General features: G+C 43.8%; 4 protein-coding genes across 8 annotated transcripts; 2 read left to right on the top strand and 2 right to left on the bottom strand.

The window, feature by feature from the left end:
- Window positions 1-20,929: 20,929 nt before the first annotated feature.
- ACER1 (alkaline ceramidase 1) lies at window positions 20,930-55,571 on the bottom strand. 2 transcript variants are annotated; one of them, XM_061558034.1, is made up of 7 exons: window positions 55,421-55,571; window positions 54,088-54,224; window positions 39,907-40,021; window positions 34,802-34,943; window positions 25,979-26,116; window positions 23,810-23,947; window positions 20,930-22,698 (listed from the first exon to the last, which is right to left on the bottom strand). In XM_061558034.1, exons 2-7 carry the CDS (start codon window positions 54,178-54,180, stop codon window positions 22,521-22,523), a joined length of 804 nt encoding a protein of 267 aa, XP_061414018.1. In that variant the 5' UTR covers window positions 54,181-54,224; window positions 55,421-55,571; the 3' UTR covers window positions 20,930-22,520. The 2 variants fall into 2 exon arrangements, with proteins under 2 accessions (XP_061414018.1, XP_061414017.1); XM_061558033.1 differs by having other exon boundaries at window positions 54,088-54,215.
- Window positions 55,572-62,016: 6,445 nt separating this feature from the next.
- LOC133346457 (C-myc promoter-binding protein-like) lies at window positions 62,017-182,080 on the bottom strand. Of its 3 annotated transcripts, XM_061558031.1 has the most exons (29): window positions 181,943-182,061; window positions 181,587-181,715; window positions 155,230-155,553; window positions 151,246-151,498; window positions 147,319-147,388; window positions 138,479-138,648; window positions 134,664-134,905; window positions 132,369-132,435; window positions 131,086-131,144; window positions 120,094-120,238; window positions 113,714-113,889; window positions 109,195-109,292; window positions 105,836-106,039; window positions 104,907-105,052; window positions 102,464-102,742; window positions 100,806-101,012; window positions 99,391-99,519; window positions 93,643-93,784; window positions 90,621-90,743; window positions 89,323-90,198; window positions 86,282-86,461; window positions 84,546-84,655; window positions 83,041-83,216; window positions 81,528-81,744; window positions 77,990-78,265; window positions 76,279-76,396; window positions 74,131-74,371; window positions 68,991-69,055; window positions 62,017-66,092 (listed from the first exon to the last, which is right to left on the bottom strand). In XM_061558031.1, exons 3-29 carry the CDS (start codon window positions 155,538-155,540, stop codon window positions 65,959-65,961), a joined length of 5,214 nt encoding a protein of 1,737 aa, XP_061414015.1. In that variant the 5' UTR covers window positions 155,541-155,553; window positions 181,587-181,715; window positions 181,943-182,061; the 3' UTR covers window positions 62,017-65,958. The 3 variants fall into 3 exon arrangements, with proteins under 3 accessions (XP_061414015.1, XP_061414014.1, XP_061414016.1); XM_061558030.1 differs by having other exon boundaries at window positions 181,587-182,080; XM_061558032.1 differs by lacking the exon at window positions 181,587-181,715 and having other exon boundaries at window positions 181,943-182,051.
- A 13,976-nt stretch (window positions 182,081-196,056) lies between these two features.
- Window positions 196,057-209,548, top strand: LOC133346455 (tetraspanin-3-like). Its single transcript, XM_061558029.1, has 7 exons — window positions 196,057-196,250; window positions 202,283-202,474; window positions 203,295-203,369; window positions 204,147-204,248; window positions 204,792-204,944; window positions 205,765-205,848; window positions 206,564-209,548. The coding sequence occupies exons 1-7, from the start codon at window positions 196,188-196,190 to the stop codon at window positions 206,663-206,665; spliced, it is 771 nt and encodes a 256-aa protein (XP_061414013.1). The 5' UTR covers window positions 196,057-196,187; the 3' UTR covers window positions 206,666-209,548.
- Window positions 209,549-216,878: 7,330 nt separating this feature from the next.
- Window positions 216,879-233,694, top strand: UBL7 (ubiquitin like 7). 2 transcript variants are annotated; one of them, XM_061558028.1, is made up of 10 exons: window positions 216,879-217,401; window positions 219,770-219,889; window positions 220,333-220,415; window positions 220,942-221,026; window positions 222,795-222,852; window positions 223,453-223,586; window positions 224,330-224,382; window positions 225,688-225,858; window positions 227,311-227,430; window positions 229,507-229,647. In XM_061558028.1, the coding sequence occupies exons 1-10, from the start codon at window positions 217,221-217,223 to the stop codon at window positions 229,645-229,647; spliced, it is 1,146 nt and encodes a 381-aa protein (XP_061414012.1). In that variant the 5' UTR covers window positions 216,879-217,220. The 2 variants fall into 2 exon arrangements, with proteins under 2 accessions (XP_061414012.1, XP_061414011.1); XM_061558027.1 differs by having other exon boundaries at window positions 216,885-217,401; window positions 225,688-225,852; window positions 227,301-227,430; window positions 229,507-233,694.
- Window positions 233,695-263,743: the final 30,049 nt, after the last annotated feature.

The raw sequence follows: 263,743 nt of genomic DNA, 5'->3' as shown, positions 1-263,743 counted from the left end.
CAGAGTTGTGCCAGGACGATGCTTGGGTGGGTGGGTGACCACGCTGCAAAACAGGTTGCCATCGGAGGCGGCGGTGGCGGTAGCGTGCTCCTCGGTAGTAAGGCAGAGGGCAGCGAGCAGCATGTAGGGTTGTACTATACCTCTATGCTCCACCAACACGCACTGACCAGCGTGACAAAGTGTGGACAAAGAACCCCCACAAACCGCACGTCACGGGGAGGCCCTCATTCAGTGGTGGATTGACGAACGGCCTGTACCGTACGTGTACACTGCAGTGCATGAGTACAGCTCTGTACGATTATAGGCCTGACGAGCTAGTGGTAGACATGCAGTAGTTATTCGTTTTGTGGAAGGGAGGATATCTGAGCAGAGTTTGCACATTTACTGCGGCTGTTGCAGCCCCAAAGAGTCGATAAAGCACCGCACTTATCACAGCATTGTAGATGTTGTGGGAAGTTGGACAAGTTCATGCCAGGAATTTGGAGGAACGAACCCCCTAAGTTGACTCAAAACACGAGTCAGGCCGAGATGATGAGATTTGTTATTAATATTGTTTTTGTTACACTTAATTTGCACGTAGTAATATCTATCTGCTGTGTATTGTAATTTTAAAGGAGTGTGTGTTTTGATTTCTGAAATACGCGTAAAAATACACGTCGAAAAATCATACGGAGGCATTGAACTACCAAACCGCGCACACTTTCACGCGCCGAATTCTTCCATATTGCATTTGGCATAAACTTGGGCTACGATTTTGTTTTAATGTTCGGTGCTTGATGTGTATCACTCTCTTCTTTTTAACACGACTCCTCATTCAGCTCGCAAGCATATTTGAAACGTAACCATATGCGTGTTACATGCGTGTACCTGTATGTGCGTGTTACATGCGTGTACCTGTATGCATGTTACATGCGTGTACCTGTATACGTGTTACATGCATGTACCTGTATGTCCGTGTTACATGCGTGTACCTGTATGTGCGTGTTACATGCGTGTACCTGTATGCATGTTACATGCGTGTACCTGTATACGTGTTACATGCATGTACCTGTATGTCCGTGTTACATGCGTGTACCTGTATGTGCGTGTTACATGCGTTGCTGTTCGACAAGTCGCAGTTTTCAAAATCTCACCTGAAAGTTGTATATTGTTTTTTAAACAACGCTAATGTTCCTGTAAATATTATGTTACTTTGTTCCCCCATCGACATTTGCAGCGAGCTTCACAACCAGTCACGGTTTCCATGAAATCCCGTGGTCCGCGAGAGGAGGGGCGATTTAATATACAATTTAAAGTATCATTTTCATCTCCTTATTTTGTCGCTATTCTTCTAGGTGATGTTTAAGATGTTTGTTTTGCAACAGAGATGTTGAGTTCAGAATTCAAATGTGCAACATTTTCACCTTTTGGCTTTGGACAATGGCATGGCATACAGTTGACCTACTCTTCTTAACAATGCCACTGATTCGAAACAGCCACTCTGCGGTTAACGATGCATTTCCTATATTTAACATACAACATTCACAACATTACTTAATATCTAATAGTTATTAAGCTTTGAATGCTGTTTTTTTTAGCAATATTTTTTTTTAAATCCAAATTGAAACCGATGGAATATATAAATAGTGCACATATCATTTACGTGATCTAATTCTATATTCAGGTCTTTTGTTTTCTTTCCAACGATTTACGTGAATAGACTTTGTTTATTATTGTTATTACAAAATCTCTATATACTATAATCTGGGCTTTGATGACACGTAGACATGCGTTAATTATAATGCCTTGTGATACGGATTAACACTAGTATTGTCATAGTTAAATTTCCCAAGTCATTATTGAATTGAGTATAACTTATATATTTCATATTATTACAGCATTTATATCACAACCTTTAAAAAAAGTGGTTCTTGTTTCTGAGATTGAAGCTAAATTACACGTAGGGCAAACATAATTTTCTGATTTTCGTTGGTTATAAAACCAATTAAATAGTAATAGACTTCTTCAATGCTATCATCAATGATCGTCGTCATCGCCACCAGTAATCGGGATATAACAAATCAATGACTGTTATGTAAGTTCTCGTTTACTACGGCACTTTCATTTTTCACATGCAAATATGAAACGATGTATCTCTTCAATGTCTCGTTTTGAACTGCGTGAGGTGAAGTCTCCTAATAATGCAGCAGTGGTTTTCAAACTTTACAATGTGGTCAAGGAAATTGGATTCAACAACACGCAAAGGTTGCACTCGCAAACAACGGGGATGCACAACTCCCATCATGGCTTGCTATGTTATGTCACCGTCACATTCATTGCATGTACAATACTCCCAGCCTTGTCGAAGCCATCAGCTCAGAAGAACTGAACTTGTGGCCCGTAATATTGTTTTTAGGCCACCAAATCGAAACATGGAAAATGTGGCCATCCCAGCAGGCTGCAGTGAAACAGTTACAACTATAGGCCTGCTTTGTCATCATTCGGACTGAGTATCGCATCTTCTTGAATCTTCACTGCTGCGTTATGCATCTGGGAGCCCATATATGGCAAGGGCTACCTTTATACAATGTGGACCCTATTAGCATTTTCATGAAGGCAACAGTACTTCAACACCCTCTGTCAATGATGAGAAAATCCATCACAACACGAGTTGGCTTGGTGGGCCCCAAAGAGTTTATTGGGTTTGAGTGTACTGAAAATAAGCTTAAATGTTTCTCTACATTTAGGTATTATTTTAAGTAAACCTTTCTCAGCATCTCGGCAAAAATCACAAACGGACATGACAGCAAAGTCTGAATAAATCACGACTTATTGACCTCACGGTGACATTAGTCGTGTCTCAAGCATGAGGGCAGCAGAGGTTGTCTTCCCACGGAGGTAGATCGATGGGGCAGATCTTGATTCCATCAGCCCAAGCCCTCCAGTTAATGCTTGGACGTTGCTACAAAAGTCCAGCATTGCCTCGGTCTTGTCAGCTCCTTGTCATCTCTTGTTCAAGCCGCATGTGACTTGCGTGTGGCTCGATAATAGAATGGTGCAGTTTTTCTTTTACCCCTAGAGATAATTCTTGTACGATAGCTCAAAACCAACAAAATAATTACATATGTACGAGCTTTTAATAACAAAAAAACCTCACCATATAACCTTTAACATACCGTTTGGGCAATCTAGATTTCAATCTAGATTTGAAGTTTTCGTGACTGCAGGGATCCATACTGTTTGGGCAAGTTCTGTTAGTGAGTACCTATTAAGGCTGGCATGGCACACGAAGCTAGCACCATGGCTGGTCGTCTTAGTTTCACCGGTCCTGATTTATATACCACACTCCAGATCGTCACGTAAGGTTGAGTCGACCGAGGGGAGTTCTAGGACCAGCTCAAATATTCAACGCTGTTACTGGCCACGAGTGGGAATCGATCTCGTGTCGCCGGGGTTCGTAGCGGAGTGCACACTAACCACTACACTACCATTCTCCACATGTGCTTTAAGATGAAGGTTTACTGCTCGGAGAAAGCTCATGACTTTCAACAGAATGTGTTGCAGTATTGAAAGGGAGCCAAGGCAGAAGCAAGAGAGGAACTCGTACATGGGAAGACACCTGGGAAGCTTGAAAGTAATTAATGGTTTTAAAAAAACACTTGTCTTCACATTGTGCAGATTGAAAACCACTGGATGAATAGGTCATTTCTAACCCTATCCATTCTAGGGGTTATGATTTGTCTGTTGGATAAATGTAGCTGCTACAATTGTGTACCACAAATACATTTGTGTACCACAAGTGTTGTCACACCATAGGAGAGTGTATGTAACCACCACTTTGTTATGGTAAGAATTGCCTTGAATGGGTTGAGTGATGTCAGTTAATAAATGAATGAACATTTAATTGAGAGCAAGATTACTTTACATTTTAAGACCCTAAGAGCGTGTTTGACACGATGCTGCTGCTGCTTAACCATTTTGACTTAAAACTTTCGTGACTGCAGGAATTAATATTCTTTGGTTCTTTCGGTAAAGTCACGTAGATAAAAAAATTATAATAAATAAAGTGAATAAAAAATATAAAAAATAATGAAAATAAAATTAAAATACAACACTAATGTAGACTGTAGCCTGGTTCTTAATCAGAGTGAGTGTGCTGGCAATTTATAATGTAGGCTGTAGCTATGGTTATTAAGCTGGGTGAGTGTACTGGCAGTCTATAATGTAGACTGTAGCCTGGTTATTAAGCTGGGTGAGTGTACTGCCAGTACGCTCACTCAGTTCAATAACCATTGCTACAGTCTACATCATAGACTGCCAGTACACTCACCAAACTTAAGAACCAGGCTACAGTCTACATTAGTGATTTTTAGTTTTTTTTAATCATTTTTATTCACTTTATTATTATTATTCTATCTACGTGACTTTACCGAAAGAAAAAAGTATATACTTAACTAATTGAATGCAATGGGACAACCATATAGTATTTTGAAATGTGTAAATAGACTTCCTTATAAATGTGTGATAATGTTAGTGACGGTAATATTGATAATGATAGTTGAAAATGTCTTATTCGAGATAGTCAGGATTCATACGATTCAATGGGGTGCTGTACACATTAATCAATTGTCTTGGGACATTGGATGAATGGCTCATTTGAAGATAAAACTGAACTACTAAAAAAACTAAAACTACTGTTACTTTACTAGGTAAGGCCCACTGAACTATGTAGTTCTTTGTCAGAAACGACCTGGCCACGAATGATAGCTCCACGGAGTGGCTTATCGCATGGAAATTTATAGCAGCCAAATACTCTCGCCAAATACTCTCAACCAGTGTTCTTCATGTGTTCTTCATTGCAAGGCCATGGCGGCCACTGGTGGCCTTGAGTGTGGCCCCCGACAAAACACAAATGGATTTTTCCAATTTCCTAAGAAAAGAAGTTGAACATCGCCATCAGGAACGTCCCTGAAAAAATGAACATTCTTGAATGGTTGATCCCACCCCCATCCATCGGTGCAAGCCCTCCAATCAACAACATCTTGCCGTGCCAGTTCATAAGTTTGGCACGCGGAGCAAAAAATAAGTAATATTTAAAAAAAACATCTAAAACACGCTTTAATTAAATGTACCCTACTAGTAATGGCAGAACTCCACAACTCCACGACTCCAGGAAGTGGTCCCAAAGCTTGCCATAACGTAAGTGACCGTGGTGATTTACAGCCAACGTCAGTTGAGCGTGGACAATTAGACCCAAGCCGAAATAAAACATATAAAAAAATGTAAAAAAAAATGTAATGATAGAATACAGTATTGTCATCAGTATGACATAAGTATACCAAGTTTGCAGTCGATACCACATTGGGAATTGGGTTAAAATTGAGTTACAAGATTTGAGGATACAACAGAGTTATTACAAAGCATGTAAAAAAGAATGTTTTAAAATGTTTATTTTTTAAATGATAGAATACAGTATCGTCATCAGTATGACACAAGTATACCAAATTTGCGGTCGATACCACATTGGGAAGTGGGTTAAAATTGAGTTACAAGATTTGAGGATACAACGACGACAACAACAACAACAGACAGAGTGAGTTCATAGAAAGCGTGTAGTAATAACGCGGACCGCCTCAACACATCCTCTGTGCACAGCTTTCCTACGCGACAGCTTGTCGTGCTGTGATTTTTTTAATCCTTTATATTAAGTTCACTTGCTTGCTTGCTTGCGCGCTTACGACCGTGCAAATCTTTCGGTCGTTTTTTAACCCGCTTCCTGTGATCCAATCGAGCTGACATTTTGCACACAGACTCATTGTGCGTGACAATTTATTTTCGTGAAATTTTTTTCCATAACTTTACACTTTTTAGGAAATTTTTTTATATGTAATTACCAATTGCTTAATGGTGGCAGGCAATCATCTGACCCATAGGTGGCAGCCATCTCAAGCCAGAGGACGAGAGGACTCTAGCCGCCACGCGTATAAAGGATTTATAGTGAAAAACTTTGTTTTTACGGGTTAAATTTTTTGTCGAAATAATTGTGGCTCGGGCGTGAGCACCAGGAACTCCTGCGACGCGAACACGGAGAGGAGGAGAGAGCTGCCCCGGCTATGAGCCTGATTAGCAAGTTGCATTGTCAGCCCGATTGTTTCCAAGCAACAACCCCCATTTGCTCGGCGCCGAAGATAGGGTTTTTTGTCCTAATGAATGGCTTTAATTAACAAAAAAAATGCACAAATGCCGCTCGCGTTCAGGTGCGCATGGATGTCCCCTCCGAGATGGTGTGTCTGGTCGCGTGGCTCACCGGCTTGTGTCAATCGCCTAGATAACTGATTCAATGATTGGTAATAATAATGTATACTTTCTTGCGCGTATGTGTTTAACAACGTGCCTCGCCTTTAAACAAGGAATTAGAAAAGCTTGAGAAAGATGCGCAGTGCTACATCGCATCGTGACTTCCATTGAATCCCGCTGTGCTTACGATGATATATACAGTACTGTCTGTAGCTAACCTATAAACAATGGCTGGTTTCTTTTTTCAGTCGAAATTTTTTCTTCAGCTCAGGAAAAAACCCGTTTGTGAAAAATGTCCCCTCGTGTTTCAAAATCTCATTTTCAAACTCAACCTTTTAAAACATTAATTTGTGTTGTTTGAAACAACAACAACCGACACTACATGAGCGAGCAATGGTACAATGTTCACGGATGTTCTTAGTGTGGTCACACAACCCCGTTGACTAACACGGAGTTAAGAGGCCTTCATCCAGCAGTGGATTGTAACGGGGTTATAAATGCAATCCGCTTGCACTGACCAGGGTTTGTTTAATCTTCATCGTGGGAAATAAATTGAGGTTGCCAATATAAATGAAGACTTCCCGTGACCAGCCTTTGTAAAAACTCTCCCCGAATTTAATTTCATAATTCATCCGCTCATCCCAGCACGCAATCGCACAATGGGACAGTGCATGGTTGACTGCCTCATTCACCCAGATTATCAGTCACAATGGGGTGCTGGGTACACATGCCGATAACACTCATCGGGGACACCAATCTGGCATTCCACAAAATCTAGAACAAACCCGTGCGTGTGCATAACTCACAGATAATAATAATAACATCATCGCCGCCCACATTACACGAGGGTGGGGAGGATGAGGTCAAACCTACCCCTCATCTGAGTGGGGGGAGCGGGAGAAGAGGTGGAAGGCGATTGTCCGGGCGAGGTGAAAGGGAAAGGCAGAAAGGGGTTATGGTAAAAGCACGGCAGGTGACCAGGGCATTTGCCAAGCAACTCTCTCTACGTGTGTGCTGCTCTGTTCAATAAACACCCAAAAATAGCAACCACGCGTCTGGAATGTCTCTACACTATAGTAAAATAATGGGCCATGGGTATGTTTTATGTTAATTCGTCCTCAATTAGCAAGTCGTGGTGACTTTTAAATCCAGACTCTGCTTTCGCAGGACACTCCACGGATTTCCCACATACCATGTCCAAATCACAGTTAATTGAGATAATTGGAGGTGCATTATTTTCCTCCAAATTGAACTGGAGACATTTGGAAGCTTATGGTGATTTTACATCACGAACATACATTACAGGTACCATTGATAACTGTGAAATGTCAAAGGAATATTACATTAAAACATTCTTAAAGGACAAATATTTTAACGTATTATTTTCAGCAGTAATGTATCCCTCTTTAACTTGCACTGACCAGCGTGGTGAAGTATGACAACAACAAAAACAACCCCAGCACGACACGGGGAGGCTCTCGTCCATTGGAGGATTTAAAATGGCTGGGAACGTTATTTCTTTATTTCATCCACATAGACCAAGGATCAGCAACCAAAATAACAAGAAGAGACATTTTTTTCGAATTCGGTAACAAAAAAAACACCTCAATATTTCAAGGGCCGCAATGCAAGTGGTGAATTTCGAGACAGGGTGGTCTCCTTAATAAATAACTTCACGAGAGCGGCCCTTAAAGAGACCCATGCAGATACCGAGCTGCAGGTGACCACGGGCAAATGAAAATAATTCATCGCCAACGTGGTCTGGCTCATTTGTCGGATCGTAGCGATGGCTGTCACTCGCCAAGCCGAGGGCCTTGCCCTGGGCGGTGCGTTACCCAGGCTGACCTTGGCAATCACGCTTAAGCCGAGGCTAAACTTGGACATCAGCTCAAGAGGATTTTAACGGTATGTCCTGTCTCGCTTGATCCTCCAGAACACCCACTCGCTGTCCCTGTCTCACCGTCACGCATGTAGGGGGGGGGGGCTCACTGGAACAGCCTTATATAAGATTATCCCATACAAACAAAATAAGTTAAGGGGTTCGCTGGAGTGGATTTCTGCTGCAGATATCGTTTCATTCTACAAAAAATACTAAAAGTAAGGCATCTGAAGACAATACAGCATCATGACAGTCAACAACAATGCACTTCATTTACCTGCTTAATACCTTTTCATTTCTCATGAAAGCCTGGCTGAGTCTCGAGAAAAAAATCCAAGAGGGTCCTCCATTGTGATGTTTGGCCAATTCCATAAATGGGCATTTAGCTGCATCTTGAAAGAAGTCAAGATTACCCGGAGAAAGTCCACATAAAGGGTACGGATGGAGATAACACTCACAGCTCTGCACAGATAGATTCAATAATTCACTGTTGCACTACAATGTTCCGGCTGACTCAGAGCCCAAACCTAAAACACCTGAAAACCAAAACCAAGCTCAACATTGCTTTGCTAACAAGATCTGGTACACGCAGAGCAATTACAGTGCAGTACTGTACTTTTGTTTACTTAAAAAAAAACACCTCTCAGTGTGCCTAACATGATGCACATCCTTCAAACCTTGTTCACACGGCACTCAACTGCCGATCACGCAAATGCACCCGGGCGCTGCATTCACCCACCACGGAGCGCGCACACTTTCATCTTGTGCGGATTCTACAGCGTAATGGTTGAGGCTGAAGTTTGCAATGGAAGACGGCTCCACAATGTTGGAACACATTTTGGACAAGGGCGCTGTCACCCAGCTTGGTGTGACTGCCAGGAGCTGATAGAGTTCGTTGATGGCGGTGCCGAGATGGTTTGTGTGTGCCACGAGTTCGGTGAGCTGGAGTGAAGGCACACACGCACACAACCCTGTTATAGTCCATCGCAGTAGGTCGGCAGATCGCGCGTGGTGTTGCGTAGTGTGGCTACTCCCAACCTTTCGATTTAAAGCTTTCGTGACTGCAGGGATTCATTTTCTTGGTTCTTTCGGTAAAGTCACGTAGAAGGGAAGTAATAAAATAATAATAAAAATTAATAAATAAATTTCTTCTATTATTTTTTATATTATTATTTTTGTTATATTATATTATTATGTTTTATTTTTTATTATTTTATTACTTCCCTTCTACGTGACTTTACCGAAAGAACCAAGAAGATACTCCCAACCTCTTTCAAGACGTCTGGCCAGCGTAGAAAAGTAGGCCAAAATAATCTCTTAGAGGGGCTGTCGAGCGCTACCTCTAGTGGAGGTCTTTCCTCTGGCAGGGGCGTCAGCAAGCAACGGCAGTGCTGCACCTTTACCTTTCAGAAAGTATTGATTAATTTTATACAATTGAACAAGAACATCGCTCGTCCTGTTACTCTTTTTGCCAGAGATACACCCATCACGACGGAGCACAGCGACCCCCAACCGATGCTTTTTCAGGTGGTGTTGCAGAATTTACGACAGCTTCGGCTGTTGGAACAATGCTTTTGAATTAAAGTCCTGGAAAGCAATCTGCCCTAAATTATATCAACTGCAGAACCAACAAGCTCCCCCCCCCGTAATAAAAAAAAAACAGATTGCTTTTCACAGAACCCAGCACAAACAAACTCTGCATAACATCTCCAGTAACTGTGATGATTGCTTTAGTCACATTAATTCCCCCAAAACAAAATAGGGTTTGCCTTTTATAATCGCAAAAGCCGACAACACAATGCAGCCAACATCCAATAAAAAATCTCTTTTCATTCAACAGCCTCGGTATAATCAAGCACAACCAGTCCCCCGATTAAGGACATGCTGCCCAGAACCAGAGCCAGCTCAGCCTTCGCCAGCGTCTGCCGGACACCCACACAGAGCCAACAACGCCAGCAGTGACATTTGAACTAGTCCTGCCCCCCCCACCCACCCCACTCACCAAATTCTATATACCAAGTATGGTGAAGTCTGGTCAAACAACTCCCTATAACCATGACTGACACAGCATTGTATCAGTCATGGATGAAGGCCTGCCCGTGCCTTTCGGTCATGGTGGGTTTGTATTTTACACATTTAACCGACAAGGTGGTTGAGGGATGGGGTGGTGATGGGATTTTTGGTGAAGTAGGGGTTAGAGGTGGGTGGCAGGAGGAAGAGGACCAGGGCTGGCGTGAGGTGGGTGTAGGAGTGGGCCCTGCACCAACAAATGATCCTTATGGCGGTACCTCGGGGTACCAAATAATACAAAATGTCCGAGGCAATTAAATATTGTATTTCTGGGACACTATTTTTCCCAGGGGTGTACTTCACTCCGCGACTGGGGTACCACTCAATCCGAAATCAGTGCCACTCCGCGATGTCGAAACGCAGCGAGGACGATTGCGCCGAAACGCTGAACGCTCGTACGTGGCACCGTAGTGGTGCATCGTGAGTACATCTCGTCGAGATGAGTCGATTGCCGCATCGCCGACCATCAACAGACTAACAAGGACTGCACCACGGACATTGTGCGAGAGCCGGGGTACTATGGTTCCCCGGGGTACCGCCATCAGGTTCAATGTCCCTTTCGCGAGTTCACTCCCCTCTGTAACGGACTGTAGGGGCAAGTGCTGTTGGCGAGCACCTATGAAGGCCGCCACGGCACACGTGGGGATGGGTGGCCAACATCGATCCCACACCAAGGGACCAATCAGTTTCAAGGACAATGCATATATTATCATAGTGTGTTTTTTGTTTGCATTTTGACTGCCAGTATTGTGGTTAATGCAGACATGAATCCTCGTAAAAAGGTTTCAGTTTTGTTGCCAGACAAAAAAGGGGAAAAGCCCTAAGACTAGGCCAGTGTTGGTGGCATGAAACGTGCAGCTCAGGTGGCCTGACTTCGATCGCAACTGCTGTGGTTGGTGGATCACGTCAGCTTGTGAAAATCCGAAGGCCGTTAAGATTGTGAGGTGGCCGTAAGCTAGCAGTGCAGAAAGGGGATAATTTCCGATCGCATTGTCTCGCGAAAATTAGGATGAATCAGCAGCTATAATCCGCAAACTTCCGTGCATCATAGTTTTTAACGACCCTCCAAAAATATGTGCGGGGATGGTTGGGATGGGGCACTGCAAATTTTTTAAATTGCAAATTATTGAAGTTCTTCTAGATTAAATCTTGACTTAAAGCTTTCGTGACTGCAGGGATTCATATTCTTTGGGTCTTCCGGTAAAGTCACGTACAAAGAACAATAAAATACTAAAAGTGAAAATAAAATAATTATTTTTTCACTTTATTTTTATTATTTTATTGTTCTATCTACGTGACTTTACCGAAACACCCAAAGAATATTCTTCCATATTGTTATTACGCGTTGCATTTTCGAAACACTAAATATCAACCACATTTTATTGGTAGATCTCTAAATAGTGACATTCAAAGAGAGAACGGATTGAAATCTCATACATTGTTGTGTTTCCAAAATGTCATTACTGTGCCGTGACGGGTGGGATCTGTGACCCCCTCTGACAAGATGTTTGCCGGGGCTGAGGGCTGTTTGACTTTGGTGATGCCCTTACACAACGTCTCCAACGGGCCTGGCTCGCCGCCACAACACACCGATCATAGTCACCGGTCGAAAGAGATTTAGCGAATCTGAAGGCGCCTCAAATGTCTTGGTAAAAATATTACAAGCAACGCAGGGCCTTGAAATGTCACGGAGAGTAATGCAAACATCAAACAGCGATGGTGTGTTCGTGCGCGCATGTCTGTGTACAGCACACATTTTCAATCCATTGTTGGGTGAGGGCCTCCTACGCCGTGCAGGCCGTAAGGGATATATGAGCATACTTCACCACACTGGTCAATGCAGGTTGGTGGGGGGGGGGGGGCAGAGCAGCAATGGATGTTTCTGCAACTCCCCTTCACTGCCCGCACTAACGACTACACCTGTCTTTAGCACGTGCTGCTCACCAATATTTGCATGTATGTTGAACTTCTTTCGCACCGTATGTAGCCAACCGTGCTAATCTAAGCACTTTCCAGGCTGAACCCTGCTTTTAGCTTTTCACATCTGATGAGATCGGACGTATTCCAGGCGACTGTGGTCTTCGGTTAAACACTGATGGTCGGAAATGACCTTGTCAATGCAAACCCAGCAGCTGATGCCTGGAGACGCTTTGTTACGTGCCGAAGGGAGGATAGCATGAGCGCAATTAAGATCGAAGCACCGATTTGTGTAGTTCTGCAACCACTGCGCATTTACCAGAATCCGCTTTGGGATCCTTCTCTTTGGTTCGTCATCAGGTGATGACGGACGCTTGTGTTGCGCCCGAAACGTCGTGATTTATTTTATACCTACGTGACTTTACCGAAAGAACCAACGAGTATGGATTCTCGCAGTCGCGAAAGCTTCAAATCAAAACAGAATCCTACTCTTGAGATACAGGTAAATAGAATACTTTTGTCGTATATCGTCAGTGTGGAATCGTTTCATATCAAAGCAGGAATTTACTTGAATGTCATTGTGTCTTGTTTAGTACAGGAGCCTAAAGCTATGTACAACACTGTGAGTCAATGTCAATTGGAAGTGGGAAAGGAGGAAAGGGCTCATCTTCTTAGGTTTTTTCGGTAAAGTCACGTAGGTAAAAAATGAAAATTTATAAAAGTAAAATTAAAATAAATAAATCGCGACGTTTCGGAGGCAACACAAGCTTCCGTCTTCAGGTGGAACCGTCACAGCCACGACCGCTGAATCAAGTAAATGAGAGATTACAAGAGCTACTTAATACAGCTGTCGTGGCTGTGACGGTTCCACTGAAGACGGAAGCTTGTGTTGCCTCCGAAACGTCGTGATTTTTATTTTATTTTACTTTTATTAATTTTATTTTTTACCTACGTGACTTTACCGAAAAAACCTAAGAATATGAATCCTTGCAGTCACGAAAGCTTCAAATCTAGAGGTAATGGCTCTTTAACGGCTTTGCTCATGCTTACTTACAGTAGCAGGGCCCTCCACTAGAGAGATCCCTAGAGAGAGGGTACAGTATTTGGCCTCCTCTTTCACGCCGGCTACACATCTTGGAAGAAGAGGGCGGGAGTAACCCACACTTCACACCCCCCACCACATGCGGCCTGCACGATTTGACGATCTGTGGTGAACCCACGAGCACTGCTGGGTGGGCAGAGGCCCTGGGAGACCTGCCACTTGTTTCAACCGCAGCGTCACGAGGTCAAAACCGGCGGCCTCTGGGTCGCAAGTTCAGTTCGCCAACCGTCACACCACGGTGGCATCCAGCATTGATGAGAAGTCGATTGAAGTAACGTCAGAATCAGTTCTTCAATGAGGCCAGGGATGTAAACAAAATACATTTAAAAAAACGTTCCCATTGCTTCAAATGCCACGCCGCCCGCCGCGAGATTGAATCTGATGGGCGACCTCTGGATTGCAAGCCCAGAGTGCTAATCACTTTGCCATGGCAGTGTCCTGGGAGGGTGAACGGCCAGGATGCAATTTTTTACCTCGTTCTCGCTACCCCCTCGTTCGCCCCCTCCCCTCGCCTCAATCTGGTGTGTCTCGCCAAGGCGCATAAACCATCACGCGAACCTCCGGTCATCCTCACAGCAGCAGTAGCGGCTTTTGGCTGGTTATTGATCAAAGATGGTCATCGCATCACGCACTTTCAGATGCACTACTGCGGCCGTCTGGAACGCTCTTCTGTCCGATATTAGGAAGCCACTGGAGCTATGCACTTTTACATCTACATTGAGAACTCATTTTTGTAGAACTGCCTTTTGCGTTTAGTTTGTTGTCCTTTCCCCGCACCTCCAATTAGAACGGTCGGCTATGTACGATGCGAAAGAAGTTAAACATATATATACATACACACAAAATCTGTTGATTGTAAATTCAACGACTGATGTTGTTTGTCATGCTTCTGGTTTGTTTACCATATTGTTTCTAACATTTTAGCGTGTGTAATGGTTCATGTGAAAACCCCAAACCTAAAAGCATTACAATAGATACATGGCCTGGATTTCAGAGGCATTTTAAATCAAGATTGACCTCTGATGAAGATAAACAATTAGATATTTTCGAGATTACAATCGTACCAAGTTAAACTCCTAGACATTACACATAAAGGCGGACAGTTAGAGTGCTTCATCACTTTATTATATAAGAGTGATGCACTGTTGTTGCATGATGGAAATGGGTTTTTTGCAATCACATCTTACATTTTTGTTGGACAAAGATGCAGTTGAGCAAAAAAAAAAGGTAATTTCCCTGCCAGACAATTTGCTTCAAACCACGGAAAATATTCTCTTCAAGGAGATGAGTGCAAAATGTAAATGCATTTTTAGATCATAATAATAATTGTATTCACTGTATTCTATGGTTTCATTTGGTAAAGTCACAAGGATTGAAAAAATAATAACCGCTGGTGTTGCGATATCGAAACGTCGTGATATTTAAAAAGAAAAAAATACTTAATTTGCATTTTTTTATAAATAAAAAATACAAAATACAAATATTACGACGTTTCGATGACTGATAATGGCAATCAGAATCAGAATATGTATTTCAGAATCAGAAGATGTATTTATCCTGGATTATTCCGATGAACTATAAAGCTCTTTTTCACATATGTCCAGTAGATGACTGTTATGAGTGTAACCCCAAAATTTCCCCGTTTTCTTTTCACCGATCACAGGATGTGTATTACGCACATGAATATGAAAGTGTAACATATTACAAACACTTCTATGTAATTGACACAAGTAAGAAAAACAAATAAATTAGAAAATGCATTACCCCCTCTTCCTAGACTGAAACATTCTCGAATATTCTCATGTCAAGACAACAAAGCAGTCCATTAAGAAGTGTTAATTTGTTGAATTATCAAACAATTGTGATGCTCAAGAGCATAAAAGAGGTATTGGTTAAAGTTCTTTAACGCTGTGAAATCTAAGGCAAACATTTCACAGGCGGTCAAACATTATTTATCAAGTTTTAATTGCGTTTAAATGGGGTTTTTTTTCCTCTGGCGGTAATTGCGGCTCGAATAAGGCAATGTGCCATAATTGGCCGTGTTTGTAGCAGTTGCAATCTCGCAAACAGCGACACGATTAGGACGCAAAGTGCACGTGCTTGTGTGTGGTGATTAAACGCGTGTTGAATGTGCAGTTCATCATTCTACCACGAGAGGCCGCTGTGGCGCACATGATCTCGATATACACACACTGACACACATACAAAACAAACTCACAACATTCGTCAATAACACCGTGGCCTTAAATGGATGAACATGATAGGCGACGTTTCGGGCAATGCCCCCTCTTCACAGCAAATACATAGAGAGACGGAGTAAATAATAGTTGGAGACTGCTCTTGTACACCAACGGGGACTGACAAGAATGAATATACTCTTGATTTAAAGCTTTTCTTGCTGTTCTTCACATCTGATGATGATTGCTTGTGTTGCAGTCGAAACGTAGTTATACTTTTTTTGTTTTATATTTTTATTATTTTATTTTTTCCTTCTACGTGACTTTACCGAAAAAACAAATAATATAAAAATGAATATACTCGTTAATGTAATCTCGTACGTACAAATCGGCGGCATTGATGCAGATTCAACTCTTGACTTAAAGCTTTCGTGACTGCAGGAATTCATATTGTTGGGGTCTTTCGGTAAAGTCACGTAGATAGGTTCAAAGAAAATAACAAAAAAAACTACGACGTTTCGATCGCAACACAAGCGGCCCTGATGACGACCGCTTGTGTCGCGATCGAAACGTCGTCGTTTTTTGGTTATTTTCTTTGAACCTATCTACGTGACTTTAACGAAAGACCCGAAGAATAACGCAGATTCGACTGTTGTCGTTCTGCACTGAGAGAATGCAATTGTCACGTGCGTCGACTTTCCACGTCTACCAACAACGCCACGTCTAGGGGCCGTCCATAAATGACGTCATGCACCTGGGGGGGGGTCAGACATTTGTGACGATGTGTGACGAGAAGGGGTGAGTTTGAGAAATGTGACGTCACATAGAAATGCGCAACTATAAATAAATATATAATTGTTATAACAACACTACTTGTTATAACAACACTCCTACAACATCAGAGTGCAACGCCACATTAAATACGCACTACAACGACAATAGTTGAAAGCGATTTGAAACATGTTTTATTTTCAAAATGTAAATATGGTTTTGGGGGGTGGGGGGCAGAGCTTTGTGACGTTCATATTTGAGGGGGGGGTCTGACTTTTTGTGACGCCGTGTGACTAGAGGGGGGGGGGGGGGAGGTCAAAAATCGTCCAAAATCGCGTGACGTCATTTATGGACGGCCCCCAAGGCTGTCCCCTATTAAAAACATTACATACATTTGTCTTCAAGTCACATGAAGTCACCGTTCCGCAGGTCACTTGCAACTCGCCATAGCTATGATTGAGAGAGCTTATTCACAGCTCGGCGGATTGCCCGAGTCTCGTTCAGGAGTCTCATTCTGATATGTCAACCAACGGCGGCTGTGCTTTGCGTTTGAGATCGGACACCAATGAACGGCGTCAATCGTTAAACAATTCCGATGCGGTGATGTGGCAATTTTAAATATTCTAGATTTGATAGCTTTCGTGACTGCAAGGATTCATATTGTTAGGTTTTTTCGGTAAAGTCACGTTGGTAAAAATATTAAATTAAAATTAATAAAAGTAAAATAAAACATTTTAATATTGGCGAAACTACACATGCCCCCTTCAGTCAAATGTTTTGCTGATAAAATTCTAAAGCAATGTCACTCGATTCGGACAAAAAAAAAGACAAAACCCTTCCGTTTAATTCGAGTGTCAGAATCATTCGCCGCTACGGCTGTCCACTGCCCTCTGGCGGTCACAGCGTGCAACGTCAGAAAGAGATTCCAAGGCAGCCTCCTCGCTCCTGCGGGGGGCAGTCATGTTGCACAGCGGTAGGATGAGCGAGGCGGTGCATGTGTCGTAAGATTTGGGGCAGTCCATAAATGACGTCACGCTATTTTGAACGATTTTTAACCCCCCCCCCTTCGTCACACAGCGTCACAAAAAGTCAGACCCCCCTCCCCTCAAATATGACGTCACAAAGCTTTGCCTTCCCCCAAAAAATAAAACATGCTTCAAATCGCTTTAAACTATTGTCATTGTAGTGCGTATTTAATGTGGCGCTGCATTCTGATGTTGTAGGAGAAAACATTTATTTAAAAGGAGGCGTTGGAAAGCTGAAATTTAGCATAAAATGTACTTGAAAATATTCAACGTTTAACTAAAACTGCAGATGTTCAGAATATTACATTGAAATTCTCTTACAATTATAAAATATTAAAAGTAATTATAACTATTAATAAAATAAAACGAAGCAAAATGGAGAGTACAATTATAACAATCACATATTCATTTCACAGAATGAAAAGCCTTGGTAGAATCATTAAAATCAAAATGTTTAATAACAATAATTGAAAAAATTTACAAAATTGATGCTTCTCCATTCTCCCATGGAGAAGCAAAATGCTCCTTCATATCCAATAGTTAATAATGAAAATTAATCAAAATGAGTGTTATAACAATTCTATTAAATTAACATTTATTTAAATTTGCGCATTTTGATGTGACGTCACATTTCTCAAACCCCTCTCCCCCCCCTCCTCACACATCGGTCCAGGCTGAGGATATTTAAATGAACAAACATTGCATTTATACGGTATTCCATTCTTGCGTATGAAGGCGAAATGTTCAGGAACTCAAAGCCAATGTGGAGGTCTTGCGAGCCGCGAGAGGGCTTCAAGGAGAGTGTTTGTGTCGTCTTCATATTCCTCCTCCACTCAAGGAGAGCAGACTCCGGTTGCTTACTCGATCATCAATTGTTCGGGCTGCATGGCCGCAATTGCGCCCTGGCTTGTCGTTTAATGTTCCATTCGTGAAGGAGATGTTGGGCATCGGCTTGTTGCTGGTTCTTCCAATGTCTTCGAGGAATGGGCAAAGCCACGGCGTGCGATGTTTGGGTCTTGAATGACCGGGGGCATGTTTATTGTGGACGTCCGCTTTGTTGCACTCTGTTCGCCAGCGTTCTTCCGCATCTGGATGAGACTCGTGTCATTGCTACAGATTCTAAAGCCATTGCTGCAGATGGCTGATGCATTAAATCACAAATGAGAAATAAGGCAACGCTCACCTGCGCGTTGGTGGCCTTTAGTCATTGTATTTGTCGCTGGTGTTGGCCATGAGTAGGAACTGAAATCGTGCTGCCGGGTTCTCAGCGCAGCACGCTAACACACCTCCAACTAGCACGGCTGGCCTATGTAGGGTGCGAAATAAGTTCGACATATGTAAAAAAACTGTGCCACCGCTCCCCACAAATATATATAAGCTAGTGAGATACAGTACTGTATGTAAGTATACTTCTTCTTCCTAGCGTTGTTCCCGCTGTGGCACAGGGTCCGCTTTTCGGCATTGTCTTCTCCATTTGGCTCGGTCCAGGGCATCTTCGGGGGATGCGTTGACCGTCTTCATGTCTTCCTCTATTCGATCCATCCATCGCTTCTTCGGACGTCCGCGTGGACGGCGGCCCTCTGGCTCAATACGCATGGCAGTCTTGGCCACTGATGACTCTTCACTTCGCATCACACGGCCGTACCACCGACGCCTCACTGTATGTAAGTATACATAAGTACAATGTAATATATGGCACACTGCTCTGGCCGTGATATCCAGTGTGAGATCCGATTGAACGGCTGCCAGTTGGAAGGTAAGAGGGTTTCTGCTACCATGGCTGGCAAGCTGCTACTGCTTGCGACGGTGGTAAGGGATACCTTGCCCGTCGAATGAGTTCTGATTGACAAGTTGCCCACACGATACTTTGGGTTTGACGCTGTTGCCATGAGAGCATCCGCAACGCACGAGATTTGGGAGCTGCGAGGTTTGACAGTGTTACAACGTCATCGTCACTTTTTTTTCTTCTTGGTTCTTTCGGTAAAGTCACGTAGAAGGGAAGTAATAAAATAATAAAAATACAACATAATAAAATAATTCTCACGACGTTTCGGCCACAACGCAAGCAGCTGTCCTCAGGTGAAGACCAGGTCTGTCGGGGAGACAGCGTCATTCATTCAGACGCCGTCTCCCCGACAGACCTGGTCTTCACCTGAGGACGGCTGCTTGCGTTGTGGCCGAAACGTCGTGAGAATTATTTTATTATGTTTTATTTTTATTATTTTATTACTTCTCTTCTACGTGACTTTACCGAAAGAACCAAGAAGATGAATCCCTGCAGTCACGAAAGCTTTAAATCGAAAAGTCATCGTCACTATTAGCCATCCGCGTGTTCTGTTCTTGCGTATGATGGCGAATTTGTTGCGGAGATGAATGCCAATGACGAGATCTGCTCGCCACGAGAGGGTTGCAGGAGGGAGAGTTTGTGCAGTTTTGCTATTCCTCCTCCATCGCACCTCCGACTAGCACGGTCGACTACATACGCTGGGGAAATGTTCAACATAATTCGTTGAAGGAGCAAACAAACGTCAGTGGCTTACTAGACGGTCTATAGTTTGGGTCGCATGGTCACTCGCGCGCTGTGGCCTGACTTCAATGTTTACACTTAAGGGAGATGCGCGCATCGGCCTGTCGCTGTTCCACCGGCGTGGGTCTCGAATGAGGTGCTGATTTCTGGATGACTGCGCTTGTTCAACGTTGTCCGCCAGCGTTTTTCTGGATCTGGGCGAGACTCCGGAATGGTGACAGTGGCAGCAGCGCCAACTCAGAACGGAGATGGGCACGAGTCGTAAGTGGCGGGGGACATTGCTGAGGTCTTGTTTCATGGCGAGCCCGGTTGTCGTGTCGTTTTGCACCTTCTCTGCAGAATATTTGGTGGCAGAATATTCGCCAAAACAGGGAGGCCAGGCGATTGGCAGCTGTTTCGGTGTTCTGGTTATCGCATTTGCACGCAAATGTTGCTGAAAATACACCCCGTAGGAAAGAAGCCCCCCCCCCCCCTCATGCCGTTGCAATCCCACAAGGGCCAGCGATGCCACAATCCATCTCACAGCCCTGCCCATAACTTGCGCCCTAATCGTCGCAGTGGTCATCTTTCAACTCTGACCTACCGCTAGCTGCAGCCCCTTATCCACCTCCGGGGGTGTCTGCCCCCCCCCCCCCTCTACTCTTTCCCCAGCCCCAATCTCTAATCAATTATATTTGATGGTGTCAAGCCACGTTTCTCATTGTTGGGTGTCTTGCACATGAGCCGATCTTATCAATTACATCCGTTTTGCATTTGACTCCGACTCTGCACGTTCAATCTTAACATCTGAGTTGCTAGGTGAATCCTACATAGTATTATCATAGTAATAAAAATATGATATGATGAATGTGGCTTAACGGTGTGGGCTAAAGCAACGTTATTTCCAAAATGAATTTCGGTCATGAATTCGGTTCGGGCAACTGGGTCGTATTCGCTATTGTCGGCATCGGATGACCATGAATAATGTACGGGGATAAAATATTTATCCGAGTTGGCTAGACACAAACAGAAATGCTTAAAATTGTAAAAGGCTAGAACAATGAAAGTGTACCCATTGAAAACAAGTGATTGATATGATGATTACAGTAATAATGACACTCCATATGGCAACAACTGTAATCTACGTGCACGAATCGTGCCTTCATTGCATTTCATAGCAACTCAAATTGGTGTAAATATTAAGAAATAGCATGCATCGTCATTATAAATAGACTCTTTTTTATTCAATAGATCGTAGAATAATTTAACCAAAATTAATTCCAAACAAAACTGTAACATCCCGTATTTTAGTTGGTCTGTGGTAAACGTGGCTTTCAAATTACATTCCTTTCGTGACATTTTTTGTTTCGAATGCAGATCTTCTGTAGCTGTTTGACCACGGCACAGGTAAAATAACAGGATGTAAAAATTGAATGCAATTGCGAAAATCACACTCGTAAACGTGAAGATATTAAACATTGGACACGTTTGTACACAACAATCCAATGCATTGTTCAAAAACCAACACAACAACTCAACATTTACCACGAACAACTCACACGAACAATTATTTCAAAGCCCCATGTTGCCCAAAGTCAAGATTGCTTATCTAGTTGCCATCGTTACAATCATATTCATCTCTCCCATCGGAATTGCCATTGTCTAAAAATCTTGAGCAAACTATTTAATTATAGCATTTAAATACAGTTATGAAAAGCACTCTCTTCAATGAAGACTACATAAACACATCACTCATTCCAATTTACGAGGCACTAAATACACGAATAACAAGAGTAAAATATATTGCATTTGTGAATTCCATGTCTTGTTTTTAGATTAATCGAACGTTAGTGGTAGTGCAATACCACGGGACAATCTTTAAAAACATTGACAGATAAAATCTAATTTTTAAAATCTGTCGATAGACACCTTCACGAAACTGCACCACGAGCAGCATATTATTTTTGGCACACCAGCATTACCAAACAATATTTTGGAATATAAATATTTTAAATGTAGTCAAGGAATGTTTCAAAATGCCAGGAACTCCAATTTGCAGTGTTGTAAATGCATACTATTTGACAAGCGCTGCTTTCGCGACAGTGTTGATGAGGATGAACTTACAGTTGGACACACTACACAATAACTATGCTTACTGTAATTTGTTTACATTCAACTTGAAATTAATATTTGCGCCAAAAGTCAGCGAATGCGTTGAGGTGAAGGAATGTAACACAGGCATTACTTCATAAAATGTCTAATGCATCAAAACGTTGGCTTTTTAATCCTTCATTACAGCCGATGGAAAACATTCCATCAAAATGTTACGCTGCAAATAATTGCAGACCACTCCGACAATTTACACAGTAACCCGTCGGGCTGATGATGGCCTATGAGACGCGACCTAGATTCATTCAAAGAGTTGCATGTACTGCACGTAAGCGTGTATAAATAGTGTAAAATGTATCTCGTACGGTGTATATACAATTAACCTCGTCTATATGTATACATTGCCACGTACCCTGATATTGTTTGCAAAACAAAGTAATTCCCTCTCATTATAGTTCTCCGACGTGTTATGTGGTTGCGTCTCGTGTTATTCGGCACGATGTTCGACGTTTCAGGAGCTGTGAGCTTCTTCAGGACGTGGAGCGAAACGTCGGACACCATGTCGAAACTAACGGGTGGCACAACCCGGACACACGGCGGAAGAGCCGTACAGTCCAACCACGGAAAACCTACACAGTGGTTTCCGCTTGCTCTCAATATGGCCACGTCGTTTCAGACTCGGCCCCCGCTAGCAGGATTTCCCATTGGCCTGGCCAGCCTCCAGGGCGATGTATGGGATACCGAATTCCCACGAGCGTTTCGGCCAGTAGCAGACGCGAGGCTTGAGGTGCGGCACCTCCGTCACAGCTTCAAAGTAAGAGAAGAGCACGCAGCAGTAAGTGCTGGAGATGGCGATCATCACGTGCCTGCAGAGACGAGGAGGAGGAGGAGAGTGAGAGAGAAGGGATGTGAGCCGGGTGAGCTGGCAGCCGTGGGGTCACGTGCATCCCCGGAGTATGCTGGACAGCAACATGAAGAGCAGATACAATCAAACTCCTCTTATCTGTGGTCCTATTACCCTTAAATCCTATTATACCGTGGTGGATTTAGGATTAGCGGAAACGCTTGTTATCTTTGCCCACATTCTACTAACGTATTGACGATTATTATATCTGCATTTTTTCTCCCATCCAGCATTGTGATATGGATAAAAATCGACCAGGATTTGTTTTCACATATTATCCACACGGTTAATGTGGTGATATTTTTCAGATGCGTGCAGAACATTTATGGAGAGCATTGCAGATAGTAGGATCTAGATTAGGATCCGTATTGTTCAGCCTACTAATAAGAGGAGTTCGATAGTATTCCTATTTCTGTATTATCAATATGAGCAGTTTCAGGCTGCTTTTATTTGAAATACGACGTATTACCAATCGACGGCCCCAAAAGATAAATACATTTTTAGACTTTTTCTTAAACTATCAGACAATTGCAAGTATCTTTATCATCTTTATCTCATGATCCCGTGATAAGATTGCGATCCTGTGATGCAACAATCCATCCAGTTACTTCGGACCAGCTTATTTCATTGCTCAGCAGTGGCTGTCCACTCGGACCCGTTACATCCCATGAATGGGCGCCACGGTGGCGAGATGTTAACTCCCTCGCCGGGTATACAAGAGGACGTGGAGTTCGATCCCGACCCTGACACCTGTATATTTGGAGTGTGCATGTTATCCCCATGGTCGCATGGATTTTTCTCTGGGTCCTCCGGTTTTTCTCTCCACATTTTATAAACATGCGTTTAAAGTATTTGGCTGCTATACATTTCTGCGTGATAAGCCACTTCGTTGAGCCATCATTTACGGCCAGGCCGCTTCTGAAAAAGAGCTACGTAGCTCAGTGGCCCTTAACTGGAAAAATAAAATGAGTTTAGTTTTCAGTCATTATTCTTGACTATCGGCCCGACCAGTCATCGTCGCACGAGAGAATACTGCCGTGGCGGGGTGCTCGTAGACATAGTAGACATCTCACCAGATGCTGTGCAGGTACGGGAAGCCCAGACCCTGCCAGAAGGAGCACTGGAAGCGGTCGCTGATCCAGCAGGCGATGGCCAGGCTCCAAAGGATGACAAGCATCAAGGCCAGCCGCAGGACATCGCGATTGGCACACCTGCCAATGGCCGAAGGGGTCACGTGACTAAAAGAGCTCGTGCAGTACGGCGTCTGGAGATGGCTGTTGCTCATCACTGCTGACCGCTTTAGTGTCATGTGCCCAACGGCAATGTCTTTAGCTCGAACTCCCTCCACTCTGTCCAATCTTGAACTGTCATTTCACTGTACCCCATTCCATTCGAGTGGGATTGCCACCTGTCCTGATTTTCGTCCAGGATTGTCCTCTTTTTGAGGCAGCTATCCGGGGAAATCTGTGAGTCTTCCCAGAATGGTAAACGTTAAACGTTTTTCGCTTTCGGCAGTCGCTGATGGCTATCTCAATACATTTTGTTCAATGTTTTATATACGGCCACGTTTTCGATAGCAGCAGCATAAATAGCCCAGCACACCACAGCACATGACAATCAGAAGGCTAAGCTAATCATCCCTCTGGAGATGGTAAAATGAGTAGCACTTTGTAGGAAGTCAACAGCTGATGTCCTATAGTTTGGCTCACCCCCTACATGCCATGCGAAGGTGGCATTGGAACCACTGGCTCAGGGTTTTAGAGAGGAGATGAACAACTCACCATGCTAACTTCAAATGGGGGAAGCGCTTAAGATTATTGTAAGCGTCATTGACCCTTTCCCGGTTTAAATGAGTGCTAACTACAGATGTAATAGATGTGTTTTACGAAACCATGGTTTGGATTGACCACAGGGTCAGAACACCGAGCCGGCACTGCTGAGCTCCCGGGTTCAAATTTGGCTTTCAGACAATCGCGTAATTAAACTGATGATTTGAGTACAGTCAGCTAATGGTATCAGCCTGGCCACCAATGACCGCACACACAAAAAATCACCATCGAATTTGGATTTAACTTAATTTGGCTTATTCCGGCTCTGAGAATAAAAATGTTTAATTTTGAAGAGGTGAACACACTGTACAAGGGATATCAAAGGTGTAGTATCCCTGGTTTGGACAAATAATCCTATTGAAGTTCATCTGGAAGGAGTTCCCTGATAGAAAATTACAGGGCTGTCCTCTGACACAGGGTAGTGCACTGCTATCTGCACGAGTTCCGAGTGGAAACGTCTTCGTTTCATGAAGTGGCACCTACATCACAATTGAAACATAATTGATAAGTAAATATAGTTTGGGGAAAGCTTGTTTAAAGTAATTAGCTCTTACAAGCGGCCTCTATACAACATATATTGTATCACTAATTATCGACCATGAGCAGATGCACACTGTGTTTTAATAATAACTGTCAATTTGATTTAATTAGGATGGCATCTGTTGCAGATCCTAAAATTGTCAGCATCAGTAATTGGTCATTATAACATGATTAATGATTTGAACACTTAGTTTATGCATTTTTGCAATGGACCACCTTTAATTCCAATACAGCACAATTGGCATATTTGATGCTGCAAACTCTTATTTTCCATTTTTATTAAAGTATAAATGTTAAGTATAATCAGTTCATCTGTCATCATTATTAAGCTTCTCCCATTATAACAATTTATTATTTAATTTACAACTATTACAGCTGAAGAGGATCTCTGGATTAGCAATGTTGATTATCGAGTCTACTGTATAACGGAATGCTGTTGCTTGAACAATGCATATTATTAAAATACTTGAGTGTCACATTTAAATGTATTCTGGAATTTTTTTTTAATAAATGGAATATAATTTGCAGAGCTGTCCAACCTCCCGCAGTGCAAAGAGGGCTTTAGTTCTTACACAAAAAATTAAATCTAGAAACATCAAAGCCACGGCAATGTAGACAATGGCCCCTGCTCACACAATGGCTTGTGTTTTGAAAAATAACGTCACAGAATCCTTACCATCAACAGAATATCCAATTTGCAACATTCCAAGGGCGCTGCACTCAGCAAATGGGGCTGTCATCAACCGTCAAATCGGGTCGGCTTTTCGGTCGCAAAACAACGTGGGGCGCGGTGCTGCATCGTGCTGGAGTGCTCGCTGGGCTGAGGGCGTAGGTAGGTGTGTGTGGTGTGTGTGGGTGGTGGTGGGAGCGCACCTCTTGATCTCTGTGACCATAACGTAGATGATCTGCAGGGCGATGCTGTTGAGCGCGTAGGCGTTGATGGTGGGCCGCAGGAAGGAGAGCACGGAGCAGGCCAAGGCACCAACGAGCACGAGCACTCCGAAGTGAAACCTGCACGAGAGGCGACACGCGCCACGACGATTGAGCCCGACTTGGCATTAGCCACCCACCAGAGGTCGCAACCGGGTACCCGATACCCGTACCCTACCTGATACCCGGCTACCCGTACCCGGCCAGGTACGGGTAGCCGTTTGTGACCCTGGTGCGGCCGGGTACGGGTACGGGTAGGCCGTGAGTCACCGGTGTGTAACCGTTTGTCACTCATTTCGGGTAGGGTATGGGTACGGGTAGGGGACGGATACGGGTAGGGAACGGCTACGGGTAGCCGTTTGCGACCCTGGTGTGGCCAGGTACGGGTACAGGTAGGCCGTGAGTCACTGGTGAGTCACCGTTTGTCACTAATTTCGGGTAGGGTACGGGTAGGGTACGGGTAGGGTAGGGTACCCATTTGCGACCCTGGTGTGGCCGGGTACGGGTAAGGAATCAAAACCCGTTTTCCACCTCTGCCACCCACCCCCTCGTGTGCCGTGCCGGCCTTCATAGGTGCTGCTCGCTAACAGCACTTGCGCCAAACAGTCTGTTAAGGCTACACGGGGGATCTTAGTTTTTTTTGTCTTGTCTCCTCGTGTGTTCGTACGGTTGTATCATCTGTGCGGCTCGTTTAGTCGTCTGGGCAAAACATTGAGACGAGTCAACTATTGTGTAATTCAACTAGAAACTTGTTGTGAAATTGTATAGTTTAATACATCCATGGAGCGCGTCCACGTTACAGAATTATGTGCTTCCTACGACCGTGGCTATTATAGTAAGCCTTTACACACACATTTAGGGGGGGGGGGGGGGCATTTGTTTTGCTCCGAAAACCAGATTGAACAAACAAATGGTTCTGCTTTGAATTCATGCCCGATGGAGTCAAGTTCTCTCCTCCTCCCCGCCCAGAGACTCCATCTGTCCACCGCACGTTCCCTGCATTCTCATTCATTGCACAACAGCATGTGTCCACCCGTCGACTCAAACGTTTAAAGCAATGCATTTTTAAAAGAGATATAAAAAAAAATACATTAGGATTAGCATGGTGAACAAAAGTTGGTCAGTTGTTATTTTCTGATCTGGGTGAAATGTCATAGGTCACTATCAATACCATCGGGTCCCCCCCCCTCCCAGTTCCTTCCAGTCAGAATGACGAAACTCTGCCCGATAAAAGTCATGCAAGAGGGCGTTGCGAATAATACGGACTCAAAGATGCACGCGAGAGGTTTATTATAACGCGATTCTAAATAATTAAACGACTGCGTACAATGCAGCCTTGTAATGCTGGTGGTGGGGGGGGGGATGGGGTGGGGCTTAGCTCCCCCATTGCTGAATGCTCAGCACCACCTCTGCATTATCAAGGACAAGTCAAACATGTAGGCACCCTCGTATACGCGGGAGGGGAGAGCCAGAGGAGAATGTATGATCGACGAAAGCAAGTCGCATCGTTGCGATACGATTTGCTTTGTAGCAACACTAAGCTATAGATATTTTTTCAGAAACGACCTGGCCAAAAATGATAGCTCAACGAAGTGGCTTATCACGTGGAAAAGTAGAGCAGCCAAAATACTCTAAACGCACGTTTATAAATGTGGAGGAAAAATCCGGAGGACCCGAAGAAAAACCCACGCGACCACGGGTTAGAGACACAGAAAACTCCAAATACACAACAGGCGTCAAGGTAGGGATCGAACCCACGACCTCCTGTATAGCAGGCGAGGTAGTTAACATCTCCTAGCCACCGTGGCAACCCAGAAACGTAGCTAATGTGCAGTGCTGGGGCCACTAAAGTGCCAGAAATGCGCCCGATCCTGTCGGACGTGGGCCACTAGGGCAGGGAGTACCCGGAGTACATCCCCGATGTTCTGCCTCGTTCGAAGGGTGGCCAAGCTAGAAGAGAGTGTCTTTGTGAGCAGCAGAGGGCAGCAGCAGCATCTATACAGGATTCATCTTCTTGGTTCTTTCGGTAAAGTCACGTAGAAGGGAAATAATAAAATAATAAAAATAAACGTAATAAAATACAATTCTCACGACGTTTCGGCCAAGACAGCTGTCTTTCCGACAGACCTGTTCCACACCTGAGAACGGCTGCTTGCGTTGTGGCCGAAACGTCGTGAGAATTGTATTTTATTATGTTTTATTTTTTATTATTTTATTATTTCCCTTCTACGTGATGACTTTACCGAAAGAACCAAGAAGATGAAGCCCTGCAGTCACGAAAGCTTTAAATCGAAATCTGTACACGAGTTCTACTCTCACCCACACCGTGGGACACCCCTTGCCAATGAGGCGTGGTTGTTGTTGTTGTTGTTGTGGTTGTTGTTGTTGTTGTTGTTCCACAGCAGCAAGGGATTTTACAAGTGAAAAACATTTCGGGAAATGAGCGATATAACTAACCCCCGTTCACAAAGCTGCGCTGACCAGCGTCGAGTAAGTTATGAGGCCGTCCATAAATGACGTCACGCACCTAGGGGGAGGGGGGGCGGTCAGACATTTGTGACGATATGTGACGAGGGGGGGGGGGGGTTGACAAATGTGACGTCACATCAAAATGCGCAACTTTAAATAAATATAGACAACACGTTCTACTTAATTAAATAGACTTTTTCATACATGTTTTCTCCTACAGCATCAGAGTACAGCGGCGCATTAAATACGCACTACAATGACAATAGTTTAAAGAGATTTGAAGCATGTTTTATTTGTTTTGGGGGGGGGGAACCAGAGCTTTGTGACGTCATATTTGAGGGGGGGTCTGACTTTTTGTGACGTCGTGTGACGAAGGGGGGGGGGGGGTCAAAAATCGTCCAAATTCGCGTGACGTCATTTATGGACGGTTCCTATGGTCAGCTGTCATCGTTTGACCTAACGTCACCGTGCTGTTCAGTTCGGGTCGGCGAAGGTGGCACGCGCATCGGGGATGAGTGGCGTTCGCTTCGCTTCACCTGTGCTGCCGAGAATATGGCCGCACAAGCCCAATACGAGAACCTGTTTGCGGTGGTCACCACCCACCATCCAAGCAACATCCAGGCTCAAGCCTGCTCCGATTCTGAGATCTGACAAGCTCTGGTACAGTCTGGGTGATTTGGTCAAAAGCAACAGCAAATGCACTTGAATTACGAGTTAGTGTTGTGGATATAGCAAACTTATTTTGAAACGTAATTTGAAAATGCTGTCTCGTTACAACTCTTTCTATACATTACCCCATGCATGCGCTGCGTTTTGAGATGCGGTTATGGTCCGGTGAATTATAGATACAAATTGTATCGTTAAACCGTCTCAAGTCATGAGTCGAAATTGGTGTCTGTGCACTGCTGCAATCGTAATTTTTTTTTAAGTGTGAGTGCATGTTGATGAAGGTAATATTTGGGTGTTTGAGTCTAGGATTGTCCCACGAGTGAAAGGTATTAAAGAAACCTGTTATGCCGGTCATTTCGTGCAGCACTGGGGTGTGTTTGTGTCACGAAGGCATTTATTACGCCTGATGCCATTAGGGGCCGTCCATCAATGACGTCACGCGATTTTGGACGATTTTTGACCCCCCCCCCCCTCGTCACACGACGTCACAAAAAGTCAGACCCCCCTTCGAATGACGTCACAAAGCTCTGCCCCCCCCCCCAAATAAAACATGCTTCAAATCGCTTTAAACTCTTGTCATTCTGGTGAGTACTTAATGTGCCGCTGCACTCTGATGTTGTGGGAGAAAACATTTATTTAAAAGTATATTTAATTAAGTAGAACGTGTTGTCCATATTGATTTAAAGTTGCGCATTTTGATGTGACGTCACATTTCTCAACCCCCCCCCCCCCTCGTCACACATCGTCACAAATGTCTGACCCCCCACCCCCCCCCCAGGTGCGTGACGTCATTTATGGACGGCCCCTTACACAACACAGCGTTGCAGCAAATTCACTTCAAATTACTTTGGCAGTTTCCTATTAAACACAAATTTGGGGCGATTTTGAAGAATACCGTATGTGATGTTTAAATTCATTTCGCATGTGGTCTGTAGTAGAAAGGCACATTGTATGATCCGTGGTGTGTGAGGAGCGGAGGTGTAGCGGTTAGCGCGCTGCGCTGTGAACCTGGCGACCCGGGTTCGATTCCCGCTCATAGCCCAACACCCCAGTGACGATTATCTGAACCGGTCCCGGGCCTCCCCTAGGTCGACTCAGCCTCAAATGAGTACCTGGTGCGATGTGTAAACATCGTCACTAGGGAGACAAAGGCGCTAACAGCACTTGCCCCAAAAGTCTGTTAATGCTAAATGGAGGATCTTTGTTATCACGATGAAACGTGTACCCCTCCCAGGGACCATCTGTGCCGGTTTGGCCGGCATGACACGGGCTGGAAAAGAGATGGCCTGATGCGGTACAGAAGTATGTGGAGCAAAGTGGACTTGTCGATGACTGATACCAGCGGTGTCAACATCGGCCTCTATGGAGGAGGCAATCACCCTCCAACAACAACAGAGGGCAAAGGCGTGAATCTCACAATAACGAGCGGAGTGCCTAGGCAGCAAGTTGGCACAGTAGGGGGCACAGCTGGTAGTACATCTGTCAGCCATCTCAGTCAGCCATCTCAGTCAGTCAACCCATGGCACCAGGTTCTGTCCCATGACCTTCTGTCAGCGAGCCCTTCGACACTTCATGTTGCCTCAAAGTGCACCTGGCCTGGCACAGGCGTCGTGGTGACATCACTTGGTGGCGAATGGCGGCTGGAAACAGGTAAAAGTCACAATGATGCTGCCATGGTGCAATGGGTATCACACGGATTGCTGATTTATCAGATTCTATCTCCTGGCACGGCAGTTTCAACAATGGGAACGTTACTTAAATCCCCACCCAGCAATGTAAAAATGGGTATCAGCGTGGCGGGTCGCGTGTAGTTACTACCACCAAGATGCCGACCAGTGTGTAAAAGTAGGCCAAATGCTAGACCTCCTTCTAGTGGCGGCCTTTCCGCAAGTAGTAGTGCTATCAAGCAATTGCAGGGCTGCACCTTTACCTTTCACGTAGCTGAATTTCAATAACAGAGTACAGTAACTGCACTATTGGGGGGGCGTGATTTATTAATCCTGAAACTAGTTTTCCGATACAAATTTAACTAATTATTTGGCAATTAATTATTCGGTCGCTGCATTGGTAGTGGTGCACAAGCGCAAGCAACAACGAAAAAACTCAACACACAACAATACTTAAAATGAAATTATATTATATCTTATTTTTCTCCGTACACACGTTTCCTATGAAGAGGAGCCGATACCTGAAACGTCACCTATTATATATTTGTTCGCTTTTAAGGCCACAAAGTGTTCTCGATGACCGTGATCCCCCTTGCTGCTCCCACGTGAAATGTGGCAGTCGACATATCTGCTGGTGGGCCTGAGCCAATGACAAAAACTCCATGTTCCTATGATACGAGGCCAAGTCCACATTATAGATCTGGCACCATGACAAACAGTTGGGGCACCCTTGCTGTGGAGTGTAACCAGTAACCCTCGTGGCAAGTTGTGTGTGATTGATGTGTGGTGACCCATGCGTGTGAGATTATGCAACAAGACACAGCTACATGGCGATGGCCCGGTCATGGTTCGGAGATCAGGCCACTGAGCTGGCACCGTAGAAATCATGGCTTTTGAAGCCGTGAAGCCCACCCACGATTAAACTGGGTTCCCTAGTGAAGTGAGTTGTCAGTTCACGGTGCCAGCCCAGTCAGCAGTGACTGCAGAAACTGTCAAATCGAATGTAGTCTTAAACGTACCATTTGGATCAGTTTAACACGTATGCTTTCGCTATCAATATTATCCATAATAAAGGGTTTTTTGGGTAAGACACATTTATATTTACGCGATCCAACCCAAAAAAAACGTATGGATAATATTTATATACATTCCAGTTCAGAGAATGAAAAATATCCATCTGATCGTTATGTAATTATCAACGTCATCGAGGAGAGTAAGGGCAAAATGCAAACCCGGCTGCGTACAGGATAAAGAAGGCAACTCTGAGAAGTTCCGTGGGAAAGAAAACCTCTTGGGCAGCCATTCTCCGACACACGGGATCGTACTGCTGCTCTGCGATCATTCCGAATGGCATCTTCACTTCATGGCGCGACACCGCCAGCACAATTGGAATAAATCGGGGGGAGAGAATTACCCAAATCAAAATGAAAGAAACAAAATATATCTTCTTGGTTCTTTCGGCAAAGTCACGTAGAAGGGAAGTAATAAAATAATAAAAATAAAACATAATAAAATAATTCTCACGACGTTTCGGCCACAACGCAAGTAGCCATTTTCACTTGAGGACGGCTGCTTGCGTTGTGGCCAAAACGTGGTGAGAATTAGACGCTGTCTTCTCGACAGACCTGTTCTTCACCTGAGGATGGCTGCTTGTGTTATGGCCGAAACGTCGTGAGAATTATTTTATCATGTTTTATTTTTATTATTTTATTATTTCTCTTCTACGTGACTTTACCGAAAGAACCAAGAAGATGAATCCCTGCAGTCACGAACAATTTAAATCGAAACAAAATATAGTTGCATGCTCAACATATTCTTCCTGTAACCTAATTCACTTGCTCGGCTTTACACGTTACATCAACTAAACTGTGAACTAATCTATTTTTATTTTACCAGCTGTGGCACACCGAGCTACTTAGCTCTTTTTCAGAAGCGATCTGGCCACAAATGATAGCTCAGCGAAGTCGTCTAATCACTGTCAGCTCGTGTTTCAAATATGTGAAGGGAAAAAACCCGGAGAGCACGGAGAAAAATCCACGCGACCACGGGGAGAACACGCAAACTCCAAATATACAGCAGCAGGCGTCAGGGTCGGGTTCCAGCCCACGACCTCCTGCATACCAGGGGAGGGAGATATTATCACTGTGGCACCAAAAACAACCTTGCTGACCTCACCTGCACTGAGTTATTTGGTTTTGGTCATGAGATAATGTGTAAAGGCAAGATTATAGACTTTTACTGTTAAGAATTGTTTAATGTGTAATGCAAAGTCAACGAGAGCCACATGTTTTAAGATATTTCACATTCCTATTAAGCATTGTTGACTTTCAAATATTGATCCTGGTCTAGCCAGCAAGGCTGCCTTCTGTGTGAAAGCTCAAATCGCGTTAATCATTGTTTCTGCCATGATCATATTTACTTTAATAAATACTTAAGGAGTGAACCTTAGGGGAAATTAAATAAATAAGGGGACGATACACCGCCTTCACATATCTGTCCATTCACGACCTTTTGTTTTTTACACATCCCATTCGCCCCACGGCCTTCCGGGAGTGCATAACTACAGCAAGAACATGCACACACTTCGGGAAATTGTCGTTTCAAATGTTAGATTTGTGATTATCTGTTTTGATGTCTTAGACTTGAGTGAGAATATGAACCTTATGGCGGGACCCCGGGGTCCCGAATCAACGGAAGTCAAAATCGTAATTAACAAATGTATTTTGGCGACTCCGTCCCTCCGCGCACATCAACGCCGCGACCCACCTGGCGCGGATCGTTCTGTTGTCGTGTCGTCCAAGCGCAGCGGCGAGGACGAATGTGCAGAAGAAACAAAACTTTGAAAGTTTGATTAGCGCATCGTGTAGAGCTCGTCGAGAGGAATAGATTGCCATGTCGTTCACCTTCAACAGACGTAAAATGACGTTTATGCGAGTCCCGCCATAAGGTTCATATACCGATCCACGAATTTGAGCGGTGAAATCAAACCAGGAGCAGGTGTTGGGTGGATTTGTTACATTGCAGGATCATGAGAGATGGTAGCAGATTTGGGAAGCCTTCATCAACCAGTGGATAGAGCGTGGCTGGTGATAATGACGATGGGCCCTGCCCAAAACTGACTTGAACACGGACATGGTGACCTGTCTACTGTGGGTGTGGCAAACGGAGAAGTATGGCAATTAAAAGAAAATAAGCACTGCATATGTTGACTTGTGATGGGGTCTACTTAAATTTTTACCTGGGTCGCCATTTAAAAGACCTTTCAGCTTAATAGGCCTTACCTGAAATAAACTGACTGACTGACTTGGAAAACAAGGAAGCAGTGAATTCTGTAGTTGGTTGTACAGTACGTGATATGTTATCTACAAATATCCCGACATGAGCTTGCTCGGCCTGCAATGATTCATAGCTTCATGGATTAGAATTGATTCTTGCACTTAATATACACACGCAAAATTGTGCAGCGTGTAATACTCAACTCTTTAAGATTCATATGGATTAGATCTTAATGATGGAAACAAGAGATCGCAAACAAGACGCAACACACGACATGGTGATCGGAATCAGGGAGCGCGCTAACCACTGTACCACGGCTCGACCCCAAAAATAATAATAATTTAGTCTCCTTAAATACCAACTCCATTCCCCTACCGCCGTAGGACAGCGAGCCCGACCGCCCCCGCACCGATCAATCCCTAATTGTTAGGGTGTGTTGCGGCGAGTTCGTGACACGTGAGGGGTTCCCCCCTCTTTTTGAAATCTACTTCGAGTTTCTAGAATGTCAATTTTTTTAAAAAAATGTCTCAACAAAATACAATAAATGCAAACTCCAAAGTGACAGGCGACAGTGACGAAACGGGTGTACGTCGTGCACGACCTCTCGCTGGGAAATGTGCAAACTTCGCCGGACATTTGACCAAGTGTGCGGCCTCTTGCGACTTCCCCGTCACGGTTGGCGCACCTGTTCCTGTTGAGCACCTTGGGGAAGAGCCTCTTGGGGAACCAGAGCACGTAGGCGGTGGCGAGCACCCACAGGATAGACAGCTCGTCAAGCAGCTGCCCCACGTAGCTCAGCGTCCAGTGGAAGTAGATGGAGCAAGCGCCTGCCGCAGGAGAGGACGACATCAAAGGAATGACCTCGCAAAATGTGCCGACATTTTCACACCTCCCGATTAGCACGGTTGGCTACGTACAGTGCAAAAGAAGTTCAACACGCATACATAGGCCACGGTAGCGGGAGGTCGTGGGTTCGATCCCGACCCCGACGACTCTATATTTGGAGTTTGCGTGTTCTCCCCGTTGTCGTGAGGATTTTTTCTCTGGGTGCTCCGGGTTTTCCTCTACATTTAGAAACAAGCGTTTGTAGTATTTGACTGCTATAAATGTCTACATGATAAGCCACTTGGTTGGGCTATCATTAGTGGCCAGGTCGCTTCTGAAAACAACTAATAGCTTGGTGAGCCTGACCTGGTAAAGTTACATTTTTTAAATAGTTTAGTTTTGTACGTACAGGCACGCGGGAACACTTTGCTCCTTCGCATCCGTGCCTTTACCGTAATCCGCAAGGCGCGTCTTTCTATTTTCACGTTCACGTAAAAAAGAAACAACACGTTTACAGCACCTTCCCTGTCCATCGTGTTTGGAGAACCTGAGCGCTGGAGACACGAGTGGGCAAGTGTTGCGCCTGTTTCTCCACCTGCGAGCGCCGTGTTTTCAAGTAGACCAATTATTTATTGCTCTGGGACATTGTTGTTTTGTGAAAGGCGCTATTTTAAATAAATTGACTATTATTATTCAGGAAACAAAAGTAGCCCTCCCAACGCTACCTGCTGTTACGTGCAAGGCTCAGGATTTGAGGACGAGTTTTCGTCTACGTGATGCGTCACAACAAAATACATTCCCAAAATTGAGAATGACCAAACTCTGGCGACTCTAATCTCTATTGCGAAACAAATTATGCGTGAGGTTACATGGGATTGAATTGACTTGTGGACCCAGACTAGTAAAGGGCTTGCCACTAAAAAATAAACATATAACGGTCTCGTTGCTTGCTACAAATACATTACAACAAGAATGTATAGAAGTTCGTATCGGCAACATCATCACGGACTGGAATTTTACAGTTTGTAGCGGATGGCACAAACATTCAACTTTCAAGATACAGTGCATCTGTTTTAGAAAGCATTCCATTTTACACAGTGCCTATGTTGCACTCGTGAAAATCTAGGGTATACAGAGATGCACGTTTATAAATGTACTTACTTCAGAAGAAGTACGTGTGATTATAATGCTATGCTTTCGACTGCATGTTGAGGAAGTGTTAAATCTGATCAGACCTCTAACTTTAACCGCAAACCTTTGCCAACCTGTACTGGCCAGGAAAACATTTGCCAACCTGTACTGCTGGCCAGGTAAACATTTGACAACCTGTACTGGCCAGGGAAACCTAAAACACCAGTTTTGTAAATTAATCAAGACAACCTGCATGACAAAGATGGTATGGAGGGCATCATCCAACAGTGGGTGACCAAACGGTTGTACATTATTATTATCAGTGGCAAATGATTTTTGGCCAAAAGGCAGAAAGAGAAGAAACCTTTACAAAATTAACTTCGGGAATGTGGGACTGACAGTGGTGCCATGACTCAGTGCTTCAATGGTCTTCAATCGAAGGTCATCAGACCATCAGAAATAAAGGTAATCCATCACTGATATATATCTACAGCAAGGTGATATCTGTTGTGAGATATTCTTCTTATCACGATGCATCCCGTCTTTTGTACCTCATCAGTGGCAGCCACAGCCTGATGGCCCACGTGGGAGGGTGAGCTCACCAATGGGCCTACCACCTCTGGCTTGCACCCTGAGCCTAAAGCGGGCTGCCTGTGGGTCTCACCCCCTCCGATCCACACGTTCAACGACCAAAAGCATCACACAGAAGCCCTTTCGACAAAACACCGAGTGGCAGCATTCATCGCTGCGCTTTGCTCATCGACGAATGAACATGATGTGTTGGCTTATTTTACAGCTAAAGCAGTGAACTATTTGTCTTTTGTCAACGTGACACTTTTTTACTGATTGGCCGTGTCGGGTGGTGGAGGGTTACGACACATTTATAAATAACGCGATCTAAACCCAAAAAAGTTGATTATGAATAATATTGGTCGCGAAAGCCTGCTACGTGTTAAGCTGAGGATAAGAAGACTGAAATTGTGAACGTTAAGTTAACACGTCAAGAAGCGGTTGCGATATTTCTCTGCGCGCAAAGCCGACTTTGAAGACCACTTGCCAAATTTAAGCGAAGGGCAATTCAGGTTCTCAGCAACGTTAGGCCTGCGTACAGATAATATATAAATAACCTCCGAAATGAAATGTAATATATCCTCGAACAACAAACGTGCGTGTGGTTTTTAGAGATTGATTACTCGTATAACAATAGAACTCCGCGTTCACACCCACCTGCCATTCAGACGTCGCCGGTGCGGCTGGTGTGGCATAAGGGTTGGTTCAGGTACTGAGGGGCCTAAATTACTTCCACTGGAGACTCCCTGTTAAATCCTTCACTGTCAGCGTAACCGTGCCACCCACCTTTTCTGTATGAGCCACACTGACATCCTGTTAACAGCCCATGCGCACATGCCCTGCGGTGCTGACGTCTAGAAAATTGCATTTCAGAAACAGTTTTTTTTCTTCTTCCTTTACAGCAACAAGGCTGATTGACGGGGTAGGGTAGGGACTTTCAAAATAATGTTTTTCACTTGAATTAAATCAACTTCGATTCTATTCTCGTGTGTGGGAATATGTACAGCAGATGAACGCCAATGTCGAGGTCTGATGGCCACGAGAGGGCTGTAGGAGAGAGAGTTCGTGTGGTTTTGCTATTCCTCCTCCATTGAAGAAGCGTACACTAACAGTGGATTACTAGACGGTCATAAGTTTGGGTTTCATGGCCAATATTGCACTGCGAAATGTTAACTCCCTCGCTTGATATGCAGGAGGTCGTGGGTTCGATCCTGACCCTGATGCTGCTGTATATTTGGAGTTTGCGTGTCTCTCTCCCCGTGGTTGCGTGGATTTAGTCAATGTCCCTCATGGCACACAAAGGGCCATTGCTAGGAATGTCGCCTATTATACATTAAAGGCAGCGTTATTGATGAAAGTGCTCATTTTTTGGGGGTATTTGCGCTTGTGCACCATTGCCAATGAAGGATCACCAAATTATTTGTTGAACTTTGTAAACAGCCGTGTAGCTTTCGAGTGTACAGGTGGGGCCCATGGGCTGGAGAGGCCTAGAGGCTGAGCATCTAAGGGGGGCGGAGGAAGAATGTGACAGGGGTCCCATTTGGTTACGGCGCCACGGTGGCGAGACGTTAACTACCTCGCCTGATGTACAGGAGGTCGTGGGTTCGATCCCGACCCTGATGCTTGTATATTTGGAGTTTGCATGTCTCTTTTCGGAGGAACATCGCCTCTGACTGGCGAGTACAAAATGTGCTACGGTAAATGATTATTACGACTTGCAATAATAAACAGTCCATATACCAATTTATTCCTAAGAGTCCATGGTGTCCTTTAACACAGAGGTGTCGGGACGAACAATCCATCCGCCCTATATAATGGCAAATGCGCTCAGATTTGAAGGACCTGAATAAAAGCTCTCTCTCTATTTTTAGGACAGATTACCCGCAGCCGACACATCACCGCAGCTGGGCGGCGTGATCATTATCCTGAATTCGAGGACTGATGTTACCTGATTTTCGTGCTGCAAGCTGACTCTTGCCCTGCCCTGTCTAATCCAGGCAGGCTAATGGACCACAGAAGCCTGGATACAAATAAATGCACTCCGAACCGGAGCGTGCATTAGTGCGCGGTCTTCAATTTCGACATTCAGTTCGGTGACAAAAGGCTGTCAGAACAACCAACCTCTGGCGAGCGCGTGCGCATTTCCGACAGATTCACGGTCGTCACAGGTGTAGCCCCCGGTTTTGTTTCACAAACAACGCTTGCTCCCGGGGTCTGTCATGCTTACTTTCACACAAAGTGAAATATGATGACGTATTGCTGACGATTTATTACGAAGCCTTAAACAGTACGTGAATTGTAGAATTTAATTCGATGTACTTTGGCCAGTGAAGAACCATTTGAGATTCACTGCATCTTAAGCAACAATGTAGTTGAACCACGTAATAATAATAATGTCCTTTGATTATCTACTGCTGGATGAAGGCCTTCCCACACCATGTCTGTCATGGAGGTTTAAGGGCCATACTTTGCCACGCTGGTCCGTGTGGAAAGGGTGGGCGAAAACTACTGCGCACTCATTTCTGCACCCACGCTTCCTCAAATTTTGTCCGCATATTTAATCCACGTATTCATCATTAATATCAAACTGACGCATATTTGATTTTGCTGGAACTAATTTACATGCTTTTGGCATTTGAGCACAGGCGTCTGAGATGGATGCTGGGGATTTCGTGGCAAGACAGAATGAGCAAATTGCATAATTCTGGAAAAGAACACAGCAGGTGAATATTGCATATTTGATTTGGCAAAAACGGTTCGGCTGGGTGGGGCATGTGTGCGGGATGAGGAGAGGGCCAGTTGTCGAGAAGCATCGGAGTGATCTCCACGAGTCCTACAACCAAGGGGGGGGGGGGGGAGCTGGACCGAAGACCAGACGTGATCAAAACCCAAGCACGTCGGCATTAGCGACTGCTACAAATTAAATTGAAGCAATAATCGTGAATCGTCTGTATCGCTCGCGCTTTAAAATTTTGACTCGTGTCACAGCAATGATGGGCATGGGCCCCTGGTGCAAGTAATAGAATGTGTCCCTCCCTGTCCAATATCTCCCATCCTCGTAGCCCGGTGCTTGGACCCCTTCCTCTGGTCCGTGGGCCTCGGTGCAGCCGCTCCGCCTTCACACTCGACAGCGACGCCACCGATTTAACATTTTTTTTATTTTGTGCATGGCTATGGATGGTTGTTTCACACGCACGTGCACGCAAAAAGAAAACCATGAAAACCCGAAAATGAAAACGCACACTCGCCGCTGGCCCTGCTTACCGACAACCATCATGAGCAGCCAGACGGCGTGGACGGCGGGGCCGCGCTGGCGCCCGTAAGGCGCGAACAGGTAGTGCATGAGCGGCGGCAGCAGGAAGAAGGCAACATTGCTCACCTGCAGCGCGAACAGAGAGAAGAGCATTTCAGGTGATTGTTATTATTGTTACACGGCAGATTGCTGTAACCCACACTCGCTGCATGTCATGCAAAAGCCGAAGTGATTTGTTCCTGAAATAGACATCAAGGTGGTGTTCAACTCCTCTTTAGAGGCCTAAGCCAGTGGTGGAAATTCTTTGGCAGGCGCAGGGTCTTTACATAATATTAAGCATCATTACGGTCTCGCATAGGGGAATATAAAGCCAGCAAAGGTACGATCGGGGATGCCGTGCTTGTTCATCCATAGAATGGCAAGGCGAGTCCTGGAGCAGGGGTCGATAGAGAAGCAGGCTGTGTGCTCAATGAGTTTGGATGTGGGCTTTTATCGTGAGCCTCTGAGCTACCATAACCCTCACTCCAACCAGAACCCTAACTCTATATCTTAGACCGGTGAGTCCCAAAATATGGTCTGCAGACCACTGCTGCTCCACAAGGCCATGCGTGAGAAGTTGCCCGGGGAATAGTTTCAGATACATTATTTTTTTACAATTTTTTTTTATTTTATCAGGCAAGGCCCACTGACCCATATAGATATTTTTCAGAAGTTACCTGGAAACAAATGCTAGCCCAACGAAGTGGGTTATCGCGTGGACATTTGTATCAGCCAAATACTCTAAACGCACGTTGATTCTAAATGTGGAGGGCAAAACTTGGGGACCCAGAAAAAAATCCACATGACCACGGAGAGAACACACAAACTCCAAATATACAGGCATCGGGGTCGGGATCGAACCCACGACCTCCTGTATACCAGGCGACGTAGTTCATATCTCGTCACCTCGTGTCGCCGGAAATGATATTTTTCCCAAAATAAAAGATTTTGTTATTTCATGGTGGGCCACAAATCTTCTTCAAGGCCCTTGAGCAAAACATACAGGTCTGATTCACGATTAAAGTATTATAATTGGGCAGGAATTGTTGTTTCGCTTATATGCCGTGTGTGTGTGTGTGTGAAAAAACCAGCACACGACGAAAATAATAACAAACTCATGATCATATATACTTGTGGTTAATTATTCCTTCGGAGTATTGGCGACTGAGCATATTTTCCCTTATCTGCACTTATGCATTTGCTCAGTCAAAACCACAAGGTCAGCAGGTTTGGGCCACAAACATTTATAAGCATGGTGTCCTATGACCACAGGTGGGACAAAGTCATTGTTATGCAAGTCCAAGTCGAGTCTGAAGTCATCAAATTCATGACTCGAGTCTGACTCGAGTCCAAGTCACATGACTCGAGTCCACACCTCAGAGGTGGGACAAAGTCATTGTTATGCAAGTCCAAGTCGAGTCTGAAGTCATCAAATTCATGACTCGAGTCTGACTCGAGTCCAAGTCACATGACTCGAGTCCACACCTCTGCCTATGACTGACCAGAGGTAACTATGACAAAAACACAGTCACAATGTTTAAGGGAAGAAAGGAGTTACGAGATCATTGACAGTAAAGATTACAGCGTAAGTACGTGAGTTTAACCCCTAAAGTATGGTAAGATAAGCATAAAACTAATTTGGAGCCCTGTTTCCTGATAAAAAAAAACTGATAAAACAATGATTCACAGAGCTTGTTGAGCTTGTGTTAGAGAAGTGCAGTGGTGTACAGCTTTACAGCTTCAGAGATGATTTAAGGGGTGGTTCAGAGATGGTCCAGCAGAAGAGTTCGTGCTATCTTACCTGGGTAGAGGAAAGGTGAGCTACAATGTAAACACTAAGACTCCACAGTGCACTTTTAGGATATGTTCATGACGGAAACGTCAAGTGGTGTTTACTTTTCATTTACCATCCAATTCTTTAAACATTTGTGACCGTCCCTAGTTACAGCAACGTGAAAACTCCTCTTATCCTGTGGCCACGTGGAGGAGATACTCCACAGATCCTATTATCTACGGGGGGGAGGGGGGGGTTGGAGGTAGGTTCATCCGTGTGTTTTCACTGCAAGAATCAATCACGGACAAATGCGGATAATTGCATTGTTATTTTCACTTCACTCGTCCTATGCTCAACAAAGTGTCGCGGTCACTGGGAGACGCCGGGACACTGCATCGCGATAGCGCGAGCCGGGACGGTGCGGTGAGCAGCCCGAGTTGGGCACAGCGGCGTGGGGAGCGGTGCGGCGCGCTCCTCTGGGCTCGCGAGCACGGCCCGTGGCCAGGGCAGCGACACCCGGGTCCTCGGGCCAGAGGTCGCAAACGGGTTTTGATTCCTTACCCATACCCGGCCGCACCAGGGTCGCAAATGGGTACCCGTTCCCTACCCGTACCCGTACCCTACCCGAAATGAGTGACAAACGGTTACTCACCAGTGACTGACTCACGGCCTACCCGTACCCGGCCGCACCAGGGTTGCAAACGGCTACCCGTACCCGTACCCGGCCGGGTACGGGTAGCCGGGTATCGGGTAGGGTACGGGTATCGGGTACCCGGTTGCGACCTCTGCCTCGGGCTGAGCGGCCCTTTGCCACGGCAGCAGCAGCAGCAGCTGTGAACCCCCCGCTTTCCATGACCCCGCGCTCAGGATGAACGGATTTCCCCCAGACCACTGCCGTCCCGTTGGATAAACAGTAGTTGTCGGTAACACTGTGCAACACACAAACATTGTTCCTGGGTAGTAAGTGTTATTTTCGAATTGCTTATGCCTCAAAAGTACAGAAATGGCTATTAGTCCCCACAAACTTTGCTTTTGTGATCAGGACAGTGATATTTTGAAATGTACCTATTTTCAATGAGAAAACGTGGTGTGCATTTGTGTCATTCCTTCACGTAAAGTCCTGGTCACAAAAGCAAAGTTTCCTGGGGAATAATAGCCACTTTCTATACTTTTGACGCACAAGCAATTAGAAAATAACACTTACTACCCAGGAACAAAAACCGTGTTACGTAGTGTCATTAATCAGTGTAGTTCTACCGGACACACTCACACAAGGCTTTGCATGCGCGCTTTGTTTTTACCCACGGGATATATTGCATATCGCTGTGCTACGTTATGCATGTATGTCACATATGTCACGTATGTCACATATGTCACGTATGTCACATATGTCACGGCGTTGTGCGTGATAGTGGCGGTCGTGTGAGAGGTGGATAGTCCAACTGCGATACGATTTGTTACAGCGCCTATTGCTCAATAGCAGCAGCTTTCATCTTGCACATTGCGACAGAACTATGTCATGCCCAGCACGTGTTTGTTTGTGGCCACGTGCTGTGCTGATACCACTGGGATTGTCAATCTCTAAGGGTGACTCACAGCCGGTACTGTAAAGGTAACTTCCTGTGCCCTCAATCAGATTACATCTATCGGCTGCCGAAGACCCCAGTGCCACACTAAATGAGAGTTCACGACATAGCAAAAAGACAAAGGGCCCACTTATAGCCCTAACAGATGTTTTTGGGCAAGTGCTGTTAGCGGTACACGAGGGGGGTGGGTGGCCAGCACCACAACACAGCTATAACCATAATAAAACCACACGGCTAAAGTTGACGGCCAGGTGAGGGAAATTGCAATCTTGATCATCCAAATGTGTTTTCTCAAGTGAAGGTTAAAACCTGGATATTTTAAACCATAATCAGTGCTTATTGAGTCATGTGGATCTCAACTACACTCTCCGATCTGCACCTGTTGCTAAGCTTTGCCCGTCAGCTTCACGTCTCAACTCGTGTGCAGACATAGCGAACATAGAACTGAACACAATCGTCAATAACACTGTGGCACTGAAAAGTAAAAAAAATAAATAGGCAATGGCGCTAATAGTACAACAAAGGGCCATTGCTCAGAATGTCACCGATTCTACATTTTTGTTCCTTTAAAGGCAGCGTTATTGATGAACTTGTTCATTTTGGGGGGCTATTTGCACTTGTGCACCATTGCCAACGAAGGATCACCAAATAATTTGTTGAACGTGATAAACAGCCGTGTAGCTTTCGAGTGTACAGGTGGGGGCCCATGGGCTGGAGTGGCCGAGATGCTGAATTTGACAGGGGTCCCATTTCATTACGGCACCACGGTGGTGAGACGTTAACTACCTCGCCTGATATACAGGAGGTCGTGGGTTCGATCCCGATCCCGACCCTGACGCTTGTATATTTGGAGTTTGCATGTCTCTCTGCCCGTGGTTGCGTGGATTTATCTCCGGGTCTTCCGGTTCTTCTCTCCACGTTTAGAAACACGCGTTTAGAGTATTTGGCTGCTATCAGTTCCCACGTGATAAGCCGCTTCGTTGAGCTATCATTTGTGACCAGGTCGCTTTTGAAAAATAGCTACATAGCTCAGAGGGCCTTGCCTGGTAGAATAAAAAGTATAAATAGTGTTCCTTGCACGATTGCCCATGCCAGGCATGCTATTCCATTGGTTTAAACAACACAAAGCGAGTGATACAGATACATTCACCTTGATTCATTTACTTTGTTACGCAGCATTCTCTATTTCCAATGGCTTTATTTTTGGCAACCAGTAGTTTAGCCTAGAGGTCAGCAAAGCATGCCACTCAGCTGGTTTTCCTTTGGCTGATGGTTTAATTACTGATCTAACATGAAATGAGAATTGTGCGGCCGTACAGGTGCCAGCATTTCCAGCTCAAATATAGAGGAATATGGAGCACGTACACATAATAAGTGGCGAATCTGTATTATTTACGTATGTCTGGGGAAGCTTATGCTTTATCGTTTAAGCGAATGCGAAGAACGGGAAAAAGGGTACGGGAGGCCCCATTCCATTGCTTGCACCAGGGTCTATGCCAACCACGCTACGGGTACTGAGGTTGACCTCAGTGTGCACGAGGCACTGTGTATATCGGACGCTCTCAACCTGTTAGCTGACAGACATGGAAATGTATCAGTTGAGAGCTATTGCATACGTGGCCTGTTTGTTCCAAGGGTGTGTTACAGCCCTATCCCAATCCAGATTGACGTCTCTGTTGAGCCTTGACAACGGGGCTAGCAAAAGCGGTTCATCAAGTTATTATTAATGGTGCTCAGTATATGTCAAGCCAATTGCCTGGTGTGGTCATTCTGGAAACGCCGGCCTGACCGAATGTTCGGTTTAATTATGCAGCCCTGGCAAGTGAGTGATGGTTTGAATGTCGCCGTACATCAGCGAGACACTTAATCCAGCTGAAATGTCGCATGTTGTCATTTGTGGAGATGAGATGTATGTGTGGTGTGTTGGTTACATTAAGCCATTGCAGCATCAGCCAACAACTAATAGAGGCCTTGGTATGCCACTGCCTCCGTCACTTAAAATTATCTTCTCCCCAGACGCCATGGGGAAGGGAGGGCGGCAGCGATAGGGCAGAGTATGAAGAAATTGGTTTCCACCTGCTTGCATTTGACTCTTTATTTATTGCTCGTCGTGATCAAATACTTATTGACTCTGTGCCACAAAGCTGAACTGCAATCACAATAAATGTACAGCCCTCTGTCAAGCTACCGCTGGATGAAAGTCTCCCCGTACGCTGTGCGGTTGAATAACTCATACTTACGCACATGGTGAATGTGCCAAGCTGACAAGCAATTACGAACTGTCCTGTACGTCAAGAACAGATGGAGCTCCAGCATAACTTTCCCAAACCAAACTGCACGCTTCTCTTGCCTTCACGTCGCTGTGCATAGCGATAACATCGGCCGCGGTGAAAGCTGGAGTACGTGTGAATGTTCACTCTGGCCATGAGTTCATAATTGGATGTTACAGGGACACCAAACACGTCGTTCCAAGCACCTCGTGAACACTGCAAATCCCGTGATGCACTTTCTTTGGGCAACACACTTGACTGCGTGAAGCCCAATGGAGCTACGACATCGATTCGCTCGGCACAGTGCCCAAGCAATACACGGCTGACCCAGTTTTGTTTAAAGTGATGCATCGTAAATGTTACGATCAGTTCTCAATCCACCGCGAGATGAAGGCCTTTTCACATTCTTCATGGGGGGAGGGAGGGGGTGTTGACCCATACTGCGTCATGCGGGTCAGTGCAGGTTGGTGAAGCGTTCTTCGTGATGGTGAAGTGTTCTTAATGATGGTGAAGTGTTCTTCATGATGGTGAAGTGTTCTTCATGTTGGTGAAGAGTTCTTCATGCTGGTGAAGCGTTCTTCATGCTGGTGAAGCGTTCTTCATGTTGGTGAAGTGTTCTTTATGTTGGTGAAGAGTTCTTCATGTTGGTGAAGCGTTCTTCATGTTGGTGAAGCGTTCTTCATGTTGGCGAAGCATTGTTCATGTTGGTGAAGAGTTCTTCATGTTGGTGAAGCGTTCTTCATGTTGGTGAAGAGTTCTTCATTTTGGTGAAGCGTTCTTCATGTTGGTGAAGAGTTCTTCATTTTGGTGAAGCGTTCTTCATGTTGGTGAAGCGTTCTTCATGTTGGTGAAGAGTTCTTCATTTTGGTGAAGCGTTCTTCATGTTGGTGAAGTGTTCTTAATGATGGTGAAGTGTTCTTCATGATGGTGAAGTGTTCTTTATGTTGGTGAAGAGTTATTCATGCTGGTGAAGCGTTCTTCATGCTGGTGAAGCGTTCTTCATGTTGGTGAAGTGTTCTTTATGTTGGTGAAGAGTTCTTCATGTTGGTGAAGCGTTCTTCATGTTGGTGAAGCGTTCTTCATGTTGGCGAAGCGTTGTTCATGTTGGTGAAGAGTTCTTCATGTTGGTGAAGCGTTCTTCATGTTGGTGAAGAGTTCTTCATGTTGGTGAAGCGTTCTTCATGTTGGTGAAGCGTTCTTCATGTTGGTGAAGAGTTCTTCATGTTGGCGAAGCGTTCTTCATGTTGGTGAAGCGTTCTTCATGTTGGTGAAGCGTTCTTCATGTTGGCGAAGCGTTGTTCATGTTGGTGAAGAGTTCTTCATGTTGGTGAAGCGTTCTTCATGTTGGTGAAGCGTTCTTCATGTTGGTGAAGCGTTCTTCATGTTGGCGAAGCGTTGTTCATGTTGGTGAAGAGTTCTTCATGTTGGTGAAGCGTTCTTCATGTTGGTGAAGAGTTCTTCATGTTGGTGAAGAGTTCTTCATGTTGGTGAAGCGTTCTTCATGTTGGTGAAGAGTTCTTCATTTTGGTGAAGCGTTCTTCATGTTGGTGAAGCGTTCTTCATGTTGGTGAAGAGTTCTTCATTTTGGTGAAGCGTTCTTCATGTTGGTGAAGCGTTCTTCATGTTGGTGAAGAGTTCTTCATTTTGGCGAAGCGTTCTTCATGTTGGTGAAGCGTTCTTCATGTTGGTGAAGTGGCCGTCACTCGCCACTGACGTTCGCCATGGACGGGAATCAAAGTTGAGTCGCCGGGTTCACAACGAAGCGCATGAACCACTGCGCCACCACTCCCCACCCCCTTATACATTTGTGGAAATTACGTGAATAATGAATGTGAAGTCGGCTCAGTATGAAATGTTTTGTTTTGTTTTACCCAGCAAGGCCCACTGAGCTGTTTGCTGTAGCTCTTTTTTCATAAGCCAAATACTCGAAACGCATGTTTCTACATGCGGAGGGGAAAACCGGAGGATCCGGAGAAAAGTCCACGCGACCACGGGGAGAACATTCAAACTCCAAACATCCAGGCGTCAGGGTCGGGATCGAACCAACGAGCCAAACTCACGTGTTTTGGTGGAATCGGTTCGTCAATAAGGTGGCCAAGTATTACGAGTCGCGTCAAGGGATTTTTGTTGAACAGCGGTTCTTCTTATTTTGTATGGCTGACGTAGATGCAGACCAACAGCTGCGATTCACATTCAGGTGGTGAAGTCAGATAACCACGTCAGGAGCGGCGGAATGTGTCGCGGTGCAATTGCACGGGCAGTTTGTGGGTGTTTTGTATGTCTGGGAATTTTCTGATTCATCGTATTTATAGCCCGTGTGCTTTCAAGCAACATTAAGTGACACCGACATGCCATTGTGGACAGCGTTATGAACCTGAAAACCTGAGTTCAATTCCCGGCCATGGCTAAAGTCAGTAGCGCGTGATATCTCAACGGTCCTGTCCATCCCACCCACTGCTCTTTACCAACCTGCATTGATCGGGGTGGTGAAGCATGGTCAAAGAATGACTTTGACTGACATGGTGTGATGAGGCCTTCATTCAGATGAGGATCTGACAGAGTGGAACAATGTGGCCGTCCAGAATAATCACAATATTCGAGTCCCAAACATCGCACCTCCTGACGTTGACATTCCCCGAAGACACCGGTGTACACCATTGACCACGTCTGAACATCAACAGGCTGACGTGCGCATATCCTTCACGAGTGGGATATTAAAGACAAGCCACGTGATTGCCATAGTGGCCATAAAATAAATCACTGTCGTCTGCACCCCTTCAACGGAGGGACAGCAAAACTAGACGGTCTCCTGAAGCCCTCTCGTGGCTCATATACCTCGATTCATATTCTTGGGTTGTTTCGGTAAAGTCACGTAGGTAAAAAAATTTAAATTAATAAAAATAAAATAAAAATCACGACGTTTCGGAGGCAACACAAGCTTCCGTCTTCAGGTGGAACCGTCACAGCACGACTGCTGTATCAAGTAAATGAGAAATTTCTCATTTACTTGATACAGCAAGTGTGCTGTGAGAAATTTCTCATTTACTTGATACAGCAAGCGTGATGTGACGGTTCCACCTGAAGACGGAAGCTTGTGTTGCCTCCGAAACGTCGTGATTTTTATTTAATTTTACTTTTATTAATTTTAATTTTTTACCTACGTGACGTTACCGAAAAAAAACCCTAAGAATATGAATCCTTGCAGTCACGAAAGCTTCAAATCTAGAATTATATACCTCGACTTTGGGATTTAGCCCCTGAACATATTGCCACACGCAAGAATAGAACTGACAAAGTTGTAATTGCGAGAGTTTGTATTAACAAACCGTTGCCCTCTCACTTCAGTGAAATTGTAAAAAGACTAAGAGACAAAGATAGGACACCGCATATATACCCCATTATGAAATGCACTCTTTGATTTGTGTTTTAAAGCAATAGTTGGAGATGCAATCTCGTAGTCCGGTAGGTACTGTATGTGCACGTGACCAGATTTGTCTAACTTTATTGATAACGGTCACACTCTGGGGTTGTGTCTTACTTTACAGAGCATGTTAAGTCTGGACGAATATGGTATACAGTATATTAGAACGAGAAATATTTGCCGAGTAGTTTGTATGTGTCATTTCGGCAGCATGCTATCGGCTGTAAAGAGAACGTTAAAGATCCTGTGACATCGGTCACAAGCTTTAGGCTTTCGTGTGCCAGTGTCATAGCCCCAGATACCATCATGCAAGTTTGACCTGTAATTTAACTGCATCATACAAAAACATGATGCCCCTGACGGGTTCCTATGTGTGTATGCTTACACATATTCCCCGACCAGGAGAAAATTCCCACCAGGATTTCACCTGGTTAATAAAGGACACGTGCTGTACAGATAGACGACCTATCCGAAGGAGACCTGGCCTTAGATAAATGCATCAAAACATGAAACAATTCAACGATGCAGAAAAAAAATATTGCATTATAAATACAGTAAAGTATACGCATTAACATGAGTTATTAAATGGACCGTGTGGGCAATAACTTGGGTGCCTGCATTCGTTTGTATAACAAATAACTATTATTAATTGCCAACAAGGACGTGCACAACAACAAAAATGGAACAAAAGCAAAGCATTGTGCAAATGAGCCGAGCTAGATTCATGATGAGAATAACGCTGAGAGACACACAGAGGAAAACATGGATCAGAGAATTAATTTCAAATTATAGACATAATATTGACTGAATAAAAGTGGGATTTTGGCAGAAGGGATGATCAATGGTCAAGACGGACGATAGAACGGAAGCCAAAGGGATGCACACGTTTGAGAGGATGACCATTGCAGAGATGGAGTGGTGAGATAAACCATGTGCAGGCGACAGATAAATGTGTTGCCTCACCAGATCACGAGGGATTGATACCCTGGATTTAGGCCCCCATCCAGTAGTTGCTAGCTCATGGTTGATGATTAATTGCCAAATAGTTACTCTTAAGGCCAAATAGTTAAATTTCGATTTAAAGCTTTCGTGACTGCAGGGATTCATCTTCTTGGTTCTTTCGGTAAAGTATCGTAGAAGGGAAATAATAAAATAATAATAAAACATAATAAAATAATTCTCACGACGTTTCCGCCACAACGCAAGCAGCCGTCCTCAGCTGCTTGCGTTGTGGCCGAAACGTCGTGAGAATTATTTTATTATGTTTTATTTTTATTATTTTATTTCTTCCCTTCTACGTGACTTTACTGAAAGAACCAAGAAGCCAAATAGTTACTCTTAAATTTGCCAAATAGTTACTTTTAAATTTACTCTTAAATTTAGAAACGTAATCCGATGGCGTGGATGCAGAGTGAATGGTACAGCAATACAAATAATCGTTGTTGTAAGATTACGTGTGCAGTAGTGTAAGCAGGAGGCCGATCCTCAGAAACTCATGTCGCTACTGCTATACATACCCCACTAAGTTGTCGTGCCCCACTTACCTTCTCAACAGGTGATGGGATACCGTGAGAACGAAGGTCCCATGCCTTACTGATGAAAATGTTAAAAACATGTAATAGGTGTATTGAGATGGATTGCTGGGAAACGTGATGAGGCTTTTGAAATAAAGTCTCGTTTTCCCTTGGGTAATCTCACCCTGTCATTTTAGTGGGACGTCTAATAATGTATCACCCTGGTCATTGAAGCTAAGTACTGTGCTGTACAGTATACTTATTCTGCTGATGAGACCCACAATGTTGATTTCTATATTTATGCTTTAATCCACAATGCACCACGACAGCACGTTATGAGTTTACGTGCGGCATTAATTTTTGTTGCGTTGCACAGGGCCCCCATAGTTTATATGGAGCGCTCTTGCCAATAACATCGGGTACTCGAGCAACACGTGTTTAACAAGACTGGCTGCTGATGAGACCGAGCAGGTGAAAACTGGTCACCTGCTTGAAAATATTGGTCTGGAAAGCCCAACATGGGCAGATGAACATTTCTATACCCTTTTTCTTCTTGGTTCTTTCGGCAAAGTCACGTAGAATGGAAATAATAAAATAATAAAAATAAAACGTAATAAAATAATTCTCACGACGGTGTCGGCCACAACGCGAGCAGCCGTCCTCAGATGAAGAACAGGTCTGTCGATAAGACAGAGTCTGTCTTATCGACAGACCTGAGTACGGCTGCTTGCGTTGTGGCCGAAACGTCGTGAGAATTATTTTATTATGTTTTATTATTATTTTATTATTTCCATTCTACGTGACTTTACCGAAAGAACCAAGAAGATGAATCCCTGCAGTCACGAAAACTTTCAATCGAAATTTCTATACCCGTACGGTTTCTGCATTTGCTGCATTTGTAGAGACACCGATATGGTGTGTGTGCATGTTGTTTCCTGCCGCCGCTGCATCGGGCTTAGTCGCTTTGCGGAGTCACAGTGGGAGGAGAGGTGGGTGGGTGGGTGGGGGGTGAAGACCACGCGGCGGTAATTGATGTGAAACACGACACAGCTGATAAAACAGCGGGGGCGCTGAAGCTCCCTCGGCCCCCCCCCCGGGTGCACAGGGGATATCTCGTGTCGTCTCTTAGCAAACTCTGCAATCTCCGTGGCAGCGGAGAAGCCCCCCCCCCCCCCCCCCAATTTAGGGACACGGGTTGGGATTACCCTGCAGGGCCAATAATAACAAGCTGAATTTCGATTTAAAGCTTTTGTGACTGCAGGGATTCATCTTCTTGGTTCTTTCGGTAAAGTCACGTAGAATGGAAATAATAAAATAATAACAATAAAATAATTACCCCGACGTTTCGGCCACAACGCAAGCAGCCGTACTCAGGTGTAGAACAGGTCTGCCGAGATGACAGGTGTAGAACAGGTATGTCTTCTCGACAGACCTGTTCTCCACCTGAGGACGCCTGCTTGCGTTGTGGCCGAAACGTCGTGAGAATTATTTTATTATGTTTTATTATTATTTTATTATTTACATTATACGTGACTTTACCGAAAGAACCAAGAAGATGAATAACAAGCTGACAACAATCACCACCGGCGCCGCTGCTGCTGCTGCTACTGCTGCCTGTTGACACCTGCGAGCATCAGCACGCATGCCGTGTCAGTGCGACGCTGCGTTGGTTGGCAGTTGGCTCCGGCAAGAATGAATAACAGATGAAAATACAACAACAACAAACGATCAGCACATTCGTCAATAACACCGTGGTCCCGAAAAGGGGAACGCGAGCAGATAATCGGTGACGTTTTAGATGAGCCTTCTACGCAGCGCAGACGAACTCAGTACTGGGAGCGACAGAGACTCCCCGGCTAAAAAAAAACTAATTTGCAGCGGGGCACATTTCATTTCAATGTCTCGGCGTCTTTTGTGGCAATCTCAACGAGCTCATCACGTGCGATATCCTCAACCTCGCGGGGACTGCGAAACCCGCTGCCAGCCGGCCGGCCGGGTACGGGTACCAGTTCCCTACCCGTACCCTACCCGAAATGAGTGACAAACGGTGACTAACCAGTGACTCACGGTCTACCCGTACCCGTACCCGGCCGCACCAGGGTCGCAAACGGCTACCCGGCTACCCGTACCCGGCCGGGTACGGGTAGCCGGGTATCGGGTAGGGTACGGGTATCGGGTACCCGGTTGCGACCTCTGTCACAAAGCAATGTTTCGGGGGCATAGCCACGTGAGAAACCCCTCGCTATAAATAGACAGACGCTTCGGGCAATGACCCTACCGCAGAGCAGAGCTGTTTCACGGCCAACGCCGTCTGCGCAATGAGGTGGACAGGAGGCGCCTCTCTGAGCGGTAACAGCCGTGGCGACATTGGAAGGGTGAGCGGTGGCGCAGTGATTGGCGCACTGAACCTATCTCAAGCCGTCTCAACCTCCCCCCCCCCTCTCTCTCCTGCCACGGCACTAATCCTACTTTCGATTCCCGGTCGAGACGAGGCGATATCTGAGAGGCAGGCAGCCCTGGCTAAGACGAGCCCGTACGAACGCGCGCACTGAACTGACCAGTTGCGTTGTTGCAACCTTGCTGACCCCCCATGCCCCTACTGGACATCTGTGGAAAAGAGCTTCATAGCTCATCGGATTCCGCCAGGACAAATACACATGCTGCCGATAGCATTGCGAGAGAGATAGAGGAGGTCGTGGGTTTCGATCCCGACTCAGGCACCTGCTTTATATTTGGAGTTTGCGGTGTCTCTCTCCCGCGATGTTAACTCCCTCGCCTGGTCTACAGGAGGTCGTGGGTTCGATCCAGACCCAGACATCTGCTGTATATTTGGAGTTTGCGGTGTCTCTCTCCCCGTGGTCGCGTTGATTTTTCTCCCGATCCTCCGGTGTTCCCCCTCCATAATTAGAATCAGCATCGAGCGTGTAGAGTAATCGGCTGCTATAAATGTCCACGTTATGAGCCCACTTCGTTATTGATCTTATCATTTGTGGTGGCCAGGTCGCGTCCGAAAAAGAGCTCAGAGTTGAACTTCTTTCGCACCGCACGTAGCTAAACCCTTGCTCATCGGAGCTGCCTCGCTTGGTTTAAAACGAACAAAAACCAGTTTCGAGTTTATTAGTTTCAAAATCAGGGGTGGGGAACCTTTTTTTCTGCCAAAGGCCATTTGGATATTTATAACATCATTCGCGGGCCATACTAAATTATCAACTAAAAAATTAGCCCGTTATATTTGGTCAAACATTTAATTAACTCGCCCCTAATGTGATGGCTGGAACTGCTTCTCTTTGATGAGGCGTGTGATGATGTTAGCTGCTATTGATGATGTTGCTGCTACTCGCAACTGCTTTTCCAGGTTTGCTCCTAGATTTATTGAATTTCGAGTCCCGCCTGCGGTTGCCTTGGCAGGGCCACACCAAATGATTTCGCGGCCCTTATACGGCCCACGGGTCGGACGTTCCCCATCCCTGGACTTTAAATAGTTGCTTGCGCGCGTGTCCGCGTGCGTGTGCGTGTCCGCGCGTGCGCGTGTGTGTCCGTGCGCGTGTCCGTGCGCGTGTGTGCGCGTGTGTGTGTGTCCGCACTCACCGTGTTGTAGAACTCGGCAATACTGCTCGAGTGTCGATAGTTGCCCTCGCACCAGTCGATCCCGGAGCTGTGCCGAGCGAACAAGCTGGGCATGTCCGCGCTCCTTCTTATCCTCGTCAACCTTCGGTCTATACAAACTCACAGCCGTCGGCGCAGCGGCAGCGGCAGCAGCAGCAACAGTAATAAGGACCCGTTGGTATATAAACGGTGGTGGGGGTGGGGGTGCTGTGCACGCACCGCCGCGCGGTAACACGCCACGTGCGGAGCTGTGACGACTGAAGATCTTCAAAGAGCGCACGCGTTTATAATACAGCTCGCTCGCTCGCTCACTCACCTACTCACTCGCCTACTCAGTCACCTACTCACCTACTCACTGGCCTACTCACTCACCACCTACTCACACGCCACTCAATCACCAACTCACTCACCAACTCACTCACTCACCTACTCACTCAGCACTTACTCACCACTCACTCACCTTCACCTACTCACTCACCTACTCACTCACCTACTCACTCACCATTTACCACTTACCACTCACTCACCTACTCACTCACCACTCACTCATTTACTCACTCATCACCTACTCACCACTCACTCACCTACTCACTCACCACTCACTCACCTACTCACTCACCAACTCACTCACTACTCACTCACCAACTCACTCACCTACTCACTCGCCACTTATTCACCACTCACTCACCAACTCACTCACCACTCATTCAACAACTCACTCACCTACTCACTCACCACTTACCTACTCACCACTCACTCACCTACTCACTCACCACTCACTCACCAATCACTCACCAACTCACTCACCACTTACCTACTCACCACTCACGCACCCAATGCTGCTATGAGAAGCTGTGCGTCTCTGTACTATGACAGCCAATATAAAAAAAAAAATAGGCTACTGATACTAATTCAATCACAACCTCCGTAAATCCACTGTTGGATGAAGTGCCTGAAATATATTCTTCATAATGATTGAAAATATAAATATGCTTAGGACATCATCACTGAAAATTAAATATCACTGCCACCCAACATCGAGCAATACAACAGGTTGAAAGAAATCCAACACTCCCGCAGTAATAATCACACACCAACGCTTCTTCAATAAAAAAAAAACATCCTATCCAGCAATTAAAACATAAAATAATCTCCACTTGAACTGACACACATCTATCCCGAGGCTGCAGCATCAACAACAACAGCAGGGCTTTTATTTTTTTTAAATCAGCTTCAACATTGGCGCCACGCATGTATCGAGCCAGTGTGGAGCTAACGACTCCCTCCCACCCAGCAGCGCACTTGCTCTGCTCACCGGGGCAGGCTGACGACTGCTGCTGCTGCCGCTACTGCTGCTGCCGCTGCTGCTGCTTTCTTCTCTGCCTCCCGCTGCTGCTGCTGTCGATGATGACGATGATGTAGTCATGGGCGTGGAGTGGGTGTGCATGCCGTGCCGGTGACAGGCACGCAGGAGAGAGAGAGTGGTGGTGGTGGTAGGGGGAGAGTTGCCAGGTATGTTGTAACACCTGTTTAAAGCGGCGAGGCGGCGTTGCTAACGCGACCGGCGAGCGTGTTGGCCTCGCCAAAGCACAACGCCGCAGCAGCACCCTGACCCACCACCATTCCCCACCGAAACGATTGTCTGAGCCCACGAGCAATGATATCGCGATCAAAGCCGGGTGAGCCCTGCTGCCTTGTTCTAATGGGTCACCGTGGTAATAATTGTATACATTTTTTTAAAAATATTACGGTTCCGAAGCACAGGGTCAAAAGTCAGCCCCACAAAAAAATGAATCGGCAAGCAGCCAGCTAAACAAACAGCACTATTGTGAGTGTGGTCGATGAGCTAAATGCGTTTCTTGAATTGGGAATGTCTGGCGGTCGATTAAGTCTGTAATCCGCTACCGTTAGAGTTTGAGGAGGTGTCACCCCCTAGGCTTGCCAGGAGCAGGGTGGGACTCCATCTGTTCCATTTTCACGGGCTTGCTCCGGGTGCTTTGGGTTCCTCCCATGTGTAATTGGCCTAGAACACCTTCATATATAGAGGACTGCAGAGCTTTGGGGGTCATTTGGTGCCAGCTCACCGCCTGCCAAAGGTTCCTTCTCGCGCCTCTCAGAAGACAAGTGGGAATGACACTGTGTAACATAATGTTTGTTCCTGGGTAGTAGTGTCATTTCCTAATTGCTTATGCCTAAAACGTATAGAAAATGGCTATCATTCCCCACAAACTTTGCTTTTGTGACCAGAACAGTGATATTTTGAAATTTACCTATTTTCAATGCGAAAACGGGCCATTTTCTGTACTTTTGAGGCATAAGCAATTAGGAAATAACACTTACTACCCAGGAACAAAAAATGTGTTAAAAATATATATATATTTTTAAATGACAATGTGTACACTGTATCTGCTTAATATTTTAAAGACTGGTAACCAGAAGTCGGGTTTGGCATCATCCTCCACGGGGGAGGAAGCGACTTTTACTTGCTCCACTGATGCTGAGCCGGCCCGCTGAGTAAAATCGATCAACCTCCGGCCATAATTTGTGGGAACAAAAATTCGTAAATGTTGGCTTTGTGATGTTTATATTTATAATGAATCATAGACTCGAATATGTTTTTTGCCAAATGTCAGCTTTCAAGCCTTTTTGAAATGTAATTAGAATGGCCATCAGCTCGCTACTCAGTTGGTTGATCACAATCGTTTATAGTCTAATTTACTCTGTTAGATGACTAAGATCAGATGCGATGTATAGGGCCCTGGCGATAAAGACACGACGTCCAAAACAATTATAAATTGAATTTCAAAGGTAAAATATTACAGTGGCACACGTTTTTAATATACGATTGTGGCGGGTACTTTGTGAACATGGCGTGATGCAGAGGTGATGATGGCACACCAGAGGTCGCAATCGGGTACCCGATACCTGTACCCTACCCGATACCCGGCTACCCGTTTGCGACCCTGGTGCGGCCGGGTACGGGTAGGCCGTGAGTCACTGGCGAGTCACCGTTTGTCACTCATTTCCCAATGTCTTGTCTCTTCTCACAATTCAAGTTCTTAGAATCAACCCACCCGCGCCTAGCAACATGGCTTCATCCCAGAGGTCGCAATCGGGTACCCGTACCCGGCCGGGTACGGGTAGCCGGGTATCGGGTAGGGTACTGGTACCCGTTTGCGACCCTGGTGCGGCCGGGTACAGGTAAGGAATCAAAACCGTTTGCGACCTCTGTGGCACACACACACAAAAAACGACCACACGCACTGGGTTACATGCCTACATGTTCATGGCACGCATCATGCACGCCACTTTCAGCCTGTAGGACTCTGGGCAGTGGATGATACATAATGCAGTGGGGCAGGCTGTCTAAATGAAAACAAGTGCTGCACTATCACGCACTGTATATGAATGGGGCTAATCGGGGTAACACGAGATGGCGTGTTACCACCTTAATTGCCTTTCTGCATAACTAAGCACACGTCCACGTTGTTGACGCAGTCAGCCTGTGCGTGGTGTAGCAAATATTTAATTGCACGCAATTAAAATGTCTAAAACAGCAGCCGAGGGAGCATCGTTTTAGAAGGATGCAATGAATGTCGAAACATTTGTCCATCCACTGCGTGATGAACGCCGCCCAACGCATTGGTCATTGGGGGGGGGGATTGAACACACAGATTGAACACACAGCAATACCCCGACCGACGTCGCGGATTTCGTTTCTGGAAAGTGCGACGGCCACGATGGAAACGACGTAAATCCAAAGCGATTTACTGGGTCTGGTGGAGGCGACGGATACGAGCAAGGAGGGACGATGCTGCCAGGCGACTTCAGCGTGGGGTAGAAGACGACGCGAGTCGGGCAGCGGTGTTACAAATAAAGTGACGGCGGATTTTCGAAACGACGTAACAGGAGGAGACGTAAATGTGGGTGTTGTTGTCCTTCACCACGCTGCTCTGCGTGCTGGTGAAGTGTTGGAGAGGGGGGGGGCTGTCTTTGCTTCGCCTTATTAATACTGCATTACAAAGTTATTACATATTTTTAAGGCTCGAAAAATTCATGAGACGTTCCTCATTTATGCTACGTCGTAGACCACACGTTGGATGCTGAAAATCGCAGAAAAAAAACAGGCATCGTGCTCTCATCAACTTTCTTGACGTCTGAGAACTACCACTGAACAGGAGGAACTTTACCAAGCATGTAAAAAAAACGTCGGAGGAAAATTCATCGTGATATGCATCGATGCCATTCAAATGCAGGATGCAGAATCTGGTCGTGGCAGAAACGTTCTTGAAGATGGCATCGCAGCCTGCAAACAGTGTGAAGTGGGGAGCATCTGGGCCACGCGAGGCGTCATTTGTGCTGTTGCACAGTTAGCTAACACGTTGGGAAATGGTGCGGGGTCAGTGAAAACAACACGATTCATTTGGTGAGTACAAACCGGCTCTCCAGAATGCCGACACACAACATCGAGAAGAACTTCCCAATGACAATCTTGTCCCCGACAAACGCGAAACGGTGGTACGGGGACGTTTATCGTTCCGTTGACACCGACACGATCACCTGCAGGCAGGCGACACGGCAGCACGAGCCACGTGCAAGGGCATGGACAGACACGACGCGGTGCGATCGTCAAAGAAGCTCCGGACTTTTCGATTTAAAGCTTTCGTGACTACAGGGATTCATCTTCTTGGTTCTTTCGGTAAAGTCACAGTAGAAGGGAAACAATAAATAATAATTTTATTGTTTTATATTTTTATTTGTTATTGTTTCCCTTCTACGTGACTTTACCGACAGAACCAAGAATATAGTTTCGATTTAAAGCTTTCGTGACTGCAGGGATTCATCTTCTTGGTTCTTTCGGTAACGTCACGTAGAAGGGAAATAATAAAAATCAAACATAATAAAATACAATTCTCACGACGTTTCGGCCACAACGCAAGCAGCCGTCCTCAGGTGAAGAACAAGGCTGTTGGAAAGACAACTTCGGACGCTGTTTTTCCAACAGCCCTGTTCTTCACCTGAGGACGGCTGCTTGCGTTGTGGCCGAAACGTCGTGAGAATTGTATTTCATTATGTTTTATTTTGATTATTGTATTACTTCCCTTCTACGTGACGACTTTACCGAAAGAACCAACAAGATGAAGCACCGGACTCTTCCAGCCACGGGTCTTGCACCCGACGCTGGGCGACCAGGCGGCCCAGGCCTTGTCGAGTGCCGCTCCGAGGACCTGGAAACCCTGCAGGCTGCGGTCTGGTGCGCTCCGAGTCCCAGCGTGCTCACGAGGGGAATGCTCTCCCTGAAGCTCATTTTAGCATTCAGCATTTTACCTGAATGTTATCTTTGAATTTGGATATTTGTATTCCCCTTTAATTGGACGGTGATATTACATTTCAAATAAAACCTTTAAACTTGTAGTTGGCTCCCTGTCTTTTATTCCAGAAGCTTCCAGCCCTTGCTTGTTCCCACACCTTCATACAGGCGCGTCTCGTTTAACGAGCGAGATGCGTTCCGCGAAAATCGAAAACTCGTGAAACGACCATCGTTTTCCAATTTACTCCGCCCATGTTAAAAGCTGAGCTACGTTTCAGCCCCAACATTTGACACTCTTGAACAACTTTTTTAACGTGAGAAATCCAAATTATGATTTTAAAATAAAGTAATAAGGCCGGAATACACATGAAGAGCCACAGTGCATGACCCCCCGTAGAGCCTGAACAGACCGTTGGGGCAAGTGCTGTTAGCAAGAACCTATGAAGGCCGGCACGGCACACGAGGGGTAGGTAGCCGCCTATGTCTCCCGAGGGTTAATGTTCACACATCGCACTGGATATTAATTTGAGGCTGAGTCGACCTAGGGGACGCCCAGTACCGGTTCAGATAATAGTTGCTGGTGTTGGCCATGAGCGAGAATCGAACTCGGGTCACCGGGTTCGCGGTGCCGAGCGCGAATCGCCGCTCCACCACTGCTCCCCTCCCGCAATGCATCCCTTCGTGTCACCACGAGGCCCCCTTTCCGCACGCCACCAAACACGCGGGCAGTGCACAGGAGAGCCGCTAAAAACAAACAGTTGTGGACCAACGTGTGCCCCCTTCCACCATAGGACGCACATTTATCGGACTCCGCTCGATAAGTGAACACTTTGCTCGTATTGCGAACAAATGGGTCTCAACACGTGACGTGTTGCGCCACAGCGCCCCCCAAACGGACGCTCAAGCCTCGGTGTTTACAACATCGCCGTACTTGATACAGCACAGTGGTGCAGGCTGGAATACGATTAGTTCCATGCACGAAAAATATGTCAAAAGCACTCGCCCTTTGTGCATTATGCAAAAACAATGAAGTGCATTTTCTGAACAAGTGCATTGTGGTCCTCTCGTCTTAGGTCACCGTAGAAAATGAATGAGCAAATGAGTCCAAATAATTGCGAAACCGGTCTCCAATCGTCCATCTCCCTACCACCGCTGCCTGTCGGGTGGTCACATTTGTTCAATTTCCATTGTGTAATTACCGCGTGTGGTCCTGTGCAACATCAATCAACCTCCCTCCCATGCAATGGTCTGAAGGAAGCAGCATTCAAGCTGCACGGTGGCAATATGTTCCCATTATTGTCCTGCAAGCCATTATTGTTGTGCGCCTCGCCCTTCTCTACCTGGGCGTGCTCGTCATGTCAGCGCCCTTGGTGGTAGCCTGGCGTCATTTTAATTACTAAATGTCATTAAAATGCCACTGAAACGTAACTGACATTGTGCCTTATGCAGTAATTAAGCGCCATAGGCTGCACCCAAAAAACATGTCCATAACTGCTGAAATATCCTCAGCAGACACGGGAAAGTTAACTGCAAAGCAGTCCAAAGGTGCTCTCCGTACCATGCCCTGTCACCCTGTTTATGGCACGTGCAAATATAGCTACGGGTTGAGAGTATTTAATTTATGGAGAGATTATCTCCGCGGCAAACTGCCACTCGGTACACTCGTTTAGTGACATGGCACCAGATGAAGCAAACCTTGCATGTAATCGTATTGCCGATAGCATATAAATGGGGGTTGACGGATCACTAAAAGATTAGACAACCAGCCTTTACTCACTTTTCGCCCCAATTATTGATTACATGGACCATATTGTGGAGCTGGGCCCTCGGTTATTTTGTGAATTCCAAGTATTGCTGTGCAATCGCGTATACGTAGGTAAGCTAAATATTGACTTCTGAGTGCCATGTCATACGTAATCCATTGTTTCAGGGGTTCATTTGCGGGCTGGCCTGGCCTTAACCTCCCATATCGACCGCTTGTACAAAAAATCCTCACACGCGTGCCTCGATTTGTGAAACATTCACAAGAAATATCCGTCTGTGGAGAAAGTAGCGGATTGCATGGGCCCTTGTTTTAGTGTTCGTGGTGTTTGCAACTCCGAAAGACCCCGTCCACCCATAATTTCAACAGCAAACGTATGCAATGCATGTGGGTGCGAAGTGCAAGGGGGTGATGAACTTTATTCTGACAGCAGCAACATGAACGTGGAAAACGCAAGACATATGGCCGCACTGAACCCATCCCCCGGGGGATAACACGGCCATTAAATGTCAGAACGATGTGTTGATTCATCGATAGATATGGATCCTGTTAGCTGTTATAAAAAAAAAACTTAAAGAGAATTAACAACGTGCATCGAATCACATAAGAATTAAACATTTTCTGTGTTTTTCTTTTATTGTGGAATGGGAGGTGCCACCATTAACCAAAACAAAAAACACAATTCTTCCATCGATTGCGACCATAAATCGTGACCTCGTTCCAGCCCAGTGAGCACGCATGTCCACTTCCATGTTTACACCGTACGCGACAAAACACTCGCATTCTTTAACAGGCAACTTTTACGAACGACAGTTTAAGAAGTCACGCCAAGCAAGAAGAATGTATGCGCAATTACTGTTTTGGCTTTATTAAAACTCAAGACAAAGCATTTCAAGTTATCAAACCCGCCACGTGTCGGTTCAAAAATGGACACGACAAGCTGTACAGAGAAGCCATCGACAAGTGCAATTTGTACTGCAGTCACCATTGTATGTGATGCCTAGGGGATTCCATTCACTATGTTTAAATCTCACCTTCAAGAGCGAAACTGCCCTCACCCCCCCCCCCCCTAAGCATGACATATCAGGTAGAAAAACCAAGCACAGTTAGTGGAATGCAACAAAATAGTGGTCACATCTCCCTAAGCTCTACACAAGTTTAATCAACTGAATACGCGTGCGTACACACACACACGCGCGTCTATACATGCTACGTTACAAACGTACATTAGGTGAAATGCAGCAACAAATTCGATTGATAAATGTGTATTTGGTCCTGCTGTGCTACATAGAACTAAATGAACGTGTAACAATATGCCTTCCACTTATTGACAAATGTGAAAATCATTTGAGAGAACGGTTAACAAATGACCGAGCGAGAGATGGAAGACCAGCGCAGGTGGCCGTGTTTGATTTCAGCAGAGTTAAAGGGAAAAAACACAACTACATTTAACTTGCAAGCTTTATGCGCTGCTGAGAATGAAATTCACGTGTTTAAATAAAAATGCGGGCAGCCTGATTGCGGCATAATTGCAACACAAATAGCAAAACAGACAAATTAAGCGACAATAAAAATACTACTTCATGCTTCAGGTCGGTACGAACCTCGCACTCACATTGGGTATTGCTACGGTACGAATATAACGTCTGGTCTACACAAGCTAATAAAACACGGGTGTTCCGGACTGTAACAAAATATAGCTTTATTCCTCACAAGGGTATTGCACTTTTCGCAAGTCTGAAGAAGCAATGAAAAGTCTCCTTTATGCCATCCTTAAGTCTTTTTAATAAGTGCCTTTGATGATCAACGGTCTGGTTCACATCAGTGCAACTATCAGACACCAGTCAACATTGGCCCTGGGTCTTCACGCAGTTGCACGTCATTTAAACGATGCTCCTCCGAGTCACTCCATGGTGAGAAATATGAAGCATCACTGCGCGCCCTTTATGATCTTCTGTATGTACACACATCAGCGGTCAACGTATGACGGATTCACTCCCGTTGCATCCCCCCCCTGCGCCTCCACCCTTTCCCTCTGCCGCTGCACAATAGTGCTCTCGTGTGATATCGCTTTGCAGGTGAAATGTCAGTCTTCCACAGCACGACCAAGACGTGCAAATCCCTTTGCTAGCCACGTGGGAACAGAGGGCGTGCGCCAAGCTGTATTGCCGTGTCATATGGTCTTAATAACGAGAAGTGGAGACACGTAACAACGTGCACGGGGGACCGTTGCCTAGCCGAAAGAAGCCTCCACTTACAACAGCCTCGAGTACACTCGCCGCCACATCCAGAACCGAAAAAACGGACTGTAATTGTTTTAATGATTTCCATCACCTGGATTATAGCGCGATCTCCATTGATCAACAGTGCTTCATTGCAAATTACGGAAAAGTGAATGCTTGACAGGACATCTCCACTGCTATTTTACCCTGTACACCAAATAATGAGCATGAATTAACAAACCCCACTGCACCTCTCCCCACCCTTGAGATTGTGGTAAGCATAGTCACACTTGCTAGGGATGGTACGTGTAGGAAGGGAGATATGTCACTGCGTACACAGGGTCCGACACAACAGAGGAAGCCAAATTAAGTGCACCACCGTGCCATTGAACAAGTGTCCGCTCGCAACGAGAATGTCAAGACAGCAAGGCCCACGTGGGAAATTTACCTGCAGCTTGAGAGATGGCCTTAAACAAAGGTGGGGGGGGGGGGGGTGTTCTGTGTTCAGAAAGCCATTTGTATCAATTCTCATCACAACAGCGCTGTCCATTAGCTCATCAACTGCTGTCTCAAGTACGCAGCAGTCTTCGTCTTACTAAAAGCATTGAACAATTATAGCAGCATATACTTGTGTCAAATATTTCACTGTGCCGAGGGAAAAAATAAAAGAACATACTGTTGTTATCATGTCCAGAGTTGAGTCAGTCTATAATGCAACCTAGACGAAAATGTTTCTCTCTTAATTTTAGAATTTTGTACAGATGATTTATCCACATTTAGTCATACAAAACATTTACAGAGATATTGTGTATTGCAATCGAAAAACTAACGTTCAAGTTACAATACATGACGTTAAATGCATATACTTAAAGAGTACAATTGTACCAATGTTGCATCTGAACTTCCATGTGAAAAATAAAGTACCTTCTCTATACATGTGTCGTAGACTGGACACTCGATCACTATTATAACATTGTGAATGAAACTACTATTTAAAACCAACGCTTTTTGTTAAAATGAAAATAAACCAAACATATAAGGCTGCTTGTGATGATAAGTGTGCATCTTCAAATAGGTTAATGCAATAAGTACTTACGACACACTACCTTGGATGACCACATAGAAATGATGACCTCCTTTTAATGTAGACAAATAAATTCTCAATTGCCAATGACAACCGATATAGTCATTAATAAACCATGACACGCTGCAGTATCGGCCAATTGTTTCTTGTGCTCCCCATCCGTATCAAAGTAACATTACTCCCTTTGATAATTTATCCTTCCCCAACGTAAGTTCTGTGCCACGCGTTCAACTAAACCAACGAAAATCAAAGTTATCATTGCTAATGCTCCAAATCTTCCACGGGCTTCAAAATATCACAACAATCTGTACAACTGTTTTTTTTTTATCTTGCACAGTTAGGGCAGGGTTTTAGATTTTTTTTTTAATATATGCAACACTAAGTTTTACTGCTGTACAAGTGATCACTTTCTAAATAAAAAAAGATATTTCAATTGTACACCTCAAAGTGCAAGAGGGGTGGACCCACTCCTCACACTTCACACCTGGCTCTCGGGACACGCTCGCACAAAAACAAGTCTCTGGCGTAAATAAAACCCGAATGGACCGTAAATTATGCCAAGCCTTCGGGACAAGCTGGGTGGGCACATTTTGCCAAGTGATCACAATACAAGAATCACAGCTTTATGAACCAGTACCCGGGATGCACATGAAAACGCCATCATCCATTATCAAAGACTGATATAATTGGGCAGAAGTTGGACAACGCTTCTTTGATTTTGGACGTGATGTGAAAAGCTCGAGTGACCTTCAATAAAAGTGTTCTAAACAATTACACTCAAAATGTTTGCAAACACCTGGGACTTTCTCAAATCTTGATCTGATGCTTGTGGCGCCAATGCCATGATGGGCATATGGAGGGGTTCAGAGGGATGATCCTACTGAGTGTGTATGTATAGTTTTATTGACCGGGTTCAAACTGCTGTCTAATTATAATTATTTAAAAACAGACTTCAGCTTTATGGACAATTTGCAATTCCTACTGGCATCCTCTGAAAATGTGAACGTCATAAAATGAGAAAGTTAACCTTCGAGGGACGTATCGCTTCTGCTAATCTGTGGAAACAATATATTTTTAGGTTATTTGTCCATGTGGCAGAGCCACATGAACACATTACATTTGATCAATTACCTGTAAGTTCTACGAGTTATAATATACTTGGTGAATCCACAGGGCTTTCTTTTTCTGCTGCTCAACACATCTCCCCTTTGCAAATATAGTGACAGTTCAAGTACCAAATCATTTTAAATGCCCCCACCGTGTGCGCTTGTGCAAGATGTGCTAGAAAGCTTGTTGACAAGGACACCAGCCCCGTGAACATATTCCTCATTTGTAAGTGACGAAGAAAGCAGGACCAACTAACACTAATGTGAATTCACCAACCCTACTCGGAACACACCTCTCTTTGTCGCACGTGTGCATGCCCGAGCGCAGTGGATGGGTGCGTGCGAGCGCTCGCCGCGCTTGTCCTCTGCTAGAGTCGCAGTTCCCCAAAGGCCTGGCGGCACGAGGAAGCTGCGGCGCTGGGCGGGAGGTCGTAGTTCAGTAGCCGCCCTCCGTTGGTCGTGATGCGCTCGTGTTCCCGACGGTACTCCTGATCGAAGACATCTGACGAGCAACAGGGCGATGACGGGAGTGAGCTCTTTGGCGAAGGGTATTTGTAAAGGGGCACAAAAGCAAGCATATGGCCTATACGATATTCCCTCGTTATTCGCGAGGGATACGTTCCGGATATGCTCGTGAATACCACATTTTGCGGACACAATGATATTGGCCTACAAATGTCATACACGCAATGTCTGCAGATGCTTCTAAAGCTTCGAGAAGTTATCTCTCTCCCTCGCTCTCTTTCATCTCTCGATATAGTCGTGTAGAGTTCGAGATGCAATTTGCGGTTAGCCAAAATCGTGGATAGCAAGTTCGTGAATAACGAGGGAACACTGTACCGACATGTTAATTTGTATACCTGGCTGATACTCGCATACAGGGACGAAACACCTGTGTCAAAGTTGAAAAAGTAAATTTGTATCCATGGGCATGGAGTAATGCTGCTAGCAGCCCTGAGGCAGTGATGGGAATGCTGCTTTCCTATGGTGGGGGCCCAGGCTGAGTAATTTTCTCTCCTCAATCCCACACATTTGCTCCACACATCACAACCTCCCAACATGCTGCCATGTTCCATCCAGTTTATTAGTAATCCTGCTGTAAAATTGCATTCATTATCCACATGCATCTAAACTGAAAGGCCAAAAGCTTCACGAGTGTAGTTCTCCGAGGCATTCAACAACAGACATCACATTCTGGCCCCAAACATCAGTCTCTAAACAGTACCGTTGACCCCTCTCCCCTTCCAAAGTTGTTTGTAAAGTCATCCTATAAAACAAACCACCTCAAGAAAGCTTAAAGTATATTGACAAATAAATAAACTCACATATATATAGAAAAAATTATATTAATAATTTATGACCGCAATAACAATGAAAGTGAAGAACTGGTATTTCAGAGTCGACTGGCTCTGTTTTCAGTACAGGGGTGTTGTCTGTATGCATGATTCCTGTCCAAAATAGCTGCCCAAACTAGTTACTTTTCTCTTCCCCAACTCAACGAAGCATGCATCACTGACTCTTAAGCCTCGGATGGAATGCATTTTTGTGTCAATAACCACAGAACGTGTGACAGGCCCACGGGGCGGCCTTGAAAGATGATATGACACACCGATATTTTTGTTTGTCTAAAAAAAAATCCTGACATTATTGGTGCTGCAAAATTATAAGTAAATATGCTGTGGATGTGAAAACATCCTCAAATATTGTAAAAAGCAAGGACAGGCCAGTTGGGTGATCAAACAAAGAGAATGTTACGTGACATATAACCGGCAGGCTTTACGACAGGCTGCAATGAAACATGAAAAAGGTGACAACATGGGATGACAGCCGAGGACATCTCCAACCGTTAGTGGCTCTTTTGCAAAAGCATCTCATTTGAAAAATGCAAATGTAACCTTTGTTCTCCCGGAGAATAATGCTGATGACATCTAATAATTTAAATTGTTCCGTGCAATTTAATTTATTAGTGGCCTGTGAACTACTGCATTTATGTTGTGCTGCGTGCGGTGTTTGAGCGCTCATTTCCAGACATGAAGTAACTGTTTACGCTTTTGGAGTACGGGTATTGAGCAGTGGCTGTAGTCCTTAGTTCATAATTTAATTATCTTAGAAGGTAATTGACATTCAGGACTTGTGCAATGATATCAGCACACAAGGTACCCTGTAATTACGATGAGATTATGAATGTTCAATGAATGGATGGTGGTCTGTCTTAATTCCCTGTAGGAATTATCAGGTGCCAAGGAGAATGAGTCAACTTTTCTAGAGACGTAATCGTATGCGAGAAATGCTGAATTAGTATTCTTGAAATGACGAGTAAGAAAGACTTGAGCACTTCTTTTCTGGGACATAAACGATTTTACTCTTTTAACTATATTGACTTGTCGTGTGATACTTGGTGGCGAGATGTTTACTTCCTCGCCTGGTATGCAGGAGGTCGTGGGTTCGATCCCGACCCTGATGCCAGTATATCTGGAGTGCACATGTTCTCCCCGTGGTTGTGTGAATTTTTCTCCAGGTCCTCCGGTTTTTCCCTCCAGAATTTGAATCAACATGCGTTTAAGAGTATTTGGCTGCAATAAATTTCCACATAAGCCAATTTGCTGAGCAATCATTTGTGGCCAGGTCGCTTCTGAAAAAGAGCTACATAGCTCAGTGGGCTTTACCTGGTGAAATAAAAATAGTAACAGTATAGAAGTTTCTCATTGTACTACAAAGTTTGGTATCTACAAAGAAAAAAAAATACTTTGTAGTTGGTATCAGAAAATGCAGGGCATCACCTCTACGGGATCTCAAAAGACATTTCAATTGGACAATTTGAAAAACATTTTTTTTCTCAGGAATATAGGGGCCCGATAGAGATAAACCTATCTCTAACCAAAGCCTTGGTATTCCAAACAATCATTGAGATAACTGGATGTGTGCTGTCAGTATTGCCCAAGAGAAAGTGATTGATTTTGTCAGTGGGTAATCTGAGGTTCCATTCTCCTGCATCTATTTCAAAGAGGGTCAGAGGATTGAGTGTTCAATTGAAGGAGATTGGAAAAGTCCAGGATTTTAGCCCGATTGATGAACCCCGAGTCAATATTATTAATGATAAAAAAAACCGTCAGCTATTACTATTTAGAATTCACGGCTTAAAATAAATATTCTCTGTCATTCAAGGGGCAAGGAATAGTCGACACAGCATGAAATGACAAAAGGTTAACTCGCCCTTTGATCAACTAACATTTAAGTTAGAAACTGATAACCATCTCAACCCTCTTTTATGCCATTTATCAGATGTTTTTATATTCCACAGCAAAGTAGAACTACATAGAAAAGCAAACCATACCCACGAGCACACACACGAATATACATGAGCACAATGCTGGAGGTTGGCATAACCACCGTTACTCACTTATGTCAACATTCTCAGCTCCCATGGACACCAGTGAGAAGAACAGCAGCTCTCGGTATAGGCTCCTGGATGAAGTAAAAGATCGCAAGTGTCACCGTCACAAAATAACAGGCAATAAATATAACAAAGCCATTCCGTACCTTGCAATCACTTTTACGGTTTGGCAAATGTAACAGTTACCCAATGTGAACTCCTGTATCCTGCACCACAAAGTATGAATGTACATTATACTAATAGGGGTTTCCCCCTTTTTTCTGGCAACAAAACTGACACCTTTTGCAAGGAATCATGCTTACATTAACCACAATACTTGCAGTCAAATGTAAACAAAAAACAATACTCTGATAATGTATGCATTGTCTTTGAAACTGATTGGTCCACACCAGAGACATGTACATGATTAGTACATGCGTGTCTCGCTTAACGAGTGAGATACGTTCCGCGAAAAATTGCTCGGCAAGCGAACACTCGTGAAACAATCATCGTTTTCCCATTAACTCCCACGTTAAAAGCTGAGAAATACGTTTCAGCCTCAAAATGTTCCATTCTTGAACAACTTTTTGAACATGAGAAATACAAATGACCGTATAATATTTTTTTATAAAGTAATAAAACATCAAATGTAACTTTTACCACACATGAAAAAACCACAGTGGAAGATCCCCAGTATAGCCTATGATATCACCTCCTTACAGCCACATATGTTAAATAAACACTCACGATCAATCACACAGCCCTCTCCCGCTCTCTCCATCCCCCCAAAGACAAAGATCCCCGGATAGCCTTGACAGACTGTTGGGTCAAGTACTGTTAGCGAGCACCGATGAAGGCCGGTACAGCACACGAGGGGTGGTGGGTGGCCAGCACCAACGCCCGGCCACCTTTGACTCACGAGTGGCGACGTTTACACACCGCACCAGGTCCTCAAATGAGTCTGTGAGTCGTCCTAGGTAGGGGAGGCCCAGGATCAGTTCAGTTCATCGTCACTGGTGTTGGCCGTGTGTGGGAATCGAACTCGGGTGGCCGGGTTCATAGTGCCGTGCGCTAACCGTTGCGCCACCGTTCCCCACGCCCACCCATCACAACAGTACCACCACGAGGACCCCCCACCCACCCCTCTCTGCACCCATCCCTATCGCGCGCTTACGCAACACAGGAGAGTGGTAAACAAACAGCTGGGGGCGGTGGTGGTTGCCCCCCCTGGCTGATAGATCAGTCTCCACTCATTACGGGAACATTTGTGCGAACTGGGCCAAGTTAAAATTGCTCGTTATAGCGAATTATCATAAAAATAACGCTTGCTAAGCGAGACACGCCCGTAATGGCTCTCGCCCTTCTGTGTAAACATTGCCGGATGATGGCTCCCACCCCTGTTTTGTCAGTCATAGAGGTAGTTTGGTCCATACTTTACCACGCTGTTTAGTGAGGATTGGTGAAGGAGGGGGGGGGGGGAGACCAGAACCGGTTTAAATATCACTCGCCACTTATATATTTATGTTGAAGGACAACTAACTACACGCAACAAAGCATGTTAGTTGGTGGCCGGGAATAAAGCTGACGCGCCAACAACCACTGCACCACTGCCCTGATGTATAGAACAAATATAACAATGAGGTGATAAAAATAACACTTAGGTTCCTTTTGCAAGCAGATTGTAGCTTGCTGCAAAAGCTGTTGAAAAAAACACATGCTGATTGCCGCATTCTTCTGTTGTTGCTGAAAGTGCCAAGTAAACATTCCAACGGAGCTTCGATACTAATTATAAAGATATTACTTATCGTTGCAAGCACTCACTGTAGCCAGCAAAGAGAATGTGGAGGAAGCAACTGAAAGTTTGTTTCGTTTGGCTGTGTGCCATAGAACACGCACACTATTAGCCATTGATCAGGTTCGTAGTTGGAATCTCTGACATTGCACTAACAATGTGTCACACTCATGCCAATCTGTGACTCCAGCCTTAATGTGCAAAGGTACAAGACAATAACACTTATACGGTGTCAATTCTATCTTGGACTTCTGAACCAACAAGCTTTGTGTGATCATATGTTTTGCAACTAAAACCCACCAACTGACCCAACAAACACTGTTGGATAAGACTATTTTGAACCTGGAAGACCATTTTGAACCTGGAAGAGCGATTATCTTAGGTGCGTAAGAGAATGCAGTGGAAACTGATGAAAGTGTGTTTGGCTTTGCGTCATCAACAAAGACAAAGACCCCCCATATAGCCTTAACAGACTTTTTGGGCAAAGTGCTGCTCACGAGCACCTATAAAGGCAGGACGGCATGGCCATCACCACGCCTGGCCGTCTTTGTCTCCCGAGTGATGTTTTTTATACACCACATCGGCTACTCATTTTGAGACCGGGTCGACTTCGGGGGATGCCCAGGACCGGTTGAGATACATCGTCACTGGTGTAAGCAGTGAGCGGGAATCCAACACGGGTCGTCGTATTCAGAGTGCAGCGGCGCTAACCGCTACACTACCGCTGGAATTGCGCCATCAACACACAGACACCCACGACTAGTCACTCATCAGGTTCACACAGACAGGTCGGCTGACAGCGTAATCTATCGCATCGGTAAACATCCACGCGTTCGCTGATCTGTGACTTGCCGCTGTATTGTGTAAAGCTGCAAGACGTTAAGAGTAAGCAATTCCTTCAAATTGTGAAATTTTCTATTTAGAACTCTTGTGCTAACAGGTGTGCACGATCATATTTTCGCAACCTCGCCCAAACACCTGTGAGTCAACATTGGCTGCGAGAGCAAACAAGCAACGCCGCCCACCCCCCCCCCCCCCCCCCGTCATTGGGAAACACTGGGGAAGCAAGGCAAGGCCACAAGGCCACTTGCATCGGCTGTCGCTGTGAATAGGAGTTGATTAACTTGGAGAGGGAGCTGGGTGCATTTTTGGACGAGTAGTATTGTCACAGAATCTCCATGCATATCACTGGGAAATGCTGATGGTAGTGAAGAGGATGAAGACCGTGCTAATTGTCACAATCTGTTGTACGATGGGTATCCGTTATTCACAGCAGCAGCATTACACAAGCAGGCTCTGAATGATTTTATCTACAGGGCACATTTGTATACGTTTACAATTTCAGAATGACTTTTGTTAATTTTCACAACGTTAAAAAGGCAGGTATCTTTTTAGTTATGGTGGGCAGTGTGTTTCATTACATTGATATTATTATCGCCCATTATACTCCAACTGTACCATTAGTCTAGTAATGAAGGGGAGGGGACTGATTTCCCATGTTTGTTCGGGAACAATCTAAGAGGATGACACCACAGAACCACTGCCTGCGTCTTTACAATACAACTCTCGCTTGTGCAGTCACAACATGACAGCGTGAAAACATGCGGTTATACGTTCATGAGCTTGTTTGCCACAACCTTACGTAGTAATTTTTCATTTAACGTGCTAAGCCGAGTTTCATGCTTGTTTCCAGCCAATAACGTTTTTTTTTATTTCGCATGAAACACAAATTCAGGTTGGCACACTGACTAAACCTGATGTGGATTGTGCAGCAGGTGAGCTTGCAGCAGCGCTGATGTGCGATAAGGTGTGAAACATACACAAAGTGCTCATTCAAAGTAGCACTGTCCATTGATTAAAAAAACGCCCAAATCCAGCTATGCCTATTTAAAGACCATAGAAGTTTTCAACTCCGATTAACACGGTTGGCTACGTACGGCGCGAAAGAAGTTCAACATACATACATACAACATAGTACGGATAAAGATCAAAATGTATTTTTGTGATCAATTATGCCTCCTAATGCCTGTCAAAAACCATTGTAGCATTGGAAAATGTTAAGAATGCTCTGGAACAGACACGGGGTAAAGGTTTAGCAATAAGTACATTTTTCTTTGCTGGACATAAGCAAGCTAGACTCAAATAATGTTTCGACTTAAAGCTTTCGTGACTGCAGGGATTCATCTTCTTGGTTCTTTCGGTAAAGTCACGTAGAAGGGAAGTAATAAAATAATAAAAATAAAACATAATAAAACAATTCTCACGACGTTTCGGCCACAACGCAAGCAGCCGTCCTCAGGTGAAAACCAGGTCCGTCTGTCGCCTCGACGGACCTGGTTTTCACCTGAGGACGGCTGCTTGCGTTGTGGCCGAAACGTCGTGAGAATTGTTTTATTATGTTTTATTTTTATTATTTTATTACTTCCCTTCTACGTGACTTTACCGAAAGAACCAAGAAGATCAAATAATGTTCACTACAATGCAAAAGTAACACTAAAGAGCCCTGTACATGCCCCAGCTTTACACTAAGCACCTGCAATGCTCTGTGTACCTTCTCATGCACAATATGTATGTATAACTTATTTGAATATATGCATGTATATTTAACTTCTTTTGCACCATACATAGCCAACCGTGCTGATCAGGGGTGTGGGGGGAGGAAAAAACACTCTAGACAAAAAGCAGTTCGAAATAAATTTAGTTTTTAAATTAGAATGTAAAGTGCATAGCTGCATTGGCTTTCTAATATCGGAAGGTAGAGCATTCCAGACTTAACTATTTCTTATTATACCAGGTAAGGCCCACTGAGCTATGTAGCTCTTTTTCAGAAGTGACCTGGCCACAAATGATAGCTCAACGAAGTGGCTAATCACGTGGAAATTTAAAGCAGCCAACTACTCTCAATGCATGTTTCTCAATGTGGATAGAAAAACCGGAGGACCCAGAGAAAAATCCACGTGAACACAGGGAGCGAGACTTGAAAACTGCAAACATACGGGCGTTAGGGTCAAGATCGAACCCACGGCCTCCTCTACACCAGGCGAGGGAGTTCAAACATTTTTCGATTTAAAGCTTTCGTGACTGCAGAGATTCATCTTCTTGGTTCTTCCGGTAAAGTCACGTAGAATGGAAATAATAAAATAATAAAAATAAAACAATAGAATAATTCTCACGACGTTTCAGCCACAACGCAAGCAGCCGTCCTCAGGTGAAGAGGACGGCTGCTTGCGTTGTGGCCGAAACGTCGTGAGAATTATTCTATTATGTTTAATTTTTTTATTTTATTACTTCCCTTCTACGTGACTTTACCGAAAGAACCAAGAAGATGAGTTCAAACATCTCGCCACCGGCCAATGGTAGCGCCTGCTTTCTGACCTGTGTCTGCGCAGGTTGCGGTTGCGGTGGCTCCAGGCGTCCAGCAGCTGGCAGATGGGGCTGTAAACGTCGTTGCCCTTGATGTGCTTCTCCATGCGCTCCAGGTCATTGCGGCTCAGGTTCAGCTTGCCGGGGTTTTGGCCCGCCTTGCCGGGCGAGGCATTGCCCGAGCCAGGGCCGGGGCTGGCAACGGGGGCCGCGGGGGGCTCGACGTCTGGGGCTGACGAACCTTCCGCAGACACTGCAGACGGAGAACGAGATAATGAAGAAAAAAAATTGCCAACTCATCTGAGCGAGTTTCTCGCTCAATCTCACGCCCTCCAGCCATCCATACTGCTAATTCCCTTCCCCCAATAAAAGTTGAAAATCAAGAACTTCATCTTCTCCGCTGCCTACTGCTGACTGTCTCCTCCATACGAAGAGTTTTTAAAATATTTCTAGGAGTACCCCTAGTGCACGCGACGTCTAGTTTGTACGGCGCCTTGAGTTGCATTTGCACTAAGACGCAATATGAAGAACTAAAAATTGCATCTCAATGAGAGTAAAAACACAGCATTGCTGATTTGCAAAGCAACCATCGCCAAACCATATTGAAAAATGTGTGCTTCCACATAATCTGCCAAAATTCTAGATCTGAGAATTACAATATCACTACGATATGATCAAGACAAATCTCAGAGTAAAGTGTGTGGGAAAATGTGTCCCCGTTTGTGTAAAAATGGCACTTAAAATAGGCTTTTGTTTTCGAGGTTCTGTGAAAATCTCTTGTGCAGCTGTTTTCGGACACACGAAGCCACACCACTGCGAGATTTCTGAATGGAATATGTTTATCTCATGACACGATGAAACAGGATCACATTGGCAATACAATCTGGAAAAGACTGAAAATTATTCCTTTAAAATCCCCTGCATACAATATAAACCAAATTTAATCTTACACTTCCATCAATAACATTACACATATAGAGGTGTAGAGTTTGATGAGCGCATGCTGCATAACATGTAAAACCTCTTGGGACATGTAAACATTTCCGGCTACTTTGGCATCCTGAAGAGCGTTTAATTGCTACACTCTTGCTATTTTTGTTCATTTTAAAGATAAATTTCACATAACAGACGTTTTTTTTTCAAGAATATAGCCACTACACATCCATGCTTCAGTTGTAACAAGATGAGAGCCTTACGTGAGCATATGATTAGGCCAAAACAATGTAATTAGATTTGAAGAGGCTCTGATATATATGCTACAATCTGCCTCATTTACTGCAGCCACGTCCATAATTTCACTGCTCTTGCTTCACCGCTGTAAAGCGAGAGAACGTGATTCCTGCATCAAACAGAGGTAATAGAGGTGGTGTGGGTAACAACATTCTGGGGTTCGTATTGTTCTTTGGCAGCTTACTATTTGTAAATGTAAAAAAATATATCCTCTTATTGAAGAAACACATTTGATTAGAAATAAATGAATTTTATTTGGAAGCAGATGAGTGTACGTGGAGAACCAAGTACAGTATCTTTTGGCAAGGGTGACCTGACATGAAATACATCATCATCATTAGCCATGACCAATCCAGTCCGAGATGAAGGTCTGCCCAAGCGAACGCCAACTCGCACGAACCTGCTACCGCCACTCGAGCTCAACTAAAACTATTTTTTATTTTACTAGGTAAAGCCCACTGAGCTATATAGCTCTTTTTCAGAAGCGACTTGGCCACAAATATTAGCTCAACGAAGTGGCTTATCGCGTGGAAATTTAACGCACATTTCTAAATGTGGAGGGAAATACCAGAGGACCTGGATGAGAATCCAAGTGACCACGGGGAAAGAGAGACATGCAGACTCCAAATATACAGGCGTCAGGGTAGGGATCGAACCCACGGCCTCCTGCATACCAGGCGAGGTATTTAACATCTCGCCACCGTGGAACTGATTTCATCGCTCGACCTCTTCAGTGGACTCCTCGTTAAACGGATGCGGTCCATCCCCTGGCTCGCACTCCATCATTAGTCTATCCCGTGGTCCATCATCCCTGGAATGATGGCCCACGGGATAGAATACATGAAGACAGAAAATTGACGGCATTGAAACTCAATTTGCTCAAGTGCCTGCGCTGACAGCTTTGGCAGCGGGAACAAACGCATTTCTCACCGAGGGTGTCCCACAGGACATAGAGCGGTTGCTCCAGGTCCTTGTGCAGCTTGCGGTTGTCCCAGAGCGTGTGCACCAGCACGCGCTTTCCCTCCCGCGGACCCCCGCTCTGCGGAGTCTGTGTGACAAAAACAATACAACCCCATGTAGACTTCACACACTGTTGGGGCAAGCGCTGTTAGCGAGTAGCACCTATGAAGGCCGGTACGGTAAACAAGGGGGTGGGTGGCCAGCGCCATGCCCAACCGCCTTTGTCTTCCTAGAGGGGGTGTTTTTACACACTGTACCAGGGTACTCACTTCAGCCTGAGTTGACCTAGGGGAGGCCCAGGACCGGTTTAGATAATCACCACCGGTGTTGGTGGCCGTGAGCAGGAATCAAACTCGTGTCAATGGGTTCACGGCACAGCGCGCTAACCGCTACACTTCTGCTCCACACACACACACACCAGGGTCACTACGGGCCACTGTTAGGAAAGACATTCTCTGGCTTAGTCAAACTGTTGAGGTTTTAAAAAAAAGTGCCTTTAAAAGGCGTGCAATTTCGCAAACTTGTGTTTGCGGATACTATAGTTTGCAGCCTTTCTCAATCGGGCTTTCAGTTTGCTCCTTTGAACTCTGCTATATTTACGATGGCATCATTGTTTGAGCATCAGGGTGTGGTTCTTGTTTGCATGCAATTCGTTGTTAATATTAGCACATGTAAGCCAATGTCTGTACCTTAAAAACTATTTTTTCTCATGAAACCCATTTATTTATATTGTCTATTACACTGGTCAACACACTTTTTCTGGCATAAGGTATTCCAACGGTTTTAAGGTAATTTTGTGGTGCTCATTCCAAATCTGGCATCAGTTTTTGTCTATCACATCAAGTTTTTGAGATATCAAATATTGCATTTTCAAAAAAAAATTCAGAAGAAAAATATTAAATAAATGTGGATATCTACATAAAACTCTATTATACACACACTATCCTAAAAATACAGCACCATATTTTAACACTAAAGCAGTCACTGACTCACAACAACTTGCAATCATAAGTGACAGAGTTAATTTCGGGTAAAATCAATGAAAATGGGGTATGCCGATAGCATGTGATAGAGCAAATCTGAGATCAGATTTGGAATCAGCACCCTGAAATTAGTCTAAAACAGCTGCAAAAGTCCAGGCCAGAAAAAAAAAAAATGTTGTTGTTGATGACCAGTGTTACCTGAGGACTGCTTTGGACAGGTTTGTTCACATCTGGATTCTTTCATAACATGGTACATTAATTCATCTTTATTTATACAGAGCACACCTGCATTTTTCATTTTTATCTAACATTTAATCCCATTTCACATTTATTAGATTATATTCTTTATTTAATTTCAGACGATAGATTTTACAATGCATCCGTTGTTTTGTTGCAGTACTTATATTGGCTGCATTTTAAATGGTCTTGCAATGCTAATTTGTTTAACTCATTACATATTCCACTAAACGATCAAGTTGTTTTCTCCCCAGTCAACCTCAATCAATAAATCCAGCATTGCAATGGGCATTCGCTTGCTAGCTCCCTCCGTAGATAACTACCTCGCTCCCGAGCTCACTATATCACTCCCTATCTCGCTCACTTGCTCTCTCCCTAGCTAACTAGCTCGCTCCCTAGTTAACTAGCTCGATCACCAGCTAATAAGCTCGCTCGCTTATAAACTGGCCGACTTGACACACCTGTGCGCCGGAGTGGCCGAGCCGTGACAGCAGCAGTAGCGCGGGCAGGTGGCTGGGCAGCTTCAGGCGCTGGAAGTACCACAGCAGGTTCCAGAAGAGGATGGGATGCTGCTGCAATAACGCGACGGAGCACACCGTGCGATCGCCCTCATCCTCCATCAGCCGTTCCAGCTCCTTGCGCAGAACCATCGGGGAGAGGTATGGCACCGACAGGGGCCCTGTCGCGTCCGCTGCTGCAGTCGCTGCCGTGAGGCCCTCTTCACTCGAGCTGTCGGCCTGTGCGCCGGCACGAGAACAATGTTTCCAGCACGACTGGTGTCAATAAAGTACAGTGACATTTTACAGACTTTTTGTCAATCCACTCCTGCACGACGGCCTCTCCATGCGACGCCAGTCAAGGGGGTTGATTAATAAATGTATTCTCAGGTTGGAACTGAATTCAGTTTCTGGAGAATCTCCCAGAAGGTGTCACGAAACATCGGACATTGCCAAACAACAGGTGGTACAACATTAGATTTATGCAGTGTAACCGCAACAACCTTCACAGAAATACCACAGGAATTGTTTGACTTGTACATCATCCAGACTGGAGGTGGCTAGGACCGGTTCAAATATTACTCCCCACTAAAGTTGGCCGCGTTTGGGAATCGAACTCAGGTGGTCAGGTCCAGAGCTTCTGCATCACTGCTCCACGCCAATACAATTCCTACAAATAAAGAAGTGTCGTTTTAAAGGAAGCCCTGGGGGTCAAAGATATACATCATTACTGCAACACAACAACACCGCAACACAGCACCACCGTAGATGTGAACATCACTAATGACCAGTGCCATAACAACTGGCCATTCAATTAAATGCACTGTTTAGCAACAGGGGCTGCTTGGATCACAGGGCCTGTAATCGGTTGTGATGTCTACGGTAACCATCTACAACCAAAGTCCGTCCCAGTTATACAAATATACATTTTAAAGAAAAAAATTAGCCAAGTGATGATGCTAAAGCCAAATGGTGTGAAATAGTTGCATGCTCATCCGAAAGACTTCTCTACCGGTGGAATATGGATATTGTCCGACTGTGGCGGGAAATTCCAAATGGTAGTGATGTGCGGCACTGAAATCTCTTTAAAACTTTAAGCCAGCTTGATCTATGCAGAAGTTTAACTATAAAAGTACATGAGAAAGAAACCCTTGTGCTCAAAATATCCATAAGGGCAACATTAGTACGTAATTGTTTTTGTACCGCATAATTAAATCATGTTCAGCCAAATCCACCATCAGTGAAGCTCATACATTTGTAAGAAAAAATAACCTGCCTTATTTCCAGACCACACAGGTTTTGCAAAAAAATAGCTTTGAGTAACGTAATAATCAACTCTAATCAACACACATGATGATGTGCGATAAGCATGCATTGATCAAATATAACTCTGCAGTAGAAGACATGTATTTAAATGTACCGACATTAGCAAGTTTAAATAACAGGTTCAACCTTTCTCGAGGTGTCCTTGGCTAAGAGGCGCAACCACGTGACTTCGCGAACAACTTCAAACCGGCTCCCCATCAAATCAAGATCGCAGTACAAAAATCTCTATCCCTTGCAACGAAGCTCTCTTTCAAGGTCTCCCGTCATCGCCCTCCACCCTGCTCCACCCAGCAACGACACCAAACCGCCGCATCCTAGGGAGCACGTCGAATAATCTTCTCATTGTACCCAGAGCCAGTACCATCTTGGGCTGAGCTACGGCACTTCTCCGTAGCTGCACCAGCCATCTGGAACTCTCTCCCTTCGCACATTCGATGCATCCAAGCTTTATCCTCCATCAAGAAGCAGCTCAGAGCTTGCCTATTCAGGCTCTCACCTGTTCATCCTCGCCTGTCCAGGCTCTCACTAATTCAGGCTCTCACCTCTTCCGGCTGGCTTACGAGAAACGCGCCTCAGAGTTCTCCATCTAAAAGTGCGTTCGATTTGTCAAATATGTGTGTGTTGTAAATTGTGTGTATTATTATTCATACTAATGTTGACACGTGAACTGTGACTTACTACACACCGCTGTATGTATTTTTAACTTCTTTTGAACCGTACGTAGCCAACCGTGCTAATCAGAGGTGCGGGGGAAGGACAACAAACTAAACACAAAAAGCAGTTTCAAAGAAATAAGTTTTCAATATATATTATTTAAAAGTGCATAGCTCCAGTGGCTTCCTAATATCGTGAGGAAAAGCGTTCCAGACGGCCGCAGAAGTGCATCTGAAAGCGCGCTAGTCCCAAAGCCGCTGCTGCTGCTGCGAGGGTGACCGGAGTTCGCGTGATGGTTTATGCTCCTTGACGAGATCCGCAAGGTACTACGGTTGATTTGTGGCAAGCACTTTGTGTGTGATGAGTGCGACCTTAGAATGTATTTGTCCGCCGAAACAGGTCACAGAGTTGCTTCTGTATAAAGCTATAAATCATTACAAAACACAGATGTATAATAATTGTTTATATATTATGAGGACGATGGAACAGAGCCAAGTAGGATATTAGGGCAATAAAGGGTTGCCATGGGGAAAATAAGGAAATGATAACCACGTAGATTGGTGGCTCAAAAGAACGATTCGTTGCACTTATGATCTGTGGTTATTGTGCACGCTTGCATGCAATGTGACATCCTAACTAATGAGCACTTTAAATTACAGGTAATATGCAGTCGTGCGGACAATTTCTTGCTTGTTTGAGTAACGAATGGCCCCCCTCTGGAAGGTGATGTAGAAATGTCAATGTGTATTATTTTTTTGTGTAAAGATCTCTAATTATATATTCATTCACATTAGACCCCGAGTGGGGGTTAGTGGTTGAGGCCCTGCACATCCAAACCAGTCCTGGGCACCTCCCCCCACCTTCACCAACCCACACAGACCGGCGTGGTGAAGTATGGTCAAACAACACCATAACTGACACGTGAGGAGGCCTTCCTCCAAGGACTGTACATTAATATTGTTGTTTACTACATAGTGAACGGTGCTTTATACATAGGCTATTTTCTTAATTATTCATATGAAAAATTATAGTATTTTTAAGCGCCCTATATTTGCAATGATGGCAATTTGATGTTAATAAGACTAATAATATTTCAAAGACTTTCCACAGAAGCATTTCTAAAATATTTTATATAATTGCCTGTTTACCTTTTAAGTTAACATTTACCGTATACGTTGACGTTACGTTAACATTTATTGCACAAAATTGTATTCAACATTTTTTCTATTGAAGTCATTGTTCATTGTAAACCTGGCATAAAATGACATTTTCACTGTTTATTGCTTTTTTTCAACTCATGTTATTGTACACATGTATGTGTGTATGTTGACCTTTCGCACCGTATGTCGCCAACCGTGCTAATCGCCCCCCCCCCCCCCCCCCCCCCGTAAGTAGCCAATCAATGTATCTATCCTCTCCGGTAATGTCGTAACACAGAGTGAACAGAAGAGTGAAGTTCACCCGATCAAGAGGAGCACAAATGCGAGAGAGAGATTTCTGCGTGCGAGTGTTCCGGCCCCACCATTCGTCTGTGGAAGATATTGGGCAGGCTGCCTGTGGGGACGGCGTGGATGTGCGCGAGGCCAGGTGCGGCGCTCTCCGTCTCCGGCTTGCCCTCGGTGAGCGGAGTGTTGGTGCTGGCGCTGCGGGTGAGCGTGGGGGTGACGGGTGGCATGAGCTCGTTGCTGCGAGGCGGTCCTGCACTGCCCGCTTGTTCCAGCTCCCACTCGCTACTGCTTCTGCAAGGTGGAAAACAGCCAAAACGAGGCACGCAGACGCAGCTGTGGCAATGGTTGTTTCCTATCTGTCTTTCAACCCATGAGATAAAACCTCACAATGTACTATTGCAATGTAATGTACGTGTGAATTTGTACGTAGCGCATAGAAGAAGAAAAAAAACATTAAAATGTCCAAAAGCAAAAATTACCATTTGATATTATAAATGAGAAAGGCAGTGGGGAAAATAAATCATGCGCTAAATGTCTTCTATAATCTGCAATAAATATGTTTAAGAAAATCTGAAGGTCACGACATTTAAGATGAAAGGCTGTTAACACAATGAATGGAAGATGGAACAAAATAAACGAACGTGATAAATTATTTTAAAAAGCCTCAACTCATAAAGGAAAGCAGACCAGACTAAAATTAGTTTAGAGCAGAAAAAATGCAGTAAATGATGTGCAGCCTACAAATGAATGGAAGAATGCATTTAATTTGTGTATTCAGGGCAGACATGACAGCTGATACTGCACTTAATACAAATTCTAAATGATTGAATTTTATTAAAAGTTTGTGCGTTCAAGTGAGGCAAATCAATCGTAATTGGTTGTACCGGGAATTCAACAACTGCTCATGCACTACTGATTACGGATCTGGGCTAAGAGCGTGTTGTTCGAGATCAGAGGTTGGCAACCCGCAGCTGCTGCGGAGCCCCATGCGGCTCTCTAGGGGCCCGCTTCATCACGTTATTTATTAAGGACCACCGGCTCTAGTATTCACATGCAATCGTTTGTTTTTTATACCGATTTCGAAACAAACGGCTCTTGTTACTTTGGTGGCCGGCCGACCCCTGCTCTGAAAGGACTGCCAAGTGAGTGCAAGGTCATCAGTCAGCAATGCACAGTGAGAAAACAACAGTGGCATCAGATCACCAGTGTTGTAAAGGCGACGTTCTAAATAAACCAAATATGTATGTTTATCTTATAGAATGGAAGGGAAAAAAAAGAGAACGGCAGAGACTAACTATTTCTATTTTACCAAGACAGTCCCACTGAGCTATATAGCTCTTTTTCAGAAATGACCTGGCCATAAATGACAGCTCAACGAAGTGGCTTATCATATGGAAATGTATACATTTATTTATGCATGTTTCTCAATGTGGAGGGGATAAAAATTGAGGACCCTGACAAAAAATCGACACGACCACGGGGAGAGAAACATGCAATCTCCAAATATACAAACAGACGTGAGGGTTGGGATCAAACCCACGACCTCCCGTATACGAGGCGAGGTAGTTAACATCTCGCCACACGTACTTCCCGCAGCTCCTGCGGTCGCTGATCTCTATGCTGAGACACGGCACGAAGGTGGCGTTGCAGAAGGGACAGGCCGTGTTCAGGTTGGAGTCGTCGGCTGTCCATCCGGCCATGATCTGCTCGTCGTACACCAAACCCTCGCACGTGTGGCACTGCGAGCAGCTGGAAATGCGCACCTGGCGCCCAGACATCAGCAGTCGCGAAGATCATCACATAGACGGAGAGAGAGGGAGAAGGAAGAGATTGGGTTTACCTCGAAGGATTTCGTAGGTGTGCGGTGTAGCTACTCCTAACGCGTTTTCAGGTTGTCATCGTGTGTTATGCATCTATGTTGTATGTATGTACATTGAACTTATTTTGCATCGTACGTGACCAACCGTGCTAATCGGAGGTGCGGGGGAAGGACAAACTACGCACACAAAAAGCAACGCTAAATAAATTAGTTTTCAATCTCGAGAATAGCTATAGTGGCTTCCTAATATCAAAAGGAAGAGCATTTCAGACGGCTGTAGAAGCGCATGATGCCGTCACCAGCATGGTGCCCAACAGCCGGAGGAGGATTAAGAAGAAAAAGAAGAATCTCTCAAGTAGTTTGTGGTTTCAAAATCACATTCGCTGAGAGGGTTGTACAGTCTTAGACCAAATTTTTTCTCTGCTGCTGCTGCTAACTGCCGGCCAAGTCGCCCCTTAAAAAAGAGTTTCCTAGCTCAATGGGCTTTACTCAGGAAATACTCTTCAGTGTCTGAAATTACACGGATCTCACGTGATCTCGTCAGATCGCAGAAAATCAGCAATGTTGAGCCTGAAAAGTCATTGGATGGGGGATTCATCATGCATAAACAGGTGGTAGAGGCTGTGGTTCTTCTTTGTGGGCAGCATAGAAGAGTAAAGCAAAATCCATCGTTGCACTGTACTTCTATGTTCTCTTGTTCATGCCTCCCGCCTTCACCAACCTGCACTGATCGGCGTGATGAAACGTGGTCAAATAACTGTCATGGCTTGCATAGTGTGGAATTGAATTGAGAAAGGGTGTTACATGTGGCAGAGCAGTCTGCTCACAATCAGAGGATTATAACGGTGGCCCATCATCTCAATGGGAATCTTAAAGTCAGAAGCAATTTTTGAAGCCAACTAAATTTGTTCAATGGGGTAAATGGGCTTGGGCAGACAAGAATGGATGGTGGATGGTCAAAAATAATGACAGACTATCAGCCAGAGAATGGAACGAATCCAAGAGGATCAATAGCGAGAAGATGGAAGTAATAACATCATCTCGTGTGCAGTTGCTTGGTGAATTATTACTTTTCAGGATTGGAAAATATGGCTGCAGGTTGAGCAGGCCTTCATCGAGCAGTGGATTGGCCAGAGCTGAAAATGATGGAGCAAAATGGCCGCACCAAAGGAAAAGGAAATGTTCGCCGCTCGCTCAGAGTTTGGTCAACAAAAGATAAGCACCATCCTACGCATGCGTGAGCGGGAAGACTGGATGATGCTGTAGGACTTACCTCAACGTCGGGCCTCTGGCTGATGCTGCAGCTGCTGGCATAGTGAGGGGACCCAGGCTCTGCCCTGTCCACAGTCAGAACCGGTATATTTCTGGTCGATGGAAAACTCCCTACAAGAACCGGCAAATACAGCACAGTGCGCATCAACGTGAGAAGTCATTTAATTTAAAAAGGCAGCCCTGGAATTACCTGCTTCAGCCACTGCTGCCGGAAGGGACTCTGCTAAAGGGAACTCCACAGAGGGTATTTTAGCCGACTCTTCCACATCACGGATGATGAGAGAGTACCTGCACTTCACCCCACCACATGTGACCTGCCGATCAACTGTGCTGGTACACATTTATACCGCTGGGTGAGCAGAGTGGTGGTGGTGGTGGTGGTGGTGGGGGGGTGTTAAGAAACGTTCATCATTGTTTCAACTGCCGCAACAGGAGATCAAACCAGAGACCTCTAGATTGCAAAACCAAAGTGTTAACGATTACACCGCGAAAACTTCCCTCGTGTTCTCATTATCATAACACACATCGATGTGCGATGAATACCAATATGTAGATGGTACCGATAAGAAACACACAATGAATATGAGAATAGCTGTTGCTTGGAACCAGCGGATGGATGGCATCCCGAGCGGCAGGTCTTTGCATTGCGTGTGCATGGCATGTGCATGGCGTGTGCATTGCGTGTGCATGGCGCGTGCGGGTGGGTATGGGATCACGAGTTGCCGTGTGCCAAGTGTCAGCTACCTGGTTGCTTAGTGCTGGGTGCTGCTAGCTATATATAGGTCATGTGGGTCATGAGCTTCATTGTTTAAACAAAGTGCTGATTGCTCATACAGTCTGTCACTAAGACCAAACCACAGGGGTCTACAAACGTGGCTGTCCATCATTTAAATGAGGGTGGCCATTTGCAGGTGTGTGTATAAGCACAAACCAAACAATTGCCTCACCTTCCTCATTAACACTAAGTCTTAAAAGAAAAAACATATACGACAGGCAGGTGTTTCAACAAAAACCCTTATTCTTCTTCTTCTGAGCAAATGAATGCCCTCCTTTCTACCTAAAGGCAAATTAAGGCAAAGGTAGAGGGTGTTTTTGTTGTTCAGTTATGCTGTTTTTCTACACCACTTAAACACGCTGCAATTAACGAAATGTTCCATATTTTGAAAATGAGAACAAAATTTAGGGTGGTCAACAACGCTAAGTATAACACCTCTACCCAGCACATTAGTTTGATCTTAAACGCGGAGCTACAATTTCTGGAAAATCGACAATGCTTGTTAGTTAACCATTTCCCATTCCAATGCAGTACATCTACGTCATAAGTTTTTCGAACGTCATCAGAACGAAACCGGAAGTAAAATGCAATTCGTGAGGGCGTGTGGCACAGTTTGGCGCCAGCTATCAGAGTGCGGCCGTGTCACTACACTTCTCAGCGGTGAGTACAATGTCTTTAAAAACAGCGGTGCTACGCCTCTCTAAATAACATTAACGCTAACTCTGCTTGTGCATTCCGAGATTCAACGGTGAACGGGACACCCACCCTGCAACTTGCAGATGTCTCGGAACCAGGAAAGGGTTCGTCACGTGCAGCTGTTTCAAGCCATGAAGGCATCACTCAAACCAGTTCATTTTACTTTCAGCTACCGCAGACTTCAGCGCAGCAGCACCCCCTGCAGGCGGATGGGCGTGCGCGCGCGAAGAGCTTTGCGCTTTTGGTGGTGCCCGCACAAATCTCACCGATGCTGGAGGGAGCCCTGCCTCCGTCCGTGCTGGCCATGCTGGCAAGGCTGCTGCAGCTCTGGCCCAGTCCATTGGAGACGATCTGCGGAATGTTGGACCTGGATGCCTGGTCGCGCACCTCCTCCTCGTCCTCTGCCGCATCCGAGTCCGTCACGGAGCGCCGCTCTGCGCTGTCTGCTTCCTGCACACAAGTGGTGGAACACAGTCATACGTGTTCACAGTGTAAGTGGTGAAACAGAGTCATACGTGTTCACAGTGTCTGCCTCCTGCACACAAGTGGTGAAACACAGTCATACGTGTTCACAGTGTAAGTGGTGAAACACAGTCATACGTGTTCACAGTGTCTGCCTCCTGCACACAAGTGGTGAAACACAGTCATACGTGTTCACAGTGTAAGTGGTGAAACACAGTCATACATGTCCACAGTGTCTGCCTCCTGCACACAGTGTCCAGGGGCAGGTTGCATGGCGTGCACTTGGACTGGACCCATAGGGTTCACTGTTATTGGCCGAGTGATGACTGTAACACTGTTATATTTCTTTCAAAAATGGATGCGCATTTTCGTTGAGCAAAGATGAGAACATGATCTCAGAACACTTGATTTAAAATGTGCAGGAAAATTGTAACATTTGAATAACATCAAGCGAGTGAAAAAGAATCAGTAATTTACGCATCTTTCAGTCACATTTTAGGGCTGTCATTCGATGATTCAAGTTGTTAATGATTTGTCTAAGTTGTGTGTCTCCTAGTGGCTGCACTAGGACCTTCATCCAGCAGTGGCCTGACAGAACTGTAAGCCGACGGTGGCCAATACGTCAAGCAATGTCATCCATTCTGGTGGATCTCAACCAGCTCTGTGATCCACCATAAAGCGATGACCAACAATGACCACGACAGAGTTATACACACAAAGTACAACCTAAAAGCATATATGTAACTCACATTAGACCAGAGGACGCCAACATACTCTGATAATATATGCATTGTCTTTGAAACCAAAAGGCCTCCTCTGGTCTAACGCCGTTTTGAGACTTGGCTCAAAAGAAAGCTGTCTCTGGTGTGGACCAATCAGTTTCAAAGACAATGCATATATTACCAGAGTATGTTTTTTGTTTGCATTCTGACCACAAGTATTGTGGTTAATGCAGATATGATTCCTTGTAAGAGGTTTCAGTTTGGTGTTTTAACATCTTAACACCCGTTTTGTTGCCAGAAAAAAGGGGAAATCCTATTCTCATGAACGCAACACACCGTGGCGTAGCTGAAATGAAATAATGGACACTTTAATCACTTTCTGACTTGTGTTAGCAGCTCCCTATAGCGAATTTTGTGCACGTAACCGATGGAACATATTATTTGAATGAAAAATATAAAATGGCAAATTATTTTATAAACTATTTAAAGTAAAGCAAAGGTGATGTTATGAGAATTGTCAATTTATTATAAAAATGGGCACCCCTACACAGATTTCCATTTGAATTTTTAACCTGCACAAAGGGGGGTTACAAAATTCCACTGAAACAGAGATCAAACACTGTTCTAAGATTTATTGCGAGGAATATATGGTATGCTAAACACAAATTTAGATTTCCATTTGTGACATCCAATTTCATTATCAAACAGGTGCTGGCGGTCCATAAGTTCAAAGGATATAATTAGTACGTGTGGTATTCGCACAAGTCTTAAAGCGCAAGGCTACCGCAAAGGCACTAAAGAACAACATAGTCTTTGGTATGGAACACCTGAGCCATAATTTTAAGGGAAATGAGGAGGAATTCGAGGCCAGATGGTCCTCCCCCCTTAAACAGCATCTGAAATAAGTTAGCAGATGGAGAGTCGGGGCTATAACCCCTGCAGATTAAACAGGAGCCAGACTCGGAGAGGTGGAAGGAAAACATGTGTGTTCAGGTCGCCTCGTGTGTTTTCTTTTCTTCATGTCAGGCGTGTTGTGGTGATATTCCTCTCTCCCCTGGTCATCCCCTCCCCCTTACTTAAAAGAAGACGACCTTCACCCCTTACAGTGGGACTCCACCTGGTTTGGGGCAGCAGGTCCCGTTCCCCATCTGTCCATACCCTGACCTTGTATTACTGGTTTAGTTCGTGTTGGTGTATACGTTGTGTACGCGCGTCACAACGCGATATAATGGGCCCGCGCATCGCCTCAATAAAACAAGGGAACAGCCTAGTCTGCCAGCTAGTGAGTTCACCATCATAAAGCAGATGTCTTCAGTTATCCCGATATTCTCACAGGTGGGCTGCTCCTAACGTTAAATTGGTGTGCTGTTCCGCAAATGTTTGAACATTACCAAAGGCACATTCTGTGCGTTTGATAATGTAAAACATTTTTTATGAGAATATATGTACATTTCTGCTGTTGTCAGAGACACATCTGGGAAATTCATTCCTGATAATTTATTTACGATATTTTACTTTGTTAAACACATGCCAAGCTTGCTTATGTAAGTGATCCGGTGAAATGTGGACAAACTTTCTTCAAGAATTAATTCACAAATTAATAACGTTAACGATGAATAATGAAAACTGTGATGACAATGCAAGCATCAAGCTACTTTTTAAATAATTATTAACCCGATAATTATCCAAATTGGGCTATTAACATCACGTCCTGAGTTCGAGTATCCATGAGGAACAGTCAAAGAGCAGAGTAAACTTCATGTGTTTCCCCACATGAGCAGAAATTCTTCTGAGATCACTTAAAGTGATTTTTAAAAAAATCCACATTAGGGGGCACATATTCCTACATATCTCACAACAAACCAAAATGTTCATCGCATGGCAACCGAACCAATATTTATCATTTTCCAAAGCTGGAATTTAGTCAAATTAAGTGGGATTTTTTCTTCTTCTATTCTAATCTCATGTGTTTTTTATGCATCTCATCATCAATGACCAACCTGCGACCATGAACTCACTACAGTTGAGAATCCAGCCTAAACCACAGGTATCTGCCCGTATTCAACCACCCAGGATTGTCAGCACTGCATCAAGGCGTCACTTGACACGCATTTACGAAGAACTTGCCTTTCCGTCGTCCTTGGTCGGTGTGCCCAGGGTCCCGATCCTATTGTACAGCTTGCTGGCCACTCCGGCCATCCCACTGGCCGCCTGTTTGAGGGCGTCCAAGCGCGCTGTGCCCCACTGCGGCGTGCCGGGCAGCGAGCTCGCTCCGGCGCTGCCCGTCGCCGAGCAGGGCACAGACTGCAGACGTCCTCGCGACCCTTCCATGCTGGGAGGCAGCGTGTGCAGTGTGCGCGAGCGAGCCACCGCCGCCTGCGTTTCCGGGGAGCTCGGGGTCTGGTGGGAGAGGTACGGCATGCTGAGCCGCCGAAAGAGGCCGCGGCGAGCGCGAGAATGTGCCGACGCCTTGCCGTCACTGCCGCTTTTCCCGGCCGACAGCTGAAGGTCGTGCAGGTCCTCCGTGAGCCTCCGCATGGCCTTAGGCAGCCGTGAGCGCCCATCGACGGACCTGTCCTCCTGTTCGGCCGCAAGCAGCGAGAGGGGGTCACAGCCCACGGAGACGCTCGTCCGCAGGACGGGCCGGGGCATTGAACTCGTACGCTTGTGTCTCGTGTTCTCACGCCGGGAAAACTCCACATCGGAACTGTCCACAGTTTCTGAACTTCCGCGCCAATTTTCTCCGCTGCCGCCGAGTCCTTTGTCATGGGAAGGGTGAATATTTTCACGGTGAGTGCTTCCCGCTCGCTTGTCCTCAATGTCAGAATAAGAGCGGCTGAGTTTGAGGCTTTCTGTCCGGTTCTTGGTGGAGCTGGGTTTTTGATCTCGTTTCACTCCATTGCCAAGGTGTTTGTGTCCGTCCGTGCCCGGAACTGTGGGCTCTACAAACACAGAATCTTCTGCCACATGGCCGACATGTGTTGACAGCTCTGCAACTTCTACAATGTAAGAAAAAATGCGAGTTACATATATGCTCAACATTAATGAGAATTCTGCAGAACAACCTAAAACATAACTATATTTTTATTATGTATTTAATTATCTAACGTCACGTTAAAACTTTTTGTAATCGACTGAATGCAATGGCCTAACCAGTCTATGAACATTGTTCATCCCATATTACAACTGGCTCCTACCAGAAAAATGTGGAATTTTCCCAAATGGCTCAGGCCCTTTAACAGAGAGATGAGTATCACCATATTCCTTTTTGAGGATGGAAATTCTTTGACTACACCGATAAGGCACCTCTTGGTTATTCAATTTCATTTCGCAGTCTCTCTCCAAATATACATTGTGTTTCTGACACTGCTGTTGTACTACATCAACAGCATTTAAACACAGCGCCAGAGGTGGCTCTTACCAGCGATGTCACCGACGTATGTGATGGGCCTCTCCTTCGAGTTGGCCGGCAGTTGTCCAGACGGAGGGATGTCACCAGAACTCTCCGTACTCCCGTGGCTGCTGTTGTCCTGCCCGGCTTCGTCTTGAAATCCACAAACAGGGATCGTGGGGTCAATCGCAATGATAAATGTACACAAACAGCCCTTTTTTGTCAATCCACTGCTTAATGAGGGCCTCCTTGCACCGTGCAGGGTCATGGAGGTTATTTATACCAAATGTAACCATGCTCAATCCTGGCTCAATCCTGGCTCAATCCTGGCTCAATCCTGGCTCAATCCTGGCTCAATCCTGGCTCAATCCTACTGTAACGACATAAATGGGCCGTTCAATGGCTACAGTGGGTGTACTATACACAAGGGCTCACTAGGGGGCAGATTCCAGATGTCACGGAGGTCAGGTCAGGACATGACACTCCGGGTGAACCCGCGAGAGCACGTGACCGGACGAGGGGGCACGGGGGGCCCCCAGAAGGGGGTGAGCGGGCCACGTGATGTGGACCCAGAGTCTTCGCGAAGGATCGAGAAGGGGGCGTGACCAGAGGCGGAGCTCGGTCACGCCACAGGAATTATAAGCCGAGTCCCGAGAGGGAGCGTGGCTGTTCAACCCGGGAAGAAGTCGTCTTCTCCGATCTTCGCTCTTCAGTACGCAACGACACGACGGCGTGTCGGCAGTTCTAGTTCAACCATATAGAGAATCCGTTCAAGTGGTTAGGTGGTTAGGAACGGGGGCCACCACCTTACGTAGTTAACCTGTAATGTACATAGTCGCTCGGAATGTCCATAGTTAACTTTGGAACGTTGAATAGTGTTGGTTGTGTTAGTGAATAAACGTGTTGCCTCCCAGTCTTGGTGTGCGCCTGATTAGAACCCACTACACTATCACTAGAATGGCAATGGCTGCATATTGAAACTAAAACTATTGCTGAAACTATTTTTTATTTCACCAGGCAAAGACCACTGAGCTATACAGCTTTTTTTCAGAAGTGGCTTGGCCACAAATGATAGCTCAACGAAGTGGCTTATCACGTGGAAATGTATTGCAGCCAAATGGGTCCCTGTCCACTGATCATCACACAGCATGCTAGTCATCAGACTCATTAGAAAAATTATGCTGTTTACACTAAATGGTGACAACAGGGAGGGTGGAAGGCAGGAAAAGGGCCATGACATAATTTGTGACTTCATCAATTAGTTAAATCTGTTATCCTTCAGTGTCCCAACTGCATCCCCTTTATTAGGTTTCGTACCTTTTACATTCCATTGTATAAAAAATGTATTGCATATGAGAGGTGGTATACGTGAGGCCTGTCAGACTGTCACACAAGTATGAAGTTTATTACCCACGCCTGTGTGCGGTGTGAGCTATGGTTACTAAGAGCATGCTTTTAATAGTTATTTTCAATGTCATAGGAAGAGTTATCTTCTCTCCAAACTACTGGACACCTGTGAAAAATAACTTTATAGCTCATCGGATAACTCCAGAAGAAATATTCTGCTTCTGATTCGAACAAACAAGTTTCCGTCACCCAGTGGAATCTGGTCTCCACGAGCCAGTACAATCTGGTTCCTGGCACAGTCATTCTGCTGGAACTGCTCTGCTACGTGATGTAAATGCCCTTCTTTCTCTCCTGAAACCGGGGATCATTCTACCTCCCTTCTGTTGTATTTGCAGATTGTGACAACGCAACACATTCATTAAAATTAACTAGACTTGTCTATGCAATGTGAGTTTGGAATGTATCACATGAAGCTAGGGATTTAAGGGTCACGCTAACCAAGGTTTCCTGCAGCAGCCAGTAACTCCCCTCTTTCTTCCTCAGCCCCAACAGGTTCCCGTCACAACACTGAACTGTCGCCATTACCCTGTCTCAACTACCCATCGACCAATGAACCCCCAAGAGTCTGAAGTTTTCCGATGCAGCAGCTGTGAATAAAACCTAATACGTCATTGTTTCTCAAAGTTGATATTATAAAACTTGCCTGCCGTTCAAAATGCCTGTGGCAGATCACATGGCTGCTCTTAGTAGCTGTTGCATGCTCAATTAACGTCCAAAAATTGCATGTCCACTCGAGTCTCTGCTAATGAGCAACAAATTATAGCACTGACTAAACAGGCAACCCTTGATTATATCGGCACAGGGTTATTAGTAAGGAGCAGCTAATAATTGAATCGTGCGTGTAGATTGTTTTCTCTCGCAAGCCTGGTGAAATCCGCAACCCAGATAATCTGCCCACAGATAATCGAGAGTGAGCTTCTATTTAATCTCCTGGCATGGCAGATTGAATAAAGAGCACGTTTTTAATGTCCTCCCACCTTTCCACGCAGAAGTGTAAATCGCTACACCACTGCTAGTCGATCGGCAGGTTCTTCGTCGTGAGATAAAGTGTTTGACTTGCATCCCACTGGGATTTGTGCACACAGCGTTGAAATGCGGTGTTTTTTCTGGAAGACTTTGCTGTTTCTTCCAGGATTTTTTTCTGTTGCGCATAGTCACTTTAAGATGTTTCTTGTTCACGTTTTTATTTTTGTTGCGGTTGCACCCGAGTCTAGAGCCGCATGGCTCACAGGGTTATACCTAATAAATTAAACTGAAACCTTTCAAGACGAGCAGTCATGTAGGTTATCCTGGGAGAGTAATCTAGAATCAGAATCTTTTGTCATCCTGGGCTCCAAATAAGCTCGAGAGGAGTTGTCTAAGAGATCACTCTCATGGAGGCCCTTCTACCATCATCGGCGTGAGCAAGCAACTGCATGGCTTTATTTCTACCTCGTATAATCTTGACAGAAATGCAGTGTCCTAAACAGAGGATAGTATTGTGCATTGTAAAAAGAGACATTCCCCAAAGGTTCTCAACAAGTAATACACGGAAAAAAAAAAGTATAATGACCAACATCTGTGTTACAGCTGCCTACCAAATTAAAACATCTTCCAATGACCAGGCCAGTGACGGCGCTCGGCTCTACATGGGGAAGGCGCTCACCACAGACGCTGGAGAAGGACCGTCGGCGAGGGTGCTTGATGCCCTGGCGGAAGCACGCGACGGCGCGCACAACGTTGCGGAGGCGGACCCAGAGGCAGTACCCTCCGCGGTTGCCGCCTGGCCACGTGCTCTCCAACAAGGCCTGCAAGTGGAGGCCACGGTCAACAACACGACTTGGGAACCCAAAGCATCTTTTCCCAAACAATCGATATTGAGAGCGGGATAAGTAATACTCTTTGGTCACTTTATCGAAAGAACCAAAGAGTAATTCCTGCAGTCACGAAAGCTTCAAATCAAGTGGGATAAGTAGTATTTTCATAGGTTTTATTACAACGCAACGCGAGCATGATACAAAGCGTCAGTCACCGAAATAAGTGGGGGGGGGGAACAAAATAAATGCGAACAACAGCCCAAGTTCGACGCTACAGGGCCTAGCGAAAGGGGAATAAATAGCGGGGTAGTTTTAAGCTGCTGTCGGAGCGGTGTCGCAGAAGTTTTCGCACTTCACAATTAATTAAGAGACTTGAGTTCGCCCTCCCCCCAAACTCCCCCGCCCCCTTTTTCCCTTTAATTTTGTTCCTCTTCCCTTGCCTTCCCTTACTCATGTAAAAAAAAAAAACTACGTTCCCGCTCGCAGTCCCTATGTGAGTGGGGCAGTGAACCCAATCTTCTCCCCTTCCCAGAACCCACGAGCACCAAGTTCGGACTTTGGTCCATAAATTTCTGTACCAGTCCCCCCACCCCACCCCCCTCTCTTGTTATGGTTCTCGCCTTTTATCGGCCTCTTGTCAAATATAAAAAAAAAGCATTTTAAAAAACGTGAGTTCGATTCCCGGCCGTGACTGACACCAATGCAATGGTATCTTCACCAGAGCTGGCCATGGCTCCCTTTACCAACCGGCACTGAACAGCGCGGTGAAGTATGGTCAAAACACCCCCACGACCGATATGGTGTTGGGAGGCGTTCGTTCAGAAGTGGATTGAGAAAGGGCTGTAAAAATGTGATTTTTACTTCAATTGAAATCTAAGAATCGATGCTCTTGCTACCTTTACCATGCAGTTGCATTATTTCTCATGAAGCTTGAAATTCAGCACAGTTGTACGCAACGTTTAAATATCCTCATTACTCAAGTCAATCACGTTAAATAGTCCCCGTGTCAATGAGCCTCCTCCTCACCTTTCTAAAATGCCTTGACTTATTATTAATTTCATTTATTTTTGTGCACGGTTGCACTTTATTTTGCTCAGTCGGTTAGCTACGGAGGAGTTTCTTTTTTCTCATCCCTGTTGCTGTACGCCCCCCATGTACCAATCCTGTTCTGCTGTAATGTGCATTGATGCCTACTTCATTGAGGGCGATATTGGCATGTACATTAAAAACTGATCGACCGGTAACCCCTGCTAAGGCTCCAAAAGATTCTTATCTAATGCCCTTTTAACCACTCTCTTTTTTGTTCCTTACTGCCCATGTTTCTGCAGCATATAACAGCACCGTTCATATTTAGTTTCAGTCGGACTGGGTTAGGTAAGTGGAACAGTTACCTAACTGGAACTGGAACAGTTAGGTAACTGCCACAGAAACGTACTTATTCAGCAAGTGAAATAAGATAAGTGAAACTATGCATTAAGTATGAGTGACCGAAATAATATATAATTGCATTGTCATGTTTTATAGTTCAAGAGCAGCTTCGTTATCCAGAGAATTCAAGCCTTTATAATCCCGCTGGCATGCTCGGAGACACCGCACCGCTGCATAAATGACATACAGTGGAGTTTCGTCCTCCTCCAGTCACACAGCGAGCTGTCGCAAGACCCAGTTGTGGTCCCCTATCTTGCGCAGCTCCTGGCCACAGCAGAAGCTGTAGAGTTGCACCCACTGACACCGCGCGTGATCAAAGACGGGTATTTGCGTGGACGCGCTGCTCACGAGCAGTTGATTTCTGCACATCCATTCGCCTTCACTCCTCACCCCCAGGCAGTGTGGATGCCCCGCAGAGCGTCTAGCAGTCAAGTGTTGGCTGATTGTGCCCATGCAGACACCCAGTGCTATGCTACAGAGCAACTCAGTAACTGTGCAAAGTGTTTGGACACGAATACCCTACGTGGAGTCACCCCAGCAAGTAGGGAGTTCCGTGAGCACACTTTAATTTTAATCTTCTCGCGGTGGCATCAAGAGATTGAGGCTCCAACCCAGAGCCACTCCAAGAAAGACGGCCAACTCTAAACTAAGCGTATACCCGGCTCTGGCATTGTGCACGTGAACAGCACTGGACACTGTCTTACCTGTGCTTGGCTGAAGTTGTCACATGCAGCAATAGTCCTCAGTGCTAAAGAAGTAATTGCTCTGGCTAGAAAAGTCGCAGGTTTGCGATACGGGACAAACGTCATTTGAAAGCGCAAATCGACGATAATGCACGGGAGGCAAATCGTAAATGAAGATGTTGAAAGGTTTGTGGGGGGCATGCTTCGAGCACAGAGGCAAATCGTTCTATTACACCTGCAAAGAGCTGACCTTGTCATTCACGTATACTCAGGAACACTGACCCAAGAGGAGCAGCCTAATGCAGTGCACTTACGAGCGCAGCAGGAACACAATGCGGCGAGGTTCCCACCATGCCCCCCCCCCCCGCCGCCCAACCGTAAGTATTCAACCTCGCACGGAGAAATTGAATCTGCCATTATGATCCCGGCCAACATGTGAACGCGCGTGATTGCCCCCACGGTTTAGAAACGGAATGGTCTTGCACAGCTGAATATCCCTGCAAAGCTCAGTGACTTTGCACCTCATTGTTGAAGCTACGCGTACATATTTGGACATCTCTGAAAAAATAGCTTCAGAGCTCATTGGTTCCCCGCAGTATAAATATTCTGATTCTGAAAGACGGCACATTTTACCAATACTATACATGCCGCGCCAACCTTTGGTCTAATAAAAAAAGCGTAGTCCTAACCACGAACCACCCACCTGGAAACAACGGTACAGAGTGCTTATGGCACATAATGATATGGAACACCTGAGCCATAAGCTCAAGGGAAAAGAGGGAGGAATTCGAGGTCAGATGGGCCCCCCCTTATGCAACACCTGAAATAAGTTAGCAAGATGAAGGGTCGGGAGACAGGGACTGATGCTAAGGGGCATAACCACTGCTGATTAGACATGAGATGGATTCGGAGGGGTGGAAAGAGATAATGCTCATTTAGCAGGCTCTAAGAAAAGCTGTCTTGGGTGTGGACCAATCAATTTCAAGGACAGTGCATACATTATCAGAGTTGTGTTTTTTTGGTTTGCATTCCAACCGCAGGTATTGTGGTCAATGCAAACATGACTCCTTGTAAAAAAGGTGTCAGTTTTGCTGCCAGATAAAATGGTAAAAAACAAATTATCATATTTTGCTACTGGTAAAGGAGGTTCCAATGGTGTAAATGCTTACCCCGAGCTCTCATACTCTGATGGTGCATTGTGTTTGAGTTGTGCGCCTTTTGGCATCATCTGGTCCAACATCACGTGAGACTGGGCTCTAAAAAAAGCAGTCTCGGGTGTGGACCAATCAATTTCAAGGACAGTGCATACATTATCAGAGTTGTGTTTTTTTGTTTGCATTGCAAGTATTGTGGTCAATGCAAACATGACTCCTTGTAAAAAAAGGTGTCAGTTTTGTTGCCAGATAAAAGGGTAAAAAACCAATTATCATGCTCATTTAGGTCACCTTTTATGTTTTTCTTTCCTTTATGTCAGGTGTGTTTCAGTTATATCTCTCCCCTTGCCATGCCTTCACCCCTTACTGAAAAAAGCGACCCTATCCCCTCTCGGTGGGACCCTGTCTGGTTTGGTTTAGGTTGATGGGTGCGTACGTGCGTCGCAACGTGATGTAACGGGCCCGCACATTTTCTCGGTAAAATTAACTATTAAAAAAGTCATTGTCCTGCCCTGTCAATCTATGTTTATGAAAGGGGAAGAGGGGTGGGTAACACTCAGTTGTCCTCAAATACTCACAAATGAAAAGTCACGAGGACCAAGCAATTGAGGCACCTCGTGATGTGGGACCTGAGCACTCAATCTGTCTGTATCGTGCCTTCCATGCCGGCAGGTGACCCGGAACATGGGCCAAGGAATAGAAATTGGTTTCGTAACCTCTCAAGGCAGCAAACCGCACGTACATGGCCATGCCTTCCCTTCCTCTGCACTATACAAAAAAATGTCGGGCAATCTTTACGGCGCTACATTGACACCATCGTAAGTAGCGACATGCTTTTAAAAATACGATTGTTTTCAGTGCCCAGTTATTTTCAAATGTGATGTTTTTGAGAGAGATGTCACCTTATACCTATTTAATGCATTTCTTATACCAATTTTTTTACCAGGCTTTTCAAATGGTTTCTTACAAAACAGCTAAGGTGCACCGTTTCCCAGAGCAAGCGCTACATTTTTTTGAAGATGATAGAGTGAGATCAAATACTACAAAAAATCCGTGCGCATTAATCTCCACGCAAAACTACTGCAAGTTTCATCTGCTCTAACTTCCACGTATGTACACCACCTGACCCACACTGTTTCGACTACTACCGATACCATAAGCATTGCTAAAAGCACATTTCGTGTGCGTAGAAATTATCGTGATGCACCGAAAATCCGTTGCGATTGTGAAAGGAGCTTTCAAAAAAAACTAATCTAAGGCTCCACTAGAGGGCAGCAATGGTAAACATTTAAGTGGCTGACAGTATGAAAAAAAACTTACGTATTTGAATTCAGCAACAATGCTTCAGTTTAACCAAATAAATAAATAAATAGGCTTCCGAACAAAACTAAACAGTGAACATTATTAATGCATAGAATAACGTAATGTTTGACTTTCCACTGAGAGGTGACCTCTGCTTCTAAGATCAACGTCGAACTTATACTCCCAACATTGAGACGTTAAGGGACCATTATTATTGTTCAGTCCCTTCACAGCAGATACTCGTCCCGTGGTATTCCCCACTGGCAATGCAAACATTCTTGGCAAACACAGTTCAGATCACATAGGAGAAGGAAATTTACGTGTTCAAACTGGAAACTTTTTATTATTATTCCTATATGGCAAAGAACACGATAAGTTTGTTTTTTGACCTCGAATAAATCTTGGCAGAAGTTGATTGCGTAAAAACCATAATGTTGCAATGGCTCCTGAATTCTGCCATTGCAAGTGACACTTATGCATAAATGGTAAAGTAAAATAGTGTCGAGCAGAATTCTCCTCATGACCATTCACACAACACCAGTCTAGAAATGCTGCTACATGTTTGCCAGGTCAATACTTCTCGATTCCCTGGGGACCTGCTGCAGGGCTGCTCAGACATTACCCATTTATTGAAAAAGTGCGTGTGAAAAATGTGTTTGCTTTCCGTGGTATGGTCAAACTAGCTTTCCAAATAACGCCATACTCCTCTATTCTAATTCACATCAACAGAGAGCATCGTTTCCCAAACACTCACATCGTGTCCCTCTACAGTTTCTCTTGCACAGCTGAACCTCGATTGTTCACCAAGAACTATTTATTTCATTGAATCACCGACGAAACTATGAGCATTTATGTTGTTCTTCGTTGACACAACTACGTATTTTATATCCTGTCTTGGCTGTATTTGTTTCATGTGCGCGCCTCTACACTTTTAATACGAGGGAATCTTTGAAATGTAAAAATGCTGATAAAAGATTTATTTTAAAAATATATTTTTACTGTGCAGTTCTGACCAGCCTTCCCCTCACACCTTGTTGTAGTAGCCATAGGTGATGGCATTCGGATGAATCCCGGCCTTCTTCATTTCAAACAGCACCTTCACGGCAAGGACAGGGCGCCCGTACTGTCCACACACCTGCATCAAAACGCGGTAGCAAACCTGTGGGGCACGGGACAATGTCGCAATCAAGATGGGTTCGTCGACAAGCCAGGCCATTCTCCTCGACTTCTTGCTTCAATCAGTTCAACAATGCAACCCAAGGCATTTTTGCTCACTGAGCGTGAACACAATTTGCTTGTGTTTGGGCAATCCATCAATTATTACCGCTGTCACACAATCCAATAACCGTGGCATAAACACACGAGGGCACGCAAAACATGTGGCTGTGTAATATTACGTTGACTGCTCGCAGTGGTGTAGAAACACAGGCTGAACGTACTTTACAAAAGAAAGTAACTGTTTTAAAATGTAATTATTCGTCTTTAACTTAAAAGGTAGCTTTAGTTACAGGCGATAGAAGAAAAATACCTTCACCACGAGTGAGCACTTAATAGTGCAGAGAGTGAATGTTGCTAATAATTACGTTTAAAGGAAGAAAAAAATAGACATACATTGCGTGCATTGTTCAGGTCATGCTGGTCCAAGGTTTACCAGGGACATTTAGTCTATTCATTTTCATCTCACGGGCAGACTTCTTCCCACTACAATCTACAACCAAATAAACGTACTAGATGGGCATATGCAACGGTAGTGAAGTCCAATCAAAATTTCAACTGATTTAATTGTAAAATAAAAAAAATACTATCCAAACGAATGCAATGGTATTTGCAAGGTGTCTCACTCCAGTTATTGTTAATATCCCTGCTGTGCTGGCCTCTATAAGAGGCAAGTAAAGAATCGCATACTCGTTACGCGTGTGTAGTGGCATAGAATAGTAATGTAGCAGCATAGCGCTCGCTGCTGGCAGGAAAGGGGACCTACGGCTAACAGCCGCCCTGACGTCAACAGGCCACGTGACACACCAGAGGGGGATCTATGGGAAAGGTCACAGAAGGGGCACACCAAGAACCCGCTGGTAGGTTCTAGAAAGGGGGCGTGGCCGGGGGGCGGAGCCAGGCCACGCTGACAGTAGAAGAGGGGCTGTTGATTGTAAGTGGGATCCCCGTTGTACTGCTAGATATGGTTAATTTCCCACTATGCTAGCTTATACACAAGTCAAATTAGGATCAATCGATTTATCGGATCAAACAGACCAATTCATTTCATTTAATCTGACAAACCACTGGCATTTACGTTTCTCTTCCTCGCAAATAATGGTTCTCTTCGCGTGCAACGTGAATCACAATCGACACCATCAACGCTTTTAGGGTTTTCTTTCAAGACACACGCTCGGACACGCTCGGACACGCTCGGACACGCCGCCGCTCGGCAAGCCGGGCGGGTACCTCGTCGGGGCACTCGAGGCGGTGCTCCTGCATGCGCAGCAGCACGGAGTAGGCCGTCTCCAGCACGCGCAGCTTGGAGTGGCGCGCCTTCGCGTATGCCGGCAGGCAGATGAACCACAGGCTGTAGCAGTTGCCCAAGAGGCACATTGCCCACAGGTTGGGCACCGCCGAGAACTTGCGAGCGAGTTTCTGCGCAAGCTTGATCTCCTGCAGCCGGGATGGTCAGGTTACAAGGGGCGCGCGTGTGTGTGGCTCGCTCACAACAAGCGGAGCGCTGGGCGACTAAAATGCAGCAAATTGGCAGAGTAGGAGGTACAGCTGGTGCAATCTGCCAGTCATTTGAGTCAGCACACCCATGGCACCTGGGTCTGTCCCGTAACCTCTTGTCAGCGTGCCTTCGACACTTCACGTGGCCTCAAGGTGCACCTGGCCTGGCATAGGCGCAGTGGTGACGTCACCGTCACTTAGTGGCAAATGGTGGAATAGATATGGGCTCGTTACACCAGTACGAATGAATGATACTTAAAATGCACGTGTGTAAAGTGCCTCCTGTAAACACTCGGGATAATGGATAGCAGACTATAGGACTGACATTGAAAAATAAAGTTTGAAAATTAAAACACATGGTCAAAGTTAAGTCAGTGTTTCCATGCCCAAGCTACCATGGTGCAGCATACGTATCCAATGGAAACCCTGAGCGAGTGGGTGGAAATTCCACAACCCGATAGCCAGGGTCAGTTTCACCAAAGGACAATCACAAGTGATTTCCCACAAGTACAGAGTTTTGCATCGTTGAAGGATAATGGGCTAATAATAAACTCTACCAAGATATGTGGCCGGCATAGATGAGTAGGCCAAATTACCCACAAGTGGGGTCTTTTAGAGCTCTCTTTAGTAGAGGTCCTTGTGCCAGCAGTGGCATAGGCGAGCAATAGCAGCCCTGCACCTTTACCTATTTAACCAAATTTCAAAAGCATCTCTAAATGGGGCAGAGAGCAATTAACATTGGATCTCCAAGTCGGATTTCAGCACGCAACTTTCCGACAGCGAGTTCAAGTGTTCTGCCGACAATGCTTTCCGCTTTTACCACGTGTTGTTCGGCAATGTTCCGCTCATTAACTCATTAACTCTCACCAAAATACTGACAAAACACACAGAAGCGCAAAAAACAGCGCTTTAAAAAGAATTTCAGTGGTTTTCATTGGTGGTCACCGACACACTCCGACTCATCACCACCGCGAGGTGCCTAGCACAGGATTAAACTATTTTTATTTTACCATGCAAGGCCCACTGAGCTATATAACTCTTTTCCAGAAGCGACCTGGCCACAAACGATAGCTCAACGAAGTGGCTAATCATGTGGACATTCATAGCAGCCAAATACTCTAAACGTACGTTGATTCTAAATGTTGAGGGGAAAACCGGAGTACCAGGAGAAAACTCCACGGAACCACGGTGAGAACATGCAAACTCCAATAAAGAGGCGTCAGGATCGGGATCGAACCCACGACCTCCTGTATACAAGGCGAGGTAGTTAACATCTCGCCAGCATGGCACCAATTGAGAATGGTGCTCAATGGTGACCAGTCAAAGCGTAGGCTGGTGACAGCTGCATGAACAACCCCGAAAGAGGTGGTGCGCGTGCGGGCCATTGTTACCTGCTGAGTCCTGCGCGTGACGAGTGCGGGACTACCGGGGACCCCGGCGGCCCTGGGAGCCGCCTGGCTCGGCGGGTACGCAGCGCCCCCGTTGGGCCTCTCCAGCAGCTCGGGCTGCAGCGCGGGAAAACCGTCGTAGCTGTAGGAGGCGAGCGGCTCCGAGTTGGGGCCCGACGGGGCCGGGGGCGGCTCGGGCGGCATGACGAGCACCGTGTGCTCGCCGCGCAGCGACTCGTCAAACTCGACGAGCCGCGTCTCCTCGCCGTGCTCTACGTCGACCTGGCGCAGCAACAGCACCAGCAGCGGCATTAGCAGGCGGTAGCAGTGGCAGCAGCAGTACCATCGGTGACACCACTATCAGCGGCACCATCAGCAACAGCATAAGCACCATCAGTGATGCCACCACCAGTGACGCCAGCAACAACAGCAGCATTAGCAAGCGAAACAGTGGCAGCAGCACCAGTAGCAAAAGCAGCAGTGATACAAGCATCAGCATTATCAGCAATGGCAACACCAGCAGCAGTACAAGCAGCACCAGCAACAACACAGATTACCTGGTGGGGCATGTTACGGTTGGCCTGACAATTCTATTTGGGGTCACGATTCGATTCAACAATTCGATTCCAACTAATTTTTCCCTTCCCATTTGCATTGTTTTTTATTTTGCCTGTGTCGTTTGAACAGATTATTTTGACTTTGTCATGAGCTGTACATTGTGAACACAACAATAACAACATTTCTCACACGTGAGTGCATTGGGCTGCCTTTGTCGATGGGAGGAGTTGATGTGGGAAGTAAGATCACCCGGTGGAGGGGGAGGATGGCTGAAGGGCAATGAGTGGGTGAGTGAAATGAAAACTAAACTTTTTTTTATTCTTGGTTCTTTCGGTAAAGTCACGTAGAAGGGAAGTAATAAAATAATACAAATAAAACATAATAAAAGTTTTCTTTTTATTATTTTATTATTTCGATTTAAAGCTTCCGTGACTGCAGGGATTCATATTATTGGTTCTTTCGGTAAAGTCACGTAGAAGGGAAATAATAAAAATGAAACTATTTTATTATGTTTTATTTTTATTATTAGTCACGAAAGCTTTAAATCGAAATTTATTTTTATTTTACCAGGTAAGGCCCACTGAGCTGTATAGCTCTTTTTCAGAAGCAACCTGGCCACAAACGAAAGCTCAGCGAAGTGAGTCATCATGTGGAGATTTATAACAGCCAAATACTTTAAACGCACGTTTCTAATTGTGGAGGGGAAAACCGGAGGACCCGGAGAAAAATCCACAGGCGTCAGGGTCGGGATTGAACCCACGACCTCCTGTATACCAGGCGAGGTAGTTGAGATTTCGCCACCGTGGCACCCTGAAGTGCCAATGGATGCCAGGGAGCAGGAGTGTTTCTAGTTTCATCTGTTCTATTTGTCTCAGTATAACAGGAGCATACCATGTGCACAATCAGATGATGGATGTATTGTGAGCATAGGAATCAATTTACATTGATGAACTAATGCATTGTTACACGCCTATGAACTGCTATTTGAGCCAACTATTTACATTACTCAGTGTTCTCATGGCTTGCTGCCAGCGCACATTGCTGTGTAAAGAATCAAGGACAATGGAATGAAATATAATACGCATTTGTAAAGCGTTCTTCATGGAAATCCATTGAGACGAAAACAACACGTGCTAAGCTGTGATAAATGAAAATAAACAAGCACAGCTCAAATCACAGGGAAGAGACTTGTTAAAAATGTATCACATTAACTAATGACTCTGCAAAACCCAATATAAAGCATGGAGTAAATGCATAAAAGCAATGTAAATGTTATTCTGAGAGACACACTACCAGAATGAATAAATTAATCTCTATACATATACAAGGCAAAGTTGTGAATGTGTGTCTGTTCAAAATGTTTAGCGTACTTGCCGACATGCAACAAGCTTGAAATTTGCCATGTGGGTACTTTCCAGACTGTACACCATGCAATAATTATAAAAATACACTTTTGGTTTTTTTATGGGGGGGGGGGCGGGTGGGGAGCTCAATAATGCAAATATTTTTGCACAGCAAGTGAGCTGTGACGTCAAATCTGTCATGTGACCCGCACATGTGGAAGAAGCGTAACGCATTGTAGTGTAGTGGTTAGCGCGCCGCGCTACGAACCCGGCGACCCGAGTTCGATTCCCGCTCACGGCCACCACCAGTGACGATTATTTCAACCGTTCCTGGGCCTCCCCTAGGTCGACTCAGCCTCAAACGAGTAACTGGTGTGGTGCGTGAACATCTCCAGTGGGGAGACAAAGGCGGCCGGGCGTGGTGCTGGCCACCCACCCCCTCGTATACTCATAAACACTGCACACATGTGTAAATTTTATGTCACTGGAGAAGCTTCCTGGCTTAACCCATGAACCGTTTGTGGGAAAGGGAGGTGGGTAAATACCTTTTCAACGCAGTCGTCAAAGAATGCAAGGCTGGCATTCTTATCACCAGCAAAGGAGCATTCCTCGATGAAGCGGATGAACATTTGCGTTTTGGTCAGCTGAGTGTAAAACTTGTGATAGGACCGGTCACGGCTCTTCAGAAACCCTAAAAATCACATTCCAGAGCGCAGGCAGAGCACAAGGCAGAGCGCAGGCAATGCTTTTGTCAACACTTGCACAATTAATAAATGGTGGTGCAAGGTGTGTGTTTTTGAGTTGTGTATTACAGTGGTTTGGAAGTTTAAAATGACTCAGAGGCAATGTCCCATGAAACGAATATATCAAAGAATGCTGTTTAAAAATGCTTCGCCAGTGTGCAATTTTTATTTAAGTTCCAATCAGATATGTTAAACTCATCGATGCAGTGGCCACGTCCTGGGGATGGAGTCAGCGAGAGGATGAATCTGCAATCCTGAGTTCAATGGAGGCAACATTGCCTCAATAGTTTGAACTGGCCCGGTAATTACGCAGGTCTCAGGGTTGGATATGGCATGGATCTATGTTATTTTGCACCGTACGTAGCCAACCGTGCTAATCGAACGTGCGCGGAAAGACAACAAACTAAACAGCAGTTCTCAAGAAATTAGTTTTCAATCTAGATTTACAACTGCATAGCTCCAATGGCTTCCTAATATCAGAAGGAAGAGCTTTCCAGACGGCTTTAGAAGCGCATCTGAAAGTGTGCGATGCAGTGACTGCCTTTGTTCGACGGCTAGCCAAAAGCCGCTGCCGCGAGGATGACCGGATAAGCCCGGTCTGGCCTCATGAATCGTGAATGCTGTTTCGCTTCGAGAATGAATCAGCCACAACAACTTTGAAAGCTAACCAACCGACAAACAACCGAGGGGATATGGACAGAGATTCCGTGGATCTGAAAGTTAAAGTTCACCTTGCAGGTCAAAGAGCGAGCTCGCGTCCGTGGCCTTCTCGGAGGGTGCCTGCGTGATGGGGCGCAGGTAAGAGCGGTAGCCCTTGAGGATGGAGGCCATGAAGCGCAGGAACGCCTCCTGGATCTCCACCTCCAGGGTGTGTGCACTCCGGCAGCGCACGCCCGCCACGTCCGTCAGCGAGTCATCCTTCCTCTGCTGCTGCACTGCAACCGTCAGGGGTGAGGAGGGTTACAGTCATGGAGCAGCAGAGCAAATGTTGATTGTAAAGCCTAGGCACTGATCAGCAGACATTGTGCGTCTTTAAAATATGGAAAGCCCTCGCTTACCGCGTTTTCATACAATGTGTTTACGCTACAACGCGATTCTTCTGTTCAGGAAAACTTTTCACACAACGTGGAACAGGCACCGTTATAACGCAGTTTCTGAGCCGGTCGACGACGAACTACGTTCTTGAGATGCACCGGCTAAGCAGTCTAATACAGTACACGGAATGAGACAGTACGTGGTGTACCCTCACCTAATTTCCTTGTCCTGCCAATAAAATGTAATTTCACCACCATCATCGGCAGCCATAGCCAATCCACTGCCGGATGACATCCTTGCCACCGCCACCGCTCAACATCCCACAATGCAGTACTCCACTATGTAAATAGCATTTACAAAAATATTACTTCCAAATTGATGTATTGTATTCTTGGTCGACTTGGCATATCTTCCCTGTGGGGCTGGGAAAAATGAAGCCCAAGACCTATCATTCTACAGGGGTACTCGTTCCCCCGCTAGGAATGGGGAATTTCCACCACCAGCTCAGGACTGCCAACGGATGCACGCGACATTGCTGTGCCGCGCCGCACTCATCTGACCACGGAAGACGCTTAAAGGACTTTCAGCACAACATAATCCTGCGACCAAATTCACAACCCCGCAAATAAATAATTGGTTCGAGCTGAAATGCGAGGCAGGGTGAGAACGTGTGCGACCGATTAATTGCGCTGGGAAGCCACAGTTCACGGGCTCGCTGAGCCGCTCACGGAGCTCATCCAGCGGAAGTGCAAGAGGGGGAAGAGTCGGGGGGGGGGAGCTTAGATGGCGCGGCGGCTCGGCCCAGTGGAGCGCTCTCCGGGTTAACGCGTGCAACGAGCACATCAGGCGTGCACCACTTATCGTGCCAGCAGATCTCCCCTGAACGTCGTCCGTGTCTCTAGACCACGGTCACAAACCGAGCGGTCGTTTCACTGGCGGCGGCGGCAGCGGGGAAAGCGCAAAACGCAGAGGCACTGTGATGCCGAGCCGCGACGTTGTCGCCGGAATAGCCGTGTATTCTTCGTGTTGTGGGGTGTTGGGTGGGTTCACGACACATTTATATTTTAACAACACATTTCCATTTATATTTATGCGATCCAACTCAAAATAACTTTTTTAATTAATATTTTTCATGAAAACCTACGCGTTAAAATGGCATATTGGCATTTTTACAGCGGGACAAAATAGCCGAAAACCACTTTCAATCACCGCATATTGATTGATTAATTATTCCTTGGAAAAAATGGGATTAAAGACAATGAAATTACTAACCTCTGGTGTTTCGTTATAATTTCCAAATAAATATTTAAAATCAGAGATACAAGTATTTGACATTCATGAGAATAATTTAACATGACGGAACGCTGATACTCAACGCCATTGTATGAATACCAAGTGAATATGGATAGACTTCACGCAGCAGGGAATGCAGGTTTAACCTCGATGCATAGATTTTCATGCGGGTGAAATCGCAACAAGTGGATAACATCACTGTGCACACTGCAACCTAAGATGTTCGTTTAACATTTTATCTGGGCAGGCAGTTGTTATAAATTTGGACTTAACTGTCATCAGAGCTATACCACCATGGAACGACTTGTCATGCGAGATACAAACAGTAGCAATATTATATTTGTGAACATGCTTTCTAGCTTCCCAGGTTTGAACATAGTTATCTGCCCATTATTCGCAGGGGCAAAACGAACCACATTTTTTCTCGTTATCTTCAGATCTCCAAGAATGCGACCAGAACCATCGATACATCGAGGCTAAGGGAGCAGAAGTGGCCATGTTAGTGACACCCCATCCCGTTAATGCAGAGGCACCCAACAGGGCAATGCAACTCAGAGAGTCGGAGATAACAGCCAAACGGCAGGGAAGAATGGAAGCACCACAGCAAGTTACGATTTTGCTTGGTTATTAACGTCCTTCCAATGATTGCTCAGCTTATATCCATCTTCTCGGTTTAAATTGTCTCTGTGTTTATATATCTGGATGGCTTCATGGACAAATCTTTGATTGTAGCCCGAAGGTTTGCAGAGTACCTTGGTCTCGGAAAAAACAATATCGTGCGAGCCCACTGCGTTATAACAATGATCAGCCACTGCAGAGGTATTGGTTCTGCCGTGTTTCAAATCTGCCTTGTGTTCGCGAACACGGTCCAAGACATGTCGTTTCGTTTCCCCAATGTAACTGCTGCCGCAGACACAACTTAGTTTGTAGACACCGGGGTATTGCATGTCAGGGATCACATCCTTCACAGTTGGGATCTAATCACGGATTTTGTGTACTGTATTGAATCAGACCTGGATCTTGTGTTTGTTTAAGATTTTGGAAATCTTTTGGTAACACCTGCTATGTATGGCAAGGTAATGGTTTTGATTGGGTCCTCAGATGGTTGTCTCCCCATGGTTGGGGATACAGTTTTGTGGATTGTGCGGTCCGAGTATCCATTCATCTTGAGGGCTTGGTGTACGTGCTTCAGTTCACTGGCTAGGTGGCGGTGGTCGGAGATGCAGCGGGCCCTATGGTGTAGTGTTTTGATGAGGGAGTTCTTCTGGGCCGGATGGTGGTGGGAGTCGGGCTTTAGGAATCCGTGTGGGTGGCTTTCCTGTAGACGGAATGTCCCAGGTCTCTTCTTGATCAAAACATCCAGGAATGGTAGCTTGCCATCATTTTCCACTTCCATGGTGAATTTGATGGATGGGTGTATGGAATTGATGTGGTTGACGTTGGGGTTGTGTTGCTGAAAGGTGCGACAAATATCTAAACAACGTAAACCGAAGCAATTTACAGGGTGGGTAGAGGCAAAGGATCAGGTGACGGATTTGAGAAAGGATGGATGATGCTGTCAGCGACGTAAGTGTGGGTTTGGGGCGACGTATGTCAAGTCGTGGCATTAATAAAGTGACGACGTATTTGCGAAACGACAACAGAGGGAGATGTAAATTGTTATTGTATATTAATGAGAAATTAAATTTATGAACTACAGATTCTTTTAAACTTTTAATGAAAAGCATGTCGTAAACTGATAGAGTGGTTGGTTGGGACTCACTCTGTAGCTCCTGGTAGAGACGAGTCAGCCCGGCCAGCAGGATCTTACAGGGCTTCTTTGGCAAGGCCTTCCAGCTTGTGCCCTTCTTCTCCTCATTCCTGTATGAAAGAGTAAAAGCCATACATCCCCCATCATCGTCAGCCAACATCTATCCACTGCTGGGCGGACGCCTCCTCATGGCGACACCATCCCTCGCAGTCAAACGAAGAAGCCACAATCCGTCTCATTGCTGTGCATGAGCAGATTCCGATACTTCACCCGTGTATGTATGTTGAACTTCTTTCACACCGTATGTAGCCAAACGTACTCATTTCTAGAGGTCTTCTTCATCTTCTTCGGCATGTTCTCCGCTTTGGCTAATATTTCATCGCAAGTCTTGTCCATCGGGCGTGTGTCTTGCCCTAGCACACTTAGTTTTTTTAGCAGCCAGTACGATGGCTCCGAGTTTGACGTTTTTTTTATGATCCACATGCTTTTTTATTCTGTCTCTTCGAGTATGTTTGTTGTTGAACTTATTTTGCATCGTACGTAGCCAACCATGCCAATCGGAGTAATTCCCAACGTGCATCTCCCCATGCTTTGTTGCACACTGCTCAGCTTTTGTTCTATTCTCCTTCTCAAAGTCAATGCTTCTGATCCATATGTTATAGCAGATCATATACACTTTGGCATGTTGCTCCAAATGGAAATGAGTTACAGGATATGATCAAAGAACGTATAAAGAAGGCTAAAAAGTCAGGTCCGATACAAGTACAAGCAATAAACCAAAACAATTTTGAAAGAATGCGACTGGAACACACAATCAGAATCCGCATCACTAGGGAAGGGGAGAGAAACTCATGGTACGTGGAAACACAAGAAGCAATTCTGAATAAATTATTTTCCATCTAGATATAAAAGTACATAGTTCCAGTGGTTGCCTAATATTCTGCAGTCAGCTGCAGAAGTAAATCTGAAAGCGCGCCACTTAACGTTATACAGCTCGCCGCTGCACAGGGGCTCCCACTTAAAACTGGTCCGCAGACTGGAAGTATCTCACAACAACACTAATCGGATGCTCCAGGGGAATACAACAGACCTAAGAACACCGTCTGGAATGCTTTGCGGCCGTCTGAAACGCTCTTCCTTACGACACTAGGAAGCCACTGGAGCTTCCTAAGTTGAAAACTAATTTCCTTAGAACTTATTTTTTTTGTTTAGTTTGTTGTCCTTCCCCCACACCTCCGATTTGCACGGTTGGCTACGTATGATGCTAATGAAGTTCAACATACATATTGTGTTTATCATTTTTATAACCTGTTGTCTTTCAAGTATTTTGAGCAGTGAGTGTATACAGTCGTGGTGTGGTCAAAGTTCAGCATCAATGTGTGGCCAACCAAAGGTGTTTGAAAATTATATTTGGGCCATCAGTAAGCAACTAATGAAGGCAGATCAGGAACAACATTTATTAAATAATTGGCACATCCTAATACTAGGGTGCCATGGTGGCGAGATCTTATTTCCCTTGCCTGGTACATAGGTAGTGGTGTGGGTTCGATCCCAACCCTGACTCCTGTATATATGAAGATTACATGTTCTCCCCAGAGTCGAGTGGAGTTTTCTATGGGTCCCCCGGTTTTGGCCTCCACGATTAAAAACATGCAACTCGGTTATTTGGCTCCTCTTGTAGATTTCCGTACATTTTAATCCACTTTTATGAGATATCATGTGTGGCCAGGTGACCTGTGAAAAATAAATTATAGCGCAGTGGGCTTCATCTGGTAAATAAAATAGGTTTAATTTAAAGCTAAACAACATTGGTTTGCATTATTCTGATGTTTATTTTTAACTGGTCTTTGCTAATTGGTCAACCATTTTCAATCTACTGTTGGATAAACATTTCTTCATGTTGTTGCCACGATGATCGAGCACAGTTACGAGCCATCCTTTCCTACATAGTACCAGCAATTTATTATTTCATGTCCTAAATTAGTCATCCTTTCCATTATATTACTTGTCTTGGCTACAATTCTACTGCGAGTCCTACCCATCAAATGTAATTCCTTCTGGTTGTTATGCACTCAAGACAACCACGAGCTTTACTTAACAACGGATATGACTGATTTTGTGAACTATTGTTTGTCCTCTAATCCATGCACTTCTCGTTTTGTCTCTCAGGAGTTATTTCAAGAAAATATCTTTCCATGCTACTTTGTGTTGCTAGGCATTAAATCTTATAGAATAAATTCCGAGTACAAATGCTACGATTCCACGTGTTGTCTGGAAGAACGATTATTGACACTATAGTCTAGGCCAGTGTGTTAATTTGCTACAATGAAAATACATTGAAGTTAATTAAAACCACAATAAAGTTATCTACCCACACGGGTTTAAGTTGACGAAAATGAAAGCACAGGCACGGACAAAGGAACACTTTCTACTCCTGCAGTAAGACAATAAAATTTAAACCCACCACAGTGGAACACCCTCGTATTCATCATGATCTTTTCCATTCATAGAATTATCTGTAGATGCGAAATGGTAATAAATATTGGATGACAAATGTGAAAAACTTGCAACCATGAATATCCTCCCCATGGATGAAGACGTGACCCCAACACTGGACAGCGCTCTACTGGTCCAAGGCAGTGTACTTGGCTATGCATTTTAAGTGCAGCAATCATTGAGAAAAAAACTAAGAGGCGAGCAAGGTGCTTATCCTAATTGTAAATGTTCCCTTACGATCCCCGTATTGCCCACGAGCAAAAAAACAGGATGGAATAAATAAAAGCTATAAATGTGTCACATGGCAGAGTGGGTCCATGCGCCATAGTCGCTGGAGTAATACATTTACCATTTCCACTGGTCGCGACGAACATACTAATGACGAGAGTTTCCTGGCCATGGCACCCAGACGCAGCAGCGCTTAAAATCCCAGCCGATGCATGGGGCAAATGGACTTTTAAAAAAAACTGGCTTTAAGAACTGCTTTTCCCAAGCCTTTGCAACCAATATCAGCAAATTACTAGGACAAATCTCAATACAAAGAACCACATTTTTTATAGAAAATAGAATGATGCATCTGAAAATAAATTGCGTAATTAGCATGGATTGATTGCAGACATCAATGTGCTGTTCGCAAGGAAATATTCCAACCAGCATAGATCACAAAGTGCTGCAACAGAGTCCGTTGTCATGCCTGAACACATCGCTTCACAACCACAAAAATGCTGAAAAGCTTTAAAAAAAACTATTATTTGAGGAATTTTTGCGTTTTAACAAGAGCTCGGTAAAGGGAAGCACGATCAATAAAAAGGGGGCACAAATATTCCCCGGACAAAAAGTCCGAGGTCCGGCACGTGCGCCGAGTCAACTGATCGTCAATATGAATCCCGTGGAGTGATGCACCGAGAGTCCGTCCCCCCCCACCCCACCATGTGCATTCTTCAAGCCGGGTTCAATAGCAACGTAGACGATCTGGCCTCGTACTCCCGCTCCCTGCCCTCGACTTCATGGCTAAGATGTTCTGTTGCTGCAAGGGCTGGGAGGGTGTTGTGCGCCACAGCTTCCAGGACGGAGGTTCGTGACTTTTCCAATTTTCTTGGATGGTCTTCCTCGCGGAATAATTTGAGTCCTTAATAAACTAGAGCAGACCTACAGGCCATGTGCATAGGAAGCATTGTTGTTGTCCGGTGTGCTAACCAAGCCACCACCCTCCATTAACACACACACACATGTGACAACAAGCAAGGCACCATCACAAGCTTCATTCCTCCTTCTTCAAATGTACTGCATTAGCATGGGCTTACTAATAAGTAGCATTTCACCAAAAATAACGTGTGCCGGCAACATTTACCGGTAATCATTTTACTTTTAACACAAATTAGTTTATTTAGTTCAACATTTTTGATTACTGAAGGGTGTGTCTGTCACTCAATAGCTACTAATAGGTAACTAATCATATGCCAATTTAAAAACAATGTTCATTTGCAAACACATGTTCTAAATATAATGTTCATCAGGCCCCATGGTGTCAAGTGCAGTCTCTAACTCTTAGCCACTTTATCTTTCTGGCCTCTCTATTTATGTGCTATGAATGGTCATTGCCTGAATCATCACCTATTACAGGTTTCCCTCTCTTTACGCTGGTTCGGTTCCATGCGATCTGACGTATACGTGGCAAACCTATTTCGACCCAAACTTCGCCCTCTGTGGTTTGAATTCACTCACATGCGGCGACGCAGTTGGACGTGGGCCAACATTGCTGTGTGCACTGTACGCGCTACTGGGCAGGCAGCTGTTACAAGCGCTTTCGCGTAATTTTTTTTGGAAAGCATCTACTACCGCGTAAAGCGAGGGAAACCCGTGTATACTTTTCCTTCGAAGGCCACAGTGTTATGTTGAACTTCTTTCACACCGTACGTAGCCAACCGTGGTAATCGGAGGTGCGGCAGTAAGGACAACAAACTAATCACACAAAAATTTGTGTTGCGTTTTTATGTTTGTTATTATTTAAAGGTGTAGAGAAAGTGTCACGCACTGAAATATGGTGTTGGTGTCGAGGTCAACGCTGACGATGTCCAGCGGGGGGTCGTACAGCTCGAAGTAGCGCGAGTCGACCCCCACAATGAAGGGGAACGGCGCGTTCAGCACGGTGGCCAGCGCGAGCGGGCACAGTGGGACGTACGGGCACTGCCAGTGGAACGGAAAGATAACCTGAAAGACAAAGACAAAGATACCCCCCGTATAGCCTTAACAGACTGTTGGGGCAAGTGCTGTTAGCGAGCACCTACTCACTTGAAGCTGAGTCGACCTAGGGGAGGCCCAGGACCGGTTCAGATAATCGTCACTGGTGAGCAGGAAATTAATTCGGGTCACCAGGTTCGCAGCGCAGCACGCTCACGGCTACACTACCGCTGCCATTGCGCCATTAGCACACAGACATGCACTGCTATTCACTCATCAGGTTCACGCAGATGGACCGACTGACAACGTAACGAAAGAACACAAACACACACCTGTGCACAAACACTTAGAACCTCAGAAAATTAGGCGACATTTGCATCTCGAGGAATGTTTCAGTTTTCTGCCTAGTCAAACCAAATATCAATGTAATGTTTGTATAACTGGTATTGTTGCCTCGGTTATCTGGCAACATTAAGTAGCCTGCTTTCAATCACAAGGTGATTAAAGCTGATAAGCTAACATATGTACGTTCACATGCACTTTGTATAACCACACACGCAATTTCAGTGTTATCATAGCGAACAAAACACGTGACCGGGTTGTAAAATGCACTCGTGACTTTTTTAGTTAACTGTCATGTAATTAAAATACAGTATCCCTCATTAGTAGCAAAACTCGCGATTTTGAAATTTTGCGAATAATGATATTGGCCTACAGAAACATATCTTTTAAATGAATTACCTTAAATAAATACGTAAATAAGTGATTAGATACATGAAAATTATCATCTAAAAAAAAGAAAATTGGTCAATAAAATTAAATATTCAAGTATCCCATCACTTTATTTCATCACTTTCTCGCATCACATTCTCTGTCATCACTTTATCTCCTCACTTTCTTTCTCTCTCGATGCAGTCGTGCAGAGTTCCAGATGCGATTCGCAAACAGCCAAAATCGCAGAAAGCAAGTTCGTGAATAACGAGGGAATACTGTATTTATGTTGTCCGAAACAACCTTTCCTGAATTTAAATGCACAATACTTTATGCTAAATGGATTGGAAATTGTTATTATTTAAAAACATGTTTAATCCACATGCTAAAAACCAGCAATTTCCCAGGACAGCCAGGCAAGGAATATACAAAGAATATGAATTAGATAGTGTAATTCCCACAGAGCTCATGCCAGCATGAAACTTTAATATCAAACACAAAAGCCACAGCAAGCTAAATTGCAAGTAACAACAAAACAACTCTATTTGATCTAAGCTTGTATTATTTTATATCGTTAACCCTGTATTTTAGAGCAATTTTGGTTGAGAAATCTGGAGCAATTTAAGGTGACAGGGTGGTGGTAGTAGTAACACTTGTGCCCCACAGCAAGAAGGGCCTGGGTTTGATTCCTGACTCGGGTATGTTTCTGACTTTGGGCGGTCCCCCCCACCCCCCAATTCTACATGGGTTTCCTACAGGTTCTCCGATGTCCTCCCATAGCAAAAAAAAGATTCAAATGTAACTGGTATTGGCCAAACATCCCAATAATGCAAGATGACGTGCAAATTACCCAATTGGAATGACACCTAGCAACATTGCCCCCTATTGAAATAACTTGGCATAGCCAAAATAAACAGCTAAAATACATATATAAGTAGACGCAAGTAGATATAATAATAGGGGTTTTTTCCCGTTGCTTCTGGCAACAAAACTGAAACATTTTGCAAGGAATCATGTTTACATTAACCACAATACTTGCAGTCAGAATGCAAACAAAAAACAACACTCTGATAATGTATGCATTGTCCTTGAAACTGATTGGTCCACACCAGAGACAGCTTGTGTTGCAATCGAAACGTTGTGAGAATTTTATTGTTTTATTTTTATTATTTAGTTGTTTCCCTTCTACGTGACTTTACCGATAGAACCAAGAATATGAATCCCTGCAGTCACGAAAGCTTTAGATTGAAATTTGACATGCAGCAGTTATACAGAGATAGACCATTGTGGATGGGTTTCATCCTAGGACTCAGTAATTGTTACTAATGTTCACTGCTGCAATGTCTGCCTCTCCAAACCAAATGCTAACCATAACCAAAGTGTCCAACGTTTAGTTTCAACTGTTTACAACAGCTGCGAGTTTGACTACTTAATATAAAATGTACAGAGTTTGTTTCAATCGACTCCACCATTGGCACAAGCAGCCCAACTCGTGTGAATATTTTTGTCATATTGGCAGCCATTTTGCACCATTCTGGCTCTATATTTTAAAGAAAATTATAATCGGAGTGCGAACCATTCACCCCCCAAAGACCCCGAAAATATTCAATCAAGTTACAACAGTTGGTAAATCGCACAAAATTCAACAAGAGATACGCACCCAAGTATCATCACCACCAGATGAAAGGCTTTTTCACGTTGCCAATGTGCAACAAAACCCAGAATTTGCCCTTGGCAATTCATCTGAATTTGCTTACTGCAAGAACGTGCCATTGTGGTATTAGAAATCAAGTATTAATGTTCTCACAAATGCTACAAACAACAATGCCTTTTCGATTAACATACACAAGATAATTTATTGGACAATGGTCTTTATATGTGTCTTCTTTATCTGCTCTGAGGGCAAGTGTCCAAAATTAAAACAACAGCTGTTCAGATATTTAAAACAGTGTTTGCTTTTTTTAACCATGAAGGAAGTTGTATTTATATTTTGTATCATCACTAATTATATTTATATTTCAAACACTCTGGCCAATGGTGGTCCAAGAAACATAATTCGGAGTCTAAAATATTTATTTCACGTAGTTTATGTAATACATGCCTTTTGTTTTTCTTGGAAAGCATACTGAATGTTCTGCTTGAATGTCATACCTGCTTAATTAGCATACTTTCAAGGAGTTAATCAGTCATAGACACACGTCAATATCTGTGGTAAAGTAGACATCATAGCCCCTGTGACTACATTTATAGAAACAGGCGATTGCATAACCACGTGTTGATCCCAATTCATAAGCAGTAAAAACACCGGATGAACTCCATACATATTTGGCCAAGTGGTGCTGTGGTGAGATTGCTCAACTCACAGTCGGAAAGTTGTGAGTCCAAATCTTGGACAGGGGTTTGATTAAGCCAATAATCATTATGGGATCGTTAAATTTAGTACCACTTTGTGGAAAATCAACAGTGGCTTAAGGTGTTGCCCCGATGGAGATTAGCAGAACTCCAATGCTCGTTTGAGCAGAATGACACGTCCACTTTCACTGATTAACTATGGTTACTCAGGGTTCTCTTGAGAATATGAAGATCATAGGCTGCTCACCAGAGATGCATGGCATAATTAAGGATATACTGCTAATGTAAAACCTGTTTCTCCCACAATTAAAATGCTGTGTTGAATTGGCCGTGCACCTTTTCCCACATCGTAGAACACGGGTCAGCAATAACGACGGCTGGCTCAGGTTTCATTGTGAACTCTGTAATGTCAAAACCTAACCTTTAGTGAAAAATCCTAATCACAGCAGCACTGATTACATTGATTTTGCATGTCAGCTTAACAGCATTAATGGAATCACCACCAAATCTAACGTCAGATGTGCAAACACACATCTGAAGATAAATATTAAAAAAACTAAGCCCCCCCTCCCCTTCTCTCCTCTCTCTTTGTTTTTCCCACTGCCTTCCCTTCCCCTTAAAAAAATCATTGCTCCCGTCCGCAGTGGCGATGTTAGCAGGGTAGCGAGTCCACCTTCTACCCTTTCCCCTGCAACGTGAGCAACGAGGCCCTTGGGCTTTCGTCTGCGCAATTTATATTCCCCATTCCATTTCCCGTCGCTCGTGCTCTCTTGTTAAAATAAATAACATATATCAATAAAAATATTTATTGTATTCATTATTTTTCCCAACTATGCCGCTGCTTGCGTACTGCATTTCATTTCGTAATTAAAGTGCGGCTGAGCTCATAGTCTGTTCGGTGGGTTGTTCCAGCGTTGACAATGGAAACGAGCGGATGTAAATGGAAAAACGCAGAAACATAAAAAAATTACTGGAAACATTGGTGCCGGGCCAGCATATTTAAACCGACTGTCAAGAAACCGTCGATGGGCAAGCTATAGCTACACAAGGATATTTTACTTTGGGGTGTATGCTGGATTATTCCATTCAATAATCGAGGTGTTGTGGTAGACATCTGAGAGGTGTCAGCGCATTGGCATGGCGTTTCCTACTTTGTTATGGGAAACTGCATTTGCAAACGTATCAATTGTTAATTTTTGTATGTGCAATTTTATTGTTGTCTTGGTGTGGTCTGGGACTGTTCGTGCTGTTGTTTTGCTGCCTTGCCCAAGATTTGGAATTGGTGTAATTATGTAATTTGAATTTACATATTTTATCTATCTTGATTTAAAGTTTTCGTGATTGCAGGAATCCATACTCTTTGGATCTTTCGGTAAAGTCACGTAGGTAAAAAAATATATATATTTTTTTCTTTTTTATTAAATAAAATAAAACAAAAAATAATATTAATATATTTTTCCACCTACGTGACTTTACCGAAAGAACCAAAGAGTATATACTGTATCTATTTTACGTATTCATTTATAGTGATTTTCTTTCCTTTCCTATACATTGAACTCCTATCGTTTTATGTATTGTTGGTTGTTGTAACTTTCTGACCGGCCCTTGCTGGAGTTCTGTGAAAAAGAGATGTATAGTTCATCACTCGTACCTCGGATTAGCACAGTTGGCTATGTACAGTGCAAAAGAAGTTCAACATACATACAGCCGTACCCTTTAACACTTTTAAACGAGCTCAAAAGCGTTGATGTATGAAGGGGTGGTAATAACTATCACGAAGATGACCAACTATAAAAGGTTTCAGTTTGGTGTTTTAACATCTTAACAGCTGTTATGTTGCCAGAAAAAAAAGGGGAAAAACCTAATATCATATTTTGGTACTGGCAAAGGAGGTCCCCTGATGTGGATGCTCACCCCGAGCTCTCATTACTCTGGTAGTGCGTTGTCTTTGGGCTGTACGCCTTTTGGCGTCCTCTGGTCTAACACCGCTTGAGACGAGGCTCAAAAGAAAGCTGTCTCTGGTGTGGACCAATCAGTTTCAAGGACAATGCATATATTATTAGAGTATGCTTTTTGTTTGCATTCTGACAACAAGCATTGTGGTTAATGCAGACATGATTCCTTGTAAAAGGTTTCAGTTTGGTGTTTTAACATCTTAACACCTGTTTTGCCAGAAAAGAATCAAGTTAAATAAAACCATTGATAAAAAAGGGGAAAACCCTATTATTACAAACAACATTTTCGTACAAAAGCTGTGAAGCCATTATTGACGTATTGTTTAGAAAACCAGTGATATTAGTTTTCAAAACAATACGTCAACCAACCTGGACGTCATTAAATTTCGCAGTCAGGGCAATGACGTCACGGTGTGCGACATGACGAGATGAGGTCACTACATGAGCATAATGTCATGTCACAACATCACTCACCATGCACCGCGTGTCTTTGTCGCGCGGTTTAGAACGTAATGCTATTACCGCAAAGCAAAAACTTCCGAGGTCAACTGTAAGTTAGAAAGCGTGACAGAATCCGTGCGTGTGCGTGTTTTTTTCTTCCTTTTTTTTTTGCAAGGTCAGGACGCTAGACTCAGCTTTCCCCTATTAAGATTTTGTGACCAAACTATTTTTCTCCTAGATTTAAATTTTCAAACTGCTATTCCCAACTAAACGAATTCTACTAGAGGGAACGCACAGTAAACCGAGCGAACCCCTGTATCACATGAAGGTGAGGCACACACCGTGCTCCAAATGCATCTACAGCAAAAGCTCTGTGATCAACACTTCACCACCCAGAATTCTCTATTAACTGGCATCTTGCTGTGCACTTCAGGACGCTGCCGAGTAGTCTCGCCCATGGCAGCCTGTACGTACACTCCTGTGTACTCTAAAAGGCCCCGCTGCTTTCCTACAATCAACTTAGAATTCTCGACAACTGACCGTTGAGAACCTCTGTAAAATATTCTATTATTTCTAATATCGTGGTAAAAAATGTAAACTTACGTTTCTTTCTCGAAAAGTTTTACGTACTTGGAAGAATATGGTGAACCAACCACAAGTAGAACTCTCAGATAAGCGGGTACACACTTGATTAACCGTCACCCCCCCACCCTCCATTCCATCCAGTGGATGCCGGGTAACCGAGCTCTTGCCGGACACTTAACGCCGGCCTCACCGACACGAGGGCCTCGGCCACGCTGGTCTGGATGGCTGGGCGCAACGAGTGGATGAGGATCTTGTTCTCCATGAGCGCCGCGTGCAGGAGGGCGAGCAGGTGCTCGGGACCCAGGTTCACGAGCAGCATGGAGAAGCTGGCTCCGCTGCGGAACAAACGCACGGAGCACGGCGGCGTCAAGCGTTAATTTTTATTTAGAAAGGCATAGCGTGTCGCTGTTTTTATAGACATTGTAATCACCGACCACTTACAAAATGTCTGGCGGAAGAGTAGGCAGAACACCTTCTGAAGGGGCTCTCTAGAGGTCCCTCCAGAGGAGGCCCTTCAGTTAGCAGTGGTGTGAGTAATTAATTGCAGGGCTGCACCTTTACCTTTAGTTGGTTGTTAGATTTTTTCTTTAACCATAACTTGATTGTTAACATTTATTTGAACTTAATTGTGGAAAATGTTTTCTAACCGATGTCTTGTTCAAAAGTGAAAATTCCACATTACTGTGGCAGGGGAAAGTTTATCCATAAGATAACCACTGTTGACTTCTCCACAAAGCGGTATTCATTTATCAATGCATGAGATGATGGGCTGATACATCCCCCCATCCAGGACTTGAACTAAAAACTATTGTAAGCCGCTTGGCTCTACTGCTGAGCCACCTGGCCGGATATAGCCTCCCGTTTCATTAAAAAACCGCTACGTATTTCCGTGACGCAAGAGACTTGATGCACTTGCCTAGGGGACTGACTTAGGATATTTCAGAATACAGTATAACACAAGTTTCTCTTGTATGTATGTTGAACTTCTTTCGCACCGAATGAACCCAACCGTGTTGATCGGAGGCGCGGGGGAAGGCCAACAAACTCAACACAAAAAGCAGTTTTAAAGAAATGAGTTTTCAATTCACGTTCAAAAATGGACGAGTAACCCAACGCAAAACACGCAATTTATGTGAATCCTATAGGACACAACTGTATAAAGATGCACAAACAAAGACAAACATCCCCCGAATAGCCTCAATAGACTGTTGGGGCAAGTGCTGTTTGCGAGCACACACACGTACAAAACACACGTACACAAAGAGTCGGAAAATGACGCGTGCCCCCGTTCTGCAGCGAGTGAGTCACCCCCACCCCTTCCTTCCTCTCCCTTCTCCCCCGGCCTTTCCTCACCGCACGGGACTCACACGCAGGCCTCTCTTCCCCTCCCACCACGCCCGCCGCGCAGCGTGTAACCATTCATGTGTTGTTGTGCACGGAATTGGGAAAACTCGCCGGTGCGAGAAAAATCAGAGCAGCCTGTTCTCTCGTAACATTTCATATATCTACGTGTCATTTGATACACATAGTTAGTGAGGACACCTCGAAAAATGAAAAAAAAAATACAGATATAAATTCTACGTATATAATAATAAAATATATAAATCTATATATTATATATGAATAAAATGTATATGAATAATTTATAATGTATTTATATAATCTTAATAAAAAAACGCCTAGCCACAAAAACCAACAATAGCATCACTAAATCAACTTCTCTAATCGATCAGACCAAGCAGAGCTCCCTAAAACCTTCGGCTGCGAGACCACCCAGATTTTATGGCCTTCCAAAAATCCTCAAAGTAGGTACCCCGCTCCGTCCTATCGTCTCCACCATTAACTCACCCACCTACAAACTGGCCCGATTTCTGTCTGAGACCATGCTTCCTTTCACGGGCAAGTCCACCTCAGCTGTACTTAACTCAGCTCACTTGGTTTCTCTAATCAAGGACATCTCACTGTCTCCAGATGATTTGCTTATCAGTTTCGATGTAGTCTCTCTGTTCACCAATGCACCTGTACTTGACACCATTGCAATCATTGAAGACTTGGTCCAACAAGGACTGAATCCAGATGTACCAACATTGGTAAGGCACTGTCTTACCAACACATACTTCACCTGGAATGGTACATTCTACAAACAAAATTAGGGTACCCCAATGGGTCCTCCCTTATCGCTAGAGGTAGTGAATGTTTTCATGGAAAATTTTGAGACAGATGCCATCCAGACATCCACCCTACGTCCTTCCCTGTGGAAGAGATATGTAGATGACACGTTCGTCATCTGGCCACATGGCCTGCCAGCACTGAACCAATTTCTCAACCACATCAATTCCATACACCCGTCTATCAAATTCACCATGGAAGTGGAAAAGAATGGCAAGCTACCATTCCTGGATGTTTTGACCGAGAAGAGACCTGATGCCTCATTGGGACATTCGGTCTACAGGAAAGCCACTCACACGGATGCCTATATAAAGCCTGACTCCCACCATCATCCAGCCCAGACATATTCCCTCATCAAAACACTACACCATAGGGCCCGTTGTATCTCCGACCAGCACCACCGAGCTAGTGAGTTGGAGCACGTACAGCAAGCCCTCAGGATGAACGGATACTCGGGCCGTACAATCTGCAAATCTGCCTCCCAAGCCATGGGGAGACAACCTTCTGAGGATCCAACTAAAACCATCACTTTACCATACATAGCTGGGGTTACCAAAAGATTTCCAAAATCTTAAACAAACACAAGATCCAGGTTCGTTTCAACACAGTACACAAAATCCGTTATTTAATCCCATCTGTCAAGGATGTGATTCCTGACATGCAATACCCTGGTGTCTACAAACTGAGTTGTGGTTGTGGCAGCAGTTACATTGGGGAAACAAAACGACATGTCTCGGACCGCGTTCGTGAACACAAGGCAGATCTGAAACACGGTAGGACCAATACCTCTGCCGTTGCTGATCATTGTTTTAACGCTGTGGGCTCACACAAAATAGATTTTTACAAGATGGAGGTACTCTGCAAACCTACCGGCTACCTTCAGAGATTTGTTCATGAAGCCATCCAGATATATAAACACAGACACAACTTCAACCGAGAAGATGGGTACAAACTGAGCAATCATTGGAAGGACGTTATTAACCAGGTAAAGTCTTAACTGACTGTGATGTTTCCATCCTACCTGCCTATGTCAGCTGTTATTTCCGACTCTGTATCTCTCTCTCTATGCCTCTCTCTTAGATCTCTCACATGTCCTTTGGATTGCACTCGCATACTTACATGTCCTTTGTATTGCACTCTCAGGCTCACATCCTTTGGATTACACTCTCATGGTGCTAATCTCTCATTCACACTGCTGTTGTGCGCATATGCGGGCATGATACTCTTATGCGGCGAGGGAAGCTCATTCATGCTAATCTCCCTCCCTAATCCCTCTCTCCCTAATCTCCCCCATTAACACAACTGATGTGCTTGCGTCCGTGGATGGAATTCCTTTCCGACTCAGACCACGCTTGCTTGCCTATTGCCACATATATAACCTCTTGTTGTAACAGCTCTCTCGCTGGTTCAGCAGTTCCACTGCTGGATCATATTTTTTCTGCCTGAGGACGACCGCTTGTGTTGCGATTGAAACGTCGTGATTTATTTTATTTTATACCTACGTGACTTTACAGAAAGAACCAAAAAGTATTTATATAAATTTCCTTGTATGAATTGTATACAAATTATATACAATTTATATATAAATAACATTAATGATATATAAATGTGAGTATATATAATACATTTATATTACATCTAATTATACATAAAATGTATATATAAAATTTATATATAATTTATATAAAAGCAGGTGATGTCATCGGAATCATCAATCATCGTGAGCTGCCCCCAGTTTCCATCAGTAGCACCGTCGTCTTGGCAACAACTAAATTAACACATTTTCACATCTTCCCCTCTTCTCGATCTCTTCCCAGGATGTTCAGTCTCTTCTCAGTCCCTTTTCATGGGAGATGTAACAATGCATCAATAAATTTCGACCCATGAGACTTGCATGCATCAAACAGCGTGCGCAAGAATCGATGTCTTTTAATTTGTAGATGTTGCGCATATTTGTGGCTGTTATATTCTACACAAAGTAAAAACCATTAATACATTTTTAAACAGAATTCTAACAGATGCACAACGTTCCATTGAATTGCTCGGTGGAAGGGAAAATTTATATATCCATAGTTTTTAAAATGTATTTCCACAATTCACTTAACTATCCTCTGCATGTCCAATTTAACATTAGTTTTCTTTCCAGCTTCTTATACGGCCACACAATCGTATATATTTACGACTTCAAATGTTTCCCAATTTTTCAACTGCCACCATCTCTCCGATTGCCGGATATTTAGTTCTTTCTCTCCTCGTCTCCTCTACAATACTCCTGCAAATTCCATTTACTTTTTCATCCTTACTTAGTCACTGTACTTGATACTAAGCATGTGGAAAATGTATGAATAAGTACCAAATAAAAAGCAAAAAGTGCATCTCTATGTTAAAAAAATTGCCAATTATTTTCGTTTACAAGGCCTGATCCACTCCCCAGATCAATGTTTTTCCAGCAAGTTTAAGGAAGTAAATACGAGATTCGTTTTTCGCTTGAGTCCCCATCAAAAGAGTCATATCTGTTAACAAGTGCTGCCAAGTTTCCAGATGTTACAGATTTCCACCACCACAATGGGTGCATTCAGCACAAAGTACATTTTGTAACGAATTGGCTTTCGACTCCTTGCAATCGGTTTCCCAGGCCATTTCCGAATTACTTGAAAATCCGTATTTTTTGGTGTTCTACTGGTAATTTTTATTTTCTAGTCCTCCATTTTCACTTCTTAAACATTGCACATCTTTAAAAAGCAAATATCTTATGACCTTTGCTATTTTAATGCAAAAGTTCAAATGTACCCTTTGGAGCTTCGAAAGTCATTTCCAAATGCCTCAGGATTTTCTTTCCATATATCCACCTGCTTCTTATATCATTACCTTCCCCAGCTACAACATCTACATTATCTGTGAATGGCCAAGCTTGCCGTACTTAAGCATGTTATTTAACTCAGTTCTTATAACTCTGCGATACTTTGTTCACTGCAGTGGTGACCGCCAATGTTTTTTTTGCCTTAGCCCTCATATAATATGGGACGTACGAATAGGCGAAGGATATGCAAACATACCTTTAACGTGTGACACACGTTCCCGGACTAGAAGGAAAGTCTAAAAGACTCAATAACACTTTCCGAGGTAAACATTGCGAATTAATATTATGAAAAAAAAAATTCTACCATAAGTGTCCACTGTCATGCGCGTCATTATCATGATGTTACCTTTGACCTTGTTACCCACAGCAAACCATCCTTTCCATTCATTATATACATTTGTACAAATAAATGCACCCTCAAATTAGCATGCTTTTTTATGCCCTGTAACGTATTCCCCACTTAACACGTTTTCACCTAACGTGGCACTTTTCAGGAACGCATCTACTGGGTTAAATTAGGAATTGCTGTACAACAATATATGCATACCAGTACATCTTTTTTTCTTGGAATCAAAGCTTTTTTCTGTTCTGAAATATTTCCACGAATTCTCACTCTGCTCTTCCTTGTTCTGTTCTTCCTTGCATGCCCCCCCCCCCTCTTATTCTTACACGCACCGGCTTGCCAGTATTTTTCCTCGACCACTTCTGCTTTTGCACCTCCTCTGTCGCAGCAACTGAGTGATGTTTAAACACCGTCGGTTTTAAAACTTTGTTTACCCCCCCTCGCGATTTCCCCCCAGACCTCTCAATCAAAGCGTGATTATACTTTTTTGCACACTGCTATCTGCAGATCGCTGAAGATGGGAAGACTCGTTTATCGGTTTACTCCACAGATTATAGGATCCATCTATATAACAGGATGTTAGATTAGAGCAGGTCACAAAGATGTGTTCGCACAATACCTATGAGTTAAGCTCATGCATGAATAGTAGCTATATTTGTGTTCAGAGTATTCTACGCATGCATTATCTGTGTATATTTTTTTGTTAGAGAAATGAACAAAGTATCCTTTTTAAATATTACCACCAACATCCTCATACTGTTGCATTACATAAGTGTATGTGACTTACATGTTCAATGGTTTTTTGTGTTTAGTTTGTTGTCCATTCCCCACAACTCCAATTAGCATGGTTGACTACGTACATTGCGAAAAATGTTCAACATACCAACATCCTTCAAAATAGAAAATTCTGCTAAAATGTTTAGTTTGCTTATTATTTTTGGAGCAATGTACTCATTGGCGGAAATTAAGTTGTGCACGGCCTGCACATTATGTTGTAGGGTCTGCAACTGTCAATACACAGCTGAGTTATATAAAACAAAACAATAATAATGCCAATAATAATAATACTTAACAGCCTTGTGTGAATATAATGCTGGATGAAGACTTGACAGTGAAACACGCTTTGGTATTTCCCTACACAAATGTCTAACAATAATATGGCCCGTGCATATAAAAGCACACGATACATTTCCAGTGATACAGTACGCCAACATCTGTTTTGTTGGTCAAATTGTGAACTGAAAAATGCCGACTATTGTGGTCGGGTTTCACACGCTGCTTGCATTACTAAACATTCCACATTTTTTTGGTTTTATAAAATGGTCAAGAAGTGCAGGAACCGCAGAATGTGAGGATTTCCGAAATGCCCACTAAGGGTGTGAAGAATTCATGGAGAACATTCAACTGCTGCTCTGTAATCTCTGCATCATTTCAATAAGCTGAAGCGGCTGTTGATAAATTAAGCAAGACACCAACACAACAAAGATTAAGATGATGCTTCGACGCTACTCTGCATTTGATAGCTTGCCTTCGTCTGGCAATTTGACAAGCGTACGTTTCCGCTGACTCCTCGTGATTTTAAAACCATCTTTGTTGGCTTCACTTTGCATGAATAATACTGTGATATCATTTTAAAATTATCATTGTACTATATTATCATTGCTAACGACAATATGAATAAAACGAGGGGTTTTAACGGGAGAGATCCTCCGCCGTACCATCCTATTTTCTTGGATCCTATTAATCACGAGGGCACAGGGATCGTCTCTAAGATTCCAATGAGTCATTGCACAGCTGCACGGCAGTTTATGAATGGGGTTTCCATGCCGCTGTGAAGCATTCAAGGGGCCACGGCAAACTGCCCTTTTTAAAGGATTCTGCAACATGGGTGAACCCGGGGGTGGGGGGGTAGAGGACAATGTCGCATATCCGACCATCACATATCTTCCCCTTTCCAATTAGCCAACCACAATCGGCGTAGAATCCGCGCAGAGTGTAACTGTCATTCCTTATAGACATTCATAAAGATGACGTTTTCACACCGAGTAACGTATTCTTAATATTGCGTACATTTGCTTACATACGTACATTATATTACTACATGAAAGCATGCTCTCGCGTTGGTCACCCCGTGGTGCCCTTATAAAACTCAACGTTTAACCTACTCACGCCGGCTTGTGCCCGCCCTCACAGTCGGCCATATTTGCAGAATACACCACGCCGCCGTTGACCCTGGCCATTGACCGAGCAACCCAACGTTCCTACCAGCTCCCTCCGCAGGAATGTGTTAAAGAATCAACTGCACTTAGTGGATAGTATTCACTGAAGGGTTTACTTATGAAGCGCTGTATATAAAAGTCCTCATTTACAAACCATTTTCATGTAGATTTTACATAGAAATTCAGTGAATGCCACATGGTATACAAGTTAGAATGTGCAATCAATTTTCATTAGGCAGCACTGCTGAAATTAATAAAAAGTTAGTTTATATTCAGAAGGTAGAGGCCAAGTGCTGTTAACACGATGATGATAATTTCACACTGCGTCAGATGTTGGCCAAGGGCAGGCACCGTCGAGGTTCAGATCACACTTGGAGCTCATGTTACCCATGGCTGGGAGCCGAACACAGGTCACGGAGTTCACGGCAGCACCATCGCTATACATATCTTCTTCTATCTCCTTATATATAAAAGGGAAATTTGTGAATATGTGTGTCTGTTCAAAATGTTTAGCGTACTTCCCGACATGCAACAAACTTGAAATTTGCCATGTGGGTACTTTCCAGATTGTACACCATGCTAAAATTATAAAAATAGACTTTAATATTTTGGGGGGGGGGCGCAATAATGCATATTTTTTGCACGGCAAGTGAGCTGTGATGTCACATCTGTCATGTGACCCACGCATGTGGAAGCATAACGCATTGTAGTGTAGTGCTTAGCGCGCTGCGCTACGAACCCAGCGACCCGAGTTCGATTCCCGCTCACGGCCACCACCGGTGACGATTATTTCAAACGGTCCTGGGCCTCCCCTAGGTCGACTCAGCTTCAAATGAGTAACTGGTGTGGTGTGTGAACATCGCCACTGGGGGGACAAAGGCGGCCGGGCGTGGTGAATCCAAGTCCCGGGCGAAGCCGGGTAGTAAAGCTAGTAGCATATAAATTAATAAACATTCATCCATACCGCCTACACACGTCCATAAGCGGGTGTCATTCCCCTGCGGGTAATTAGTCGATGCATTACTGTGGTTGCTATGACTTGTGGGAATAGGGCACCCAGAGCAGCACAACTAAGTGTAGCAACGTCTATTTCTTCTTCATGTGGCTGGAGAAGCAGTTTTAGTTTCATGTTGAGGTTAGCAATCCATTCAACAGCTACAAGTGAGGCAGTGTCAATGGCCACGATGCCACCGGGAATGGATCTCTCCGGGCCAAGTGTTCAGTACGCAGGCGATCGTCTGACTTGGGTGGTGGCCACGGTAACAATTTAGGCTACTCCTCACATTCCACTTGTGGAGTAAGTGGCCGCATCATTTTCCCTGGCCCTGTCCTCGAGCGGTCGAGGGTTGTCCAAGTTTTTCGTCGAAAGTTGAACCCTCGGGTCAGTTACCAGGTTGCGATTGGTGATGTTTGCAGTTAACCAGGAGTTGTTAGCAACAACGTGCTTTTACGCACTTAATGGCCAGGGTTATTCTCCAGGGTTCAATGCAGAATGTACTCAGTTTGCCACTGGCACGGGAACCATCCGGGACCAAGTAGAGGACTGTATGGCAGTGACAGTGAAATTATTGTTTCCAAGCAGTTGCAAATGTATTCTCAAACGTATGTTATTGTAATTAACAAAACCAACTGTGAATGCAGCATATGTATTTATTTAAAATTGATTTGCATCCAGTGGTGAAGTATGGTCAAACAAACTTCCATGACTTGGACGGCATAGGGAGGCCATTAAAATGTGGATGGATGTAACGCCTAGACATGACTGCACCTCCAATTAGCACGGTTGGCTATGTATGGTGCGAAAGCAGTTCAACATACGTGCGTGGTGTGGGCACAATGGAAACATTTATATTATACGGAGGCAGTCATGGTAAAAATAGGTTGCCAAGGTTGTCTTAAATGTGGTGGCAAGGAATAAATATCCCCATTATGCAAAACATTTACACAGAGCAATGCCACTGCATTTGTGCAAAATGCATTGCGTATTAATATAACAATAGAGGAACAATTCACCTCCCCTGCTCCCACAAATTTACCCTCTTTGAATTGTCACGATTCATGGTTGCAGTTCAATCCAAAGAGAACATTCAGTTTGCAGGGGTGACGTGAATCCATCAACATACAACAAAAACGAATCGAAAAAGGTTCATTATTACACCCCAATTAAGCACACGTATTGCGAGCTTCCAAATACATTTCCTTTACACAATTTAAGATAATTTTAACGTGGCTTTTCCAACCATCTTTAACTTAAACTCTTATTTAAATATTTTTTTGTCAAAATAATTAACATCTCGGTGTGTATAAAGCCTCTGTTTTTGCAAATCCTTTTCCAAAAGAGACAACATCATGTGAGATTAGCTGCCTGTATCTGTGCACTGGATGCTTACAGTAATCACTTCACAGTAGGAGGGCAAACGGACTTTGCTTCATTAATTTCTGGCTGTGGAGGAACTTTCCCTTTCTCACTCAATTTGTAATCCCAAGCCAGAAAACAAAATTCAGAAGATTCCCACTCAATCGGTCCTCTACGACCGTACTGAACACTCGCTTGAACAATGTAAATGTTAATGCTCGTCATCATTACATTATACCCAACTAAACCGGAAAAGGTAAAGTTTCAGCAGTGCAATTACTTGCTCATGCCGATAACCTTTCAATAAGGTATCTTGGTCTATTCTTCCACACTGGTGAGACGTCTTGAAAGAGGGGGGAGTACTCACACTTTCCCTCACCAAATGAAACCTCCCAATCGACGAATTGTGGTGTACCCATTTATACTGCTCGGAGGACAGAGGTGAGTGGATTTAAGAAAAATTGTTTCAACTGCCGTGTTGGAAGATGTAACTGCCAACCTCTAGATTGCAAGTCCAGTGTGCTAACCATCATAATATGTACTCTTTGGTTCTTTCGGTAAAGTCACGTAGGTAGAAAAATAAAACAAAACTAAAAATAACATATTGATTTGAAGCTTTCGTGACTGCAGGAATCCATACTCTTTGGTTCTTTCAGTGACTTTACCGAAAGAACCAGAGTATAACTCAACATCCTAATATGGCACCAACTCGCCTAATCTGTCTCTTATATTATAGATCCGTGTTGCAACTATCTACTGTGAAATATTGAACTGATATTTAAAAAAAATAAGGGTTTATTTCTGAAACTTAATATTTGTCTTGTAATATTGTACTGTTGTGTTTATTTTTGCTGAACATAATTATGTATTTGCCTTTATAACCTAAATATTTGCTCTTAAAATAGATTTGTAGTCTCAATGTCAGAACCTCCGATGAGCATGGTTGGCTACGTATGGTGCGAAAAAAGTTTAACATACATACGTACATATGTGAGCAATCAGCACAGACATAATATACACGGAAACCTCACTAAAGTGAACGAAGATTATTATATGGAATGGCTACGAGAAAATAAATTATCTCCAGAATAAGCAAACTATTGTTTAGTATGAAATGCAGTGATAATGAAACAATTGTGAAAATCAGGGTCATGAACATACATCTCAATCGTAAACATAAAGATACATTTTACATTTCAGTCAGACGATTAAATTAACCGTAACTTTTTTATTACCTGAGAGGCAGAGGAGAGGATGCAGGCTGAGAGAGCGTGAGAGAATCGTGTGGAGAGAGCTGAAAGCAAAAACACCACAATGCATCATTAATCACAGCAAATGACCCATGGACTTGGACACTCGGAGTGTTATAAAACGATCATAAAACGATTGCAGTGTTCGTCATACGAGAACGCCGGTCTATTATAAAGCCGACTGTATCATGAACCCTCCCTTGCCGGTATCAAAATATAAGAATAGGTTTTACCCTTTCTGGCAATAAAACAGTTGTGTTAAGATGTTAAAACAGCAAACAGAAACCTTTTTCGATTTAAAGCTTTCGTGACTGCAGGGATTCATCTTCTTGTTTCTTTCGGTAAAGTCACGTAGAAGGGAAGTAATAAAATAATAAAAATAAAACATAATAAAACAATTCTCACGACGTTTCGGCTACAACGCAAGCAGCCGTTCTCGTATGACGAACACTGCAATCGTTTTATGTCTCATTCTTCACCTGAAGACGGCTGCTTGCGTTGTAGCCGAAACGTCGTGAGAATTGTTTTATTATGTTTTATTTTTATTATTTTATTACTTCCCTTCTACGTGACTTTACCGAAAGAAACAAGAAGAGAAACCTTTTTGCAAGGAATTATGTCTGCATTAACCACATATACTTGTGGTGAACATGCTACAAAACATGCTCTGTTTTGTGTTTGCATGTTCACCAGAAAGAGGTAAAACCTATTCTTATAAGCTGACTGTAATTACAAAAAGTAAATTTTTTTATCCAAAATTGTTGTCATCAATACGCTTAAGTATATAAAAGTTATTAGCAAAGTACATATATGCATTACTGTATTCTTACATCTCCATTCAATTGGTTAAAACATGTGCAATGCAGACATGACAGTTCCAAAATATATATATTGGGCAAGGGCAGAACATAAAAACACAATGACATCTGGAAAGATAATCTGTTCATTTGCAAAAAAGTTTCCAAGGTGGATGATAATGTGTGCCAATGCTTATAGGATGCTGCCATGGGGTAATGATTAGCACAAGAGCAGTTGAAACACATGGCCCTGCCTCTGTCCACCCAGCAATATAAATAGGTACAACACCGTTCGTCCATCGGAAGGCCGTGTGTCGTAGGGCAAAGTGTGGGTACTTCCACTTTTTTCCACGATATCTGGTCAATTGCACGCCTAGTAAAAAAATACACATTTTATCTTAAGGGTTACATTATAATTGCGGTTCTGAATATGCTTTTAGATTTTCTAGGAGCTAATGATGCTGCTCTCACCTGCACTAAGATGCGAGGTCTCTGGGGCGACGGAAACGGCGTGTTGTGCATGAAGTGGGAAATGTGTCTGAAAGAGACAACAAGCCACAACGCACGGTTAATTCTGCAGCAGAACATCAAGTTACCGCACTAACAGCGGTGATCAAGAATGAGAAATAAACAAACAACTAAATACAAATAAACACTTCTCATAGACACCGCCCGAACAGTAACTGTGGGGCTGGCCGGCCTGGTCACAGTTTACTACGCTCGATCGAGATGGATCATTTGGGAAGGAGGGCAATTGGACCCTTTGCCGGTCGAGCGCAATAGTAGCAGCAATACTATGAGACCTCTTTACCAGTAGCAAGATATAGTAATAGGTTTTTACCCTTTAAAAAAATGTATTACTATATATTACTATATATTACTACTGGTAAAGGATGTCTCATAGTGGAAATGCTTACCCCGAGCTCTCAATACTCTGATAGTGCGCTGTTTTTGAGTTGTACGCCTTTTGGCGTTATCTGGTCCAAGGACAGTGCATATCATTATCATTATCAGAGTTGTTTCTTTTTGTTTGCATTTTGATTGCTTGTGTTGTGGTTATTGCAAACATGATCCCTTGTATAAAGGTGTCAGTTTTTTGTACCAGAAAAAAGGGTAAAAACCTATTACTAGTAGCAGCAATTTCTAGAGCTAGACGTCACCGTGGCCAAAGGCGCTGAATGCCACCACAGCTCGCTTCCAACCTTTCTACCCCCTGCTAGATCCGCCAGCTGCTGCCGCCGCTTCTGCACAGTAAACACGTGACCTACGAGAGGCGCCCAAACAGTATCCCTCCCCCCACCATGTGGCCCTATGTCTACCCCTTGTTCGCCAGATTGATATACAGTGGTACCCCGGAGATCGAACTTAATTCGTTCCAGAAGGCCATTCGAACACCGATTTGTTCGAGTTCTGGTGTGTTCGATCTCCGAGGTTCTACTGTACACCACTACAACGCATGTGGTAGCAACTCACCCAATGCCTGTAACTCCAACAGGCATTGGAGTAAACAGTACACACCAGAGGTGTGGACTCGAGTCATGTGACTTGGACTCGAGTCAGACTCGAGTCATGAATTTGATGACTTCAGACTCGACTTGGACTTGCATAACAATGACTTTGTCCCACATCTGAGATGTGGACTCGAGTCATGTGACTTGGACTCGAGTCAGACTCGAGTCATGAATTTGATGACTTCAGACTCGACTTGGACTTGCATAACAATGACTTTGTCCCACCTCTGGTACACACTAGAAAAATATGACACAGTAAGTTGACATTTCTGCTAATGGTCCTTCCTCCTTCCTTCATCATCATCACGATCCATGGGCAGATAGGTCGTAGGTGTCCACTGCACATGTCGTCATTTGTTTCCACTTCCATCTATCTTGTGCTAAGATGCTCAAGTAGTGCACATCTTTCCGGCACCAATCTCTTACGTCCTTCCTTAGGGCATTCTTTTTATCAACACTAGTTACTTTTACTTTGAATCCTTTTTTCACCCGTGATTTGACTTTCTCAGGGTTTGTTTGATGCTCAGGGTTTGCGAATAGAGAACTGATCGTTGTTGACATTTAGCTGGGGGAATAAAGTCAGTAACACTGCTCTGCCATCTCAATGCTATGTAGGAGGGCCAAAAACTAACATTACAGTCTAATGCATATTTTCTAAGGCAGTGTTGTTTTTTTTCTTTCATTTTATGATGGAAATATATATATTAAGCAGTCAACAAGAAACCTGCATATACTCAATTACACCTTCATATGTTAAACATAACAGGAAGCACATTTTTATTTTCCACTGTGGCATTAAATGATGTGGAAATATGAGAATAATATTAATGCGAGTTAATAAATAAGGCAATGATTCACAAATTTGTAATCAAAATACAGTAAACGGGAATCATTCAACTAACAGCACATGCAAGGTCCAATTCTGAGTACACTTCTTACCAACAGTGCATTTACTATGTTTGTTTAAAAAAGCATGCAACACTTCACGCCTCAAACTGCTTTCCATCACGGTTCAAAACGTCTCCCTCTCTGCTCAAGCGATTATTCTGCAAGAAAGCATGTGTCCATTCGCGTCGTGCAATTAAACTAGCCGAGAATTTGCGGTTCATGTCAATCGAACCGATAAGCTTGCACATTATACGACACGCATGTGAAAGCTCAACATCTCATTACACAACTACAAACGATATGCTCTTCTTCCGGCTGTAAACACGAGGCCTGAGCAAAAACAAAACGCGTCGCTGAGCGGCCTCACTTCTCGATGGGGATGAGGTTGGGTCCAGACACGGAGAGGCGATACAGGAAGAGCAGGAACTTGTGAAACGCTTCAAAGAAGGGCCAGTGCGACAGCAGGCAGATGCTCTTGCTGGCATGTGCCACCTTGCCAGCAATGGGCTTGTGGTCCACGGCGCTCAGCATCCCCAGCTGCGTTTTCTGGCGATCTGTCAGGCGCTCGCCCGGGTACGCTTCGAAGAACTGGATTGCGGCACCGTAGACCTGTCAAGTGAACCAAGTGGAGGGGACATGTGTGTGTGTGTGAGCATTCAGGGAACACGTGCGCTATTCACAAACACTAGGGCCTCATTTTACAGCTGCCTCCTCTCTTGTGATTACAATTCAGACTGGGTGCCAAAATAAGGCCACGTGACAGCATGGAGTCCCAAGAAAATTTCCACGGCGAACTTCAGGTTATTCGAGTCCAATTTAGACATTTAAAAAAATAGCAAAAAACGTAATCTCCATGCGATGTGCATTTCCTAATTTCTCAGAATAACTCGGCGTTTATAGTTGCGACTGTCATTTTGCACACTTGTATCTGCAAACCACTTGGGCTTTCTTCACAGTAGGTGCAGCATTAACTAAAAGTGCGCAAAGCACATAGCCATGGAAAGTAATGCATGACTTGTGAGGCGATGAGAGAACATTCTTGACCTTTCATGCTTGAATAAAGAGGAAACCAAAGTGCAGTCACGATTAAATGTTGATGCTAATGCTCTCTACAGAATCAGACTCTTTATTTATACTGGAGGAATCCAATAAGCCATAAAGCTCTTTTTCACAGATGTCCAGTTAGCGTGGGTCAGAAAGTTACAACAACAAACAATATGAAAACACAATAGGAGTGAAAAATATAGGAAAGGTAAGCAAATCACTAAAAAATATACATCTATATATATCTGTGTTTATTTTACCAGGTAAACCAGACTGAGATATTAGCTTCTTTTTCAAAAGTGACCTGGCCAAGAACGGTAGCTCACCAAAGTGGCATATCATGTCTAAATGTATAGCAGCTAAATAATCGAAATTATCTCAATGCATGCTTACAAATGTGGAGGGAAAACCAGAGGACCCAGAAACAAATAACTTTGCTCATGATTATGGTCAGAGAAAGCATAAATCCCCCCCAACATTTCACAGCCTTAAATAAACAAATAAATAAAATATGTATGGAAGAAAAGGCTTTATATCAAAATTTAAAACACTCGTTTCTAGGTATAATTCGTTTGGATATAAAATAATACCGTGCGTATTGCACTGCAATTACTATTTTTAAAAATATCCTCTCCTCTCTTATTCACTACAAATATAGGTAATTACATTTCAAGATTCAGGTAAACACCGTCACAAAAAACCTTTACATGCACCTGCAAAGAGTATTTATTTTTAATGGCGCAAAGCCAACACTGTCAAAAATGAAAAACACTGTAAAAACTAAGATATTAATACTCTTTCAGAAACATTTCTACTCTTTGCCGAGTTTGTTTAATGTTGGAATATAATTTTTTTAAAGATGTGGGGAGGATAGTGACACAATGGAATGAACCCAAGCTTTGGCTAACAGATGTAACAGGCTGCGCACAAGTGCATTCTTGTGAGTCTAATGACCCAGTGGAAGAGACTGCAGCCAAGAAAATCAAACTCAATTCCCATAATGGAAATAATTATCCGACCAAAGAACAATGGGCAAGACAGGACAGTGTAAAAATGTACAATAAACTACAATGTTTAAAGATTACTAAAGATTTATTAATTCAATGTAACGTTTATAACTCGGACACATTTCACCCGTACGATAACCGAGGTATTGTTTTATTTGTCGGTTTTAGAAGATTCACATGAATAAACACCCACAAATATGTCGTTCATGGTGTACATATGCATCGGGACACCCATAGAATCTAACAGCTCATTGGAGTCTTTCCGCTGAAATTAACTAAAATCTACAATCCGTAATATAGGTTTTTTTGCGTTAGATCGCGTAAATACATAAATGTGTCGTTAAACCCACCACCACCCAACACAGCCAATTAGTAAGATTTGTCACGTAAACAGAACATGCCAATTCGTTGCTAGTACAGCACACAAATGTGTTGGAGAGCAAAGCGACAACATTTACAATCTCCAACACACCGGTGCACTGTACTAGTAACGAATTGGCATGTTCCGCTTACGTGACAAACCTTACTAATTCGCTGTTGGGTGGTGACGGGTTTAACGACACATTTATACATTTACGTGATCTAACCCATTCCTAAAGTACTAGGCAGTGATGCCAAACTCTCTGGTCGCTGGGAGAAGAAGACTTACGTTTTTTTATATTCACATTGGAAAAATTGTTCTTCAATTAATGATAACTCTCACAATTTTCTGTAAAAATACAATTCGCCTGAACTTACTGGCTCGCAACGTGGAAAAAACAAAAATTAATTCAAGAAGTGGCCAATTGGCTCAGAGGCCAAATACCACATCAGTGTACTCAGCCAGCACCACTCTGAGATCCGGGGTTCACGTCTGGGAAACCACCCATGATTAAAGCAAAATGTGGCGATAGAGTGCGTTGGCAGTTGAGGACAAGCGCAAATAACAAAAAAAACTCAACACATGAATCCATAACGCTGCCTTTAAAAATATTAATATAAGAGGTTACATTTTGAGCAATATCCCTGTCTTCACAGCACATTGAGAGGCCAGAGGGGGGTAAAGCAGGCTCTCAGGGGCAGTGATAAACTAAAACTATTTTGTATTTTACCAGGAGAGGCTCACTGAGTTATAAAGCTCTTTTTCAGAAGCGACCTGGCCACAAATGATATCTCAACGAAGTGGCTTATCACGTGGAAATGTATAGCAGCCAAATACTCTAAACACATGTATCTAAATGTGGAGGGTAAAAAAAACCATAGGACCTGGGGAAAAAAATCCACGCAACAACGGGGAGAGAGAACATGCAAACTCCAAATATACAGGTGTCAGGGTCGGGATCGAACCCCTGACTTCCTGCACAGCAGGCATTGGCCTCAGCCCACTCATCGATGACTGCTCAAAACTCCCATTGTATTAAATTAGATTTTTGACATAATTTGCCTTGTACAGCTGTGAGGATGAAACAGATATTTGGGCCAACTGAAATGCAAAGAAGACTATTTAAACTCTAATAATAATACAATAATACAAATTGCATGTTCCTGCTGTGGCTGAAGAGATCTAATAAAGAAACATGACTGAAGGAACGTGACATCATTGTCTGGGCCATTCCACTTACACAGGGTAGTGCACAATTAGCGAGGAGAGGTTCAACAAGAAAGCTTGTTGTTGAATGTATGTTGAACTTCTTTCACACCGTATGTAGCCAACAGTACTAACTGGAGGTGAGGGGATGGCATTACTCCAGAAAGCGTTGGAAGACCATGTTGAGCAGGGTGCGGTCCGTGGCCTGTTAGGAACCGGGCCGCACAGCAGGAGGTGAAAGCGGTGAGCCCGCGCGTGGAACCAGCCCGTTATTTTATTATTTACCACTTCCATCCGCGCCTCTTTCCCACACTGTGCACTTGTCTCAGTCACAGTGTTGGTAAGCCCACAAGCTCTAACCCTAGTAGCCAAAATGAGTTAAAAAAACAAACGTCGCTGGAGAGCTTCTTTGAAAAGGGGGAAAGACCCAATAATGAACCCCCCCACCCCCCGGTCCGTGAAAAAATTGTCTTCAACGAAACCGATCCCTGGTGCCAAAAAGGTTGTGGACCGCTGATGTAGAGGACAAAAGAGAAGAATTGCGATTCCACACACGATGCTCACCTTCTCAGCAGAGGAGCCAGTGAGCACAAACGTGGAGAAGATGGGCATGGGGTACTTGGTGTTGGCCTGCCAGCATTCAATGGTGGCACCCAGGGGGAGGCAGAAGAGCGGAACCGACTCTGGCAGCTGGAACGACTCGTAGTCTCCGACGGGGTACCTGCTGATGAGCCCTGGAACAAAAAACCCAAGTGAGGAATCAATATGTCCATGCTGTCGGGGTTTTCGTCGCCACACTGCACAACCTGAAGTTGGTACATTTTCATACAACGCGTGTTTTCATGACGCGAATTGGATATAACGCAATTAATGTATTAGGGAACGCATTTTTATAACGCGGATGCGAACTGGATATAATGTGATTGTGTGAACAGAACTACTTTGCGCGAGTAGGAACAAGCAGTTGTACGGCTGCCTCGGCGTAACATCACACAAGGCGGGCTGGATGCTGCTGGATGCTTCTAGATGCTACCGACGCGCCTCAGTTTTTGTCCACTCTGCATACGCATCTCGTGCGTTATCGCGGACTATGCGTTACCCAATATTATTTACTATAACGCGATTTTCCCATAACGCAGTCTTCTTCAGGAACGCAACTACCACGTTATAGGAGGACGGACTGTATATGAATGATATTAAGGTGCTGACTGAGTGATATGGAAAACCAGTCGGGCAGGACAATCCAAGACCCGGCCAGAACCACCACTATACTCAATATTATGTGTGTGGATACTGAGCATTTATAATGTTTGCATGATGAAATTTAATAGACAACTACAAACGAGGCAGTAAAGGAGTAAGTAATAAAATGTACTTTAATAATGTGTGCGTTCATATTATTATTTTGCATGATAATTTCACACGACAAAATTTGAAAGGCATTTATTTATAACTCAAACAACAGTTAAAAAGGCATTGGTATGGATGCCTGGATGCCATAGGCATCCATCAGCTTCAACTTGTCTTGCAACTATGTTTATAATAACGTTTATAATAATTGGCCATCAAGGTTGGATTAATCTATGCTTTGTTTAAACCCAAGTCACCCTGAATGTGCCTCATCTCATTAGACCTCCGCAGCTGAGCAGGTAACTTTTGCAGTCAACCAGACGGCACGTCTTGACTTTACACAACGATGGATTTCTGGGAAATCCTGCTGCAAACTGCACTGGCCTTGTTTGAAAGTAATTTAAATACACCCATCACGACAACACACGCGACGCCATACCGGCCTCATACATCTTTATACTATGTTTTCCTCATTTAGATAGTTTCCTTTCATTTATCCTTAAAATCCACTGGAAATGGAAAGAAGCTATGATTTGCGGGGCGTGGGCACTTCTGAAAAAGAAGCTCATAGCTCAGTGGGCTTTGCCTGGTAAGATAAAAAAAAGTTTATTTTTATTTTGTATATTTTTTTCAGAGATTTGCTTACATTTCCTATACTTTGCACTCCTATTGTGTTTTTCTATTGTTTGTTTGTTTAACTTTCTGACCTGCCCTATTGGACATCAATATGAATAAATATTCTAATATAATAAGTAATGGTGTGTAAATTAGTCAAAATAAAATAACATGAAACGATATAAGTACAGTACTGTTGCGTTTCAAGGACAATGTATATATTATCAGAGTATGTTTTTTGTTTGAATTCTTACCACAAGTATTGTGGTTAATGCAGACATTATTCCTCGTAAAAAGGCTTCAGTTTAGTTGCCAGAAAAAAGGGGAAAAACCTATTCTTAAATTTTGGTACTGGCAAAGGAGGTACCATGATGAAATAAGCCTGTGTCACCACCGCCTTACAAATTGCACACGAATGGATGCAATGAATATGATGTCGCGGTCTGCTTTTCGCTTAAATGTTTCAGATTTACTGCAATACACCCGTCCTTGGACGGGCTATAGGCGAGTTATAAATAGTCATATGTCACCACAATATTAAAATCTTGTAAATGTTTGATGTTTACGAAAAGGTACGCCGGGATAGACAGTAGTTTTTTGTTATAAGAAAATAACAAAAAAACAGTAGATCCAAAGAATGAGAAGCTGTATACATAGAAATATCCTTGGAAAATCACTTGTGCAATTCAATATCCTTGACTCAACAGGCCAAAGTCTAAACACTGGAGTGATAAGGTGCTCACTTTCAATATACTTTTTTCAAGAGCCTATGAGTAATGAGTCATATTAAGACACCAAAAATGTGTGTTCAAAGTAGCTGGTAGTAAAAAAAATCCAATTCAGTTTGGGTAATGGTAAATAATATCTTACTATCAAATATGAGATTGCAAAGGTCTCGAACAAACACATAAAAGGATATGATGCACTTGTTATTTTCCCAAATAAATCTTCTGGTTTGAAGCAGCAATGAAACTGCTGACACGTTCAAACTGGGTCAGTGGTAAACAAGAAAACAACTGTGCTCAAAATTGTCACCAGATTTCGTGTCAGCCAAGTGTATTTGAGCAGAGACTGTATAATTACATTTTCTAATGAGCACTGTGCTTCAACTTTTTCCAAAAGGGTGGCCCAGTTCAGATATACTTTTATTTTTCTGACGTATACGAGGATAGGTTCAAGAAACACTTGAGTTAAGAGCACACACGACACGTGCATTAGGCACACCAAAACCTTTACGGGGCCACTCAATACAAGGCCATTGATGTGTGGCAAATGTTCCACTATCGTACCACATGTGCTCTTTGACCAACCAAAATTAAAGTAATTGCCATTGGACTGAAATGTTTTGAGTATGTCTGGCTACATATGACCAACATTTCTGGCTCCACAAGCATTCATTCTTGTAAACGTGCGTAATAATCCCCCAGTGATAATTCAACAATAACAGCCAGGGTAGAAAGTTTGCCAGGCTCAGCCATGCTCCGACTCGAAACAGATTTTCATCAACGCTGTACTTATGAAAATATTTGGTGATTTGGACTTTTTTTTACAGTCTTTTGGCATGACACATACCTCACAAAATTATAAACACACGTATTTTCATTATCATGTTGCTTGGTTATCAAATCTCAAGACTCTTTTAAAGCACAGTTCTGCCAAATTGTTTACAGCAGGGGGCAATGTTACTACGTGTAATCCAAATGTAATCATCAAGGTAACGTTTTAGCATTGGAATATTTAAACAATACCAATTACATTGCATTTTTTAAAAATTTCGCTATGAAAAAAACCTGGAAAACCTGGAATAAATCCATGCAGAATATGAGAGCGTACACAGTCCACGTAAAAATGCATCCGAGAGGAATCAAACCCAGGTCATTCTTGCTATGAAGCACAAGTGTGAACAACGATGCAACCCTGCCACCTACTTCCATATCTTAGGTTGACTTAAACCATATTTGAAATTTACTGACAATGTCCATGGTAATACGTTTTTGTCTTAGAAATAAATGCGTTTCTCTACTTCCATTCCAGGATTCCTAAACATAACCTCAGCTGCAAAACACAAGATTGATGGTATAATGCATGTTGTGTTACAAACATCACTAAAATATTAATACGTTTGGCTGAAACAACAAGACACAGGATTTGCATGAGCCACTACACCCACGGGAAGAAAAGACAGTTAAATAGATTCATCTTCCCTGAGAAATCCTTTCAGTTTCAGGTGAAATGATTCAAAATTCGGTTTGAAAAGCACCTTTTTGCATTGTTATTACATTTATTTTCGGCTTACACTGTCTCGATAACCCCATTTCATATCAGACTTTTTTTTCAATATCAATAAACATACTGTTAGTCGGGCAGTAAGCTCAGAGCCATGTGCTTTAACTCATACAACGCATGATCTATTAATGTTCTATAAAATAATATCTATAGCTTTGTTTGTTCTCCCCCCCGTTCTGCATGGGTTTCCTTCTGGTCCTCCTGATTTCCCCCATCCAAAAAAAACCATCAATCTTTGTTAAAATTAGCAAAACAAATCTCACATATCACTCACATAGGAATCATCAGAATATTGTCCATTGGCGACCAAGGTGCTCAGTCACCTTGTCCTGCATAGGGGTGAATGTCACTAGGGAGGATCTGCGCTTTGAGATGCTACGTGACACAGAGCAATATAAATGGAAACTCCCTCGTTGAATTGCATTTGTAACGTAAATGTCAGCACATGTAATGCTTTTGTGCAAATGTCCTGTTACAGACTTTTCACATCCTAGAATACTTTTGAACAAAATACGATTTGAGTGGGCTCTCACCTGCTTCTAAATTAAAGACTCGTGTTTATTTAATAACCTCAAAAAAAACAAGTGGGATTTGCTTCATGTATATTTTCATGATGCAGTTTTCTAGAGGGCAGAGGCATTTCCACAGCCACATTACGAATGAACCAGCTGGGCCTGTATTCCCATGAGATTTTGCTGTTTCATAAACCATTTCAAAGGCACCAACCCACGTGCCATTGTTTCCATGGCCACCCAGAACCAGACTCTGCTGGCCTAGGTATTGGCCCTGGGCATACAATCCTCGGTCCCTTCAGTTGTAACCCCCCCCACCCCGCCCCAATCGTCTTGGCGCTCCGTAGGCCCAACTCTTCCATCTCCCTGTCCCCCTGTGGCCTTAATAGCGAAGCTGAGGTGGTGGGGTAAGATAGAAACAATCCTGTTTTAGAACTATTTTAACTTATTTTTTGTCTAGTTTAGTTTATGGTGAAGTCATCCCCTACTCAGTCCTGCTCATTTGCTCCTTATCCCTAACCGCACGTTTTTGTAGAACCTGTTCTTTTAGTAGAAACTCCTGTACTTTTTGTATTGCAGTTAAAATAAATGTTTTTTTGCTGTAGATTTTTAAACTCAACAACCCTTCATGGTGGAAGCGTCTCATCCGTCGGTAACCCCGTGATATCATGATCAACTCAGAGGTTGGCCTAACTGAAATGGGGGTAGCACTCTTCTGTAACCAGGCTCACATAGAAAACCAACTGTGAACCATTCCTGCTGTGGCTGGTTCACGTAGGAACAGCCGGTTCATCGGCTATACCCATACCCAACATATTTCTGAGCGGTCAGGGAGATGGAGCATACATTGCCTATCCCAGGAATGGCCCAGCTAGAGTGCAAGGTTCACTTCCCTCTTAATTGGGTTTAGAATCCCTGCGCCCAATATGTACATCGGGGTCTGTAACCACTTGCCGTGGCCTTGTTCCCAACGTTGGCCACTGGTGCTTATACACTCGCTCCCACTTCGTCTCCCTGTCTACTATGGCATTGAGCAAGGTTCCCTGGGGATAGAGTCCTCCGGTCAGATGCAGACCCACTGGCTTCAAGTGTCCCTTCTGTTACTAAACGTCGACACAAAGGGGAAAGTCAGCACCACCACAAGCTCCCCCCCCCCTTCCAAGCCCGATCACCTCCACCTGCTAGAAGGTGGCTGTGCCTTGTTCATGGGCATGACCTAGTAGTGGCCAACCCTCAATATGTATGTTAAGTCAAAGTTTGCACGTGTTCAAATGAACTTCGGATGGTGCTTATCAACTCTGAAATTTGCTAAGTGAATTAAATCTATAAAATTAACTTTAAAGTCCGTGACGTGCTTTAGTGATCCTCATAAAATATAACACTCGACAAAAGCGATCAAAACAACGGCACATGGAGACAGACATCGTGTGAGCCTGCACTACCCACTAGGCGATCTCACCATTTGTTTTACATCTTGTGTACATATATATAAAAACGCAAGGACAAACAAGCTCTGAGAAGGACACTACGACCATGAAATAAAAGAAACATGATAGTAAGCCCCATTGTTTTAAGTGAGATATAATAACAACGTGCACCAACTCCAAGGCGACACTAAGTGTACAAACTACTGAAGTAGCAGAATAAGTAGGTGGATTCATATTCTTGGTTCTTTCGGTAAAGTCACGTAGAAGGGAAATAATAAAATTATATTAATATAAAACAATAAAAATTCTCACGACGTTTCGACTGCAACACAAGCAATCATCATCATCAGCAGTCACGAAAGCAGGTGGATTGTTACATTTGACTTTTGGCAAGTTTTCGCAACTGATGCAGGTTCCCCACCCCCCCACCCAAAAAAATATTGCCACCTCACCTTGCCACAGGCAATTTCCCTGAGGGCCATGAAGGCGCAGTCACACGCTTGTTATTGAAGGCCATCACTGAGCCTGCTCAGCTTCGCTTGCCAAACAGTGCACACTGAGGCTGGTAAACAACAGCCAAACGCAGCTCCCACGTCAAGTGATATTTACAGACATGTGGTCTGGACACGCTACATGCGGGGTCAGTTTAGACCAGCTCACAGTTCTGGGAACGGCCGGTCAAAATAGGCTCATTGTTATGGTTAATTGTATCAAATATATCCTTTGCTGCGCTTGGTTCGAGTGCTTTTGGTACTTAATTGCACAGCAGTAGTTTACGCTGCATCGACAATGTTCAAATTGTTCCACTTTAAACAAGTTACACCAATGATATTTCATTTCCCATACCATATATCGCCTATGTATATTGAGCATGTAAATAAGGCAATACAGTAGAACCTCTGGTCATGAACGCTTCTGACCATGACCAAATCGGGTTACGACCAAAAAATTCACGAAAATTTTGAATCTGGTGACGAACACAAACTCGGGTGGCGATCAAACACGACCGCGGCCGATTTCCCCTTCCACGCCATTTTTTTTTGTAAGCGCCAAATTTCCTGTTGTTACAACAAACAACACAAAGCGTAACAGTTATATTTCGATTTAAAGCTTTCGTGACTGCAGGGATTCATCTTCTTGGTTCTTTCGGTAAAGTCACGTAGAAGGGAAGTAATAAAATAATAAAAATAAAACATAATAAAATAATTCTCATGACGTTTCGGCCACAACGCAAGCAGCCGTCATCAGGTGAAAACCAGGTCTGTCGAGGCGACAGCGTCTGAATGAAACAGCACCATGCTTGGAGCATATATTTAAGCTGGGTTGGAAGGGGGGGAAAGGGCGCCTCGACAGACCTGGTTTTCACCTGATGACGGCTGCTTGCGTTGTGGCCGAAACGTTGTGAGAATTATTTTATGTTTTATTTTTATTATTTTATTACTTCCCTTCTATGTGACTTTACCGAAAGAACCAAGAAGACGTAGCAGTTATGTATATATATCACTTTTGTTATATAAAATTCCTAGTAAGATATTAATTTTGTGAGTGTAGTCATACCCCTCCCCCCTCATTGAAGCCGTAATTTAGAGAGTGAAAGCGCCGAGTATGTAAATCGCTAACATAAGAACCCGTTAATCTCTTCTCGCATCATTCATACGATGATGCGGTGAAGTAAACGTTCATACGATATTACGGTGAATGCTTCCAAAAAAATACTGTACCCAAATATTACTGTTAACTTACTTTCAATAGAAACATGAATTGCTCATACGAATATTCTCTCTCTCTCAGAATCGACTGACTGATGTAGCAGACGAAACAATCATCTTGTTGAACGATTCTAAACCTTGATGCGGCAATGTAAGTTTTCTCTGTTGTTCAAGGTTTTCTCAGTGTTATTCAATGTTTTTACATTTAGTTTACTATTACACTGTGAATTATATGGCATAATTAACTATTTTTGTGGTTAAGAATCTTTAAAAAACAATATTTATATACAGTTCGTAGGAGTCTGGAACGGATTAATCGTATTTACATACAATCCAATGGGGAAATTAGGTTCAAGTCACAACCAAATCAGGTTGTGACCAAAGTTATGGAACAAATTATGGTCGTGACCAGAGGTTCTACTGTACAAACATCCAATTATTCCATGTAAATTAACTATTGCATCATGAACCACGAGTTTTGCATGAGCCATACCAATCTCCCAAAATTGGCACTGAAGATGCATCAGCCTGCCAAAGCTTAATGTGTCAATTAAACATTCTATTGACAGATATCTCACTTGCGTCAGTGCCGAGTGCCAATCAAAGCAGTGCAGAATAACACACGTTCCTTCTAACACACTCTCGATTAGTGCCTGGTACAAAATAGCTTTGGATACATTTTGTAATGTAAATCGATTTTGTGGTGTCTCGGTGGTGAGATGTTAACTACCAGAGGTCGTGGATTCGATCCTGACCCTGGCGCCTGTATATTTGCAAGTTTTCTCTGTAGTTGCGTGGATCTTTCTCCGGGTGCTCCGGTTTCTTCCTCCACATTTATAAACATATACGTCTTAGAGTATTTGGCTGCGATAACTTTCCACGTGATAAGCCACTTTGTTGGGCTATCATTTGTGGCCAGGTCGATTCTGAAAAAGAGCTAGGTAGCTCAGTGGGCTTTACCTGCTAAAATAAAAATAAATGTTTTAAATTATAACAGTAAATAGAGTATACACCAAGGATTAATGAGCCAATAGCTTCTGTTTCTACAAGTTGTAAGAATCTATCTTCTATGAATGGAAAGTTGTAGTGTTACTCATAATACTTCAGTTGCATTTACGAGATTAATTGCAGATGACTGAGATTGAGATGTGATCCGCTACTTCACTGACTTTTAAGCTTAAATCAACGACCTTAGTTTCATCAAGAATCATATTTTTTTGAAATGTAAAATCGATTCATGTTTAACTTGTAGATTTATATTTGTTTAAGCTTTTAAGTATAAAATTACTGATGAACTTGCACAACTTTGAACGGCCATCAGTTTTAGTCAAGTTATTATTGGGGGTTGAACTTTAGAAATATCAATCGATTCTTCATGATCTGCATGAGGAAAACACGCTTTTGGTGAAGACATCTTCCATAAACCTGCAGCCATATCAAAACACATTGTAGTTATGTTTACAAAGATCAGCTTTCCAATAAAAAAAAGGATGCCTTGAACTTACCAGCTTTGTAAGCAATGGCATTTGACTTCACCAGAGACTTCTTATAACAGAGGTAAACATCTGAGCCCCACTGCAAGAGAAGATAAATAAATCAATTCAAGATACCAAGCTGCACCAACAACACAAAACCTTAAAAATGCAAAGCACTTGCCCAACACATATTAGGCTCAGTTAAGCCCAAAATAAATCACTCCAGATGCAAACCATTCACATTTCCTGAGCAAAAAACATTTAAGCACGAATGCAGAGCAAATGTTTAAAATCCATTTACCACGTGCACCAAAAATGACACCACAGTTGTCTGTGAAATGAGCAGGAAACGAGTTATTATTCCAGATCGATTACGATTAAGCGGAGGAAGCAGTTTGTGCTTGGATGGATAAAAAAAAACAAGCAGTACTCTGGGGAAGGGAAAACAAAACGCGAGCCTTTCAACACATGCCACAATAACGGATGATGAGAGGAAGCATGCAGTACTCCGTGGCACTCTGGCCCTGGCTTGTAGTTTGCTTGTAATAGTTCATGAATTCGTTTTTTTATGACGAGCCACTTTGTTGACCTATCATTTGTGGCCAGGTCGCTTCTGAAAAAGGGCTATAAAGCTCAGTTGGGCATTACCTGATGAAATAAAAAAAAGTTTCGTTTTTAGTTTAGTTTATCGAGGTGGCCTTGTGTGAACTGCATCTCAGCCAGACCTAAGTTTCCTTTCCCAGAAAACTAGCGAAAAACGAAAGAAGGAACCCTTAAAAAAGCTGCGGTTAAATGTTTCGTAAAAAGTGAATGTTACAATTTACATCTATGCAAAAGTAAGATCAATAAAAAATTAACCCGTAAAAACAAAGTTTTTCACTATAAATCCTTTATATGCATGGCGGCTAGAGTCCTCTCGTCCTCTGGCTTGAGATGGCTGCCACCTATGGGTCAGATGATTGCCTGCCACCATTAAGCAATTGGTAATTAAATAAATAAATAAATTCCTAAAAAGTGTAAAGTTATGGAAAAAAATTTTCACAAAAATAAATTGTCACGCACAACGAGTCTGTGTGCAAAATGTCAGCTCGATTGGATCACGGGAAGTGGGTTAAAAAACGACCGAAAGATTTGCACGGTCGTAAGTGCGCAAGCAAGCAAGTGAACTTAATATAAAGGATTTAAAAAAGGATGGCACTTGATGCGAAGTTCAGAGTCCATGGACAAACTGGCCCCTGCCATACTAATGTGGATATTGACCACTGGCTCGGAGTCAACATTGGCGATGAGCACCATCTCACGGTGATTTGGGTAGGGAGACACTTTGATTTCTGACCGAATATACATTAAATTTCGATTCAAGAATACAAATATGCATTGTCTAAGTATAGATTTCACACACTTCAAAAAACAAGAGTAAGAAATTATACAGTATGCAATATGATGAATGTCCCACTCTAAACAGGAAGCACCATATTCTATTACTGAATGCTGAAGTGTTGCAGTTGATATGTACATGTAGAGACAGCCCTTTTAAAAATCCACTGCTGCATGAAGGTCTTCCTATACTGTGTGTGGATCGTATGAATATTTTTCCCTACTTCACCACGCTGGGCAGAGCAGGTTGGTTATGGCGACAGTTGATCAAATTTATATTACACTCATACGATGACTTCCTGGCCAGGTATTCCTCACAAAAAGGATTTAAATTTTAATAGGTTCCCTAAAATAATTATTACTTTTTTGGCCCATGTACCACTCAACCGATGCAAACATTCCCCAGACCACCCAATTCCCCCCACCCCTGGTGACAAAATGCATTCACGTCTCTCTAAATACTAGTAACACAAAATGATTCATATTACCTGGAACATAAACATCTTTTTTTATGCAGCTATAAAGTTTTTTTGACGGGGGGGGGGGGGAGCATTTAGATCTTAGAGTTCAGGTAGTTTAATCAGGGAAATTTACCTAATTACATTTATTAATTAAACATCAAGAGTATAACATTAATTAATGTCCGAAACCAAGGGTACAAACATTGGCATTATTGTCCGTATCGACCTGTGTTTGCATGGACCACCTGAAGGACCGTCGTGGACCACACTCTGAGAACAACTGCTTTAGCCCAACGGAAAATTACAAATGAGGCTGAACAAACAACAAAATAAGATTGTAAACCCGAATAATGCTCATTTATCAAACTGCATAGGGTTTGACATGAGCCTTAACGGGCACAGATTACTTCCCTTGCTATCTACAGAGAAGAAACAAAGAAAAAAAATCTATGCTTTTTTACAACGTGAGGCCAACACATGTTCGCGTGACAAAGAATCATAATACTTCCCAAATCAGGTCACGCACATACCATATAGTAGCTACGTTAATTCCTGAAATAATAATACAAATTTATACTGCCACTGAAATGTTAAATGCTTGAATAAATCCACATAGGATTAACTAATGGTTAGATTTAACCACAGTGGAAATAAATATATACAAGGATTTTGCAGATCAGTAGGTCAAAGGCTTTGGCATCAAGCTACCCAGGAAGGAAATGCTTGACCCTGCTAAATGGGAAGCACCCAAGCTGCTTTTGATCTCAGGAGTTGACCGCAAAACAGCTGTGGCTGCTGCCTCGGAATTCCCAAACATGGGCGCAACATGAAACGCGTTCCATGTTTTGAAACCGACAGGGCAAACCCAACACGACCCCAACGCTTATTTCCACCGATAGAATCGAAGCAAGATAATTTTGTAAATTTGCAACACATGCAGCATCAAGTGTTTTGAAAGTTACCAGATTAGCTTTTCCTTCATTGAAATTAATTACGTCTTTTTTAATTATTCCAGCGCAATACGGAGTGCAATATCAGGCCCATTATTTACGCGAATAGATTTTGGATTCGTTTGAAAGGTTTCTGTGTTCACTTTCACGGTCTCTATCGTCAAGGGAAGATGCATTTACATTTTCTAATCACCAGATGTGAATCTTGCTGAGACACATGTTAGACTTAATGACTTCCCATAGTCCAAGGCCACCTATATTCTCAAGGTAATCGTCTCTTTGTAGCATTCTGCATACAACATTGATGTAAGTCAGTATTACATTCACTCCTCTGTGATGCTTTATATCAGAGGATCATGATCATGGTGGTCGTGTAACATGGACGCAGTGCAACCAACTCCCCGTTTCAAGTGTGCAGTTTGAATCGGCATGATTCTAGGGCTACATTTTGGGCTCACATCCAATTATAAAGGGGATGGTAACGAAACTCAAAATTGCACCGCAGAGATAAAGCAGTGCTGTTTTGTTTACATTTCATGTTCATTAATGATCTCAGGTTATGTTATTGTACGACACATACATTGTAAAAACACAAGGGTGAAGATAAATATTATACTTTGAGATGGGTGGACTTCGATGGAATCACTGGGCGAAACTACCACGCGATAATAGCTACTTGTGACAGTGGTGGTCATTACAGGAGGTCATTGCATATTTTGACCGACAGTCACTCACATATCCACCCTGACCAATTAACTGCCAATACCCAGTGCAGCATTTATGCATGGCATAACCGTCACCTTCAGCAGATGTTCACAAATCAAAAACTTTTCCCATGCAGTAATGTATTTTTAATGGATGTATGGACGTTAAACTTCTTTCGCACCACACGTATCCAACTGTGCTAATTGGAGGGGTGGGAAGTCATGTGTACAAGTGCTTGCTTCAAAATTACAGTCATGCATCTTCCCAATTATCAAACAGTTTGCACATCATTTGTGTCCAGTGACCTCGTTGTAAATGGTGTGACTGTCATTTTCTATAAAGGTTCCAAAATCTATTCCTCAATTCTCTGCCGGTCGGACACGCAACGTTGAACGGTGTCGGTAAAAGTGAATGCTGCAAAAAATGATCGATTAAAGGCGGACGTGCACAGTATATATACTTACCATGCCAGAGTTCAGGTTGCGGTCAACCTTGCAGAAGGTGTGCGGTGGACTCTCCCCCTTGTTCGCCACAATGACACATATGTCGGTGACGGCCAGCGTGTTCTGGGTGTTCTGGTCGGTGGCGCGACGGAACGTGAGCAGAATGCGCTGGGACACGGCGCTGCTGTTGTTTACGTTGGCGCAGCGTCCGTACGGGGTGGTCTCGACAAGCTCGCAGCCCGGCCTCAGTCGGTCCTTCCACTCGTACAGGACCCTGCAGGCAATAACAGCGACGACGATGACGACGCCATTCGCTTGCGAGATGCTCTGCTCGAGTCCAGCCAAAGACGTTTCGCTTGGAAACAATATTTTTGTTTTATTGTTTGAATTGCATACAGAGGATACGTACACGAACGGAATACATCGGTTGAGCGTCAAAACAATGAGCGATGCCTCAAGGCAGCAGTCTGTTAGGAGTTTGACATTAAAATAATTAATTTCTGTTTTCTGTGACTGGTTGCAAAGAAGATCAAAAAAATATAAAAGGAAATGTTTAAAATTTTACAATTTTAAGGAAGACATTTAAAGGAAAAATTTGAATTACCGTTTTTTTTCTGTTGAAAGAAATTTCATACATTTAAATTCTTTTTATGAAACGAAAAAGGAATTTTTTTCGAACCATAACCCACGGAAGAATGCGTTCCAGTGAAGTACATTTTTTCTGGCGGCTGGAAACTACGTTTTATGGTGACCAGCTTCATAATCGCCGCAACCATCGGGTCAACGCATGCCAGAAGAATTGGGTTACCAATCAGACAGGATAATTAAAACCTCAAGCTTTGCCTCCCTATAAAAATGCCTTCCTGAACCATATATGTCATACACTGGAAGGCCTCTAAGACTGCACGTCAGGATATCCTGTATCCTGCTTCAAACTCCTACAAACATTCCACATGTGCCTATAAAAGTTAAATATGCACATTTGTTTGAAAGCTGATTTTTTTTTATGCTGAAATCAAATAAATCACATGTCTACTTGGCCCTTAGCTACAGAATAATAATTGTATGCATGCCATCAGTCTGGATGACGTGCATTTAATTACAGTGCATGAACATTCAAATATTAAAAATTACTATACAATACTTATTATCATGAGATGCAGTACTGTATATTAAACATTTTTGTTACCTAATATACTACTTATACAAAACGCTCACATCTTTCTAAATTAAAAGTTTAAATTATTATCTGAAATCAACACTTCATTCAATTGAAACCTCCCAAAGATATATTCTTTTGTTAGTTCCTTCCACATTCTCTTTGCCAGAGTCCTGCAATAACACGTAGCTTTTAATTCACCCCTCCCCCCCCATGTATTTACCTGTTTTAGTGCGAGTAGTACTACATCATACAAGAGCCTTCCGTTCTCAGAGGCGGACCTTACTACTCAAAGGGACATCAAAGAAGAAGTCTGCCCCACGAGAACAAGCTAGGGCAGCATAGAATGATAAACTGGGACGTGTGGCACTGCATGTAAAGCTTGGAAAGCACAGCAAGAGGTGGGGAGTGAGGCTCTGCGAATATTATTGTTCCTCCTTGTATGTCTTGTGTCCTTTCACAAGTGAATGACAACGATAGGACCACTGAGGCGTTACCAACTCTCGCGTTATGTAAAGTAGCACAAGTCCACCACTCCCTGAAATAACAAACCTCACGAACTGAAGAAGCGGGAGAACAGTAGGAGGGATCAGCTACAAATTATATCCACACGTTTCGTTAAAGCCTTTAAATGCAAGAAATGTATAAATATTGAAGACTGCTTATTAGGTGTTGGATGGCCTGTGTGTGCTTGAACCGAGCTAGTTTCTATGGAGGCAACAGTTTAGAAATGTGGTGAATCACTGGTGTCTCTCCTGCCGAAGCACGGTTTAAGCACGAAAGAAGTTCAGCATACATGCATACATGGTTATTGTAGACCTCCTCTCATGAGCAAGTGTTGGTCATTGTGTACCATGTAAGACCAATCCTATGTTTGAAATAACCTGAAACTAAGCTGTAAAAAAAAAGTTATGACTGGCCAAAAGTGCGTTGTTAAAAACTTTCTACGTTAAAAATATAGTTTTAATCATTAAAGGAATATTCATTAACTAATCCTGAATATAAGTAGATATCGAATCTTATTCAATTTAATTTAAAAACGGCGCAGGTCCATGTAAATGAGGGAGATACGCTCGATATGCACCAAAGCTCAGATTACAACGAAAACGATTTAAATTTATTACAATTGCATTATGCTCATAAATTGAGATTTGATTTGGTTTAAAGTGACAATTCATACCTCGCCTATCTTCTTTCACCGATGCAGAAATAACAGTTAATTTTATTGATCACATACATTATGCATCATTGTGTTAGACATTCACATTGGGAAATGGATTACTTTTTAAAACAGAAAGGTGATATACCAACTGATTATAATCTCAAATATAAACACGCGTAAAATATAATTTTTCCAAATTGGTGACTGATTCAAAATTGTAAATTAAAGGGCAAGCATTGAAGACCTTCATCTGCAGAGATGTGCATCCAGGATATAATAAGCTTGAAATTATGGTACGTCATATTTTCAAATGATGATTAACTAAAATTTGTGGATTTTTTTTTTAAATGTGCATTATTCAGCAAGTACATCATTTGTAATTATCGCTCACTGGTTTTATTTCACGCTTAAACATTTCCTTAAAATAATTCATTTCACAACTTGTTATTTTGTAGTGCTGTTTATTTTTCCCACGGGTGATTTATTTATACGTACAAATTTACTCCAGTTGTTAAGCATGGTTGATAGTAAAATCATATTGACGGATAATTTGAGTGGGTGCCAGTAAAAGTTCGTTAACATGGACCAACATAACATGTTAGCGGTGATGCACATTCCGAAGACTGTGGCCACTCTGTGACCGTAGCAAGAGCCTAAATCCCAAACTACAGAATTAAACAGAACTAACTTGTAAACAAAATCCAGCGGAGAGGCATTGTGACGGAGCACTTGACTCCCAATTGGAAAATTATGAGTCCAAATATCATTCAGAAAGTGACTCAGCCCATCATCTCTCTGGGGTTAAAAAAATAACTACCACTTTGTGGGAAATTAAAATATAAGTTCCACTGGACACAATGTGTAAAATGTTGGACATTTTAAAATGTTAAATAACTGCTTACAATAAAATAGAATAATTATTTCATAATTTAAATTTGTGACAGGGCACAGTATTTACTCAGTCTTGGTCAGTGAGAATCACTCAAGAGGACGTTGAACTACAGAAAATATCTGAGGCAGCCAGGCGGTGAGGTGTCAACAATTGCCCATGTATCAGTAGGTATAAATATTAAGACAATTTTAAGATGTTTTCAGCCAATTCATGTGTGCATGCACGGGAGATTAAACCGGAGCACCTGGAGAAACCCTACACACTATCCCATTTAGATGTAACAGATGGAGTCCACATTTGCTGTACTGCCTTCTCCTGGCAAGCCAGAGAGTGGCACCTCAATGCCCATGGGAAAGGAGTTTCACAACATTTGTACTACCCACCAACCCACAAGAGTAATAATTGTTCGTAACTAAAAACAACAATCCTTACGCATGTAATTCCACTGCTGGATGAGGGCATCCCCACTGCGGATCGTGGCAGCTAATGACCATACTTCACCACGTTGGTCAGTGCGTGTTGGTGTTAGGCTGTACATATGACCATAGTTTTACTACGCTTCAAAACTGGATGCCTTCCGAGGTCTTATGAATTAAGGTAATGGTGTTTTGGTCTCCGATGCGTTTTCAAAGTTGCAGAACAAGCTCCCGAATGTGAATCAAAACGTCACACGCATATCATGTTCAGCAAAACGTGGTACAACCCAAGTACGCATGGAAAACCTGCACAGCGCAAACGTACGCAGCATGTTATCCCCCCCCCCCCAATATTGACTTGATGGAGCAAACTCACCCAAGGTCGGTGAGCGGAGCTTTGTCTCTGCCCCTGCGGTAGCACAAGTAGATCTGTGGACTCTTGAGGCTGCCGTGGTTGAGGTCGGCGGGCAGGCCCAGCGGCGTGCTCTCGATGCACGTGAAGCCCTGCGGCACCTCCTCGCCGTGTGACTTCACGATGACGGCCACATCCGTGATGGGCGCCTTCGGCCGGGCGGTGCGCGGTCCCCCGTCCGATTGGCTCATCTCCTCCTCCAGGGGCCGCGACGTGTCCGTCAGGCCGGCCAGCACAAAGTAGTCTGCCACACGGGGGCCCTTTTCTTCCAGCATGCTGGAATAAAGGCTGGCGATGAAAAGGGTTTCACTTGTTACAACAGGCGTGAACGTATCCTTAGTACATACACGAGCGACTCTGCTGTGTGTGGTGTAATGGTTAACACACTAGGCTTAGAAGTTCTGAAGTTATGAGAGCTGAAACAATGGAGCAAGTTTTTTTAACCCCCCCCTCGCCCACCTATGTCCACCCAGCAGTTAATAGATGAGTAGGTTGTGTTTGATGGATTAAGATCAAGTGGAGATACTCCCACTTCTTCCGAGAGCAGGCCAAATACACTCTCAAGGGGCTCTGTAGAGCTCCCTCTAGTGGAGGTGCTTCTACCAGCAGTGGCGTGAGAAATAAAATTGAGGGGCACCTTTATTTTTTTACTTTTGCGGGGAAAATTTAGGCAGCTGTGCAGTGTTTTTGTTTAGCATGCATAATGCACAAGCGCTATCTTGACAAATTAATGCCATGGTCCATTTGCCAACAATAAAGCACTTAATTTGAAAATTTACTCGTAACAAAATTTTGCAGGATGTCCTACCTTAACCACGATGTCTCGACCACATCACACACTCGTTGTGATCTGAGTTTTATTTTAAAGTAAATTCTTAAAACCATTATTAAACATAATTGGTAACTATTAGCCTGGCGTTCATCTCATATCTGTCCTGACACTGAAGTTAACGTCACAATAACAGTCCTAATACTTTAATTCTAGATTTGAAGTTTTCGTGACTGCAAGGATTCATACTCTTTGGTTTTTTTTTGGTAAAGTCACGTAGGTAAAAAATAAATAAATGAAAACAACTAAATTAAATCACGACGTTTCGGAGGCAACACAAGCTTCCTTCATCAGGTGTAAAAAAGGCACGGCAAAATAACTGTAACTCTCGCTACAGTTATTTTGTTGTGCCTTTTTTACATCTGATGAAGGATGCTTGTGTTGCCTCCGAAACGTCGTGATTTAATTTAGTTGTTTTCATTTATTTTATTGATTGTTTTACCTACGTAATTTTACCGAAAAAAAACAAAGAGTATGAGTCCTAGTAATAGGTTTTTACCCTTTCAACTGGTACAAAAACTGACACCTTTATACAAGGCATCATGTTTGCAATAACCACAACATAAGCAGTCAAAATGCAAACAAAAAGAAACAACTCTGATGATGATAATGCTATGCACTGTCCTTGAAGTTGATTGGTCCACACCCGAGACAGCTTTTCTTAGAGCCTAGTCTCCATTGGTGTTGGACCAGATGACGCCGAAAGGCGTACAACTCAAAGACAGCGCACTATCAGAGTATTGAGAGCTCGGGGTAAGCATTTACACTATGAGACCTCCTTTACCAGTGGCAAAATATAGTAATAGGTTTTTACCCTTTCAACTGGTACAAAAACTGACACCTTTATACAAGGCATCATGTTTGACAACTTTATACAAGTATGAGTCCTAATTCTCTTACGACCCCCCAGGGCCTGTGGTTCTGAGACTCTCTTGAGACCGTGGCGTCACACCAGGAAGTGCCCTGTTTGCATCCGGCCACTCGAAGCCACAGGTCTGATGCAATTATCCCAATTTCACCCTCATCTTGTTCACGTGCAAACACGCGGGCGATGAAGCGAAAGGGTCCTCTCCTCCTCTCCCTTGTCCAGAAGCCATGGCTCAGGCAAAAGGAGCAGTCCGTTCGCAGTCACGTTCAACATAACACCACTTGAGGCAACGTGGCAAATTTGCACCTCCCCACTGTTTTTCGGAGCAGATAGGAATTGCACCACCAGACCTTTCTCACTGGAGCGATGAGGAATATGAGTCGTGCTCATTAACAATTAATATAAAAGTGGGTGATGCAACCTTTTTGTTTTGTTTCACACAGACATAGCTCCGTGTGTTTGGCCCATGGCCAGCCACAATTCGCAAGAGACCCATGTCTCCCGCTTGTACACAACAGAGACACATTATGTTGTGCTGGCTGCTCTATTCTAAGTGCCCCCACCCCCCCCACCCCTCGGCTATAAATGAACGTTTTTCTTATCCGTCACTCTTTTTATCTTGGAATCTTTAGGGGAAATGAGCATTTATGAATAATTACAGTTTGCGGCCGCTGCCTGCTGCAGACAAAAACATTTTAATATAAAAGGTGAGGAAAGAATACTGCCGATTATCTTTGCATCCTCTTTATGTCATAATCGAAGAGCTATTAGGCGGGTAATACCCCATCAATTATTTACTGATTGGATGTAAATGCATATTTTCTTAAAACTGTAAGAAAGCTTTTTCTCAAATCCATATGACAGTAAATCTTCAGGCAGGTTTTAGAGGACATCATCTAGCCACATTTTCTCCTTACAAACCTAAACTGTGCAATGCATTGGCTTTTATGTGAGCATGATGCAGACTACGTGATGAGTGCCGCTCAGTCATTCAGAGGCCTCATGTACACCTGGAGAAAACACTGGGTGAGCAACTGTACAGGCGGTGAACCCACCCGTGATGTCATGTCGGTCCCCTGGCACGAATACTAACGCTGAATGAGCTCACAATCACACTGCTATTCTTTACTGCTTTGGTTTTACAGCTGGGCAGAAAGGGAGTAATGATACTGACAACGCATGCATCCACACGTAAGGAATCCCATAAATACACACAAGTTTACCAGCATAATTGCCAAGTGGTACGAATTTCACCCTCATAATGGAGACCCCTTAATATGGAAGTGGCAAAAAATAGATAAATTAAGACATTAAGATAACAATACTATGTTTTCTTCTCTCTACCATTGCAGCAGACGAGCACATTAGAACCGGTGATGGGGGTGCTGTGGGCTCCATCAATGAGCAGATAAGATCATGAGTAAGGTGGTGGCGGCAGCAGCAGCCACTCACTGACATGCTTTAGCATCTTTGAAGCCATGGTCTGCGTGTGTGGAATGTCATGACCTATCACTATGGAATGCCATGTATCCCAGTTACCAGGCCAACACGGACTCAGAGGAACTACAAAAATAAACGGAAAATGTTGGAAAAATTTTTTCGATCAATGAATAAGCATGTTGAAATCATCTAATGCTGACAGGTCAGCATTGGCGAAGTGAGCTGTCAATGTTTAAACCACATAGTTTGCACGCCATTGAATTGTGATGACTAACAGGAAAAACTCCACGGCAGGGCTACACAAATGTTTAGAAAGTGCAGTTAGCTGTTGCTATGGGACTGATTATTTCCAAAGACATTGGTATGTGAACCAGCAATGAGTACAATGCTTAATCACAAAGCACCTCCAATTAGCACAACTGGCTACGCACCGTGCGAAAGAAGTTCAACATATACATGTATGTCATTAAAACAAGTTGAGTTATTATCGTGCAATCCAATCAGATTTGGATTTATAGAGTATCTTAATAAAGCCGCAGTTCAAACTGTTGTACAGAAACTTGTGGAAGCAGTCAGGCATAGGCGGAGGTAAAAATCGAGCTCTTGAACCATGACTTGAGAAGGGGCAAGGGAGTCAACAGCTCAGATGGGTCGAGGAAAACAAATTCCAGACCATGGGGCAGTGGAGTGTTTACAGCAGGGGTTTGCAACCCTTTCCGAGTGAGGTGCCACAATGAGAATATCCCAGCTCCCAGTGGGACGAGAGGGCCATGTGATAACTTAACAAACGTGACGTAGTGTTGGTGAACAATGTGGGTGTGGTAGCCAGTTCATGGTGAACAGCCCATCGAGTGTTTGATTGCCACTCTTTGGTTCTTTCGGTAAAGTCACGTAGATAGAAAAGAAAAATAGCTAATAGATCACGACGTTTCGATAGCAACACAAGCCTTAGTCTTCAGGTGAAACAACACAGCAGGCGGACTGCTGAGGCAGGAGGAAACGTAGCGAGAGCGCTACTGCAGTCAAAGGTTATATACGTTTGTGGTGGGTACAACCCAAGGGGAAGTCGGCGGGGCTAGGGATGGAATTTGCAAGTAAATGTAAGGCGAGCAAACCTCAGCTAATCCAGGGGAGGGAGGGAGGAGAGGGGGAGAGGATGCCGTAACGGACGAGAGGGTGGGCGTGAAATTTACAGAGGGACCAAGGTGATAGAGAGAAAAAAGCTATCGAATTTAGCAAACTTTAGAAATGTAATGCAACTCAGAGAGTCGGCCAACACAACAGTTACCACTATACCTTCAACGTCCTTCCAAAGATTGCTAAATTTTGCATCCATCGTCTCGGTTGAAGTCATGTGTGGAAATCCTCCCCGTAGAGGCGGTTCAATCTGGATTTGAAGCTTTCGTGACTGCAGGAAATAATACTCTATGGTTCTTTCGATAAAGTCACGTACCCTTAGGTTGTACCCACCACAAATGTGTATAACCTCTGGTTGCAGTCGCTCTCTCGCTACGTTTCCTCCTGCCTCAGCAGTCCGCCTGCTGTGTTGTTTCACCTGAAGACGATGGCTTGTGTTGCTATCGAAACGTCGTGATCTATTAGCTAGTGACCAATTGGCATGTTCTGTTTACATGACAACCCTTACTAGTTGGCTGTGTCGGGTGGTGGCGGGTTTTAACGACACATTTATATATTTACACGATCTCACCCAAAAAAAACCTCTATTATGGATGATATTGGTCGCGAAAGTCTACGTGTTTAACAGAGCTATGTAGCTCAGTGGGGCTACCTAGTAAAATAAAGAGTTGAGTTTCTTTCAGTCTTCGGCCTGTCAAAATCACAAGGTCGGTCGTATCTGGGCCACAGGCCACACCCATCGGTATATACAGCAATATGATACATTTTACAAGACTAATCCAAGGAGAACATGGATAGGTGACCGTCTGGACAGGTTATTCAAAAAGACACTTTACATTTACAAAAAAGTCCCTTATTTTGCATACAATTTGATGAGCATGTATAGGAAATGTTATGCAATCATAAGCAATCGTAACCAGTTAAAAGGCGCTGTTGTAAGCAGGCACACTACTGCCTTAATGTTGAGCTGTCTCACCCCATCTGGATACAAATCCGACAAGCAAACATAAGCAATACAGTAGAGCCCACGGCTTTCCATATGCATTCTTCCAGCTGTGTATCTAAATACTGAGGCTGCCCCAGGAATGCCCCACGTGTAGGTATACATTAGTCATGCAATGATTCAACCCCTTGCAATCCCATGCAATCTCGAGACATGACCCAATAATTATGCGCAACATTCACGAATGTAAAACAATCGCTTCTTTAGCATACAATTTAGTGCAAACATCGCGAGTGGAAGAACATGTTTTAACCGATTACTCGATATTTTGTTATATGCTTATTATTTATACTGCAGCATACAGCCTATATTGGGGGTGGGGGGGGGGGAGTGGCCCAGCAGTTAAATGCCCTGCACGATGAACCATACAGCCTGAGTTTGAGTCCCAGTGACGACTAATATCAGTGGCGAATGATATCCGAATCAGTCCAGGGTCCCCCTTTCACCAATCTACCCAGACCAGCAAGGCGAATTATGATCAATCACCATGACCGAAAAGGCATGGGGCGGGGGACTTTACCACGTATATTAATTTGAGTTATAGTGGATCCAACAGCTCCATTCGCTACTAAGTGACGGCCACGTCACGACAGTGATTGTGACAAGCTCGGTGCGATTTCAAGTCACGTGAAGTGTCAAAGACTTTCTGGCAGGACACTTAACAAACCCCACGTGTTATGCGTTCATGAAGATGACTGCACTGACTAGAAAAAGCTGGATTTGAGCATGACCTCAGACACACAAGCGCTACTCACAAAAGGAAGCAGGAACCTTTTGAGCAAGAATCATAATAAACAGGAAACAAATGCTTGTGGGTGGTGCCTGCGCTGGTTACCCATGTTGTGACCACTGCTATTGATAACCTACGGCGGTCCAATAATAAATAGTACTGCCACGGGCAGCAGCAGGCAACATCAAGACAGCACACAAGTGCTTGGAATGAATTTGACAGCAGCAGGCAGCTGCTGCACTGTACTCTGACATGCAAAGACGCATCCCTGTTTTTTTTATATAACATTGTTTAAATCCATTCCACAAACGTTCCGATTCCAAAGCAATTGCACGTACAATTGTTTGCATATGTACTGTTGTAAGCTAGATCTAAAAAAAAAATGATCAATGGAAAAAACAAGATTCACAATGTAAAGAAATAATAATCCACAATACTACAATGGAAGAGATGCTGACGTGGTGTAATGGTGAGTACACTGGACTGGCAATCAAGAGAACACTTGTTCCATCTCCCAGCGTAGCAGTTGAAACAATCGGCAAGTTCTTAAATCTCCCGACTCTGTCCACATGGCAGTTTAACCAGGAACATCACATACTCTTTGGTTCTTTCGGTAAAGTCACGTAGGTATAAAATTAAATAAATCACGACGTTTCGGGCACAACACAAGTGTCCGTCCTGATGACGGACGCTTTACCGAAAGAACCAATGAGTATGGATTCCTGCAGTCACGAAAGCTTTAAATCAAGGTACATCACAGTTTGTCCCTAGGCTGGTCGTGTGTGGTGGGATAAAGCTTGGGTGCTCCCATCTCTTCCAAGACATCTTGCCGGCATGGAAGAGTAGGCCAAGGTATCCTATAAAGGGGCTCTTCTAGAGTTCCCTCTATTGCAGGGGTTGGCAACCAAAAAAAAAAAATAGATTTTTTTTTTATAATTCGGTCAAAAACACTCAATATTTCAAGAACCGCAATACACGTAAATATGATAAATGTTCCTTAAATAACATCACGAGGCAGTCCTTCAAGAGCCGCATACGGCCCGGAGCCGCAGGTTGCTGACCCCCCCTGTTCTATTGGAAGCCCCTCGGCCAGCAATGGAATGAGCAAGCGATTGTAAGGGCTGCCCCTTTTTCCTTTACCTATTACCGCAGGGCAAGCACACACACACTTGGGTTAAAACTATTTCTGCTAAAAGATCTTGTGTCATATACTGTATTCTAAATATTTGAATACTGCACGTTTGATATATATGATTGTATATTTCAATACTTTGCATTGTTATGAATTATTTGACATTCCGGCCTGGCAAACTCATCAACCGAATAAGCTCGTAGATTTAAAATGTAATACTGCTGTAAAGTACGAATCAAGAAATTTATGTTTCACTCAACAGGCTGTCTTCATCCAAGCACGTCTCGATGAAGCGTGGGATATTGCTATTGGATGTTACTGCACAGGGAAGCCAGATGACACAATCCAAAAAAGTGTTCAATACACTTGCCTGTGCCTCAGCAATGTTTAAGTGGCCGATGTGGATCATGAACAGTGGAATGCACCAAACTTTATGTAGAGGCCTTACACCTCTTGCCAACCATTCTACCCATAGTTGTGTAGATCAACCAATGCCTCCGTCAAGACTTGGCTCTCCATGTGAATGCAATTGCCAAGTAAGGTTTTGTAAAAAAAATATAAACTTTTTCGTTAACTCAACGAGTGCTAGTACTTGGACAAAAGAGTAGAGCTCACCTATCCACTGTTGCACTGTGAGTCACTGAGGACTGATCCTAGACACAACTTGGACGAGGATGAGGCTACAATAAGGCTTGAGCATATCTCAACTTGTGCATCAACTATCCAAGTGCAGCAGAGTTGATGCATTAATAAGCTATCTTGATTTGAAGCTTTCGTGACTGCAGGAATCCATATTCTTTGGTTCTTTCGGTAAAGTCGCGTAGGTAGAAATAAAATAAAATAAATCACGACGTTTCGGGCGCAACACAAGCATCCGTCATAAGGTGGGAAAGCATGGTCCTGCTGCTGATGCAGACTGTTTTAAAAGGTTTGAAACCTGCTGCATCAGCAGCAGACCATGCTTTCCCACCTGATGACGGACGCTTGTGTTGCGCCTGAAACGTCGTGATTTATTTTATTTTTATACCTACGTGACTTTACCGAAAGAACCAAAGAGTATGCATTAATAATAATTACACGTATATCGAGATTTTCATCAAGGATCTCCAAGTACTGTACAGGACACAGCAGCAGCAGACACTCAGAATAAACATTATTGAATACGTAAATAATTGGATGTATATGACAGATACAATGCATCCGCAAGTGACCTAAGTTAGCTTAGAAGAGGTGAATCATTAACACCATGTCCTATTGTTGAAGCTGCATTACTTTAACTCATTCATCAGCCATTTATTTCGAAGGAGAAATAAAACATCACTGCATAGCATACGCTCGCCTGTATTCTAAGGGTCCAATTAATGTATTGGCAAATGTTTCTTGTCGTCAGATTTTTGGCCCAAATGTGTCAATGTCTCCATAACTCGCAATGCGGCAAACTGGCAAGGCGGTGTTTTCGGTCACATTGTCAACATGTAAATTGGGATCAAAATACTGGTATTTTTTTTCTCTTCTGAGTCTGGGTGATTGCATTATCTCATTCAAAATATTGTATTCATGTTTAAATCAAGAAAAATCTACGTGTCATATGCAAGTTTAAATGCACCTTCAAAGAACCTTGCTATGCTCTACAAAAAGGATCCAACCAGTGGCGTAACGACATTGTCAGCTCAGAGGGTGTGGAAATCGGTCAAGTGGGGCCCCAATATTTGATTTGTCTCGCACGGTCGCACCACCGAGAATCTCTATCGCGGCTCCTCTTGCCTAATCACATCATTAGGCATTTTCGTTTTAAATTACTTTTTATTCTTTCACACTGCTGTCGAAAGCATATCTCACGGTAATTGTCAAGGGGGCCTCAACTCGTAGCTATGGCAACCAGGAGGTGTGTGGGGGGGTCAAGGCACCTCCTCTGCCTCCACGCTAGTTATGCTTCTGGACCAACCTGGTCATGTCCAGAAATATATACAGACGCGTATGTGCTCATCTCGCTTTAAATAGGGAAATGTAATATGGGATCACTGTAAGGTTTTAATTTTCAAACTTGCCTGCCAGGCCAGCATGTTGCCGTAACGTCAAGCTGGGCAAGGACCTTCTTCCTGCGTCGTGCTGGTCAAGGCCGGAGCGGTGAAACATCTGTTTGTGGTTTGCATCTTGACTTGTCAGATATTGCGCGCGAGTTCAACTGCGAAGGCTGTTTGTCGTGGAAACAAAACAGTGTTTCGTTGTGCAGTCAATTCTGCTTACAACATCGCTTCTCGGTGCCAGTTCATGCGTTCGCCCCATGCCTCACAGTCTGGGTTTGTATGTTTAACTGTCCTCTCCAGTTACAGGCTTTTTTTGGAAACGCAAACGATACATAGCTACCATTTGCTTAACAGGAAAACGAGTGATATTAAGGGATCACATGAGCGAAGGTGTTGAGCCAAATGCAGACTTGCTTGAAAATGGCGTACTAACATATTCAAATTTGCCATCTATGTTATAAAAGACTAATCTGTGTGCATGTTTGTACAGAGACCTCGTCCTAGACAACTCTACAAATTTCAATGAATGAGGTGTAATTTGAAAGCCCATGATACGCATCTTTTGCAAATGCTGTCAAAATTAAGACTGTGAACTTTGGCCCGATAACTTGGTTAATTAAAATAACACATGCAGACCTTGCTTAGCACCGTGCAGTAAAACTCTTGATTCGTTATAACACTCTTTGTTCGGGAGAAAACGTGTGCTGAATAAAAATCAAATCAAAGTATCTATAAAGCGCTTTCGAGTGAGAACACGCAGCAGCGCAAGCCAGGGCAAAGGACCCGCCCCCAACATTCCATCAGCCAATGAGAGCAAAGTACGCCGAGCCAATCAGAACCCACCCCTGGCGATTCGATTATCACGATTCGTGGTCACAATTACATGAGAGAGATTTTAAAAAAATCGATGTATTTAGCCAGGTGAGAACTCGCACGAGACCAGCATCGAGTCTCGGGCTCCACCTAAAGAAACCTCACCACAGACATTTCGACTGAGCGCATCACTCAGATCACGGAGGTCCTGGACTCTCTTCTCTGCTTCCCCACCGCGGCCTTGTACGAGTATAGTACATAATACCTGCTGAAGTTATTTATTCAATCATGTTTACCATACTCTTTGGTTCTTTCGGTAAAGTCACGTAGGTATAAAATAAATAAATCACGACGTTTCGGGCGCAACTCAAGCGTCCCGTCATCAGGTGGGAAAGCATGGTCTGCTGCTGAGGCAGACTGTTTTAAAAGGTTTGAAATGGGTGTAGCCTAAGGGTCATAAAGAAGTGGCCGGGGCTAGCGATGTTAATGTGAGAGATTAGCATGTAACTGTAAGGTAGAAGGAGAGTGGCCTTCTTTACGAGGGCATGGAAGTGGCTATGTTAATGTGAGAGATTAGCATGATGTTAATGAGAGATTAACATGATGTTAATGTGAGAGTTTAGCATGTAACTGTAGAAAAGGAGGGTGAGCATGATATATCTAAGAGAGAGGCATAGAGAGACACAGATAGTCGGAAATAACAGCTGACATAGGCAGGTAGGACTGGAAACAGCACAGTCAGTTAAGACTTTACCTGGTTAATAACGTCCGTTCCAATGATTGCTCAGTTTATACCCATCCTCTCGGTTGAAGTTGTGTTTATATGTCTGGATGGCTTCATGAACAAATCTCTGAAGGTAGGCCGGTAGGTTTGCAGAGTACCTCCGTCTTGGAAAAATCTATTTCGTGTGAACACAAGGCAGATCTGAAACACGGTAGGACTAATACCTCTGCCGTTGCTGATCATTGTTTTAATGCTGTGGGCTCACACGAAATAGATTTTTCCAAGACGGAAGTACTCTGCAAACCTACCGGCTACCTTCAGAGATTTGTTCATGAAGCCATCCAGATATATAAACAGACACAACTTCAACAGAGAGGATGGGTACTAACTGAGCAATCATTGGAAGGACGTTATTAACCAGGTAAAGTCCTTAACTGACTGTTATGTTTCCATGCCTTCCTGCCTATGTCAGCTGTTATTTCGACTCTCTGTGTCTCTCTCTATGCCTCTCTCTTAGATCTATCATGCTCACAGTGTCCTTTAGCATTGCACTCTCATGCCTTTGGATTGCACTCTCATGCTCACATGTCCTTTGGATTGCACTCTCATACTCACAGGCCCTTTGGATTGCACCTGTTTGGTTGCACTCCCTCGTCGAGGAGGCCGCTCTCCTTCTATCTTACAGTTACATGCTAATTTCTCACATTAACATCACTAGCCCTGGCCACTTCTTTATGACCCTTGGGCTACACCCATTTCAAACCTTTTAACACAGTCTGCCTCAGCAGCAGACCATGCTTTCCCACCTGATGACAGATGCTTGTGTAGTGCCCGAAACGTCGTGATTTATTTTATTTTATACCTACGTGACTTTACCGAAAGAACCAAAGAGTATGGATTCCTGCAGTCATGAAAGCTTCAAATCATGTTTACCATCTCTATTATTATAATTAGTGCTGTTACCAATACCCCAAGGAAGCCCTCATATATTCCTCATATAGAAAATTGATGAATCCTTGAATAAATAAGTGGGTTCCAGACATGAATACACGAGTTCAAACACAAGGCAAGGTCACGTGATGTCTTTGGCGTCAAAAACAAATTGTGGTCCCCGCCTCAATACGGCGATTTGAAAACACATTCCTGCAGAGGGAGCTGGTAGGAATGTTGGGTTGCTCGGTCAATGGCCAGGGTCAACGGCGGCGTGGTGTATTCCGCAAATATGGCCGACTGTGAGGGCGGGCACAAGTCGGCGTGAGTAGGTTATAAGGGCACTACGGGGTGACCAGCCCCTCCCCACCCAGCCCCACCCCTCCTGCCCCCCACCCAGCCCCCCCCTCCCCACCCAGCTCCTCCCCACCCTCCCTCTCCACCCAGCCCCACCCCTCCCATTTTTGGATGCACGACGGACGGACACAATAATCCCCTGTGGGCTGGTGTAACCAGGAGGTTCCGACCAGTATAACCTGCCCTGGCTCAGGATCAACACTGCCCGAGCACTTCTGACAGTAAGGAGACACTGACATTAAATCCAATAAAGTTCAAAATTTGCTTCAACGAGCTAAGGATTAACATTAAAAACACACGGTGAAAGATATTCATTAAACACGGGAATTTGTGTACTAAACCACACAAGCAAGAAACAACATTAACAAGCAACTGCAAGTAAAATCTTGGCACCGCGATTAAAACAATTCCGGAAGGCTGCTTTTTTATTCTAATCAGAGACGGCACGCTGGGTGCTTAAATGAGTCTTGTAAAACTGCTAGACGGTAGACACTAATCCATCTGCCACTTTACATGCAAAAGATATACCACCATACAACTTACATCACTTGTAACGATCACTTATTTTCGACATTGTTTTCAAATTATAAACGGTGACTTTATCATGCAAATCCCCAAAGAGATGTTCAAGATTATGAATAAGCGTCCCGTTAAAGTGAGTTTCTATCCAACTATAAATTCACGAAGAATAATTTTATTTCATGTTACATTATTAACAGTATGTAAGAAACCCTCTTCAGAAGTAACAAAACTGTTAAGAAAAGCAAGCGGGCTTGGGCAGATGTCAAGAGAAGGGATGATGGCCGATGGTCAAGACTGACAGCCGAGGAATCGAAAGAATCGGAGATGAACGTCAAGGGAAGATCAACTCGCGTGCAGGTGCTTGATGGATTATTTACAGCAGAAGATTGTGAGATATGGCGACGGCTTGAGAAGGTGTTCGTCCAGCAGTAGATAGATCGTGGCTGATGACGATGACGAGGATGATGAAGAATAACTCGGAAGCGCTAGGTTACCGCTTTGTGTGCACATGAGCCTGCACACACACAAGGGATCCACTGAATATTACTTCTTGTGAGACGCTGGACACTGAGTACCTTATTAGGTGTCTGGCCAGAGCTGAAGCTGAATAGCACAGTATATTTTTGGAGGAGAGTGTAGCGGCTTCATGGAGAGTAATGAGGCCTAATGTGGGGCGAGGGGGCGTGGGCATTTTAGGAAGCTTAAAAGGAGGGGTGTGCGTCGACCGGCCTGATTGGAAGAGTGGGTCAGTGGGTCATCCTACGACCAAATCCGTCAAAATGGGCCCCATCTCGTTCGATCTCAGAAACTGAGGACCAAAGCCTGGCTAGTAATAGGGATGGGTAACCACAAAGGCTTGTCAGGTGTTGTAGATGGGACTGTGAGGTAATCAGGAGATGGCGCGTCATATGTGTGGCTTTTCTCTGCATACTATAGTTTCCGCCCACAAGCCAAACACTCATTAATGGTATTGGCCAAATGTCCAAATGCAGGATCCTGGAAAAAAGTATCGAGACTCAGCGAGGCTTTCCTAGTTAAATAACTGCCGTTTTTACCAGGTAGACACATAAATACATACATGAACATGGAGAGAGCTATCTAGGCAAACAGGAACAGAGTTCTGCAGAGAAATGTGTGGGAAACATGGGACGTAGGGAAATGGGAGTCACAAAGGAACACATGGGGGGGACATGTGGAGATGTGGGTGGACGCAGATGAATACAGGAAACAGTGAGACAGGTGGCTACCACCCACTTGGCAGTCTGGGCCACTTTTCCAAATCAAAAAGCACATCCTTCTTAGCAATATTATCACGACATAATCAACATTTAAAATATTAAAGACAGCACTATTTTAAATAAAATACAAAATCTCAAGTTAATTAAAATAAGACTTTCCCCCCATAGCATACGTGTCAAAATCCCCAGTTTCAAATAAACCCAGAGCTTAAGGGCAAAATTACAGTGGTAATCAGCAACAGCTGAATTTCAAAGCAGTCAAAAGTTAGGACCTGTGAGTTTATGGTTGATTGGTTGGTTATTTGATGACAAGACAAATGAAAGATATGATTTTGGTTTGAATATGAGCTTTCAGATGTGCCGCAAGCCATACATTTCTAAAAACAAAGGCATGAAACTCAGTTCAAAAGAGAACCAGATGTCAGGTTTCAGTCTACATGTGTGACTACAATGAGATGTTAGTGAAATCAGATGCAGAAATTTTATATTTTATTTAAACTCAGCTATATAGCTCTTTTCAGAAGAGACCTGGCCACATATGATAGCTCAACAAAGTGGCTTATGATGTAGAAATGTATAGCAGCCAAATACTCTAAACCAATATTTTCAAATACAGAGGGAAAAACCAGAGGACCCGGAGAAAAATCCACACGATCACGGGGTGAACATGGAAACTCCAAATATACAGGCATTAGGGTCGGGATCGAATGCACGATCTCCTGCATACCCGGCAAGGTAGTTAACACGTTACCACCGCGGCACAATTTCATTGCATTCCAGGATTTAACATAAATATAATTTCAGATTATTAACAAAATATAACTTTAAGCAATTAAGGAACTGTAAGTAATGGAGCCTCCAATTTTTTTAAGGTTTGCTCAAATAATCTGATGAGTAGATAAAACAGGAAAACATCTTGGCTTCTATTTTGTGGTTAAAGTCTAAATATAGAAAATGCATTTCTAGAAGGACCATTCATGATTGCAAGCTTATATTAACTTCATAAGAACGATAAGAGGACACATTAACATGTAAAATGCCTCATTTTCCAAATGGTACCACAATTTTTCCGTGATGTGCTTGCAAGGCGGCCAGAGCACTGGTGCAGAAAAAATTAGATGACAAAATGTAGTGGCCCTATAGCTCAAGACTGGCATCATCCATTAGGAACAAAGCATATATTGTAGTAGATGGATATAAGCACACCCTTTGGGAGCAAGTCCCTCTGTGCTTATATCAAAAGTAGTGTGCTTGGGTCAAACGTTGCCCTTTACATTTTCCCCATCAATATAATGTAGGATGTGTTTCCTATATCAGAATTGGGCTTAACCAAGGTGTGGTGATATCTAACATCTCCCATACAATTTTTGGTTTCATATAATGGTTGGTGCCCTGGATTTTCAAACCATAGTTCACTGGCTCGCCAGCTGCCTGGCCAGTAAAAGAGTAGGCCAAATAACCTATGGGAGAGGCTCTTTTGTGCTCCCTCTAGTGCTGGCTAGCCATCAAACAAAGACAGTCACTGCATCGCACGCATTCAGATGCGCTTCTACAACCATCTGGGACTCTCTTCCTTCTGATATTAAGAAGCAATTGGAGCTAGGCACTTTTAAATCTAGATTTAAACTAATTTCTTTCTAAATGCTTTTTTGTGTTTAGTTTGTTGTCCTTCCCCTGCACCTCCGATTAGCATGGTTGGCTACATATGGTCAGATAGAAGTTCAACATTGATACATACAGGCCCTTCTGCCAGCAGTGGCTTGAGCAAGCAATTGCAGAGTTGCACGTCTGCCTCTCACATAGGCATCATTTGGTGACACACAAGCAAATGCACACTTTCAAGAGGACCCTTGCACTTGTGTGTTTGGCCAGATCCTTTGTGAGTATTCTCCAAAATGAATGAAAGCACACGCTGCCAAACCGTTTCACATTTGCTCATTTAGAAACCAAGGTGACGGTAAACACGTGAATGCAATTCCGATGTTTCATCACGGTAGGATGAGGCCTTTGCTCAAAATCTGCAGACCAGCTGGGGTCACATGCAATGCTGTTACTGCGGAATAACCACAGCTCTTTGCTTTTGCAGACTTCCTGGCCAGTCTGCTTTCCTCACCAAGGCCTACAGCAAACATTCAGAGTCTGCAACCATTTGCACACAATAGAAAACTCGGTTTGCAACAAGTGGGTAACGTGTACGCAAAAGTTTTAGCTTGCTATACAAAGGACACTGATATTGTTTCTTTGCATTGGTTGTGGTGGAGAGCAAAAATGTTTAGCACTTTTATTTTATGCAGGTTTTAAATGAGTTCCACACAAAGGCTTTCCACTTCCCTCTAAAAGAGTTGTGCCCATAAACACGCAATGGTGGACGCATCCAAGACATTTTGTGCGGGGCTTTTAGAAAGCACTATTGTTGCCCCTTCTATTTAAAGCGGGAGAAAAATGTTAGGGGACAAGTTAAACACAGTTTCTGCAACGTGGCATACTATGGCTTGAACATTTTTTAATCTGAGCACTTTTTTTTTACAATTAGTGTTTCACCATGGATATCAATGAGGCCCCTCTGTTTGTGTGAACATTGCAAATCATGAGCCACTGCACATTTATAGGACATTGTTTGCTGCTAGTTCTTTACCATGGGTGTGTGATAAAATATTTCTTGGCAAATAGCGATTTATTTTGGAAGGAGGAAAATGTCACGGCCTGCTAACGCATGTGGCAAACTGACGCATTTGACCTTGTGCATTATTGCATGCTGAGCAATGTACAGAAGCTGTTTTTAAAACGTGTGCATGCATCACATCATAATAGATGCAAGTATTTTGTATTTCAACTTTATTGGGAAATATTTCATGTAAACACAACACAAATTAGCCTGGTAAATTAACTGCAATAACATATCATATCAAGAGGAGAAAAAAAGGTTGTCAGGTATAATGCTATATTTTCTCTTGCATTAAATTTTTTTAACATTAATGTAAGAAAAAAAACTTTAAATATGATCCGAACATGTACAGCCCTTTGGTCAAGCGACTGCTGGGTGAGTGTCTCGTCGAGGTTATTTGATGACACTTCACCACACTGGACAGTGCAAGGCTGCCCAAAGGCTTGGAGGGGCATAGACGGGAGCTATAAAGGTCGAGTACAACAACGTATCTTGTGTCACTGCTCTACACTGCCGACAACTTAGCCCCTGCAACAGCCTATAACACCTGGCGTGCATGGTGATCACTCATCCAAGCACGATCCAGGCTCAGCTCTGCTTAGTTTCCAAGATCTGATGAGATCGGATGCATTCTGAGTGTTTTGGTTATTGGCTTCATGGAAATAAACGGCCTGCAATATACATATACTGCAAGCAAACAGCTGTCAGCAATGTACCCTGTGAATTTCTAATGATAAATGACTACATATACAGCACATGTAGCTCTCACTATCAAAGGATTGTTTTACATAAACCCTGACTTTTAAAAAAATCAATAGCTCAGAGACAAGTATTTTTGTATGAATGTTAGGTAACAACCATATTATATAACAATGATGACAGTATCTTATTCCACACAAATCATTTTGGTGGCTTGTAGAAACACACCCATCCCCCTACCTTTATTTGGAAACACTGACTAAATAACCTCGGGGAAAATCTAAGTCAATTCCTGGCAGTAAAGAAATGCACTGTTACCCTTTGATAGTAAATAGCATGATGTCAAGGGCAATATGCAGGCATTTGTAAACCCACATCAAAATGCAGCATCAAAACATAAAATTACATCAATAATGGAAGTGATTATGAAGATAATACTGTAGTGACAATTAATAAACTCAAATGGTGGTGAATGATTAAATTAGCAATTATCACATTAATATATCAAGATTACGGTCGTATGAATACAGCTTTAAATTTAGAGTTATTGGAATTCTAGTTAAAACAATGTTATGGCGATTTGAGTTTTTTTTACACTTTCATAAAGTGTAGAGAATTTCACTGATAAATGAATACTTGTGCCCGACACAGACCTTGTAGAACATAAGGCAGGTTTTTTTTTAATGCTCACCTTCTCCCAATGACATAGGAAATAACCAGCAGTGTACTACCAATGAGACACAAAGCCTCAACTGCCGAGTGAAAGTGACTTCCTGCACAAATTAATGTACGGTGGGGGCCCCTCTAGATTGGCAGCCCCAAGTCAGTGATGGAAATTATAAATTGGTTTTCATAACGCATTTACAAACCTAGTGACCTGATTCCACTCCCAGCCACAGCTATTTGCCATCAATGGCGATGCATTAACAAACCCATTGACCTGATTCCATTTCCCAGCCACGGCTACTGCCATCAATGTGATATCTGAAGCGGACCTTTGCTCCCTGCTTCAACCTGCACCGACCAGCGTGATTAAACATAGCTCCTGTGACTGGCACGGCAGTGGATTGGCCAAGGGTTGAATGTTCTCATTAAAACACCGAGGTGATGATTATATACTGAAATATTGTTCCATTTCTAAGAGGATGTTTTTCAAATGTCCCTTCACTGATCAATATTCAATCACAAAAGCATGTCCGTATAGTTTAGGGTATGCCTTTCCAGTAGCACCTTCTGCACATATCTTTATACTGCACATGTACTCTTAAGTTGATTCAATATCTTCACAATGTTTATCATTTAGACAAAAAAACAGGTTCACTACTGGGTAATATATGCGCCGCTATCCCTGCACATATATGTATTTCTTTTAGGACTCCCTATCCCAACTAATATTATCACCGAGTTCTCCCCCTGGGTTAAATTAAGGAAGTAATCTTGTAACATAAGAAGAGAAGCTTGCATGTAGCTCATTTGTGAGAGGCCGTCTGTTCTCCGCTATCAAGACACATTTTTAGTCATCATTAATAATGTTCCAAAAAAGTGTTTGGCACTTGCATACAATGGCCTACTATTTCGAATAATAGACCTTTTACATCCGCTGGTAATAAGGCGGCGTATGTCCTCTCCCAAGAACGGCATGCTTATCTGACAACATTCCAGTAACATATTATTATGGAGGACAGTCGAGATAAGGATGAATGTTTCATCACTTTCAGACTTTATGTCAGCACCCTATATATGCGTTCACGTGAGCCAGCCACTAGAAGAGAGCAATCACATTTGACAGTCCCAGTGAAAACAAGTTAATGTCTCATCTTAAGGCCACTTCACTGGGCAAGTAATTCCATGTGGCATGCAGACGGCATCATGAATGGCCACGATTGTAATCAAGTCCATTCACGGCGGTAAACTGTTGAATATTAATGTTGTGCGTTTTACTACTGGAAAGTATGCACACAATTGGGATTTTAATGATATTCACCGAATAAAAATATTAAATCAAACGATACATTTATTTCAATCATGCAAAGTGGATGAAATTCAAACTGTCGTTTTTTAAAGGCAGCTATTGCACAGCTGAGCCAAATGATTTTCTTCTGTAACACACAGATAATTTTCATAATAACGTCATAAATTTCGATTTAAAGGATTTAAAGCTTTCGTGACTGCAGGGATTCATCTTCTTGGTTCTTTCGGTAAAGTCACGTAGAAGGGAAATAATAAAATAATAAAAATAAAACATTATAAAATACAATTCTCACGACGTTTCGGCCACAACGCAAGCAGCCGTCCTCAGGTGAAGAACAGGGCTGTCGGAAAGACAGCGAAAGACAGCGAAAGACAGCGTCTTTCCGACAGACCTGTTCTTCACCTGAGGATGGCTGCTTGCGTTGTGGCCGAAACGTCGTGAGAATTGTATTTTATTACGTTTAATTTTTTTATTTCCCTTCTACGTGACTTTACCGAAAGAACCAAGAAAACGTCATAAATGTTTTACACTCTATTGGGCTTCACGTACTAACAATATCCAGCATGCACATTAAATAAGGGAACATCGTTTTCTTGTGAAAAGCTCAGTGATGAAGCAGCACGTTAAAATTGATTAGCAAAGCTTCAAGGGCAGGAAGCAGTGGCAACTCTTTCACAACATGTGGAAGGGTAAATCAGCATGTGTCATGCAAGCACTTCCTGTTAAAGGCAAGATTGAAAAATGGGCCTGATACATTGTGTAGGTTTTACCATCTACCTCGACAAGCTTCAAATCTCCGGACCGAGAATATCTTGCATAAAAATGTGCACGATAGAACGAATCACTGCGAACTTAAACTACATTATGAACTGAACACACCTTAGCAAGAATAAAGACCCATAAAAGTGATCCATTATGCACTTTATATTCTTTGGGCATTTCGGTAAAGTCACATAGCTAGGTTCAAAGAAAATAACAAAAAAACTACGACGTTTTTTTTTCCTGACGATCGCTTGTGTCGCGATCGAAATGTCGTAAGTTTTTTTTTGTTATTTTCTTTTAACCTATCTACGTGACTTTACCGAAAGACCCAAAGAATATGACTTCCTGCAGTCACGAAAGCTTTAAGTCAAGACTTGTGCACCTTATGAAGTTTCGCTGCACATTTATCAGTGAGGAAACTCGTGTGACCAACACGACCGTATCCGGTACTCCAGTGTGATATTCTACATGCCTCCACGAAACCCCACAATTGCTTGACAGGATGCCTATTAAATTTTTAATTTCTTGCTTCACGACAAAAATACAAAATGCTGCTTATGTGTTTTGTTGTTCTATTTTTAGTTGTGTCCAAATATTTTTTTAGATTTAATACGGGTTACCACCACGTAGAAACTGATGGCATGCAATACATCTGCATGCCTCGGGAAATGAAGGCCTGCAACTATTTTGAACTGTGACTCAAAATCTGTCACAGATGAAAACAACTTCATACGACACAGCATCGTTTTTCATTTTGAGGCTACACATGGATGACGGCATGCTGTGTGCTGGTGTAAAGTGGTACGATAATGTGTGTTCACATGAGCAAGGTGAATTAAGAAAATCAAACATTTAAACTAAACAGCCAAATACCACGAAACGGTATGTTTCCAAACGTGGAGGGAAAACCCGGAGGATCCAGAGAAAAACCCATGCGACCACAGGGAGAACATACAAACTCCAAATAGACAGGCGTCAGTGTCGGGATCGAACCAACTAACTCCTGCATACCAGGCAAAGTGGTTAACATCTCGCCACCGCGGCGCCATTTGATTACTCCAAATCCACTTACAATCTGCTTGCAATAAACCTGCTCCAAGTGTCGTTTTAAATTAATGCACCTAGTAAATAGCAACCAGATGCACAGGAAAAAAAACAGGTTTGTGCTTCCAGAGGCCTTTCCATAACATAAATGCTGAATAACAATATTGTCTTCAACCCAATTATATGTCGAATGAGCCGATTATTGGGATGGCGTGCTATTTCCAGATAATAAAGCAACACATTACTTTTATTATTTAAAAACAGGACCCTGCGGGGTGGGCTGGTAGGAATAATACTTAGTACCGGTACAGAGATATCGACCGGGTATAGAGGAGTTAAAGAAAAAATTACTGTATTCTAGTGTAACGTTAATTAAAAGTGTTTGTTTTGACAAGAAACGCTGTGAGATTTAAAGACTCGTAGTCTTTCATTTCCAACACCACCCTCAACACCACCCCTCCCACGGACGGACGGACGGACACATTAATCTATTGGTGGTCTGGTCCACTTCGTTCCTACCAGTAAAAACCAGACTTCTACTCAGTTCCTCAAGGAGGAGATTCATATGATGAACATCAAATTCAATGTATACAGATACAGTAAAGGGAGATGAACGAGACAGACAATTGGTTATTTTCCGGGTCAAGTGGTTCACAACAGAAGTGATGTAACTTGTACACTTACAAATACCCTATCAGCTATAATTCATATACCGTGAAACGGTTTTACTTAACGTACCCATACATTTATAGGCTTGCTTTAATATGTGTTCATCTTACTGCAGTCTAATTTATAGCATTACATCCAAGTAAAACTTTAAATCGCCTCCTCTTTACGTATGTATGCTTTTTTGCTGGTCTCTTCCCTTACCGCTGACGAGATGTTGACGCTGCAATGCTGTGCAGTGAGCAGTCTTAACACACTGTATTATTCACAGCGTATCTTCCGCTTTAGCTAATCTGCATTACCAGAAGCCACCTCCTCGGCAACGCATTGGGGGTTTCACAATTATGACGGCCGAATTAAACAATTAATTCCTGAATGTCGAATTTCAATTTAATTTGTTGTTTGCACTGTTATTAAGGAATACACAAATTGTGTACCGATTGTAACGATGCACCGATTAATACGATACCATGGTATTGAATTGCGTGCGTAGTGACTTTTTTCCCCTTATGTTGCCTTGGTTTCATGTGAACCGTCCAACCAATAGCGACCACAACATTCACCACAATGTAAAAACATTATTGGGACAACTCATTGGATCGCAGGGGAGGTGAATCATTGAACCCTTCATTCGTACAGCGTGCGACATACTGGAAATGAATTAACAGAATTTTAAAGGCAGAATTTGTGACTATCACAAATGTTTGATGCAACAATTTGCATTTCAGAATTATCCAGAAATAACAATCCAGAGGCCACTGGTTTACTTACAAAAATGTCATGCAACAAAGTAAATGCGCATTACACCGTCAAAAAGAAATATATAAATTCGAGAACAAATGCATGTTAGAGACATGACATTGACTGTTAAGAAAATTAAGTGGCACGGGTAGACCGTGTTGGTAAAGACGGGTTTGGTAGCCAGTGGTTGAGATTACAGTGGCAGCCCAAAGGAAGGGAACAAAACAGCCGGTGAAGTCGATGCACGGCGGTGATGGAACGAGAGAATCGGGCTGTGTGAATGTGTGCACCGACTGGTGTGTTTCAAGGCCAATAAGAGATTATGACGGCTTGGATAGCCCTTTGTCCAGAAGTGGACAACAGCATGGCTGATGATGATGATGAACGCAAGACGACGCGTAAACACGAAGCTGTGCTATTTAACTCAACGATCAAAACAAACAATGGTTTTACAGCAATGGGCGTCTATGGTTGCACCCTGCAATGTGATGCCTGCAAAGAACAAAACACACAGAATACTATACAGTGCACGTATGTTTGTATGCACTTTCTTGCATAACGACGGTGCTTTGTCGTGATATACTTGTATATCCATGTACACTCCAATCCACGAAGTCTTTGCAGTATTCAGGGGTAATTAAATGACCTTCTGCAACACAGTGCACGTACAGTACGGTGGGCATTGTTCTTCTCATCAAGGTGCTATTTCAATAATGCTCAAAGGTCAGCCTGCAGCAAACGTCGTTGATAATGCCAAATGAATATACCACGTCCGCAATTACATTAAGGAAATGCTAATGCATAGACCTGCACATTTGGCTTTGACATTGGTGGCGCTTCGTTGATTGTGTGGGCACAAACGCACGATCGTTTTGAACGTGGATCTCGCCCAAGACAACACGAGATCAACGCAACGAATGTACCCTGGTGATTGTGCAAATCCACCGTTCCAACACCGACGCAAGCGAAGCCAACGCTGACCTCAGCAAACACCGCTACCTAACCCTCGTTTAAAATGACGTGGATAAAACCACAGCTTGGAACGGAGTCAAAAACGTTGTGGTGGAACACTCTGAAGAAAGTATAACCTCGGTGCATTTATATTCGTACGGGAGGAGCTTCTGCCATGCATTTCCAGAAGTCGGCGTGCGATTATAAATAGAAGCGTCACCCATCGTATCGCCATATATCTTGCCTATATAATTAGCCTAGAACGTAATGTTATACAAGTGTATGGTGGCGTTCATCTCTGTTGCAGATCCCAAGTCACTCACTGGTTTAGAGTTTATTTTGCAATGGTAAAGGCCTATCTGTCCACATACAACCATTGTATTCTGAGGTCAGTAAAATGACAATTCGCACACAACATTTTAATAGACATAGTTACATCAATGTGAACAATTGGATATGTACCGTACTTTGACCTATAATTATTCAGCGATGTGACCCAGGACAATCTAGGGTTGCTCAAATTATTGCTGACAAATATTTGGGTCTCTTTACTGCAACTTGGGCAGCTGCTTTCAGTCAAAAAATGCTAACATGGAACCAACCCCTACATCTAAATCAAGTGTTATCTACCGGTGCAAAAGTCAACTGGGGAAGGAAGTAGATACATCCATGGAGTACTACTGGCATGTCGGCAACCTGATGACCATTCTGCTGCAATTGACTGAATTGTCCCAGAGTTGTATCCTGCCGACATAAAAAGGGCAACTTCCAGCACATAGCTACGGTCAACAAGAGACTCATGCCTAACCCACGAACCTTACACCGTTTTACAGGGAGGCTTTCGCGACCAATATTGTGGCATGTATTTTGGACTTCTTTCGCACCGTACGTCATAGCCAACCGTACTCATCGAAGGTGCGGTGGAAGGACAACAAGCTAAACACAACAAATAAGAGATGTTTGGCTTAGATCGCGTAAATAAAATAAGTGTCGTTAACCCACCACCACCCGACAGTCAACTAGTAAGATTTATCACGTGAAGAAAACGTGAGCTGAAATAGTAACTAATTGGCACGTCTTATTCACGTGACACATCTTACTAATTCACTGTTTCTGGTGATGGTGGGTTAACGACACATTTCCACGATCTAACCCAAACAGAAACACATTATTATGAATAACCTTAACAAGCTTCTTCCAGCAGGCAACTTTTATTCTACTGGCAGTAAATGGAAACCTTTGCACAGCAGCTGTCTCGTTATTTTCAACGTCACCGAATACACCAGGGCTCTTTATTTCCCAGATGTAGCATTTTACACTCAAAACCATCACTGACACTGGGCGATGTTGACAATACAGGCGAGTAAAATGAAGAGCACATCACAAAAACAATTGTGGCAATGACATTGCAGAGACACACAATCTGGCGGTCAGCAAGCTGGCCAATTTGCCGATGGCAGAGCTTGAAGTGATGAATGATCGTGGTGTTATTGACGATGTTAATGGTGATGGCAGCATGTTTTTCAAGAGTGACGTTGGTATTGGTGGTCACCAGGTATTGGTGTTGCTAGTGATGTTGTTAATCGATAGTCTGGTGGTGGTGACTATTGGCAGTAGTACTGGTGAAGCTCATGGCAGTCAGTGGTGACGGTGCTGGGCTACTAATCATTGTGACAGCAATGTTTGGTTATATTGCTGCTGGATTGTGATGATAAGTGGCGGTGGCGCTGATGATTGTGCTGCTGGTGGTGCTGCTCGTGATGGCAGTGATAATGAGGTGTTGCCAATTGCGCTTAGGAGCCGACGGTGATCGATCGCTGGCGGTGATTGGTAATGAAAAATCATGACGGTGATATGATAGCGTTGTTGCGGTTCAAAGGGCGTTGGGTAAATCTGTCAGTGGGTTGTGTTCGTGGGGGTGATGGTTGATGGGTGGCACTGGTGATGGTTGATGGGTGACACTGGTGATGGTTGATGGGTGGCACTGGCGATGGTTGATGGGTGACACTGGTGATGGTTGATGGGTGACACTGGTGATGGTTGACACTGGTGATGGTTGATGGGTGGCACTGGTGATGGTTGATGGGTGGCACTGGTGATGGTTGATGGGTGGCACTGGTGATGGTTGACACTGGTGATGGTTGATGGGTGACACTAATGATGGTTGATGGGTGACACTGGTGATGGTTGATGAGTGACACTGGTGATGGTTGACACTGGTGATGGTTGATGGGCGACACTGGTGATGGTTGATGGGTGGCACTGGTGATGGTTGACACTGGTGATGGTTGATGGGTGACACTGGTGATGGTTGATGGGTGACACTGGTGATGGTTGATGGGTGGCACTGGTGATGGTTGATAAGTGACACTGGTAATGGTTGATGAGTGACACTGGTGATGGTTGATGGGTGACACTGGTGATGGTTGATGGGTGGCACTGGTGATGGTTGATGGGTGGCACTGGTGATGGTTGATGGGTGGCACTGGTGATGGTTGATGGTTGACACTGGTGATGGTTGATGGTTGACACTGGTGATGGTTGATGGGTGACACTGGTGATGGTTGATGGGTGGCACTGGTGATGTTTGATGGGTGGCACTGGTGATGGTTGATGGGTGGCACTGGTGATGGTTGATGGGTGGCACTGGTGATGGTTGATGGGTGGCACTGGTGATGGTTGATGGGTGACATTGGTGATGGTTGATGGGTGACACTGGTGATGGTTGATGGGTGACACTAGTGATGGTTGATGGGTAGCACTGGTGATGGTTGATGGGTGGCACTGGTGATGGTTGATGGGTGACACTGGTGATGGTTGATGGGTGGCACTGGTGATGGTTGATGGGTGGCACTGGTGATGGTTCATGGGTGGCACTGGTGATGGTTGATGGGTGGCACTGGTGATGGTTGATGGGTGACACTGGTGATGGTTGATGGGTGACACTGGTGATGACGACGATACTGGTGATGTTACGGCTGGTTGGTTGTCACGATCACCACCAATACCAAACAGCACGACCGTCAGCAATCTCCAGATTGACCTCATCCATCGGCCCGGGGCCTCCTCACCTGCTACTCGGCTCAGGACGCGGGGAACCTTCAGCAGAAGCAGCAGCAGCAGAAGCCACCGGAGGTATCTCGCATCCCTCGCCCGAACCACCACCACCACCAACACCAATCCTCGGCCTCTCACTTATTCTACAAAATAATTATGATATTAAAAAAACACAACAGTGATAACCCGTCAGGGAGAATGAGGCTCTTCGCTCGGTGGCAGAGCGTAGCAAATGAATAAAATGTGGAAAGAAAAGCAACGAGTCGCGGTCCGTCAGGAGGCAACCACCCCGCTCCTCGTCCTCCTCCCGGGGTGTTGACGCTAGATGTGAACGAGTCCGCCTCGGAGGCCCGCGCCGTGTGGGCCGCACCGTGTGGTGACGACGACGACGACGACCAGCCGAGTCGCTCTTCACTCGGGCGGGGGGGGAGGAGGAGGCGCGTGGCGGCGCAACGAGCGTGGCCCGAATGCGCGCCGGGACGCGGCCATCACTCCCCGCGGTGCAACGGGGGTGACGGTGGTGGGGGGGGGGGGCAGGGGGGAGGGGCGAGGGGCAGGGGGGGGCGAGGGGCACGGGGGAGGGGCGAGGGACAGGGGGGAGGGGCAGGGGCGAGGGACAGGGGGGAGGGGCGAGGGACAGGGGGGGAGGGGCGAGGGACAGGGGGGGAGGGGCGAGGGGCAGGAGGGGGAGGGGTGAGGGACAGGGGGGAGGGGCGAGGGACAGGGGGGAGGGGCGAGGGGCAGGGGGGAGGGGCGAGGGACAGGGGGGGAGGGGTGAGGGACAGGGGGATGGGCGAGGGGCAGGAGGGGGAGGGGCGAGGGACAGGAGGGGGAGGGGCAGGAGGGGGAGGGGCAGGGGCGAGGGACAGGAGGGGGAGGGGCAGGGGGGGAGGGGCAGGGGGAGGGGCGAGGGACAGGAGGGGGAGGGGCGTGGGACAGGGGGGAGGGGCGAGGGGCAGGGGGGAGGGGCAGGAGGGGGAGGGGCGAGGGACAGGGGGGAGGGGCGAGGGGCAGGGGGGGAGGGGCGAGGAGCAGGAGAGGGAGGGGCGAGGGACAGGGGGGGAGGGGCGAGGGGCAGGGGGAGGGGCGAGGGACAGGGGGGGAGGGGCGAGGGACAGGGGGGGAGGGGCGAGGGGCAGGGGGGAGGGGCGAGGGACAGGAGGGGGAGGGGCGAGGGGCAGGAGGGGGAGGGGCAGGAGGGGGAGGGGCAGGAGGGGGAGGGGTGAGGGACAGGGGGGGAGGGGCGAAGGACAGGGGGGAGGGGCGAGGGGCAGGAGGGGGAGGGGCGAGGGACAGGGGGGAGGGGCAGGAGGGGAGGGGCGAGGGGCAGGGGGAGGGGCGAGGGACAGGGGGGAGGGACAGGGGGGGAGGGGCGAGGGGCGTAGAGGGGGCGTGGAGGGGAGCGGTGGCGTTGCGGTTAGCGCAACGGTCGCCAATCCTGCGGCCTGCTTCGTGACGTTGTTCACGCGCACTTGTCGCTCTTGTAAGGGGCCGTCCATAAATGACGTCACGCGATTTTAGACGATTTTTGACCCCCCCCCCCCTCGTCACACGGCGTCACAAAAGTCAGACCCCCCCCCCTCAAATATGACGTCACAAAGCTCTGCCCCCCCACCCCAAAACCATATTGCCATTTAGAAAAGAAATCATGCTTCAAATCGCTTTAAACTATTGTCATTGTCGTGCGTATTTAATGTGGCGCTGCACTCTGATGTTGTAGGAGAAAACATTTATTAAAAAGTCTATTTAATTAAGTAGAACGTGTTGTCTATATTTATTTAAAGTTGCGCATTTTGATGTGACGTCACATTTCTCACCCCCCCCCCCCCCTCGTCACACATCGTCACAAATGTCTGACCCCCCCCCTCCAGGTTCGTGACGTCATTTATGGACGGCCCCTAAGTGTGCGCACTTGTGCTATGTAGAATTAGGATCATTGGACGCAACGCCGCCTATTGCATTTCTCTATGAAGGCAGTGCTACAGAAGAACATGTTGAGTATGTTGGAAGGGGACGGTGTAGAGGTCACTCCACGTGTCACCTTTGACTCCAATAATTAAATTGTCACACTGATCACGATTCCATTCAAGGTTATATTATCTGGGGGGATGGGGGGGGGCTGCAGTGTATACGGTAATCGCGTAATGATTTCCATACATGAAGATGTATGCGTATGCACATGTACGGCATTGCTGGTTGAGAGAGACACCCAATGCTTGCATGGGGATTATATGACCATACTTCACCGCGCCGGTCAGTGCGGGGTGGTGAACGCGAGGAGCATGGACGTGGGAGCATAGAAGTCCAAAGGGAGAAATGGGAGTTTGCGGCACTGCCCTCTGCTGCCATCACCATATCCACGCAGCAGCTTCGCACAACTTGCATGCAACAAAAATGATTGATTGCTCACGCACAAGACTTGGGGTTTAAAAAAACGTGGTCAATCGCAGAGGAACTCAAAATGAAAAGTCCGCAAATAAAGAAGGAGAGATTAACTCTTGTAATTACATTGAAACAAAGAGAAACACTCGCATTGCAGATGTACAGTATATTTAAATATTCAAACCGATCAGGGTAACAATCTTTGGCAGGAGACGTCGCTGGAAGGGATCGTAGACAACGGTTCGAACTAGAAATTGGAACGGAATGGCAGCCAAAGAATAGAAGGCATCCAAAAGTACGTATGGCCGAGGAGATGGAGCGATCCTTCAACCAGAACGTTACTCCGAATCTGACGTGCTGTCACAGTCAATCCAGTGCTCCGACCAAATCCTTCCAAAACCACAGCAAGTACGTTTCACTTAAACAATTATCCAGCAGATGCCACCCTTGATGTGTCCTTCGGTGGAAGCCAAGTGTGCTTATTACCCCACTCCAAGAAATCTCGGGGTCATCATGGACCTTCAAGCCCCACAGATCTGTGAACGAAATAAAAATCAAGAATCGCCCTGCGAGAGTAATTTGCAGGATCGACCGAGAGCACGTCAGCTGATGCGCTACCAACTTTCCACATTATCACTGGTCTCGTCATTGGACAGAGTACCGGCGTGCCAGCCTAGTCCGGGAGTTCATACACAAAACTGCTCAAAGCACCACACAATATCTGAAACTGATACCAATCCCCTGGCTTCTGCCGCAGAAATGCAAACTTGCAAAAGGAGTTTGCATGGCTTGTATGCGACGATAACCACCCAACCTTGAAATAAGACCTCAACAATATTCCTCGCCGTCGACTCAAGTCTCGATGCGTCTCCTCGGATCGCGCTGCTGCTGCTGCTATCATCTTTCTAGACTCTCACCCAGATCCGGAAGAAGGCTGGTGAACAGAGCTGAACAACAACAATTCTCGCATCTCCTGGCTTTGACATTACTCGAAGACACCGATGTAACCATCAACCCCATCAGAACATCAACAGACCGATGTGCAACATCTCCTTCATGAATGGAACATTAGAGACAAGCCACAGTGCGACTGTGACCGTGCAACCCAAACTGTGGACCATATGATGAACCACTGTAATGTGCCCTCAACTTCAACGGAAGTGGAATCGCAAAACTACACGAACTCACTCCTGGAAGCCCTATCGTGGCCAGCAAAACCTCGCGTTGGCATTTAGCTCCTGAATATATTTCCATCATACGCAAGAATAGAATCCACTGCTGGATGATGGGCTCCCCCAAGCTGCCGCCATCTCTCACGGTCCCGTTGTGTAATAACTCACCCATAGTACCTGCACGTGAGCTGATCTAATCGCTCCATCTCCACCGCGGACGTCCTCTTGAGGACACGTTGTGCTCATGTGTTGCGGAACGGGGTGACGTCATGGAACACCGGCGACGGCTCACTGTGGGTTGCAGTTCTACATACCAGATCAAAGGTTTCACCTCTCCATGTGAAACCTTTTCTCTGCGATGTTTACAAATTTGACGATTTAGCGCTACACGCATTCGCCAATAACGCTGCCTCGAAAGGGAGAGTACATAACATGCGACGTTTCGGCCAATGCGTCCTTTTTCAAAGCACAAATAGGGATGCCCTTTTCATGTTGCCAGAAGCGGAGGTTTTCCTTCTATAAGCAGGGATATGTTTGGCAATGAATTTCTAACCTGGTAGCCGGTTGCATAAAATGCCCTTAAGTGGAATTTTCCACTGGTTTGTACAGTGATTTACAAGTTAAATGTTAACAGTCCTAATAAAACATTACGGTTAATAATATACAGCCAGACGTTCGTCAACATGCTGCTAGATAAATGGTCATGGCAGTCATGGGGATTGTTTGACCATACTGCACCAAACTGGTCAGGGTGAGTGAGTGAGTTGAAGGTTGACGGAGTTGTGCTGGACTAGTTCAAGTAGATTTCGATTTAAAGCTTTCGTGACTGCAGGGATTCATCTTCTTGTTTCTTTCGGTAAAGTCACGTAGAAGGGAAAGTGGTGAGAATTGTTTTATTATGTTTTATTTTTATTATTTTATTACTTCCCTTCTACGTGACTTTACCGAAAGAAACAAGAAGATAGTTCAAGTAGATATTACCTTGCCACTGTTGTTGGTTATAGCCGGGCATTGAAATCAGGACACGTGGTTCAAAGCGAAGTGCACTAATCACCCCAGCAATTCCAGATCAATATAAATATATAACTGTTAATTTAAAGTAAAAGTGGGCGTTACTCTTTGACAACATGCCCCAATATCCAGGCCAACAGTGCTTCCATCAAGTGAAGTAGACAGCCTGCATGATAGGAGAGTCATGTTTCACTCATTTAAGGGCTCATCAGCTTCCCATACTCAGCGTGGGTGCCACGCATCTGACAACACAGCTAAGCTATTGACTCTTGAAAACTGCAGCTACGTGCATGACGGAATGTACGCAAATCTAAAATTAAACATTCATAGACAAGACTAATGCCAAAAAAGAATGCTGTAGCGGAAACTCCACTTCAATTCCCGCAGTCACGAAAATTTTAAGTAAAATTTTTACTTATGATCAATTATCATCCTCCAGATGTGTTGTTTTGACGTGGATTTTTCTCCGGGTTCTCCGGTTTGTCCCTCCACATTTAGAACCGTGCGCTTCCAGTATGTGGCTCACACATTTTCCCATGATAAGCCACTTCGTTGTTCGTTGAGCTATCATTCTGAAAAAAGAGCTATATATCTCAGTGGGCCTTACCTGATAAAATAAAAATAGCAAAACAACAAGAGGCCCGGTACCAGGCATAAACCGCAACAAAGGGAGAGTGGGTACACAAACTCCGCCAACTCAAGCTAGAACTCAGCACTCCTGGGTCCAACATGGGGGAGTAAATAAAAAAGAGTTTAACAGTGGAGTTTAATATTGTGGTGTTTGTGTTCCCCCTTTCCTAGCAGAGGAAGTGGTGGAATTTTCCAGAGTTCCGTGGCTAGAATCGAAAAGTCTGCCCACATGAAGACTACGAGCGATAACATTTTAAGTGATTAAGTCTTGGGCAGTGCAATGTTAAAAGGACGTAAACTACTGTACTAAAGTCTGTGCGATGTCATTTGTGCATTTATAATCCAGCATCGTGAACCATGCTTAAATGGACCACACAACTCGTATGGGTGTGGGGAGGGGGGCACATTCACGACCATCAGTGTGTCAGCATGGTGATCACGCCCTCTTGTGGTCAAGGACGATAACACAATTAAGAACGAACTCAAACCCGGAGAGAAATTGAAATACCGCATGCTGCTAAATATCACTGATTTTAAATACATAGACTGATTTTCGTCCTTATTTAGCACTCACCACTCCTGCAAGGTTTGCCTCTGGGAACCATATATGTGAGATCCCTACTTGCAAATCAAATCTGTTAATTGGTGACTATACTGCACTGGTGAGTCCTAATATTAATAATACAAAACCAGTCTATGTATGTATGTATGTGAACTTCTTTTGTATCGTACGTGTTTTGATGGTGAGTTCAGACAATAGGACCACAGTATATTTCTTAACAAACATCTTTCCACCCCCACCTCCCAAATTAAATAAATAACGCAATTTTCTAGTGTGGACTGTATCTTCAACTCATAACCTTCATAGTTTTTGGCAGAACGTTAAGGGATACAGGTCTAGGCGGTTTTGCTTGAATACTTTTATCTACACCACTTCATAACGACCCTCAACGTTACAATCTCCGCATAAATTTTAGCCTCACGTTTCAGGTGCGTGAGTGGTAGTCTGGTATTTCAAACTGGCAACACTTTCACATTTGAGCTTGCTCATTCACTTCTCGAGTTGCAAGGGGTCTTTTGCAGTGATGGACTTGACTGGAGTGTTTGTGTGTGTGTGTGTTAATGTGCGCCTTGCCAAAGGCATTTGTGCTGAAAGTGCTGTTTTGCACTAAGGTGCACCCATCCAACTTTTCTAGCATGAGAGAAGGATTATCGGGGAGTGTTGGCAGAATTGTGTGATCCAAATGTTCCAGCTATAATTATTACTTGAGCATGATCCAGATAGACTTATGTGGGGTTTTGATAGATTAACATTGCAGGAATAAAATCGCATGCAGTTTTGACATTCCTGAAATCAACATTTCAAAAGCTGTTATTTGCATACACTTCAAAAGTCAAAATGTGCTTATAAATTCAGCATGAATTTGGCCTCATGTGTATTATAGTACTGTACGTGCGTGTTTCGCTGTGTAAACATGTGTGTATGCATGTATGTTGAGCTTATTTTGCACAGGCACGATTGTATAGCCCTTTGTCAACGCACTGCTGGATGATGAGGGCATCCCCATCCAATGTAGACAATGGCGAGGGTTATTTGACCACATTTAACTTCACTGGTCAGTACTTGGTAATTGGTTTTTTACCCTTTTATCTGGCAACAAAACTGACACCTTTTTTACAAGGAGTCATGTTTGCATTGACCACAATACCTGCAGTCGTAATTCATTACGACTGCAGGTATTGTGGTTCCAATGGTGTAAATGCTTACCCCGAGCTCTCATACTCTGATGGTACATTGTCTTTGAGTTTTGCACCTTTTGGCGTCATCTGGTCCAACACCATGTGAGACTAGACTTTAAAGAAAGCTGTCTCGGGTGTGGACCAATCAACTTCAAGGACAGTGCATACATTTTCAGAGTTATATTTTTTGTTTGCATTACGACTGCAGGTATTGTGGTCTATGCAAACATGACTCCTTGTAAAAAAAGGTGTCAGTTTTGTTGCCAGATAAAAGGGTAAAAAAACAATTATCATATTCTTTCTTCTGGCAAATGAGGTTCCAATGGTGGTCAGTACTTGATTTGAAGCTTTTGTGACTGCAGGAATCTATACTCTTTGGTTCTTTCGGTAAAGTCACGTAGGTGAAAAATAAAATAAATCACGACGTTTCGGGCGCAACACAAGCATCCGTCATCAGGTGGCGATGGATGTGATGGACGCTTGTGTTGCGCCCGAAACGGCGTAATTTGTTTATTTTTCACCGACGTGACTTTACGGAAAGAACCAAAGAGTATGGTCAGTACTTGTTGGTGATGGCGGGGGAGCATAGAAAGTATTTAAAATGAACTATTTCTTTTATTTTACCAGGTAAGGCCCACTTGAGCTCTTTTTCAGAAGCGAGCTGACACATTTCATAGCTCAACGAAGTGGCTTACATGTGGAGATTTACAGCAACAAAATACTCTAAACGCATGTTTCTAAATGTGGAGGGAAAAAAAACCAGAGAACCCGGACAAAATTCCACCCTACCACGGGGAGAACATGCAAACTACAAATAATAATAATAATAATTTTAATTTCCAAAATTTACAAGCACCAGGGTCGGAATCGAACGCACGACCTCCTGCATACCAGGCGAGGGAGTTAACATCTCGCCACCGCAGTGCCCTGATACCTCCATATACATGGGAGTATAGAAGCACAGTACAATAATGGATATTTGCAGGCTGCTCTGCTATCAACCCCATGGCTCTGCAGCGTATAACAACCTCTTCTTATTCTATATAGATCAATATAGCCCCTCAATCCACGGTGCGTCGCAGCAATTATTAAATTGTATATAAGATGGCAGTGGTTGAGATAGAGAGTGGGATTATTAAAAGTGGTGGTGTAATTATGGTGACGGTTAGGAGAGCAGGCCATAAGGAGGGGCGCCACAGTGGTGAGATGTTAACTACCTCGCCTGGTACACAGGAGGTCGTGGGTGCAATCCCGACCTGATGCCCCTATATTTGGAGTTTACATATTCTCCCCATGATCGCGTTAAATTTTCTCAGGGTCCTCCGGTTTTCCCCTCCACATTTAGAAACATGCGTTTAGAGTATGTGGCTGCTATACATTTTCACATGATGATAATCCTCCTAGTTGGCTTATCATTTGTGGCCAGGTCGCTTGTGAAAATGAGCTAAAATAACTCAGTGGGCCTTACCTGGCAGAATACTTTAGAGATCAGGTGCATTATGGATGATTTGGTCAACGACAGTGTAATACCACACACATATAGTATATATAATATAATATATGTAAGTATATATATAATTATGTGTTCATGTATGTCGGGCATATTTAAATTAATATTTCGGCATGCTAAAGCTCGACATAAATGAAGCCAATCTGAAAGGTCACGTCCCTTACCTGTGAGTAAATAAGTCAAGTGGCTGGGTAAATGAGAAGCTTGATTATCATTACCTGGTAAAAAAAATCTTAAGTGACTCAAGTATTTAGATATCAGCTTTCAGCACACAATTAATCATTACACTGATTGTTTATTTGCATGTACACCCAGGGCTGTGAACTTTCGTACACATGTTACGTCTTGTTTGAATCCTCGAGGCATGTTGCGTATAGTACTGAAAATATTGTTGCACTGTATCTCTTAATATTTGCAATGCTTTTAAGTAAAATATTTCTTTTAAAGGAGCTCTAACGTTTGTGCTCATCCGACTGACTTTTGAAACCTATCTTTAAATCCAATAAACGATTATTCAAGCAAAAAAGCTCCTTGGAAACCCACTGACTGGATGCGGTTATATAAATATTCTTGTGCTCAGTGGGGTGCTTTTTAAAGTAGCTATATTTTCTTTTATACTTTAATCCATCTTCCGAATCTTTTTTTTACTGAACAACAGTATTCTTGGTTTTTTCGGTATATTTCATTATTTCCCTTCTACGTGACTTTACCGAAAGAACCAAGAAAATGAATCCCTGCAGTCCCGAAAGCTTTAAATCGAAATTAAACAACAATAATTTTAATATGCATCTTGGCATGCAGCTGTATATTAGTTTCATAATGTATACAATAAAACCAAATTGAATTATAAAACAAATGACTCTTATTTCCATGTGTTGTATTCACGATGGCCTTTTTAAAAATAATTGCTGTGGACAGGCCCAAAAACTCGAAACCGCAAGCGGCCAGGAACAAACAGCACTGTCAGAGTTGTAATAGAATTAGAGTTTCTGTAACACATTTCATGGATTGAACAAGGTTGTAAGAACTTGGGAAGAGACGTTGGGAGGAAATTTCAAACTCATGCAGTACGAGAGAAGAAGCAGATATGTGGTTTGACCTGCAGACAACCAAAACAATTGCACGTATGTCTGTTGAACTAGCCAACCATGCTGATCGAAAGTGCGGGGAAGGACAACAAACTTAACACAAAAGCAGTTCTAAAGAAATTAGTTTTTAATCTAGATTTAAAAGCGCACAGTTCCAATGGCTTCCTAAAAATCACTGCCTCATCTCAATCCTCTCATCAAGATGTTTGAGAACAATCTGAGTCCCAAATCACTAATTTCACATGAAAATATGCCATATTCCGTCCTAACCAATCTGGTTTTTAAATAATAAATAAATAGACCACAGCCTCTACGGTACTCGATGTGCTTGACTTTATCTTCAACAGTCTTGAATCTCGTCGTCATTGTGTTATCCTATTCCTCGACTTCTCTAAAGCATTTGACACCGTGGATCACGCTGTAATGTTGTAAAGGCTAAAATGCATTTTATTTTTGGATTGTGCAATTAGCTGGATTTACAACTATTCTGACCATTTTTAATGTGTCTCCATTAATAAAATATCATCTGAAAGTACCCCCATTGTTAAGGGAGTTCCTGAGGGCTCTGTGCTTGACCCTATCCTGTTTTCTCTGTACGTCAACAATATTGGCATCTCTAATCTGCACTCTGGCATTATTCATCTTTATGTTTATGACAGAGCCCTGATGGTCTCCGAAAATTCCATGGGTGAGTTACAACAGCATCTAAAACAGGACTTTGATCATCTTCAACTGAATGCCCTAAACCTGGTCCTCAATGCTAAAAGACCAAAACAATGTTATTCTCAGACTGCTTCAAACCTGTCTCGCCACCTATGCACATAGCTGCTCTGAACTCACACCTTATTGAGCAGATCGACAACTTAAAATATCTAGGCATTAACCTGGACTCGAAATTTCCTTTCAAGACCCATATTGATCACATGGCCATTAAGATAAAACACTCAATTGGATTTCTTTACAGAAACAAACTCTGTAATCTACCTCAACTCCACCTGAATATGGTACATTTCTACCACGGGGTGGGGGGGGGGGGAGTTCGTTTTTTTGGGGGGGGTGGACAATTGTTGTAAACCTGTTGGATCAACGTATTACCCCCACATCTGGCTGGGGGGTCCACTTTATATAACTTTTTGATTCAGACCTTCTGAAAGGCTTTTATCATTTAGATGACGGACAAACGGAATGGCGGGCTTTAATAGACGAGACCAAAATACAGAACTTACTTGCACATTGCACCTAACTTTTGTATGGCTCCCCTTGCGCTCATATTTGTTGCGTTTTTTTTTATTTGCCTGTCTTTTGTTTACGATTGTTAAATACCTTCTGTTGGTTGTGCAATATTCCTTCAGGATCGTGTACTTGCTCTCTGCAATATTAATGTTCGTATTTTGTATTTGTTGATGTGCCGTGCTCACACACCACTGGATCTCCCTTGTAAAATAGCTGGGAAACTGGCTAAACTGGATCATCCGTGTAACAAATCAAACAAACGCAAATATTGACGTCGTCTCATTACTTAGTCTCTACATTTAAACGTAAAAAGCCGAAGTGCCCCAGGACCACGCCTGATGCAGACCTGGTTTTCCTACCTGGGTCCCTGCACCATCCCAGACAAGGTTATTTGGGCGAGATCAAAGTAAACCCAATTGACTCACAATCAGCCATGTGATATCCACTGCTGGATGAAGACAAATAACGTCTTGCATTTGTGTTTGTTGCCTGACCTAAGCATCCCCCTTTCTGCTTCAAAGTGTAATTTCAAGTATCCATCTCACCTTGCTTATATGTTTTGTTCCAATGTCTTGTTAAATGCCATGTTTGTACTTAAATATCACAGTAAATGTAGTCGGTGTGAGCTCACGCGTGATTAATCACACGTATAATTTGCACTCTGCAGCATATGGGAACCGAATAAACCATTTTGCGCAGCTGTGGAGAGTCAGGTACGTTCTGTTAGTGTTTAAGATCAGGCAACGGTGATCAAGGATTGGCCCCAACATGCACAGTAGAGTAAGAGGCACACCACCCATTTATATTTGGGCTTCTTTCAGGACCGAGGAATTCCCCAAATTTACATTTGGGCTATCTTCGGGACCGAGGAATTCAGCTGTTGTGACGTGGGGGGTAGAGGACTTTTGAAATAAAGTTTTGCAGTTTCACACCCCCCCCCACCCCCTGGTGTTCAGCTGTCGTCGAGTCGCCCACAGGACAGAACACAACGCAGAGTCTATTGTTATCCCCACCCCCCCCCTCGAAAGGATTCACGACGGGAGGAGACGGGACAGGGCGGACCGGCTGCATGAGAATAAAGTAAACACAAGAATAATTACCTTTGCCACATCCTAATAAGAATCTTATTTACCCTGGAGGAATCTTATGAGCTTTGAATCTCTTTTTCACAGATGTGCAATAGGGGCGGGTCAGCAAGTTACAATACAAAGTAAATAAAGGATACATACTCTTTGGTTCTTTCGGTAAAGTCACGTAGGTGAAAAAAGATAACTAAATAAAATCACGATGTTTCGGAGGCAACACAAGCTTCCGTCATCGGGTGGGACAACCACAGCAAAAAAAAACAATTACTGTCGTGGGCATACATTTCTAAAATTACTTCCGAGGGCAAATGCATGTTGGAAAGTATTACAGAAACCATACATATGCATTTTTATTAGTAAAAAATAAAACCTCACTTAATAAAAAAATGGTAATGTAACAATGACATTGGGATTTTTATTAACGTTTGCACTTTCTTGCTCAAATGATCATTGAAGGAGTATGCATCTCCTGTTTAGAGCCCTTAGCCAAATGTGGGAATTCTGTCTGACTATGGCTGGAAGCGAGCTTATTCATAAGAATACTGGATTAAATAGTTGTCAAGCTATTTAATTACATTTTTTAAAAATATTCGCGTATTTTCCCTGTCAACTAGATTTTTTAAGCCATTTTGTCACTCTCACTTGTTCAAGCAAACACTCAAGACCGGTATCCCTCGATTTACAAAAATGTGGTTTACGAAATTTCGCGTTAAAGCACTTTCAACGTTACTAGTTCGTAAAGCCTATCTTTGCCAGGCAAAAGTTTTCAATAAATAGAATGATGAACCTGATATTATTTTTTACCATCTGTATCTCCGATCAGACACTACCAACTACTCCAAAAAATTTGTATTTTTCTACAATACTAAATTGTTGACGACTTGATTCAACTTCTTATGTTTAAAGACATATCCATTGGAAACTGATACATTTAAAGATTCCGTTCTTTTTTTTTATTATTTATGAACTTAACATTTATGAACTTAATACTCTGAGGGGAAGCTCCTATCTTTTACCCTTTTCGAATTATTCAGATTTTAACGTAATAAAATGCGTATTTTTCGTTCTAACCTGCTTTAATCCAAAATATCTTAAAACAATACAATATAGAACAATGGTTATCGCTTTATTTTTATTTGCTGTTTAATGCTCTATCAAACGAAAACACCCTGCAATCTTAGGCACACACATGTGTATGGGCAACATAAAATCGAGATTTGGGGGTCTTAAAACGAAATATCTCAGATTTTTCAGATTGTTTCTGTTGTATCCTAAAACTACCTATGTAACACATTTCAACTTTCTACCTTGTTAGGAAGTACCCTAGAGGTTTGTGAGGCATACAGATTAAGGTTATTTATTATTTAACGTCAAACAAGAAGCAGATCTTTTGGCGAGTTCCCTGCAAATATTATTTTCGTTTTAAATATAGATGTGTATTCAATCGTTCCATATTTATGTTCGTTATTAATATTATATTGTGAAAAGTGATATGGATGTACAGTGAGGGAAAAAAGTATTTGATCCCCCGCTGATTTTGTACGTTTGCCCACTGACAAAGAAATGATCAGTCTATGATTTTAATGGTAGATTTATTTGAACAGAGAGACAGAATAACAACAAAAAAATACAGAAAAACGCATATCAAAAATGTTATAAATTGATTTGCATTTTAATGAGGGAAATAAGTATTTGACCCCTCTGCAAAACATGACTTAGTACTTGGTGGCAAAACCCTTGTTGGCAATCACAGAGGTCAGACGTTTCTTGTAGTTGGCCACCAGGTTTGCACACATCTCAGGAGGGATTTTGTCCCACTCCTCTTTGCAGATCTTCTCCAAGTCATTAAGGTTTCGAGGCTGACGTTTGGCAACTCTAAACTTCAGCTCCCTCCACAGATTTTCTATGGGATTAAGGTCTGGAGACTGGCTAGGCCACTCCAGGACCTTTATGTGCTTCTTCTTGAGCCACTCCTTTGTTGCCTTGGCCGTATATAGAGTTGAAATCACTGTCCGAAATATATCCCTCAGTTTTAGTATTACATTCATGGGAAAAGCCATTCCGATTTACGACATTTCGTTTTACGCGTGTTTTTGTAACTCAACTTGTCCATTGTGATGTGGAGAACCAATATCGCAGAACCGGGTTTATCGGCCATTTGACTTCACTTATCCATGGGAAAACGACGGTTAACAGAAATTGGGAGCTGTCTTTGCTCGCGTTGGGAGCTCTCTGAAAATGAGTTTGCACGGACCCTTCAGCTCCTGCGGATAAGAGGAGTCACAGACAATATGGTGGTTAATAATTTATCACTTTGATAATAAGAGTTGTGGGTAATAGGAGTCACAGATAAGAGTTAACCCGCTAGATGAGTCGTGGATTTAGAGGCGTTATCCCACGGATAAAGGGGTCGCAGGTGAAGGGAGTTATCCAGCGGACAAATTATCCCGTGAATAACAGGAGTCGCACGTAAGAGTAATTGCGGATAAGAGGCGTTATCCAGCAGATAAGAGAAGTTATCTCTCCACCACGCGTTTCTCATAGGCACGTGCGCCTCTTCGTGACGTCATCGCGGGGTGGGGGGGGGAGGAGCGAATGGGGGAAGGGGCGGGGCGTTCTACACGCATGCGCAGTGCGCGCCGGGCAGTGTTCGTCGTGTCTCCGAGTCGCTGTAAAGAACGCAGCAGCCGCCTTCAGCCTCCCGCGCCTCCTCCCGTCGTCTCTCGTCTCCTTCCGTCCCTACCGCAACTCGCCGGCTCGAACCATGGCGAGCTGCGGAATCTTGTCGTCCAAGACCGTGCTGGTGTTCTTGAGCTTCGTATTCTGGGTGAGTGGAGAGACGAGAAACCCCCCTCGGGGCACCCCACCCGCCCGTGCCGCTCAAGGGCGATTGCGCAGCAGCAATTCGCTGCGCCGCGCACTGAGGGCGCCCGGGGAGTGGGGGGACACGGGGAGTGGGGGGACTCACGACTTACGACGAAACTAAAACGACGGCCCGCTACGCAGCGCGCTATACATTACGCAACTCGACGCACATTCGTCAATAATCCCGCATTGAAAGGGGACAACAACACAATGCAACTTTAAGAACGGGCGGTGATATAAACTCGTGGAAAATAAAATAAATGTCGTTACGTGGTGGAAGGGTGGCCGGGCCCCTTGTCTGTAGCGATGAGAGAGATTGTTACGTCTGGGGACAGCTGTTGTGTTTTGACAAAGAGGTGCAAAGCGTGCGTTTAACTTCGTGCCACGTCTAATTGTTTTATTGTTTAAATATTGTTGTTGACTTGTTGTATTCTTAGCCTTTAATGTGTATACAGAGTCGTGTGTGCAAGAAGACGTCTGCGTTGGCTCTCTGCTGTTAAACCTCCTTGGATGTGGCACTCATTGTGGGCCCCTTTTTAGAGGGATATATTTAATTAGAATTTAAATTGAATTCGTTACATCGGTTCCAGTAAACTTGTCAGATTTGTTTTAATGCAAACCACGGGGGGGGGGGGGGGGCTGTGATGTTGTTGAGCCGAAGCTGGAAAGACAGGTTTTTGTTGTTCCATCGGACAATGTAAATTTATATTTAAATTTAAAGGCTTTCGTGACTGCAAGGATTCATCTTGTTGGTTCTTTCGGTAAAGTCACGTAGAAGGGAAGTAATAAAATAAGAAAAATAAAACAATAAAATAAAATTATTGTTTTTTTATTTCCCTTCTACGTGACTTTACCGAAAGAACCAAGAAGAAAAAAATGTGAATTATGTTTAAAGCAGTATTCTACCGAAATGTTTCCAAGTAAAGCCATGGAATTGAGACTTTACAAATTGCAGCGCTTTAAACAACACACCCTTAATGTTTTTAACAAATAAGGTTTAGCTGTTGTAAAGCTGGTTAATTGAATTTATTTAAAAGGTATGTTTTACTTTTCCTAGGATGTGGACATTGCTGACATTAACGTTTACTTGGTATCGTACGATAATAATTATAAAATCCACAGTTTAGTGGTGGCAGTCACGGCGAGGGTGACCCAAGGAGGAAGCCGCCTCTAAAGCCGGGCTCGACTTATTTCAAAGTCGTTTGCACCATTCACGATACGTCAAACGCAACCCATAGGCAGGCCGGATTCTCATACCTTCTCGTTAATAAGGAATTACAGGTTTTACCGAATGTAGACTAAAGTATAAACCCAAACAAACGTCGGCAGGAAATGTCGGCAGTGGTCCACTGGTGCTCAATTCAATGAGGAAATTGCTGAATATTTGCTCACAAATGTTGGCCAGCAACCAAAAGTTAATTTGGTTCTTTCGGTAAAGTCACGTAGATAAAAATAAAATAATAAAAATTATAAAATGAAAAGAAATCATTTAAATAATGTTAATATTTTTTTAATTTTTCATCTACGTGACTTTACCGAAAGAACCAAATAATATGGATCCTCTGCAGTCACGAAAACTTCAAATCTAGAAAAAGTTAATTTGCACTCCCGCGTTGACCAAGTTGATTTTAATGTCGTTTAACTTTTTTTTTCTAATACAGTACAGAGTGAAATGAACGTACACACTGTGTGCAGCTCCTCAACCTTTAATCGTCAAACGAAGGTTAAACGTGGGCTACAAAGCCCCCCATTGTCACACCGACCAACTTGTATAAGAAAAAAATATAGACTGCACATTTTATGTCAACGACACTGTGGCCGCTTTGGCTCCCAACCACCACAACAATCGAGGCGTTTCAATAACCTTTAACCCACTTCACGGGATTTGTGAGGAAGCCAGTCGCTGCTATTGTGTGAACAGAGAGGAAGCCAAGCAAGCATCAGCTTTGTCAGCCTTGCGTGGAATGAGTAGGAGAGGGGGGATGGGTTCGAACGCCGGTGTTATGTTGTTGCTACAGTTAAGATCATGATTGTTGTGGCGTTACGTTTTCGCAGCTTGTATCTGTACCCCCCCCCCCATCACCACCACCACCACACGCAGCCCCCATGATTTAGTAAGCCAGCAAATCAGCCTTGTTTGTGTGAACCTACCTAGTGGCGTGGGTAGTAGGGGCCTTTTCAAATGTCCACAGGAGGACATCACCCACGTGAATAGGAAGACAGCAGCATTAGCCATGTGTAGACACGGGGCATGTTGGGTGATTTAGAACGGACGCACTGTGTCCTGTTGTTTCTGCTTAAGATGAGCGTTGTTGCCTTTACGTTTCCGTAACCCGTGGTCTACCACCCTCCTTACCTACGGATTGGCGATGCCATTTTGCAAAATCTGACGTTCTTCATTTCGATTTCAACCCCCTGTTGGAGCTTCCTCGCCATTTACATCTTAAACGTGCTTTCATTATGGAGTGGCTTTGCATATGGATGGCGTTGAAGACCCCTGTCTGCATGTCAATGCGAAATCCATTAAATGCTTTGACAAACCTACGCGTAGTGTTTTTGCAATTCATTTTGAAACCAAATTCTACGAATGCACATAATTGGCGAATATTTTAAACGTGTATAGTACAGTATACCCTACAGATGCTGTTTTTTATTGAATGCTACTGAATGTAATTTATCAACCGTGACCTTGAAGGCTTGTCAATAGACTGCTTTGGCTTTTCAGAGTACAATACAATGTTTATATACTGTGTAATGCTACGCAGTTATTGCCATCACATTTACGATTGCTGTACATATTCAGTGAGCTTCCTATGACCAAATCGCTTGGAATGTGCCCAATTTTGTCAGAAAATAAAGTAAATAGTTATATAGTCTGCTTCGGATTACACTGTGGGCAGCAGAGCACAGTGCACCAAAACCCATTGTACTGTACTTACTCCCACCTCAATACTGCCCTCTTTAAACCTATCCGTATACATTTTTTAAGTGTATTTACCTTTCGTATACTTTGCACTCCTATCATGTTTCTGCATTGTTGTAACGTTCCTGACCTGCCACTACTGGACATCTGTGAGATTAAAAACATCTTGTGTGGTTCATCGGATTCCTACAGAGGGGTACGGTGAAGTATGGTCAAATGCACGGTGTGGGGAGGCCCTCATCCAGATTGCAAGTGTAGTTGACAAGTGGTGGTGGTGGTGGTTAGCGGAGGGACAATGTAGAGGCTGTGGGGTTAAATATGCTGCACTGCGCGAGAGTGGGAATGGGCTTCCCATCATAGCCTGTGGTGTCCCCGATAATGGAGCCCGCACAATGAGCAAGGGCATCGGGTGTAATGTTCTGCACCCTTGTTTCCCTTTTAGTCGATGAGCTCGCTCCGCATAGCATAAACATTTATGGCAAACAGGTTGTTATATAAACTATTTTTTTTTTTACCAGGTAAGATCCACTCGGCTACAATGACATCTCTTTTTCAGAAGCGGCCTTGCCACAAATGATAGCGCAACGAAGTGGCTTATCACGTGAAGATTTCTAGCAGCCAAAAATACTCGAAACGCACGTTTCTAAATGTGGAGGGGAAAACCGGAGAAAATCCACAAGGAGCGCGAGAGAGACACCGCAAACTCTAAATATCCAGGCGTCAGGGTCGGGATTGAAAGCACGACCTCCTGCATACCAGGCGAGGGAGTTAACATGTTACCGTTTTTGGGGGCTGTGAAGTAAGCAGCAAAGTGCGGTGCATTAACCTTCATTGTTGTGCTGCACTTTTATGCTCCCCACATGTGTTGCCCACTTTAACCAACTACACTAACCAGCTTGGTGAAGTATGGTCAAAGAATCCACTGCATGGCATGCGGGAGTCCCTTATCCCGCAGTGGATTGGAAAGGGCTGTACACGTACATATTTTCAATTACAATCCAAAGTGTGTGTAGAGGTGAGCTTTGATCATCTGCCTATTAGTATTCCTTTAGGTACTAGAATTGTTCAGTTCAAACCCTGCACCGCCCCCCCCCCTCCCTTTTTATCAATTCAATGCGTGTCTACCGCTTCATTGTCTGCTTCACATATCATTTGATGATACATGGCCTGTGTGTGAATGGAAACATCTCATTTATATGGAAAGCAGGGGGCAGCAAGGTAACACAAGGACTTCGGTTTAGACCTGCTCTATCAGGACATCTTTGCTGAATCGAAGAAAACCCTATACATTTCTACATAAACATTTATGACTATATAAAGCAAACACTGTTGTGCAACGTTTTGTGATATGTTGATTTAACGTGTACTTTGCTGTTAGGTTCACACTGATATCGCAATATAACCATACTGTATAGTAAACCAACTAATCCCAAGTTAATATGTATGGCTGTAAAGCTGGTATACTGAAACCAGTTTTTTTCCATCGTCACTGGGCAGGAACGCTTCAGGTAATGAGACTTGGTTACAATGAGACTGGATCGAGGTGGTCTGTAATTTCATGCATTACTCTAATTAATTATACAGGAGCTGGGGAAGGTATTTATCTACTTCACCGCTTGGCAGCGAATACCTCGCTATTTCATCACGTGGTGGTCAGTGCCCTCATACAACAGTTTGGAGAATACAGTCCCATAAATGGCTGCATTAAAAAAATGTATGCGGTGTTTGTTCATATGTGTAATTAATTATTTACGTAAAAATGTTTTTTAAACACTTAGTGAAATTCTAGATTTGAAGCTTTCGTAACTGCAAGGATTCATATCCTTGGGTTTTTTTCGGTAAAGTCACGTAGGTAAAAAATGAAAATTAATAAAAGTAAAATAAAAATATTTTACTTTTATTTTTACTTTTATTCATTTTAATTTTTTACCTACGTGACTTTACCGAAAAAACCCAAGAATACTTAGTGAAATTTAAATGTGGACCTTTGAACAGATTACGTGTTCAATACGTTATTAATTTAGCTTTTTTTTGTCTCAAGCAAAGCAGTTGTTATTCATTGCTTTCTCATTGTTAACTCACATTGACAAGCTAATGTGAGATGATGAGTTTGTAACTGGCATAGCATGGTATGCTCAGGTGGCGAACCTGCCAATTTAAATTTCGGAATATTACTCATGATCCCCGTGGCCGTGTACAGCAGGAGCAGCTTTAACAATTTGAGCATATTTCCTCGGAGAGCATTGAGAAGCAATCATGTGTTTTGCGAGCCTGGTGTTTTAAATATCAGTGTCCAGGGAAGATTAGGCACATGCTATTTTTAAAACACAAGGCGATTATTTCATGATGTAGATGCTGACCCGAGCTCTCATTACTCTGATAGTGTATTGTCTTTGGGCTGTACGCCTTTTGGTGTGGTCTAACACCGCTTGAGACGAGGCTCAAAAGAAAGCTGTCTCTGGTGTGGACCAATCAGTTTCAAGGACAATGCATATATTAGTGTTTTTTGTTTGCATTCTGACCACAAGAATTGTGGTTAATGCAGACATGATTCCTTGTAAAAGGTTTCCGTTTGGTGTTTTAAAAAATCTCATGGAAGTGGGTTCGTAAGTCGAGGACTTCATGTATAACATTTCACGTCCCTTGTGAATCAGAAAGTAGTTTCTATTCACGATTGTGGTTCCATTCAAGAACAATTATTTTTTTTAACAGTGGTGAATGTAGCGGCCTCCGCAGTCGCTGAAGGGTTCACAAGAAGTTTACATACAACATATAGTAAAGGTGCTGTGAAGTAATGGTTAGCAAGCTGGACTTGCAAGGCAGAGGTCGCCTCTGAATCGGAAAACATCAATTCGTACGCAAGCAATTAGATGCATGTATTGTGAGCTTACAAATCTACACGAGTCCATGCGTCAGCTTATCGTTATCAGTTTAAAACGTAGACTTTCGCGACCAATATTGTTATCACCTGTCCATTACGTTACACCGTTAGTGCTAGTCCACCATGACTCCCAAATCAGCAAAAAAATATTTTTTCCCCCAAACGTTTTGCTGCTGCGTGTGTGATGCAGGCGGCGGCAGCGGTGTTCTGCTATGCTGGCGCCTACGTGTTCATCACCTACGACCGCTACGACCACTTCTTTGAGGATCGCTACACCATCCTGCCGGCGCTCGCCATCATCGTGGCCGGAGCTGTACTGCTGCTCATCGGCGTCATCGGCTGCTGGGCTGCTGTCAGGGAGAGCCGCTGCGCCCTCGCTACCGTAAGCGTCGCTGCGCAACGCTGGCGAGCAAGATGGTGTGCCCCCGTGCACGCCCGCTGTGTAATGTGATGCTGTCTATACTGTCACCTAAGCTAGAGTAGCAGTGGTTTGGAGCGACAGCCCAACATGTGATCTGCTGCTTACAGGTTGCTAATGTAAGGCAGGGTTTCCCAAACTCCATTCCTTGCCAGCGCCAACCATGCTATGGTATTTATGAGTTCAACAATGTACCTCCATTTGAATTATGTCGCTGCACTGCATGATGATTGCTCAACACTGCTTAAGTGGTGAGCATTGATTAAATTCAAGATGGAGATCTTGTGTGTTTGTCACCCACATGACGCCGTAGAGAGTGCTAAATGCAATTTGCGTGCTCTTTGGCACGTGGGACGTGTTAAGCAAGCATCGGGTGCGTTGAGCGTTTAACCACAATTTATTTTTTTAAGAGAGAATTGAAAAAGCACGAGGAAATGGAGTTTGGGAAATCCTGTGCTAAGACAATGTGAAATAAGTGTTCCCATTGGTATGAGTGGTGGCAAAAGATAACTTGGCTATGAGGCAACTAGACCATTTGTGTACTGCATCTTATTTTCACTTGACTCTCGCCAATGCTTTTACCATCCTACCTCTATTCACACAAGTAATGTAATTCACGTGTTACATCCAAACTAATTTAAAAGCTGAAAATATCCTTTTCTGTGGGGATTTGTTTGTATTCTACCTATAAGACGTGTAATAATACTGTTGCTACGCTGACACGTTGGAAATGCTCACGTGGATTGACGTTTCCCTCCTCCCCATGGTCTGCTGCTATCAACAGTTTGCCCTCCTGCTCCTCATCATCTTCTCACTGGAAGTGGCTGCAGTGGCGCTTGGCTATATTTACCATGGCAAAGTGAGAACTCCACCGCCACCTTACCACAACGCCGAACAGCACATGCACTCCCTGCGTGACCTATTTTCAGATCATTTGCATGCACTGATTAATTTCGTTCTATTTTTACGTCACATTTGTACCCTTGCGACACATGTCACATTTCGTTGTGGCTTCAAATGTAAAAGAATAGCATTGTGTAAATGCTGGGTTTGCACCGTGTTATAGTTGACTTTCTAACCGGTAATTTGTTCATTCGACATTTTTTGTGGTTCGTGCCACGGTTGGCTACGTACGGTGTCAAAGAAGTTCAACATTTCGTGTAAGAAATGTTAATTTATATCAGGAGAAAGTGAGGTTTTTGGAATGGTGTAGCAAATACACGCTTTGACATGTTCTTTTTTTTCAAATATACAGTCACTCATAACTTCGGTGAGATTTAATCACTTAACTGACAAAAATCAGTGGAACATAACACATGCAGTTGGTGGGATGGTCCCATCCCTAAAGCGGTTTGATTGGCTGTCACATGTTACGTGATTATATAAAATATCACCGTCATTTGTCAAGTATTTCCCAGATAAATGTTCTTGTATGCTGTCAATTGCACCGTCGTCCTTATTTGTTACATATATGCCGACTAAAATTAGTTCGTCTTCGTTATAAAGCTTGTCACTGAATACGAAGAGGAATACGACCTTGTTTAAGTGTGTGTTTGGTGGTTGCTTTAGATATTTGTGGGATACATTTCCCCCAACATTTAATGCACATACTCCCGTCTGTGCATTTGACGTTTAGGTTGAGGTTGAGGTGCAACAGAAGATGCACAAAGCTTTCCAAAACTACATGGGGCCAGATTATGACCCTGAAAGCCGTGCTGTGGACTACATGCAGAAAGAGGTAAACGTTGCAAAAAATGTCTTCCACCAGCTGCACGTCGCGCGATGTGTACTTTCAAGGCTTCACGTGCACTGACATTTTTTTGCGTGAAAACGTGGGGCGTGCTATTGGTGGATCGTGTTCTCCATATTTATCCTTGAAAATTACTCTCTATCAGTGTTTTTAATCCGAGGATAAAAGCAGATAATGATGAATTTGCTGTAACTTCTGCGTGTCGACTTAAATGTGTAAAAACCCAAATATGAAAAGGCAGTGGGTATAAATCTGAATTTTTGCTCCTGTTGGTTAGTGATTATGTATCTGAGCAGTGTTTTATATAAGTGGTGGATATATTTGTTGGTCAAAACGTCATCGGCACGCCGTGGAAAGATGGAAAGAAAAGTCCTTAAGTTAAATTTAATTAAAATGTTTTCGCTGTTTTCTTAGATCGTCTCTGTTATACCTAAAATAGGAAGGATCGTTTCATCCGTTTGTCTCTTAATGGGTTAAACGCTCTTCGTGTGCGACACGCTGAAAACCGTCTTGTGGATTTTATCTGTGCAGCTGCAGTGCTGCGGATTTGCGAACTACTCCGACTGGAACACCACTGAGTGGGCACGCCACCACAAGTACAACAGTGTGCCTGTAAGCTGCTGTAAGCGCTCTGCCAAGAACTGCACCGGATTGCTGAGCCAGCCTGCCAAGCTGTACCAACAGGTATTTCTGGTTGAGCTCACAGTGGCAAAGGCTTTGAACAACAACACCGAGGTGTTTACGCCATTGAATACAAATATGACGACGTCGGCGAATGTAACAAGTTATTTTTGCTTGTGCCTACTCTGCAACTAAACGGTAATGGAATGTATTAGTGCCCTTAAGGGTACACTGGGAATCGATATTGAAATTAACCCCTTTTTGAATTGAATTGCTCGAATGATCATATCGATATGATCGTGTTGGTTTAGGGCTCAGTTCATTGCACTATAAGCCTGGTGACCTGAGTTTGATTTCCAGCCACGGTAGACATCCGTGGTATTTTTGAATACTTCCTCAATCCTCCATGCTATCCCACTCCACGACCCCAACGACCCGCACAGAGCAGTTGGGTGAAGTACAATAATTGAAATACCCATGACCAACAGCAGTGGATTCAACTGAGATCGTTACTAGCTACAAGACAACACTTCTCTGTACCTGTTAATCCTTTTGTCAATCAACTTTTTTATGTCCCCATTTATATTACAATTTTAGTGTGTTTTTATCATTGCTATTGAACATGATGCGCATGATTACAGGAGTAATACAATTCATTGCCGGAGTCATTTTCATCTGAAAATAGAATAGAAAAGGGCAAATATGTTCACGTTGGAGAAGTGAAATATGTTGGGTTTGAAACAATAATAGAACTTGTACATATTTTGGGGGATTAAACATTAGCAGGATGTGTGACATGCATCAATTCTGCAAAGCCAGAGGGCTATGTTGCATCATCCTCATCTTATGGATTCCAACATCTACCATTTTCTTTCCACCTAAGGGTTGTCTGCTGAAGCTGGGAGACGAAGTACAACAGATTCTCACCTACTTGATCGGAGTGGCCGTTGGATTTGCATTCTTGCAGGTACAGTGAACCCTTTTTTAAATTGCATTACTGCAGTTCTGTGCTATGCTTATAAATAAGTATAACCCGTAAAAACAAAGTTTTTCACTATAAATCCTTTATATGCGTGGTGGCTAGAGTCCTCTCGTCCTCTGGCTTGAGATGGCTGCCACCTATGGGTCAGATGATTGTCTGCCAGTATTAAGCAATTGGTAATTAAATATTGAATTTGTTTTCCCTAAACAGTGTAAAATTTTGGAAAAAAATTTTCACGAACATTAATTGTCTCGCACAACGAGTCTGTGCAAAATGTCAGCTCGATTGGATCACGGGAAGTGGGTTAAAAAACGACCGAAAGATTTGCACGGTCGTAAGCAAGCACGCAAGCACGCAAGCAAGCGAACTTAATATAAAGGATTTAAAAATGACAGGGTCGCGCTCATTACACACAAAGTCCTTGCCACAAATTAACAGAAATACCTTGCTGATCTTGTGGCATATAAGTGGAAACGTGGTTCATTGGTAATGTGTTTATTTCATTAGCTGTATTATTTCATTAAATCAGCATTAGAATGCACAAATCATTGGGTGCCAACACTTTTACACAAGGCAACGATTGAAACTTTCCCAGTAATTTTTTTGTCCTACATAATTGGTAACTGCATATATTGGCAGTTGTATTTCTGTTGCTGTGTACTGAAGCCTGGCAATGTACTGACGCTTGGCAATGTTGCAGGTGATGGGACTGGTGGCGGCGTGTGTGATCGCCTGCCGAAGAAAGCACGATGAGAATGAGCGCGCCTACGAGCCCCTGCTGTCGGATGGAACCTACGCATAGTCTTCCAATGCATTCCAGAGCCCACGTGTACTTCAGCACATGGCGTGCACATGACCCCGCGGGAAGGGATGTTTAAGGTGTTGCTGCACCTTCGTTGACAAGTTATTTAAAACAATAGCTTATTAACCACATGCAGGATTTATACTCGGTATAAAACTTTGATAGTTTCAACACTGATGGTCTGAAAATTGTAAGTCTAAGGTTTAGGCAATGTAAAAACGTACGATCGATTCGAAATCAGAACTTTGAGAGTTCTCGTGCAAAGTGGTAGAGCACTGCGTGACAACCATATTCTCATTTCGGTGTAGATTTCTCCATGTGTCCAGAGTATTTAGGAATGTTTTACAGGAAGCGAAAAAGCATAACTCTTCCTGGTCCGACAGTGAATGTCGGTATGTCCTACTTCACAAATATCTTTGTTTTGTTTCTGATCAGTTGCAATGCCCAATCCCAAATGTTCTGAATTGCATAGATACAATATGCTGATTCTACATTGAGTCGTGCAAGTTTAGTCAGTGAACACTGCATCATCGACATCTCTGGTGCAAACAAATCGCTAATCCGAGCTGCTTGGTCCCCGACTGCTCGAGATTATCAAGCGTCCTACTCTATCCTTTATCTTCAATGTTTTCATCGTGTTTTCATTAATGTGGGAATGTGAGCTATACGAAACGCCTTCATTTGGGAATTTTGGAAGTATGGCTTCTGTTTAAACAAAAAAACATGTTCACTCATTTGTGCTAAGAATTTAAGATAATTGGGATTATTGGTCATTTAAAGTAATTATCCTTAACTTTAGGTCATTACTAATTAAAATCATAATTTGTTCGCTATTCAATGAGAACTTACATTTCTTATTTGTACACTGGTGGTTAGATGTCTGATATCCTAAATCTCATTTGCCTGTAAATATAGTACTAACCATTAGTAAAGATTCGCTGAAGATGGCAGTCGCATCGAATAAATGTGCGGCGGTGGCATGGTCGTGATGGACCATGGCAGTAACGGATGGGAGCCGACTTGTGGAGCGCGTACTGCCAAAGCATCGTCGTCTCCACGCCAGCATAACCATGACATCACCCTTTGTCCCGCGAAAATAATCTGTCATTACTTCTTCTCAATCGCAAGTCTAATTTGAATGCATGAGATCGGCTGCTCTGATTTTAGCTTTTCCTGTATCATCTTCTTGGTTCTTTCGGTAAAGTCACGTAGAAGGGAAGTAATAAAATAATAAAAATAAAACACCACCAGTGTGTTTTATTTAGTTTTATTTTTAGTTTTATTTTTATTATTTTATTACTTCCCTTCTACGTGACTTTACCGAAAGAACCAAGAAGATGAATCCCTGCAGTCACGAAAGCTTTAAATCGAAAATTTTTCCTGTATCGTTATTGAGTGCTTCCCTTTGTCACGTCCACTGTCCTTAGGCCTCGTTCTATCACATCCTTCCATCTCGCCCTTGGTCTCCCTTTACTCTTGCCCTTACCTCCCAACTAACACACTTCTTCACTACTGCACCTAAATACCTAAAATCTACTGACCTGCTGGCTGTCCCTCCCTCTCCTATCCACAACGTGCGCTCAGAGCATTGGCTTTTTAATCTCCTCGGCATACTTTCCTGCCATCTCACCAAACCTGGCTTGCACCTCCCATTTTTAAATTTGTCATTGCCAAAGCAGCAAACAAAAGCTGCCACAGATGCAATGGATTGAATATGCTGATGCATGGTGTAACCCCAACTCTTAAACTTCCAATGGTTCCACCCTGTCCCCCAGCCGTTGTCTTTATCTCATTGTACATTTCCCTAACTGTTCTCGCCTATTTCTCCTGCACTCACTTCCTCCACAGACTTCAATACGCATCACCTCTTGGCAGTCTGTCATCGGTTTTCTATCATGACGGGCTCTCAATTATCAGGTGACTGTCTGCTCCCCGTTTCACCGCAACGTGTTTGCAGCCAGCTCCCAACTCCAGTTCTGGCGTTTAAGTTGCACGGTGGCCAGCGTGCTGGTGGTGCCTCGTAAAAAGGCAGCCGTAAAACATTGCTACTACATTAGGCACCTTGTGATGCTGCCAATATGGGCACGTTATTTATGTAGCCAACGCTCCTTAATGCAATGCTAGTAATATTTTCTGCACTTTGGTTTATAAATAGTCGACTTATAACAAAGTATTTTGTGCAATGTCCTTTACTCCCACTATACCATGACACCAGTTTATTTGCGTTTGAGCAGACGTCAAACTAAAACCCATTATGTTCATGATTGCGAGTTCATGTAATTTCATTTCGCTCAACACCATACATAACAGGTTACCATGAAAATCATACCTTAGTAATTCCCCAAAACATGTTTTTACTTTAATCATGCTTATTATTTGGTTGTTTAGAATTGTATGCATTTGAATAAAATTGTGCGTGCTAAATTTTTACTTTTTAATCAAATAAAAATGGATTTGGCATTTTAGTTCAACGTTCATTTATGAGAGAAAAATACTGGTTTAGGATTTGGTATGGTATGCATGCAGGGTATAGTAACGTTAGCTTTTGATGTTTCCCTGTGTCTTACGGGACTAAGCTATTTGCTGAGCATGACTCGATACCAACGGCAGACATTCCTGAGAGAAAGGAAGTAAATACTGGGCTGGCTGAATGCAGTGCAGAATACATGTTTTGCTTTTCCTTTTAACACTGCTCCATTAGGTATTCGGACTGATGCTCATGGTCACACTGGGCAGTACTTTTATGATAGTTGTGATTATTTAAACTTGTTTCTGGGTTTTGTTTTTTTCCAAATATATACTGGTGTTGTTTGTAGGTTATTAGTTTCATGATGTTTGTGTTTATACCTCCTTGCAGTAGTTACAATAAATATCAAACACCCACCCCGTGTGTGTTCTTTATTTGTTTTTAAATAATTCTGAACACATTACAGTAATGTACAAAAGCAATACTTTGGAAATACAATTTAGTTGGAATTTTCTGGGATTAATCGTGCATGGTTGGTTGTTGAACAAATGTTGGACCTACTTTTTCAGGTGTTGTAGGTAGGGTTAACTTTAAATTTATACTGGTAGGAACCTGGTTGCACCAACCCACAGGGGATTATTGTGTCTGTCATGCAGGGAGGGGCTGGGTGGGGAGTGGGAGGGGTGGGGCTGGGTGGGGAGGGGCTGGTCACCCCGTGGTGCCCTTATCAAACTCAACGTTTAACCTACTCACGCCTGCTTGTGCCTGCCCTCACAGTCGGGCATATTTGCGGAATACACCACGCCGCCGTTGACCCTGGCCATTGACCGAGCAACCCAACGTTCCTACCAGCTCCCTCCGCAGGAATGTGTTATTGAAATAAATGGCAGGTTTTTCCCCCTTATTTTATGAGTCATTATTTAACCATACTTCATGCTGGTCAATACGACGGTGAAAACGGGGAGCATCGACTTGGAAGCGCGTTACAATACCGTTGTGGATTGTGCTGCTCTACTGCCCACCCACCATACAGCATCAGCACTGGCCAACAGTTTTGAGTGGTGGGTCACCCATCCAAGTACTGCACTATCAAGGGTCAACCATGTGAAGCTTCCAAGATATGATTGGATGCAGAATAGTCTGGGTGTATTTGGAATTATTTTAAAGCTGCTATGACAGGGATGGTTATTTTTGTCTTGCAATGTCGCAACGATGAAATGTTGCTAGATACATCATTTTCACACTCATGACCTGGGTATCGTAACTGTTGCATTGAAAAGTAGTTAAATAAAGTAAATGAAACGATTAATAATTGGATTTAAATGGTGCAGATGATTTCTATAGATGTCAATGCACTCCCATTTACACTTGTATGTTGCGCTTCGTTCACACCTTACATAACCAACCGTGCGGATTTGGCAGATTATATATGCTTGTGACAATCACCACAGATGTACCGGATGTCCTTGGATCTTTATAGAAATTAGCAGAGTTGAGCTTGGTTCGTACTTGGATCGGTGACAATATGGGCTTTTCAGGTGTTGTAGGCACAGTATAGGGAGATTGCAGTGTTGATGGGCACACATGGATACGTGAGTCGCCTCCGGGTACGTACTCTTCCTCCCACATGTCAAACAATCGTATTTACCCAACTTCTTAAAGCTGAACCCTGCTGATAGAGTGGAGATGGGTTGAAGCTTTCCTCCGCTATCTTATTTGGATTAGAAACATGACCACTGAGCATATCTGATGAACCGAGGTAGGTAGTGATGGAGATGACATTCCTGTAGAAACGACTAGGCCGGAATAGATCGGGAACGATTATATCAACACTTATCTTGTAAAGAACATTGCAGAACAAATTTAAGAGACGAATATACCATCGACTTCCAGCACAAGCACTGGCCCACTATAATTGAGGGTAATTATTGATAAGGAAGGCCAAGCAAATAAAGAATCGAGGGTGTGAGTGGCAGAGGCATTGGAAAGAAGTGAAACGTCATGGACAGCAAGCTAGGAGCACGTTTATGACCGAAAGAATCGGCAGACCCAGTGTCTAAAACAAGCCATGTATCCAGTGGCCTCCAGAGGCTGGGTACAAAATATGAATTGCAGTAAAACATCCAAGCTAGACTTCACGTAACATGGATTCTGGTGTAAGCTGGAAAGACCACCTTCAATATATAATGAAAAAACAATAACAAAAACCCTCCAACACTGCACACGAGTCTACATCAGAATATTTATCCTAGAGACGTCCGATGAGCTATGAAGCTCTATTTCACAGATGTCCAGTTGGGGCGGGTCAGAAAGTTACAACGACAAACAATACAAAAAACAACGATAGGAGTGCAGAGTATGTTGTGTGTCTCTCTCTCTCTCTCTGTGTCTCTGTGTTGTCTCTCTCTGCTTGTGTGTCTCCGTATCCGTGTTTTGTCTCTCTCAAAATTTAGTTCTATCTGATGACGGTTGCTTGTGTTGCAATCGAAACGTCGTATTCTATTATTTAATTTATTTTCTTTCTATGTGACTTTACCGAAAGAACCAAAGAGTAACTATAAAAAAACTATTTTACCAGGCAAAGCCCACTTGGCTATTCGTTCTTTTTCAGAAGCGACCTGGCAACATCGCTCAACAAAGTGGCTTACGTGGAAATGTATATGAGCCAAGTAATGAATCTAAACGCATGTTTCTAATTATACGTGCAGTCGGATATGGCGTACAGCTCTTTGGCTCACTATGTTAAAAGTAATTCGAGATGTCCTTGTCAACACCGGGAAATGAAAGAAGCTCTTCCTAGCCAGTGAAAACACTGAACAATTTGATGTCAGTTTGTTCAAAAGCAACTCTAATGACATGTTGTTTTAAATTAGGTGAAACGATTGCCTTGGACACCACATTGTGTTAGTACTCCATTTGTTCTTAATATTCATTATGCAAATACATACGCCATATCGAGTCGTCAGAAACACTCCTCGACTTTGCACTTCGGATTCATGGCGATGGTGACTCAGATTAAACTACAGAATTGAGTCCAATTAAATAGCAAATATTTAACCGGTAAAGTCACGTACATAGAAAATTAATAGATCACGGCGTGACTTTACCGAAAGAACCAAAGAGTGGATTCCTGCAGTCACGAAAGCTTCAAATCAAGATTGAAATATTTAACCGTTAAGATATTACGTATTCGGTGGTAATTGCATTTGCATTGAACGTAAATGTAGTTATGTATATTTCCAGGGGTTCACATAACACAGGTACGCATGCGTGCTGAAAAAATAAATGAGTGGACTTAAGTGTTAATAGACGTGGATGCATTCCACAATGAGGTGTTCTTTAAATGTTTTGGTAGCAGGATCTTCACTTCAATACGTCTGATTTATTTACTTTGATGTCAAAATCGTAATACGTACAAATCTTTCAATTTTAGACTGAACCATACTAATCGTGATTGTGAAGAATTGAATGCCTAATTAATTAAATACGCAGCTATATTGAGTGATTTATTTGGTCCTCCAAAGAAAATGCAATCTGAATTGGATTTCAAGTAACGAGCATTTTCAGAAAAATGGCTTTGAGTCCATATACTGGATATACTAACCCTGAGCGGAAAGAAATGTGGTGTAAATGTTATCGTTCTCGCCCAATTATTGCAAACACAACAAGCGTTTACAGCAAAGGCGCAAGGAACTTCAGCCATCCAGCGTTTTAAAAACACGAAAAGAGTGCCGAGCGTGTCAACGTTATGTCGGCTGCAAATCTCGTCCAAAAGATCGCCGTCCACTCGACCGATGGCACCTCCGATGACCACGGTTGGCTGCGTACGGTGCGAAAGAAGTTCAACGTACAGCACAAACTGCACATATAAAAAAACAGGAGGTGAATAACAGTACCGCGCTTTTAGTACCACGCTCTTTAGAATATTTTTACTGTTATTTCATGACGCCAAACATGCACGTCCTATTCGCAACTCCGAATGAGATAGTCATTTTGAAGCGGCTCGATGGAAACGTTTGAAGTGCTCGTCACTGATGCTCAAAGGGGGTGCATGGATTATTAATTCAGCCTCGCAATCAGAATTTAAAGCAGCCACATTCTGGGGTCTGATTTTGGACGAATCAGCGGACATAACTCGAACAGAGCAGGAAATGGCGTTCATGTACATTGTGAATGTTTCGAACAAAGTTGAAATTCTTCCTTGGTTTGATTCAGCTCGATGCAAAACACTGAGCTCAGGATATTGTTAATGGAATTGTGAACCCGTTTGACGTTTCGGGATTAGGCAATGAATGGGATAAAAGCAAACTGGTTTCTGTATGCCCAGATGGTGCCCGAGTAAATGTTGGCATTAACAACTCATCATGGATGCTTAGGGCAAGGGTCGGCAATCTGTAACAGACAAAGAGGCAGAACGTACTCGTGAGTTCTGCAAAGAACAAAGTGTATGTATGTGTGGGTATATATTGATAGTTTTTGGCACAACATGGGAGACATTCATTATTCTTTGCTACTATGATCGGAAATGTTCTACGTTATGCCCCTTTGAACGAGAGCCGTATGTGGTGGATTAAAGAGCCGCATTCGGCTCGGGAGACGTCAGCTGACCACCGCTGCCATCCGAGGATGATTCCCTTGTGCATATTTTATGCGCTCGAAAATTGCTCAAAATCAGCTGATTGCATTGAGATATTAAATCTCTGTGTTGTTGTCAGAGTACTTAGTTTATATTCGCTAAAAGGCCATGCAAAAAATGAAACGTAAAAAAATATGTGAACAAAGGGGCATTTATTTTGTACATCTGGGAAAGTTTCACAATGTCAGGTGGTCTGCATGGAGGCATGAAACGTTGCTAAACATTTGGAGGGTTTTTTACCAGCTATTCACGTCCAAGTTTTCGCAACTGATGACATGGATTTGCAAGAAAATAGTTCAGTGCATTTTCATTGTCTGGAAAGTGACAGCAAGTACAGTAAAAGAAACAGCTGCACATGCAGATGCTGACAGGGGTAGTAAAGTCTATATTTCGAGAGTTATAACTGCTGAATTTGAAACAAGATTTCAATCTCTAGATTCATGCAATAAGTTCTCGCGTTTGATCCTTCAACCTAGCCTAAAGACGAGCGAGAGACATCCACACTTTTGGCAAGCAAGTGATTCGTGATATGATTCAGAAATATGAAGTCACTGTGTCAGTTGATACAGAGCCTGTTTTGAGGGAATTGATGCGTTTAAAGGAAATAGGGAAAATGTCTGGTCGATATTGTGATTAAACATCAATCGTGACTTCGACTTAAACATTCATACATTATTGCTGTTGTCTCTTACACTGCTATTAAGCAATGCTTCTTGTGAGTGAGAATTTCCACGTCAATATTTAAAAAAAACGAAAAAGACATCCTGCCTATCAGCCTCGTGCCTATCTGCCCTTATGCATATTCACACGTGTAAGTTGACCACTGCAACCTTCTGAACCCAATACCGCGATTGAACTCTGGATGCAGTCAGCACACCGCAGGCTCAATCAGAGCTCCAAGAAGGAAGACCAGAGCACAGCAAAGCACAGCATCTCAATTGCTTGAACTGACGGAGGAGGAGGAGGTGGAGCGAGACAGCGAATGGATGAAGATGCCTTATTGTACCAGCCCACTTCTTCTGGCACTCATGTGAGAACCTCATGAAAGAAACATGTTAACCCCTGTATACAATAGATCGAGGAGGCTGCTCTCCTTCCATCTTACAGTTACATGCTAATCTCTCACATTAACATCACTCGCCCCGGCCACTTCTTTATGACCCATGGGCTACACCCATTTCAAACCTTAAAAAACAGTCTGCCTCAGCAGCAGACCATGCTTTCCCACCTGATGACGGACGCTTGTGTTGCGCCTGAAACGTCGTGATTTATTTTATACCTAGTTACTTTACCGAAAGAACCAAAGAGTAAAATATATCAATGGTTTAATTATTTTAATTATGCCGGAATGTCCTCCCACAATCGGAAATGCTCTTCTCCCAGTTGCCTTTGAGAGGCTTTACTCTGTTATGAATGCTTCTGTCAAACAGCAGCTATTGGGCTTTGCCACCACAACTGCGGCCCTGTCCATATTGATGGTGGCATTGCTTAAATGGCATGGATGGATTCAGTTTCGCGAGGTAAGATGCTGGACGGTTGCGGCTATGCACGCCTGTAATCCACCACTGCAGAGAGGGTTGACGGATCACGTCCATGTCGTGAAACTCCCCGCCCGTGGGACTCGAGTTGCATTACACCTGTTTCATTTTCTGCCTCTGTGCCCTCCGGTTTCCTCCCACACGTGCACACTCACGAATTGGCCGATAACACCTTAATATGTAGAGGACCGCAAAGCTTGGGCAATTGTTGGTAGCGCTGGCTCACTGAGCGGTTGCTACCACTCCCTCTTGTATGTAGGTATGTTGAACTTCTTTCGCACCGTACGTAGCCAACCGCACTAATCGGAGGTGCGAGAGAACTACAAAATAAACACGAAAATAATTTCTCAAGAAACGAGTTTTCAATTTAGATGATTTAAAAGCGGTTCGCTCCAGTGGCTTACGCACACCGGAAGGAAGAGCGTTCTAGACGGCCGCAGAAGCGCATGTGATGATAATTATTGACAAGCACGTAACGACATGATTCCAATTAAGTATCCTGTCCGTTTAACACGCAGGCTTTCGCGATCAATATTATACATAGATCGCGTAAATATAAATGCGTCGTTTAACCCGCCACAGCCAATTAGTAAGGTTTGTCACGTAAACAAAACGTGCCAATTCCTTACAAATGAAATAAAATAAATTATTTCATTTATTTTCTTTCTACGTGACTTTACCGAAAGAACCAAAGAGTAATTCCTGCAGTCATGAAAGCTCCAAATGAAGTTTTTACTAGTTACTACTTTAGCACACCGGTGCGTTGGAGGGTTTACAATTGGCGTAGGGCGTATCTCCGGCGATTGCAACCAGCTTCATCAGGCGGCATATCGAGAAGTATATCGACTGCGAGCACAGGGGCCATACATCGAGTAGGTCCGCAAAAATCTGTCAAAACTTGACCCCTACCCCCCTCTCCCTGTACGCACGCGGACATTTACACCCCCCCCCCCCCGAATCCTATAGAATGGCCGATATTTAATCCACACAGAAACGATCAAGGATTAATAATATTGACGTGTTTAAGCAAACAGAGAAGTCCATCGCCGGACTATCTGACTCATTTGAAGGCCAATGTAGACAAATTATTGTCAGTAGACCCCCCGTACGCAAGCGTATGCATTTGGGTTAAGGGGCCGTCCATAAATGACGTCACGCGATTTTGGACGATTTTTGACCCCCCCCCCCCCCTTCGTCACACGGCATCACAAAAAGTCAGACCCCCCCCTCAAATATGACGTCACAAAGCTCTGCCCCCCCCCCCCCAAAAAAAAACATGCTTCAAATCGCTTTAAACTCTTGTCATTGTAGTGCGTATTTAATGTGGCGCTGCACTCTGATGTTGTAGGAGAAAACATTTATTAAAAAGTCTATTTAATTAAGTAGAACGTGTTGTCTATATTTATTTAAAGTGGCACATTTTGATGTGACGTCATTTTCTCAAACCCCCCCTCTCGTCACACATCGTCACAAATGTCTGACCCCTCCCCCCTATGTGCGTGACGTCATTTATGGGCGGTCCCTAACCCCTCATCCCCCACGGCCCCCACCACCGCAGTCAGAGTCGCCCCCTACCGGCAGAACGACCCCGACGGGTGAAGTTAAAAACCCACGAAACAACCAATTCTTGGCTTTTCTCGCTGTGGTTTTCACACCTGACTTTAATTGCTCGTGCCGCAATCGAAGACAACGCCGTGAGAATTTCTATCAGGCTTTATTCTCATTACTTCCCTTCTACCTGACGGCTTTACCGAAATAACAAACCCAAGAATACGAATTCACGCGGTCACGAAAACTCCAAATCGAACCGCCCACAAAACAACCTCTCCCCTGGACGCGTGGCGGCGCAGACGAGCCTCTTGCCGCCAGTCTCTGGCAACAACAACAGCAACAACAACGACGACGACGACAACGATGATGATGATGGAGGAGGAGGAAGAAGGAGGAGCGATGGAGACGAAGGGGATCTGCGTGAAGGTGGCGGAGCGTCTGAGCGAGGGCCGCATCGCCTGCCCCGACGTCAGCCTCCAGCACTCGGCCCTCGCCGCCAAGGAGGTCGTCGCTCGCAAGATCAACGTGGCCCCCGTGCTCATCGGTACGACGGCGGAGCCTGGGGGACCCGTGGCTGCTGGGCCGTCAACGCGGCCTTTTGTTGTGGCCCTTCATTGTGGCCCTTCACTGTGGCCCTTCATTGTGGCCCTTCATTGTGGCCCTTCATTGTGGCCCTTCATTGTGGCCCTTTATTGTAATCCTTCATTGTGGCCCGTCACCGCGGCCTTTCATCGCGGCCTTTCAATGCGGTCCTCGACTGTAACTCTTCATTGTAAACCCTTCATTGTGGCCCTTCGCTACGGTCCTCGACTGTGGCTGGCCCTTCATCGGGGCCTCTCATTGGGACCCTTCACTATGGCCTTTCACTGCGGCCTTTCGTTGCGTTCAGCCATTGCGGCCCTTAACTGCGGCCCTCCACTGCGGCCTGTCATTGCGACCTTTCACTGTGACCATTCACTGCGGCCCTTCACTGTGACTATTCACTGTGACCATTCACTGTGACTATTCACTGCAGGCCACTACACTGTGTTTGGCCCTTCACTGCGGCCCTTTCATTGCGATCATTCACTGCGGCCCTTCACTGCGGCCTGTCATTGCGACCATTCACTGTGACTATTCACTGGGCCACTCACTGCGGCCCTTCACTGCGGCCTGTCATTGCGGCCATTCACTGTGACTATTCACTGTGGCCACTCAATGCGGCCCTTCACTGCGGCCTGTCATTGCGGCCATTCACTGTGACTATTCACTGTGGCCACTCACTGCGGCCCTTCACTGCGGCCTGTCATTGCGGCCTTTCACTGTGACTATTCACTGTGGCCACTCACTGCGGCCCTTCACTGCGGCCTGTCATTGCGGCCTTTCACTGTGACTATTCACTGTGGCCACTCACTGCGGCCCTTCACTGCGGCCTGTCATTGCGGCCTTTCACTGTGACTATTCACTGTGGTCACTCACTGCGGCCCTCCACTCTGTTGCGCCCTCCATCGCGGCCCTTCACCGCGGCCTTGCATTCGTGCCGTCGTGTGCTGCTGGTTACGGTATTCGCCCAGTAAACATGCCACGTTGGCCCCACGTTCCATGTGAGTAGCAACAACATTGCATTGCAGCAAACTTCGTATGTGTCATCATCATCAGCAGCATCATCATCATCAGCCATGGTCAATCCACTTCTGGATGGAGGCCCTCCCACACGACGTGTCGGTCACTGGCGTTCTTTGGCCATACTTCGCCACGCTGGTCAGTGCGCTTTAGTGATTGGGGCCAGCGACTCGGGGACAGGCTCAGGTATTGCCCGCCACTGATTCTTAACTGCGGGCCGGAATAAAACTCAGGTCACCAGGTACATGCAGTAGCTGCTGCATGGCAACTCTGCTGTCCAACTGGGGTTCGTGTTGTTCCACTCACGCGTGTTTTGATGGGAAGCCCTGGCTCGCACTCTCCCTGCCACGGTTTCGGGTCAGGGGTGAGTCAGCAAATAGGCCGGGACGACGATCTCTGGTAGCCCCCCACCTCCCGTGATACCAGTGGGATCAAACGGGGATCACTCGAGGCACCAGTGTATGTCAGCGAGAGCAGTCTATGAGAATGCTGTAGCAAGAAGTCACACGTTTGGCGCAATGGCCCTTCGATGACTATGCATAATGAGTTAGTGATTGTTTATCTCTTCCCGCTGGTGCATGATAAGAGAAGCAGTCTTAAGGTACTAGTGTCCCTAACCATAAATCTGAACTAACCCAAAACCTTAATCCCAAAACCCGAACCATTAACAAATAACCTCTAACCCTAATCGCTAGCCTTCAACCATAACTTAACATCCTAACCCTAACCTTTAACCATACGCTTAACCCCGAGTTTTAAACAATAACCTAACGTCCTTACCCAACATAACCTTAACTTATAACAATAATCCCATAACCCTAATCCCGAAACTGTAAACATAACCTAACCCTAAACTGTAAAAGGTGACCCAAAGCCTAACCCCTCGCGTTAAATCATCACCTTACCAAATCTATCCCCAACCCGAATCCACAAAACCCTAATCCCCAGTCTGATACAAACCTAACTGTAAACCCTAGCTGTAACTATAACCCTTAACCATACACACAAACTACAGAAGCAGCCTGCCTTCATATTTCATCAACTCATCCCTAATGAAGCTGGGATTGGCAAGGACACCTAATGGCTCAACACAATTCAAGAAGGCCTGTGATTGGAGGAAAACCTGGTCTATAATTGGATCAAAATCTGCAGGAACAGCAGTGCCGGAAACTTAGTATCTTCCTTATAGCATTGTGTGCGATTAGCATCAATTGTACTTATTTACTGTAGTGTCGAATGTGGATTTTCAGGCTAAGCTCTGTTGTAGTTGAGAGTGTGTGTTTTGCATGCTGCGCCCACTTGTTTTGCAGACCTGGTGTTCTGCGGGAAACGGCTCCAAGACAGCCAGAGCCTGGAGTCGTGCGGCGTGCGGCCCGGGGCCACGGTCCACGTCCTGCGGAGAGCGTGGCCTGAGCCCACGGCCCGCCCCGGTGTGTGCTCCTCTCGATGAGTCGTTCAGCAGCAGTAGAATCATCAGAATCAGAATGTTTATTTTTATTGGAGGAATCCGATGAGCTATAAAAAAAAATGTTTGTTACGAATGTCCAGTAGGGTCAGGTCAGGACGTTACAGCAACAAACAATGCAAAAAACAGGATAGGAGTGCAAAGTATAGGAAAGGCGAGCAAAATCACTAATATAAAAATAAACTTTTGTTTTACCAGGTAAAGGCTACTGAGCTATTAGCGTCACTTTTCAGAAGCGACCAGGCCACAAATGATAGGTCAACGAAGTGGCTTATCATGTGGAAATTTATAGCAGCCAACTAATCCCTTAAAAATCTAAACGCACGTTTGTAACGACAAGCGAATGTGCCTGCAGGAGAGCCTGTGTGTGACGATGTGTGTGACGGTGTGTGTTGCAACTCTGTCCAGAACCGGTGGACAAAGTGGAGGCACAGAGGGCATTGCGGTTCCTGCATTCTGCCATCGCTTCCAGCCTGACTCACAGGGAAGCTGTGAGTACATTACTACCTTGATACTAAACGAGTCATCATTTTATTTGTTTTGCTTTGTACATTCATAATTTAACATGTATATGTTTTAATGAAAATCATCGTAATGTATAGATGCTCATGCAGTTTGTTTCATTTACCCATATTTTAATAGATGCTGGTTGTTATTTCAAAGTTGATATTGTTCATAGTTCCATAGGCAGTCACATCAAACATGTCTTAGAGTGTACTCTTCATAAAAAAGTGACAAATTCCAAAAACCATGTGAAGACGTTACAAGATTGAATTTAAACTGAAATGTGTTGTTATTTTATTCAGTGCTGTCACCTTAAAATGACTTACACATGTTTTGTACTCGAGCATAAATAACTTTTGCTTGTTTGTCTTCAATCATCTTCATATAACATGTATAACTGTGTTGGTGGCCATCTGTTATTGAGCATATGGTCAAGTGAATGCATGATGTAACACGTTGCACATCTGCTTGTGTTCTGTATAATACCAGAGTAAACCTTCGCCTCTGTGACAGATATTCAAAACTCTGAATAGCAAAGAATCATTGGATCAGCTGGTCGTTGCAACACCTGGACTCAGCAATGATCCAATCGCCCTGGGTGAGGAGCGTGGCTTTTCCATTTACATCCACTTCACTTCATCATGAATGGAAAATTAAAAGACAAGCCGCATTGCGACTGGCCATGCAACCTTATAGTATGGACCATATAGTAAACCACTGTAGTCTCGGTTCCTTCAGTGGAGAAGGAAACTATCCTGAAGCCCTCTCCTCACCATCAAACCTCAATCAATATCTATGTTGAACGTCTTTCTCACCATGCGTAGCCAACCGTGCTAATCGGAGAAGCTCCTGAATATTTTTCCATACGCAAGAATACAATTTACATTCGCCTCAATAGCTACACCGGCTTGTCGATCCACTTATGGATCTGGGCTTCCCCATGCCTTGTGAGGTTATTTACCACACTTCACCACTCTGGTCAGTTTGGAGAAGGTAGGGAGCATATATGAGAACATGTAAATACAGCTGCCCTCTGCTGAGCCAACATAGCAACACTGCAGCCTATAAAACATGTGCATGCTGGTTCCCTATCCAAACACTATCCAGACTGAACCTTGCTTAGCTTTTGAGATCTCACACGTTTGAACGTATTTTGAGTGATTTGGTCAGAGGCAGGCTTGGTAGTCAGAAATTGGGTAGGAGCAATATTAAAAAAATTCAGTTTTCAATTTATGAGGTGAAAATGTGGCTTAAAAAGTAATCGTATGCGAGGTAGGGCTTTTGAAAGGTTAGTACAGTTTTTTTTATGTTTGGTTGGTCATAGACCAGGGGACGGCAACCACGATAACAAGAAAAGGCATTTTTTTCGAATTCGGTAAAAAAAACTCTATTTCGAGAGCCGTACAATGCACGCGATTATGAGACGGTGATTCCTTAATAAATAACTTCAGGAAGCGGTCCTTATAAAGAGCCGCATGCAGCTTCGGAGCCACAGGTTGCTGACCCCTGTAGTAGACCAATGTGGCAATGTGGTCAAGTGAGGCAAGAGACGTCACGGCACACGAATGACTTGCCATCGCGAGTCCCTTGATGCCACTGTTTTCTGATGGCACTCCGGGTGTTGAGAACCTGGCGTCCTCGTGAACGAGCGCTCTCCTGCCACACACTGGCAACACACATGACGACACAGGCCATTGCTCCAGCTCGCTTCTGGTTAACCATGGCCAGAGTGTGTACGAGGGGGAATCATTGTGCACCTTATAAAGTGAAATTGTTTTATGAAAATACTAAAAAACTCAATACAATGATCAACACTTCCTTAAAAGGAAAAAAGATATGATGCTTGATTTTAGGGTATTGGCACTTCTTTATAATGCGTAACTGATGCCAATGGATACACAGTCAGTGAATGCATGATGATTTGTTCAGTAATTGTGGACATTGATATAAAGGCCTGTAACTGTTGATATTAGTTCCCAAGCAAGTATAACTTTTACAAAATAGATAAGCGGGCAATATGTATCCTTTGTATAGCTGTTTTTTTACATATAATTTTTTATTATACAGTAATGTTGTGTTTGAACTTTTACAGCAGAGTTAATGTTTTGCATGTCTGGGATAACTTATACTTTGATTGAGCCTACTCGGCCCATACCATTAATCTGGAGTCGGTGAAATGAGTACAAGGTGGTGGGTGCCAATTATGGTTGTCTTATGGAGATGCTGGTTGCCCCACAGGAATGTGTATTTTCATCAGTCACAGGATTGCCAAAAGTGATGAGCAATGCTATTTATTTTTCATATATATGATAGAATAATATAATATCAGTTCTATAATAACCGGATGATGTGTCTGACATTTTCAGGAGTACTGCAAGACAAGGATTTGTTTATGCTGTTTGCTGACCCCAGCTTATTGGATAAGTACGATGGTCGTTTTTTATTTACCAATTACATGTACATGTTTGTTTTTTAATACAAACTGACATCTATTTTTTTCGTACTCAATTAAGCTAGATGGTATTGCATTCGGAGAAAGCGATGCTTGTGCTCGTGAACTTTTATCCCCTCCACACTTGTGCACCCAATATACAAAATTACACTGGATCCAAATTAAAACTGGCACCTAGAATCAGATATCACCTCCAGAGGGCTGCCAATTTAAACTGTTCACATGATGGACACGGTAATTGTAATGTTTCTCAGCACATTCTCTCTGGGGTGCTGCTGCCATGGTTCAATGCTTAGCTCACTGGACTTGGAATCCATACGTTGCCTGTTCGATCTCCCGGGCCTGTTGACCCAGCAGTATAAATGAGTGCATCGGTGTGGTGGGGTAAAATGTGGGTACTCCCATCTTTTCCAAGATTTTTGTCCAGCATGCAAAGGTAGAACCAAAATACCCTTCCGAGATGCCCCCTCTGGTGGAGGCCCTTCCCATCAGCAGCGCCCTGAGCAAGCAGTTGCAGGGCTGTGCCTTTACCTTCTGACATTCTCTCTCGCTCGCCGGCGGCCCGTGTGCAGGCTGATTGCGTCGCACCCAGCCCTGGTGAACGCCATGGTCCTGTTGCTTCACTCAATCGTTGGCAGCACGCCGCTAACTGGCAGCGGGGCCTCCGCCCGCCAACGTACTACGTCGGCCAGCTACGACATTCCAGGCAAGTGTCGTGGACACGATTTTTTAAAGTCTGTTGTTTCGTGTGTCCGTGTATATACTTGTGATTGCGTGGAGCACCGCGGCAGCGAGATGTTAACTACCTAACCTGGCATACAGGAGTTTGTGGGTACGATCCCGACCCTGACACCTGTGGATTTGGATGGAGTTTGCATGTTCACCCCGTGGTTGCGTGGATTTTTCTCCACGTCCTCCGGTTTTTCCCTCCACATTTAGAAACATACGTTTAAGAGTATTTGGCTCCTCTACATTTCCACATGATAAGTCACTTCGTTGAGCCATCCTTTGTGGCCAGGTCACTTCTGCAAAAAACTACGTAACTCAGTGTGCATTACCTGGAAAAATAAAAATAAATTGTTTCGTTTTTCCGTCTGTATGGAAGTCGCTTGACTTTTATCCGGGTCCTTTAGTTTCCTCCCACAAGTAAACACTCGCTAATTGACCGCAAAGCTTGTGTAATTGTTGGCGCCAGCTCACCACGTGGCTGCTTTCCTGCTTGTCCGTGGTTCATTGCATCTCTTGAGTCTTTTTCTCTCTCTTCGAGAGTTGAGTGAATGCTTTGCGCTGTTACAAGTTGGAATAATTGTTGTCATCCCTGGCCACCTTGTTTAATGTCTTTCAACCACGGAGCCATGTAGCTTCAGTCTGATATTCTTGATATTAATCTGTCGTGTTGATATTAATCTGCTGTGTTCAAGTAATAACGATTTCTGTTTCTTCTTGCAGGTGGCTTTGCATTTGATGGTCTTTCTGACGATGAGGAGGGTGAGCAATCGCAGGTAAAATATTGCTCTCGGTAGAATTTTATTTTAATTGCTATAAAGTGCAGTGTTTTAAAGTGTGAGGAAACGGCACTGTATTTGTATTTCAGCACTTAAACCTGTGTTCCGTGACCATGGATTTAAATGTTTTACCATTGGTAAGTCACATCAATTTAATTTATAAATTTCAAGAATATTACGAGGCTTAAATATTGAATGGTAAACCTCACCATGGACCTTTTGAGTTGGTCGAGTTGATAACTTTTCTTAAAGCAAGATAAGGTTAACCTACAAGTTAGCATTCTGAAAAAAAATAAAGTTAAAATGCCTTCAACATTAGTATTTAAAGGTATTTTACTGTTTTATTCCTGTTTTCCCAAACAAATGTCACACACACTCACAGCATTGATCACAATCAAGGACCCACCACACTTTAGCGAGATCTGGTTTTCCCTTTAAATTATGTTTAATTAAAGTACTGTACAATGAAGGGCGTTTGTCCAACTGTTTTGTTTGTATATATAATGACTAGAGGGAAGTACCCGGCATTGCCCGGGGGGAAAAATATATTTAAAACTTAAAAACATAACATATACAAATTAAAATAAAACTTTGATCATTACCTCATTAATTTAAATTAAAATAAACTTACGCACGCGCGTCAAGATTCGATTCTTGAAATCGCGCAAAGGAATCGAAGGTTGTAGATTTCTTTAGAATCGGCTATTCCTGTTTAATCGATACCACAAACGCTCAGCAGATATCGATTATTGCCAGTCCTGTATGCGGATTGATGCCACACACTTAATGGTTATTTCCCCCCCCCCAAAATACAAAAGTCTATTTTTATACTTTTTGCATTGTGTACAGTCTGGAAGCTACCCACATGCCAAATTTAAAGTTTGTTGCATGTCGGGAAGTATGCTAAACATTTAGAAAAGACACACATTCACAAATGTCCCTTTTATACATATGGGTATACATTAAGATGTTCCTGTAATCATGCACAGTAGAACTCCTATTGGTCATCACCCTCTTACCCACGTAAATTCGCTGATTACCCCGCTCATGATAGGATCAGCAAAACTGCGTCTCCAACATCACAATGGATTAAAGGAATTCTCCTCCATGCCACGAATTACATTAAATCACACATACACAGTGCTGTCGCGCAGTGCGATCTGCCGATTAGTTCAAGAGTCACGGCCAGTCTTAATCGGTTACGTGAAGATGTATTTTGTTGTCCGGCACCCTCAATGCTCACTCATTCCCGTGTTCGGTGTCCCTGTGGCACTCCGATTCATACCACATCGTCGGTTGCAGTCCGGGGCACTGGACCAGCAAATGGTGGGAACGTCACGGCCGAGCAGCTTGCGCTACGCTGGCTCCTCCGGTCCTCGACCCATCACCCAGACAGAGTTGGCCACAGCCCTGGCGCTTGCCAGCACGCCGGGAAGCAGCGCTAACACCCCCACGTCCGGCCTGCAGGTGACGGTTTAAACTCTCTCGTACGTGAATGAGTAAAAGCAAAGAGCAAACGTAATCTTTTGATTTCTTTTAATGTGAGTTTAGTCAAAGGAACACCCCAGATTAAAAACAAAATGTCATATTAGTTATTCACAAAGTAACATCTCCATTGCAGTGGACACTGAGCTGCCATTGCCAACATCACCTTGAATACCCAGCTCTGCTTTACCCAATATGACCCAATATTTATGTCATAGTCATATTTTCCACCACTAGGACATCACACTGATTAGATGAGGTCCGGTGGAGAGGACTGCATGCACAAAGAGTGTTGAGGCAAGTGTACATTGGCTGAAATGACAAATAAATAAATTAATCTAATTAATGAATAAGATGGCAAATTATATGAAATGGCAATTAAATTATAGCAGTACACCCCCAGTGGACATGATGCATGGGAGAGGAGTTACAGGAACTCGTGCTGATTGATTTCCATGATCCTTAGCCTGAATCACAAATATTGGAATAAATTTGTTTTATTTTGAAGAATTGCCAAAGCAGTGACGTCATTCATTTTCATTGAGATCCAGGAATCGACATTGAAATGAATTAGCATTCTATGGACAAAGTCCCAGGCTGCAATCTCCAGTAGCAGCTTCTGGTTATTCTGACGATCCCATGAGAAATTTCCATGAGATAACATCTTGACCCTGTTAGAATTCCATTTAAGTGCATTAAAATGTTAACACTATTGGAATCGCCCGTGGAAAAATGTCAATTCCTGCTGGATTCTTGCAACCGCAGTGGGATCATAGAATTGTGGCCAGTGCGGCACACTCCTCGTGCCCCATACAGATGGTTGCCACTGGGGGGCAAGACTGCCCAAGGCAAATGGAATAGTTGAGATGAGGCACTTTGAGATGTAGAGGCATTTAAGCGCCCTGTAAATGCAAATCCTTAAATCTTTTACGATTCCTGAAACAATTTCCTAAGGCTAACAGGGAAATACAACTTGGTGTCCTAAAAATTACAATGCGGTCACCATGGTCAAATCCATTGATGCCACCACACCTCGCCAATGCTTTATACCCTCTGCCAGATCACGAAGCTGCTGCTGCACAGTCGGCATACGACCTTTACAAGAGGTCATCATTTTAAACCCATGTTGGCCTATTTATTTAATTCACCGGTCCCATTAAAGGAGAGGCAAAGTATCGTTTAAGCGTAAACTGTAGCCACGTGTCATTCCGTACATTGCCCTCCATGTGCTCGGAGCTACTTCGGCTCGGTTCCTGAATAAGGCTGACAACACGTGGAGCAAAACGTCGGACCGCATGTGAAACAACACGCAGTACAACTCTAAAACAAGTCGGAGAGCTGTGATAACACAACCGCACGAACCTACTCGGTAGCAACCTGTTTCGTGTCATGATTTTTGTTTGTTTGTTATTTCCTGTGGTTGATGCCAGGCCTCCACAGCAACCTTCACCAGGATTTGGAGCTGCTCAGCCTTCCACGTCTACCGGTGCCATTCGTCCAGAAATCTTTACCCATGCTCTGCAGCATGCTCTCAGAGCCAACAATCTTCCCTCTGCACAGGTAGGTCGTCGGGTGTACATCCAGCTTTTATTCATTGCCTGTGCATCCATGCGTGGGGAAAACACAAGTCATTGTGCATATTCCCATTGTTATTGGGTGGTCCCACTAGCTTAGGAGTGGCTGAATCTCTGACAGACCAAGAGCCAAAAAAGTACCCATGCGTTCTGCAAAGCGCCAAGTACATATATCTATCTGTATGTATGTGTATTGACAGTATTTCGGCACAGCATGGGAGACATTCATTATTATATGCTCCTGTGATTGCATAGTCTACGTTATGCCCCCTTGATAGAGCCGCGTGTGGTGGATTAAAGAGCTGCATGCGGATCGGGAGACGCCAGTTGCCTATCGCTGCGTTAGCTTATGAATGGATATGATGGATAATTGTACAACGGGAGAAGGACACATTGCGATGTGTCTTGATATTCGTTTAAGGTATTTTTTACAGCTTGCTCCATGGCTTAAAGTATGCGTGTGCTTGCTTTGACAATCGACGTAGCATAGAAACCTTGTCATGAGTGTTATGGCAGGACTACTTTGATTTGAGTTTAAACATAATGTGGTTACTTGTCATTCAACAATGACCAAAATAAGAAAGACGATACTCATAACCGTTTTCACAAGGGCGGTTCGACACGGGTATTTTTACTTGCATTACGCGAAATGTGTTCACACCACCAGTGGAACTTAATTTTCAGATCACGTGGTGTGTCACATGGTGTGTGGCGTTTGCAATAGAGCCCTTTCTCGACCCCCTTTTTGTGACTCCAAACCTGCTTGCCTTGCCACAGTCACTTTAAACCTTAAAAACTTTTATTTGATCAGGTAAGGCCTACTGAGCTATATAGCTCTTTCTCAGAAGCGACCTTGGCCACAAATGATAGCTCAACGAAGTGGCTGATCAAGTGGAAATATATAGCAGCAAATTACTCTAAACGCAGTGTTTCTAAATATGGAGGGGAAAAACAGGAGGACCCGGAGCAAAAATCCACGTGACCACGGGGAGAACATGCAAACTCCAAATATACAGGCGTCAGGGTCGGGATCGTACCCACGACCTCTTGCATACCGGGCGAGGGAGATAACATTTCACCACCGTGGTGCCACTTCACATTTCAATAAGTGTAACATACTCAAGATTAGCACACACGTAGACTTAAGTGAGCTTTAAGTGGCCGTTTTATGACGTGGCATGATTGATGTGATCCGGTGTGAACCCAAATTAATTCTGTTGGAATGAACAACACATTTTATCCAATTTGTTTGATGCTGCGATGGTGTAATATTCAGTGTGCTGAACTAGCAATCCAGAGATCGCCAGTTCACTCTCATGGCTCCCCAGTTGAACACATGCCAAGTTTATTAAATCCTATTTCTAGATTTGAAGCTTTCGTGACTGCAAGGATTCATATTCTTAGGTTTTTTTTCGGTAAAGTCACGTAGGTAAAACATTAAAATTAATAAAAGTTAAATAAAATAAAAATCACGACGTTTCGGAGGCAACACAAGCTTCCGTCTTCAGGTGGAACCGTCACAGCCACGACAGCTGTATCAAGTAAATGAGAGATTGCAGGAGCTACCACTCCATTTATATAATGGTTGGAGAGGGGGGGGGGAAGGGCCATGTACAGCACACTTTTTATTCATATGGTAAGGTGAGGCTTAAATCCCCCCGCATCTCTCCACCCAGCAGCATCATTCGGTGCCTCGCAGTTAATCGATCGGCAGCTCACGTGAGACGACATGGAGCGTAGGCACTCCCAACTCTTCCATGGTGTCTTTTTATTCGTGTAATTTGTGCGGTGTGTAAGAGTAGGCCACATACCCTCCAGGGGGGGACTCTGTAGGGCTTTCCCCTGGTAGAGGCCCTTCTTCCAGCTGTGGCAGGAACAAGCAATTGTAGGGCTGCTGCAGTACGTATGGATGTTGATCTTCTTTTTCACCGTACCTAGCCAACCGCGATAATCGGAGTTGCAGTACATACCTTGTGCGGATGTTCAGTGTGTACGCAATTGAATCTGTTTGCGCTGTCTCTGACCGCATGCCATGCCTTGCCTTGACGTTTCCGTGTTTTAGCCAACCCAGTGGAGGGCGCAGCTGCAGCAGCTCCGCGCCATGGGCATCCACGACGATGGGCTGAGCCTACGCGCGCTGCAAGCCACGGGAGGGGACATCCAGGCCGCACTGGAGCTCATCTTTGCCGGAATGGCTCCGTAGAATGTGGAAGCTTGTACGCAGCATCTGAGGCTGCCCTCCAAGTGCACATCGACTCACAGTATCCTGTTACTGTTTAGATCACTTGTCGGTCGCATGTGCTTATCAGCTTGTGTTATCTACTTATATATGTATAACTTTTAAGATGCTGTGGACTGGTGACAGGTTCAAATTGGCAGGCAAGTAGCAGTGGTTTTGAAAAAGTAAGTAATTGCTAGCAACCGTCACTTCTCATGTATATAATTTAATAAAACGCTGTCAAGATGATTGATGTGTTTTCATGAGCGTTGGTGGCGGGTTTAACGACATATTTACACGATCTAACCCAAAAAACCCCTTTATTATGGATATTGGTCGCGAAAGCCTTCGTGTTAAAGTGATGATGGCGGTGCTGAGGATTGAAGACGGCGTGGCAGCCAAGGAATGGAAGAGCCAGCAGCAGGCCGTAGTGGAGATTTAGCAAACAGCTTGTTTGCAGATGCAATGTGGATTGTTTTGCATTGCAAGTCCGCAAGAGATGGACTTGGCTGCGAGGCATTCAACAGTGGATAGGTCATTGGCTGATTGCCAATGAGTTTAATAAAGCCGGAGTTAAACTGGCGATCTCGTTGAATGAACCCCAAAAATAATAGGCACTTTTCTGTTTCAGCCCGTAAAAGTAAGTTAGTTCTGCAAACTTTAAATCGAAAGTTCCCGTTGCATGATTGCCAAGAATTACCACCAGGGGGCAGTTGTACGTTGTGTTGCAGTATCATTAATGTTCTACGAAGGGCTATTGCACGAAACGTCGCCTGTTACATATATTTCTCATTTAAAGCAGTGTAATTGACGAAAGCGAGGTTTTTTTGTTTGTTACTCGTGATGGAGGAGCGGTGTCGCAATAATTAGCGTGCTGCATCATGACAAGCCCCTCTGGTGAGTGGTATCTGTGGGTGTCCCGCGCACCCCCCTCTCTCCTTCGCCATGGTCACTGGGTGGTTGCTCCCCGGCTGTTACTTGTACTTTACAACTCCAGAATGTTGACGGGCTGAGAATCGTGGATTCTGAAGCAGCATTTTTTTTCTCTCTCTCTAGCTTAATGTTGACTTACCTTATTATCCAGATTACACAACACTGGAAAGTAAGGTCCACCAAAAAATAGTTCCCGGTATCAATTAGGTTATACACATCTTGTGACGCACAAACACACACCCAACCCTGTCGGATTATAAGACACACTTCCAGCATTTTGATTCAAATACGGGGTGGGTCTTATAATCCAAAGAATCCGGTCATTTTCAGCGTCTTATCATCCAGAGCATCCGGTAATTATAGAATTACGAAATAATAACCGTCGGAACTGCGAAAGATGTTTCAAGGTTTTATTGTGGTCTTGGATTTTGCCCTGTTACATTCTGCTTCTCAGCGTCAAAGTCTCCGAAGTCTGGGGTGTCATGATGGGGAGATGTGAACTACCTCGCCTTGATGTGCAGGAGGTCGTGGGCTGAATCCCGACCCTGACGCCTGTATATTTGGAGTTTGCACGTTCTGCTCATGGTTGCTTCCGAAAAATACCTGTACAATTTTAAATATTTAATAGTCATACACAGCTCTGAAAATCCGTAGCCTGCATCTTTGCCCAGGGGTTACGAGGTTAGGCTGGCACAGGCTGTGAATTGAAGACCCCTGCGTCAAATTACTTGGCTTTCTGGAGAAGATAAACTGAATAATTTATTGACTGATTATCCAGTTGGGATATTACCTTTGCCCAGTTTGATTCATTTTAAATACAGTTTGATGTAGCCAGTTTATTACAGTACAGTACATCGAGTATGTTGCTGACCTATCCATACAAATTGTTTAATATAATCCTCTCATTATTTTTGTCATTCAATACCCAATGCAAGACCCTTCCTGCGAAATAGTATTGAAACGCAGGCTTTATTGGCTAAAAAAGGAGTTGTGTAATTTAATACAGCAATGATTATGATTGTAATGTATGAGATTATTGTAATAGATGAACATTTGATGCAAGACTATGTGCTATGAAGAAGGGCCTTTGTAAAAAATGTCACCAATGATATTTATTACTCCGTTTAAGACCACAATCCCATGCTGGTGTACTATGTTATCATAAACCACCAATTCCAAATTCATCGGTGGATGTCAAAGTAATTTAGATACAAGGCCATTGTCAATTATAAGTGGTGGATTAATTTCCAACAATGTAGAAGTTTTGCCTTGCATAAGTTACGCATTTGATAAGTTATGACATTTGAAAACTATGCAATAGTGTTTACCCAGAGAAAAATACAACTCTTGGAGGTAACTGGAGAACCCAGAGGAAACTCATGCACAACAGGGAGAACGTACAAACTCCACGCAGAAAGGCGCCCGAGTCGTGAGTCGAACCCAGGTGCGTATTACTGTGAGTTGCAGGCCACTACGTCTGCAAATTTGCGCGCGTTACAAATTGAACTATTATATTATTACAAGTGTTACCACTGCGCCACCCTGCCGCCCAAAGTCTAAAGTTATTCGCTTCTTCAGCTTATCGGAATCAACCACGGCCTTGTCACCAGAACCACGAACCCTCTCAACCATGGCCTGCATCACGGCCTGACCTAAATAGTACATCCATGCGTCTTAGTATTTGATCCCAGCTGGGCCGTCAGTGTCATGTTACGAAGCACATTTTCTAGACACGCTTTTGGTCCTTAACATGTTTGGGCTCAATGACAGTTGTCCGGACTAAATAAACAATAAAAAATTAACCCGTAAAAACTAAGTTTTTAACTATAAATCTTTTATATGCGTGGCATCGGGGCGGCTAGAGTCCTCTCGTCCTCTGGCTTGAGATGGCTGCCACCTATGGGTCAGATGAGTGTCTGCCATCATTAAGCAATTGGTAATTAAATATTTTTAAAAAATTCCCTAAACAGTGTAAAATTTTGGAACAAATTTTCACGAAAATGCATTGTCACGCACAACGAGTCTGTGTGCAAAATATCAGCTCGATTGGATCACGGGAAGTGGGTTAAAAAACGACCGAAAAATTTGCACGGTCCTAAGCAAGCAAGCAACTGAACTTAATATAAAGGATTTAAAAACACGATACATACAGCGCTTGCATTGCTTTCGTGGTAACCCATCTATTAAAAACAACATAGCGTGTTTCCATGAGCGTCGATGTCAACTGTGATTGATTGACACGCAACAGTGGCACGTCTCAAAAATAAGGGGAAGTCACGCAAGCAGCGAGTCACACAAACAACAGGCCCCTGTGCCTTTGGGTCAACGGCATCAAAATAAACCCACGGGGGAAGTCAAATGTCAATTTCTTAAGTTGTATTCTTGGTTCTTTCGGTAAAGTCACGTAGAAGGGAAATAATAAAATAATATAAATATAAAACAATATTTTGTTTTATTATTTCCCTTCTACGTGACTTTACCGAAAGAACCAAGAATATGAATCCCTGCAGTCACGAAAGCTTTAAATAAAAATTTCTTAAGTTGTGTTTGCGTTTTTGACACGCGAGTCGGGAGTTCATCCATTCACGATTACATTTCACACGCACCCGTCCCTGTATTCCAATGAACCATTCGCAAGTGCTGTCATGTGTTTTTGTGGTATTCCTTGTATCGTTATTGCCTCCGTGATATTACATTGACGTGTATCTTGATGTTTCAAAATACTGTTGAGCAATTTTTTTCTGAAATCGAATTTTTCTTGTTTTATTACAATCTGGCACCAATGTTGAGGACTTTGTGTCTCATCCATACTGTCCTGGACTCCAACGCCGCAGTGCTGGTCACAATCACCTCTCTTTCTGCCTCTTCCCTCGCACTGCTCGACTTGTTCCCCCAATCTCTTTTAGGATAACCTTGCTCACTCCCAGGAAACGTGCTAACTCCCGATATATTACATCTTTTCGACAGTGCTGCTTGTTTCTGGCCGTGTCATGTCGTTGGGCTTTTGGGCCCTGTGCTCAGCAACTGTGTTAAAGAGAAAAAAAAACCCTGAAATTTATTCAGTACTGGCGGATTTAAATAAAAGCACGATTTAATTCACTGCTCGTCTGAAATACAACTGGAAGGGGTTTGTTCTGAAACATGTGCGGCGGAGTTGGGTTGTAGGAAGTTGTTCGTCGACTTCAAACAAATCCCATTGGAGCTGCTCTTCAGGGCTTCCTTGCAATAAGCTCACGGGTGAATTCTCGCATTGTTACTGCTACATCTTTAAAGAGACACGAAGCCAGGGCCGGATTATGAGTATCTGTCATTCTCGTCTTAACACTTTGTTTGCCACTTCGACAGAGGCCCGTAATGCGCTTGCCTCGGCGCCTGTCTTCACGGAGCTTAATGATGGACTCACGAATGATACACGAGGGACAAGAGACATGGCCTTTAACGTGCACAGCCTTTGAAGTGAGGTCGCTCCTTTTTTGTGTGCACCTACACGCCGCTACCGTGGCTGTAATAACTAGCTATCGGCACGTGGGACTTGCAATCCAAAGGTCGCTGGTTCTATTCCATCTCCCGGCGGCCCTGCCGTTGAAACAACCGTGCAATTTTCTTAAATAGCCCCCCCCCCCATCTCTGTCCACCTACAAGTATAAATGGTTAAACCACAGTTAGTCAATCTGGCATACCACCTTTTGTGGGGTAAAGTATGGGTACGCCCATTCCAGGACGTCTGGCGAGAATGGAAGAGTAGGCCAAATACAATGTTGATGGCGGGGCGGGGGGGGGCTCTCTGTAGCTCCCTTCAGTGGAAGCCCTTCTTTGTTTGTTGTTGTAACTTTCTGTCTCCGTCCCTACTGGACATGTGTGAAAAAAAGAGCTTCATAGCTCATCGTATTTCTTCAGGATAAAACACAGATTCTGTTTCTGCCAGCAGTGGCGTGAGCCAGCAGTTGTCAGGGCTGCGTCCGCGACATTGGGCTGCAGCCCCACACCTTCTCGCAAGTCGAACAAAAGCCTTGTTCGTGAAGATGTGAAACGTCGAGGCGCCTTTAGGGCCAGTGCTGTTTTACTGTTTGAATGGGGAAAAATGCGCTCGCTAATGGTGTAGGGTAGATTATATGGAGCCGGAGGGCATCGACTAAAATCTTTATTTGGAAAAGAAAATGCAGTTTTTCCACTCCCTGAATGAAGCTTTGACTTTAGCCTGTCCTTCCAGTTTCTCGGAAATCTGTGTGTTTTTTTGTCTTTTCAGATGCTCGCAGCTTTCAGTTCAACTACCCAATGCTCCGCCCAATGCGTCGTGGGCCCGCGCGGCCCCACGCATTTCAAGAAAGTGCGCGCACCTCATTTTGGCAGCGGAAAACCCGTGGCGCTTTAATTAGGCACAGCTGACATCAGCACTTATGAAAACGGTGCTTTGCTTTTAATCGTCAAGTGACCCCGAAAGCTATGCCGGCTCTTTATTTATCATTGTTAAATCATTTATTTGGACAGCTGTGCCGAAAACCTCCCTGGAGCCCAAGCGTTGCAGGTTTTAACCAGAATGGATCAGGTTTTGACCGGCGCGGAACCAGGCTTTACTGAACTGCCACTGAGCCTTGCCAACATTTCACAGCCAAGTTTACGTGCTTCGAGGGACAATCTATCACCCTTGTTGGTGTGTACTATTACCATCGTGAGATTAAATCGGAGTTTTTCATAAAATGTTCTATAAAACGCATTGTTTTAATACGGCACATCCCGTAAATATTTCCACGAATTTTGTTTTCCAATAACTGTGTGGCTTTGAGCCGGTCAACGCATGCGACATTGCATGGAGTCATGGTCTGACAATTAAATATGCTAAACGAGTGAATGATGCACTTGGCAGATAGGATGCAATGGTAACAAGTGTGCGAATATAAAACAATTGTGAGTGGAGGAAAAGTCATTGGGTTCATAAACCCGAGTTGCAATTTCCTTTCCTGGAATATGTGGGTCCAGGTGCCACTTAATGTGCAAATGGGAAAAAAAGTTCCAGTGTCCTTGGAATGACACCCTCCTCTCAATTCGTGACTTTTTGCTGTAAAAGTCAACTTCGGAGAATGTCATTCTAATCTAGATTTGAAGCTTTCGTGACTGCAATGATTCATATTCTTAGGTTTTTTCGGTAAAGTCACGTAGGTAAAACATTTAAATTAATAAAAGTAAAATAAAAATCACGACGTTTCGGAGGCAACACAAGCTTCCGTCTTCAGGTGGAACCGTCACAGCACGATAGCTGTATCAAGTAACTTGAACCGTCACAGCACGATAGCTGTATCAAGTGATACTTGTGTTGCCTCCGAAACGTCGTGATTTTTATTTTATTTTTTATTTTACTTTTATTAATTTTTCATTTTTTACCTACGTGACTTTACCGAAAAAAACCTAAGAATGTCATTCTGATCTGTCTATATTTAGCAGTTGATAAGGATTACTCTATACCCTCCCCTTTTGCCTCTCTCCATATATGCCTTTACTATGCATCTATGTATTGACCATAATTCATTTTTCAACTCTGTTTAGCGACCAGTAAATATTGAGGGATCGTATTTAAACTCGCAGTGACTGCGATTTAACGGGCAAATTAATAAAGGAGGCGTGACCTTAAAAATAACAATCTTGAATTTGGAGTGGCACTGTAATGTGAGTGTTCCTTATAAAGGTCCCCAAACGCTGTGCTGGCCCAGCAGTGGAGTGACAAAGGGTTGTACGTCATTTGTTTTAATCATTTTACTTCTATAGGATATTGTTAGTTAATAGTTGTCAGGGCAGGGTAGAATGATGGCCAGTGGACAAGACTGGTGACAGAATGGCAGCCAAGAGAGAGGGAACGTGTCCAAGATTCCAACCACTACAGGTGTGGAGTGATGCTGACATCAGCTCAGGTGCAGCAGTGAGATGGATGCTAGAAGCATCCACCTCGGGATGGCAACGGTGTGGATAGGCCTTCCTTCGACTATGGACAACGGCTGGTAATGGTGACCTAGGAGATTGGTGTGGAAGCGCAGTAGCTATCATTAATTAGTACGATGCTTGTTTATCCAGTAACGCCTCACTGTGTTTGGTAGTAGAGGCAATTCTGCTCCGCTTAAATCCCAAATTAGTTATTTGCAGGTATTTAAAAAAAAATTGGGATGTTTGGCCAATACCAGATACATTGTATGTTTTTGTTTGTTTCAGGGTACCAGAAGACTGAGGATACATTTGTGACAGGGGGAGAGCGTACACACTCCACACAGAAATGCGCCCGTGTTGGGAATCGAACGCAGGCACTTCTCGCTGTAAGGCACACGTTTTATTATCCGAGTAAATGACCCATGGAGCTATACAGCTCTTTTTCAAGGGTGACTCGGCCAGTAGTCAGACGTAGCAGCAAGAGTTAATAAACAAGATATAAAATTTGAAAAATATAAAGTAAATAAAGCCAAATTATGTTACAAGACAATTCCGTGCATTTGCATTGTGTCAGCGATGTGCCACCCTGCTGTCTGCTATAAATGTTTAGTTGATTATGATCCCTATAGGCAATATTTGGCACGTGGTCACTTGAGTGTATAAAATTGTCGACAGGCTAAACTCAGTCAACATTGTGTGCCTAATGACTGACAGACCATGGCATGTTTGCAGAGTGCTCTTCTCTCTAAATTCATCAGGTCATTAAGCAGCTGTTTCCAGACTCAAGCCTTTATTTCAGCTGCTAAGGCCCATTGAGCTAAGCGGCTCTGTTCAAGGACGACCACAGCCGGAAAAGCGTCGCACGGTGGTGGCAGTTAACAGGACATTGCAGGCCTGGGAAGTGCAAACTAACGAGAGCAAAAAACAACATCATATACACATAATTATTCACACACGGCTAATTTACACTGTATTACTTTACACGCTCTTTCATGTTGAACACTGTTCACTGCATGAACACAACACATTACACTACTGTACATTATAACCCCATCAGCCACTGTGTGAAGCCAACGCGTGCATTTTTTGTGTGGGTACATACATTGCGTTTGTCCATTAGTTCCACCCAGAGGGCATTGCGAGGCTAAATTGGCGCGACACCAACACACTCATTGGGCTTTGTAAGTACGACAAAGGACCATTGACCTGATTTTTTTTTTCACATAGTGGAACGCCACGGTTGTACATTCAAGTATCCATGTGACCAAATTACATGGAATGCCTCGGATCTATCGTCAGATCTCAAAGCCTGGGAAGTGATTCGGTGGGTTGACCACCATGCACAGCACAGGTGCTGTAGACTGCTGCTGCTGGACTACGTTGCCAACAGAGGGCACGTACAGCAATATACAATGTGTTACTATTTAAACTATTACAAACGCATTGTTATTTTACCAGGTAAGGTCCACTGAACTACGCAGCTCTTTTTCAGAAGCGACCTGGCCACAAACGATAGCTCAACGAAGTGGCTGATCACGTGGACATTTATAGCTGCCAAACGCATCTAAACGCATGATGTTGATTCTAAATGTGGAGGGAAAAACCGGAGGACCCGGAGAAAAATCCACTCGACTATGGGGAGAGAGACACACCGCAAACTCCAAATATACAGCAGCAGGCGTCAGGGTCGGGATCGAACCCACAACCTCCTGCATACCAGGCGAGGTAGTTAACATCTTCTAGCCACCGTGGCACTCACAGCTAACGTCGGTGGGTAGTCATATTTGGATCGATCATTTCCTTCACCAACCCGCACAGACCAGCATCACTCATGGCTGACATGGCACGGCGACGCCTTTAACCAGCAGGGATGAACATTATTATATTCATGCTATTGTAATGGCATCGAATAAAATAACAGGCGAGGGAGGGAGTGCTGCACTATGCCCCCGCATTCATCAAACTGCACGGACCAGCATGGTGAAGTATTGCTGGACATGTAAAAAAGATCTTCATAGCTCATCAGATTTCTTCCTGATAATTAAAGATTCTAAATCAGAAATAAGAAAACTTTACCCATAACCGGCATGGCGTGAAGAAATCTCCATCAAAAAAAGTTGGCAGCAAATGATTGATTTTATTAACGGGGAGAGGGAGACCCTTACCCAGTCCGTACGGAGAGAGATTAAGCGAAGAGGTCCCTACCACGCAATGAGGGCCGTCGTGGTGCGGCCAGGCGATGAAACCCAACAACTCTTTGAATTGATTTGTTGTGTTTATTTTATTGTTTGGCGGCAGAGGCAGCACTGAATACGATGTACACACCACGCACCGAGAGTGCACCACCAACACACGCTTAAACAACAACAGCCATTCGCCACTAAGTGGGGGCGACGTCACCACGGCGCTTGTGCCAGGCTAGGTGCACTTTAAGGCCACGTTAAGTTGTCGAACGCCCGCTGGCAGGAGGTCACGGGGCAGACCCAGGTGCCATGGGTTTGACTGACTGAGATGACTGGCAGATGCACCATCCTGTGCCCCCTACCGTGCCAACATACTTAAAACGTACAGTAAGAGCACCTTGTATTTTTCGTCTTAGTTTTATCCGAAAATCGTTGCATTTGTGGCCTGCTATGTAGACACCGTGCCCTCCGGATGCTGCTGCAGTGTCGTGGTTAGCACCCTGGTCTTGCAAACCTTGGGTTGCCAGTGAAAAACACACTGCACCCACCTTGCACACCATGCATCTGTCCACCCAGCAAAGTATCCACATCACTTTGCTGGTCTCGTCAAGGATCATAAACCACAGCGCAGACTCCGGCCATCATCTTAGCAGCAGCGGCTTTGGGCTGCTGGCCGTCTGGAACGCTCTTGCGTCCAATGTTATGAAGCCACTGGAGCTATGCACTTTTAAGTAATAGATTGAAAACGAATTTCTAGATTACTGCTTTTTGTGTTTAGTGTGTTGTCCTCCGCACATTCTCATACTCTGAGAGATCATTCGTCCATGATCTCCCCTTCCTGGTGTTCGTTTATTTACAGTAATTACTGTACAGGTTTTCTCAATGAAGAAGATAATGACAGATTGGAGAACAGCGATAGGGAAAGAGCCCTGAAAGGGAACTGTTTAACCATGAGGTGAATGAGAGATACATTTAACGATTTGAGGACAGTTTGGCAGACATGGGTAAATCAGCTACCGCTCAGTTGCGTTGCACCTCCGATTAGCACAGTTGGCTACGTACGGTGCGAAAAAAGTTCAACATACCTACACCACAGTTGAGTGTTGTAGCTCACATGTGGTGGGATAAAACGTGGGTACAGTACTCCGTGTCTTCCATGACGTTTGGCCTGCGTGGAAGAGTAGGCCAAATACCCGCTAGAGGGGCTGTCTAGGGCTCTGTCGAGTGGAGGCATCAGTGGCGAGAACAAATGATTGCAGGGCTGCACCTTCATTAATTACCCCTCCACGTTGAGACCATTGCACAGTTTAGGGGGTGACATGATTTAGGCTATTTTTCATTTTTATTACTATTATTAATCGAGCAGCTTATCTGTGTGTAATGGGACAAATCTAGAATCATCAGCACCATGTGTAGTTAATATGAAATTGACCCAAGCCCATTCAAGCTTCCCCGAACAGCTTGAACTATGCCATTAACTTGCGTATATTATTTAATCCATCTTTCTGTCTCTCGATGCCATTCCAAGCATGCATCTCTCCAAGTTTCTTTTCAGTTTTTGTTCCATTTGATTCACGGATGTCCATGTGTCTGACTCGGTCATCATGGCAGGTGGTATGCATTCGTTAAAATATTTTAAATACTTCCAAGGGAGGGGCGGGCTCTGAATTGAATTGTGCTACAGAATCCAAGCGTACGCGTGTTTTTTCTTGCTTGTTAAAAGCTAGTTTATGCTGGCATTGCAGCGGGCAGACTAAAAATGCAGTTTCAGTGACAATATAATTAATTTATTCCCTGTGTTTTTGAACAGTCCAATATTATTATAATGAAGAATAATCATTTACAGGCCTTTGTCAATCCACTGTTGGATTAATTAACACCTCCCCAGATCGTGTCAGTCATGGGGAATGCGTGATCATACTGTGCTTGCAAGTTGGTGAAGATGGGGGGGGGGGAATCCAACTCAGGTTGCCGAATTCATAGCGCACCGCGTCACCGCCCCACCCTGTTAATATTGTATCACATATGCAATAACTTTAGAGTGTGACGGAAGGCACGAGGAATACTTTGAAAAAAATGGCATTGAAAGTTAATTGCATGCACCGATAAATGTTGCGAAATAGTTTGGTCGACTGCCTTGAAAGAACATCATTGGGTAGTGCAGCATCATGGGGTAAACGACTTTGCTTCGATGCTATATCGGCTCATCAGCCTTCTCTGCAGGGAAAGAGGCGGAAAAGTGATAGGGGCGGAACGCCACCGCCATGCAACAGGGGGCTCGAGTGTTGTAAAGCTGTGGCGACCGCAGGCAGAATGGTAACACTGCGTTGAATTGTTAATACTGATTCAGTGGGTTCGGTTAAAAAAAACCTTACTACCTGACAAATAGTGTGTGGCTCATTATTTTTGTCTGACAGGAGGCTTAATGTGCAGCTCACAGCATGGAATACATGCATGCATTTTACCCTCATAGGGACCTAAACAGTCAATTGCATGACTCAAATTCAGACGTAGTGGGAAGGCACTGCTATGCCATGATGCCATTTTTGTGAGTCACTTGGAATGCCTCGACATTACCAGATCTTTAAAACATTACATTAGGTGATATTATGCCATGATTTTTTTCTTTCAAATTTCACAGATAATGAATGCACACATCAATAATTTGTGAGGAAAAGACATGAATATTTCACGAGCAATATATGCTGGCTGAGGCAAATCCAAGGGTTCTTAAAGTAGAGGATAAACAGAAAAGCCTTCATCTCGTGAATATTTCAGAGGACAGAAATTGATAGTGAAACATGTTTTCTCTCAAGGAGTTTGTATCCGCAGGTCACGAGTGCCAAAATACTGGAATCTAAAGTTTAAAGGGTCGCATTTCATCGTATTCCGCAACACACTTTTCAAATTCTTGCTTACTTTACATATTCGGTCGTGGGGATTTAATGTCGCAGGTTGATTGCAACATAAAAAAACGCGGCAAACAATAGCGCACTAAGGGCCGTAACAAGACATTTCACAGCCATCAAATGCCTCTAACCATTGTATTGTTTTGTACATGTTGACAAACGTGCTTTGTCGATATGGACATTGTTTGGCGGCAGAGGCAACGCTCAATACAATAATTATCGGTGTCCCGGGAACCTCCCACTGGACACACCTTACGCACCAATAAACAACAACAACAACAATCGGCACTAAGTGGGGGCGACGTCACCACGGCGCTTGTGCCAGGCTAGGTGCATTGTGGTAAGGACGGGGTGCAACAATGCATCGATTGATCATTAATATTCGTTCTTAATATCACGATGTATGTATATGCTTGATTGGTGCGTGTAAGAATGCGCGTTTTTCGATTCTCGATTTGATGTGTTCACATGACCCCCTCCGTCTAGCAGAGACGGCTACATTCACCACATCGGTTTTTTAGATCTAAAAATATGAAATAGCGACCTTAAATCCTAACAATTTATAAAGTTCACAAAGGGAGAAACTCGTAATACCCACATCGTTAAGCCGACTGAAATAGAGTACAGTATTATGGAATCAGTATTATAATCAGGGCTTAGTAGGCATCACGAATACCCATATATTCAGAACAAATTCAAATCCCAACTGTACCAAGAGCTGGGACACGGAGTCCTTAAACGCATCACAAACGAATGAATGTGCAGAAGTCAATACTTTGAACATCTGCTCGAATTGCAGTGTGCACTGTCCTCGAAGATAGAGTGCTGCGTTCACAAATTGTGCTCACGACGTTGTCAGAAGTTATCGCACGGTAAAACTTGTTTTGGGAAAAAATCACCTGCTGTGGATACATTCTCCCACTGGAGTTTGCCATACGGCCGCTTTATGATCCATCCACGCGCAGCTGCAGTATGACATCTTGATTAAAAACTTTATTGAACGATAGTACGGCGTTACATTTTTATTATGAATAGTGTTACCTTGCTTGCACCAGATGTTTTCTTCTATTCTTGCGTATGATGGCGATATGCAAATCTAGCTGTGACGGTCCCACCTGATGACGGGAGACTTGTGTTGCCTCCGAAACGTCGTGATTTTTTATTATTTTATTTCAATTATTACTTTTATTAATTTTAATTTCATCTTTTACCTACGTGACTTTACCGAAAAAACTAAGAGTATGAATCGTTGCAGTCACGAAAGCTTCAAATCTACAATGCTATTCCTCCTCCATTGAATGAGCTTAGACTACAGTTTTACTGTATAGTTTGGGTTGGATGGTTGCACTGTGGCTTGTGTCTAATTTTCCATCAATGAAGGAGATGTTGCACATCGGTCTGTTGATGTTCTGATGCGGTTGGTGGTGACGGGGGTGTCGTCGAGTAATGTCAAAGCCAGGAGGTGAGTTTTTTCGGTGGTGAACGAGGCATTTAGTCCACTCTGTTCACCAGCATTCTTCGGGAATTGCACCAGATGTGTTTCATAGTTTTAAACTTGTAATTAAACAAACATTATTTGGCAAAGAAACCAAATTTCCCTGCAAAAAGAAAGAGGTGCCCTGCCACTATTGTCGCATGGCTGCATTTCTAAATTGTAACTTCGGACAATTATATTTGAGTCGAGCTTATAATGATGATGCCCCTTATTTGTCCTAAGATTCTTTCTCAGCAAGGCCTTGCGATTTGGTTGTTTGGACAATGCAATTAAAACACATTCCTGCGGAGGGAGCTGGTAGGAACGTTGGGTTGCTCGGTCAGTGGCTAGGGTCAACGGCGGCGTGGTGTATTCCGCAAATATGCCCGACTGTGAGGGCGGGCACAAGCCTGGCGTGAGTAGGTTAAACGTTGAGTTTTATAGGGGCACCACGGGGTGACCAGCCCCTCCCCACCCAGCCCCACCCCTCCCACCCAGCCCCACCCAGCCACACCCTCCCCACCCAGCCCTTCCCCACCCTCCCTCCCCTCCCCACCCAGCCCCTCCCCACCCACCCAGCCCCACCCAGCCCCACCCGCCCCACCCAGCCCCTCTCCACCCTCCCCTTTCCTCCCCACCCAGCTCCTAAACCACCCTCCCCACCTAGCCCCTCCCCACCCTCCCCTTTCCACCCAGCCCCACCCCTCCCATTTTTGGATGCACGATGTACGGATGGACACAGTAATCCCCTGTGGGCTGCTGTAACCAGGAGGTTCCGACCGGTACGAGTATATTTGTACTGATAAGCTGCTTGCTCAAGTTTGCAGATGATTGGTTCAGGGATTCGATTGTTTGCGATTGGTTTAGGACCATTACTCAGAACGTCGTCCATGATATATAATTCATTCATTTTTACCGCGTGGTTTTAAATATTGTGTTGAGCTTTTTGTTATATGTGCACCATTGCCAACGTAGCATCACAGCATAAAACAATTGTTCAGAGAGTGTGCGGCTTTTGTGAAAACATGTGCAATGCCCTTGGACGGAAGGACGGACAGACTGACTAACATACATGTCTAGAGGCAAAGCAATAAGTAAACAAAACACTATAAACTAAACCATTTTTATTTGACCAGGCAAGGTCCACTGAGCTAGCTATATAGCTGTTTTTAAGGAGCGACCTGGCCACAAATGATAGCTCAACGAAGTGGCTCATCACGTGGAAATGTATCGTAACCAATATGCTCTAAACGCGTGTCTCTCACGTAACCTTTCGGATCCTTAAAAGTTTTCATGAATTTTGTAAACGGGACCGTTACACAATAGGCCGAAAGACTGCTCAAGTCTAATTCCTTCAGCATGTGTCCCATCCTCTCTAACCACACGACTACGTGACTTGTCCGAAAGAACGAAAGAGTATGGATCCCTGCAGACAGGACTACAGATTCTCACGTGTTTGACAGGCGTGCAAATCGGTGCTTTTTAATACAATGGAGAGCTACCTTGGTGACAATGTTTAGAACACTGAACTTGCAATCCAGTCGTCACTGGTTCAATCAATCCCACGGGACACAGCGTTTCAATCCCTCCACCCCTGTCTACCCGATCGTATAAATGGGTGCACCACATTCAGTCGATTGGAAGATTGTGGGTGGATTGAGTTGATGCTCTGGATCCCGATTTAAAGCTTTCGTGACTGCAGGGATTCATCTTCTTGGTTCTTTCGGTAAAGTCACGTAGAAGGGAAGTAATAAAATAATAAAAATAAAACATAATAAATAATTCTCACGACGTTTCGGCCACAACGCAAGCAGCCGTCCTCAGGTGAAAACCAGGTCTGAGACGCTGTCGCCTCGACAGACCTGGTTTTCACCTGAGGACGGCTGCTTGCGTTGTAGCCGAAACGTCGTGAGAATTATTTTATAATGTTTTATTTTTATTATTTTATTACTTCCCTTCTACGTGACTTTACCAAAAGAACCAAAAAGATAATTTATCGATGTTTGGTCGCCTTTTGATAGCATTCGTCGTGGCTTTCCACTGAACAGAGTAGGCCACATGAAGCCTAGCGGTGTAAATTGTGGGTACTCGTACCTACGCTAAGATGTCTGCCTAGCAGGGAAGAGTAAATCCAAATGCTCCCTAGGGGAGTTCCCTAGAGCTCCCGAAAGTTGAGGCCCTTCCACCAGCAGGGCCAGGAGTAAGAACCTGCGACTCTGCTGGTCTCACGCACGCAGCTGCAGTCAACACCAAATATCGCTGGCGAGATGTTAACTACCTCGCCAGCGAGTTCGATCCCGATGCTGACACTTGAATGTTTGGAGTCTGCATGTCTCTCTCCCTGTGGTCGCGTGTTTTTTTTCTCTCCAGGTCCTCTGGTTTATCCCTACCACATTTAGAAACATGCATATGTTGGCTATTTTAAATTTCCACATGACACGCTATTTCGTTCAGCTATCATTGGTGGTCAGGTCGCTTCTGAAAAAGAGATATATAGCCCAGTGGGCCTTACCTGGTGAAATAACAAATAGTTGAGTTTAAGCTTTCGCTTCCTCTAAAAAATGCCCATGTTCGCACATTGCACCAAGTCAATCTTTCAAATGTTATCCAAAATGCCAGCTCGATGCACCCGCTGGCCAAATTCCATTTGCACTCCGCAGTACAGTACGTGACTTTAGAGAGAGAAAAAAAAATATCCATTCTCTATTTTTTCAAAATGACCTGCTTCAAATTAAAACGTGCATTTTGGCAGTTTATTTTGTTGTTGTTGTTGTTGTTGTTTAACTTTCCGACGCGGACGTAACCCCCGTCGTAGCAGCGTGCCAATGCTGGCAACGGAATGTGTCAGCTTCAAGTGATGAGCGACGGCAACTGTTGCTAAACCGGCACGCGGTGTGGCTCACCGCGTGCTATTTTAGCCGTCACGTTGGCTGGCTTTGGATATCGCAGCTTGAAGGGCAGTGGCCACTTAGTAGTAGTAGGCGTGTTTACTTTGAGAGATGTCGCTTATGTTCTGTACAGTATATATACACATTTCCATCAAAATTGATGACGTACAAGTGGAAGTATAGTATGTTACGATATTTGTTTGGGTTTTACTTGAGGACAGAAGGCAAAATGTTTTTTTTTGTTACAAAATATGCAGAATATTTATTTCCATTTCAGATTAAGTTTTTTTTATATTATCAAACAGGATATGACAGGATCCCCACGCGTGTGTTGTAATGAAATTTCACTCCATGATTCCTGTACCCAATTACTTTTATGACACTATGAATTAACGTATAAGCTTGCTTTATCCATGGACAATAACAATATATCGCATTTCAAGAGGCGATTACAAAACCCATGGCCAGAGCCAGAAAGCGATGGCTGAACCTGAACAAACGTGCTCTATATGGTTACATATAACTCGATATGCTCGCAACTTGGAATTCTATCCACTTTACTATGGGAACCTCATTTGCCAGTAAAATTATGATAATTGGTTTTTTACCCTTCTATCTGGCAACAAAACTGACAACTTTTTACAAGGAGTCATGTTTGCATAGACCGCAATATCTGCAGTCATAATACAAACAAAAGACATAACTCTGATAATGTATGCACTGTCCTTGAAGTTGATTGGTCCACACCCGAGACAGCTTTCCTTTTTGGCGTCATCTGGTCCAACCCATGTGAGACTAGGCTCTAAGGAAAGCTGTCTCTGGTGTGGACCAATCAACTTCAAGGACAGTGCATACATTATCAGAGTTATGTCTCTTGTTTGTATTATGACTGCAGGTATTGCGGTCTATGCAAACATGACTCCTTGTAAAAAGTTGTCAGTTTTGTTGCCAGATAGAAGGGTAAAAAACCAATTATCATTATATCCACTTGTTTCGTCAATATTGCCAAGGCTTTAACCGCCATCCGGAAGCACGCATCGCACTTCAACTCAAGCCACTCGTTCACATTCACAGTGCTGGACATGTGTGTGTTAAATGCCTACGAGTGCAGCATGCGCTCAGCACGATTAAATGAGCGTGAAAGAGCCAACTGCGAATCGAGGACTACATTTAATGACCGCGGTCCGTTGAAACTCTGCCTGCTGTGCTCACACATTTCAGACAAACGCGTGAACATTTTGTTGGTGCTGCTGTTGTTGTTGTCTTGCACAATGCCAGTGAAGCCAAGTTTATTCGGCGTTCACAGTGGTGCACGAAGCGCAATTGACAACAAAAATACTCGACACATTCGTCAATAATACTGGTAGGATCCTCCTGGTTACACAAGCCCACAGGGGATTATTGTATACGTCCGTCCGTCGTGCAGGGAGGGGCTGGGTGGGGAGGGGAGGGTGGGGAGGGGCTGGGTGGGGAGGGTGGGGCTGGGTGGGGAGGGGAGGGTGGGGAGGGGCTGGGTGGGGAGGTTGGGGCTGGGTGGGGAGGGGCTGGTCACCCCGTGGTGCTCTTATAAAACTCAATGTTTAACCTACTCACGCCGGCTTGTGCCCGCCCTCACAGTCGGGCATATTTGCGGAATACACCACGCCGCCGTTGACTCTGGCCATTGACCGAGCAACCCAACGTTCCTACCAGCTCCCTCCGCAGGAATGTGTTACTGCCTTAAAAGAAAAGAAAAAGTATAATCGACAACGTTTTTGTGCAATGGCCTTTCTTCATATCACACACATAGAGAGGCCAGAGAGCGTGGATAATAAGAGTTGTAGACTGCACTTTACACTATGGCACGTGAGGAGAATCACATTTCTTCAAATTTGTTCTGATAACCAGGTTTTTTGGGCCCATGAATCCATTGTGACGTGTGCTCACAAGAACAAATATTCCCACAATGCAATGTTCCAGTAACCATTGACATGCATATTTAAAACTGGTCATACAAAATTATTTTTAAAACTTTCATTACCATCAAGGCACCATGGCGTCAAGTGCGTAGTCTCCAACTCTAATTTTCCACCCTATCTCTCTAATCGCTCTGTTTATGCGCCATTGCCTGAAACATAGTCTATTATAGATTTTATTTTAATGCAGTGCTATTGACAAATGTTTTTTTTAGTCCATCCAAGGACTGTATGAACCCTCCGAATGCATGCAATTTTAAAAGCAAATTTACATTTGGTTTAATGTGATTTTTTAAGCCCTGTGATGAAAATGTTTCATAATTTCATTGCTGTCATAATATACTCCTATGGGTCGACCACAGTGGACATGATGCACGAGAGGGTTAAAGTTTAAAAGGCGTTGGCGAAATTAGCACAGCAAAAAAAGAGCAATGCATGAAACCTATTATGTACTCAAGTTCTTTGCGTAGATTTTTTTCCTTCAGAATTTGACCAAATTACTCAAAATGTGCCCGAACTCGTCAAATCCCGGAAGCTGAGGGGATATCGTTTTTGGCTGGGGGTGACCCACCATGTACATCAGCCACATTTGTAATCGTCTGCGGGGCTGCGTGGTGGGCAGAAGAGAGATGTGCAGCGAGAAATCCAGTGTTGTGCTATGTACTTCGATTACACTGGTCAACACACTTTTTCTGGCATAAGGTATTCCAACGGTTCCAATGTAATTTTGGGGTGCTGATTCCAAATCTGGCATCAGTTTTTGTCTATCACATCAGGTTTTTGAGATATCAAATATTGCATTTTCAATAAAAACTGCAGAGGAAAAATATTAAATAAATGTGGATATCTACATAAAATGATATTATAAACACACTATCCTAAAAATACATCACCATATTTTAACACTAAAGCAGTCACTGACTCGCAACAACTTGCAATCATAAGTGACAGAGTTAATTTCGGGTAAAATCAATGAAAATGGGGTATGCCAATAGCATAAAAATGAGATTTGATAGAGCAAATCTGAGATCAGATTTGGAATCAGCACCCTGAAATTAGTCTAAAACAGCTGCAAAAGTCCAGGCCAGAAAAAAATGCTTTTTTTGTCGACCAGTGTAATCTATGCTTTTCGCCTTCACCAATACGCACTGACCGGCGTGGTGAACAGGTGCGGTTTCTTCATTAGGGCGATTGGGCGACGCACCACCAATGTCATTTAACCACAGAGTCACGCTAGCCGTCACTGTGCCTCTGGATATAGTCCAATCAGCGTCATGCTACGTTCTGTGGAGTACCGCCTCTTTTTGGGCGATTTCCCTCCAGCTGAGAATCGCCCCGAGTGGCCCCATAGACTTACATTCAAAGATGTTTTTTTCGAACGGGGGCGCTGCAATGCATTCTCTATGGCTTCCGGGAGGGCTCGCCCTAACGTGCTTACGTCATCATACGTGCTTACGTCATCATACGTAAGCACGTTTCATCCAACAATATAATTTGTTGCCACCTAGTGGAATCTTTAATAAAATAAACTTGAGTGGTTTGTTTTAATAGTGAGTATAGAAACAAACAAGATGTATTGTAAGAGTCACTTTATTTTTCATTAATATTAAAGTGAAGTTGCCTTTACATGCTTAAGCTGTTAATTTATCCATTGCATGGGTGGACCTTATCCTTATCAATCATCCAGACATTTGCCCCCCCTGAGAGATTTTGCAGGAGCCGCCACTGGTGGTGAAGTATGGTCGAGATATCCCTCGTGACCTGCTTGGAGTGAGGAGGCCCTCGTTCAACGGTGGATAGACAAGCGAGTGTACTACAAGTGTCTGTGTGTGTGTAAAATAATCCTCCTCCACAGTTTCATGCATACAGTAGAGTCTTATAGATTACATGTGGACTGAGCCTTTAAGTGCCCCTTGCTTTCTCACTGAAATGCTGTACTGTAGCGCAGTACCTCTGCAACTTGGAACGATTAGGTTAATGAATGCCGGTTGAAAATGCCAACCGTATGAATAAACGATGAAAGCCTTCAAGAGAAGGATAATTTTAATTTCCAAAAATGTAACGGTGCAGCCCTCGAATTGCTCGTCTGTACCACTGCTGGTGGATGGGGGGGGGGGGCTCGACAAGTGAGGGCCTCTTGGCAGATATGGGAGTCATACTCTTAGCTCTTTCGGTAAAGTCACGTAAGGTAAAAAATTAAATTAAAATTAATTAAAAAAAAACAATAAAATCACGACGTTTCGGAGGCAACACAAGCTTCTGTCTTCAGGTGAAACTGTCACAGCAAAAAATCTGTATCAAGTGGATTAAATTTTTTACCTACGTGACTTTACCGAAAGAACTAAGAGTATGAATCTTTGCAGTCACTAAAGCTTCAAATCTAGGTATGGGAGTACCCACACTTTGCCCCACCACCCACCGACTTCCCGATTGACTCGCCCTGCTGAACCCATTTACTGTATACAGCCAGGTGGAGAGAGTTGAGAGGATTTAAAATAATAATAATAATAGCAACTTGTAACATACTGTGCCAATATTTTACTGGCTTGCCGGGAGGAAAAAAGACCCAGCCACCTATGGATTGCACGTGCAGTGTGCTCACCATTACACCATGGCGGCACTTTAGACGGTGGTTAAATTTAACGATTCTGCTGGTCTGAAATATGAAATTCAACCAAACGCGAGCCGATTGATGGACCTGGCAAGTTGCATGTGCCAGGTGTTTCCCAAGTAAATCGTGCATGTCACCCTCTTTTGTAAATACATCTCCCCGATTGCTATAGAAAGACGAGTGTTTTTGAACACTCCTCGTGACGGTGGCAATGCATGCAGTGAGGTCCACTACTGTATTAAACATTCCTCAAGAAAAAAAATTAGCCCGTGGGTGTCCCAGACTCTTCAGCATTCTATTCTTGTGTGTATTGCATCAATATGTTAAACTAAAATTATATAATAAAAAAACATGTTTATTTTATTTTACCAGGTAAGGCCCACTGGGCTATACAGTATAGCTCTTTTTTGGAAGCGAACTGGCCACAAATGATAGCTCAACAAAGTGGCTTATCATGTGGACATTTATAGCTGCCAAATACTCTAAACGCATGTTTCTAAAGCGGACGGAAAAACCGGAGGACCCGGAGAAAAATTCACACGACCACGGGGAGAACACGCAAATTCAAAATATACAAGCATGAGGGTCGGGATCTAACCCACGAACTCCTCCGTACCAGGCGAGGTAGTAAACATCTCACCACCATCTACAGGAGCTTAATAACAACGTTGAGGTAACCACGATGAGAAAGGCTTCAGGAGAGATATACTTCGTGCAGTTTTTTTGCCATTCCTCGTCTATTGAATGAGCACAGAATACAGTGGTTTACTGCTTAGTCCACCGTTTGAGTCGCATGGCCACAATCACACTATATTTAATGTATCTCTATGGATATCTATCTATGTGCCTCTATTAGTCCATTGCACATCTGTGTGTCTCTACGCGTCTCGACATGTTTCTATATATTCGTGTGGCTGGGTTGCATCGTCACAATCACACTACTGTGAAGAAGTGTCTTTAATTGTATTTACGCGACTTTAATGTTCCATTCACGAAGAAGATGTGCACAGCGGCCTGTTGGGAACGTGTAACCGCTCTTGCAGTTTGTGACTTTTCACTAAAGGGGTAGGATGATATAGCTGCTGTACTTTGAAGAATGTAAATAAATACATGAATACAGTATACACATTATTTTCAACCACTTCCATATGGTATTTCCAGATGGCAGTTTTTTGTTGTTGTTAGAAATTTGGAATGGCTAACACTAAAAACAAAGTGCAGTCTTCACAAAATTGCCATTTCATGTGGTACTGTATTATACAGTGATACCCAGGCTGAAGGGAAAAATATACAAGACCATCGTCCGACCGGTGGCACTCTATGGATCCGAGTGCTGGCCAGCCACAACTGTACACGAACAAGCTCTCCACACCATGGAGATGAGGATGCTCAGATGGAGCCTCGGGCTCACTCGATGGGATTGTGTCAGGAACGAAGACGTTCGGAAGCGACTTGGTGTGGCCCCCATTGCGGACAAGATGCTTGAGGCAAGGCTTCGGTGGTACGGCCATGTGATGCGAAGTGAAGAGTCATCAGTGGCCAAGACTGCCGTGCGTATTGAGCCAGAGGGCCGCCGTCCACGCGGACGTCCGAAGAAGCGATGGATGGACCGAATAAAGGAAGACATGAAGACGGTCAACGCATCCCCTGAAGATGCCCTGGACCGAGCCAAATGGAGAAGACAATGCCGAAAAGCGGACCCTGCGCCACAGCGGGAACAACGCTAGGAAGAAGAACCCAGGTTCACGTCGGGGATGCGTTCCTGAAATGTGCAACGACGAATATCAAAACGACGTGAATCAAAGCGATGTACAGGGTATGTAGGTGCAGGTGAGGGCTGAGAGGTGACAAAGACGAGAAAGGACGGATGATGATGCTCCTACTGTTGTGGAGTGACTCATGTAGCCAGCTATGGCTGCAGAGTTTGGTAATACGTCGTTTATTGTGAAAATTCGGTCACAGTTCCTATGACCACTGTTTCATTGCTTTTATGGCTTTATTTTGGTGATTTTTGAAAAGTTTTTGGGTTTGGCCATGTTTGTTTGTTGTAGTTCAGAGTTAGACTGATGGCCTTAATCTAAGTTGTCGTGTGGTTGTTGTTTGACTTGCATCCCACTGGGATATTTGCACAGGGTTGGTGTACGGTGATTTTTTCTGCAATATTTTGCTGTCTTTTATTGGATTTTCTGTTTGCACATAGTCACTTTAAGATGTTTTTTTGTTCATGTTTTTGTTTTTTGTTTGTTGCCGTTGCACCCGATTCAAGAGCCGAATGGCTCACAGGGCTATACCTAATAAATGAACTTTGAACTTTGAATGATGCTGTCAGCGACGTAAGTGTGGGGTTGAGGCGACGCAAATCAAGTCGTGGTGTTCATAATTAGAAGACGACGTTTTTACGAAACGTAAAAAGGGAGAGGTGTAAATCGAGGCGCGACTGTACGTTTCAAAGAAGGCATTCACATGTGCAGCAGTCGTTTTAAAACTATTCCACAAAGAGGCGGTTCATCTTCTTGGTTCTTTCGGTAAAGTCACGTAGAAGGGAAGTAATAAAATAATAAAAATAAAACATAATAAAATAATTCTCACGACGTTTCGGCTACAACGCAAGCAGCCGTCTTCACCTGAAGACGGCTGCCTAGTCTCACATGGGTTGGACCAGATGACGCCAAAAAGGAAAGCTGTCTCGGGTGTGGACCAATCAACTTCAAGGACAGTGCATACATTATCAGAGTTATGTCTTTTGTTTGTATTATGACTGCAGATATTGCGGTCTATGCAAACATGACTCCTTGCAAAAAGGTGTCAGTTTTGTTGCCAGATAGAAGGGTAAAGAACCAATTATCATTGTGTTGTGCTTTGTTTGAAACTCACGGCTTTCCAGCCCGCACTATTATTTCCCCGTGCGATGGGAGTTTCTTATCATTTACAGATTCGATCCGCTGTTTACAATTAAAATAAATTCCAGCCACTCTCTATCCACAAAGGGACGATGGGGGTGGCTGTAAAGGGCTCTTACGGTCATTCCACACCACGCTCCCACTGGAGCGAAAACCTCACGTGGGTTCGAGAATGCCAACATTTTGTGACGGCTATCCGCACCTTCCACAGAGCTCGCCATTTAAACGCCACCGTGGAAGAACACGACACTTTGGGCTGCGTGTCCTTGCGCGCTCTGTTGTTAGGCGAGCGGTGGTTACCAGATATCGGCGCATTGGGTTTCCCCCGCCGCCGCCGGCAGCAGTAGCAGCAGCACGGAACGACGAGCTGGCTTTTCCATGCAGGTCAGCACCACGCCAATCTATAATTAACAGTGAGACCGGCGGGACGGTGTTTAGTAAGAAGAGCTTTTGATGTATAGGGGAGCATAAGCCCCCCCCCCCCCCGAATGCAGGGATTCCCAAACGTGTCAATTGTTCAGCGCGTCACCTGGGACGTGTTTGACAATCAACGGGCGCGTGCGGCGTGGAACGAGTTAATTTGTACAGCATTTTAATGGGGAGTAAATGTGGCAAATGTGGAAAGACGTGGCGTGGTGGGTCGCTCAGGCAGGAACAGGCTCGTCAAGAACAGCGGGCACCTCTGTGCGTTATCAAATGCACGTTGGGACATGTGTTTGCTGTTTGTCAAGTAAGTGGAGTCATTGCTCGTGTCAGGCAAGCTGGACTCAGTGGGTAGAGTGGTCAGAGGTCTGTCAGCTCTGGGTTTTTTTTGCTGAAAAGGACTGCTTGGGATAACAAATACTTCTGTACATTTATAACATTTTCCAAATATATGTTAAACTTTTACACAGCCAAACGTAGCTCACACATATGTTTCATTTGTGACTTTTTCAGTGATTTTTTAAAAATATTCATTGCATCATTAGCAAGTCCGGCACTTGTGCCACTGCAGACAGAGAGTGTTTCGACTTCCCGGTGCATTACGCCTCCACTTCCACGCTAGTGAGACAGCTGGCAAAGACGTCGGCGGTAAACCAAAAACATCTCCGTGATTGTCCTGCTCAATTGAGCATTGAGGTGGTGCTCATCTCCCGTTGACAGCCCAGTCGTGGAAATTCCACATTCCTATGGTGGGGATGAGTCTATCCACAGGACATTTGATCAAGCCTTGAGAGACACGATGGGCTGTCAATCCCGAGCCAGGGTTTGAAATTGCAAACCTTCCCATTGCGGGCCACTTGCCCTGCCCCTGGGCTGCCTCGCCGGGTTACACAATTTTTCACCGCTAAAGGCGTCCGCACCCACTGGGTAAACACCGACGCATCCATATTTTACGTTCCATATTGATGAGCAACTGTGGATGAATAAGCTAGCCTCAGGCTGCGTCTGCTTTAACCTGGTAATGCAAGAATGATAAATTCAGCGTACTAATCTCGACAGCGCACGGCTGCCTCAAGAGAGGGACTTGTCCAGGCAGGTTTGGGATCTGCATTTTTTTTGCGGTTGGAAAAATCAAAAGCTCATCTTCATATCCATAGTGGCAAGGCTACTTTGCCTTGTAATGTAAAATTGTTTATTTTTATTTTTGTTTGTTTGTTTGTTTTGGAGCAGCAGTTGCACCTGAATGTAACTGCCACGTGTGCATCAATTTTAAAAAAATCCAGTTGTAAAACGTTTATTAAAAAAAAAACTTTGAACAAATTCACAGTAATATCATAGAGGCATTCCATACAGATGTGCAGGTGAGCTCAATGACAACTCCCCGTGTAGAAATGTTGTCGTCCTGACATTGACAATTTCTCATAGAGTATTGCAACGTGCTATAATGCTCAGGAGACGAGACGGCGTGGATTGTTGAGGCGTTGACTTCTCACGGCTAAGCCGGTGGTCCCCAGTTGCCTCCCCTCGGAGCGTTGCTTGTGGGGCTTCCGGCCTCAATGTTGAACGTTCACGCCAACAACGTTGTGTTTGTTTAACAACTAGCTTTACTACCGGGACTTGGATTCACCACGCCCGGCCGCCTTTGTCCCTCCAGTGGCGATGTTCACACACCAACACCAGTTACTCGTTTGAGGCTGAGTCGACCTAGGGGAGGCCCAGTACCGGTTAATATAATCGTCACCAGTGGTTGCCGTGAGCGGGAATCGAACTCGGGTCGCCGGGTTCGTAGCGCAGCGCGCTACCCGCTACACTACAATGCGTTACGCTTCCACGTGCGCGGGTCATGTGACAGATTTGACGTCACAGCTCACTTGCCGTGCAAAAAATAAATGCATTATTGAGCTCCCCCCCCCCCAACAAAAATAAAAAAAAAAGTGTATTTTTATAATTTTAGCACGGTGTACAGTCTGGAAAGTACCCACATGGCAAATTTCAAGTTTGTTGCATGTCGGGAAGTACGCTAAACATGTTGAACAGACACACATATTCACAACTTTTCCTTGTATATATATAGAATATATATAGATAACGGCGTAGCGACATAGTGTGCAAAAATATATTCGTAAACTCTGAATTCTTCAAAAAAAAACTTAGAGCTGAGTCTGGAACGTTGTGTGGGGGAAAATAAAATCACCCGTTTATTTCTCTTTTGTAATGATAGAGGACAAAATGTCCTCAAAACATGTTCTATCTGCTTACTCAGCACGCGTCTGCAAGAATTCTACACAGTACCGTGGGAAATTGAAGAACATATTTCTGTTAAAGGCATAACAAAGATAATATAAAAAAACACAATCACATTAAGTTTATAACATTGAGCGAAGCTCAACCGTGTAAAAAACATTGCCACAGCATGCCGAACACATTAAACAGTCATTCTCATAAGTGGCTTTGATTTTGATCGTAAAGTGGATTCTGTGAGTGCATTACACTAAGTGAATACTGTGTAAATGCATTGCTCTGCATTGTCAACCATTAACTACCTTGACTTGACATTTCTACCGTGGTGTAACGGCGAGCACACTGAGCCTACAATCCAGAGGTAACCGGTTCGATCTGCCGGCGCGGTATTTGAAACTGTGTTTCAAGTTGATTACATTCCTATAAACTCCAAACTGAATTTATTTTATGTGAATAGGTTTTCCCCTTTTTTCTGGCAACAAAACAGGTGTTAAGATGCTAAAACATTAAATTGTCTGTGCATTAGCCACAATACTTGTGGTCAGAATGCAAACAAAAAACATACTCTGGTAATACATGCATTGTCTTTGAAACTGATTGGTCCACACCAGAGACAGCTTTCTTAAGTGCCTAGTCTCAAAACGGTGTTAGACCAGAGGACGCTAATAAGGCTCAAAAGAAAGCTGTCTCTGGTGTGGACCAATCAGTTTAAAAGACAATACATATATTATCAGTGTGTTTTTTTTGCATTTTGACCACAAGTATTGTGGTTAATGCATAGACAATTTGGTGTTTTAACATCTTAACACCTGTTTTGTTGACAGAAAAAAGGGGAAAACCTATTCTCACATTTTGCTACTGGCAAAAGAGGTCCCATGATTAATTTATTTTACCAGGTAAGGCCCACTGAAAGCGACCTGGCCACAAATGATAGCTCAACGAGATGGCTTATTACGTGGAAATCAATAGCAGCACAATACTCAAGATGCACGTTTCTAAATGTGGAGGGGAAAACCGGATGACCTGGAGAAAGATCCACGCGACCATGTGGAGAGAGACACTGCAAACTCAAAATATACAGACGTCAGGGTCGGGATCGAACCCATGCCGTCCTGTACACCTGGCGAGGTAGTTAACATCCTGCCAACATGACCCCGCCGCTGCCTCTGTTCACCCAGCAGAGTCGTGTCAATGGATACACCACAGTTGATAGGCAGGCTGGGAGTGGTGGGGTAAAGTGTGGGTAGTGCCACCCCTTCCAAGACATTTGCCCGGTGTGGGAGAGTCGGCCAAAAAAACATCTTAGAGGGGCTCTCTAGAGCTCCCTCTAGTGGAGGCCCTTCCACCGGCGGTGGTGTGAATGACACGTCGAAGGGCAGCGGAAAGCAAGCGACGCGAATGAATGCTTATTACGCACATTGGCCGTTCACCTTGGCACGTGGTTGCACACGCAGAAGGCGGTGAACTCTGACAATGGCTTGGACTTGCCACTTTATGTTTTTCCCAATGTCTCCTTTGTTTTCATCACAGGAACAGGAAATACACCAGTCTAATGGTTCCCACATAATTGATGTCACAATGCATCGAAACATTCCCTTTGTTTAGCATTCGGGAACGATGAATTGACGCGAGGCAAAGACCTTATCCTCAAATTAGCCGAATCGATTGTGCAAGCCACGCTTAGGCGTTGCCTGTGTGCGTGGTGGCGGATATCTTGTACGCATGGTGGAGATTTTACATAAATAAATATTTTTGTTTCACATGCACTGGAGTTTGCACAGCAGCCATTCGAACTCGATCCTGATTTGAAGCTTTCGTGACTACAGGAATCCATACTCTTTGGTTCTTTCGGTAAAGTCACGTAGGAGTTAGAAATAAAAGAAAACAAATCACGACGTTTCGATCGCAACGTAAGCAATCCTCATCAGGTGGAACAACCACAGCAAGAAAATGCTAGAAAATGCTGAAGTAAAAATGCTGCAAATCTAGATTGAGTATGAACTCTGTCCTGTTTATACGCACAAAATGTATGTAATCAAAATTTGTGTCATCCGAAAGAAAAATCAGCCTTCCGTACTCACCCAGATCGATGGCGTTCAAGTAACTGCTTTTAAATTGGATTTTATTTCTTGCGGCGTAGAGTTGGTGTTCGAAGTTGTTTTAAGCATCAATTTGTATTATTATTTGTAATAGTATATCTTTTGTTTGTCTCTTAACTGTGATTCTTAAATATGTTATTGTCATTTTGTTTTATGTTAGGTTCGAAATGCTTCGTCTGTACTGCTCTCCAGTTCGCCTGGGTCAGGGGTCGGCAACCAAAATAACAAGAAGAGCCATTTCTTTCCAATTCGGTACAAAATTCATTATTTCAAGAGCCGCAATGCATCTGAGTACATACGTACTCATCGTCAAGAAGCAGCCCGTAAAGAGCCGCATGCGGCTCCGGAGCCGTAGGTTGCCGACCCCTGGCCTGGGTTAAAAGTGGGAGAAGTTTTGCCCAATCCTAGTCAGCTGCCTCAAAAACGTAATAAACTATTTACCACTGCGTAGGTTTTCTCGGTTGTGCTCTATAACTCTGCGGTTGTGTGCTCGGGTTGTTACTGCTACGCGTTGTTGTTCGGCACGATGTCCGATGTTTCGCTCCACGTGATCGGGAGCTTCTTCAGGAACTGAATTGAGTGCTGGGAGTGAAATGTGAGAGGACATCGTGAGCCCAGTACAGCCTGAGAGCACACCGGAGAGCCTTTGACATTTGTACGGGTTGAGAGTTTCAGTCGTAAATTCATTCGCCAGAATTCATGCGCACAAAAATAAAAGCCCCCTTTTTCTTGTTATTGCCAAGAGATCAATTTGGCCTTAGGGTATAACAAAAATCCCCCACGAGTTGAATTTGTATCGTGTTAATGATGTCATAATGGGACTCGTTAGGTTCTATATGTGATTTCAAAACCTGTTTCCTTTGGATATTACAAAAAATACTGACTGCTGACAAAGCCACATTTCAGCTGAACATGTTCCGTTTTCAAGATGCTATCGTGAAATGTAATTTTCTGTACGTGCACCATGTCATTACCCTCTAGCAGCACCCCTTATTTCCTCTTTGTATATAATCTCGTTTTATATTCTTGTTAAATATATTTCAATGGGCCCCCAGGCCTGCTAACAGGACTTACAGTTATTGTAATTAACACAGTTATTTACCGCGATAGCCATCTCATAAAATGTAATTGAGCTCCAACTCTTGAGGGATGTGGGTTGCCAAGTTACACACAGGATTCATGCCTCAGTGCACCATGCACCTTTCTGTACAAAGGGCAGCCGAGCGAAAAGGTTAGTCTTGATTACTCCCAGCAGTTCAATTCACATCTGCATACAATTCATGATTGATAATCAACGAGATACCCTGGGGCGTAATGCCTCGAGATGACACTTCTAATGATGCATAACTATGGTTGGTTGTCATTGGTTACCGAGATGGGACCATCAATTCGCTCCTGTTAAGGAACCAGTTTCGTCACAGGTGGCTGCCCGAATTAAAACCCCAACATCTCCTACTTCTATTTGATTTTACCAGGTGAAACCCACGGAGCTATATGGCTCTAATTCAGAAGCGAGCTGGCCACAAATTATAGATCAACGAAGTGGTTCATCTTGTGGAAAATGTTTGCAGCAGCCAAATACTCTAAACGCGTGATGTTGAATCTAAATGTGGACGGAAAAACCGGAGGACTCGAAGAAAAATCCACAAGACCAAAGGGAAAGAGACACGGCAAACTCCAAATATACAGCAGCAGGCGTTAGGGTCAGAATCCAACCTACGGCCTCCTGCATACCAGGCAAGGGAAATAACATCACGCCACCGTGGTTCCGGCTCACTGTTCTGACCTCTGCTCAGATACACGTGGGCACCTCTACCCACCTTTACTTTTGCTTACATTGCCGTTTGTCTACACATCTTGGGACCATGTTTTGTCGTGTATTTCTTGTATTTAACTCCAGACCTCATTTGCAACGAAAACGGTCTCAATTAAACCTCATCTGGTTCTATAAGCCATTTACAGTATTGTTTGGAACATAGCCTGGCCGAGAAAATAATTTATTGTTCTGTTCCCTGCCTGGGAATTTCCTGAGCAGCTTGTGTTTTGTAATATTCCTGAATAGTTCATACATGTGGCAGGCTCTTGATATACCACTGGCTCACTGGAGAGAGACCCAGCCCATCATTCACCTTAAGTTTATAAAATATGTACCGCTTTGTAGGAAGCCAACAGTGGTTGTCTTATGGAGGACTGCCCTCCATCAGGGAAATGTGTAATTCCCATCACTGAGTCACGGCTGCCAATGAATGAGCACTGTCCAATGATAATTTTAATTATTTTTGTACAGGTTAACCCAATTAACAGTGCAATATCATATTTCTATAGCAGTGTATTTATATTTTAAAAAAAAATTTCTCTGAACGATTGCATTGTGACAAAGATTTCTGGTCTTATTATAGCAAATACATATATCTCTTCTTGGTTCTTTCGGTAAAGTCACGTAAAAGGGAAGTAATCAAATAATAAAAATAAAACATAATAGGTGATGACCTGGTCTTCACATGAGGACGGCTGCTTGCGTTGTGGCCGAAACGTCGTGAGAATTATTTTGTTATGTTTTATTTTTATTATTTTATTACTTCCCTTCTACGTGACTTTACCGAAAGAACCAAGAAGATGAATCCCTGCAGTCACGAAAGCTTTAAATCGAAATTTAAATGTATCTCCTTTATTTACCCAAGCTGTCAGGGAAGATCTGTAATCATATTAATGTAGGAGGGGCAATGAACGTCAGTTGTAATTTGGGTTAGGGGGCCGTCCATAAATGACGTCACACACCTAGGGGTGGGTCAGACATTTGTGACGATGTGTGACGATGTGTGACGAGGGAGGGGGGGGTTTGAGAAATGTGACGTCACATCAAAATGCGCAACTTTAAATAAATATAGACAACACGTTCTACTTAATTAAATAGACTTTTTAATAAATGTTTTCTCCTACAACATCAGAGTGCAGCGGCACACTAAATACGCACTACAATGACAATAGTTTAAAGCGATTTGAAGCATGTTTTATTTGAGGGGGGGGGGTCTGACTTTTTGTGACGCCGTGTGACGAGGGGGGGGGGGGGTAAAAAATCGTCCAAAATCGCGTGACGTCATTTATGGACGGCCCCTTATACTGTCAATGCACACGGGCCCCAAGAGTACAATTCGCCTAATATGAAAAATGTTGCACACGGTCATTAACATCACAGGAACCGTCACGTGCACAGCTTTGATTGATAACTCCGCATAAACTAATGAGCAGCTGTGGGAAATAAACCGGTAATCCCACGCAAACGGACCTCAAAAGGAATGCGCACGGACCACTCGGCCCAGCAGTCAACTTGGTGTAAACATTTCGATTTAAAGCTTTCGTGACTGCAGGGATTCATCTTCTTGGTTCTTTCGGTAAAGTCACGTAGAAGGGAAATAATAAAATAATAAACGTCGCGAGATTTCTTTATTTGTATTATTTTATTATTTCCCTTATACGTGACTTTACCGAAAGAACCAAGAAGTTGGTGTAAACACACAAAAAAAAGTAGACCGCTCAACTCGCGAGCACAAGGCTGCCGAGTTCAAATCCCTCTTCAGGTTTTGATGCAGCCCATCGTCCATTTCGTGCTCGATGAAAATGTACGTCCCACGTGCTGGGATTTCAATACTGTAGGAGTCATTCTATGGAGAGAGAGAGAGGGGAAAAAACTGGTCTTTCACCACAAGAATGTGCAACTTCCATCATTGGCTCACGGCCACCAACTAATACGAGCGGCTGTTGTCATGCACACTTTGAGCTGGGAGACAGTGGCTGACTTTTGTTGTTTCATAACAAAAGTGCACAGACCAGGGGATAAAATTCGATTGTTGTTGTAAATAATACCATTTCTGGTGTCTGTTTGCCGTATGTCCCGGGGATGGGAGGGGGGTAGTTTGGGAGATAATCGGCCTTGGAGCCAACCGGCTGCGCTTGGACTCCCTCGCTAGTCTTGGGCTCAGCTCCACGCTCAGACCGCGTGGCAGCACGGTCACGATAGCTTTGACCTCTGTGGGATGCTCCAGGCTGCATCTTATTGTGTTTACTTATTTGTAATTTTTCAATACTGTCTGCTATATTCATGGATATCCCCCTCCCATTTTTTTTATGTTTTCATTATTTACTCTTTAAAAAAAATACTATCCACACTTTCCCACCGTAAAAAAATGATATTCACTTATCATTGTTTTACAACAAGCCTGGTCACTTGATACCTTGATACAAGCATACAACTCAATTCCTTTCAAGTGCGATCCTTTGACTTTTGGCCATTCAAGCCTCGCGCTCGACGCAGTGTGGCCGTCATCTACGGATGATATGAAGGTAAACGGTGCAGCCGTGCAGTTACCTGCTCATGCTACCGCTGGCAGGATAAAGCCTCTCAAATTGCATTTTTGGTCTATTCTTCCATGCTGAAAGACGTGGAAGTACTCACACTTTACCCCACAACACTGGACTGGTGAACGCCGCTGATTGGACAGAGGCGGCGGGGGGGGGGGATTTGAGAAACTTGCCTGTTTCTATGAGCTGCCACGCTGGGATATGGAATCGGAATGACGAGTGTGTGTGCTACTAATTATACCACGGCAGCGTCCCGGGACGACAGAAAAAAAACATAAATTCTTAACGAGGCTTCGACAAATGTATGCAGGAGGTCGGTATTTTGATCCCGACCTCGACGCCTGTATATTTGGAGTTTCCAAGTTCTCCCTGTGGTCATGTGCATTTTTTTTCGTCTGGGTGCTCCAGTTTATCCCTCCACATTTAGAAACGCGCATTAAGATTGTTTCGATTATTTTGCTGCTATAAATGTCCAAATGATAACCAACTTTGTTGAGCTATCATTTGTGGCCAGGTTGGTTCTGAAAAATAGGTTAAAACCTCAGTGACTTATTTGTGTGTGTTTGTGTGATTTGTTTACCTTTCTTGCACTTTGCACTACTATCATGTTTTTGTATTGTTTTGTTGTTGTAACGTTCTTATCCGCCTCTACTGGACGTCTGTGAAAAAGAGCTTCGAAGATCATCGGATTCTTCCAGTATAAATACATATTCCGATTCTGTTTTTCCCTACACTTTCAAGTAAACTATCATAATAGTTGTTTTTGCATTTTTTTGACCGGCTTTTGGACACGCGTTAAAAGCCGACCCACCAACTCATCCTGGTAGACACAACGAGTCCAGCAATGAGGGTGCGTCGAATGATGCTGCAGTGCATGGCCGCATCTTTAATTACCACGTGTTTTTTTCACAAGCATACCTCTGGGTGAATCCACCCTTAGCATTACCTGCCGGTGTTGTGACTATCCTATGCATACCGACCCAGACGTAACTGGTATATTCTGGTGTAATGCAGTTCTCTCATTCAAAACATATCTAATGTGACATTATGCAGCCAACAGAGATTGGGCAATATCCAGCCATTCCAGTCTAAGCCGTGACCCAAGGCAGGACCCAGGTAAAAATGAAGTTTCCGCATACAGTACGTTTTTTTGTGATCTTGACCGATCTATATCACTACTAAAGTAGTATTTG

This window comes from Lethenteron reissneri, chromosome 24, assembly GCF_015708825.2.
Source record: "Lethenteron reissneri isolate LAM-NWPU_2019-01 chromosome 24, ASM1570882v1, whole genome shotgun sequence".
In the NCBI taxonomy this organism is placed as follows: Eukaryota; Metazoa; Chordata; class Hyperoartia; order Petromyzontiformes; family Petromyzontidae; genus Lethenteron; species Lethenteron reissneri.
This window is presented reverse-complemented; position numbering and strand designations above follow the sequence as displayed.

What these genes read in the sequence shown, in the direction of transcription:
- LOC133346457 (XM_061558030.1), bottom strand. Translation starts at nt 155,540, where the DNA reads ATGCTGGAAGAAAAGGGCCCCCGTGTGGCAGACTACTTTGTGCTGGCC. An exon ending in CCTATGGCTACTACAACAAG is followed by an intron (nt 93,785 to 99,390) that starts GTGTGAGGGGAA and finishes CTCCACTTGCAG; the next exon opens with GCCTTGTTGGAGAGCACGTG. An exon ending in CAAGGACGACGGAAAGGCAA is followed by an intron (nt 86,462 to 89,322) that starts GTTCTTCGTAAA and finishes GTGTGCAGGAAG; the next exon opens with CAGACAGCGCAGAGCGGCGC.
- UBL7 (XM_061558027.1), top strand. Translation starts at nt 217,221, where the DNA reads ATGATGATGATGGAGGAGGAGGAAGAAGGAGGAGCGATGGAGACGAAG. An exon ending in GCCTGACTCACAGGGAAGCT is followed by an intron (nt 220,416 to 220,941) that starts GTGAGTACATTA and finishes CCTCTGTGACAG; the next exon opens with ATATTCAAAACTCTGAATAG. An exon ending in ACAATCTTCCCTCTGCACAG is followed by an intron (nt 227,431 to 229,506) that starts GTAGGTCGTCGG and finishes TCCGTGTTTTAG; the next exon opens with CCAACCCAGTGGAGGGCGCA.
- ACER1 (XM_061558034.1), bottom strand. Translation starts at nt 54,180, where the DNA reads ATGCCCAGCTTGTTCGCTCGGCACAGCTCCGGGATCGACTGGTGCGAG. An exon ending in GCTGCTCATGATGGTTGTCG is followed by an intron (nt 34,944 to 39,906) that starts GTAAGCAGGGCC and finishes CTCCTGCGGCAG; the next exon opens with GCGCTTGCTCCATCTACTTC. An exon ending in AAGGTGCTCAACAGGAACAG is followed by an intron (nt 26,117 to 34,801) that starts GTGCGCCAACCG and finishes CCTCTCGTGCAG; the next exon opens with GTTTCACTTCGGAGTGCTCG.
- LOC133346455 (XM_061558029.1), top strand. Translation starts at nt 196,188, where the DNA reads ATGGCGAGCTGCGGAATCTTGTCGTCCAAGACCGTGCTGGTGTTCTTG. An exon ending in GCCGCTGCGCCCTCGCTACC is followed by an intron (nt 202,475 to 203,294) that starts GTAAGCGTCGCT and finishes TGCTATCAACAG; the next exon opens with TTTGCCCTCCTGCTCCTCAT. An exon ending in CTGCCAAGCTGTACCAACAG is followed by an intron (nt 204,945 to 205,764) that starts GTATTTCTGGTT and finishes TTTCCACCTAAG; the next exon opens with GGTTGTCTGCTGAAGCTGGG.